This window comes from Anastrepha obliqua, chromosome 3, assembly GCF_027943255.1.
Source record: "Anastrepha obliqua isolate idAnaObli1 chromosome 3, idAnaObli1_1.0, whole genome shotgun sequence".
Classification (NCBI taxonomy): domain Eukaryota; kingdom Metazoa; phylum Arthropoda; class Insecta; order Diptera; family Tephritidae; genus Anastrepha; species Anastrepha obliqua.
The window spans coordinates 59,233,243-59,521,600 of NC_072894.1; the positions used below are offsets into that span (position 1 = coordinate 59,233,243).

At 35.8% G+C, this 288,358-nt stretch overlaps 4 protein-coding genes across 4 annotated transcripts; 3 read left to right on the top strand and 1 right to left on the bottom strand.

Moving 5' to 3' along the window:
- Positions 1-23,141: 23,141 nt before the first annotated feature.
- On the top strand, positions 23,142-229,180 carry LOC129242023 (uncharacterized). The gene is made up of 9 exons (XM_054878585.1): positions 23,142-23,305; positions 39,535-39,626; positions 78,756-83,710; positions 83,756-85,181; positions 182,546-182,742; positions 220,187-220,639; positions 223,083-223,602; positions 223,705-223,832; positions 226,558-229,180. The coding sequence occupies exons 1-9, from the start codon at positions 23,142-23,144 to the stop codon at positions 226,645-226,647; spliced, it is 8,025 nt and encodes a 2,674-aa protein (XP_054734560.1). The 3' UTR covers positions 226,648-229,180.
- Positions 229,181-239,351: 10,171 nt separating this feature from the next.
- LOC129242311 (protein phosphatase inhibitor 2-like) lies at positions 239,352-242,690 on the bottom strand. Its single transcript, XM_054878887.1, has 5 exons — positions 242,638-242,690; positions 241,709-241,959; positions 241,431-241,598; positions 241,272-241,363; positions 239,352-240,964 (listed from the first exon to the last, which is right to left on the bottom strand). Exons 2-5 carry the CDS (start codon positions 241,789-241,791, stop codon positions 240,597-240,599), a joined length of 711 nt encoding a protein of 236 aa, XP_054734862.1. The 5' UTR covers positions 241,792-241,959; positions 242,638-242,690; the 3' UTR covers positions 239,352-240,596.
- A 1,499-nt stretch (positions 242,691-244,189) lies between these two features.
- LOC129241076 (85/88 kDa calcium-independent phospholipase A2-like) lies at positions 244,190-262,912 on the top strand. Its single transcript, XM_054877229.1, has 14 exons — positions 244,190-244,386; positions 251,725-252,017; positions 252,182-252,352; positions 252,420-252,548; positions 254,923-255,276; positions 255,342-255,607; positions 255,740-255,928; positions 255,996-256,099; positions 256,158-256,694; positions 256,772-256,859; positions 257,219-257,342; positions 257,418-257,541; positions 261,217-261,310; positions 261,386-262,912. The coding sequence occupies exons 1-14, from the start codon at positions 244,377-244,379 to the stop codon at positions 261,522-261,524; spliced, it is 2,622 nt and encodes an 873-aa protein (XP_054733204.1). The 5' UTR covers positions 244,190-244,376; the 3' UTR covers positions 261,525-262,912.
- An 8,170-nt stretch (positions 262,913-271,082) lies between these two features.
- On the top strand, positions 271,083-276,106 carry LOC129242440 (alanine--tRNA ligase, mitochondrial-like). Its single transcript, XM_054879069.1, has 12 exons — positions 271,083-271,285; positions 271,339-271,512; positions 271,569-271,714; positions 271,774-271,977; positions 272,040-272,184; positions 272,259-272,398; positions 272,461-273,452; positions 273,537-273,693; positions 274,851-275,136; positions 275,207-275,427; positions 275,486-275,687; positions 275,745-276,106. The coding sequence occupies exons 1-12, from the start codon at positions 271,118-271,120 to the stop codon at positions 275,949-275,951; spliced, it is 3,042 nt and encodes a 1,013-aa protein (XP_054735044.1). The 5' UTR covers positions 271,083-271,117; the 3' UTR covers positions 275,952-276,106.
- The last annotated feature ends 12,252 nt before the right edge of the window (positions 276,107-288,358 follow it).

The following is a 288,358-nucleotide window of genomic DNA, read 5'->3' on the forward strand; positions in this document are numbered from 1 at the left end:
AGACACTCCTCAAAAAACGATTACGAAGGCTGGACGGTAGCCACGCTGAAGCCTTGGAATACCATTTTTGCATAGATTTTGCCATTTTGCTCATTAAAAACTTATCCAACAGTGAAATTTTTCTCATCTGTGAAAGGAATATTTTCATGGCCGTTGATCGCTTGCCACCAAAGCAGCTGCTTGCATTTGTCAAGTCTAATTTTAATCAAGCGCGTTGTCGAAGGATGAACAGTTGAGCGACGGAAGGATTTCATGTGAAGATAAGATCTAATTTGTCTTAAAATGGATCTGGTCGATACATTTATTTCCCTGGACATGATTTTCTGTTTTTTAAGTGGATTTCTGCGAATTTTTTCTTCAACGGCTTTTATGGTTATACTGGTTCGAACCACGCGGGGACGACCACTTCTTTTTCTGTCTTTCAATTCAGACATTTGGGAAAAGCGATTGATCGTGTAGATAAATAAAAATTCTCGAAATATTAAGTTTTTTCAGCAATTCGTAAATCTCATTTGCAATTTTACCACACTTGCGTAATGAAATCACTGCAATCTGGTTTTCCTTACCTCCGCCACGAAACTGAGTATAATTTCTGAATAGACAATCCACACGAACAAAAACAAAAATATCGGAACCTTTTCTGCGTTTTTTTTTTCTCGACGCATGCATTGTAAAATTTGTCACAGAATTTATGGCAAGACTAAGTATATCGTCCCCTTTGTATAACAATAGCCTATGTGCTCATAGGCTATTAATTTTTTATTGAATTTTTGGATTCTCCATCCTCGATTTTATATGTGGTCAAAATTTTATCAAATTCTAGTTCCACAAAGTGGGTCAAAACGTCAGTCAAAAAATAATAAATATTTACAGACATAACGAGATTTGAGAGAGAGCTACTTTCGACAAAAAGTTTGAAATTCATTTTCTCAAAACATCAAAAAATGTATAGGCTATTTTAATACTAAGGGGACGATATAAGGATTATACTTGTTCGCCGTATAATGATTTCAGTTCATCAATGCATTTTTGTCTGATTAATCTACGGTGAAATTTCTGAAAGATAATCGCACGAAAACGTTCGTAGTTTAATTCCATTAATTGCCGAGAGGCATTTTTATAGCCACTGTAGATAATACTAATTCATGGCACACAAAGAAAAACGTCCGAGTTGGTTTACAAAATGTTCTGAGTTCACTTATGGTAAACACTAGAAAAGCCCAAAGGCAGAAACATAAATAGTTACCCTCGTATATACTTGTATTCTATATTTTTTTGGGATACGTCACATATCCTTCCGACAGTCCCTTATTTCTAAACATATAATAGCATTTGCCATGGTTTCAAAAAACCTTCAGCTGAAGAATCAACCATTTCGTATATTAAAGCATCGCATTTTTTGAGTTTAGGGCAAAAATATTTCAGGCTTCACCTAATCGTTGGATAAAAGCATATACGAGTTTTATAGCAAACTGAATCTATTTTTCAGTTGTGTAAAAATTTTAAATTTTATTCTTCCAATTATATGTGCGACTTCGGGGATTAATTAATACAAATTTGGATATAAATTAATTTCTCTTGTATAAATGTTTGATTTTTGAGTCGCTCTGTTTTATGGAGACGGAAAATTGTGCAAATTTCGCCCAAGGCACTCGTTCACCTACATTCGAATAAACATACGTATGTATGTATGTATTTATTACATGCCTTATATTGATATTCTATATTTGCACTCTACATTTACCATCCAGTGCTGCTCCGCACTACCCTATAGGCACTTCTTCACGGTAGCAAACTTTGAAGAACTTTCACTCTAAAACAACACGAAGATTACAGTTTCCATTCTTAAAATGGCGGCAATGCAATTAAAACTAACAAAAGGAATTAAATTTACCAAACTGCTTTGTTTAATTTTAATTATTGCCTCGTACGCACATTTAGGTGCAAACTACGAGTGCACTGCAAATTACTAGGGGGGCGTACCCTGGCTTATGTGTCACCCACCTCAAGTACATACTTGATATTTAAGCAGTGAAAATTGGGGAAGCATAAACTTTTAACCAAAGTATTTTGAGTTATAACCGAATAGTTCAAACAGTAATGAAAAATACGCACCTAATAGTGAGTTGGTAATACTTTATTTCATATTTGCTTTTATCTTTACCGCTGTGCTGTGCACCCGTTGATGCTGGTGTTGATTCTTGTTTGCGAAACCCACCAATTCACCTTAGTAAGCAACAGCATAAGCCCCCACTTTGCGCCACCTGTGTTGAACTGTATCGAGCAAACAAACAAAAGTAGACGGAATACACTCGCAGGTAAACGTGCAAATATTACTCACTGAACTCGCTCGCAGCAACACTTAAACAGACAAACATACACGTACTAGTGTACCAACACATATGCTTACGTGACTGCTATGCATTTGTGGTTATGGTATTGGTACGTTGTTGGTCTCAACACCACTACAAATGCACGCACGTTTTCACTCATTTGGTGTCTGCTACTGTTGCTGGTTGATAGTAGCTGGTGTGATAATTCCGGTTATGGTGGTACGTGTACAGATATCAACTGTGCATGGCTTGTACATCGGTGGTAATTGCATTCGTACTTTGCCTTGATGGTGGTAGTAGTGGCGATCTTGATTCTATGGATTTAGTTTCGTTGCGTGTTGTTGACTGTGCTGTCAGTTCGTTTGCGCGCTGTTTTTCCATGTTTATCTTTTTGTTTGTGGTTTGTACAGCAGGTAATTGTGGGGTATTTCACTCTATTTTCATATCCATGTACATACATCGAAAAAAACTTTTAAAAAGTTAATTTTTTTATTTTATTTTTTAATTTATTAGAATATCACAGATTGGCTTAAGAGATTCGATCATATGGAATACGTGTTGCAATGTTGATATTTTCACATAATTTTAACTTTCGATAATACTAAAACAGTGTCAGTTATGTATGGACTGATGTACAAGTTTTGCGATAGGCAAGTAAAACTAAATATTTATACGAATTCTTTGCAAACTATTATTCTTGAAGATCAGTAATTTTTTAACACAATCCCCACGGTTTTTGTTTTTTTGTTTTTAAGTAATTATCAACACACAACGAAATCAGCTCTGTTTTACTGTCACAAACTCATGAACTATTGAATAAATGCTAATGTGACAAGCATCCGAACGTCCAATGCCTCCCTCTTACGGTACAAACAACGATCTTGGAATGTCAGCTCACGCACAGGAAAAATGTGTTCTAGCATAAGCATAATTGATGCCATTTCATCCTGTAGCGACCACGATTTTACTTGGAAAATCAGCAAATCCATCCATTTCTAAAGCAGATCATTACTGGTCATGTAAAACAAGTCACCAACGACAAAATCAAGCAATAAAAGTATGAGCCGACGCAAACAGTAGTCAACCCGGCTTTTTTATGAGCAATCTTTTAATTGCAGTTAACATTTTGGCCACCTGAAAGAAACTATCGACGATGGTTTCTATGATTTCAAAAATGTTACAAATAAAATATATCATTAAGTAATAAACAATTAGCTTTAGTTGAAAAAGCATTTGCGGTATCGTAAGAGATATATCGCTAGTTACCTTTTGAAAATAATGTCAACAACCACGCCCATTATCTAAGTAAAATTATTTGCGCACTAAGTAAGATTATTCGGTTGCTTTGGTTTTGTCTGAGCTCTTCTGTCATGGTCGTAATATTATCGAAGAGTTCTCGGAGTCACATCGTGCACCTTTTCGTTTAAAGTCCCTCACAAGAAGAGGTCCAAATGGTTAAGATCCGGTGAATGTATAAGCTATTGTACTGTCGGTGCATAACGGCTATTTAAGTATTTTCTGACAACTCTAGCAAATTGCAATGTGTGGCATTTAACTGCAAAAACTAGAAACTGGCTATCAATAAATGTTAAAATAGTTCCTGTTTAACATTTTATTATAGTTTTTTTTCAATTAACAACGTAACATGAAACCCTTTTCGTTTTTTTGCTTTTTAAATTCTTTGCTCGGTATTCAAACTTAATTTTCATTGCTGTTAACTAGATAATTTAATGGCTTTCGCATGAGTTTATTTAGCATAGCATTTCTGCATCAAAAGTTATAGTCTTTTATATAACACCTGCGTAGTGAGGTCAGATAGAAATAAAAATGGCTACCATTTATAGGGCATTCAAGTAGCACCCCAACTTATTAGGTTCTTTCATCCTGAAATTAGCCTGAGAATGTAAACTTAAAATGTTTGTTTTGGTTTATCTGCCAATTTTTTATTGCATTTTACACTACTCCTACGAATATACTTTGCCTTAACGCCTGAGCATCTCCGGGCTTGAAACACCAAATAATAAAAACAGTTTTTTCTAATAGCGGAGTATATTTCTGCCATGAAGAAGCCCATCATAAAAAATACATCTCTCGTTCGGGACCGGCTGGCACAAAAATTTTACGAAAAAACATGGTACTTTTTTGCCACACTAGTTTTACTTTCAAGTAACTATAGAAATATGGTTTATTGAAACTAGACCGTAAGACTATAAATTTTACTATCATCCGATTTTAGACTTTTCCTTACTCAATATCTTAATTTGATTTATTTTTTTTACTTTCACCAAAGTTTCATTAGGATCAATCTTGTATTCATGTTTTGCTGCCTCTATATTTTTATTTAATACTGTTAATAGGACTCTCATATCGACCCGATCCACCACCGACCCGATCGGACAGATACTCTATGGTGTATTAATATATCTCTCTCTGCTGTACATCCATTCACTTCACATAAAAAGCGCACACGCACCTTTACCGGTATTACCAAGAGCACGTCTTTTGTTTTCGAAGTGCTCGCTTTGATGTTCACAAATATAAAGAATTTATTTCTTATATGTGCATGCAAGTCTGGTATACTTGTGTATATTTATATCAAAATCAAATTAAAAAAGTTTTCGATTTGACTAAAATCACACTGCAATTTTGCCAGCTTCGCTGCTTTTGATTCTGAACAAGGTTAAAAAAATGCTTGGTGAACCGTTTCGCTTTTATGCAAAATTTTGTTTAGTGCACAATTCGAGAGTTTTTGTTTACATAACAACAAGAAAATATTTTCCCCGAAGTGAGAAAAGTTCATAAAAAAGTACACAGGCGTATAAAAGTGAAACACTCATTGACTGCTACAGGGTAGCTAGCGAAATAATGGTTATCTACTATAGTAAGCTCGGCAACATGGTATGGTTCGATTTGGTTGATGTTCAGAGTACTAATTTCCTTAATGTATGTCATTAACTAACTACGAGTGGGCGAGATGATTGGAAAAGTTGCATTTACGGTGCGATCTTTTTAACTGTTATTGTGTCTACTCCTTCGTATATACCTACATATGTACTTAGTAATCAACATTTTATAGTTTTTATGAATAATCTACTGTGACCACATTTTAAAATATTTGTATCTTGTGGAAATCTAAGAACTATCAGCTCAATTCTTATTCAGCATGGGCTGAAAGTCCCGGTCCTGACACATTTGTTCGCAGACCTAAAAATATTGCTCACCGGTAAAAAATTTCGCTCGAATGAAGAGGTTATCGCTGAAACTGAGTCCTATTTTGATGTAAAAGATAAATCGTTCTACAAAATTGATATTGAAGTGCTAGAGTGCCGCTGGGATAACTGCGTTGTTCTTGATGGAAATTACATTGATAAATAAAGCTGATTTTGAACAAAAAACGTGTTTTCTTTGTTAAACCCGGGATTTTTCACCCCAGTGTTAACATAGTGACAAACACTTTTCCTACAGGCTATTTTTATATCCATTCATACATATCTGCACACATGCATGGGATGGTCATGACTTTGGTACACGTTTTAAAAAGCCCCTCAACACTCTCTCGCAGCGCTTAAAGGCTGTTAATGAAACCGAAAATAAGCTGATGAAAAACGTACGCATAGAACTTACTTATATATATATACAGCGTTTGAAATTGTTTTTAGTTTCCCCATTTAATACGCTTCTGCTCTGCTTTCCCACTGCTAATGCAAGGAAGTAAGAAGTGCAAGTGAGGAAGTGCTGAATTCGGTCCGGACCGAACTTTATATACCAATTCATAGATAGCGAAAGTTATGGCTTGTAGCATCATATGAACAGGCGTAAATTTAGTCTTAACATATAAAACGTTGGTGTGAATTTTATCAGATCTCAATAATATTTATGGTGGATAAAAATTGTATTTTTTGAAACTTAATATTAAATTGGAGGTGGCGTGGTTATTGACAGATTTCGACCATTTTAATACCAAACTACATTGAATTATATTATTTTTTATGCGAGTTATCATGCACACCAACCGTCTGTCCAAACATCAACTAATCTAACTCCTTTCGTTATTCTGAACATTGTGGTATACAAGTGGCCTATATCCACTTCGATTCTTTCAATAATACCCTTGTGCACAAGCCAAAATTGTGTTCAGAACAAATATTGCTTCCACAGCACAGCCACAGCATATTTATCAGTGCTGTTGCTACTATGCTGACAGGTTTTCAAATGCTACATGTAAACATATGAGTGTTAAACTGGTCAACGTAGTGGAAACGAAATTACACTAAAAGCTATTGGCTTGCCGAAGGCAATGGACGCTGAAAACAAAAACTAAACAAAATCATTAGGAAATCTTAAGCTTTTAAGCAAATGAAAATCAAATTGAATAGTGAATTGATAATGATGTGGAAAATTCAGACACACACACACACAAATTCACACATTTGCGTGCATCCTGAATCGTATGGGTTAGTTGCATGTTTGTATGCGAGTATGGGTAAGCGTGGTAGAGGGTGCGTGTGTAGGTGTTAGCAAATAAATACGTTGTGGTTCCGCATAAGTTCAATTAAAGAATATATATGCGTGTGAATGAATGCTTGGATGACCTCATATATGCATGCTTGCCATTCTATTTGATGATATTGAATCCTGATTGAATTTGTTTGCTGGCAAGTCGAGTGGAAATTATATTGTGCCAGTTAGATATATATTCGTATGAATACATACACACACATATAAAAATGTGCTTGAAGGCAGGGTAACTGTGTAAAATTGCTTATTTTTCATTTGCGATTTCATTTGTGCTTCATCTGATTTCATTTCATTTACACACCCCTCAACCTTTATTTACATACACACACGCACATTTACCTACTCGTATACATACATTTCGTATTTTCGTATACATACAAAGGGGCTCTCAAAAGTGACTGACTAGATGTCAGTAGAGAATAATTTCTAGGCGGTAACTTTTTGTATGTCATCTTTGATATTTTTGGCAACTAAACAGATGAACAATTTTACAGTATAGAACAATGCAACACAATTATTCAAATTTATTTATTTATTTATTTATTTAATATATGGAAAATAGCAATAAATTATTATTTTACAATAAAAAAAGGAGCACTAGCTGCCAGGGCTTACGGCTCACTATTCTAATAAGAATATTTTTTTACTACAAAAGTTAAGCTATTAAATTAAGAAATTAAGTTATGTGAAAGGTAAATTCATAGGATATACGGAATAATATTTACATAGATGTTTAAGTAAAGAGACTTATGGTTTAAATCAATTTTCTCAGATCCGCTCTAATTAAGTAATCTGTCATTTTCTCAATGTTTTCCTGAGAAGGAGTCTTTAGTATTTCCGATGGAAGATGGTTGTTGAAACTTGTGTTCCTGAGATTCATAAAATGCGTGCAGTCGTCCAACAGGTGTTTAACTGTTAATGTTGACAGGGTGCAGTAGGGGCAGGAAGGTGGCCTCTCACCAATTATTATGAAAATATTGTAGCCTATTTTTAAGGACAACATGTCGGAAAATTATTTGGTGTTGGTATTTATTTGGTGGTAATAATCGCCAGCTCTCAAAAGTGACGCCTAGATGTCAGTAGAGAATAATTTCTAGGCGGTAACTTTTTGTATGTCATCTTTGATATTTCTGGCAACTAAACAGATGAACAATTTTACAGTATAGAACAATGCAACACAATTATTCAAATTTATTATGAAAATATTGTAGCCTATTTTTAAGGACAACATATCGGAAAATTATTTGGTGTTGGTATTTATTTGGTGGTAATAATCGCCAGCTCTCAAAAGTGACGCCTAGATGTCAGTAGAGAATAATTTCTAGGCGGTAACTTTTTGTATGTCATCTTTGATATTTCTGGCAACTAAACAGATGAACAATTTTACAGTATAGAACAATGCAACACAATTATTCAAATTTATTATGAAAATATTGTAGCCTATTTTTAAGGACAACATGTCGGAAAATTATTTGGTGTTGGTATTTATTTGGTGGTAATAATCGCCAGCTCTCAAAAGTGACGCCTAGATGTCAGTAGAGAATAATTTCTAGGCGGTAACTTTTTGTATGTCATCTTTGATATTTCTGGCAACTAAACAGATGAACAATTTTACAGTATAGAACAATGCAACACAATTATTCAAATTTATTATGAAAATATTGTAGCCTATTTTTAAGGACAACATATCGGAAAATTATTTGGTGTTGGTATTTATTTGGTGGTAATAATCGCCAGCTTAAGTCAACAATTCAAAGACTGGAGAACAACTTTCAAGAAACTGGTTATGACGAAGATAGAAAAAGGCGGATGTACCTGCAGACCGAAAACTCAACGTTCTGTTGAGAATATTGCGACTGTAACACAGAGTGGCTGAAGCGCTATGTCGACGATCTCCACAATTAGGGATTCATTCCTCGACTGTTTGGCGGATCTTGTCTGTAGACGTGCCCATGGCGCACATTTAAATAATGTAATTTTTCACATATAATTATGAGGAGCCGTGTTTTGAATAAAAATAATGAAATAATCTAAATTTATACATGTTTTTTTTTAACATATTCTCACCGCGTATTTTGATATACCCTTTACTTATCGTCCTTAACGTTCGCCTTCAAAACTGTACGCAGTGTGCTTTTTTTCATTCGCTCACATTGATTTCAATATACTTGATTTTGATAGAATCCTAGAATCGCACGCACATACACGCATACATGTGAACATACTTACATAGATATAAAAACATGCAACTAGATATGAAAATGCTTTGCAAATCTATCGTCAAGCTCACGCTTACAAAGATTTGAATTTTGTTCATCCTTTTTGCATGAGATAAAACTTTTCCAAGTATGTACTCGTCGTACATGCACATATGATTTTAAATTTTTAAGACCATTTAATTTATAGCTTGAAATACACATATTTATACTTATACATACAAACACACCAACTTCAGATGACTCAGCCATGTACATATTGTGCATTTCAAGTGCGCATTGTCTTGAAGAAACGCATATATACATATACCTAAGTACTGTACATTAGGACGGTTTCAAATATATATTTTTTTTTTCTTGAGGACACCTATTCAATTTGTTCTATGGCCAAATTAGTCACATCTATTTTTTTTTTAATATTTAGTCGTGCTGTCAGATTTTTGAATATTCTTTAGAAAAAATGCACTTTCCCGTAAATTTTGTATACAATTTTACATGTCGTTATTATTCAATCTCTCTCAATTTCGGCCGCCGTAGCCGAATGGGTTGGTGCGTGACTACCATTCGGAATTCACAAAGAGAACGTTGGTTCGAATCTCGGTGAAACACCAAAATTAAGAAAAACATTTTTCTAATAGCTGTCGCCTCTCAGCAGGCAATGGCAAACCTCCGAGTGCATTTCTGCCATGAAAAAGCCCCTTATAAAAAATATCTGCTATTCGGAGTCAGCTTAAATCTGTAGGTCCCTCCATTTGTGGAACAACATCAAGACGCACACCACAAATATGAGGAGGAGCTCGGCCAAACACCCAAAAAGGATGTACGCGCCAATTATATATATATATATATTTCAATTTCCCATAACCAATGTCCATAAAATGCGCACTTCCCACCATTATCTGGGCAATATCTAGAACTTTGGAATACATCATTTCGTAATAAAGCATTTTATCAAGTAGAATTTTATAACAAAGAATTTTAACAGCCGCAATTTTGAAGTTTGAATTCCGAAAATTTCACCTTAAAAATGTTGTACCCAACACTACAAAATCATCAAGTAAAAATAAAAAATTGTTTGTGGTCATCCTATGGTACGTACATATGTATATGTTTTCCCATACATAGATGTGTACACATGTATACTTACATGTGTGTGTCTCACCTTTCACCTTTAAAGATACGACCTGTCTAAGTTGATTAGACATGAACATTTCATTGAATTGCTGTGCACTCAATCACAAATTGATTTTGGTTACGGTCGCCAGTGTTTATTAAATTGTTCGTATTTTGCAGAGCAAATCAAGTTATTCCCGCTTGTTACATTTTTCTGAGCATTAATGTGCAGATAGTAGCAATAGATGAAATAGAAAAAAATAACGAAATTTATATCTGAATCGACGCTTAATGATTGAGGCGGATTAGTCATGGTCGAAAATATTTACTTATAACAACAGAAAGTTGAGTCTCCAGCTCTCATATGATTGAACAACATAGCTATGACTTCGATTTTCTTAATTCTACAACCATAATTTCATACAAGTTTATCTGTACTGTCGCCTCAAGCGATGAGAAGAAGCCATGTCAGTTGCAAAATGCAAGCATTTTTTCGAGGTTCACCCGAGGCGAAGTCCAACTTAAAACCAGCTTTTGACTTTGGAAACACCTTGAACACACTGCCTGTCTGAGCTCTGGGTGCACGATATACAATTGAATGGTATAGAGGCACTAAAGGGGATCTGGTTGGGGTCCGCTCATCGGACACTCTACCACTGCTACCTGTCGTACTTTCAATGCGAATGACGTCATTTCTTTCAGATTATTGCTCGATTCACTCACCGAAATAGTCCTACTTTTCCTTAATAAATATATTCATCTGCACAATAGTTGTTCATCTGTTTCCTCTTCGTTGTATTCACTGCAATTTCCACATTAATTACTGAACCTTCTGAAGTGGTTTCCAATAGGCGAATACCCAGTTAGAATGACGAAAAGCGTCGCAACTTCAGTTGTTTTGGTTTCACTAACAGGGCCAACAGGCTTATCTTAGGGTTATATTCAGGGCATAAGAGTTTGGATGACGCGATTGCTGAGGGGATGGAAGTAGATGCTCCTGTATATCATTAAGATTGGCGCTGAAATGCAATCCTCGCTTGAGGTCATCGACCTTTTCTGGCCTGCCTCTCAGCAATATAGTTTCAAACGGATGTCTCGCTGACTGAAACCTGAAATGGCGGCAGGCTTTACTGTAAGGGGCCATGACTTACAACAGTGTAATACGGGAACCTTACTGTTTACTTTTTATGGAACCAGTTAGGCTCTCTTATGAAGCTTTGGATAGGTTTTATCTCAACAACGGATAGTTGTGTAATAGCTCTACTCCTAGCTAAAGCTGGACAATTACAAAAGAATTGTTCTATTGCTCTTCCTCTTCCTCGTCTCTACAACTTCTGCAGTATTCATGCGAAAATACTCCCAGCCTAGAGGAGTGCCTACCTAACAGCTAATGACCGCTGACACAAGCCCATTTTCCTGACCTCTTCTTACCCATTTGTGGCCGGATTAGCCTGGTTGTAACGCAAGTATTTTCTTCTCTCCGTGGCCTATTGACCTCTTGGAAAATAGTATTTTTTATTCTTAATTTGCAAGTTGCTACAGGCATTCCAATATTGCCTTTGTTTTCAAGAAGTGGTTGAGAGGTTAACCTTAGGTGTCAAATTTTGGGTGTGTAACTATTAGCCTCCCTGCAGCGCCACGCCCTCTAATTTTCCGGACTGTTCGGTAGGCTACAATCGACGATAATGGGGTGATCCAATACTCAGCAGAAAGAAAAGACTTGCAATTATGCTCACCACGTTAGATAGAGTGTATTACACTATCCGTGATCAAGACCTGATGAAATTCACTACTGTCTACTTCGACGGGGCATCAAATATATAGTCTGTCCTGTCTAAACTATATAAAGAATCCTTTCTGCTGGGTGGACAGGAATTAAGGTAGTGTTTTTACCAAAGGTATGGAAACCCGTGCAAATGCCCTCACCGTACCTACTACTTAGCAATGGCTCCTTTTTCTGAACCGACTAGGAACCGACTTTAGGAAGTGTAAGGATCAGTTCTCTTAAGTAAGCATTATATCTTAGTGTGGTGATGGACAGAACCCTTACTTGGAAGGCTCAATTAGATACCATTACCAACGAGGCGAGGAATGAGTTTCTTGTGTGCACACGTATATTTGGTAAAACATAGAGGTCGTCCCACAAAATTACGCACTGCTTATTTACTACTATTGCGAAAGGAATGTATATGTGGCTGCTTCCATTTAGAAGTGGCATAAAAAGCCTTCGAAGAGGTACTCCTCGGCGGGCATCTGTATTTTGTCAGACAGTCAGGCAACCATCACAATATGCGCAGCAGTTTCAGACAATACATAAAATCGAAATCTAAGCTCGTTGAGCTCGTACTTCACTGCTTTCAAAACCTTCGGAGCAAATAACACTGTCTAACTGGGCTAGGTACAAAGACATGAAGGTCCTGACTCCAACGAGCATGCAGACTTAAGCGCTACATCAAAATTCCTTGGAGACACAAAGCAAGTTGTCAACGGCTAGCAGAGCACGGAATTACCAACTTTTCCTGGATAATACACGGCATATTGCCTTCGTCATCATTCCGGAAAACTAGAATTATTATAATCAAGTGCCTGTCATGTTTGCGAGCTAGGCAGAGAAACACTAGAGTATATCCGCTGCGAAAGTGCAGCTCTCGCAAGGTGAAGACCCACTTATCTAGGTGTCTCTGGATCCGTTGGTAACATTAAAAAATGCTTAAATTATAGGCTAGCGGTCAGGCACAAATTATAGGCTAGCGGTCACAGTAGCTGTGCACTAAGACCCAATTAAAATAAACTATAATTGGTGGTCTCAGTTAGATTAACCAAATTCCCTTTACGATTTTTTATATGAAGGTCAATAGGAAAAATATGTTTCATTACATTTAGCGCAGTCATAGAGCAAGTTCTCAATGTTGTCATTTCCCAACGGTTATTATGATATGCACCCTATTTGTTTGGATATGATTACATTGGTTCACCAGACCAAGGCGACGTACGATTGGGTACAAGTATTTCCAAAAAGTGGGTAGTAGGAAAGAAGTGGCTAGTAAAAACAAGGGCTAGGGGTTTTCCTCCTCTTCGAAAATAATTTCGTATATAACTTTGGTCGGTAGCTCAAAATTGGAAATCCAAGATTAAATAATAATTACCTTCATTTACTCCCTCAAACCATTGGATTCTGGATGTTAGAAACCCTCCACGTAAATACAGCATAACCATATATCAACTCGGCGCAAATCTAAACAATTCCATATCAACTTAAATTGCTGCATATCCAGTGATTTGACAAGCATTCATATCAATTGTTTGTCCATATGAAAGGGACAATTGAATCAACTAAATGCGAGAGAAAAGCAAACGTAATAAAAAAAGAAAAAAATATGTACATTCATATTTAGATAAAGTAGGAATCCGACAAACAAATTTAAAATGTGCATATTTAGTTTGCACAATTGCACAAAAGCAAGAACGTAGTGACCACTTGGCCAACCAGCAGCCGTCATTCTTGTTTTCATTTCTGACTTTCTGCAAAGTAATTTTTCTTTCGTATTTATTCATGCATTCTTCATTTTATGCCCTGCTCTGTCATTTGTTGAGTTGTGCATAAAATTTCTACACTCACACGAACGCATAAACATACACATGCCGCAATAAAGAAGCAATGTTTGCTGTGGGAAATAGCTATTTTTCATGCATTTAGGTACATATGGACACTTATAGGTTTGTATTCAGAACTGTATGAGGGTACCAACAAAAGTTCGCATAGCTGACTACAAGAGAAAGGCCAGGAACCATTTTATCAACTTTTAACCACCAATATTTTAAAATTTGTCAATATCATTGTCTCAAGAGCGAATTTTTGTGGAATTGCAACTTCCGAATTAACTATTTCATTATCTCCGTCGAGGACCTTTTTTTAATTTGGAAACAAGCATGAATCACACGGCGCCAGCTCTGTGGGAATATGGATGTATACGAATTATTTTAAATTTCTGAGAGCGCAATAAAGTTCTTGCTTTTTTCCTCCACAACTACAGCGCTTCGTGAATCATTTTAAGCCACTAAGTGCGTTGGTCTGTCTAATTCAGAGCAATAACAGCCGTATCATTAATTTTTCGCTTCGAATTCCAAGCTTAGTTGGGTGGATTAGCACTTTCTGGGACTCGCACTATCGACTGTTATTTGGTTTCTCGGTTATATTTGAATACTCAATTCTGTTGTAATTTTTTAAGATTTCATTGAGCGTATTATATAATCAGAATTCTTGAAATTTTTAAGCGAATATTAACCAAAATGCACAAGCGTCTGTTTTTCAGCATCACTTAAAATTCGAGAAATCTTCATGTTCACTTTTTCGTGTATTCACGATAATCGCTGAATATTCGCGGTATGCCACTTATGCGTAGTTATTCAGGATTTGTATCAATTTTCTTGAATATATTTTCCTGATGCATTCGACCTATATTCTTCTTGTCTCATAGTATATACTTTCACAGGTTTGAAATTACACGGAAATCCGTAAATAATGGCAAACCGAATCTCTTGCTGTGAAGGAAGTTGTATTTTTACCGTAGGTTTGCGAAGTCTCCTTTCCATGTTGTCTTTTGGTTGTGAAACATTTTATTGAACTATTGCATTGATATTTGAAACCATCTTATATTTCTTAATTTGCCAAAAATTTAATCAATTTTGTCAACTAAGCGAACTTTTGTTAGTCTCCTCGTCGGTACGAATGGCAATCTACAAAGGAATACCCAAGTCATACGAAGAATATGAATAATATTTAAGAAATCATTTATTATTTCTGTGCTTTCTAACCTCAGTCTGACCATTATGTTGGTTTTATTCACGCACATGCACATACTCTTAATCATAAACAATTTAACGCTTGAGTAATAATTCAAGAAATTCATTATTATCTCGGTTTATTTTTTTCTTCGCAAAAATCACTCACAACAGTACCGGATATAGCCGTCTAAGGAAAAACAAAAATACTCAGTAAGGCTATATAGCAACGCAACTCAAACAGATTGAAAACCCATCCCACAAATGAAAAGCCCAAAACCGCATATTACTTGGAATAATTTCGTAGCATGTTCCTTAATAATCACAAATATACAGGGTGCGTTCGATATTTGAGGGCAACTGGGGAGCGAAGCTAATTAGCTTTTATTTGAAGCAAATATAAAGAAACTTCTCGAACTTTTACATAACATTAACTTATTAAATATCTATAAAATTATTGATTGAAAATTCCATTAACTGCAGTAATCTTCTCGAAGGGGGTCCGGAAACGATTGCATGCCCTAATCAAATGCTCCTTATTAAGTGCAATCTAAAGTTTCTTGGTTTCACGCTCAATTACGTTCCATACGAAATAACCCAGGGATTAAGGTCTGGGACTTAGACGGCCGGAAATTTGGTGTTATGTCGTTATGGAAATTCTCAGCCATCCAATCCTGTGCCACCCTGGCTTTGTATGAAGTAGCCAAGTCATCCTGAAAGATGTATGGGCTGCCACTACGTATACTTTCAATCCAGGGTTTGACTACTGAAAACTCTAGAACCACGATATATGCAGCAGCATTCATTCGAGTAAAGAAGTTTTGCTCAAAAGACCTAAAACCATAACAGTAGCTGAAAACTTCGTATGCATGACAACAGGAATTTCTTTAGGATTGAAATATAGCTATTTTCTGCGATTGGCCTCTTAGGCTTGGTCAAAATGTTTTTCATCAGAAAACAACCATAACATCTTAGCCACTTCAGGTTGTTTAATTTTGTTCAGAATTGTTATTAGTTGCTATCGCACCGCCTTTGGGCGCTAAGTGCCAAAACAAATACTTTCTAATGTTGTCTTCCTTTCGCTTTCGTCTTAGTTTGAGTTCGTGAAAGAGCTCTGACAATTTCTACAAATTCTTCATTAAGGCTATGCCGCCAAAATTCTTTAGGACGTGCCTTGCGGCACAATCTTTATAAGTTCCAGTCCAGTGCCATTTTACTGATGTCGGTCGGCTTGCGCAACGCATGATCAATCCAATTCCAGTTGCGGTTTGGTATTTCAATGCCAATTGGCTTTTATCAGCTTTGATTGAGGGCCACTAGATACGGAGAATTGTTCTTAGACATCGGTTCACATCGGTCTGCAGCTTCCGCGTAGCAGATACAGACACCAACCTCGTTTCACAGCCACATACTAAGTAGTAGGACACATTTAACACTCAGATTAAAAATTCATAGTTTGGTACGCGTTATCAAATGTTTGGAAAACTTTTGAGGCTTACAAAAGCTGCTTAGGATTTTTTGGTTCTCTCATCGATATCGTCTTTTGCTCAACCCTCCATGGTGATTTAGCATCCTAGGCTGTTAGCATTATAAATGGGTTCCTCAGAAACTGTGAACCTGTTTTGTAGCAAGGTGTTGATTTCCATGGGTTTAGTTTCCCCGACATTGATTCGCTGTCCAACATTTTTGGCTTGGAAGCTTAGGTCATTAAATTTGCTCTGCATATGTCTGCCAGTTCGTGATAAGAGTACGTCGTCATCGGCCTAATAAAGGTCATCTAAATGCTCCATACTGATAGGATTCCAGAGAATTCCTCTGCCTGAGCTGGTATCTAGAGCGCTGTTTACAACGTCATGAATGACTATTAAAAATAAAACACGGAATAGTATGCACCTTTGTTTGGCAACCGCCACAGGTCAAATAGGCTCGGAGACGACACCGTCATGCTTTTGGGCTATTGGGCTTCAATAATACTAGAGATTTTAACTGGGTCTCCCCGTCGCTTAAGGGCGTTCGAGATACTTTGATGTCGGAGCCTATCGAAAACCTTTTCAAAGTCCACAAATATTACATGAAGGGGCTCTTGCATTCATTTACTTGCTCTGCAATAATTCGGAGAGCATTCTGTTGCTTACGAAGTATTAGGTCTTATCGGCTATATGAATTAGATTTACTTTGTATAGGACTTTAAGGGCTACACAGAGCAACGTCATACCTGCTGCACTCGATTGGAGCTCCTTTTATTGGGGCTTTTACAAGTATCCCCTGCATCCAGCCATCTGGCAGTGTTTTCGACTTCCATACAGACTGAACAAGGTGGAATAGGATTTTTGTTGATGCTTTGAGATTGACTTTTAGCATCACAGCAAGTGCTTCTTTATTTCTTGGGTTAAGTTGTAGTCTCCTTGTCTTATTTGAAAAATATTAAAAATAAAAATATAGGTTTTGGGCCGTTATAGCCACGTATATGCGTGATCTCAACTACCGTATGTACCCTGTATTATATATATTTATCTATGATGTGTGCGCAATTATATTCTTATTCTAGTAAAACAAGAAATCACATATTGAATACACAAATAGCTCAATGATTGCTGTGCCACACAAATCGGATATACACTATGGAAATGAGCTTGATTTATATCATGCAAAACTTTATTATTCGTCGACAAATATCAGTGTTTTATGCCGTCACAACAATCCTCTGAAAGCGAAGAACACGTAATTTCAGGTTTGAGACCTTCATGTCAGCTTGTCCAAATTTCATAAGGAAAATCAACTTGTTCCTGTTGACTGGCTGACAATCTCTAGAGAATTCTTATATCTCAAGGTAACATTCTACCTCCAGATTTTTTCCCCCCAATTTTTATTTGAAAGGAGGTAGCTCAATATATTATATAATATGTCCTCCACTTAAGCCAAGCTTAACTGTTTACGACGGCAAATATCTCAACTGTGTTACCGGAATCAGCTAAATTTCGCTTTTACCTAAAAGTATGTTCTCTCGCTCCCTTTCTCTCTCTCGCTCTCCCTCTCTTGTAAAACTAACGTAGACATACAAGTAGCTGAAGCCAACTTTGGAACGCTCAAAAAATCAAAAATCACTAATTTCCAAATCAATTCTAACAACTACATTTATGTATTATACTATTATTGTTTTTATTGTAAGGAATTAAGCAAATGTGAATTTGCTTTAGAGACACCCTGTTTCATTTAACACAAGCATACAATGCACAAGTGGCAATCACTGTAGTGGTTTGATTACAAGCTAAGTGCATATTAATAAAGGTTAACCACATAAATGATAAACGCTAGCAACATGGCCTGCAAAAACCTAACAGAACAAAGAGGCAAAAAACACACAAAAAGAGCTATTATAAGAGCTGCAATAAGGTTTTATGTAAATTTTCTACACTTTTGTCTGCAGTTTTTATATTTGATATATAAATTCATTCATAAATCAGACGCCCTTACGTGGTTAATAATTTTCACATATACCAGGCGTGCATATGAATGTGAAAATAGTTTGCGAACAAAATAATTGTTTTATCTGTATAATAATAATTAATTAAATTTATTGTACGTATGTGTGAATATATTGCCACTTAATCGTTTTTTTTAATTTAATTTTATAATCTAAGAACAAAATGTAAAATATTTGGTCGAGCATAAAAATATGCTTTCATACTCCCTTAAAGCTCTATTGTATAAAGTGATTTTCAGAAAAAAGGTTGTCGTGTGTGAATTGTGACATTAAGTCATTATGTAAATGTCCCTTGAGTAACGGTCAGTTTACTCATATAAAGGCGTTGATCATTCCATCTACTAGGGTAATCTTTTTAACAACAAAATCGGAAATACCCGCACAGATACCACTTTTACTGAAACCAAGGGAGCCAATAGGCCTGAATTTCGATTTCTCTGAAAAAATTGCGTTTCTGCAATCAATTTAATTTAAGCTCAGCATTGTTTGACCCAATAGAGGCCTTTTTGGGACAATTTCGTAACGATAGGTGTATTTGTAGTAGAAAGACGAGCGCAGTTAAATGAGTAACTGGCAATATTAGGTTAACTAAAATTATTGGGCCCGTGCACTTCTGCGAACTCCCTGCTATTATTTTTAGTAGTTTTTCATATAATATGCAGCAAGATTGTGCATTTCAGACAACCATCGCCATTGAAGTTAATCATCTGTTGCGTCTAGGATCGGTCCTGCTTACATTATTTCATGTTTCTTTAAGAAAGGCTTACTTGCAAAACCCCCAATTTTCGTTTATTTTCTAGATAGTATAAACTATTAGTTTGGAGGAAAAGAAATTCATTATTTTTATTTTATGCCCGATATTTAGCTCCTGGACAATGCTACGGCTACTAACATGCCGATCGACTGCGATTATTTCTGTTATTTTAGCTATCATCTACGTCATTCCGTGACATCGTCAACATTTTCTTTAGCATCGAAATTTCCGGATCATAATGGACAAAAACAAAATAGCACAAAATTTCACCGAAACGAAACGTTTACAACAGCCATCTACCGAGAAAATAAACGATTTCTCCCCCCAAACCAATATTTTCCTTTCCGTTGATCTTTCTGTTAAAATATCAAATAAACAAACCTAACAATTTCAATATTATCAAAAAAGACTGTTTTGTGATATATGTCTGTATGTATATAGCAACGATTGGGCAGATATATAGTACATCGATCATTACGGAAAGGTTTAAGACTTTCATCGGTATGTTACCAACTCCAATTCTGCAGAAGTTTTCTCTATTGAATAGGCATTTCAGGGAAATATTCTATCAATCACATTTTTCTGTACATTTGAGTCGAAAGACTTTTATCCCACCAATGCTAACTTCGTTGCATGTGACAACTTTTGAATCATCTGTGGATGAACGTTGCATGAATCGCGATAGATAAACGTTAATCTTTAAGACTGTCTCATAAATATTTAAGTAAAAAGCGGCACATTTGACAAATATCTAGTTGAGCTGAATTTCCAACACAACGCGGAAAATCGATAGCTCACATTTAAAATGGTAGTTCGCTGACGCAACTCAAAAAAATGAGTTGCTTCGGATAGGTGTAATAGAATGACTTCTGAAACATAAGTATAAAGGTCTATGAAAACTTACTGGCTTCCTGATAGAACACTTAAAACTAAGATATCATAAAGTAAGGTATATTTTATCTCAAATACAAAATGGTTAGAAAATATTTCTTTTGCTTTCACATCTATATGTATTGTGGAATGAAGCCACTCAAAGAACAATTATTCTTTTCATTCAACATTTTGAATTGCCATGAGGCACTTATATACACATACTTAAGGAAGAAGCTACCTCCATATATTAAATGTTTTTTAAGATATATAGCCCGAAAGCATACAAAATTTAAATAGAACATTGTTCTAATACTTTCCCATTGTATTATATGAACTTTACTTGATTGTAAGGGAATATTCAAATAAGTGTCTATGCATATCTCTCTAATGACCTTTTTTTTCTGTTGAGTTTTCATTTGCCATAATTTTTGTGCACAGAAATGGGGAATTTATAACAAGTTAATTATCTTTAGTTCTTTGTAACTCAGTTTATTGTTTTTGAATTACAAACACTTGGCTATACAAAAAGAAATTTCTTATGAGTGTGATGGGGCGTATACGTAATTTAAATTCACATACAATAGCTGTGTTTTTTTAAGCGTGCATGCCTGCCTCTACGCTTAAAATTTGTATGGAACAATAGGCGCACAGTTTTTTATGGGCTGCAACACACTTCCAGAATCCTGAAATCAATAATGACATAGACATTTTTCTATTAGTTAAAAACTTTCTTAACGGTCGGATATTTCAGTTCGTAATTAACTTCAAAAAATACTGATTTGATATTAGTCGAAAAGTTTTAACTTATCAAAGACATTTTTCGATTTCCTTTTTTTTTTGTAATAAGCGTGTAATGGACATCTGCATTAATTATGTTTTTCGTTTTTGCTACAGTATTTTCGAATTCTACGCATAATTAAAGAGAAATTGTAAAACACAACCTTTTAAGCTTCCATTGTATACTCATCAACTTAAAAAAACTTAAAAACAAGCGGAATAAACTTCATAAACATTTTTTGTAATCTTAAAATCAATCTATCTTAATAAATTACTAGCTTTGCTTGAAAAAATTCAAACATTTAAATAATCTTTTCGCACAGGAATTATGTATATTCTTAGGATTGGAGAGACTTCTAAGTCGAATCCTAAGGCGTTTTAGCGATTTGTTAAATCTAAAAAGACAAGCACTGGAATCCCTCCTATTCAACGTTTAAATGACATGTTCGCTACTGCACTTGTGCACGTAGCCAATTTGTTTGCCGATTTTTTTAATCTATTTTCAATAGTGATGATGCTTACTCGTTTTACTCTTGTCATGTTAATCTACTTTCATCTTTAAATGCTGGCTATTTAAACTTTGGCGTCCGCAATAGCCGAATGGTTTAATGAGTGACTACCATTCGGAATTCAGAGAGAACGTAGGCTCGAATCTCGGTGAAAACACTAAAATGAAGAAAAAGGTTTTTTCTAATAGCGGTTGTCCCTCGGCAGGTAATGGCAAACCTCCGAGTGTATTTCTGGCATGATCCCATGGTCCTGCCATTTGTGGAACAACATCAAAACCCATACCACATAAAAGAGGAGATCGGCCACACACCCAAAAAGGGTGTACGCGCCACTATATAAATATTTATATATATCTATATATGTAATATATATATATTATTTTTTTAGTTTTGGGTTTAAACACTGTGAAAGAATGTTTTTTTAAATTTCTAAACTCTTTTTTTTAATTTATTTATTTCGCTATCTGTAGTAATTTAAGCTCATATTAGCCCTAAGTGATATGTAGAAACTATAACTGTGTTTTATGCTTGAAACAAACGACATAAACGTAATCGGAGGTGGGAAATGAGTTTTGCACCCGTGCATTTTTAAACGAAAAATTGCCTTTACACAAATATACTTTTTCACCAGTAAAAACTATAATTTCTATTAGAAAACGGCAAAAACCCCGTATTTCCAATATATACGCGAAACTATAGGTCAAATATAGTAAATTTGCGTTTTTAGTTTTTCAGCAGGACGTCATAATTTTTATATATGAGGTTAGTGGGTTCACAAAAAAACACAAAAATTTAATTTAATGCCATTTATCGTGCATGTAAACTCATCATATAAACCGTACGTTTGGGCCACACAACTGAGTTATTGAAAAAATTTGCAGGAGTTGTTTGGCGAATTTACTGCATAAATTATGCTGCACAGGTATGTCAAAAATATTTATTTAATTGGACAACTTGCCAATTTACTTTCGAATGATTTGTGCACATTAGGCAAAAAGCGTCCAAACTTTCCAAACACGAGCAAAATTTATACACAATTTTTATTTGCTATACCCATATTAGCACCCGCCGTTGCTCAAAAACAAATTTCTGCTAATAATTTTGTGTGCTCATCAATATATTATACTTAAAAAAATCCTCAATTAACTAATGTGCCTGAAAAACAAAATTTCAAACTTCTATTTGCAAACCCTACATGTACTGGTTATTGCAAATTAAATGTAAAAACTAGTGAAACCACTGGGGAAAAGCTCTTCCAATTGACGCATATATCATCATAACCGATTTGTGTACCTATATGCACACATACAAGTACAAAATTTATACGTCACTTTATATTAATAGCTGAAAAAGGGCGTAATACCAAATTATGTAGCCTGCTCGTTACTAGGGAATAAGCGAAAATAAAGGTGTATGTGAATATTTTACACTACCCCAAATTAACGAACATCTGTTCTAACATTGCGAAAAAATGTACTGGCTGCAATGTGTTTTGCATTTGATACAAATGGGGAGATGTCACTATAGCTGATGGCAATTTAATCAAATGATATATCACACACTATGAAATTACGAAAATTTGCATGCATATAAATTTCTGTTTTATATTGCATAAAGCATATGTGCATGCCTTCATACTGGGTGGGAGTGCCAAGGCATAGCTGCGTAGCCAACATGGTCGTAACACCACCCACTGGCTCTCAATCAACCTGGCTTAGCTCGGAATTAACTTAAACATAAACTCAGAGTCATATGCGACTGAGCTTTACACAGCTGACCGCAATGACACAATGGACAACATTGCCAACAGTCAAAACCAAAGCAATGAACAGCAACTGCTTTACCGGGGACGCTGGGAGGGTGTTTAACAGCGTCAGCAACAACAGCAACGGCAGCATCATTGGTGTCAGTGCAGTGCAACGAGCGAGCAGCGCATGTAAATTGTGGTTTGCCACATGATCAACTGCTGTCACATTGAGGGCACACAAATGTCAGCAATCAGGAGCAAGGATGGAGCGAAAAATTGAAGCCTGCTTGCCTGGTTGGCGGTAGGAAACAGCAGACTGGATGCTGCGCAGAGAATTTGCGGCGGTTGGATGAGCAGCATAAAAATCAACAATATTGAGCAGATGTTGCCTCATTTGGCTTTTGATGCAGCACGTTTTGGCAACAGCTACCGGTTGTCGGTCACCAATCACTAGCCGCCAACATCAACGGCCGTCTAGCCGACAGCCGAGTTGCTCTTGTTGTCACCATGTGTTGACTTTTGTGGTATGTCATAGTTATGATAATGATTCTGCTTTAAACTTATCAATAAATATACATACACATATATGTACGGATTTATATACAGGGTGATCCGTATAGGGTTTTTTATTCATCATATATTAGTTTGACAGTTACAACCCCTCCTGGTAGGAAATCGAGACTGAAATCTCCGCAAAACGAAAATTTCTCGACAAAAGGAAATAAATCGCTTAACGCTTGAACAACGTTGCAAATTCATTTCCAAAGCAAGTAAAGGGTTTTTCAATAAGGGCGGGTAGATGTTGAAATGGAATAAAATGGCGTTTGCTGTGTGGCACGTAGCGCCGTCCTGCTGGAACCACATGTCGTCTAGGTCCATTTGGTTCTATATGGGCCATAAGAAATTGGAAGGGCCACCACGTCTGCCGAAAAATGAGCGCAATGCGGGCAACGTTTGCGGTAATGACCACTCATTTTGATAATAAAGTTTTATCATTTGAACGTGCTGTTCAATCGTGTAACTTGCCATGATGATTTGGCATAAACAACTGAATAATAAACAAAAGATTTGACAGATGTCACCAAAACAAAATGGCTGTCACAGGGCGCCAAAATCGACCCGCGCCAATTGAAAACCCCTTTTTTAGTTTATTAAGCACATTTTCATCTCGGTGTAAACGTAAGCTAGCAACGCTGTTGCACCTGGGGATCGGAAAACTAAGATATCCACGTTTGGTGCAAATTTTTGAGCGATGGCATCATTTTTCCATGGTAATACAACTTTGGTAAAGGGAGAGCACTACAGAGGTATAAGAAACGGTTTTTGGTACGCGGAAATTGAAAACATTGACTTGAACGATATTTGGCTTTAGCAGAATAGCTCGCCTTGCCACTCAGATGATGCCACAATCGATCATTCGCGCGGCATGTTTGGTAATCGTGTCGATAATATGCCATCTCGGCGACTTTAAACACCACCTTGGAGCTGCGATTTGACGCCGTCAGACTTTTTTGTGGTGTGCCGAGAAGAACCGTTGTATGCAAAAACGCTCCTAGGCAAATTTTAAGTAAGCCATTCGTGCGATAGAGCTAGAAACCATTACCTTGGTAATGGAAAGGGGAAAGAGGATGCGCTTCTGCGAAGTCTGCTGATGCAGCCACATAAATGAAATCGTGTTTCATATATGATGGGCAATGCTCTTACGAATAATGCAATAGCCCGAGAAATTTTTTTTTTTCAATTTCCTTAATTTTTAAAAAGAAACCACTGTATGCACCACCTTGTGCAAAAATGTGCATTGTTAATTTTGCTAATCCACTTCTACTGAGTTATGTCATTTGCCACTTCTCGTTATTGTTATTATTATTACTATTCAACTGCAACTGTAATATATTACAGCAAATTTTACAACAGTACGTTCGACACCACAAGTAACTGACAGCTATTTGACACTTACATGCATACATTTATAGCAGAATGTGCGTATGTGCGGAGTTTTAATGGCTTTGGTGCCATATTCGCCAATTAACTAAACCGCGTATTTGTTTTATGGTTCATTCCCAAAAATATGAAACTCTATATATATATAACCGGCATATGCCCGGATTTTGCAAATAAAGTCCTGCGAGAAATCCATACGCTTTTTCATGATTCAGGAGCTATTCTTCACTTTTCCAAGTGTTCCTTCTCTTTTACAAACAATCAACAATGGAAGTGGTGAATCTAAGATGTCAACATTCTCGGTGTTTAACGGAGTTGTTTTTATTATTTCACTCGCCCGTCCAAATGGTAATTTCAACAGCAAGTTGTTCTAATTGATTGAAGAAAGAAAATTAGTCAATATTATGGGGGAATACAAAAACTGAACCACACTCATTTACAAGAGTCATATTGCGATAGCAACCAAAGAGTGGATACGAAATAGCCATGAAAAATGTAAGCCAATCTCTTGCATCGCATTTTCACTGACCGAAAATGAGTATTGTATCGATGAATTGTGTTTAATGATTGAGTGGCTACTTTACTACGCAAAATTTCCATATATGGAGCGAAGTCTATACGCAAGCCGTTAACGAGCCTTTAATTAAAATTGACTGTTTGGTGGTGTTTACATGCTAGCGGCATCAACGGTCCTTATTTAAAAAACAAAAAAATCAGCTAAACCATTGGGACAACTGGTTCCGACAAGGCAGCGCAACTTGCTTTACAACGCGCTTAACAATTGATTTATTCCGAACTCAGTTTCTCAGAAGCAGTGGTCCTGTTTACTGGCCCCCTGGCTTGTGCGATTTAACACCTCTGGATTACTTTCTATAGGATTTTGTTAAGTCATTGGTTTATGCTAGCAAACCAACAACTCTTGAAGTATTGGAAGCCATTATTTAAGCCACCATTGATACCCTATGGCCAGATTTTTTGGAAAAATTAGTCAAAAATTACACTGAATGGACCAAGTAACCGTGGCCGAGGCGAATATATGTTGCGTATCATATTCAAAAAATAAGTGCCATGAAATTATCTACCAAATTATAATAAGAAATGCATATCATCAATAATTTTATTTCGTATAAGTTTTTGTATTAATTTAAGTTCTCAAGCTCTTACAAAAACACCCGATACATGCATGCTTATTTAATATATTCTTCACCTACTTCAGATCAATAACCAATAAGCAGCATCTAAACTACAACTAACCGATGTCATGTCGGGTCCAGTTGTATTATAATAAAAAGAGCTTAAGTCTTAAGTGTGGGGTTTTTGGCATATTCGCTCATATTTAGTTGCAAAGAACATTTTTTCATACAATATTCAGCACCAAGGTACGTGTACGCAAACGATACTTTTTTCAGCAAGGTCATCATATTTTATATTAATAAAATGTCACTTGACCCAAGTTTGCCGATGTCAACTCACTTAGTGCTTAACTTGAAAATTTTTTAAACAAGTGCGTGTTTAATTTAGTCAGTTTCGCGCATCTTGAAAGTGTGCAAACGAAAAAACCAAACCTTGAAGAAGAATATGGCATCGTGCACAGTATATACTCGTATACTAGGTTTATTTCATGCAACTCACACACATATACATATGAATGCGCACCCATGCATAATACCAATGAGTACAAGACACTTTCTGAAGTGTCAACAAACGCCTGCTTGTGCACTCTTCAATTAGTCGGACGAGTGTTTAACTTGTTAGTCGATTAGTTAAAATAAGAATAATTAATCAATGAAATTAAAATTGTAAATTAATGAGCACACAACCGTATACCATGCAAATATTTATATGTGCAATGTGTGTGTGCATACGTAGATGCCTTGACTCCAACATGGTTGGTGTATGCACAAATTGGTGTGTTTATGCAGTCATGTGCGTGCATTTGTCATATGTAAATTTACATATTTATATCATTTACATGGAGGATGCATTTGTACCGCATGAATTTAGCTGTACCGGGTGAGCAAAATGCTTCTATTAGTAAAAATTAAACAAAATTAAAAATTTAAATGAATAAAAACCACCACAACCCATAGTAACTGAATAAGCCAATATCAAATTAAGAGCAGAAAAGATAAATTTTGTTTAGCGGTTTTGTGAGGCAATACCAAAGACTGCTGCAATTTTAAATTGTCGAAGTTCATACTTTCTATTATAAAGCACGAATCGTCTATAAGCATAGCTCCATAGCGCTACCTGTTTACCAATATATCATTTCCAGCCGCATTTTCGAAAAACAAATTTTCGTTAACCGATCCAACAATGAGACTTTTTTTAACATTGCCACCCTGATGAAAATGCATCTCCTCTACAAAGATGTTTTTCCCCCTACACCCGAAAAGCGATAACCAAATGGATGATCATTTGCAGTCAATGACAGAGTCAAATGGACACGACAATTGACTCTACGTAACCGAAACGTCCCCGATTTATACCCGGCCAAGGACTGTCACTTCAGCAGCATTCTTCGTATATGTATGGTGAATGTTTATGCTGCTACAACAACAAAAACAACATATTCTTGTGTAAATTTTTCCTAAAACTATGGATGGAATAAGTGAGTTAGTAATCCTACACTATGTAGCATGCGGCCGCCGTGGTCGAATGGGTTGGTGCGTGATTACCATTCGGAATTCACAGAGAGAACGTTGGTTCGAATCTCGGTGAAACACCAAAATTAAAAAACACATTTTTCTAATAGCGGTCCCCCTCGGCAGGCAATGGCAAACCTCCGAGTGTATTTCTGCCATGAAAAAACTCCTCAAAAAACTCCTCCAAAAATATCTGCCGTTCGGAGTCAGCTTGAAACTGTAAGTCCCTCCATTTGTGGAAAAACATCAAGACGCACACCACAAATAGGAGGAGGAGCTCGGCCAAACACCCAAAAAGGGTGTACGCGCCAATTATATATATATATATATATATATATGCAGAATGCTAACACTCACTCCAGATGACGCCATGTGAAACAAATTAATCAAGTGCGGCCAATATCAGCCCGCTAACCGCCTTTCAACGAATTCGAAAGAATCAGCTGATTGGCTGATGTTCGCCGGGGTCGTCACAGCAGTTTGTTTACGAAAAATTGAGATTATGTTGGTAATATATGAAAAAAATCAACACAGCCATTAACTACTTCGTTGGCATCTGAAGAACAACTGATTGAGCGAGTGTGTGAAGACATGTGAAATGAGTGGGAAGGGCCCAAATTATCGGCAATCCGTATTTGTATCGGCAATCATATGCAATAACATCACGGGATAAGTCAATCATATTATCTTAATATGATGAGGACATAAGAATGCACACGTAATGTCTTTTCAATTCTGAATAGCTCTTAAGTTCCACTACGATTAGATTGTATTTTTGATTCACAATAAATGTGGAATTTTCAAATAATTCTGAACATTATTTGCATCAAGTAAAACCTAACACGCATTAACTTTGCTTTTCAATTTAAGGGGACAGATACCATTAAACGGGCATATTTTCCCCGATTTTCATTAAAATTATTTAAAATGAAGAAGTCAATACATTTTTTTCAAAATTGTCATACAGTCTATACATTAAAATAATATGATTTTTTTTATTTTAATCATTTAAAAGGGCGGATGTACATTCAATTTTTCCAGGAAGGTCGCAGCGGGGCTTCTCAATCGGCGGGCGTTGTAGCATCGACGTCAGTGACCTGAATACAAAAAACCAAAATTTTTTTGTTTATTTTTTCGAAAAATAAAACTTGAAACACATAGAAAGTAATATCATAAAAGTATCACAATGGACAAATTTTCAATATTTTTCCAACTGTGCCCTAAGCTAGGGTAGCCATTTAACGCAATATCATAAAAAAGATGTGTGCAAAATTTCAGGGAGATCGGTCAATATCTTTTCGAGTTATCGTGTACGCCAATTCGAAAAATATAATTTTGAGAAAAACGCGTCTAGAGTTTGATACTCGTACAATGTAACTATACCTCTCCCAGCGCTCAAACGCAAAGAATAGAGTCGTCTCGGTTGACTATCTATAATATAACAATTACTTAAATTTACGTTCTAAACATTTTTTGACAGATTTTTAAAGGATTAAATTAACATTTTATGAAAAAAAAAATTTCGAAATTTTACAGGTATGCGTGATAGCGAAGGATATACAAAAATAATAAAACATAATTTATTTTAGAAAGTTTACTTGTAAACCATTTAAAACATATTTTTAAAACGATTTATTTGGCAAATAAGGGTGTGGAGAAAATAAATTTTAAATATGCAAAAGCGTTGCCTTCGGTACTAGAAATAGAAGCCACTGAATAGGAAGTGACTACCTCTTAGAATGTGTCCTACGGTTCTGCAACTAATTCTGCTTTGGGTTCAATTTACGATAATTAGTCTTATAGCCTACACAGACGGCGGCGTTAACCAGGATTACCGGCGCGGTTAATTCTAATTAAAATTGTAGTGTAACAGTTGGCTATTACGCGGATTAGTGAACAGCTGATTTGTTTATTGGATAGTTTTGTCAGTAAAAGATGGATCACAGGCAACAAATACGTATATTAACTTAAATTGCTATTTCTCAAACTGCTCCGCAATATTTTTGCTTGTCATCTGAAGTTGGAAAGATGTATTTTTAAACTTGAAAAACGAAAATGCTATAAAATACTTACTCCTCTTGTACTCATCATATTCTTCCAGAATTTCAATATATTATATCAGTGATTGTTTTCAGTCTTTGTTGTTGTACTCTTTAAAATTTTCATTATTTTTCACTCACAATTGATATTAACTGTCATTTTCAACAATGTTGCCATCGAAAAATCTCCTATCCGTGTAAATTATGAGAATTAAGTCTAGTTGCGAATCCGCATTAGCTGCACTTAATTTCTTAGATAACACCAAATTATGTCGCTAATCCCGATTAATGCCACCGTCTGTATAGGCTACTACAATGGCAAAATAAATTTATAATTTTACTTTATTTACAACAATTTTCTTGTAAAACAAAATGCAGAACAATCTCAACTCTGCGAAAGCTTAGCTGGTGTACCCCAAGGCAGTATTATGGGTCCCATTTTACACTTCCTTAATACTCACGATCTACTAGTTACTGAGGAAACTATCGTCGGAACTTTTGCAGGTGACACCGCTTCACTCCCAATTGACCCCCTCCCTGATGTGGCTTCTCTTAAACTCCAAAAAGGGCTTGATGAAGTAACCAACTCAATGGCTCAAAGACTGGAAAATAAAATCAAATAAGACAAAATCTGTTACCTTTACACTCAAGCGAAATATTCAGCCACCCGTTAAACTTAATAACACAATCATAATACAAAAAAATATTACAAAATATCTCGGAATGCATTTTGACTGCAAGCTCTCATGGCAAAGTCATATTTTTGCTAAACGGAAGGCACTAGGAATCAAACTTCGAATTCTTTATTGGCTGTTAAATAGCAGTTTCCATGTATCCTTCAAAAAAAAGCTCTCACTGTACTCAGCTATCCTAAAACTAGTATGGACATTTGGGATACAACTCTGGAACACCGCAGCTAACTCAAACATCGAAATACTCCCAAGATTACAATCGAAAACTCTCAAAATGATCGCAAATGCCCAAATTCACCGTAATCTCAAAGTTCCCACAACAGCTGAAGAAATCAAAAAACATGTCTCATCACACAATATAAGACTTTAATCACACCCAAATCCACTAATTACAAAAATTACCACAAATACCATTTCTTTTAATAGATTAAAGAGGAAATTAACAATATATCTCATGCAAAAATTGAGGAATGGTTGCCACCACTAGGTGCTTTCCATGCATGTCTCGTAGAGTATCTTGGTTTTAAGTATAAATTTTGTTAAATGTTGATGAACAGATCGCCAATAAATATATAATATAAACAAAAATTTACAATAATTTCAGCTAACTTAAATTTTTTCTGTTTTAATTGTGTGTAATCTTAATTTCACTATTTTCAATTTGTCAACTTTTGCGCACACTCGAACTCCCTTTGTGCACCGTTGACAGTTCGCAAAAAGTGTACCTTCAACAATATGTTATGGTCACGGTGATTCAAAGGCGTATATGTGAGGCCTCGATCGAAGTGGTGACATTCGTTTGAAGCGTTAGTCACGAAAAAACAGCATTTGCGGGAAGTCATGCTTCATTATTACCATTTAAAGAAAAGAGCAGCTGAAACGTGTCGTATATTGATGAATATTTACGTTAATCACGCTATATCAAATACAACTTTTAAATAGTGGTTTCGACGCTTCCAAAGTGGCAATTTCGACGTGAGTGACAAAGATCGCGGGGCACCGAAAAAATTCAAAGATACTCAACTAGGTACAACAATTATTGGATGGAGGCACATGTCGAACGCTTGATGATGTGCCTAAAGAGTTGGATGACAGATTAACCGTCTCTAGACGTTTGCACGCGAAGGCAATGGTGCAGAAAGCAGGTAATTGGGTGCCGCATGAATTGAAGGAGCGAAATATCAAGAGATGTTTGGGGACGTGTGAGATGCTTTTTGGACGGCAGAAAGAAAAAGGTTTTCTGCATCGGACCGTCACTAGCGATGAACAATGGATCTATTGTAACCCTAAGCGTCGAAAATGTTGGAGCCTGCCAGGTGAAACGGGTCCATCGACAACGAAAAAAAGTGTTCATGCTTCATAGTTACCGATCGTAACCGACTGCAGCTAATGCGTTTGAATCGAGCTCTCAAAGAAAAGCGGCCGGAAAGTGACGGTGGACATGACAAACTGATTTTGCTGAATGACAACTCCAGGTCACACGTTGCTAAATCGGTCTGAAAATATTTAGAAGGACTGAAATGGGAAATCTTGCCTCACCCGCCGTGTTCCCCAGACATTGCACCTTCGGACTACTATCTGTTCCGATCAATGTAGTCAGCACTTACTGGAGAGCGATTCATTTCTTATGAGAGCATTGCAAACTGGCTCAACGATTAGATCAAGTCAAAAGAACTAGAACTTTTTGTCAGAGAAATCCGTATGCTGCTTGAAAGGTGTAGGAAAGTTGGAGCTTCCAATGGCACATACCTCACATAAAATCATGTATTATTTAATTGTTTAAATAATTCGTAACATTAGCTAAAAAGGACGGAAGCAATCTAGGTAAAATATGATTCCCAAATATGATTTCTGTTAAACACCCGGTAAAATTATGTGCAACGTGTGCAACAAACGATGCCATCTCGCAGTGATAGCTGCAGCAACCAAACGCATCTATAGCGACACTTGTATGCCGCAGCACTCAAACGATTTGTGCGCTCGCTGATTATGCACACTTGAGCAAGATGCTCGTAGAAACACGCATACATATGTATGATGTAGAGGGTGAAGAGGAGGTTTGTAACACCAACAAGTATTTGAAGCAAGACGTGTAACTTGTGACAAGCGTATGCTCTTGCAGGTTGCTGCATCGACAATCCTCCATAGCTGATTCAATGTGTCATTCGCAAGTGTATGTGTATGGGTGTGTGCTTGCACATATACATCCACCATGCCTACCACCAAGGACAACACTTGAAATCGTGCGCTTGGCGGTGTGACTGCTCGCTTCGCTGGTAGTTGCTGGCTGCCAGCCTGTTTGCTATTTAATATATGATAATTTATGCACGAAATAAATTCCCTTATTTTAAGGCATAGCACAGACTCAGGCGCACTAGGCACAGCTGCAATCACACACCAACATATACACATGCACGCATATATTTTTCATACATATGCATGCGATATGTTGCATAAACTCCATTGCTCTCTGTTTCTTGCCTCTGCGTCTATCATATCGGGCAATTGAGGGTTGCTTACCGTCGCACTTGACTGCTCATATTGGGCTTCCATTTACTGTTTACTGATTCGGCTGTTCGATTGCTCGTTTATTCGTTTGTATGGTTCCTTAGCCGCTGCCAGTTAGCTATGACAGCGACTGCGGCTGCGATTGCGTGCGGTTTTTGTTGCTTGCATGTACCCATCAAATAAGCCACCATATTGCCACATATTCCACAATTCTTACTTAATTTCAACATTCGCACATGCTAATGTATATTAAGGTAGCTCGCAAGAAAAAGTTAAAAAAAATCTCACATTTATTTTTGAGAGTCTACAGTAAAAGAATTCTTTAAAGCGCCCCGTAAGAGCCGTTTTCGCATCTAGGCAATAGAGTAGGATTTCCTAACCGAAACTATAAATTATTCTTTATCTTAAAGTGACCTTTGACTATTTGCGTTTTCACAGCAATCCTCAAACATAAATTTTTCAACTACGAAAATTATAATTTGAAATCGAGCCCTTGAATCTAGCTACAAAATTTTGACGAAAGTATCAATTGATCTTTACATATATCGGCTCGTGATTTTAATGAGTACAGTACAAAGTTGCCTGTAAAAAGGAGCAGTTAGTTGAGAAAACGGTTTTAACTATTTTGATTCGAGACAAAAACTTAACTTCTATCACTCAATCGATGGTACCACTCTATCTAAAACTGCCAAAGAAGGTGGAATTTGAATGTATACAAACACCCGTCTATGGTGTGACAAAAATACCCCTGCGGAAGGTGGATACAGACTATTCAAAGCTTCAATTTTTTCTAGTTCCTATCTTTGTATGTGAGATGGTCTCAGATAAAATAGTTCAAAAGCGTAAGATTGCTATCTTGATTATCGTGTATTTTTATTATTATTTTTTTTTTTTTTTTGGTAATTTCGTTTCTAATCACATACCATTAATATTCATGACATCAGCAATGGGTAAAACAAAAATAGATAAACGAATTTATAGAGCTATATTATATAAATGGCATCAACAGCTACCAAATCTCAACAAACATTAACTCGAATGAAATGTGAAAATGGCTGAGATTTTTCGAATGCTCAAATATGCAACTTTTTTATTGCGTATCCATTCAATTGGAAAAGAGCTTCGAAAAGTAATATATATCTTGAGTGAAATCCTTCATTATATCCATGTTCTGATATACTAAAATGTTCGAGCTTGCACTACTTTAACTAAAACCATTCTGTTGATTATTTGGGGAGCTAAATTATTTCCTTAACTTAAATAGTTACCATAGTTACGGATGAATCCAAGCTAGAACATGAAGTAGGCTGTGAAGTTTGTTTTTCAAAAGAATTAGAATTAGATTTATTTGTGCGACTTCCGGACTAATGTAGCGTCCATCAAGCAGAAGTCTTAACCTGTGTACCTTAACACATAGGCCGTAGCAAAAACTACGATAAATATATTCTCGAACAGCCAGGCGGCCATGAAATCAATGAAGGCAGTTAAACTAATATCAAAGGTTGCTCAGGAATGTCTGGCGGTTCTAAATGATATTAGCACCATCTTCAAGGTCAGCCTTTTATGGGTTCCGGGACATAGAGATATTGAAGGAAATTGCAAGGCCGATAAGGCAGCAAGAAAGGGTACTAATCTTCCACTGCTTGAAAACAAAGGCAATATTAGAACTCCTATGGCAACTTGCAAATTAACGACAACAAAATAATATTCTCCAGTTAGCCAATAGCTTATGAATTGAAGAACTTGTATTACAACCAAGCTAATCCGGCCGCAAATAGGTAAGAAAAGGTCAGTGGAATTGCTTAACCACTCAAAAGAGAACATCTCGAAGGTCGTGGCTTGTGTCGCCGGTCATTGGTTATTAGGTAGACACTCTTCTAGGTTAGGAATATCTTCGCATGAATACTGCAGAAGTTGTAGAGACAAGGAAGAGGAAGAAGAGTAGAACACTTCTTCTGTAATTGTTCAGCTATAGCTATAAGGGGAGCAAGGGCAGCACAAAACGAATGATTAGAGAGGGAGATATTAACATTTTTCACGGTACTCAAATTGCGATCAAAGCTCTGTCGACGCAATTGTGCAAATCCAAACTAGTCAACTCCCCATAAGAAGAAGATCTAATCTTTTGGGTGCACAGGAAGCATTTCTGATCTTATTTGGATTCCAGGACAAAGGAACATAGATGGAAATAAAATTGATGATGAACCTGCCAGGAATGGGTCGACTGAATTAGTGTCAACCTGGCTCTTATTAAAGTGGAATTGTACAACTTACTTCTGAGGAAAGCTCAGAAAAAATGCAACTCCATTTCCTCATGGGCTATTTTGAAAACCCTTTGGCCCCGTTAGAATAGACTCGGGACGCAGAAAGTCCTGGGACTCCACGCCATTCAATTTCCCAACTCGTAGCTGTGTTTACCGTTCATTACACGATCGGCACACACGCAGATTAAGGCCACTGGGTGCTCCTTTCTTCGACAGCGTGTTTTTCCACAAATCGATCCGGCCTAATGTATTTTCTTACATATGCCTACATACATCCACACATATAAGTGATTGGTAAAAGTTAATTTTTTACACTATTACGAGTATATTGTAAAATTTAATTTAATGAAGTTTTTATATATGTGTACATATGGTTTGTATAATATTTTACGGGTGTGGGTGCCTTAAACCGCATAAAAGTACTTATGTACATACACCACTCCACTCACAAAGGATGCATGTTTGTGGTGCCTTTCTGTTGTGATGCGCCCATAGAGATGGGATTGAGGACACATTTTCACTTGAAAAATATGAATTTAATTGTTTATCTACACATTAAAGTACCATTTTCTGCACAAGTAGTACTTTTCTGTGGTTTTTCGGCGAAATACATTATTTGTGTTTGCAATTGAAAATTTCATAGTCAACTGTTCGAGTAGCTAGATTTGTGCTTACTTGCTATTGCTAACTTCATCGGTCAAGCCAAGAGCACTGTGTGACCGTCCAATAATGAAGCTAAATTAGTAATAAAATATTTTATAATTCACCACTTTGCACTTCCCACACTAAATCGGTCAGCCATTTCATGCTCAAAATTTATGTGATTTTAAATCTCACTCCTTTTTGAAGTCTATGTGGCAGGTCAGCCTTATGGTTTCATTTAAAATATAAAGACAAATAAATAACCTCTTTTCACACTTTTTTCTATAAAAATATGCTTCAAAGCATACTGGGTATAATCATTTTAAAACTTTTCAACTTAAGGCGACCCACCCGGTGGTCTACAAGTTTCAAAAAATTATTTTTTTTTTTCCTAGTTCGAAAGTATGGTGCCTTAAGAATGTACTCAAATTTTTAGCTTTTATAGCCCATCGACTAGGTAGAGAGCGATCCGCGCGCTCCTATAGCTCAAACTTTAAATTCATTTATCTACAAACGACTATTTGCAGCACGTGAGGATGAAAAAAAAAACTCAACCGAATCACTTGAAATTTGAATAGGTGGTTCGCAACATGTATGGCTATCGTGAGGACTAGAATCATAATTATTTTTTAAATAATTTCCTATTTTTTACACTAAAAAACTAGTGAAAAAAGACCCGATTTTAAGAAACTTTTTTTCACAAGCGCGCCATTTTGTAAATTTTTAATTTTTTCGATTTGTTCTAATTCCGACCAGTTCTGATTAAGAATCTTCTTGAATTTCGTGTTTCAGATGAGTAGAAGCTTTGAAATCACCTACCCCGCCTGGGTTCGATTTTTCGAGAGATGACCCGCTCTCTCTTCAGCGGTATTATTATAATAATAAATATTGATTTTAAAAGAAAAGCAAAACATTTTTTTATGCTCACTAGATACAAAGTTGAAATATCGTTTTTTTTTATTTCTTAATGGCAAAAGAAATAGTGACTTCTAGAAAGCCGATTAAATTCTTCAAGTCCTCTTGTAATAGGGGCGAAATTGGGGTAATTAGATCTGAGAGCTTCAGCATAAAATGGGTTATAAAAGCGAAGTACTTTAAAAGGAATATTGAAACTTATTTGCCCGAAAAGATCTGAACAGTTAATGGTGCCGGATATTATATCCTATGTAAACATTGAGAAAATCGTGGGATCTCTAGGGATAAAATATTGATAAGCATGCACCTGGTGTTGTAGGGTGACAAGGGACTATCAAAGTGTAATGATTGAAGAGCAAAATGTACAAACTTGCATTGAACTCATTCAATTCTAAGAGAACGTGAGGAATGCATTGGATTCCAGACGATGGAGGCATACTCCAACTTCGAACGGTCCAATAGAACTAATGAGGAAAATTAAAGTAAGAGATGAGTCAAAACCAAACACCAAGATCAAGAATTTTATTGACTCAGACAAAAGTTAAATTTGAAACGTAATAAGTTGAGGGAAAGGGATTCATGGACTTGGAAAACGTCATATGATAACACTTACTAGTATGAAAATATATTTTGTTTCGCAGATCTCAATAATTCAGAGCATTCTAGTCTTCCTGTAATATTAATCTATCCGATGGAGAGCAGATTCTCCGAAAGAGTTTCAAATCGTCTGCATAGAGTAAATATTCAGACTACTTGAAACAAAGACCAACGTCATTCATAAAATGTATAAACAATATTGAACCAAAAATGCTACCTTGTGGTAATCCCGAAATTAACAGGAATGTATAGGCTTTAATATTCCCAATTTGAGCAAATGAGCAGGTATGATTTCAGCCATAACAGCAAAGCCGAGTGGAAGCCCTGATTTTCCAGAGGAGGATTTTATGCAAAATCGTGTCAAATGCTTTCGAAAATAATATTTAATATAATTTGATTATGAAGTTAGATCTAGAACCATAGGAGAAGCGCGAAATGAAAAAAAAAACACTATTCAATTTCAACAAATTTAGCTCCCTTCTTTCTGAGAAAGTTTCCATTTTAAATCCCTATCGATCCTACAAACTTAATATTTTTCGGATTTAGAAAGATGCGGATCAAAATGGCCCACACAGGTAAGAAATATTGGATAAAAGTGTTTCAGGAAACTATATGCCATTAAATTTGATTTCTCTTAAAAACAATATTAATGGCGAATGTAGTTTTCTACGAGGTTTCCCAAATAATTTAGATCAACTAGAGAAGAGTTTAGAAAATCTTCAAAGCACCTGTGCAAAACGCCATTTCATTGTCAAATGAATAACATTTTTTATGAATGCGACTGCCGAATTCTTTTTATTAAACCTGCTTCAAAAACTGTAAATGAACGAACAGTAGGCCTAAAAGTATGCAACGTGATATCGGTCAATACAGAGTACATATAAAGTAAATAATCTTCGTTTACATACGTGACATATTTTTAGGCACATCTCATTAGTTCAAAAAGTTAAATGATTCACTGCGGATTTCGTCAAAAATTATATGAGATTTTTATATTCCTTGCGTACGTCATAGCTTTTTTCTCCATTCTCTATTCGAATGCCATTGGATTCTAATTTGCCTATACAAATATATTACATACAAAAATTTGACATATTAGAAAAATTTCATAGAAGGACCGCGTCGCTTGTTGTAGCAACTACATGCACAACCAATCAGCAGGTGGGCGTTGTATAGCGGCGATTCGCTATAGTGGCCGGTTTCACAAATACTCGTATACCTCGAGAGCTTAAAGGAATTCCGTTAAAAGACTTACAGATATTACTGAGCATCTTTTAATTATCTTCATCTTTATTATTAAAAAAATTACCAAAAAAAAGAATTGTTTAAAATTTTAGAATCAATTAATTAAGACTTCCATGCCACTTAAGTCCGGTTATTTTCAACATGATGCCAGATACCAACTATGACCCGATTTCTGAAATCAAAAAAATGTATTATTGTATATTAAAATAGTAGCGTAAATATACATTTTCGTCGCGCACCCTAGAACCCTTTCGCATTACTTCAGAGTGACGTTCCATCTTACTCATTACAAAGGTATATGCCTATGTGGCTGCATCCAGGCCCCCCTTTTTCATCTAGAGGATTGTTTCCGCGAAACCACTGATGATCTCCCACGTTTCCTCGCTGCTTAGGTTTCAGCTCCGTATAGGAGAACGGAGTACGTGGTAACCGAGTCGGTTGCTTTGGATGGGACCCCTATGTTTGCCATCAGTTTACTAAGCAGCTTTATCTGATGCGGGTTTTATTAGGGCACCGAAGTCTTGAGTCTTGAGTTGAGTCTTGAGTTCAGTCCAGGTACTTTAGAACTTTTTTTTGGGATTAGCGTATTTGAACCAGCACGGTAATTTCTAACGAGATGCGCTTCTTGGTAGAAGTATTAGCTCCATTTTCTCTGTGGCTAATTTGAGGTCACGTTAATCTAGCCACTTTTGTGTTCGTATCATTACTTGGTTAAGTTATCGGTGAGCTTATTTAAGTTTTCGTGCTGCGATGACTGTTGTGATATTGTCTGCGTATCCGATTAGAAAGGTAATATCAGGGTATATAGACATAGCACGTACAAAAAAAAGGTTATTCTCGAATGAAAGCCTTACATTAAAATTTTATAAAAGCTCAATTACTAGTTTTCCTCACAGTCAACAAGCATTTCCTTAATTTACATTTTTTTATATTTTTCCAGGATTGAAGTTGACCCAGAAATTACTAAGCCATTGAACTTGGCCAATTCGGCTGTGTTGCGCGCCGTCGAAGAAGAAGAGCAAATGAAGTGCGGTAAGTGGAGTTTTATTTTCCTTTTGTCTACACAATTTTTTTAGTAAATAAAGTATTTCTTAGATATTTTGCGCTAATAATCCATTGCGGCTATTTTATGTACCTAATAGTCCTATTCATTAAAAAAAAATGTGGCTACTTTATTCTTGTACTAATATTGCATAAAATAAAACGTATCCGCTGCAAAGTTCAATGTCTTATGAATAAGAATATGGCAATAGAGCGAACCTGATACTTTTTTGATAATCTCTTGCTGATACTCAGCTGATTAGCTGTCGAAATATTTCAGAAGTTATTGCACGCATTTTGTTTTGTTTGAAAATATGAAAATCCGTACCAATGCCCTCGTTTCATTTCAACTTAATTTCGCGCTAAACACAATAAATAAACAATATTAAACTACAAAGTATTTACTATATTTATTATAGGTACTTATTAAATAAAAATTAACTTTTTTAACTCCCGGGTGAAAACTTGAATACTCCGTTTGATTAGCTACAAAAAGTAACACATCTTACAAAAAGTAACACTGCCGCAATTATTACAGCGCGAACACACTCTGTATATATATGAATGCATATGTATGTGATTATCCAATAAAATGTATTATACTACACCTACTTGAACAGAGATTACCATCTTGCCACGCTAGTTCATACACAACACGCGTTCCTAAATATTGGGTCGGGGAATAAGTTCGTAGCGTTTTTACCAAAGACTTTAATTTAAACAAAAAACTATAATTATATCAATAAAATAATCAATTATATATTCGACGTTACACCTCTTCCCACCTGTCGACCAATTTGTTGATGCCGTTCCGTCAAAAATCGCCTGGTCTGGTGTCAAATAAGTTTTTGAGCCCACTGCACCATGCCCTCCCAGTCTCACGAAATACATATTATGATCTTCTTTGGATGAAAATCCGGCTTGACTGGCGGATTTGGCGTATCTTCTGGGGCTACCCACTCCTTTATTTACTTCATATTGATGTATAGGCACCATTTCTCATATCCCGTGACGATTCGGTACAAAAGCACTGTGGTCAATTGTGGTAATATAGTACAATAACGAAAATGTAAGGGTTCTGGTGCAATATCGGTATTTGGGTGTCATACTTACACCAAAAATGGCATTCGGAAAACTTTTGGAAGCCAGAAACAACGCAGCCAAGGCAAAGTGCAATTCATCACCTTGAAAGACTTTCTTGTTAAATCGTCACGTATAGCTAAAAAATAAATGGAAACTTTTTCAAGCTGTCTGTAGATCCATACAATCTTATGCTGCCCAATGTGGGCTGCCCAAGCACGGCGTTATACGGATGAGGTCGACAAACTGCAAAGATGCTTCATAAAATGGATTCCAAGCAAACCAGACGTCACACCAAACTATGCAATTTTGCTGGTAACCGCAGCTGAGGTCGTCACAAGAAATATACTTTTTATAATTTATATAAAAAAGCAGACTCGACAGACTAAAAAAAATAAAACAATTCAGTTACAAACATCTAAAAGAAATATGGTATGTAGATTAAAATTCGGATTAACATTCGACGAATGCAATAGTACGCAGTGTCACAGCTTTTGCATACAGTTGCTGTTACAATTAAAGGCCAAATACACCAGAAAATATACCGAAAAGGCACATGCAAGAGCATCACGCATATACAAATACTTAGACCCAAAAAAGAAGGAATGAGGACGATATCTCAAAGATTTTGAAAGCACGATGTGGCCTGCTTATGTTAAATGCCAATAAAGTCGGAAACATGTCAAAAATCTGCAATGTGAACGAAGAAGAAAATGTGAAGCATTTTATGGGAAGATGTCCTGTATTCGCTAGAAATATTTATTTAGAAAAATCAGAATTAACGACAAAAGAAATTATAAGTATATTAAAGGAGAAAATTATAAGTGTATTAAACGGAGAAAACGATGAAAATTGGATAAAGATTTAATGTTTTTGTAGTCAACTTTACGCTATAGAAATTATTTGATAGGGTAGTTTAACTAATTGATTGGTTAATTTATATTTACATATATGAGGAAAATAGCAGACGACAAATTGTCACCTCTTACGAACATAAACAAAATGAATTGAGTTTCTGAAGAATATATAAATATTACTACTACCTAGTACTATTAAAACCTATGCTGCGCGAGAAAGGGAATCCAAGTTTCGATCGTCAGAAAAAAAATGGACTCAATTGTACCAAAATTCCTAAAACTATAATTTTGCATACTCGAAATTTTTAAGAAAACTCTGATTAGCAGTGTTACTCTGTCAATAATTATTCGCCTCACAGACTACAAATTAAAGACAAGTATATTTTCATAACTCCCTTTTTTATTTCAAACAAATGAGTATAAATTAAAAGAAGTATTATATTATTTCTATTTAAGTAATTAAGGAAGTTCTGTTAGTGAAGTGGTGTGATGGAAATATGTCAAATTTGTAAAACTGCAGGCGTGCGTAGTTTATTAGACGCAACTCCTCGTAAAGTATAAAATTTCGATGAAAATTTGTAGACTATTTTTTTTTTAATTTGCGCAAAGCTTTGGAAAAGAGCTACAGCTGATTCCTGACAGCTCCTCTAAAAAAAACCGTCTTGCTGTGCCCACTGAACTGGATCCTCTGAATCTAAAAAACCAAACAGATTTAGTTAAAGTAATGTAAAATCTAGCAATTAATCGAACTTTTTGACAAAATGGCAGTTTCTCAAAAAAAAAAACTCGATTTTTTACCAAAATTTCGGCCTTAAATTGTTAATAAAAAAATCGATGAGAAAAAATCTTAGATAATTCCTAAAAAATATATATAACATGCTCGTGTTAAAATTTGAGACTAATTGAAAACACCATTTTGAGAAAAACGCCGCTCCGGTCTTGTAAAAAAAAAACGATTTATTTAGAAAATTTTACTGTATAGGGGTTATATAGGCATATAAAAATTTTGAAAACATTTTTTGGGCATATATTTTGAGTTTAATGACACATTCTAAGCCATTTAAATCAGAGTTTAATTATTCCAAGCCGAACACATCCACACCTTAGTAAGTGAAAGGCTTTGACATCCTAAATAACACTACGTCCGACCACTCTTACCCGGGTCCGCCATGAAATAGGGTACTCTCTTATACTATTCTACAAAAACGGTTCCTCAACTCGTGAAAGTAACAATAATTCACACTTTGTAGGAAAATGTAAGTGGAAAATTTATTACAAAGCGAAGTTTACCTACTAACAAAGCGGCTGGCTAACAAACAACTATGCAAATAGGTAATTGTAAACACGCTGGGCGCAACTCGCAACTACCATTTGCAGGCGAACAGCGAAAAACTTCAATAAACACTGTAACAACATGGATGCATACTGTGGATAACTAGTGGTTAACAAAAACAAAAACAAACAACTACTCGCACAAGTATTATAGAAAATAGTCTGTAATTTAGGGCTGCAACAGAGTTTAGTATACTTTTAGGCGAATACATGGGGTTGAAGCTTCCCTAAAAAGCTTAATTACTTTAACAGCTGCCCCAACTGGCTTGGGCTCTAGCAACTGAGCCTAGCTCTATCAACTGGGCCTGGCTAACTAAATAACTTGGCCATTTGGTAGTCCAAGTTGATCGCTGCAAAAGGTCTATGATGAGTAAACGCACGAACAGGGTAAACCGGCGCGAACGATAAAGTTTCTAATAGTTAAACTCACACGTTTATCACAGCCAAATGCGCATATGCAACACGCAACAAAAAGGTACACACTTTCTGGCATATATAAGTAGTGTGTATACATACACTAACACATGCATGCACACTAGTGCATGTAGTTCACTGCATGTGGTTTATCGTTTAAAAAAATGACTACAGTAGTAACTTTATTTTGAGTAAAATGCCAGACCGGGGAAAAAGACTAACTACAACACAAAAATATGTAGATACATCCAAATATGTACCTACGAGTACTCACTCACTTATTCTTTTTACTATTCACACTCACTTGACGCACTTGCCAAACTCGAAGTTGCTTGCTAAACTTGGCCAGTGTACTGCCAAAGTTTTGCGCTAAATGTAAAAAAGTTTTAAAATACTTTACTGATAAAAGAAAGTGATGCAAGTGTGTGTGTGTGTTTGTGTGTGTACATATACATATATGTTTGCAGGAGAGTTCGTTAGGGCCGTACTTTCAAAGGCAGAGGTTAGAAGCGTGTAACTGAACTAAAGTCGCATGCAACTACAGAATGCAACTTGTAACTCGTTACTCGCCTACTTGTCAGCTATTTCGTTACCAGTAATTTATTATTGTTGTTTTAGTAGAAATAGGTGAAGTTTGTGCTGCATGCATTCAAGTACATGTACATAGTGTATGTGTACTTATATATATACTTACTTACACACACACATATGTATGTGCAATAGCTAATATTTCAATTGGGCTCAAAAACTTCAAGTTTCGTACATACGAATGGGTTTTTACTTAATACGTACAAACAAATATTATTTGGTATGTATGAGCAACCAGCGAAGTTGATTTTAAGAAACAAAACTTACAATTGCAACTTATACGCATACTTTGATAATATGAATTTAGATGACTGGATGCCTCAAAGCGGTGACAGATTAAATATACTCGTAGTTCTCCAAAAGTGGCTTAGAAACAGAAATTCAATTTGAACATGTACACACATACATGAGGAGCTTTTTCATGGCAAAAATATATTCGAAAAACTGTCTATAATTTTTGGTGTTTCATGCTTGGAGATTCGCACTTACGCACTTCCGAATGGCAGTCACGCACCAACCCATTCGGCTACGGTGGTCGCCAATTTGAACACACCTATTATTAATGAGAAGAGTAACAAAAAATTTAAATACTATTATGCATTAGATGTATAGAAAGTCCACTGGGTGAGGAGACACCTGTCAAGCCACTAGACTTCAATTTTTTATATTAATACGCCACACGAAAATACTATAAGATGAACTAAATTTCTTATATTTTTATTATCAGTTTAAGGCAAAAAATTTATGTTCTTAATATTTAATATTTTAATAATAAATATTTTAAAAATATCCATATGTAAGTACACATTTCACGAAACTTAAATAAATTGTTAGGAAATCTAGAACCCGTTGGCAAGAGTTATTCTTCGCTGGATTTCTTGGTTGACGTTATTGTTTATGTTAATTAATTTCGATTTTTAGTGCGTACTGTTTATTAAAACCCCGGATAATTCCAGGTTACTTATTATTGTGCCAATGGCATCCAGTAACGGAACTATTCTGGCGAGGTAAAATTGTATTTATTGAATGCAAATGTATGATGATTGATCTATATTTATATAATATTTTAAAGGCTGCAATTGTTAAAATGCCGCTAAAACGACAGAACATCTTTCACATTACCCGAAAAAATAGAATCCCGAGAAATAACGGGGCCACGAGAATGCAACAAAATTAATGAATAATCTTATTGAATAATTGAAGGGACAATTTTGAACGGCAAATTCAAAGTAATTAGAATACACCTTCTGAAAAAATGTCTATGATACCTACTGATGTGCCATCGACCGAGTTGATGTTTTCTTTGAAAAGTTTCGTTTACCATAAGTATTAATAACAAAAATAACAATTTGTGAACTTCGGCCATACTTAATTTTATTATATAGTTTAAGTCCATTTGAAGTAATTTTGAGAAAATTCAATTGAATGTTGAAAGTTGTACTTACCAGAAGTTTTCACTAGTGTGGTCGATCTATTCTAGTGGATATTAACACAATATTACATATAGCTTTTTCCCATACTTGAATTGTCATCACGAAGAAAATCTGATGAGCTCCATGGTAAGATGCTTTATAACATGAGGCCACTTCTAACCTGAAAAACAGACGCCTTCGCAGCTGCTCGCTTTGAAAAAGACGCTACAAATTTCGGAAACCTTTTATATTGTATGTGCCACTGTAGTTTCCCAAAGCTTCCGCTCTCGTTAGGCTGACCATACCTACCACGCCGAATAGATACCTCGTCTACAGCTATGATTGCTCCGGCTACAATGGTGTACGCCGTGTAGGTGAGAGTAGGAATTAGGGTTATAGAACGCTGATAGCTGCTTTCTCAGGTTTCAAAGACCATCCTTACACCCTAATTCCACATAAGAATAGATAATATTAAGCGAATGAAGAATGACCGATATCTTGTCTATTCATTTTTTAATATTCGAGTCGGCTATATTTAGGTAAGTAGGTTAATTTAGGTAGTAGGATAACTTATTTAAAATATTAGCATTCAATCGTTTTCCGTGCTGCACCATTCAGATTCCTTGTTGAAGGTTTTCAGATCGATATCTGTAAACTGATCTAGTTCGGCCAGAGAGGTGGTAATAGGTAACGTAGAGTTAAATAAAAGATGAAGCCCCGTTTATTCCTCTTCATATTTCTAGCAGTGCCTACAGTATTCTTGAAAGGGCACATCTGACTTACTAAAAATTAAACAAGATTGTACTTATAATATATAAACATATCTAATTTCCACTAACAGGGAGTAAACTCTTTGCGATCATTACGGACTCCATTTCATCCATCGCTTACCTGAACATTCGACAAGTCATATTTTGATACCTTACCTGTTTATAAATTCTCTGATAACCAGTTTGTAGGTGGAAAATTACCTACCCATCTTATCATTTTACAGAAAAATTCCGATTGTGCATCTGACATGCAAATTTCTGCACTAAATGGAAATTTATTTCAAGTTGCTTCTGATTCTTTGTTTGCAATTACTTTGCTAACTTTACATTCATATGTATGTAGTCTATTAAAAATGCACATGCAGTACAAATTTCTGGTCCTGTTAATTTTCTGTTAGATAAATATTTGGTATCGCACACACATACTTTTAATTTCCTACCCCTACAACGGTGAACATACGAACGCATTATAATTTTAACTCAAATTGACTGGAAGAAGAAAGTGTTGTTGTTGAATTAAGTTGTTCACTTGCGTAAGCATTGCTAAGTGCTACAACATTGCATATATGAAAGCCATTGAACTTGCGTAAATACATATATGCATACATTTGCATACACATGCAAAGTAAATAAATACAAAAAGGTTGTGAAGATTCTAACGTGGCTCGTTTCCGCTCATTCTTGTTGGGTCTTCCTGCCCATTCATATACAAAATTTTCATCTAATAGAGCTTCATGACAGCCGGACAAAGGATCCTGTGCCTATGAATATCTGTGCTCTCCCTATATTGCTCTTGTACCTATTCACTCTAGGTATATAACTAAATCAGCTATGTCCTGTTGGTAGATAAAGTTCACATGTTATTTTTTAAGTTCACGGCAATTTTTTAAGTTACCCCATTACCCGCATATTGTGGCAGACATATTGCTATGTCAGCCTGAAGAACAGATAGCCTTGTCTCATAATGGTAAATAAAAGCCTCCTTGTTTATCTGTTTAGGAATCCCATATACCTTTTCGCGGCTTATGTCATTTTCGTCGTTTTTAATTGGTATGCGGTATTTGGGAAGGGGGTTTTATAATTATATAGGATAGCTAATATGTATTTTATTTATACTTTTACGTTCCTACTTGGCCAGCATATTGAGCTTTAAAAATACTCTAAACAAGTGAGTGCCACTTGCTCTTTACGTATAAAATGATCCAATAATTCTACCGTCACATAGCCATCTGATACGAGCCATTACTGCCGATTTTTAGCATCTTACGAGTACATTAATCTAGTCTTAGTCATAAAATTAGCATAATTCATAATTATAACTATTCGGAGTTCATCACGAAATCTTAATTTCAATCCTGCCAATACTGAAATGTGAAAAAATCGTACCTTCACTTCATAGTTTTAATTAATGTCTTCAATTTTAATTAACGTGTTCACACTTTTAACTTAAATATTTTCATTTCACTAAAATTTTAATTCCATTATTACTATGAAATGAATATTAGAAATTAAATACTCAGCAGACTGTACCCAAATTAAGCAGCACTACTCTAAGTCGACAAGTCTGCAATGGCATACCTCAACGTGTAGTTCTTTTGGCGGCAAGCACCCTATTGCTGATTTGTGGAGAGGGAGTTGTCACGTCACTTAACACGCTTATGGATATTCTGGGCTCTAACATGAACACACTCAAAGCTGGGCTGAGAGTAGAGGATTCGGTATAAACCCTTCTCTGAAACTGAACTAATTCTCTTTACAAAGAAGCATAGGATTCATATAACCTCCCACTAGATTTTAAGGGTGGTGAAGCTCCTTTGAGGGATAATGTCAAGTATTTAGGAGTCATATTAGATAGAAAACTAACGTGGAAACCTCATATTGAGGATAGAATAAATAAGGCAAATGTTGTTTTCTACATTTGTGAAAGAGCAATTGGTATTAAATGGTGATTACACATCGGCGCTATACTTCTGTAGTTAAGCTAATTTTAATATATACAATACTTACATGGCCGCAAAAGGCAAGTTTCGCTGCAATCATGAGTAAGGTCCAAAGAACACCAACATCTCTGATGCAAAGCGCTGAAAGTTCTAATCAACTTGCCTGCTCTAAATCTTGTAGGAAAACACGTGACGGCTGCCTCTGCACTTAGACTGAAAAATATGGTGCTACGGAAAGACCTGCGGAAGAAATGGACTATTATATTCCTAGGCTCACATTCGGTAGACTCTTCAAGACAAACATACAGTTAAGAAGAGAGTGGCAAACACCATGGTCATGGAGAAGGGTGGAACTAAATTTCTAAACAGATGGTTCCAAAGTACGATAGGGTTGCGTATGGAGTATTTTCGACGGAATTAGGACTGGAACTATTCATTCGACTACCAGACGTACTGCTTTATCAGACAGAAGTTCTGGTTCTAAACGAAGGCTACATTAACAAAAGCTACAATAAATATATTATCGCATAGCTGGGCGACTTTCAAAGGTTGCACAGGAATGCCGAGCATCCCTAAATGATAAACGTGTTGTATTCAAGGTCAACCTTATTTGGGTTCTGGAGCACAGAGATATTGAGGGAAATTGTAAAGCCGATGAGCTAGCCAGAAAATGTACTAGTCTTCAGTTTAGTAATAGAAGTACCATTGGGATACCTATGGCCTGAAGCAAATTAATAATTGAAGGCAATATTACCCAGAATGCCAATAGGTGCTAGAGAGATGAAGGCACATGCGTAACGGCTAGGCTACTGTGGCCGCCAATAAATAAGAAAAAGAAGTGCTTAACCTTTCAAGAAAGGGTATCTCGAAGATCGTGCCTTGTATAAACAGTCAGTGGTTATTTGGCAGGCATCCCTTCATAATAGAAATTGCCTCCTGTGAATACTGTAGAAGTTGTAGAGATGAGGAAAAGGAAGAAACACCTGAGCACTTCTTTTGCGATCGTCCAGCTTTAGCTAAAATTAGAGCAGGTTTTCTAGGTAGATGCGTTTTCAACTCTCTTAAGGAACTAACCGGTGGGATTGGGACCAATCTTGCGCTGCATAAGAGCAGTCCATTCTGCAATATCGGAACGACCCGGATTTAAATCCGCATATTGCATATTGGCGTATTTGTGTTTTCATGTTATGCTCAGATCCCATGGGATTTGTAAGCACATACAAATACAAATACATTTTTTTAAGTTAATCACATATTGCAGTTATTTTATCATTTGTTTATCCGCGCTCAAAATCTTAGAGAATGCTTATGACATTGGTCTAATGATTATGGCAAAATACCACCGAGAATTTTGTCAAAAGGGCAAATGTCAGTCGGCGACTATTTATTGGTCATCGTATTCCATAGATAACCCCTATGTAGTGCAATAAAATTAACAATAAAATACATGAAGTTTTCAAATAGATGCTCTCAATCACTTATAACTCTCAATTACTACTCTGAACTAGTACAAACTTAGCAAAGAATGGAAGGTCTCTCTTGCATATCTTTCATGAAAAAGATTTTAATGCGAGCTATTAGCGTGGGTTGGGGTGGTATGAAAACGTAATGCAATTTTGATTTCATATGCATCATGACATTATTTACTTTTCAACAACACTTATTAATTTTCATTACAAAATCAATTATTAATTGTAATTACTCGAAGCCTCAAGAGGCCAGGCGAATTCCTGAAATTATTATATTTAAAATAAACTCAAAGAAAGATTATTATTCATTCAATTTCAATCAATTCGTAATCTATTGTGTATTTATATAATTACCGTACTCGCATACTCAAAATAGCTGATCTAGAAACTTAGCTCTACACTACTATATGCACATATACAAACACCCTATGGTCATATGATAAATATTTGTACAAAAATTGTTATTATTTAGTAAATTATTAATTTTACCCTTTGTTAAGCAACAGGCCAATAAATATACAAATATAAGCATTACGAATAAAACTTAAGCGTGTTGTAAGCTGACAACATATTAAATACAGTAATGTATGTAAGCTCCACTGAATTTGTAATTTATGCAAATGAAATGATGATTTTAAGCCAAACAACAACAATGAACTGGCAAATTGTACACTATTACGGAGCGCACTACATGGCAGGCATAACAGCAAATCATTTCACATAAACACACACACTCACATACACATACATATGTATGTAAATGCTAGTGAAATGGGACTATTGTGTACATACATACATACAAATACATATGTATGTGTATGTGCATACAAAAGTTTGTATTACAATTCTGCATATATAATACTTATAGTGGCACGTGCCTTTGCGACAAAATTTATTATTTGCCAAATTACTTTGTAATAAGGCGCAAGGCACAGTTTGTATTAAAAACAACACCAAAAATTACAGAAACCTTTATTGATACGAGACATTGGAGCTTTGAAAGTGATTTGTAGTGCCAAAACACGTGCTTCACTGCAGAGTTATTTGAATTATTATTTGCCCATGCATACGAGTATATCCAGACATGTTGTTGTGGGTGGCGTATGAGTGATTTGTGTACCAACATCAAATTAGTGGGAATCTATGTATTTAGGTACGTGTGCAAGTATGCAAGTATGCACGCACACGAAGTGAGCTAAGTGCGTGTTTGCTCATTTTGGTGGCACTTGGTTACATTTAACCTCTTTACATTCTGTCCAAAAAGTAACGTCAATTGAACATTTCAAAAGCGGATTTCAAGAAACTGTCAAAATTCAAAAAAAACTAACAAAAACTCAAATGGTAAATAAAAAAATACCTTGTAAGTTTTATATGGCAATTTAAAAAGCAAATTAAAAAAAAAATGCCAAACTAACAATATGAGCGAACTTCTTGTCAATAATGCAACAAATATCCTCGGTGATTTGCCTTTTCCATTCGACATGGCTCAATTGACTTTTTTTGCCATTGTGTTTAGGGTAATTTAGGGTAAAAATCGTTCAGGTTTACTATATAAAATATTTTATATTCGGTGTATTTATATTAATTATATAAAAATGTTTATTAAAAATAAATATTTTTATATACTCGTAATACAAAATTGTATATTATTTATAAAAACTATTAAAAATAGCTTACATATCCCATGGTTGAATTATTTAATAATAATAACAGCAATTTGAACCCATCCGTTTCAGTAGGTTAAGCCACAAATACTAAGGTGGCACATGCCAATTAAAATTAGTATTGAACAAAATACAATAAGCGTTAAGGATATTGAATAATTAAAATAAATATATATGAACCGCCCTCGGTAGCCTAAAAACAAAAAAAAATCCCATTCCCCAAACCCAAAAACTTATTTCTTCCATCCTTACTCCCGCACAATAGTCAGCGCATTATTTGCATTTCGGCTGCTAAAATAAGCAACAATAACGAAAAACACACACATTTACTTATTGCATCAGCCTGCGGAAACAGCGCAGACACACCACATTTAGCGAAGTCCTCAACCATCTGTGCGATCCTTCTGTCAGAAAAATGTGAAACACAGATGGCGCTGTAAGCAATAAGAAGGCGTTGTTCCTAAACAACATAGTCGAGCCCCTTTGCTCCCGAGAAGAGTGTACAAGGAAAAAAAAAATTTTTTATTATTAGATTTAAAATTCGAGACTACGAACAAGAAAATAATATTTATGAAATAAAATATATACTACCAAAGAAGGAAATAGCAACATTTTTGCAGTTCTGCTAATAAAACAAAAGCTTAAGAACCTCGCTTTACCTCTCAAGGTCTATTGCTCATATTAAGTACAAAAACATAAGCAACATTGTGCATGTAAGACCTTTAAATATTTGAAATAGCTTTTGAAGGAAGTTTTGGTTCTTGTCATAATATCTTCATATAAAATGAAATTTTGATTTTAATAGAATTTTAATACAATTAAATTTTAATTTCATGTTATTGTACTGTATTATCATTTCGACACTCCGTTTTTAGCCAATAGAAGACATACAATTCAAGAATTAACGTTGAGAACTGCATACGATTTCTGAAAAGCCATTTGAAAAATGTTTTCATGACTGGATCATTTATAGGTACAATTTTATTATTTTAAAGTGGTCTACTTTGAAGGCTACAAACTTAGAATTTTACTGATCAATTCCCTGAATTTTTTAGCCAGAATATATGTTATATCATTTTGATTGATTGAATGAAACATTCAGCGGCTTTCACATAGAATATAACTACCAAATAGCAAATTAGTTTTGTAAATTTAATTAAATGGCCTCCTGTATTCAGGGAAGCTCAAACAGTTTTCATAATTAATTGCAGTGAGGCTGCTTATATTTTCTATTTCGGCAGGCATCAATTAGCTCAAAAATTTTAATGCAATGCGAATGATTGAATGTCTGCATTTTGCAGCAATTATAGTAATTAACCAATCTGTAAGCATAGTTATTTACACACAATTAAGTGATTGTTCATTTCAATAAATATAAAGGAACTTATTTTGAAATATCCGAAAGAAAGGGAAATTGGGAAAATCGCCCAAAAAGTTACTCCGTTCAAAAAACATGCAAACATGAAAAATGTTCGCTTTAGTCTAAAAGCTTCTTTTAATACCAAAAACTACTAAATATTGGTAAAATATGTAAAGAATTAAAAAAAAAATTCCCAAAATAAAAACCGAGGTTCAAGTGAATTTAGAATTGACCGCAATCCTTAAATCATTAGTGGCGTTCTGCAGGATGTTGAATATCAATGCTGAAAATAAAAATACAAACCACAATGGAATAAATAAAAAAAATTTAAAACTCTTTCTACCGTAAAAATACTAAAACTCGTTTCACAATGGGACTTCGATGTATTGCTAAAAAATCCTTTTCTCTTAAAGGTAAATTAAAACATACTTTGGCAGCACAACCAATACTTTTTGATTCACTTGAATTATCAACCTAGGATAATTTTAAAATAAAAAAAATTAGTTGTAAACCTATATTGATTTTTTTTGATTATGCGTCTGACCAAAATTCTTTACAATTAATTAAAAATCTCGATGTTGAATGTAGTTATAAAGTACGTAGTTTAAAGAAGTCGTGACTGTTTTATTCTCAAATGGTTTTTTATGCTTATACATATATGAACCAAGGATTCTTTTCAAGGCAGCACAAAACTTAAGTAGTGGGGATGCACAAATGTTGCCCAGGAAAGCGACAATTATGCGGTAAGGAAGCCACAATCCGGCTGTTGAACCAAAATCCTGTTGTTCGCGACGAAATGACGACAAACCCCTATAGCCTGAGAAGAAATGAGTACAAAAAATATCAGTTTTTTTTTTAGCACTCCAAATTACGATTTACAATTTACAATATATTTTTAAAAATGTTCCCCTTTATATACACAAAATATTTCAATCAAAGCCTACTTATTTTTACAGAAAAACAGAACCTACTTATTTTCACAAATAACAAGTGCTGATAAACCTTAAAGTGTATAACTAACAAATGTCATATACTGTTTCAGTTTACATTGTGAGTGAATGTTTGAGTATTTTAATATTCGCTACGAATGCCATTAGGATGATCCAACATATACTTTTTTTCATTCTCTCAAGTTGTTATGGAAAGAGTAGCTAGAATAGATAATAAATTAAATATATTCAGGAGTCAAGATCTTTTTCTAAGTTACCATGTAAAAACTTAATTTTTTTTTTCTAATTTCTCTTCTTTTTTATTGGCGTTGTAACCGTCTAAACAATTTGGCCGAGTTCACTAAAGCACACCGAAGTGAACCCAAGTCCTCTTCGATTTTTTTCTTCCAAACAGTGGGGCCTTCCACTTGCTCAGCTACCACATTCGTACATCCTTTCGAATACTTTCGGAGCCATTGCGTTTATGTCCACGACACGATATTGCCAGCGGAGAGGCTGAGCCTTAATTCCTAAACATAATGTCCAGGCCTTTCCATTGGGTTTATTCTCAAAACTTCTCCATTTTCCTGCGTGCATGTATGATCATTTCTAAGTTAAAATATATAAGAATGCTTGCATCTCTAGAATGGAAGTTTCATATATTTTTCTGCTGCCACATTTCACAAAATAAGAACGCTATGCTTGAAAAATCGCTCGTACTGTTCGATAACTCGTAACACTCTGCATCAGGAAGGCATGTATATGCATGTAACTATATATGCACATTTGTACGACTATAACATTTTCACTTAACCACAGTGCACTGCGAACTTTAACCACATTTGTATTATCCTCCAGCTACATGCATTCGTGCATATGTATGTATTTATATGTCTTTAGTTGTCTGGTCCTTATGTTAGTCTTTTACGCTCTGTAGCACACCCGTTTCATTTATGCTCGTACATATATATGCGTATCGTGCTGATAGCTTAAATGGCAGGGTAGCTTATTAAAATACGCTTGACTCTTCGAGAAGCCGATATGACTTTGTTGATTGTTATTGTTGCCGACAAACACTAACTCAAATAAGTGCACTCAATATCTGCAGTTTGGTTAAGCAATGATACATATACTCGTTCACACAGCCTCGTATAATGTAAGTATCTAGACCAAATATGGCATAGTCACATAGAATATGGCTAATGTTCGACCAACTTATCATTCATATACATACATTGTCTTAGCATGCAGCAAATAGTTTGACCCAGACTATTAGTGGCAGCGGTTTATAACCCAGCAAACCAATAGGAAATGGAAAATTTATAAAGAGTTTTCCAATAACACGTATTATTTAAATATATAAAAGGCTATCGAGAGATGATTAACGATTTTTTAAGGCCGGAATTGGATGGTATTGATCTGGATAACGTTTATTTTAACAAAGCGGCGCTACGTGCCACACAAGCAACGAAACCATTGATCTTTTAGGGGAAAAGTTTTCGGACCGTGGTATCTCTCGAAGAGTTGGTCACCGAGATCTTGTGATTTAATACCTTGGGACTTTTTTCCTTGGGGACATCAAGGTCATAGGGCAGTCACTTTGCAATTAGGTTATAGAAATGGAAAGGATATTGTCCTGTAAGCGTGGTCGTGGTGGTCATTTGGTCATTGAATATCAAAATAATACCTTTTATTGGAAAACCCTTTACTTGATCAGTTTTTTCAGAAGAGTTCAGAAATTGGAACTCTTACTTCTAAATTGCATGATTTAATTCTCGTTATTTATTTAATTTATATATTTTTTAAACAAAAACTCTGCCTTGATATTATCATCATAAAATTTAATAACAAATGTATAAAAAAGACTTTTTGTTATGTTTGATGAGCTCCTCCCCCTATTTATGGTGGGCGCTTTGGTATTGTTCCACAAATGGAGTGACCTATAGATATTTTTTATGAGGAGCTTTTTCTTGTCTGAAATACAAACTGAGGCTCGTCATTACCTGCCGAGGGGCAACCGCTACTAGAAAACCCCGTTTCTATCACTTGGTGCTTCATCCTGCCTATAATGGGTTTCGACCCCAGGACCTCGAAGATTGATAGTAGCTCACAAGCCCATTCGGCTACGACGACCGATATATTTGGTTTCTTTTTTTTAATCCAGATAGATCAATCGTTAATAAAGAATTTACTCCGCTAGCGTTTCTTAATATTAAAGGTGTTTTCAACAATTTTCTCCCAGTGGCAATAGCGGGTGTTTTAACGGATTTTCATATTCCCAAGGTTCTGGGGAATTTTATGAAACAAATGCTTTTATACAGGTTTCTTAAATCAAAATGAGGAACCTCATAGATGGGAATAGCCATCAGCAGAGACACCCCTCAAGGCGGTGTCCTGTCTCCACTCCACTTGTTTTTGACAATGAATTAATTACTGAAAAGTCTTGAAGAGGGAAGAACCTGCGTTGTTGCCTATTCAAACGATGTTGCTTTAGCTGTAAGAGGGAAATTTCCGAACACAAACTGTGAAATTTTGCAGAGCTTATTAAGTGAGGTAGGCAAATGGTCGACGTCATATGGACTAGGCGTAAACGTTACCAAAACTGAACTGGTATCATTTAATAGGAAACATCATTTACCGTATGTAAAACCTCCGGTATTGAATGAAATCACCTTGACGTTCAGCGAAAGTGCCCGTTACATAGAATTGGTATTAGATAGAAAGTTAAATTGGAATTTAAATTTAGAAAGAAAAATCAATAAAAAACCATAAGGTTAACTTGGGCTTACCTCTACAAATAGTACACTGGTTTTGTTCAGCGGAATATTAGTATGGTGGCAGCCACTTTTTTATTATTAACATTGCAACTAATTACACATGTTTTAACTAACGAGCAATACGCGTTGAGTTTTGTCTAATTCAAATAATTTTATGGATGATCGGCAGATTTGCTGATAAGTTGTTTACTCCAGGAAATTATGGGGCTTCCTTCCTTTAAGCCTTAGGCTGGCACTTAATAAATATATTATTGTGAAGAGATTGGCTCTTTGAATACGAGTTTATATATAAGAGCTCTTAGAACCATTCCCATATGGTAAGCAACGAGTTTCCAAGTCAGCATTGAGTCTCAGGGAATTCGCCCTCCTAAAAACAATCAATAAAAATCATTCGACTATATTAGAACACTTTTCCACCATTACACCTACTACAGATTTCTGTAACAGTGTAGAGCTGATAAACTTTTTACGACAATTTTCCCTTCAAAAGAGGACTGGGACACTGGTACGGTAGATAATGAAACTAGAGTCAGTGTATTTAATGACGGGTCTAAGCTTGATGGACAGAGAGGTGGAGGAGTTCACACTGAAACGCTGGACATCAGTGCATCCATTCGCTTGCCTAATCACTGAATTATCTTTCAGGCGAAAGTTATCGCCATAATAGAGGGCTTGTTGCTCTAACTATGAGGAGAGTATATGTCTACTCGGATAGTCAAGGAGCTTTGAAATCATTAGAGCCCATAAAACATTCGTCAAAACCGGTAGAAGCATTATGCGAAATATTGCAATATTTTGAAATATATTTGATCTTCTATGGGCTGGATATAAATTCCAAAGTAGAGGAGCTTGCAAGGGAAAGCACAACACGAAATATTCACCCAAATAATGTACTAATATCGATTCTCTTAGCAAATTATGCATAGATAGATAGAACCGAGCAAACTTGGCCAGAATGTAATCACGGCCGCACAAAATCGCTACTGAATCTTAGAAGACCGAATATGAGAAATATGATACAGGTACTATCTTAGGAAGGGCACTGTCTAATTGGAAAGCATGCAAATAGGTTGGGGATATCTGGGGATACTTCTGTCGAAACTTTCAAGATATTGAAGAAGAGGATACTATGAAACACCTATTCGGAAAAAAGCTTTCCACGCTCGGATGCGCCTTTCTTAACAGCATTGAAAAGGTCTCTCAAATAGGGTTACCGAATGCCTTACTTGTTGAGCTGAAGTTAAACTCCAGCATTAACTCAAACGACGGTTATTCTGCGATCTTAAGTTTAAGTTCCATTAGGTTACAATCCTTTCTACCGTTGCAGGCCGTCGTGATACTACGTTTGGAAGATCTATACCTTTACTCTCTTCTTTAACGGCCAGTGAGGTTCAGTGGGAAATTTTTGTCCTACAGCAGGATCCTATTAGCTATCCTATTTATGGTTCGCTTCATTTAGGAAAATACTCATATTGGTTTCATGTAATTTTAAGCAAGTTTAGCTTTATTATCTTAAAACTATATTAATTTGTATGTTTTTGTTATCTATGCATTAGCATGTGTACATATATACATAGAAGCATTGTATATGAAGGCATATACACCACAAACAGTAAGCACCTAAGTCGAAAATCATGTATATTTAATAATATAATACACACAAGTATAATATAATATAAATTGAAGCCAATACTTTAAACCAGCTGGTATGCTTTTTGCAGTAACCTTTTGAAAAGCAACACTGAGTAGGTAATAGTTTCCGATAAGCATAGAGTTTTGTGAAGAGAACACAGTAGCATAGATAATTGAATTCTTTTGTATATCGACTTAGGCCGTTAGTTCATGTGACCACGGATATGTATATGTATTGATACAATGCCTTGTTCGTAGTTGCAAGTTCATGTTGCACTTTCTTCCATATCGGCACAAGTTTGTGTGTGTGAGTGTGTTTATTATTATTATTACATTATTTGGCATGTAACGAGCTTTCGGTGTTATGAATTGTATCTTTAATAAACAAAAGGCACTCTATTTACATTTGTGTTGTTGTTGTTGAAACATAAACAATGAGAAGAAAGTGCACTTCCGTAGACTATATACACATATTTAAAGCAGACATTTAGAAATTATCACTACAACTTTGCAAGTAAATATGTAGATGTTTTAACATACATACATTGGACAAAATTGGTGCATGTATCCTTTGTTAGCTCCCGGCAATGCCAAGTGGGCTGACGAATTGTCAACCTCTTTGTACACACCAGTAGTTCCAATCCGATCTACTCGAAATGTTTTCAATAAACGTTTTACATTTACATGTCCGAGGCAGCAGGCTATGGCCATCGCAGTTTTACAATGATTCATTTTCAATGAACATAGGAAAATAAGACATGGGCTGAAAAGTCCCGGGTCTAACAAAGAAAACACGTTTGTTCAAAATTATACCATTTTTCATTAATAATTTATCATCGTAATTTCGTCAAGAACAGCGCCACTCTAAATACTCTTTTACGTACGACTTTTGTGGAACAATTTATCTTCTGCCTCAAAGTATGCCTCAGTTTCAGCGATAACCTCTTCATTGGAGCGAAATTTCTTACCGGCGAGCATTTTTTTAAGGGGGTCTTCTACCGTCACGGTTTGAAAAAATCGATTTTTTTTTTTTTAGATTTTTTAAAAGCTACTAATGTTAAGAGTATGCTATAAAGAGGGTTTTATGAAAAGCATGTTCCTTCATGAGCATTTCGGGGAGAATACATGCATGCGCGTGGCATTTTCGAGCGTTTCTTTATCTTTAAACGCCTTTTCCCGAAAGTTGACTTTTTTCAACTTTCTGGTCACACATCTACTATAAATATTTGTCGAATCCATTCCATCTTTTTTCCAGTTATTCAGTGAACATCTCGCTATGTTTTCCCAGACCACTTTTTTCAATTTTTGATTAGTTTAATTTTGCGGGCCTCGAAAGTGTAAAAAAAAGAGGAAATTTTCAAACTTTTTTTTTTAAATCACGCATTTTTTACAAATTTCAAAATATTTAAAATCGCCACTGGGAAAACATAACCAACGCTACACTTTATGATAAAAAAAAAAATTTTTTTGATTTCAGATAAGTAAAATGGTCGATCGCGTGCCACAAAGTCGCCTAGGACATTTTTACAAGGGCAACCTCGAGGACGGTTCAAGGACACAGGGCCAAGGAATTCGATTTGAAAAATATATTTTTAAATAGTGCAAACTTGTGCAAATTAAATAAAAAAAATCTGATTTCATTATCTCAAGTGGTTGCTTTGTAATTAATTCCCAAAAATAGGCCCGAGATTAAGGCGCGACGGTAGAAGACCCCCTTAAGTCTGCGAACAGCCAATAGTCGCTAAGAACCAAATCTGGCGAATACGGTGGATGTAAGAGTAAATCGAAGTTCAATTCATTTAGTTTTGCCATTGTTTCGTTTGGCTTGAACATACCTTTTTCCCAACAAGAAGCATCACTCTTAGCACAATAACTCACGAACTAATTAATAGAATATCATGAAGTTTTAACAGCTGTCTTTTTAAGGTTAGTACTAACTGAAAGAGAGGTGAATACAATGATACTAGTGCCATCTGTGTATTAGGCCAGGGACTTTTCTTCTTTCCTATGATTTACTATTTTTTCTTGAAGAAATACACCTTAGAACATCATCGAAGTTTTACAAGTATCTGACCCCTTAAATTTATTAGAATGGTATGTAAGCAAGTGCAAAACAGGCTGTGAAGATCCTTTTCAGGGCCTCAATCGCATGTCTCCTCCTTTTTCCGGCATTACTGAATATATTCAGTCAAGTCTAGGGGGCTTAAAGTTCTGGAAGGAAGTTAAGGAAAAGGTTATACTTAGCGCTAAAACGAAATCCTCTATGTCTACAAAATTTTAATGCTACTACTCCATTGATTGCAGAAGATATTAATGTGAAAATAACAAAACGGTAATTTTTTTGAGTTCTTCTTCGCAAGCAATACAGTAAACATAAATTAAAAAAACAATATGTTGTATACTTGAGCAAGAAATTACAGGAAATGCGGCACAAGTATTTTAAGTGTTTGTGAAGTTGTTTTTTTTTTTTTTTGTTCTTTTTTTGCCTTCTATTCGTCTCCTGTCTTTTATAAGGAAAAAAAAAAACAAAACACAGCTAGGGGCGAAATGGCATTCAGAAAGGACGCTTTATCCATAATACACATTTTTCTATTTTTGAAGTAATGCTGCGGTGGCGATTACCCCAGCACACACAAAATTATATTTACGAAGAGACAATTGCCAACGAGCGTATTGTAGAAATAATTAACCGAGATTCACCTCCAATTTATCCAGTGCGCCTTGATATGGTTTCACAAAAATTAAGAAACCTACAGTTTTATGCCGACTTTAAATGACAGAGAGCTTTTATGAGCAGATTTTTCATAAGAGGAATGCACCCCAGAGATTTACTATTTGCTTGAAAAATTAATGTACTTAGCGACAACTTCCGCTTTGAAGAAGTATAAAATCTTGAAAAGGTTATACAGAGTGGCTGATGAATTTTGCTACATTAAGAAACTCAAATAACTTTTTTTTTAGTGTATGGAATTCATTTATTTTTTTTTTTTTCAAGTTGAAGGTCATTAAATTTTATTAAATGTAGCTTAACTAGTTTTAAAAATAATGGAATTTAAATGCCCCCCATGCTCGTTGACACAAGTGCGGCATCTTAGTAAAAAGTTGTTCATTGCTGCTTTGAGAGTTGTGACAGGAATAGCCGCAATTGTTGCCCGAATGGATTGTTTTAGTTCATCCAAATTTGTTGGCTTTGTTTTATAAACTTCTTGTTTACATAAACCCCACAAGAAAAAGTCAGGTGCAGTAAGGTCAGGCAACCTGGGGGGCCAACGAAATTCGGAGTTTCTTGAAATCAGTTTATTGGGAAATTTTCGTCGCAACTCTGTCATAACAGTCTGGGCTATGTGAGACGTTGCCCCATCTTGTTGAAACCACACAGAGTTGAAAGGAATTCTCTTTCGGCGTAGTTCTGGATAGAAAAATTCTTTCAGCATTTTCAAATAACGGTCTCCAGTAACCGTAACGGTGTGACCATTTTCTTCAAAAAAATAAGGCCCGACAACACAGCGTGAAGAAACCGCACACCACACTGTCACGCGAAGAGGATGCAATTCCGTCTCGTGGAGTATCTGTGGGTTAGAAGTACTCCATATTCGACAATTTTGTTTGTTCACATTGCCGTTTAAATCGAAATGGGCCTCATCAGACATGAAAAGGCAGTTTAACATGTTTTGGTCTTCTTCCACCATTTGCAGGATCTTCTGGCAAAATTCCAAGCGAATCGGCAAGTCTGCTGCATTCAGTTTGTTAACCATTTGAATTTTGTAGGGAAATAAGTCTAAATCTTTGTGCATTATTGTTTGCAAAGACTGTCGGCTGACACCAAGTTGAGCAGATAAGCTTCTTGTTGAAACCCTTGGATTGCTTTGTATAGCTGCAGCTACAGCAGCGATCGTTTCCTCCGTCCGAACTGGTGGGTTTCGATGATAAGGCCTTCTTGCGACTGTTCCTTGCTCAGCAAAATGATTCACCAGTCTCATTATGGTCCATCTGCTCGGGGGATCGCCGCCAAACATCCGCCTGTACTCTCTCTGTACCAAAACTACGGACTGCGCGATAGCGGCGGACTATCCAAATTCTTGTTTGCGTGTCCCAGTTATCCATTTTAATAAATTTTAAAGATCAATCTGCAAACTAAACAAAAATGGAACAGATAACTTAAAAAGGAAAAAAGTTATTCAATTTTTTTTTGGTAGCGGCTTTCATCAGCCACCCTGTATTAAATATTTTAATATACTTTTAAGAATTTAAGTAACTATTGACAAGTGTTAAGTTACTATACCGATATTATAAAATGCTCATAAACCTTGAAGGAAACTTACTCCGTAATATTATGGTCTTGGGCTCCAAATCGTCATGCTTACACTTGCCAACTTATACGCCGTCAGCCGATTGATTGAGATTTGTTTTTAATTTTTTAGAAAAAATTACTATTTTCCAATGATTTTGAGCCCAGTTTTGATGTTATTTAGAAAAATGTACCCCAGTAGTACACACTTTCGGATATATGGATATACTCCATGCTCTCTGAGAGGCTGTTAACCGCTGGTGGGAGCGATGACAAGCAAATCACAGTCAGGGCCAAGCAAGGATGTCCCCAAGGGGGTGTTCTTTCTCCGCTGCTGTGGTGCTTCGTCGTAGACTCTCTATTAGTGGAGATGCAGGAACTCGGTTTTCACGTCCAAGCATATGCGGACGACGTCTGTGCGCTAACATCGGATAAATCCTTAAGGAGGCTTTGTACGAAACTGCAGAGGATTTTTGACAAAATCGATGATTGGTGCATGAGACAAGGTCTTTCCGTTAATCCGAACAAAACAACCATAGTCTTGTTTACGAGAAAACGGAAATTGGATGGACTCAGTCTTCCAACACTGAAAGGTGTGACACTTGGTCTTTCCAACGAAGTTAAATATCTAGGAGTAATCTTGGATAAGAACTGACTTGGGAGACACACGTTTCACTGAAGGTGAATCGTGCATTGAAGATTTTTCAGCAAGCATTTTTTAATTTTTTCGATCATATGGAATGTATTGAAGTGATTGTTTAACTTAAGGGGTAGTGATGCCTAAGATGCTGGCTTAAATTTACCGTCTCCTCAGTCCTTTGAGAGGTGCAACGACCAGCTCGGCAAATGAAATGATAAGCAAAGGGGTAACTTGTTGCTAATTCCAGGCGGGAAGGAAAGTTCAATTAAACAGTGATAAGTAAACTACATCAACCTTGAAGTCAAATCAACTCATCCATTGGAAAGATAGCATTTTTAACGTTGTCTCAAATACATAAATTCCCACCACTAAGAATACATTTTTACGCGCTGAAACTTAACACCTCAATTTAACATTGATAACAGTTATCCAAAAAAAATCGTAGTAAAGTTCTCCAATCATTACAGCGATCAAAACCTGAATTTGAATTTTTGAAATAATCAAATAAAACTGCCAAAAAGTGAGCACATTATCAAATTTATGTTGCAATTGAATTGAATTTGGGAGCCTGGAAGTATATGTATCGGCACGTTTAGGGCTGATCCACTTGCTCCCATAATTATTTGAAAATAATTGGCTTCGGCGTTTTAGTCGCTGCAAGTTTAATGCTCTAAAGTAATAACACTACCAATAACTTAAATTATGACACCGCAACCGTCCCTCAGGGCAGTCATGCATACTCACGCATCTACCCACATACACAAAGGCACGCTTATACTTACATACTTATGGAGTGTTTTCGGTACCAAGCACTGAGACTTTTATTACCAGGCTGGCATGGGAATGTTGCGGACATAATTATAGAACCACCAGTATATTGTTGCTGGCGGCAACTATTAGTTACTATGGCAATTCTCTCATTCCCAGCAGTAATTTTATTTAAATGTAATTCGATTTCACCAACCTTCACAACAAATATTGACATTGCAAAGTGCCGCAACATTAGTCAGTTTGATGGCTGTTCAGTGAGATAAATTTCACGCTGCCAAATAAGTTTCTATGCATGTATGTGGAAATTTGCTCGTAAATACTGATGTCTGTAGACGTTGGCGCCCAATAAATTTATTATGGGCGATAATAAAAAATATTATATAAATAGGTTTGTAAAAATAGTCAAGGAAGCAAAACTACTTTGTTTGTTTGTATTTCTGAGAAATTTACCCAAAGTGCGAGAATTTAAAAATATATTAAAAGGAATACTGAAAGTTAACTTAGGTTATAGCGATAGCTTTGGACCAAAACAGACCAAATAATGAGGTATGTATTGTATATCCACATGTAGAAGTTAGGCGTTGAATTTTATTATATTATATATAATTTGTGGAATAGCCGATAGCCCTGGCAGCGAGTGCTGTAAACATATTACTTAATAATTTTATTTATAATTTAATAAATAAATAATAATAACATTAATAATTTGTGGAAGAGTTGGCATCTTCTTTTTCATATGATAAAATTTGCGTACTCTTGTTGTAAATACGATGAGGTGATATTCTTTCAAGAAAAAACTGCTATAAAACTTAATTCTAATATGCTAGTACATCTCTCAGCAAAAATATCAGTAAAAAACAAAATCGTCGACTTTTGCAAACCATTCTCGCTGTGTATAATTTTGGTATTTATAAGAAATATTAATGCACATCCCCGCCAGAAATAAGAAGAAAATATTCGAATAGATTTCAAACTAAGCAAAACCTATTAAAATCGACTTTCTGCCAAGTGATTTCTTTAATCTAATATTGTAAAAGAGTTAAGTTGAAGAATTGAGCCGCTCAGATTCGGTATTCCAAGGAAGTGTAAAATAGGTATAAATAATAAGTGTAAGTAGTACCGGTATCGAGCTCACCCTTCTCTGGACTTGGAAATCAACTCTGGCGGTGAAGCATATAGTTTTCCAATGCCTAAGTAGCGTTACTTTGTATCGCTTCGAATCGTAAATTCTATTGGTTTTGAACCCAATTACTTCGCTCTTGACTTCCGTTTGGGAGTTTCTATCTACGTGTATAACATAAACGACGTTTTTAAAGTCGAGCGTGTTGGAGATAGTATATTATAGATGGTTTCAAATTCCATTAAGCCTTTACAGTTCTCTTGCTTTGAAGAAATAAATCCTTATTCATTTGAATTCGCGATTTTTTCCCCGAATTTTTAAATCTGATTATAAAATAAAATTCAGTTTCTCTATGTGAAGGGAAATTTATGTATACTTCTTAAATTCTGCATACAAATAAAAGCATGGAGTGCTTCAGAAATGAAAGAAGATACGCGCTGCATTTGTAAACTCATTCTGGATTTCAGAATATAACGGAATCTGTCGGAATACAAACATACATATGTATATAATTGGCTCCTCCTATTTGTGTCGCGCGTCTTGATGCAGATATTTTTATAAGGAGCCTTTTCATCGCAGAAATGCCCTCGAAGGCTTGCCATTGCCGCGTCCGCTTTTAGAAAAAATTGTTTCTTCATTTTGGTGTTTCACGGAGACTCAAACCTCCACATTCCGAATGGTAATCACGCACCAACCCATTCATCTACGGGGGTCGCATTTTTATTATTCCATTATTACAATTATTGCTAGGGTCGGAATAATAACAAATATAAGCTTATTGCTTTTCACGAAATGCATAAAGAAAGATCATGTATAAACAATAAAGTCTCACTTCCTCCATACAAAAATGGTACTTTTTTTCTAATCGAATTTAGTACAATTTAGTGCACTCAATGGTTCGTCATAGATATAATGCTCTAAGAATCAGTTTTTTATGAAAAATGTTGATTATATTTAAAAATATCTCTTTTATTTGAAAATTGAATTTATTACATTTTTTTTGCTCCAGAAAATTGCTTTAGTTTGAAAAAAAAATTAATTTGTGAAATTTAGAGATCTACATTAAAGTTTTTAAATGTTTTTCGTGAAGAAATCTAAAGAAACCGAGGAGTTCAAATACTGTTTAACGACTAACTTTATTAAGAATGATAAGAATGACAAAAAGAGAAATAAAAGTACAGGGTTGCAAGTATGCATGATTGACATATTTATTACGAACTACTTTGTCTCCGCAACACCTCCTCTCAAAGTAGAGAGTTTATTCTTCTGAACTGAATTCGACAAGACCCAAATGCGATGAACACATACTGTGCTTCATGTGTGTTAAACCCTTGGTAAGAATATCCGCTGGCATTTGCTGTGTTGACATATACTCTAGTACGATCATTTTAGTTTGTACGCAGTCTCGGATGAAATGATGACGTATGTCAATATGCTTTGTTCGAGGGTGGAAATTTGAAGATACAGCCAATTTCTGTGCACTCTGGTTATTGTTTAATAACTTGACGCTGGCACAATTAATTCCCACTTCATGCTTTCAAATATAAAGCTTCTTTAGTCGCCTCAGTTATCGCTATGTATTCCGCTTCTGTACTTGAAAGCGAAACAGTACGCTGCTTACGCGCTTCCCAGCTTATAGACGATCCGGCGAATATAAACGCAAAACCTGAGTAAGACCGCCTGTCTGCTGAATTTGCGCCCCAATCGGCATCGACTACACCGTATAAATCCGCACCAGTCCTTTTGTACAGTAAACCTTGTTGTAATGTACCCTTGATGTAACGCAAAATTCGTTTTGCCGCCTCCCAGTGCTGTTCTGTGTAGTTGTTATTAAATTGACTCATAAAATTGACGGCATACGCTATGTCAGGTCTCGTAGATACTGCCAAGTACATCAAAGCGCCGATTAGACTTTGATACGGGAACTTCGCCATTTCGGCCTCGTCTTTCCTTGCAGGCAACGTGAGATTGCAATTTGTTTCTATTGGCGTTTTCGAAGGATTGCACTCTGACATGCCGAATCGGTCAATACTGATTCAGCATACGACCGTTGCGATAAAAATATCTCGCCCTTCTCCAGATTCTGATGGAAATTTATACCCAAACATCGATTAACATTTCCGATGTCCTTCATATCGAAATTTTGTGACAGCTTTTCTTTCGTGGTTTTTATCCAATTACCGTTGTTAGATGCCAAAAGTAAATCATCTACATATATAATGACAAACATGGTGTCACTACCTTCACGCCGCACGTAGAAACATGGATCAAATTTCGTCGGCTTCAACCCAATCTCGTTCAGAATTAATGATAATTTATGATACCACATTAACCCTGATTGACGTAAACCATATAGTGCTTTCTTTACTAAACACGCGGTGTTACTTCGTTGTAATGATGCTCGCCACTCCTCTGCTGTTTTCTGGATTTCGTAGCTATGCTTCGTCATACCCTTTAAGCCAACAGGTTGACCTTGTTGAATTTTCTTCAAAACACTCATAAGTAGATCTGGAACATCCATGTAGACATTCTCGTCCAGATCCCCGTTTAAGTATGCGGTGACCACATCCATCTGATGTATCTGCAAATCTAGCTCTGCAGCCAATGCTGTGAAAAATCGTACTGAAGTTGACCGCACAACAGGAGATGAAACCTCATGAAAATCTTCCCCTGGTCGTTGAGCGTAGCCCTTTGCTACGAGTCGAACCTTCTTCAGGTTTTCATCTTTAGTACGAAATACGAATTTGTTGCCAATTACCTTACGGTTGGATGGCCTTTCTACTATCTGCCAAGTTTTGTTCCGCATATGCGCCAAAAATTCGTCTTCAAGCGCCTTTAACCACATAGATGCGTCCTGGGTTTTCAACGCCTCGGCTAAAGTTTGCGGATCTTCGGTGATAAGTCGTGCTGAGGTATCTTCATTGCACTCGTAGAATTCATCTGAATTAGCAGCATCCTCCTCTGAATTGATGCCGTTAACCGTCTGACGATAAACTTTCTTTGGTCTTCCTCGCTGACCCGTTCGCACATACGTTGGTCGACCCCTACCCTGCCGAGCATTACACTCACCTGCTCCACTTTGAGGTACGCCTATCGATTCTTCATCGCTAACTACACTATCTGTATTATTGTTTTCGAACATCACGTCAATTTTGTTTTCATTTTCATTGTCTTTTTCGCTTTCTTGCTCAAAGTCTTCAAATGTTCCATTAAAACCTAACTTGTCGATAAATTTTACGTCGCGGCTTATTATAATACGCTTTTTAGTCTTTGAGTATAACCGATATGCTTTTGATTCATCTGAATAACCTAGAGTCAAACTTTCCTTTTGCAGGGTTTTTATTAAGCACAAACGTTTTTGTACCGAATATTCGCATGTACGCTACTGTCGGATTTTGCTTTACCCACACCCGGTATGGCACTTCACCCGTTGTTCTTGTTACACAACGGTTTCGTATATAACAAGCCGTATTACTGCTTCTGGAGGTGCATTTGCATGTTTCATCATGCACCTGGCCATCTCAACGAGAGTTCTGTTCTTACGCTCCGCGATACCATTTTGTTGTGGAGTGTATGGTGCCGTAAGGCGACGTTTGATTCCGCACTCACTTAAAAAATTGTCAAATTCTTCATTACAGTATTCGCGACCGTTGTCGGATTGCAACGCTTTAATTTTCTTGCCCGTAAATGTTTCAACTTTTGCTTTATATTGTTTGAAAACTTTCAAAACATCCGATTTGTTTTTGATAAAAAATATTTCACACCATCTGGACTTTTCATCGATAAAAGTTACGAAATATTTCGCACCGCCATTCGACGCATGTCTCATTGGCCCGCACACGTCACTATGCACAATCTCGAGTAAATCGTTTACTCTAGTCGCATTTGATTTCTTAAAAACAGTACGCACTTGCTTTTCGCTAGCACAAATTTCACAGCCAGATAATTGTTCAGTTTGTTTAAATTTTAGACCGTGCACCGAACCATTTGCCATAGATTTTAAATCGCGTTCATTTACGTGACCCATCCTGTAATGCCACAAATCAATACCGTTTTTAGTGTTAACTAAATTCGCGAAATTTTTCGAAGTTTTTAAATAATACAAATTACCAATTCTTTCAGCTTCCAATACTACTTTATTGTCACTGTTCATAACCACGGCTTCTGTCTTTTCGAACTTTACAGAGTAACCCCTGTCGGTAATTTTAGCAACTGACATCAAATTTGTACGCAAATCAGCCACGTGCAAAACTTTTTTCAAGTCCAAATCGACTTGTTTTCCACGAAAGTCTATCTTCGTGCACACTTTACCGACACCGTTTATTTTTGTCGAGCACCCATTTGCTAAATTTAGTTCGTCATTTATATGATGTACACTTTCAAAAATTGTTGCATTTGCACTCATATGATTTGCTTGTGCAATTTCTCGCGAAATGCCCTGGTTTACCGCACCGATAGCACTTCTTCGCTTGCTTTAAATTACCCGAATCCCGATTCACGTTCGCTCTGTTTAGCTTTTTCTTTATATAAAGTACGTTATTGTCCACTTTATTGTCCTCTTTCGATTTTCGAGACTCGTATTCTTCGAGTATTTTCACACGAAGCACCTCTGGCTTCGGTATCTCGTCTCGCGTTTCTACCGCGCACCTAAACGTTTCATACGACGCCGGCAAACTATACAACAACAAAATTGCCAACAGCTCATCGCCTATTGCGACGCCTATTTCTTTTAATTTCGCGACTGCGTCGAAAAATGCGTTGAGGTGTTCTCGAACCTTCTCGTCTTCTGCCATGCGCGACAATGCTACGCGCTTGAGTAGGGTCGCTTTTCTGGCTGGTCCCTTGGATTTGAATGTCGATTCCAACCTCAACCAAACCTCACGTGCACTGCTGCACTCTGAAATGATACCAAGCTCTGTTGGTGATATCGCCAACGTGATGTCTGCTGATGCCTTTTGATCAGCAATTGTCCACACACTAAGCGTATTTTCATTGTCAGGCTTCGCGGCAGAGCCATCTACATAATTCCACAGGTCGTTTTTAATTAAAATTGCACGCATTTTCAATTTCCACGAATCATAGTTTTCCGCGTTTAGCGGTTCGATCCGCACTACACCGGCCATTCTTAACGTTCGCTTATTTTTCTTTATTACAAAACAAAACTTTAATTTTTCTTTTTTAACTTTTCACAGTCGTTTACTTAAACTTGGGCGCTGGACCCATAACCTAAAGGAACCGAGGAGTTCAAATACTATTTAACGACTAACTTTATTAAAAATGATAAGAATGACAAAAAGAGAAATACAAGTACAGGGTTGCAAGTATGCATGATTGAAATATTTATTACGAACTACTTTGTCTCCGCAACAAAATCGATTTTTAAAAGTATTTTTAACGCGGTCTTGTTAACTAATAACTTTTCATGGGACACAAAACCTATACCAAGTTCTATGATGTGATTGGAAAAGTAGCACAGATGCCTTAATGAAGAGCAGATTCATACAGATCTGACATTCTGGTATGCGGCAAAATAATAATGAATTAGTTATGTTGTGCTTTTTGTGCTCTTAACATACTATAATATATTTCATTTAGCTTTTGAAATTATTTTATGAATATTATTATTTTATATATTCATTTTAAATTGCATTAGATATATACTTCTCCATACACAACAGATTTACTTTTATTATCTTGGAATAACAAAGATATTATTGACCGTGGAAAGAGCAGTCAGCATCAATACCTTATTTTTTAAATGCCTGTCCCCCTGCCTTATTAGCGGTAATTTAAAAATACAAAATTAATTATTAGAAATTGAAGTCGCTTCAACTTGAATGGATAATTTGTTCAAATAATTGGAATTCGTAGAGTTTCTCCTTTGCTCATCAGCTAAAATGGTTATTTCAATAAAATTCTTTTGTAGTTCTTTAATTCTCAAACGTTTGTCATTGTCCAGGCTAAGAGATTTTTAATTTCTACATCGTTCCATTTTTTATTGAAATTTGTTGTGCTGGTACTCTCTCAGATTTCAGTGTAACAAACAAAATGTGTTCAAAAGAATAAGCAAAACTTTAAATAAAATTAGCGTTGCCACCTAGCTCTTAAGGCAAAGATGAATTAAGTATTCGCCGACATAGGTAGCGAACACAACGCAATGAATAATTTGAAGCTCGAGATAAATCGCAGTATTTCCGTTGAGAAGATAAATAAAAGAGTGTTTAAAACAATAAAAATTTGTTTAGTATGGGAATCGCGGACTATGGCGTTGTCACTTACTTTTTAATTCATATTAGTATTGAAATTGCCTTATAAAACACATTTTAGAGTCGATAGTGGCTTTCGCCTAATGCACATACCATGCACCCTGTTATCGGCTCATATGGATATATGGTAGTTAATATAATTTATAGTTTATAAAATTTATAAAACTATATTTATAAGGTCATAGCCATATCCTAACCTTAAATTAAATTTCATTAATATAGATACTTTTTTATATACATTTTGATATATATTTTTTTCTACAATTATCATAATATATTTTTGTAATCGATTTCTTAATTTATAAAAAAATATGTGGCAACACCAGCAATAAATATTTTTCTATTCAATATATCAGGTTATATCAACCAAATTATTTTGTGGTTTTGCGTTCCTCGTAAACCGCTAAATTTCTGGCCTGCAAAGTATATAATTATTACTATATTTAATAGTTTTTTTTTTCGACAAGTGGAGTCTCCCTTCAGACAACCATTTCACCCAACTTAATGCTCCAGTTTTGTACTTCAGTGTATATGTAGAGATTATATAATTACACATAAATTTGGCGTTCTAAAAAATACAGATTGTTTCACTTCATTCTACCTGCTCGCAGTATAGAGTCCAAATATTCTGTTTCTAGGTTCACACCACAGGAAAATAAAATATTGTCATAATAATGCGTTATATTACTTCTTATTATTATGAAATAAGATATCTGCACATGTTCAGCGCCCAAATATGTATGTATTGACTATTTTTATTCCCTTCTACTCGTATATGTATTGTATCATATATGACACCAAATTGCTTTGTATCAATTCACACTCTAAAAAATATTCTTCCATTAGAAAATCCGAATACATATTTTTTATGTGTGTATGTGCCTATTTATAAATAAGTCATTTTGTTTGCTTAGTCATAGTCTAAAAATATTTTTAAAATTATTAGTTTCAGAATCATAATTTTTTTTTAATCTCCTTTGGTGTACAAAAAAGAAAAAAATTTAGACAGAAAATCGAATATGGAAGTGTGTATGTACTAGAGATGACAATTCTGGCATTCCGGGATCACGGACTTTTCAAGCTCCGAAAATTCAGGGATTATTCGCATACAACTGCGAGCTTTACAGTACCTGTAATTCTTTATGAGGCTTATGAAATGGAGACAGAAAAATCTCCTTTTACATATAGCAGAAAGGGCAACATTGGATTTCACTTTTTAGAAAATATGAACATGAATTTGATTGTTTTTTTTTAGGTTTTTTTATCTGTTGTAAAAAGCTACCTTGAATTATTTGATTTTTAATTTTAAATTATGTGAATCAATATGTACTAAAGCCTACTACTTCCCGTTTGCCCTGTTTAAATTGTAGGAGATTAAAAGATATGTGAACTTCTTTCAACTACGAAGTTTTGTCACAGAAAAGTTTTTTCACCGCAAAGTCAAATACGTTTCGATTTTGCTAATGTCATTGGATTTGTTATGAATGAAATAATTTTCACTTGAAATAAAGAAGTATATTTAATATCCTAAATGTATTATTTATTGTTTAAGGAGAGAGTTCAAACAATGCTGATGCAATTTTTTCCCCCTTACATTATGCCAAAATAATGAATATCGAAATCCCGATATCAAGGCGTTAAAAAAAATTAACAACCCTAGTATGTATTCATATATGTATCGTGCGTACCACTCACGAAAGCTATACAAAAGCGAAATGAAGCGCTACTAAAAGCCAGATAGTACAACAAATGATCACGTTGTTTTTGGAATAAAATCGTGATGTGGAAATATGAAATTAAGCTGCAAATAAGTGACCATTACCACCGCTGATGTAGAGAATTTCTGTACTCTGGCGCCTTTCGAAAAGCTCCACTTTATTTCCGAAGAATGTGGCAAGTGATATCAGTATAGAAAATAAACGTACCTTTGGGTGTAATTGTATGCATGTGCAGATGTAGTATATATGTATCCACAATTTATTCGACATATATTCATGGTTTTTTACTCCCTTTTGCCTCTCCTTCTTCCGCTTATTTTTGTTTGTTTTCTCTAGTGACTTCACGACACAAGGATGATACATTTACCAGGTTTGCTTTTTAAATATGGTGGAAAAGAAAATTGTGTTCGGATTTTGGCTACCACGTCACTTCGGGATTTGGCAGCCGAATTCTGCACGATCATTTCATATGCATTTACACACTCGTCCAATCAGTCGTTGTACAGATAGCAACGAAGTAACATGAGCGAAGACTGCTTTTTTCGTATATCACTAACACAATCTTATCGCTAGCCGAAATTAGCACAATCACTTCATACATGTTCACACACTCGTCCAATCAGTCGTTGTTCAGACGGCAAAGAAGTGTCGTTGGTTGATATTTTTCGTATATAACCAACACAATCTCAGTGTTTTTGTAAACACAACCCAAGTGACGTCATCCCATAAGCTGATTCTGCGAAATTCGCTGAGATCCGAATAACGGTTTGTTAAAGAGCACCTGTCCGAAAATCTTTTCACCATGGTTATGAATCCTCTACTATTCTTAATTGTTACCTACTTGTAGTACAATAAAGGGTACGTCAAAAGGCGTGGACATCCATTTATTTAATTTGTATGCCCGCGCGATGAGATAGTTAGAGACATATTCTTACCAAAATACTCAGAATAATGAGAGGGATCGATTGTGTCCTATTTCTGGTATGCGTCTTGATGTTGAACCGCAAATGGAGGGACCTGCAGAGGTCCACCGAAAGGCAGATATTTTTGTATGAGGAGCTTTTCCGTGGCAGAAAAACACTCGAAGATTTGCCATAGCCTGCCAAGGGGCGTACCGTATTGGAAATAACTTTTTCTTAGTTTTTGGTGTTTAAAACCTATGTACTCAGAATGGTAGTCACCCGCCGGTCGCAGCAAAACATAGAAACATTTATTAATTATTTCCATTTGAACCCAATTTGACGGGAGTAAAATTTTCAAAAAAATAGGCGTACTTTGGGTAAATGCGTGTATCTCGATTTCGACGTAATAAAACTCACCCAAACTTGATACACATATTGCTCACCATCTCGTTTAGAACCGACTTAAATAATATTGACATTGGATAAAAGCCACGCCCAATTTCTATATGTTAGGTCTACATTTCCGTACGACCATCTAATCCATCTCTCATTGTCTATTAGGTTGTTTAACTCCGAAAATTGACAGCCAGCTCAAATTAAATTTTAAACTCAATTGCGCGTTGGTATATAAAGTTCGGTACGAACCGAATTTAGCAGTTCCTTACTTGTTTAATTGAATTATATTTTTTATCATTTTATTTCGTTTATATTTTACTAGCAAGCCCGGCCCACTTCGCTGGGCACACTAAAATAGAATAGATATGGTTTAGAACAGAAAAGATATGGTTTTCATATTATTTATTTCTTTAATCTTTATTCAAGCGCTTTGGCATAAACAATATTTTTTGTTTTTCTATTTGTTTTTGAGTAAATATAAAATATAAATTGAAAATCAGGAAAAAAGAAGATTGTTTTTAAATTTCAAATCAACGCATATGAATAACTAAGAAACAATCGTCTTTTTTCCTGATCATCCATGAATTTTTCGTTTCAATTTATATGTTTTATTAAGCATTGGAGCTTTTTTAACCATTATCCATTTATATTTTTCAAAAAAAAAAAGGAAAAAAATTTCATTCACACATAATTTCATTCGGATTTCACATTAAATTCTCAAATTTCGTAAGAAGTTATTCACTGTTCCAAAATCCACTCCAAAAAAATTCACAAACAATTTTTACATATTGCACTTACGTTTTTTCCTTATGGCATCCAAATCAGAAAGAAATATTGACACATTGTAACTCACACTGTCAATTTGACAGTTCAGTTCCGCCCCAAGCGTTAAAAAAGTAAGCGACATTATGGCTGGATCAAAAGAACGCTGTACCCGTGGTTGTAATTCGGTGCAAAGACACGGCGGGTCCACGTTTTGGCATATATTTCGAGACCCTAGTCATCAATAGGTATGAAAATTAACCCGTATTAAAGCACTTATCCACAGCTTTTATTTCATATCCATATTGTACAAACACATTCTAGGGTCTACGTTTTGGTCTCTATCTCGAGACCCTAGTCACGGAGCGGATGGAAATACTCTGAACTAAAGCATTCACCAACAGCTTCCATTTGATACCCATATTGTACATACACGTCCGAAGGTTACCCGGGTCCACGTTTTGACCTATATCTCGAGACCCTATCTACCAATAGGTATCCAAACTATACGGAAACCATCTTCAATGCCTCCTTAACAATGTGTATAAGTTTGGTTTAATTCGGTTTAAAGACACGGCGGGTCCACGTTTTGGCATATATTTCAAGACCCCAGTCACGGAGCGGCATGAAAAATACTCTGTAGTAAAGCATTCACCAACAGCTTCAATTTGATATCCATATTGTACAAACACATTCTAGGGTCCACGTTTTGGTCTCTACCTCGAGACCCTAGTCACGGAGCGGCATGAAAAATACTCTGAACTAAAGCATTCACCAACAGCTTCCATTTCATACTCATATTGTACATACACGTCCGAAGGTTACCCGGGTCCACGTTTTGACCTATATCTTTATTCGAATTTTTCTCACCTTTTAAACCTTCCCTAGACCTCCACGAATAATTCAAGAACAAGATAAGATAAATCCGTTCAGCCGTTCTCGAGTTTTAGCGAGACTAACGAACAGCAATTCATTTTTATATATATAGATTTGCATTTGTGTATCAAAACATATGGTAGAACTGTGTAATCAGTGACTATAAAGTAAATATATACAATACTTTGGCAACTATTTTGAGATACTCACCTTGCACTATATAATATAAGCAGCATACAGTACACATACATATGTATGTGTACACATACATACTTTATATGTTTATAACTAAAGCAAATTAGCAACAGATGGATGGGGCGAAGCAGTGTGCTATAAAACAATCTGAAAGTACATAGATATCTACATTTGCATTCATACACATCTATTCTATGCATATTTGCATATACATACATATACAATACATAGAAATACTGAGCAACGAAGCAGCCAACACCAAAGAAAATGAAACCAACCCAGTCGGAAATATGATACATTTGTATTATTAATTAAGGCATAGTAATAGGAAGGCTAGAAAATAAAAATTAAAGCTAATATTGTCTCGAAATATGGGAAGTTTATGTTAGGATGGTTAGGTTAAAAGACTATCCTGCTAGGGGCCCACTTAGACAAAAAAAATTAAAATTTGTCCGTGGTGATACCATACAGAGGGTAGCGGAGGTGAAGGGAAATGGAGAACTGAACAGACAGGTGAAAGAAAAAAGAAAGAAGGGGCTTGGACTAGAGGACGACGACCAAAAGTGGCGACTTACGTTTGTATTAACCCCGATCTACACGTGGCCAGAAGGATCTCGCGAGTTGATGCGAGGCCCATCTTTTAAGCAGCAAACTACAGGATCTCAAGGGAACTCCAATCCTCTCATTCTGCGATGAAGCCGTCTACAAGGTTCCCTGTCAAGCCAGCCCACCGGCAGTTTTTAACTATACAAAAATTCTTCTGAGAATAAAAATACTACCTTTATAAAATGGTTTATGTTAAAAAGAAGAAAAACGTAAATGGGGACTTCCAAAATAAATATAAATGCAGATCCTCCCCTCTCAATTGTATTCTGCCTTCAAAGGGCATTTTCTGGTTAGGGCGACTATTTCAAGGCCGAAATGTGCATAATGTGCAGTTCCACCTCAAAGGAAGAAAAAAAAATCGTACCAACCCGAATCTTAAGTACAAAATGGCAAGCATCATACTATATCATCCTTGATACTCTAAGAGCTGATTGTAAATACTTAAGATACGACGAAAAATTAAATTACCCTGCAAAAATACTTCAGACTGAGGAGTGTATGGCTAGCTTATTTTCTGTACGGTCTAGTGCACATCTTAGTTTTCACTTTGGTGAAAGCTGATGTTCTTCACTCAACTACATCGATTCTTTAATCGCTTAGTGGCTTTAGAAATGTTTAACTTAATTACAACAAAATTACAGGAGTTTGTAAATTTTTTTTGTTTTAAAAATCTGTGTTCATTTGAACTTATAAACTCGCGCGGATTCAGTACTAGTAGAAAGTAAGTAGTGAAAATGTCCCAGATTACCATCTCAGCACAGTTTTAAGGCATTCAGGCTACCAGGTAAAGGACCAGTACAATATAGTTTGTTAGTACATACAAGTGCGGCTAACTGCAGGTTGATTCAATGAGATTGAAGATTTTATTTTCTATTTAAAGCGTAAAAAAATTTATCGAAATGAATTTTTATTATTTCATCAAATTTCCTTCGCATAATGCATATAAAGGGTCCGGCCTTCGAAGTGTAACCAACTTCAGACCGCTCGCGCAGCATCTGTTAGTTGGCTAAATGACAGTCCAGAGTAATATTTGCAAGCGCACGTAAGCATTTTGCCGATTGTAAACGCAAAAAAAGAAAATCAGTAAATGGATCTCAAACATAATAGTGTGATTGCATTATATTTGGCTCGAAAATCACAACCAGCGGTTGTTCGTGCGCTCGAGCATGTTAAAGTAAATACAGTTTTTGTTTATCGCACCATTAATCGTTACAATGACACTGGTAGCGTCGCGAAACGTCATGGAGGTGGTCTTCAAAAGATCGCCAATCAAATGGCGAAAGAACTAAGAATATCTGAGCATAGCATCCACCGCATACTGAATAATGATCTCAAAGTTAAGCCTTACAAGGCCCAAAAGGCGCATGATCTTACACCAAAGCAACAACAAGTCAGACTAGACAGAGCGAAGGAGTTGCTTCGCTTGACCGAAAGCGGTCAATTTCCAAACATTGTGTTTGCTGACGAGAAAATTTTTGAAATTGAGCAATTCTTAAACTCCCAAAATGACAGGGTTTATTTGACCGACCGTTCATACGAGAATTTACGTGAGGTCATTGTTCGCGAATGGGCCAAAATACGTGCAAGTCACATTCGGGACGCTTGCGATTCGTTTCTGGACCGTCTGGTCAAGACAAAAGGTGATCATATCGAGCAAAAGTGAATTGGTTCTGAATGTTGAATTATTTTCACACATTTTTTAAATTCAATGAAAGTAATTTTCTAAACTAAATTTATGGCCTTTTTAATTGGTCGAGTGCCGGACCCTGAATTCTCAGGTGTCTAAGACTGCTATGCAATATTTTACATACGTACGTATACATACGAGTACGTATATATTTTCGCAATCTTCATCATCAAATTTTTTATAAACTATTTTTCTAGATAAGTTTTGTTATCCAACACAATTTTCCAGCTATAACAAATATTAGTCATTTTACTGTCATCTATTATACATGTATATGTATGTGTAAGTACATATCGTTTAACTAAAAATTCCAGGTGTTCATACTGTCCCATCAATTCCGAGTGGAAATTTCCCCAAAAGCAATTTTTAATGTTAATTGTATAATTTTTCACAATGAAAACGTAAAATACTCTGCATAATAGAAAGTATAAAAATTAATACAAGTCTATTTTTTACGTGTGCGTGATTGTCCCTCAACAACAAACAACCACATCGATAACTGAAAAATCACAACACCAACAACGTAACTAAAATATCACGAATGTTGCAATCTAACATTAACAATCAACTACAAATGACCTACTATAATGGCGGACAATTGACAATGGTGTACAAACAACAACAACACAAAATATCTACGTGAATTTGCGACATGCGCATTCCCAATAGATTTAGCGTGTGGACGACAGAGTCGTTCCCGACAGCGCCGGCAACACCCTCCAGCTCCTAAATACTATGAGGAGTACTACGAACAAGCCATGCACACACCAGTGCACCAACAGCAGTTGGAACAAATCAAAACGCAATACCTGTGCCATCAGCACAACATCACAATCGACCGTGATACGGTATTGAAGATAAATCGCCTTGCCACACGCAAGAATTTGCATAAACGCGACCACAGCTGGCCGCCACCGAATAGTGATTACGCAATGGATGGCGAAGCAGTTGCTGGGGGAGCTGACGCAGTGGAGGTAGGTCGTGGTGGAACGCAGTCACTCACGCATTCGCGCAGTTCTTCAAAAGAACAACGCCAACACCAGCAACATCACCATCAGCAACAAACGAACAGCAGAAGTAGCAGCTGCAGCAGCTGTAACAACAATGCAGTACACTTTGCGGAGAGCGTTTGTAAGCGGCACGGCATTGATGCGATACGCGAGAAATTCAATAGTCCCACGCGAATAATTGAACCGACGCCCGCCGAGTTGCGGCAACGCAACAAAATGGAGCAAATGCAGCTGCAAAAGCAAAAACTGCAAAAAACTGTGAAAAATAAATTAGCGCATGGCACCGATAGCTCCCGCGAGACGCGCGCCAACGTCTGCACTGTTGGCACTGGTGCGTCGCAACAAACATTGACAAATGTGCACAATAACAGCGCCAATATATCATCGGTCAATGCGGCTCTAGAATCTTTTAGCGTCGCCATTATACCGAATGTAGCTACAACCACGAGTTGGCCCGCGGCCATGAACATGAATGAAATTGGCGGAGAGCTGACTAATGTTACCACCACCACTAGCGACTACGATGCTCTAGATGACTGCAATACACCGATGGCGCGTGGCTTCTCCGCGCCCGAAACTAAAGCGGCTGATGAATATATCGGACTGGTGGAGCCACGTCGTTATTACTTTGAACAACTAGCGCGGCATGAGTTTGGGACTCCTAAAAAATGGCACAGTTATGAAAATATTGCCACAGCTACAGCCGCGCGGCAACAATTCACCACGGAAAATACTACAGCAGCCGCCATCAATAATAATCGACAATCACAATCGCTGGATCGAGGTCGGAAACAACAACAACAACGTAGACGCGAGGAGTTGCCACCATTGAAACCGCGCTCCTGTGGCATCGGCGGTGGTGGTACAGCAAGTGGTGGCAATATTCCCGCAGCGCGCATTACACCACCGTGCAGCGTCACAGAAGTGAATGTGATGGCATGTAATAGCGAGGGTCCTGCCTTTAGCAGTGGTCAATCTTGCGTAACAAGAACAACACCACCAACGTGCAATCAATCAAAAACGGGTGGAAGCATGTCGCCGCGCGTGCAACGACGCGCTATTAAATTGGCAACGGAAATAAAAATCTGTTACAATGACATGGACGCTGATGAAGTGGCTGATGCAGCTTCTAGTTATCGTGGCAATAAGGGTGACATGTGTGCCGTTGACAAGCATGATTTGCGAGCTGAAGCAGTAACAGCCCCAGTAAGAGCAGCAGAGCAACAAAATAAGCCACGCACATACCTATCAAGTGAGAAAGCTTCGGGCGGGAAGTCTATTAAAAAGCGACAGTCAAGTGATCTGGAACATATACCGCTGCCACCGACGCCGCAAGTTGGTAAAGAGGAGGCACCTGGAGGAAAGCAGCCGACAAGGTGTAAAATTAGTGACTTTGGCTCAACGCGAACGTTTGAATTGCAAGGTAATAAAAAACAGATACAGCATCAACATCAACAGCAACTCCAGACATGGAATCAGCACCGTCGCAGTAGCAGTGAAAGTAATTTGAAGCAACAACCGCCGCATTCCGCACGCATCATACCTATCGAGTTGGAGCAGCAAAGTGTGGCAGAGCGTATGGGTAAAAAGCAAGCGCCACCACGTCGCGATCTTAGCACCGTTAGCGCGGACCAACTCTACGATGATGCTTGCATCTACTTGCGCTCAATAGATTTAGATGATCGTACAGTCGCATATATACCGGCCGCCATCACGATAGTGCCGTCACTGACCGATGAGATTTCGCAACAAAGGACTGCAGGCGACCAGTCTCAGAACCTCAAAGCGGGCATAGTAACAAGGCGAGCGCTAGAAAAACCTAGAGCCTGCTCCACGGGTACATCAGCTCCAATATCGCCAACACCTCAGCCACCCGTTACTCAGCGTAACTCTTCGCACACCATCACCAGCGTGCCAAGGCAAATATTGCATAAAAAGGCAGCGGAGAAAAATGTATCGAAAATGCCAATAACAGCAGCGAGCGGCTTTGATGGCCACGACGATGCAACCACCAATGAAAGTGTAAAGCAGTCAATTGCCGGCAGTAGTAGTAATCGCAAAAATATTAATAACCAGTGCGCCAATGGTTCCGATAACATGCAAAATATGCCAACACCGCCAAATAAAGCACATTCTGGGCACGCCACACATGCAACCCAATCGCCCGTATACAAAATCTTTGGCCAACTATCGGGCACAGAGCAGCCGCTGAGCAATACAGCAGCAACGCGTAATCGCCAACCACAACAGCAGCTAAAAGTAGTGGGAAAAGTCAGCGAAAATAAAGGTACCACAACCAAAATGCAAGTAGGCCAACATAGCCAACAAAGACAGCGATCCGAACGCCCTCGTGGCATTTACTATACTGACGGCGAATATTTGTATGGGCCCTTTGGTGAATTAGCTGGTGAGTGTGAAACTCCGAGCACATCAGGAATGGAGGCAGCCACCAGCGACAGTAAACAAACTTGCGTTGATGAAAACGAGTGGCAAATGAGCAGCAAAGAAATGAAAACCCGGCAGCAACAGAAAATCGCGGGCTTCTTTGCGGCCAAGGAAGAGCAGCATGCGCGCTCAAAGCGCATGATGAAGGCGACAACGGCAGCTCCAACGACAGTGTCAGATCTAATAGCAGCGTCAGCACCAGAGCAACAGAAGGAAAATGCCGCAGAAATTGCGGCGCTCGAGGCAAAATATGGGCTATTTCAGCAATCCATTGCAGAGCACCTTAAACAGATTGACACGTATATGGAAAATGCAAAAGTGGCGCTTAATCGTAGCTTGCCGCAACAAATACTTGTAGATAAACCAAAAAAGGTCGGAGAACAGGAGCAGGCTATGCAGCAGAGAAACTCATCACAGCAACCAATTTTACACAAAATCGATATCCAACCGAGGCAAATTCAGCTACTAGATCAACAGGTCACTTCAACCGTACCGCCACTCGAGAGTCCCTTACAAACGCTCGCTCGCCAGTTAGTGCACAAACAAGCAATGCTTGTTGTTAGCGCCAATGATGATAATTTACAGGCAATAGAAGAACACAGATGCCCTCTTGTGCAGGAGAATATGCCTGTGGTTGAGCAAGCACTGCAGGATTTATCCGCAGTAAAGGTAGATGACACTCAGACTGTAGGCAAAGTAGCACAACTGGTTGCCAAACATGTGCAGAGCTCAGGCGGCCAAATAGCAGTAGATAGCAGTGTGCTACAACCATTAATGCAACGCCTGATTGCGGCTCCTACTATCGACACCATCACCGCCACCGCACCCAGCACAACGGACCGTAGTGATACTGAAGAAGTGCTGGCAGTCGAACATCACTTTATGCCCACGGCGGCAATACCAAAACGTGTTACTATATTGGAAAATCTTGACGATGTGATTGCAGCAACTGGGCACAAGCCAACTAATATCGTTCTAATTGAAATGGACGACGATGATAAGGTGCATAATGTTAACGATAAGGTGGCATTGGTAAATGGCAAAATTGATGACAACAATAATTGCGCACACTTAGCCGATGACAGCAGCATTAATGATACCGCTGAGCTGGAGAAAACCGAAACCAATAGTGAAGTGGTTGAGACCAGTGAAAATCAGAATTTCGAGAACTTTAGCTTGTCCTCTAAAGGCAGTGCAGAAATAATGGGAGGACGTGTAGATATCATTGAACATACGGCTGATGACAGAAGCTCGACAAGGGTGGGTGCTAAAGCAAGAACAAATGTGAAAATACCGATAACGGGCGAGGCGACAACTTCAATTTGCGCCGCCCCCGAGCATGTTGTCGATGTTGTAGCCAATTATGAGCAACTAGGGCAGTTGCAACAATTCATGCCAAAGGCAACCACAGCAACTTCAATGAAGCACGAACTGAAACATAAACAATCACTTCAACAACAACAACAGCGACAGGCTTATACTAAAGCGCAACCAGATACTCGAGTGATTGCAGCAACTACAAAATCTGCACCTACCACGCCAGTGTCAAGGCGACGCACAACTTCCATTGCCGTAGATGAGTCAACAACTAGCAAAACCACAGCACCGCAAAAGCAGGAACAACACGCACGCCTGCAAAAGCAAGTTCCGCAGCCGCCAATACCGCCGCCACTACCAACCCCACCGCTTCGTGCAGGCAGCTTGCCGAAGGATTTATGCAAAAATGTGGTTTCAGGTTATATTTCCACGCATCAGTCGCAGGAACAGCTAGTCGAGCAAGTATATGACATGCTGCAACTGGAAACGACGTTGCATAAAGAAAAAGAGGTGAAACTGGAGCAAGAGCAGCAGCAGCATCACAATCAAGCACAAGACAAGCGTAAACAAGAGACCAGCAATCAGCTTAGAACCGGCGTTAATACGAAAACCTCAAATCAAAATCGGGACCAAAATGCGTTAGTTGGAGAACAACAGCAAGCAGCATTATATGAAACTCAACAACTAAATCAACAGCAATCAGCAATTTTGCCAATAACGAAAAGTAAGCGAAAATCATCAAGCTCAGCAGCAAGCAGCAATGAGAATGTCACTGCACGGCCAGATACAAAATCAGCGTGCAACTCCATATCAGCAGCATCGGCAGCAGTAACCGCTTTAGCGACACAAAAGGTACCATTAGAAGTGCCTACAATAAGGGCTGCAGCTGACGGAGAGAGCCGCAAGCAAGTGATTGCTGGGCGACGCGGCAAATTAACGCTGCATATTCAGGACAACGCCAAAAGTGCGAGGGTGGCTGAGAGCATGGACACTTTCGATACATACAAAGCCACCTACGAAATACCGAGTCCTTATTTTAAACAGCATATAGCTTGGCAGTCAATGGTGGATGGGCCACAAAAAATAGTAAAAAGTGTTGTTGGCACCGAATATGCCGCCACTACAGATGGTGTAGGCAGACAACAAGAAGACAATGAAGTGCAAATTGATGCAGTTAGCCATACAATGGCCCAAGAGGCAATAAGTGACAATACTCAGTCCCATGCGCCACTACAGTCAGTCAAACAGCAATCAACGACTTCGCGCTTGTCCCCAGTAAAACCATTTGCAAGTGAGCACTCACGCAGTCGCTCTGCCAGTCCGCGTACAAATCGTCAAGCCAGCCGCTCGCCTATACGCAAATATCCCGCTGCACTAATTGAACCTCATGCGCTCACACGCGCTGCCTCACCTTTCGGACTCAATCCGCTAGACATTGCAGAATTGATTGATGGCGTTGCACACAATAGTGCTGCCGCTGATGCAGCTAGCGATGGCGAACAACACAAAACTTTGAAGATAGCTGTAGGCACTCCATTGAGTTCTACCAGTACCGCGCAGAAAAATTTGGGCGAGTTTGTGCCACAATTGGAGGGCCACAATGTTGGTTTATTGGTGCGTGCGCCCATCTCATCACAAACTCAGCAAGAGCAAGCACAGCAGCAGCAAAAGATCGCATTGCCTACCATGGCCACACAAAACGTAGGAATGTTTCAAATTGAAACGGACAATGCACTCACGCACAGCGCAGTCACGCATTATGTTGATGCAGAGGCTAGTACTGACGATAACGATGGTGATGTGAAACAGCAACAATGTACAGTTGGGATTAAGTTGCAACGCCAATACAACAAAATTCACCGAATGACTACACCTACCCCAACTTCAACTCCATTTAACACATCAGTCTCGTCATCGTCATTGTCTTCGTCAGCGCATTGTGCACGTGCACGTAGTCTTCATTCGATGGTGGATAAAAAGGCACATGATCCGGAGCCCAGTGCAACAATAGAAATAACACACGACATACAAACACATGCTCATACTGCAACAAACCCACAAACACACGCAAAAATTGACAGCAGTGCGACTGATTTAACCTGCACCGCAACTGGAAAATTACAAATGCCGGTTCAGGGATATCACGGCCAACAACAGCAACAGGAAGTTGTGCTGGGCGATGACAGCCAGCAGCAAAGTCTAGATATGATTGGGAAGCCTGCAGTAGCATTGCATCACCAGTGCACCGCACTGCCACGTGATAGTGGCATAATTAATCGCTCATTTGACAATGTTTCACCGCGTCCCTACATCACTGTCGAAGGTATGTGCAGCTGATATTACATATGAGAGTTACGTGTTGCTGTGTTACTATGTTGCTGTGTTGCCGTGATACGTGCTGTTAATGATATGCTGCACGTGATGGCGCCATGTGTTTCACGTAATGTCTTTTACAATTATTTACTTTCGTGTGTCATTGATTGTTTTCTTAATAGTGCAACAGCAACGTCTGTATGTTGTTTTAATTGGACCTCAATATGTATGATTTTTAACCAATATTTGTGAATACTTAATCAATTTAAGTAGTTTTTTTATATTAGGTGAAGTGAGAATTCTAAATTTTCACAATTTATTCATTCAGCGCTGTTAATTAATGATTATTAATTATAATGATTACCATTTGGATTTTTTTTTTGAGTAAGAATCCATTTAATGATTACGCAGTTGGACAACCATTTTAAGGCCTAAACAAAACCAACTTCAACGTTAGTATCCATGCGTGATAGTTAAAACTCAGGAGTATTTATTTCCACCTCATCAAATTATTTCAAATTTATGTAAGCTCAAATTAGAAAACCTGTGGGTTACTTTGATCAGTGCAAACCTCAACTTTGTCCGCAGGAGTTTTTCATCTGAAGTGATCCTCACTACTTTTTCTGATTAAAATTACTGTAAATTTAATTTCTGTAATAAAATTTTATGAAACTTATTTTAAAGAGGGTAAAAGTCCATTCAGATGAGAGTTAAGCGGTCAAAATCTTCAACAAAAAATTTCTCATTGCATTTCAACAGCAAGAAATTTTTTTATAGTGGTTTGTTACATAACATTTCAAGTAAAACACATTAAAACTGTAATCCACTTTAAAAAAATGTGCTGGGATGGCGCTAAGTCCTTTTGGGGTTTGCTTATCACGCATGAATGCCAACGTTGGATGTTGGTTCGGTTGAGCCACTATTCTTTTTATTAAATTAAACTTACAGTAAGTACTAAAATCTGCCAATACATGGAATATTTTGTACGTCAAATAATTATTATTTTAAAAGTATGGAATAAAAAAAATAAAATCCTCGTCTTTTGGTGATTATTAAGGAGGGCCTCTTATCAGTGGCTTCAAAAAAAGGTGCTTTTTCTCAATTTTTTTTTGAGGCGAAAAAAGCGACACACAGGAATAATCTTTTGCATTTACTTGAAGGCATGGTTGAGGAGTAATAAATTATTTAAACAACATAAATAAAGAACAAAATGGCGGACATAGGAGGGATCTCGCACAGCTTCACGGCGTATAAGATTGCGGTCGTAGTTTTCACCTGAAACACAAAAGCAAAATATTGTCTTATTCAGAAGGCTTTCCCGCATATAATAGACTACTCTTGTATAAAAATATGAAAAAATGAACACACAATTAATTATTAAAAAAATGCCTTTTTCGCTTTTTTTCAAAAAAAAGTTTGAAACGATAACTTTCGTCGTTTTTTTAAATCTTACAAGCCATTTTCAAAAGCATGATTTCGAGAAAACGTATTTCAAAGTTTTCAGAAGATAGACAGTATACTCACACTAGGGATGGTACACAGGCCTGTAACTCCGAAATCACCTTGAATTCCGATACAAAATTTTGAGGGAATATTCTCCTATAATATATCTATCGATTGCAGTAAAAATAAAAGCCGACTGATAAGAGGATATAGTAAGGGATAGTACGATCAATATTAATTCAAAAGAGTAGCATAAAGAATATCATTAATACATCTTACAACATTTATAATATAAGGTTGTCAAAAAAGTCTTGCGGTATTTTTATTGAATTTTCAATTGTTCATAAAATTGGTTATGATAATACGATTTAAGTCAAATATGCGCCGTTTTGTTCGATTACGAGTTCCCAACGAGATGCCAACTTCATAATGCCCCTCTTATAGAAGCTCGCTTCCCTATTGTCAAAAAACTCGGAGAGCCGATTTTCACAGGACTCTCTTGAGGACAACTTCCGACCACCAAGCTCGTTCGCCATGGACAGAAATAGGTGGTAATCACTTGGTGCGAGATCCGGACTATACGCTGTATGCAAAAGAACCTCCCATCCGAGCTCCCGGAGCTTCTGGCGCGTCACCAAAGATGTGTGTGGCCTGGCGTTGTCCTGATGGAAGACAATTCGGCCTCTGTTGATCAAAGATGGCCTCTTCTGCATGAGTGCTGCATTCAAGCGGTCCAGTTGTTGGCAGTACAGATCCGAATTGGGCGTTTGGCCATAGGGGAGCAGCTTATAGTGAATGGTTCCCTGCCAATCCCACCAAACACACAGAAGAGCCTTCCTGGCCGTCAATCCAGGCTTGGCCACCGTCTGGGCAGCTTCACCGCTTTTCGACCACGACCGTTTGCGCTTCACGTTGTCTTAAGTGACCCACTTTTCATCGCCAGTCACCATCCGCTTCAAAAACGGGTCGATTTTGTTGCGATTCAGAAGCGATTCGCATGCATCCATACGTGCAAAAATGTTTTTTTGCGTCAAGTCGTGTGGCACCCATACATCGAGCTTCTTTTTGAATCCAAGCTTCTTTAAATGGTTTATAACAGTTTGATGACTCATGCCCAGCTCTTGGCCGATGCTACGGCTGCTACTATGCCGGTCTCTTTCGATCAATTCAGCGATTTTATCGCAATTTTCGACGACAGGCCTTCCGGACCGTGGCGCATCTTCGATCACCTCTGCACTAGAACGAAAACGTTGAAACCATCGTTGTGCGGTGAAAATGGAAACTGTATCGACTGCACAAATGTAATTGGCAGCATGAGATGCATTTTTGCCTTTATCGTAGTAGTACTGTAAAATATGCCGTATTTTCTCTTTATTTTGCTCCATGTTTGCGACGCTATAACTCACGAACGACTAAAAGCAAACAATAATTAATCAAACACGTGTTAGCAGGTGAAAAGAGCTTTCCAAAAAGCTCTAGCGTGAACCGATGCGACGAATACAACTAGAACTACGCGCTTGCAAAGACAAGCTTGCGGAAATACCGCAAGACTTTTTTGCCAACCTTATATATAAATACCGAAAGGTGCTTAAAGAATATTGTTAATTCCCACCTTTAGTTAATTTTTAATAAATCCTTAGCCTCTGGTATCTTTATCGCTGAAGCGAAAATGAGAGTTGTTGCTCCAATTTTTAAAAGTGGTAAAAATATAATAATAATAATAATAATGACAAACCTCCGAGTGTATTTCTGGCATGAAAAAACACCTCATAAAAAATATCTGCCATTCGGAGTAGGGTTGAAACTATAAGTCCCTCCATTTGTGGAACAACATCAAGACGCACACCAGAAATAGGAGGAGGAGCTCGGCCAAACACCCAGAAAGGGTGTACGCGCCAATTATATATATAAATATATATATATATAGATATATATTTCATGTTGTTAACCTCGCCTTTTACGTGTTGACGTTCGAGAGCAAAAATAACTTATTGAGGAGCTTCTTCCACAAACAACTCTTGCTGTATTAACCTCGTCTTAGTACACCCATAATGTCGTTTGCTGTTTTGTTTTTGGCTCTTATGCATAGATCTAAGATTTGTCACATATTACGATATCATAGGCGGGCTTTGAATCACCGCAGTTGTATTTCTTGTAGAAATATTACTCCAGTTGACACGAGTCTTCCTTAGGGAATTTGTCAAATTATGCGGAATCCAATGAGAATAATTCTTCTTGATGACCAAATTTTCATGCAATATCGTATTTAAGCTGGCTCCACTAATACCCTGGAATGTCTCCGATTTTGCATTACCGATTGAGCATCAATGCATCAACATATAAATAAATAATGCGAAACTTTTTCGCTTTTAAAACCGCCTCAAATCATAGCTAATAGGATAAGCTTAAACTTACAAATTGGAAAACGAGACAGCAAGACATTCAGTATATATAGTAGCCAACTGTAAAATACAAAATAATAAAAAATACCACGATATTCCGTGAGTTTTCAATTCAAATAGTTACGGGGCATATTGCACAAAATGGCGAGCGAATTACAAGTCGCACTATCTTTGGTGAATTCAGTAGTGAAGTGTGAAAAAAAATTTTAAAATTTTGAAAATAGTAATATAAATAGTTTTTTTTCACACAAATTTGCTCCAGTAACGTTCTGCATCAACCACGTTTATATATATAATATATGTATATACATATATATATGTGACTCTACCCGAACTGATTTATTTTGGCGAATTGTGACCGGCAGTTGCTGTAACGACATACAAAATTCGCAGTGTATGCGAAGCCAAGCTAGAAGGAGTGGATATCTGAAATAAATTTGCACGCACTTGTAGTTGGTTATGTGTATGTATGTGTGGTTACATGTTTGATAATATAGAGAATTATGTGAAAATTTTATCATTTTGAGAAGTCAAATTTTACTGGTAATTATAACAAAACCAAAAGGGTCGCGGCAGCTAGAAAGATTGGAAAACAAAATAATATATATAAAATTTGTTCTGCAGTCTACCTACAACAACACTTTTTTTATATATTAATTAGGAGACAACAAATCATATTTTTATATTAATTAGGAGACAACAAACCTTTATATTTTAATTGGGAGGCAAAGAATCCTTTATTTTTTATATTTTAATTTGGAGACAGCAAATCTTGTTTTATATATTAATTAGAAGAAACTGCTTTATTTTAGCTTTTCAAGATTTTTTTATTAAAATTTAATCAAAATATTTATTATTAATTTATTCAGCTTCTATATGGAGTTTTTCTGAATATATGAATTAAAAAATAATTTCAATTTGTATATAACATTCTGTTTTATTCCAATATAAGCCAAAAAAGTATACACGAATTCATTTTTAATTACTACTGCGTTCAAAAAAACAAAAAAAAAAACATTTATTTATCTGTTAGTAAGAAATGGATTTACTTCATATTGATGTACTTGAATTGTAAAAGCGCATTATTTATTTATTTAATAAATTCATAGAAATTTAACATTTGATGTTGCATATCTGCATCTAAGTAAATTCATTCAGAACTAGTTTTCTATACTTTAAATAATTACTAATTATTTATAAGGAGCAAAATAGTTGTTTTTTTTAACACATTTGGCACTTTTTCACGAATTTTACACGATTATTTGATAAATAATTAGTATTTGAACGGAACTTATTGGGTACAGGAATAAGTAAAAGAGGTGGCGCTGCTGGTACTAGTTTTGTGTTCGCTCCAATAATATACTGGTGATTTGAAAATGTGCAAGTGAAGTCTCGATCGCAGTAGTTGATATTCATTTGAACCGCAAATATCCTTTTTTATCTGACGTCGAACATGTCTACGTTCATCCCGAAAAAGCCGCAGTTGCAGGAAATCATACTTCATTATTACGCCTTAAAAAAATGCAGCTCGCACGTGTCGTATATTTATCAATATTTGCAGTAATCACGCTCCATCAAATAGAACTTTTAAATAGTGGTTTCGACGCTTCTAAAGTGGCAATTTCGACGTGAGTGACAAAGATCGCGGGGCACCGAAAAAAAATCGAAGATACTCAACTACAACAATTATTGGATGAAAGCGCATATCGACCGCTTAATGATGTGTCTGAAGAGTTGGATGTTGACAGATCAACCATCGGTAAACGTTTGCATCCGATGGCGACGGTCCAGAAATCAGGTAACTGGGCGCCATATCAATGCCAATTGAAGGAGAGGGATATAGAGAAGGGTGATGTGAGAAATCCTTCTTGAATGGCAGAAGGAAAAATGTTGTCTAAATCGGTCCAGAAATATTTAGAGGGACTGAATTGGGGAATCTTGCCTCACCCACCGTATTCTCCAGACATTGCACCTTCGTATTACCATCTGTTCTGATCAATGCAGTCAGCCCTTATTGGAGAGCAGCTCACTTCTTCCGAGAGCGTCGAAAACTGGCTCAATGAGTGGATCAAGTCAAAAGAACTGGAATTTTTCGTCAGAGGAATCCGTGTGCTGCCTTAATGTTGCAGTGAAGTTGTAGCAATGACACATACTTCACATAATATCATGTATTTTTTAATTGTTTAAATAGTTCGTAACTTTGACTAAGAAGTAACGGAAACTTATTCCCACACCTAATATCTTTAATAACATTTATATTGCAAATAGTACAAGTTAACGTTGTAGCATTAGAAAAGGCCCTCGCATTAAGCATTGTTATGCCGCCCCTAGCTCTAAAAATCAAGCTTATAGCAGACGCGGATTAAATCTAGCGCCGCCAAATGTAGAGAAAGGTCATGTGTTAATGTCTTTTAGACATATTAAGCAAAAGTTAGCAGCTAATTTCGAATCAATTTATCTATTATTAAGAGCAAGCTACTCTTAATCCACGAGTGTCAAAAATTTAGGGCGGGATCCATAGCCACACTATTGTATATTTTAGTCCTCTTCCTAACCCAATGCAATCTCTGTATTGTGAAGATGACGGAAGTTTTCAAGACCTGCTCCTAGTACAAAACTGAAAGCATAAAAAAAGAAAGAATAAAAGCATAAAATCAGAAATCTGAAAAATTTTATTATAATAAATGTATGAATGTATGCATGTACGTACAAAAGCAAGCACATACAAAAACTGTTTACAATTCCCAAAATGTTGCAGACAATTGACTACTATTTCAAATGCATTCTATTTCACGCTATTTCTATTTACTAATAATTTTTCCTTTATTTCATTTCAGGTAAGTCCAATAAAATGTTTATAACGGTAAGATTTAATATGGATCTACATATTAGAGCTCTCAATATTGTGCGCACATTCTCGAATAACCTAGGCGTATGAGCAACGAGTACCCAGTACCCGCACACCTCTTCGATGATCATTACTCGCAAATTTTCCAGCTGGGAGTTTTCGGGTAATTTGAGCGATATTTCTTTTGACTGTATAGACTTTTTTGTCAGCACTTCTTTTAGTTTTATAAATTATTGAACACAGTGCAATTGGCAATTTTTGTTGAGCTCAAGCTGTCCAAAAGCGCGAAAATTTCGAACAAACATTTAAGCGATTGGGAAATTAACAAAATTCCATTACATGTCAAAATTGACATCAATTAAAAATCCACCATAGGGAAGCCTACAAGTAAAATCTGTCAAACAGTCGATTCATATGAATTCGAACGATTATGTCCACCTTTTGAAAGACATACATACTAGGTTGTTCAATATTGCGGTTCGATAAGAAAAACACAAGGGTGCAAAATACGCTTCCACAGCTGTTATGACCTCATCATTTGATGAAAAATGATCTCCACGCAATCATTTTTTTTTTTTTGGCTTGGAAACGAATGAAAAGCGCTAGGGGGCAAATTTGGTGAATACCAATGTCAAATTGCTCTTGTGACGGTACGCAGATGTCTTTGGAGCTGCAGTCTTTGTAATCAGCGAGGAGATACCCGTAGATATCATGGCCCGGGATCGAATGGATGCGTGAAACTCCAAGAAGAAATACGTCATCACTAGCATCGCGGAATAGAGATGCCAAGCCATGCTGCGGTGACAAAGCCGATGTGACACTGAACCGAGTGACAGATGGACAGTGAAACTTATTGCATCAATTGGCAAATGGGCCCAAAGAAACTTCGGGGAAGTGAACTACTTCTTAACACAGTTCTTCTCGGGCCACGGTTACTTCCGGAAATACCTATACCGCATGGGCAAGTAAGCAATTCGAAGTGCATTAACTGTGAAGCTCCGAGCCATGACGCTGAATGCTTTTAGTTGCGACAGATGGCCCGCGGAAATAAGTGCTCTGAATGAGCAGATTGGCGATATCGTTCTGAGCAACATAATCAGCAAAATGCTCGAACGCGAGGACAGCTAAAACGCGGTAAAGAAGTACAACGAAAACGTACCACGAAAAAAAGATAGACCTCGGCACATTACGACAAAGCGAAGCTGCTCAGATAGAGACACAAGAAGTCGAGCCTATAGCATAAAAGCTGGCTACAAATATGATGGACCCAGACGTAGGTAAAGACCTGGTCTTTATGTATGGCATTCTGGGCTCTCCCGAGGTAATACAGCAAGTATGTCTCCGCAGGATGGGAGGAGGGATTGTTTTAGTGGCCACACCACTCGACGCAGTAGACGGCGGTCGCTGTAAGTGCGCAAAGGCGCTTTGAACCCTACCTCACATAAAAGAAAAATTGCTCTTGTATCAAGTTGCATTGTTCTGATAAAAAATATATTTTCTCTTTTACAATCTGCGTCCTCTTTCATGAATTTTTTTCCTTCAGCTGATTAAAAAGGTTAGAATTATATTCCGAATTTATTTTTTTATCAATCAGCCAATAATCCACAAAAAAAACTTCCTTTCGTATGCCAAAAAAATGCATGCTAACACCTTCTTGACCGATTTCTGGACACGAACTCATTTCGTTTAGTTTTGATTTAGGATCATAGTGATAGACCTAGGTCTCAACTATAGTAGTTAATCGACGCGCAAAATCCACTTTATCCTTCCAAAAATGCTCTAAATTTGGTGAGAAAGTCGCATTCGAATGTGTTTTTTTCCATAGTTAGTGAATGCGGCACCCATTATGCACACAGCTTTCAGCCTTCTGAAACCCAATATTTCAGTCAACATATTACTTCCACAGTCCAATGAGATGGCTAGGGATTTTACTAAATCTCTTTCAGTCACTCAACGATTTTCCAATACGCTATCCTGTTCTTTTTCTACGAATTCTGGTGGTGTTGCTGTTGTTGGACATCCTTGACGTTGATCGGCTTCAAGGCCACATTTATATTCAGCAACCCATTTTTCTACTATGCTACTGATGGCGGATGGTTCTTTGCACTTTCAACTTACGTTCATAAATTTCCTTTTAAACCTTCTAAATATAAAAATGCAATCACTGCACGAGACTTGATTTTTTCCATTTCAGAAAATAGTGTGACACAATGCTAGTAAATGGCTTGTAAGAACAGAATGCATTGACAGATTGAAATGAAACTTCACATACGTTCATATGAAGAGTGTATCAATTTAACAAAAAAAAACACTTTAGGTTGGTAGCGAGCCTTCACTTATCGAACCGCAAAACATTTTGATCAACTCGTAGCTGCGCAATTTTTTTTTTTTGCTTTTTTCTAAAACCAGTTTACGCGCTCTAATTAATCATACACATGAAATGACTAATGATTAAATCCAAAATTGAATTACATTTTCTTTCACGCCGCTCTGAGCTTCCAACCAAGAGCAGTTTATTTTTTGTGATCCCAAAACATAGTTTGAATGAAAGTCAGTAAAACACCATGTTGAATATAATTTGACAACAAGGCAAAATAGAAGCAATCGACTCACCAGCACACAGTTCAAAGAACCGCATCAAAAATTTGATGTAGATACATAAATAAAAACAGTCAAAAGAATTAAAAACTTTCAATGGACTGCCATTCACTTACATATAACAGTGTTCAAAATAATAGGAGAGCGACGAATTACCATTTAACTCAAACAATTTCACATCTTTTCCAACTTTTTATTTTGAACTCTTTGAAAAGTTCCGGGTATTTTTAACAGATTGAATAATAGAGGAAATTTAAAATGGCTGAAAGCTTTCATTGATTTTTTCAATTTTTTTTCACTGAGAAGTGAAATATTTTTTTCCCTATAAAGGGCTTCCGAACAAGTACTCTATTTGGAAGAAAATTCTTAACATCGTATGCAAAAAACAAAATTGTCAAAAACCAACTTGACGTTAAACTTTCATTTTAGAGCTCTAACTCTAAATGTTTAATAAAATTGAACGTAGGTATTATAAAACTTCATACTCAGAAGCTGCATATTTTCATGCCAATTTTTTCTAAAATTTTTTTGAATTTTTAAAAACCAGAATTTACTATGTATAATAAAAAAGAAACATACAAAATTAATTAACAAAAAAATAATAGTTAAAAGTAGGTAATTCAATGCGTTCCTATTATTTTGAACACAGGTGTACATGCACACAACCACGCAAGCGAAAGGAGAATACTAGAAGTAATGAAAAAATGCGGCCATAATAATTCACGCGTAGACAGGATGAAATTAATTAGCATTACATCATGATGAAATTTTAATATCTCCGCTACATTACGTTCTCATTCCGTTGCGCTTGTTTGTGGCAGATTTTCTTCTTCCACAAAGTCTCGGCTAAGTCGTTAAATATTGTGTTAGCGAAAATTTAAAATTGCGTTCATAAAAACTGTGAACCTTTCTAAATTTTGTTTAATACAGTGTCAATGTGAGTGTGCTTGATTATGTGTACGCATCACATAAATACTGTCAAATGAGCCATTCAACCGTCCCGCTGATATGGGTCCTGCTTATCATCGCCGAATGATGGATATGAATAAGAAGATTGCAACTTTTTCAGTGTCAAATTAAATACAGTTAAACACAAAATTGAACGTGCACATAATAAACACAGAATTTTAAAACAAAGATTATGTGTCGGTATCTTGGAAAGCTTGGTAATAAAACTAATCTGTTTCTTCATTTTTCATCTAGTACTTTCCCGGTAGTGCGAGTGAGAGTTTTATAAACTCAATAGCGCATTTTCTATTTCTATTGTTTCGTTCATTTTGCGTTTTTACGCTTATTTCGAAGGTTATAAGTTTTCAATTTTCTTCTCTTCGCGTTTTTCAAATGCCGAGATTGCTCAAAATCTTCTTCTTATTTCGCAGCATGACAGTCTCCAGATTTCTCAATCCGCCGTCAATCGCCACCAGTTTTGTATGTTCATCTGTTTGAGGCCATCGATAACCAAATCTATCCTTCTTTTCTTTGGTTTTACCTTAGTTCGCTTCCCATACGGTTACTTTTTTAGAAAGCTCGTCTTGCAGCCCTTTGCCCTGGCCCTCTTTCTGCGTATCCAAGCCAACGTATTCCTTGAGCTTTTGCGTATTTTATGATGTCTCGCCCCTTTATAAGGCGTTAAAAATCATGAAACAGTTATTAAAGCGGATGTAAGATGTCTAATTTGCACTCTGTGCCAGCCATCTTGCACTACTTAATAAATCCGTGATGTCCTCTTGGAAAAGCTACTTTTTATTTCACAACAAATTTTAAAACAAAGTACCCAAAAGCATATAAATGAAAACTTTTGCTAAAAAAGTTAGTTTCGCTTTTCAGCACATGGGAATGAGCCCAATACGGATCATCTTTCGCTTGATGGTTCTACATAAACAGAGCAAATCTTTTCTTATTTAAAAGATCCAATTTTATTTAACCTTCGTGTGTTTCACCCATTATATTTAAAACTGGATACATTCAAATAATTTCTAAATAACAATTGAGAAAATGGAAAGGCCCAACTAAAACAATTCATTGGATTTAGAACGATATGGCGCAGGCAGTATCCAAAATTCGTACATGGATTAAAATAGGCGTACTGAGAATGGGAAGAATAACTTTTTTATGTGCAGATAAATGTCAATCATATGCCTTGTCAATATGTACGTAAGTGATAAATCAAAGCAGATGGTTAACTTAAAAATATAAATAATTAATTACCATTCATAAAATGATAAAAAATTATTTTTTGAGTTTTTTACAATTTTTTCAAAAAGAGAATAAACTTATTACGTCAAAATATGCTTGAGTTTAGTTGCTGAACTGAGTTTTGCGCCTTCAAATTACGCTACACAGACTTTTTGGCTTAACTTCCGACAATCAGGGTGTGATAAGATTGTTCGCCAGAAACAAGTGAAAATCACTTCAGTTTCGAACAGTTATTGACCACTAAATAATACAATGTACACAGTACCGATACTTTGTTCTGAGCGAACTCGACAAAATTGGCTGTTTTGAGTGACTTCAGCATAGAAAATAAACAAACCTTTTTACTTACTTACTTACGAAATCATTCCATTAATTTTGATTTAAAAAAATAATAAAAAGAAAGTGCTGCGTGTTAAATTGTGAAAGCGTGAATGCAATAAGCAAAGCGCAATTTTATATCGTCTAATCTTGTGTCGGATAAATTCAAGTGGGCACACTTTAAATCAAATATGAGCAACATCTCCATCAGCCAATGCTGTTATATAGTAGACGGTGCAACTGCTTGACACCTTCGCTCCAAATAGGAGTTTAAGAAAACACACTATTTATGTATTTAGCTTAAAAAAGCAAAGGAGAGCCAATTTTATATCCACTAGAACTTGGTTATGCCGAGAGGGGCTTAAACTAAGCGCATGGCTCGCGCCTCTCTATCCCTTGATGGCATATTACTAAGGCACGCTACTCGCCAAAGCCAACGTCTAATGGTACTATATACAACTTCCGCAAAATCTGCCGAACATTTCACGTGCCGTTCAATTCGATGTGCGGTGAAATAAATAAGTAGAATTGTAAACTGCGACTTTTGTTCATTGAGAGAAGTATTTACCCCTACTTAATTCAAAGTAAAATTTATTGGCACGAGATACGACACTCTCAATTCAAAATCGCTTCGGAAAAAAGGCAACAGTGAATTCCGCAAATCGGAGCTACTGCTCTGGAAAAAAGATAAAAAAGCTCTAAACAACAACAAAACACATTTGATGGCGACTTGTTATTTGCTTATTAGCTCTTTTGCCTCACAACTACTGCTTTGCATTGAGTAAAAATACAATGGTTTTGGATTTAATTAAAAGAATGATAAAACAGATTAAAAATATAAAATGAAAAAAAGACTGAAGGGAAGTGGTCACATGAAGGTGAAGGCTCAATTTCGCAGCACAAAATTCAAGAATGAAGCACTAACCGTTTAAAATCACATGATTTTAATATTTACTTTGTATGTTTGCCAAAATCAGATGTTCGATTCCCTCTTTTGAAAAGCTAAGAAAAGGTTTCCCAATGCGTTTATGAACTCCCCAGTCATTCTGCTAACTACCAACTAAATCTACCGCACTAGGTGCCCTGATTATTACTATTGCATGAACGATATATTTTCTAGTATCACCCAGGATCTAAAGCCGTTTGCTCAAGAAAAACGCGAGATATTGAACAGAGTAACCAAAGTAATGTTCACACTTTGAATGAGACTCTTAGCTAGAAAACATTGAACTTTACGGACAACGTTTATTATTTGATTTCAACGATGGTGCACATAACACTTTTTCTCTGCTTAGAAAAATGTGAAACGATTGGCTCGAAGACCGCCAAAGACAAACTTTTTGTGCGTGATCATATTAAAAGCTGAGGAGTCCGATTTAAAAAAAAAAAAAAAAAAATCTTATCAGCGGAATCTTGAACAAATGCATACCAATGATATTCTTTAAAAATTATAAAAAATAAGCCATAAAGAATTACCTTTTGCAATTTACACTTTACAAATGAAGTTTATCTTGTGTCTAAAGTTTGGCAACTGAGTTCGGATGCTACTTAATCCATTGATTCAATTTGGTAGTAAGGTAAAAAGGGAAATTATTATGTTTGGCGTAATAGTTTGAGAATTTCAGTTATGCGCTTTCAGTACCCGCGATGGAGATAATAATAGGGTGGCGCCGATCGTGGTACACCTACTTTGCTCACAGCATATTTCACAGAATCACTGTGTGTGTGACTTTGAAATTTTTTCGCTATCCAGCTCTAGAAATCACAACTTTTTGACGCGTATTTTTTCAGCTCCTCGGTGATTTTATGCAGCCAAGTGGTTTTTGGTCTACCACGGGGTCTAGAACATAAAGGATTTTAGTTCAGCAGAAGTTTTTATGACCTACCGTCATCCATGCGGATGATGTGACCTGCCCACTGATGCATCTCGGCTTGATAAATCTTACAATATTTTCGCTATCGCAGATACTTATCATTCTTTATTGTGCCTAGTTCTGTACTCGCCATGTGCTTCGCGTATTGAGCGAAATATTGTGTTGGAGTATGAGTTCGTACCGTTTTTACCAAAGACTTTTATTTAAACAAAAAACAATAATCAATAAATTAATCAATTATATGTATATTCGCCGTTACCATTTACAACCTCTTCCCACATCTTGATCAATTCTTTGATGCCGTTCCACCAATAATCGCCTGGTCTGGTGTCAAAGAAGTTGTCGAGGACCTCTTTACTATCGAAGGTATCGCCCTTCATGTGGTTTGCAGGGAGCGGAAAAGTTGGTAATGAGTAGATGCAAGGTCCGGTGAATACAGCGGATGCTGAAAGACCTCCCATTTAAACCATTGGAGCGCGGCTTTAACGACTTGTGCAACTTGAGATCTGGCGTTGACGTTAAAAAGTATGGTTTAACCGTGTCGATTGGGTATTTTCAGTCGAATAGCCTCCTTAATGCGGTGTAGTTGGGCAATGCAGAGCTCCTTATTTACTGTGGCATTCTTTTCGAGCATTTTCCAGTGCACCATACCCTCGCGCTCCGAGACGTGTTATCGACATCAAAGGTGCCATTTTTGCACTTTACAAACCATTTCGGTGCTGTATAATCACCAGCGACACCTTCTCCATTCACGTCGCAAATATCCCGGGCTGCTTCGGCAGCTTTTTGACCTCGATGAAAATCGAAGAAGTCCAGGTGTCGAAAATATTTATTTTTGCCTACGTGAATTCGATCTCGTGCACATTCTTGTGTTATGTACAATATTTTTAGATTGGTCTTATGCAAAATCAAAAATATTCCTAATTTTGTTTTGCCACTCATGTAAAGACATTTATTCAATAATATAAGATTTGCCGCCCAAGAGGAATTACTTTATAATGTGCTTACCGCGGATATTTACTAGGACATTGCATAGTTAAATAAAATAAAAATTTTAAAACAATAAAAATGCAAAAACTCGACCGTTTTTATGAGGCACTGTTGATATTAAAGAACTTAAAAGAAAAAAAACAAAGTACCACCGCTGACAACATTCGCAACATGAGACGCTCTTGCGCGTTGCCATCATTATAAACAGCCTTAATTTTTGTTGTTATTGCATAGGAACCGTAATTTTTTTATCTCTGCTTTTTACCACCCGAGACTCATAATAAATTATACCTAAGGATTGTAAATGCCGCATCGTCATGCTAACCGTCGTCTTTTGTGAATCTAATCACACCCCGCTGTGTCTACTATAACTAGTATACCCACCTCGTAATGGTGCCTGATTCAGGCATCGTATGCCTGTTGCTTGCACAACATTCAACAACCATCGCTATCCTCACTGACGCAGTGTGTGGTTCAGTATACTACGTTTTGACTTTCACACACGATTTTAATTTCGACGCTTTATGAATTAAAAAAAATACACACACACAATCAAGTTACGCACACACACCCACCACACAGCGCTTTGCAGCGACTGTAAATTAGCGCCCACAATGGCAGCAGCCACCAAAACCACCAGCGTAGACAACCACGGTGCGTAAATGGTGCATTAAATGGTGCAAAGAAAACCAACTACAACAAAATTAGCTATTTTATATTATGTAGCGAGAATCGGTAATGTTGCCGCTGAGCAGGATATTCTTATTGCTGTTATTATTAATATGTGTATATTTGTTTTTGTAGTTGTTGTTGTGTTTGCAATGTTTAATGGCAATAATGAAGATGCATACGACAGAGCTGCTGTGACTCGCCAAAAACGTAACTTTTCTTTGTTGATTTTTTTTTCTTTTCTTTGATAAGCTTTGTGTAATAACTACATTTATATGTCTGCGAATATTTTTGTTATTTTATCTGACTTTATGGGGACCCTTATTTTCAAAATGCATTTGTACAATTTTTTCTAATAAATTTTGTACGTAGTTTCTCAGTTTGGCAAATGGAGCCAGTCAGTTCTCTTATACTTTAAAGTTCTCTTATAATTTAATGCCTAGAAGCGGTTTTCAGGTGCAAAGACTCTTCTGCTGGTCTCGGTTGAGAGCATAAACAAATTAACTCCAAATTGAAAGTTAGCTGTCTGTGACATCCACTCGTTGTACATTTCCGTGCACCTTGGCGCAAAATCAGGCAAGAGCGGCTAGCTTCTCTGCAACACCAATATCTAAATCGATTGCTTCATATATTTTTTTTATTGGCAACCTTTTGTGGTAATGCAGTGATTTGATACAAGATTTCTTCTTCTTGTATAAGTAAATGTCCAGAATCCTCCATATATTTTTTTACACTTAATACACATACATTCTTGGCTGAGTTTCATTTATTTCCGTACATGAGTAGCAAAATGATAGCAAAAGTGTTTTCTAATAGCGGTCGCCAATCGGCAGGCATGGCAGACCTCCAAGAGTGCTATGCAATGAAAAAGCTCCTCATAAAAAATTGTTTGCTTTCGGATTCGGCTTAAAACTGTGGGTCCCTCGGTTTGTGAAACTTCTTCAAGACCCACATCACAAATAGGAGGAGGAGCTCGGCCAAACACCTAACAGAAGTGTATACGCCAATTATTTCTTTTTATTTGTATCATATACCTTCTGGTATCAATCCACCAGATATTTTTTTTCGATGGTATTATGGTACTATATTTTTCTTGCATTGTTCTAGATCCTTCCGTCAAATAACTCAACGCTTGATTAATGCTGATTAAAAATAATTTAAAATTTTTTTGCTTACGGTGTTGAACTTTCCCCACGGTGGCCTTGAAGACATATATGCGCAATTACCCTTCAATTCACCCTTTTTGGGAATTTGGCTAAGCTCCTCCTCCTATTTGTGGCGTGCCTCTTGACGTTCTTCGACAAATGGAGGGACCTACAGTTTTAAGCCGACTCCGAACGCCAGATATTTTTTATGAGAGGCTCAACGCTTGATTAATGCTGATTAAAAATAATTTAAAATTTTTTTGCTTACGGTGTTGAACTTTCCCCACGGTGGCCTTGAAGACATATATGCGCAATTACCCTTCAATTCACCCTTTTTGGGAATTTGGCTAAGCTCCTCCTCCTATTTGTGGCGTGCCTCTTGACGTTCTTCGACAAATGGAGGGACCTACAGTTTTAAGCCGACTCCGAACGCCAGATATTTTTTATGAGAGGCTTTTTCATGGCAAAAATGCACTTGAAGGCTTGCCATTGCCTGCCAGGGGCAACCGCTAATAGAAAAATATTTTCTTCATTTTGGTGTTTCACCGAGATTCGAGTCTACGTTCTCTCTGAGTTCCGAATGGTAGTCACTAACCAACCCATTCGGCTACGGAGGCTCGAACATGGGATAGGTTTGACAAAAATGTCTTGCAAAATGGCCAACGGGCATTCGTTACTGGTTTACTCATGTATGTTAAAATGTTAGTTTGAAACTCTACGCGCATCTGAACTCAAGATATCTCAAGTTTTGTAAAAACACCGAAAATATGGAATATTTATTACTATTTTTAATACACTTCTGATAAAATTGATCATATCTTTCTATTAGAAAACCCGCTTTTAAAAAAACTTTCTTCTATATTAACATTTGGTGTTTCATGTACGATGACTCAAACCTACGCACTTCCGAATTGAAGCTACGGCAGCCGCCAAGTTCTTTATTCTCCTGGTTCTTACTATTCCGCAATTCAAGTTCCCTTTTCAAAGTAAACGCCTTGACTTGATCTTGCTCCTTTTCCGGTAATTTCTTCCATAATTTGACCACAGTTTGCTGAATCTCTGAATTTTTTTCTCTCGGAAGTAGTGAATCTGATGGCATGACATGCATACCGTTTGTGGTATCAATTATAGAAGATTCATGGCACATATCTTTTTCTTTTCTTCACTTGAGGGATATTGTTGGCTCGGTCAATTACATACATCCGAATCGGTGCGAGTTTGCTTTACTAAAAGAATTTGTGCGTAGTTTGGCATAGTTTTTAAAGGTCTATTAAATAATTTATTTTCTTGGTCGAGAACAGCTAGTCGACAAGATCGGCATATGCCCAATAGAAGTTGGACATTTGTAGTACAAAAATTTGTTTTAAGGGGTTTAATCAACTTTTCACATTTGTCAGTCATATCAAATTGCTTCGTGACCACATCTATGCGTTGCGTGACTCATGAAATCCCAATGCCCCTAAATTTGAAACTTTTTCTATCGGCTCGTCATTTCCCGATAGTGCATTATGAGAGAAAGTTTCTTGCTGATATGCATAAATTAAGTTTTTTTGATGGTGATTTTTAGTCCGAATTCCTGACTGCTATTGAGGTCCATACTGTTTGCTAAACGTGTAGTGTCATCGGCATATCTAATATTAGATGTCTTCTATCCGCCACTCTACTCAACTCAGCTAACGAAAAATTTATATGTGAAAGCAACAACAAAGTTAACGAGAAATATTCGCCGCTAGTGAGTGTGGTTATATCTCATAAAACTGGTACAACTCACTATTCAAAAACACATGAAATTTTAGGGAGCTATATTCCGGCGCTGGCTGAATTTTGTACCCGTTCTTTCATCTATTCGCCACTTGCTAAGACTTGTCTATTGTTTATGATAACGCCATTGACCTTTATGCTTTCATGTGCATTCCAAAGAGTCCCGAATACACACCCCTTTATTACGTCTTTATGGATATGTATGTCTTTGGTATATTAATCGCTCACTCTGTTTTCAACAAGACGGCGCTACGTGCCACACAAGTAACGAAACCATTGATCTTTTACGGGAAAAGTTTCCGGACCGTGTTATCTCTCGAAGAGGTGATCACAATTGGCCACCGAGATCTTGTGATTTAACACCTTGTGACTTTTTTCTTTGGGGCCACGTGAAAGAAAAGGTCTACGCCAACAGCCCAGGGTCGATCCAAGACCTCAAAGATGGAATTCGTGAGGCTATCAAGGACATGCGGCAACCACTTTGCAATTCGGCTATGGAAAATTTCGTGAAAAGGATATTGTCCTGTAAGCGTGGTCCTGGTGGTCATTTTCCCGATGTTATTTTCCAATATTACCGGCATACCTTCCTCTTTATAATGAAATAAACATCCGATCACTTACATATATTAAAAAATAGCATTTTTCTTTGAATATCAAAATAACACCCCTTATTAAAAACCCCTTTAATTTGTCGTGCTGCACATTACCGACAGTCTTCTAACAGTTTAAGAAACATATGAGAAGGTTACCCACTAATCCATCAATTTTTACTTACTTAATAAAGAATAGGGATTTGAAATATGATAAAAATGTATATGTAGGTATCAGAAGCCATTGTAGCTTAATGGGCTGGTATGTGACTAAAATCCTATACCGTCCCGGATATGAAACATCTACACCTTGACAGGTCATGGCAGACCTGAGGATGTATTTCTGCCATGAAAACGCTCATCATAAAAAACAGCACATGCAGTTCAGGGGTGGCATGAAACACCCTCCATTTGAGGAAAACATCACGCCATGAAATTCCAATTCGGCCAAACGACCAACAGTAGGATGTGAACGCCAATAATACATATATTTCCCTGAAAACTCTTGCAGCCTCCACAAATTAAACGAGCAAATAAGGAACCATTTGTGGAAATATAATAAAAATATCGTTAAATGAGAATACTTTGAAATTTTCTTTGTGTTTTTCGAATTTGAAAACTTTAATACCGACCAGCATGCGCTGCACCGCAGTATGGCCGAAAATATTTATAACAGCATACCTCAACGCCAGTGCAAATACTTTTTATGTAGAATAATTTTACTTGGCCTTTAACACTTTGACTGTTTAACGGGCTTTGGCAATGGCGAAGGCATTCACAGCCTCACTATTCAGAATCATTGAAATAATGTCTTCATTATTCGTTAATAGCTTGGCACATTGTTTGCCATTCCTCGCCGGCTACTCTGCCCAATGAAGCATAAGTTATACGCAAAATTAGAATTCTCGCCTTGCAGTCTAGCTTTTGTTGTTTTTCACGTTTCAATAATTTAATTTTTTGTTTGTTTTATTTTACCCCTTTTCTTTCGGTATTGCTGGTGCGCGCTCAGCTCTTTTGTAAGTGGCTTAAATGTACGCATTTGTTGCTGTTGACTTTATATCTTAAGTTTGCTTACATTTTGCGTTAAGAACAGTCATCCGCGTCTAAAAGTGTTTTGCATCTTTTTTAATTTACATTTAAAGCAAATATTTGCACGCCTTTTCATTTACAAACGCATTTTAGAATATATGGCAAGTGAGGATGGAGAGCGTAAAGAGCTTTCAAGCAACCTTTTGTCCGTTAAAAGTACTGTTAGCACATTTATAAACATTGGTATGCACGGCTAATTCCCTGTTTTTTGCTCTAGAAACCGTTACAATACCTGTACGTGAAATGTTAAATGCGTAGGGTGGTCCAAATAGTGGTTTACTTTAAAAAAAATTAAAAAAATTTCTTTTAAACACTCAAAATTGTGGCGCATCAAAATTGCAATTACCTCAAGTGATTCACAACGGATTGATATTCTCAATGGGAAAAATGATCATTGAGATAAAATTTGGCGTTTTAATAATAATGCCTACAGAAATTACCTAATACAAGAGTTTAACTGGTTTTAAAAACCGATTTTGTTTTGCACGAAAAATATGTAAACGGCTCATGTCGTTGTCGCTAAATTATTGTAAATAAAGGGTTATCCAATAATATATGTTATTTTGATAAAATATCAATGGTTTCGTTGCTTGTGTGGCACGTAGCGCCGTCTTATTGAAAATAAACGTTGTCCAGATCAATACTATCCAATTCCGACCATAAAAAATCGTTAATTATCTCTCGATAGCGCAATGCATTCGCCGTAACTGTTACTCCAGCTTCATAAAGTAAGGTCCAATGACTCCGCCGGATCATAAACCGCACCACACGTTGAGGATAGAGAGGCTTTTCAACAATAACTCTTGGATTTTCTGAGCCCCTGATCCGACAATTGTGCTTGTTCACGAAGCCAGCGGGGTGAAAATGGAACTCATCACTCAGGATGATTTTTCGATGGAATTCCGGATAATTGTCATGCATTTCAACGACTAAATCAGCAAAGACACGACGTTGTTGATGATCGGCCGGCTTGAGTTCTTGTGACATTTACTGAAATAGCGTTCAAAATAACACCTGTTATTGGAAAACCCTTAATAAATTTTTTTCTAAACACTGAAATAAATAATTATCACATTATTAGCCGAAAGCCTCTGCTGCTCACGCTGCGTTTGCTTGAGTTTACTAATAATTTTATTATCATGTACCATAAGCTTTTAAAAATAAAAATAAATAAATTATCAAAATTTTGTACATTTTACATTTATTTGGAATAAATACTACTACAACTACCACATATTCAAGATTTTCATCTAAAAAAAGTCACTGTCAAAATAAAATTTGACAAAAACTCTCTATGGACCACCCTATATGGTACATTTGAGCCTCACAAACGGCAGGATGCTGCGTAGCCGCGGTTGTTGGGTTAATAATCTGTAAAGAGAACTTTTTAAGGTGATTAGCGTTAAGCTATTTACAAACAGGCTAATTATTATTTATGGAGAATTTTTAATTATAAAAAAGGTGTAATAAACAAAAAAAAGTGCTGATGCGCATGAGAAATGTTCATATTGATGAGATATTTATATATGAGTTGGATATTTATGGGTGAAAGAAAATTCTTTTTCGACGGCTTAGAAATGTTTGCGTACGTTTTAACCAGCCAATTAATAAAACAAATTGATTGAAATTATTATAAAACCGTAGCAATTAGAGATGGGCATAACTGAACGATATTTTTGAAGATAAACTTTAGTGGAAGGTGCTTTTGCCAAAACATTCAGAAATCAATTGTCGCAGCAATGCAGTATGCCGTTTCGGAAAGCATTCATTTTTGACTGTCTACTATAATATCTGAGGGGAACTCTCCATGTCTACCAGGATTGCACAATAGCTTCAAAAATCCTGTACAAATATGTATATGCAAGAGTAGGAGAATACTGATACTATGGAAAATCGACTCGCAAATACCATGGAAAATCTACACATAAAAAAATGTCTGCCGTTCGGAGGCGGCATAAAACTGTACGACCCTCTATTTTTCGAGCGCCGTTCACCACAAATAGGAGGAGGAGCACAGCCAAACACCCAATGCGCCAATTATTGGGCCACTTCTATTCGGCAACTTGCTAACTCTTGGCGAAGAATATTATAATTATTAACATGTTAAGTGATTATGTGGTATATATGCGTCAATTTCAAAAATTCATTTTTTTAGTTAATGTCGTATATGTGCGTCATGCCAAAAATGGAAATTGCATTTGCTATGAAATTTAAAGTTAAGCAAAAAACGAAAATTTCCCTGTTATTTTGACATTCTAAAGTAAGCATGAACACTGAATTTCCTGATAATCGTTATCACAATCGTTCAGCCAACGCGGATGGTGAATCCAATATTTGGCTGGAAACCAAATTTGCATCGACAGTCCATCGCTTGAAATTAATTCAGCACAGTAAATCGAGCTGTCTAAGAAAAACTAATCGCTTAACAGGTTAAGAAAGTACTCCCATTGCACGCAAGAAAGACGCATTTGTCATACTACAATTCACAACTTGAAAATATGCAAGGGATTTGTTGTTGCATACTTTTGGGATATTGCAAATTCTTTTGGGTTTGCATTTTGTTGTTGTGCGCCTTATATAATATATATTTTGCACACATATAGAGCAACTAATAAATTCCATTCGACGAAATAAACAAGTATTGGAAAATATTATATACAAATAGATATTTTCCATCATTAATCAATAAGAAGTTGCCATAAAACCTTTTAGAAATATAGTGAAAAAAGGTTTCGTTTTTTAATAACTTTGCAGTTAATACACAAAAGCAGTTCTGAAGTATTTTATATTGATGATCGTGATCCATATCGGAAAAATTTTAGAAGTTTTTAAATCCATCAATATGGATCGCGAACCAAATACCAAAATATATATTGAATGGTTCAAATGCATCTAAGCAACGAAAGAGTAGCAATACCTAAAATCACAGTTGATATTTTAAAGACTAGATTTAGTGCTTTTGGAAATTCAAACGCCAAAACCAAAAATGGTTTAGTGCTCAGTGCTCTTTTCAGTATTTTTTTTTCGAAACTCAAATGCGGAAGTTCAGCGCATTTGCAGCCCAACAAGTACTTTCAAAAACCAAAATTAGTGATCGTGTTTTCTTTCAAGAATTGCAACGTTTCGCGTAAAAAACGGATTAAAAAGAGAAAGTTTTTGTTTTGGCAAATATGGTATAAGACAATAACAAATACTAACAGAAGAGCAAAAACAACAAGAGCAATGTATTTTGTTTATGCTTCTGGCCAACAAAAAGTAAAAAGCTTTAAGCAAAGATTGACAGCTTGTAATAATTTATACAAAATGTGACAATTTATAAACCAAGGAAATAGATAAAAATCTAATCAAACACTATTCTGCCTTCTGCTACCAATTGTTAAATACGCCTTGAATATAGCAGTAGCCTATTTCTGTAAGACGACACATCGATTCCATAAAAAATGCTCGATTGGACGAGAAAAAGAGTTTCTTAAAACATTCTTCGGTTAATCAACAAGAAATTTGCAAAATTAAATCAACAATTGTTTATAGCCACATTGATAATTAACTATTTATACTTCTCCAAAAATGTGCAATCATTTCGTGTTGTACTTAATAGGGGAAGAACGCTCGGCGTTTGGAAAACCGACATATTAAAATACCAAATGCTAAATTAGTATACTGCCAGTGGCTCTACTTGAGATTCTGAAGACTCTGTACATACATATATTCATCGCAGCCGTTGCTAATGACTTTATTCGAAAATGTTGAAAATGTCAGTCAACAATCAGTCTTGCAAAGTATTTTACAAAACTACTGGTGTAATTAATTATTGCACAGATTTTCAATTCATTCATAAAATTTTATTAAACAATATCTCCGTACTTGTGCAACATATTGCAGTAAATTGTATGTTCATTATGTGTCCACTTAAATATGTAAGTATGTAAACATACAAAAAGCAGCAAATGCAGCAAAAAATGTTTATAAATACTGACTAAAAAATCTGTGCTTTTATATATATCAGGTCAGTCCATAAGTTCGTGCGTTTTTTAAAGGTGGTTTTAAAATTAATAAAAAAGATGTTTAAAGTATTTATTAATCAATAATATATTATCCTTCATTATTTACAATGTCTTCCCAAAGTTAAGGCAAATTTTTAATTCCCTACTCAAAAAATTGTTTGTCCTTGGAGCCAAAATACGCTTCGATATCTCTTTTTATAGCTTCTTTTGAGGAGTTGTTCTTATTGCTCATATGGGATTGAAATCCACGGAAAAGGTGATAATCACAAGGTGCAATATCCGGAGAGTATGGTGGATGCGGCATTAGCTCCCATCCGAGCTTTTACAGCTTGCCTAATGTTTGCCTTGTGGTATGAGGTCTTGCGTTGTCGTGGTGAAACAAAACTTTGTGTCTATTCACTAAAGATGGTCGATTTTTGTTAAGTGCCTCATTCAGGTTTGATAGATGATGGGAATAAAAATCATCAGTTATCGTCTGGTTTGGTTCCAAAAGGTCATAATAAACAATATCGGTCATATCCCACCAAAGGAGAATCTTCTTGGGGTGAAGGCCATCTCTAGGGGTCGGTTCTGGTGTTTCATCTTTATCTAACCATTGGCATTTACGAACAGGATTATTGTAAAGGAACCATTTTTCGTCACCAGTAACGATACGGCTCAAAAAACTTTCATTTTTAAGCCATTGCAGCAGTTGATGACACACATTCACTCTCTGCTGAAAGTTGGCGACGGAAAGTCTATGCGGAACCCATTTTCCCAACTGAACCAAATGCCTGTGAACTGCTCCGTGCGATGAATTTAGCCTCTGAGCTATCATAGTATATATGTATGTAACATCAATTAATGTTTATCAATTCATCTATTATGTCCACAAGTTGACAATTATGAAGAATAAGTTTGGCGTTTTTTTCAGAATCATTACACTGCGTTACAAAAACGAACTTTTTTTCTGTCCTATGAACCAAATATACTCTTTCGGAAAGGGGAGAAAAAATAAAAATACACGTGTATCGGCGATTTTCATGTACATGTTAGAATTTTTTTTACGTATAAAATATAAAGCTCGTAGTCCGCCTGTGTGAAAAACTCTGGATCAATTTTTAACCCTATTTTCCGTGATCCAATCGCGCTGAATTTCTGCAGGCAGACTCGTGGAAATGTTTTTATTATGTAAAATAAAAAAAAGAAAATTTTATCAATTCTCAGATTTTCTTGAATTTTTTTTTTTCTAATAAAACAAAATTTTTTCTAAATTCTCAGCATAACTTGAAGGGACTCCAAATTTTTAAATACTTATATTATTAACCTTTAATTTGTTGTTTCATACAACACACTCTGTGCCGTTTGTGTGTTTGTTACAGTTCCGGAAGTTCCGATCATCTGACAGTTGCGCTACTAGGAGGCGTATACTTTGACAATTGTTTTAAGTTCTGTTGCGCGAAAACGTCTTCCTGTATACATGGAAAGGTTTGTGTACATGAGAAGGTCGCAAAATAGATCAGCATTACACTGAATTTATTTTAGAAAATCTACCATTAGTGCAGCCATCTCAAATCATTTTGCCATCACTACACATTAAGCTCGGTGTCGTATCAAATTTTGTTAAAAAACTGGATCGTGAGGGCGAGGCGATTGCAAGTTTGCGCAATATTTTTCCGAAACTGAGCGGCGCAAAGATTCATGCAGGTATTTTTTTACGAAGGGTTTTAGTAACTTTATTTTTTTAATGATGTGTATAATTTAAGGTGTTTTCAGTGGTCCGGAGATAAAAAAGTAGTTGCAAGTTATGAATTTTCATCAAAATTGAATGCTATCGAACAACGTGCATGGAAAGGCACAGTTGACGTTATTGAGCAGTTTCTTTGCAACAAACGAGCTGACAATTATAAAAATATTGTTGCAGAAATGATTTCGGCATATGGCGAAATGGGCATATTAATGTCGCTAAAGATCCATTTCCCTCACAATCATTTAGATTGTTTCCCTGGTGATTTAGGAGCTTGTAGCGATGAACATGGCGAAAGGTTCCATTAGGACATTGTGGCTATTGAAAAGCGCTTTAAAGGACAAGATATTACGCATATGCTTGGCGAATACTGTTGGTATATTTGTCGCGATTCTGACACAAATGCTTACAAACGCAAAAATAAAAGGCCTAAGTTTCTTTAAAAGCATTAAAATTTTTAATGTAACAATTTTTAATTTTAATATAATAAAATTAATAAAAAAAATCGGGGTTTTATATCTCTATTGTAATGCGGAGTGAAATACCTTTCTTTTGATACCCAGATCGGCATATCTCATGCAATTTTTTTTTAATTTCGAACAGGTGGCAACCCTGTGAAACATTGTCAGTGGCAACACCTAGGTGAAAAATCTAGAAATGTGATACACTATCTGTGTGCCCAATTTCATTCAAATCCGTTAAGCTAATCCTGAGATCGTGTGGCTATACAGATATGCATACAAGAATTGCTCGTTTAAAGTTATAAAATACAAAAAAAAATTGTGACGTGTACATGAAAATCACCGATACACGTGTATTTTATATATTTTTTATATAAAAAGTATATTTGGTTCATAGGACAGAATGTGTGTAACGCGGTGTTATGAATGAATGAATTTTGTGTTATTGAATTATATGACACGTTATAAAGGGGTTTTCAAGAGACATGTCTAGATGTTGTTTTTAAATAAAATAGTTGCTTTCAGTACGGCCTCTTCATTATGAGGGAAAAAGGAAGTTTCCAGGGAGGCTGGGAACTAGGCCTTTCTGGCTTCCAGCTATGAAAAATCGGGGACTGGAAACTCGTCCTTTTCAGCTTTCTGCATTCTATCACAACCGAAAAAAAATCTTGCACAATCGACGGGTTGACGGAAGCGTTAAGGGCGACTGTAAAACGTGCTTTTCTGGCTCCCTTCATTAATTCATTTCCATCACATTCACATCCGATTTAATTACACATTGTATGCATCAAAAAATCTAAAAACTGAAATGTGTCGTATTTTAAAAATAAATACAAAAAATCTGTATTGGAATGTAGTTTATTCAGTTTTCCTTTTCGTGAAAACTCGGCGCGCGAGAGGTTGTGGTTCCGCCGGATGCTAAAGATGCGACTAAACGGCTACTTTCTGCTTCTATTATTAATAGTATTATTATTATTATTTTTTTTTTCTAAGTACGCCAATTTTTGGCTGCCTCGCACACTGCACTAAATGTTCATCCACTGAAGCAACACCAAGTGAAAAATGTCTTTTAGAACTAAAAACGCGTATCAAATCTAAATACTTATGTAAATTATGACTACATCAACTCAAGCGACAGGGAATGATACAAAATATTTACTTTTGATATTGTTAATTTGTTTTATAGTCATGCATAAATACTTATACACTTCCGCATTGAATGACTAGTTGCAGCTGAGTACACAAACTATACATTTCCCATTTCTCACCGGCTCGTTGCGATCTAATTAATGCGTTTTTGTAAATTTACAAACAGCACATGAGATATTTTCATTAAAATCAAAGCCGTAATCTCTATGGGCGGCAGGCGCATGACAAATTATCGTGTAAGCGATACGAATAATTCAAGCGTTTAGCAAATTGGTATGTTTGAGTACGCACATACATATAAATATGGTGTACTTGATATGCACACAAAAGCGCGCTTCTTTGTACAGAAAAACATAAAAATAATGGCTAAATAATATTAAAATTTATGTACTACCAACTAAAGTACACACACACACACAAAAAAAAAAAAAATTTCTTAGTAGTTGCTTTACATTGGCAACTCATTAATTCCTTGTGCTAGAAAATCGTTCAAAAATACATCTAAGCTTTTTTGTTTAGTACCAAAAATAAAATACAAAAATTTTAAATACTTTATGCATTACATATTTTGCTTTGCAAATGCAAATCCTGAAATAACTCCGCAACAAAAATACTAATATTTTATATTTAGTTTTTAGGCAATATAGTGAAAATACAGTATATATAAATAAGCATACACAGGGTAGCGTAAACACAACTTTCTTTTTAAGTAATTATTTTTTTAAGACTGACTATTCTTTTCCACTCGCAATATTGACTTTCATTGAATAAATAATAAAATAATTAATGCTCTACATTTGGACAGCATGAAAATTAAATTAAATTTTATGGATAGTAACATTTTCACCTCAGCGGCTATGTAAAACAAAAAACCTGACAGACCACAATTTTGTTCATTTAACAAACAAATAATGTGTTTTCATTAGTTATAGCAAATAGGAATCTACAAAAGGTGTCCTTGGTACAGTAGCTGATTTTTACCCCCTTGGGATTTGTTGGTTTGAATGCCAAAGAGCACTGCTTCTTTGTAATTGCCTTCTTTGTCAATTTACATTTTCTCACAAATTTTGGTCTTGAAACAACAAATTGCAAAAATAAAATATATGTAAATGTTGTAGTTGCTGTACTCAGGGCACCTTGTATGAATTCGCCTGTACTGTAGTGCTTTAACCAATTTATCTATAGTAGGACTAACATGTTATACTATTGTACAATAAGAAGCTTCCAAGTGTATTTCTTCCATGAAAACACTCCTCATAAAAATATCAGCCGTTCGGAGTCGGCTTGAAACTGTAGGTCCCTCCATTTGTGGAACAACATCAAGACACACCCCACAAATAGGAAGAGGAGCCCGGCAAACAGCAAACGAAGAGTGTAAGCGGCTATTATATATATATATAGACAAGGTACATACAGTATTTGAGGGCATTCATATACATATGTGGATTCCCAAACACTCTTGAACTTCCCAAAACCATTATTTTTGGTGTTGCTCTTTCTCAGGTAAAGCATTGAGAACTACAATTTAACTCAAGAAATAAAGAGACATGCAGTTATCGTCGCTATATGTACAAATCACACCGATTTAGAAATCTTTTATTTTCTTAAGTGTGATCCTTCATTTGTTCCTCAGTTTCGCAGTGAATTAGAAGTATCAGTCGGCGATGCAGAATTAGTTGCAAAACGCAAAAAACATGAGAAACGTTCTGACACTGTCCGATTAGAAAAATTTATGCAGGAGGACTATTTAAAACCAATTATAGGCTTGCGAGAAAGCTTAATGTTTCTGAGGGTATCATTCGACCAGTTATCCATGAAGATCTCCGGTATAAATCCTACGTTGAGCGCAGAAGAGAGTTTATGTCGGAGCAAACACGAAAACAGGGAGTTATCTGATCAAAACGACTTCTAAACAAATTTCTATGAAAGTTGCATTCAATACCATTATAGTGCCGGGGTCAATATAAATAAGGACCATTTGATTCGGACATTCAATCGTTTCATGCTCCGGATCGAGGAGGTTATTGCAAAACATCGTGAAATCTCATTAAATTTTGTTCAAAATAAAGGCTCATTAGTTTTACTCTAAAGTTGTTCTTAATTACCGTGCGCATCTCGTATATATACGAGTATTATATATACTCTATTATTATATATAATCTATATGTAGATATTACACTTGGAGCCCATAGGTGTGTCCTTTGCATCCCAAATTTCTACACGGTCTGGTTGATTTTTATCATGTTCTGAGGAAAGCCACTCAGAAAATATTTTCATTTACCACCCTTGCTTTCATTTGGAGAGTACCATTTTTTAGCAATTCGGCAAAAATATTTTGTATCTTCTTTTTTTATTTTTTATTTAAATGAACAAATGAAGATTCAGTTTTGATATTTTCCCCTTTTTTGTTTTTCTTTTTTGAAGAGAAGCTTTTACTTACGTGGTTTTTCTTGCACTCAATTATCTGGAAAAATGACTGGTTGCAAAGTTATTCAGTCCATTTTTCATTGGCAAATTTATACAGCAGATGTGAAATAGCTCATTTTATTAGGATACTGTTCAGTTTGATAAAATGGTTAAGGCTGCCATCCGTCTAGCATATGAGAAGCCTACAGCTAAATCAACGCATCTACAGAGAATTTGGGTCTATAAGCTATTAATTTATTGAGCTTATTTGTTTCCAAAATTTTACTAGAAATGCAGTTTATGTTGACTGCTACATAACCCATGATAACCGACTTTTTGGTGGTGGAAATTGAAAATGTAAATTTCAACGATTTCTGGTTTTAGCAGAAAACAATTCATATTTCGTTATGCAATTTGGGCATTTAAATTTTGTATTATTGAATGTGAAACAATTAATTCTTTGTTATGGAATTTGAACCTATTCAACTTTTATTATTGACTGCGGGTTATCCTGAACTGTCCAATTCAGCCCGGTAATACCGAATCTTTTTAGGTAGAATTTGATTTAAAAAAAAAAATCTTAGGATAAGCCTGAAACTTTTTCATTTTCTTTTTTAACGCAATAAACACCTAACTTAGTCTAAGCTCAATAAATTGCACCTATTATATCTTCCTCGTGTTAACGGGAAACTATTGGGTTGGGGAATAAATTCACAGGGGTTGGGGAATATATTCGCCGTTCCGCCAAAAATCGACTGGTCTGGTGACAAAGAAGTTGTTAAGCCAGTTTTTAAGGACTTCTTTGTTATCGAAGGTAAAGCTACTGGTTTAACAGGTCCGGAAAAGCTCCCATTCGAGCTCTTGGAAGGCGACTTTGATGACTTGTGCGACATGGCGACTGGCGTTGACGTGAAAGAGTATGGGTTGACTATATCAGTCAGATCTTTTTAGTCGAATAGCCTCATTAACGCGATGTAGTTGGGCAATGTAGAGCTCCTTGTTAACCGTGCTATAGACCCGCCTATGACACCTTCTCCATACACGTCGGAAATGTCTCGGGATGCTTCGACAGCTTTTTAACCTCGATGAAAAGCAAAGAAGAGCAGGTGCCGAAAATGTTGATTTTTGCCTCCTGGGTATTCCATTTCTAAATAAAAAATTGAATACCTCAAAAATACAATTAACTAAGTTTTGTAAAACAAAAAGCTCTTGAATGAATCCTTACGCTTCGCCAAACAGCACACAAATCGATGTAAAATAAAAGAAAATATAAGAACGCTACGAATTTATTCCCCAATCTATTAATATACACACCATGTGAAACCAAGTCCTTCTTCACTCGATCTCATCAATGCCTTACGCTTTTCCAACATCACTAATGGGTACCACTCCAAATACTTTTATTGCCAGAGGTATTGTATTCATTCCTACGACATGACCTCTCTAGCGAAGGAGTAAGCTTCTGTACAACACAACATACTTATCGAAAGAGAACTTTACAGCGGAATTGTCGACTTAATTTAATGTATTTATTTTTGGCAAGATGAAGTGAAATCTTCATCTCGACTTCGTTCACTCGTTTCACTTTTTTAACCTGTCCAGAAAAGGCTGAAATAATGGCACGCTGTTAAGCCTGAGGTTAACAATATAGTCAGTTTACACTAGCAAGTTTACGCTCTTATAAAAGGTTATATACCTTAATGCTATTAATTTTATTTTTTTTAAACAAATATAGATAAAACTTAATAACACAAATTTTATTTGTATTCAGTCTTGCATGGTTCACGCAGAGATTTTTCATCAGCATGCGATATGCGTTTTTTAAAGTCTTAACTTAACTGAGAACTCATTTTCCTAGTAAAAATTCATTCAGAAGTAAGTGCACAGAGCAAAAAAAAATATTGTGATAATGTCCATGTTTAACTCTCCGTTGAGCACCTGGGTCTGTCCTAACTGACTTTTCGACTTTGGACGTGAATTTAACATATTTCTACATATTATAGCTAACGAGTTGAGGTTGCAAGTAGCTAACTAAAATTTAAATTTCTATCAATTTATGGATACAACATTTTAAAAAGGATCCTCTAACATGACGAAAAAATACCAGACCCGAGTGCCCAACCGAAGATTTTAAAAAAGATGTCTAATGGAGGGTTAATGACTAAAATAGATTTTGACTCCTATGATATTCTGCGTAAAGAAATTTGAAGTCTAAAGTTTCTTTACGCAGAATATCGTAGGAGTCAAAACCTATTTTAGTCATTGACCCTCCATTTAATTTCACACCCTCCATCGCATTTTTAATATTTGATAATAAGTTACATAAATAGGTTAGAAATACAGGTAAATCTAAGGAAAATAATTAAAAAAATCCAAAATTTAAAAACGGTTGAGGGTGCTGGGCCTGATTCGTAAGGAGGATAACCGTGAAGTAGAAGTAAAAGCAGCTTTTAGATACATGAATGCATCAGACGAACGAAATCCTAATCCACAATTCAGGCCATAACATATGGAATCTAATTTTTTTTTTTAATTTATAAATTTAAACTTCTATATGTTTCACCCTGTATGTTTGCACTTTTATGTAGACATTTTTATAAATATCAGCCCGACCCGCTTATTCATTAGTGAATTCGCGACGAAACCAAACATACCAATCATACTTTCAGCTGTTGCTGCAGCTGTTTGAAAATTGTTTAGTGCAAAAAACGAAAATAACTACAACTAGAAAGGTGATGTGTGCATCAGTTAAAATGCGCTTTCATGTAGATTTTGTTATTTATTATAAACATAAACTGAAATAAAATATGAATATAAAACGCATACCTACATAAATATAAACTGATTCAAAGGTTGGCCTGATCCGATTTTACCAGGAAATTGGACAATATAAAAAAAACTAGCCTCCACAGTTGAGTGGGCCTGTGCATGAATGCAAATCAGTAGGTATCGGGTTTGATGTCCAACATAAACATGAAAAAACAAATTAATAAAAGAGTTTTTTGATCGCCCGCCGATAGATAATAGCAGATCCCCAAGAAAGCTTTCGAGAAAGATCATCTGCTACTCGAAAGCAGCGTATATGTAAGACAACATCCAAGTTACACTCCAAAAATTAGGGAACAAATTGTGTGGTATGGAGTGAGACAATGTGACGTCAGTACTTCAATCAATATTTTACATTCCTGCTTTTGGAATAAAGGGAAATGGAATAAAGTCGGATGTTTTCATTTTGCAAGTTCGTAACTTATTTTGGCAGCCTATGCTTCCAGAGTTTTTTTTTTTTTTTTTTTTTTTTTTTTTGTCGGGACAACTAGCAAGTGCAGCACTCAGACATTAATTGAGTCCATTGTACTACACTTGGATTCCCTTTTAATTTTCTTTAAATCTACCCGATCTCCGAAGAAATCTGAGTAGATCTTGTGGTGCCAAGGAGCCAAGATGGTCGCTTCTTAACACATCAGTGCCAAAGACCTCAAACCTGATTCGGGCGAAGGCGGGGCAGACACACAGGAAGTGGTCCGCCGTCTCATCCTCCTCTTCACAAGCTGGGCAGAGTACACTGTCTGAGATGCCCAACCTTTCCATGTGCTTTGCCCACAGAAAGTGGCCCGTCATTAGTCCAACCAGCCGTCTGCACTCCCCTCTGCTTAATGACAGAAGGGCTTGCGACAGTTGATCGGACATGACAGGTAACATCAGTTTTGTCCATCTGCAGCCTCTCTCAGCCTGCCAAGCTCGCTTGTGGGTAGTAGTTACCCATTTGCTAACCGTGGCCGTGATGGCCGCAGAGGGGAGTGGCAAAGCGGGCTCTGGGCCAAAGAAGTTGGCTTCAGAGCCCATCTTAGCTAAGGAGTCAGAGGTCTCGTTACCCGCGATACCCACGTGTCCCGGGACCCATGTTAGCATCAGGCTGTTATGTCTGCCGACATAGTTCAGCCTGGATTTACAGGACTTCACTACCCCTGATGTGGTTTGAGGGCTGTCTAAGGCCATAAGCGCTGCTTGGCTGTCGCTGCAGACACAAATAGATCTGCCTCTCCATCGTTTTTCCACAACAAAGTTCATCGCTTCTTGAACTGCATACACCTCCGCTTGAAACACAGATGCATGCATTCCAAGAGCAAAGTGCAGTTTTGTCCCGCTGGATTCCACGTAGACCCCAGAGCCGGAGCCATGCTCGGTCCTGGAGCCATCCGTAAAAATGCGAAAACAGTGTTTGCCGGGCTCATTTTCTGAGTCTCCCCACAACTGAGCCTCTGGTAACACTACACTGTATCTCTTTTCAAGTACGACTCTTGATGGCACTGAGTCAAGGGGCATGGAGAGAATCGTTGGATCGATGTCCATGCCTTCTCTGTGTTCCAATGCTGGACAAGGGCCGTACCAGTTCCCACTGTGTTTCAGTCTGCAGATGGCCTTCAGGGCCTCTCCTCGGATGAAAGCATCAAGTGGTGGTAAACCAATCAGAGCATCTAGTGCCGGGCCTGAAGTAGTCGGAAAAGCTCCGGTGCAACAGATGGCCACAGTGCGTTGTAGTCTCGATAAGGTCCTCCTGACTCCCACTAGGGATAGTCTACTCATCCAGACCACTGATGCATAGGTGATAATGGGTCTTATCATAGCTGTGTAGATCCATAGGACCTTGCTAGGAGAGAGACCCCACGTTTTCCCAAAGACACCTTTGCACTGCCAGAAGGCTGTCAGCGCTTTGGATGCCTTTGTCTCAACGTGTGATTTCCATAGGAGCTTACTATCGAGGATTACTCCTAGATATTTAATTTCCTTGGATAGCTGGATTGTGACTCCTTTTAGCTTTGGCAGAACTATTCCGTCAAGCTTCCTCCTTCTGGTAAAGAGGACAATACCAGTCTTGGCGGGATTTGCCGACAGCCCGTTCGCACAGCACCAAGTGTCAATCCGATCCAGAGTTTTCTGCACTTTCCTGCAGATGTTCATAAGCGAAGAGCCTGTTACTAAACAAGCAACGTCGTCCGCATATGCTTGTGCGTAGACTCCCGAATCGTTTAAGGTGGTGAGCAGAGGATCGATTACCATGCACCAGAGTAACGGAGACAGCACGCCGCCTTGGGGGCAGCCTCTGTTAACCCCAGATGACACCAGCAGATCTTCCTCTGCTCGCACCGAAACGATTCTTTGGGCCAGCATCGAACGAATCCAATTTACTAGCACCCGGTCTACGCCGTGCCTACTAGCAGAGTTACACATACTATCAAAAGTGGCATTATCAAACGCCCCCTCTATGTCTAAAAAGATACCCATAGCGTAGTCCCTCCTGTCGATGGCCAGCTCTATCTTAGCAACAAGGTTTTGCAGTGCCGACTCGCAGGATTTTCCACTCTGATAGGCATGCTGAAATAGAGACAGAGGGTGAGCCTTCAGCGACTTCTGACGTATGCGCAGTTCCACCAGTCGTTCGAGACTTTTCAGCATGAAAGAGGTCATGCTGATTGGTCTAAAGCTTTTGGGGCTGGTGTAGTCGTCTTTTCCAACCTTTGGGATGAAAGCGACCCTCACCATCCTCCAAGAGCGTGGTATGTAAGCCAGTGCCAGGCATGCCGAGAAGATTTTCTTCAGGGCTGCTGTCACGAACTCTGCACCCTCCTTCAGCATGGCAGGAAATATGCCATCTGGCCCGGGCGACTTGTAGTCGTCAAAAGATTTGATGGCAAATCGAATGGCGGCCTCATTCACCACAGATCTGGCAACGAACCAGTCATGCCGAGAAGGTGTAGCAGCTCTGACAACTGCCTCTATCAATAAGGGCTGTTGCCGGCTGATGCTTATCTGATTACCAGGAAAGTGAGACTCCATCAGCAAGCTGAGTGTCTCACTTTTCCGCTCCGTGAAGGAGCCATCAGATTTCCTAAGTGACCCCAGCTTTGCCGTTGGGTCCCTTTTCAGGATCCTAACCAACTTCGCCGTGTCACTCAGAGATTCAATACCGCTGCAGAATTCCCTATATGAGGCTTTTTTCGATTCCCGAATAAGCCTCTTGTAGTTCTTCTGAACATCACGGTATCGCTCCCAGTCCTCTGCAAAGTTAGTCTTGAGGGCCCGGTTTAGAAGTTTTCTCGACTCACGCCTCAACATCTGGAGCTCTTGGTTCCACCACGGAACGGGAGTCCGGCTCGGGAGAGGTCGAGTTGGACAGGCTGACTCAAAACAGTCGGTTAGGGCAGCGTTAAGTTTCTCAACAGCCGCCTCAATGGCCTGTTCTTTTCGAAGTCTTGGTGGCGCAACGTCAAGGTCCCGCAACGCCTCCCTAAACTTCTGCCAGTCTGTTTTTCTTGGGTTTCTAGAGGGCAATGGCATATGTGCCTCCTCGCCACACTGAAACTCAATGTACCTGTGGTCCGAGCACGAATCTTCGGCAAGGACTCTCCAGTTCTTGATTGACCACCCAAGTTTTGAGTTTGATAGGGTTAGATCAATCACCTCCTGTCTTCTAGACGTTACAAACGTTGGCTGTGAGCCCTTGTTTTGTATGTCTAGGCAGGAGGACGCGATAAATTCGAATAGTCGAGAGCCCCGTCCATTGCACTTGCTGCTGCCCCAGATTGTATGCTGGGCATTAGCATCGCAACATAGGATGAGGCCCAGACTGCGCCGCTCACAGAACCTCACGAGACTAGTGGCCTTCCCGGGTGGTGGCCCTTCCAGAGCATCGTAAGGAAAGTAAGCAGATGCAATCACAAACTTCGACCATCCGCGTCTACCTCTATAACACACCTCAGCCGCTACCAGGTCTTGGCAACAGAATTGCTCAAGACCCGTCACAGTGAGATGGGATGATACTATAAGACCGGTCCTAGGTCTGCTAGAACTCCTGTCATATAGTAACGTGGCCCCTTTCAGCGCACTTAAGCCACAGAGACGGCCCCTAAAGACCCAGGGCTCTTGCACTGCTGTTATGTGGGGTAATGTGTGCAGCTGGGAAAGCCTTCTACTTAGTAGTGCAGTAGCGGCTTTGGAATGCTGCAAGTTAATTTGCGTCACCGTCAAGGGACGATAGCTACAGGAATCGTCCGAGTCAATCATTTGGGAAAGACATGGAAGCTGGCCGTCCCAAAGAAGAGACTCAGACGGTTCCCGTACCGTGAGCCCATGACATCAACACTGGCCTCGTCCACTCGCACCACAAGAGTAGCACCTTCCTTCCCGTCCCGGTTTTTACTCTTGGTGAACGAGACGACTCGCCAAAGCCTCGTGTTGATGCCCGGATTCTGGGCACGTAGACAGGATAGGACATCCGCCGTAGACAGGTCTGGATCCGGAATCCAGCAGATGGCCTTCCTGAGGGGTACACTCTCCTCGCTGTAGACAGCGAAGCGGGTGGTCCCCATGGGGGCCACGTTATTGACCACGGTCCTGATCCACTCGAAGTTGGCCAGAGACGCGCACGTCACCTTTATGGTGCCGTCCTTTGTCTCATAGCCCTTCGCGTTGGCTTCCGGACCGGAGGCAATAACCCGACGCATCAGCTGGCTTTTGCAGTGTTTGATTTCTGCATCCGTCAGCTGATGGTCAGGCCCCAGTTTTCCAATCACAGCCACAGGTCGTGGGCCAGCAGCCTTCTCGCTATAGGATGGCTTGGCCGCACCCTTGGATGTGCTTGGGCGAAGGTCCAGCTCCCGATCCTCCACTGACGAAGATTTCGCCGGGCAGACAGCTGTGCTGGACTTTTTGTCGAGGCGCCGATAGAGACGTGGCTCAGTAGAACCTTTTCCCGCCACATTGACTGGCGCCAAGACCGCGCTCGTACCTTGGGGGGTCGTGGCTCGGCCATTGGCGGCAACCGCAGGGCAGGGAGGTGTGCTGCTTTCAGCCGCCGTCCTTCTCCGCTTGCCTCGAGAGCGAGACAACTTGGGAGTGCCTGTGCCCACCGAAGACCCGGTAGCTTCCGTGGGTGTCACTTCCGCTGACCGAGGTCGTTTGGAAGACACAGACGCAGAAGGGCCGGCAGAGCCACATGAGGATTTCTCCCGCATGAGCTCAGCCCGCCGCTTTCTTCTCTTCCTCCTTGCCGCGCTCTTCGATTTCCCTGCTTCTTTGGGAGGTCGTGCAGCCACCGAAGAGACCTCACAACTCAGGCCCTCAGAAGCAGGGAAACGTTTTTCAGACTCTGAAGGAGAGGAGATTGCGATAGCAACCCCCGTCTCCTCCAGGATGCGCTCTCGCTCGTAGAGCTGAGAGACTTGGGTAATGGTTGGGGCCTCCAGAATCCATGCCCCTGCCGCCGAAGCGGGTGGATTGCCACTTGTGTGGATTCCACCTGGAGTAGTTAATCCATCGTTTTCCATTACCTTTTTGGTTTTTGTTCAGGACTCCTCCCTAGCCAGTTTGGTTCGCGGCTGGCACCCTGATTCTATGCCAACTTTGAGTCATCACACGAGTGTTGAACCCACCCCATCAGGGAAGGCCACTCTTGTGATGCCAGGGCTCCCTATCCACCACCTGGGACGCGCCCGATGGGAGATCAGGCAACTCCACACGGGGCTTCCAGAGTTAGTTCCTCGTCTAGTTGCATCTTCAAAACTGAGAGTGAAGGATATACTTATATGCTCGACGTACTTATCCTAGGCAAGCGGATACCTGCTTTAGCAAGCTCGTCAAATCTCTCATTTTGGCTTGTCTATTCTTGTCCATTTTAGATCTAAAGTGTCGCACGCATAACTAAATTATAAGTAAAGGGTGGGTCATCGGTTGGTATCTTTTTAGAGATGTGAAAAAACACTATTAAATATTTTTCAATGATATTACTTTTGTAAGAAAGAGTCAACCTTCTGTGGATTTGTAGAATATGCGTAGTTTTTTCATAGATCCTACAGTAAGCCCTTTCATCAACTCAATTTTACAAGACCATGTTGGCCGTCTCTGGTTCTATCTCAAAAACGACTGCGCCACTATTCGCGCTAAAGGTATGGATCGTAACTGGGATATATGCATAATACCGATCTTTAACGAGGTCACACAAACAGTGCCCAAACTCATCTCAATTTATTTAATCAATTTTAATCTACAAAACGTCACTCTGTAACCAAAATGGATTCAAATGCATTAGCTTCTCGACAATCGTGGTGTATTTCCTGGAGCTGTAAATGGGAATCTGTTTAATTTCCATACGCAAACAAGCATAGAGACACTGTTATTGAAATAAGTTTTCAATATCTCCGATCATTTTCGTATCGCGAATTAGCTGGGCGATTTTATTACGTTGGCTTTGATGTCCGCTAGCTGCGACCCAAAAAAAGTCGAGTCAGGGCACGTTATGGCTAAATTATGAGATAGTCAACTAGCCGTCATAAATTTTCTAGCCTACTGAACACAGAAATCTGTATAGTTAATAGAAAGGGCTAAGCTTGGCCTATCTCAGCTACACATCACATGCATGCGAATACGACCCCCTCGGCCTGAAACTTCGATTCATGTTACATAAAAGTGGCATGAACTCAGAGTCAGTTTGAAATTATACAATGTGTAAACTTGGACCCTCAATGTGTTTAAATTTACAAAGGGCCGGAAAACCCCCCATACAGATAAACAAAGAATAGCAAACACAGTAATAACTGAATTTAGTAAGGCCCGAGCACACCGATCTTGACAATTTCAAATTATAAGAATAATTTCTTGGTGGAGTTAAGCCAATAAGACGGAAAAAGACACAGCTTTTAGACTTTAAGTATATTATCTTTTCATGCCTATTAAGATCTGTTCCAGAGTATACAGCCATATTAAGATCCTGGATTCACTTTGTATTCCGATCGATTGGAAAGTATTCAAAAATTATTATTCAAATTTGCTCTTCGCCTACTGATTTTTCATGACTCCACGCAGACATACATACAGGGTAGGCCATTTAAAGCGGGCCCATTTGTTTCTGAAAAAAAACATTGAAAAAAACATTTTTTTTTGTGTTGATATGAAAAATCATTTATTTTGATTCAAGGAGATTTGTTCCAGCTAGTTTTTGAAAATGATATCCTTCAAATGTTTGCCTCTGGCCTTGATGGCCAAATGTGTCCTTTTTTCGGCGTTTTCCATCGTTTTGGCCAATATTTCGGCCGGTATGGCGGCGATTTCGCGTCGGATATTGTTTTTAAGTTGAGTTAGAGTCCTTGGCTTGTTGATGTATACCTTGGATTTCAGATAACCCCACAAATAAAAGTCCGGTGGCGTCAAATCTGGTGATCTCGGTGGCCACGGAAAATCACCATTTTTCGAAATCAACCTTCCAGGGAACAATGGCTTCAAAAAATCGATTGTAGCGCGTGAAGTGTGGCATGTAGCCCCGTCCTGTTGGAACCAGTAGCCTTCCATGTCATTTTCTTCGATGATTGGCATAAACATTGGGATAACTCGATGTTCGCGGAGCCTCCTCAACACTGGCTCGTACAGCCTCGATATTTTCAGCAGAACGTCGTGTACGTTGTCTGGATGCGTGGCTGGTATTGCTGAGACTACCGTGGTTAATAAATTTTGCGTATAAACGCTGTAAAGTGCTTTTGGATGGCGCACTTTTAACTTTATTTTTTTTTTTTAAACGCACGTTGAGTTTTCACAATTGAGAAGTTATTTTGGATGTAAAGCTGAATTATTTCAGCGCGTTCTTTTGGAGTGTACTGCTCCATGGTAAAAATTGTCTTGGACTGACGCTTCCAACGCGCTATGTCATTAGTCGATCTGACGTTCCTGTCAAAAGTTATAGGGTTGCCCGATGGGCCCGCTTTAAATGGCCTACCCTGTATTATATAATCCCCGTGGTCGAATTTTGAGCTTACTAAGCCATTTAAAACGTCGCTTTAGTGCTACGAGTACTTGTGAAGGGTCAGACAAGTACTTCAACCATTTTACCTACCTTTCAAACAGAAGAAAAATTCGTGATATTACTTTTGCGAAAGACATTATGGATAAAAAAGTGGATACACTTTTACCTTGTAACATTTCCCTCAGAGCTTTGACTTGAATGAGCAAATACATATGTTTACATTGTTGGTTTAATTTTTATACATTTTTATTATTAATAGCAAACCTCCGAGTGCTTTTCTGTCATGAAAAAAACACCTGCCTCATAAAAAACTATCTGCCGCTCGAACGCGACATAGAATTGTAGACCTCACCATTTGTGGAAAAACATCAGGACACACACCAGAATAAAGCATTTAAGCGCTAATTATATACATATATAGAGGGGAAAATTATAGTAAACTTTTATTTTGCTGCGTAAAAAAGCGCAGAACGATTACTCATACGAAGTATCTTTATTTTCACTTCGAGGTGAATCGAAGCACTTAAATGGCACACTTTGGCGGCGGTTTTCTCTAAATTATGATACTCTTTAATAAGATATTCTCCCAACAAATGGTCAATATACGTATTTTTTTGATTCTGATAACATATGTATGTATCTATACTTATGTATATACAAATACCATAAAAAAAATCTGAAATAGTTAGATTTCCGCCTCTATGCATTCACTTAGTCACGCCTTGCAAATATTTTAATACAGCTGCTATTGCCGAGATTTCTGGCTGATGACTGCATTTATATTAGGTATGCACTACAAAGATATTACTTGAATATGCACCTACTTTTCCACCTTGCAGCATAAATCTCATATAGCGAATATTGTAAAAATAATCACTGAACGTAGACTTCAGCTGTTGGATGTATGTATATGGAAGGCTCTCACCTTTGGTACATGTGTACAAGTGACTAGCAGCATGTAAACTGAATGAAGTGTGAAGGCTAGTCAATGGCTAGCCCGTTCGTCTGACACTGAACCACCGACAATATTTGTTCATGGTGGCTGATGACAACAAAAATAAATAAATAAAGAAAAATATTCAACGTATTCGCGAATGTAACATACAATAATAGCTGTATTATTTTGCAAAAGGACGTTAGTGTCATCTGTCAAAATATAGGGTTTATTTGAATATTGCCAAACACTCTTTTGTAAATATATATTTTTTTTAATTCTAGATAAAATACTTGGTAAATTGAGTAATTTATTATATTCTGAAATATAAAACAACTTTTGATCGATATTTATATGAAAAAAAATATGCCGCACGATGTTATCAGTTGCTCAATTTAGTTTCGTTTGATTTGATTACACTAGTCTACAAGGAAAAGAATCCGAAATAATTTAAACTAATATCTGCTTCTCTGTCCATGCAAAATTCGGATTGATAACTAAAATTAATTTATTAGTTTGAGTTTTTATGATAATCGTATCTTTCGTGTTTAATGGAACTAGGCCGACAAAATTTAACCAACATTCAGACCCAGAAACCAGACTATATATTTCCGAAGGTTTATGATGCGCTGAATCCAAATCTGGCCTCAGAATTGCTCTATCAGCTCTGGTTTTCGAGATATCCTAACCTAAAAGTGCAAAAAACACCATTTTTGCCCATGAAAATTTCAAAATGCGATATCTCTGCGAAAAAAAAAGATATTTGAGCAAACAAAACGCCATTTGAAAAAAGAAGGATTGTATTTAAAGATGTCAGCCTTTAATTTTGGTGAAAGAAAACATCTGCAAGGCTACATAACCTCAAATATGGGCAAAAATGGGGTTTTTTGCACTTTTAGGTTAGGATATCTCGAAAACCAGAGCTGATAGAGCAATTCTGAGGCCAGATTTGGATTCAGCGCATCATAAACCTTCGGAAATATATAGTCTGGTTTCTGGGTCTGAATATTGGTTAAATTTTGTCGGCCTGTGTTATTTGTGTTTCCAGCAGTTTAATGTTTAACAGGAATTATCAAATGTTTTCCAAGGACTAATTTATAATAGCATATTTTTTTGTTAACTTTGCAACACTATTAAGAACGTCGCATATAGTAGAGCGGTTCCAACTCAAACCGATTCAAATTTATTTATTTCGATTATTTGGTATGGAGCAATATGAAGTGATCCAGTAATTTCGACGTTGTCGTCGATTCTTCTAAAAATTTGTTCACTCATTGGATGGAGTATAATAAGAAGTAAACTTTACAAAGGTAGGTAGGTAGTGGGTAGAAGTGGCGACAGTAGCAGTTTATCTGCTACTCCTTGCTAAACCATTTTGTTCTAAGTACAAACCATTGATCTGGCTAACACTTATATCACTAAGGTCATCAGTACCATTTAAGAAAAATGAGCCAAGTATCTAAGCCTAGTGGCATGCATGTGGCGGTACAGTAACAGAGAAGGTGTCTAACAGACTCTTTCTTCTACGCATTCTTGCAGCTTCTGCAATAGTTGAAATGAGATACCCATCCCGTGTGCCTCTTGCACATCGCAATTTCCATATCAAGAGGAAGGTGAGTGGTAATGCCCTCTCTCACTAATTTGTGTGCCTTACAATGCCACTATGCCCTGGCACCCATATCAAATAGATGCCAAAAAATACCGCCATTTCGTTAAGAAACTTCTGGCATTTGTGAGCAATGATGGAATTAGTGACAACCTCACCAAGAGATTTAATCGCCGCTTGGCTATCGGAGTAAATAAAGATTTATCTGAAGGTAATCACATATTTGCCTAACCAGACAGCTACCTAATTAATGGCCAGAATTTCAGGCTGAAATCCGTAAGAATGATTGGAAAATCGAGTCGAAATGCTTACGTTTTTACTAATTTAGAACCAACACTAAAGAACCGTAGACAGTTTTTCCGACCAGGTACATTGTCAGCCTATTCACATCTACCGAGAATTCTAGTACCTAATAAATATAATAACTTTTTAAAATATGGTTCATTCAAGCAAAAGTCAACAGGGTTGTTTGAACCCAGACCGAGTGTTATGGCCGAGCGTCCAACACCGAAACCGCACCATTAATTAGTTACGGCAAGCCGAGCAGCAGTGTTACCTGAATTCTAAGTACTAAATCTAGGGAATGTAAGAAGAAAAGAGTATTGAGAGCGTCAGAGGGCGTGGCTCGAACACGCCGCTGATACAAATAAGCGGCATACGTTGAAGCCTGTTTCTAATCGTATTCTTGTCGAGAGCCGTCCAGCACACTATAATACCGTGAAGTACGATAGCTTTTATAGTGTCCACATACGATCTACTACCGTTTCGCATGAGAATGGAGCTACCATAGCTTTCCTTACTCTGTCTTCTACAATCTGTGCTCTACATTCATATTCTAGTTTACTTTCTTGTCGAGAATCACACCTAATTGGAGCTATCTTCTATTTTTAATGTTACACAATTTAACGTCAGTTTCAGAAATTATGGAATTTTATCTTTCGTTAAAAAAAGCACTAATTCTGTTTTCTGAGTGCTTACAATCAAACCGCTATTTAGAACCCATCTAGAGAGCTTACTAAGAGCGGGCTGCAAACTTAATAAAATTTAAATGTTTATTCAAAAATGCTTCCCAAAAATGTTTCCTAAAAATGGTATTATATAAGAATTATCGATATAGACAGTTCTCATGTAACTAAAAAAAACCCCGATATACATTACTTTTACATGATTTGAGTAATTTTACTTAATTTCTAACAGAAATATACTTTTTTTGTTTTTGAAATTTAATTATGTGAAAAAACAGGCGCGGGCTTATGAAAGTTGTACTAATAGTTTAGCACATACACACCTACGAATTTTCGGTGGAAGGTTTTCTATAGCTTATGGCTAGAATGCCTCGCATAAAAAAGCTCCATTAAGAGGTTCCAGAACATTCATAGAAGTTTTGCATGCTAATTTATAAAATAATTAAAAATATAGGAATTAATTGCGAAATTTAGAAATTGATATTATTCTCACAACATTACATTTCTTCCAAATTAATATCTCAAACATACATGCATAAACATATACACATACATATGTACGAGTATTTCTCATTTTCTTTGACCTCATTCTCCAACGATTGGAATTCTCAATATTTTTTTTTATGTTTCCTTTTATTTAGTTTGAAATTTAAAATGGCTCGTTTGAGATATTTCATGACTGAAGATAATAACAACAACAAGCATCTCATAAATAATGACACAAAAATACCGAAAACAAATACAAGGCAATAATGTACAGGTGATATTATTTTTAACCGATCGCGTCAAGTCTGCCCGCCTGCCTTCCTACCAAGCAAGAAATTTAGATTTCCTTCAGCTCTTCAGTTGCTTTTTAATAGCTTTTGTTATTCAGCTGCTTTGTTAGCTGTCTAACCGAAAATTTTTTTCATATCGAAGCGCAAATTAAAAAGAATAATGTTTTAAATAGAAAAATATGTATGTGTATAGCACAGCAACAAGCACAGCAGTCGTGGCAAAAGAAAAATATTGTCGGAATACAAATACATGCATATGTATATGTCTACTTATGTAGAAAAAACAAACAAACTAATAACGATTTTCATTTCATTTGCGAAAATAATAAAGCAAAATAAATATTGAATATTAGTGTGTTAAAACTTTTTTTTTCTGAATTAGTTATATCATATCTTTTGTCAAAAAAGTGCCAAGAACTAGTAAAAAATATATAATATTATTTGTATATACTTTTTATTTATTTATTGTATCCGTTTTAAAGTATTGGTCTTCTGAGATAATACACTCAATCCAATGAATATTTCAGTCATCAAAATATTTTTTAAGCGAATCCTTTTTCATGTCTTCCATCGACTGAAAGCAGATGCCTTGGTTTGCTAATTTGAGTTTTGGCAAGAAAACAAAAATCAGCTGAAGCCAAAATAGGGTAGTTCGGTGGTTGTGAAACCACATACAGTGGGTCACATAAGTATTTTTCATGCGTAGACGATTAAGAAATTCTTTAAGTTTTTGTATTTTGTTTAAATTTATTTATTAATTATTTTACAAGCTATTAAGGGAACCCGGTAATCTAAAGCACGACAATTTCACCTATTTCCATTTATTTTTTGCTATTAAAAATTAAAAAAACCATATTTAATTTGTTCGTGTTTATTACTACATCTATTGAGCATATAAGAAAATACTTATTATTTAAAAATTCCGCTGAAAGTGACCTTTTCGAAAAATCGAACCCTAGGTCGATTTCGAGACTTCTACTCATCTGAAACACAAAATTCAATAAGATGCTTAATCAGAAAGAGTGCAGTTATGGCTGGAACTAGAACAAATCGAAAAAAAAAATTAAAAATTGACAAAATGGCCCGCTTTTGAAAAAAAAGTTCGTAAAATCTGGTCTTTATTCATTAGTTTTTTAGTCTTAAAAATAGGAAATGGTTCTAGTTCCGAGAATAGCCGTTCCGCGCGGATCACTCTCTATCTATTTGATGGGATGGAGAAGGTATAATATTGGGAATTTGCGCATGAAAGTTCAAATATAGTATATTCTTAAGATACTATATTTTTGATTTTTCTAGACCACCGGGTAATTGAAAATAATTGCTATTAAAAAAATAATTGGTTTAAAAACATCAAAACTCAATATTCCCAAATGTATATTGCATTGCAAAACTATTTGAAACCTCGAATAATAGCCATTGCTTTTGGAGCCACTTGACATTAAGCGACTTGATATAGATTCTATCAAATTTGGTGATTCGAAAAAATACACGCCAAATTTTTTCTATTCTCGTTTCCAAGCTCGTTTATCGACATACCCATTTTTTCTGCCCTGAATTGTAAACTTTCCTTGTGGATAGTGGGATGGTTGAGTTTCAAGGGCCGGTGTTGATTCTGAATAAAATACAATTTTTTTAGGAAATTATTGTAATTTCTTATGAGAATATTGGCATGGCTCAATTACGTATGGAACAAAATATCGACCAAATGGCAGCCGCGGCCTCGACGGCACACCTCCATCCGATGATCCAAATTTTCGACGACGCTGAGGCATAATTGAGGTTCTATGTCGTTAATGTGCCGAATTATCTCATCCTTTAGCACCTTTTCTTTCAAATAACCCCAAAGAAAGAAGTCCAACGGTGTCGTTGACGTTTAGGTGTGGTTCACATTCAACATCGGCCCTTGAAATTTATCCACCCTTCATAAACAAATATGCTGATCCGCCGAGCCATTTAAAAAAGTCTAGTTTTCCTGCTCCCTGAGATATTACATAATCCCAAACCATAACAGAACCTAACCTTACTTAACATTAGATTTAATGTTTTTGATTTGCAGCTGTTAATTTGACTTCATTGCCATACCATATGAATACCATCAGATCAAAAAAATGTATACTTGCTTTTCTCCAATAAAACTCGTTTTTCTTTATCATTTTTAATATGGCCAGCAATAATATTCGCTTACGTGATTATTCTCCTTTTGTTACTTATTTCATATTGGAATATGGCAGTGTCTTGCAGTTTGTCAATACCAAAGCAATTTGATTAGGTGCTATCGTCTAAATCTTAGATATACATACATACACAAAAATAAGCCAAAGGGATTACAGTTAAAACATAATTTTCATCAAACACGCAATGAAAACAGTTAATAACTAACCCAGGGCTTGGCTTTAGCGAAACGTATTTGAAAACTGAAATTTTTACTTACAAGGAAGTATGCGAAATACTTATGTGAACCACTGTATGTACAAGTGGTGAGGTATGTATGCATATGGTGAGATGGAATTTTTGGACAATTAGTCGCAAACACTGCATTAAATTTTTTTGTTACTGTATGATTGTGATGGCAAAAACCAAAGCAAGATGAATTTGTGAACTCTGAAAATCAATCTCTTTGAACGGACTTTTTGTATGAATTCACAGTACTTTTTGGCCGAGTAACAAATATATGCAAATATATGGACAACAATAGAATTAATAAAAACTATATGCAATCCGTTTACGTGCAGCTGGTAATGTCTACATTTGCCATGCTTTAATCTAATTGCACCTGAAGGCATCAAGCCACAACAGACTCAACGTCAAAGTCTGCATACGTCAAAAACTCACGTATGAGCTTATATTTACAATAAAACCGAAAGCCGAAAATATTCAAGAAATTTCTGAAGAAAACAGAGAGAAAAACAGAGAAATAATGACTGAGTGCTTATGTATGTATGCAAAGGCAGAATGACGAATGTCTTTCGAAATTTTTTTAGAGGAAAAAAATATAATATTGTAAAAAAATTAAATATAAAATAATCAGTAGCAGAAATAGTAAATTTTCGCTTTTGGTGGAAATCTACATTGAAACATTTTTTGTTTACTTATTTATTTAAATATTTGCATGAAATACACAGCACGAAAGGATTATAAAACCAACGTAATTATGATGATATCTTCTAAAGCAATAATAGAAAAATGTTCCAGTATCGTTTAGTTGATTGCATATTTAAAACGGTATCTTATAACGGAAATTATTATATATTTATTGCTGGTATTTTATTCGTGCAAATTGTTCTGTGAAAAACCAAATATTTATAGGACCAAAAACGTTTGCTTTTAATTTAAAAGTTTGCAATGTCAGTTATTACGTTGAAATTATTATTTCATAAGAATTTTTAATCGCTTTATTTCGTTCTCATATTTATGTGGCTGTTTAGGATTAGAAACAGAAAATATGCGGAAAAACTTTTCATGAATTTCAGCAGGAAAAAATTAAAATGCAAGAATTTGCTTCGAAGGTGAAAAGAATGCAAAACTCGCGCTTAAAATTACTTCCATTTGACAGAAAAGTACGGTTGCCCCAAGAAAAGTGATGGTAAATCAAAACTTAGCGCTAGAGATGTTAGGAAAATGAAACATTTTGCTATAAGTAAATCAAATTGCGAAATGAAATTGCTGACGAGCTTGCCAGGAAGGGAACTGTATTGGCCTCAGAGACCTCCTACACGGCCATCGGCATCCTCCTCACAGTTGTTAAAGAGGAACTCCACAAATTATTTCTCAGGAAAGTGCAGAAAAGATGGTGCTCCATTTCTTCATGTGCTATTTCGAAAACCCTTTGGCCCAGTAAAATATACGATGGACTCAGAAATCGATCGACTGGACGATCGGCATACACGCGGAAAAGCTAGCGTTACCATTTAACCCCCATTTCTGAAGCTGTATGGATCTTTCAGAGAAGAAGACTGTTGAGCACTTTCTGTCCGGGCTTGGCAGCTTGACGATTAACATCACTTGGCGCTCCATTCTTCGACAGCCTGGGGCAGTGCGCCAACCTAAATCTCACCAATCTTCTCCATTATATCAACAGCTCTGGCTGGCTGTAGATACATATCTGCCTGTAGAGATCTCATAATAGTATCAAAACAGCGCTTTAGTGCTACTTGAGGAGTGCCAGACTGGCACTTCAACCATTTCACCTACCTACTTACCTATCTCGATAGCGCTAAAACCCTTAGAAGTGCGATTAATGTCGAATGGTCAAAAATGTATCAATATATTATAAAAACTCAAATAAATGCGACGATGAAGTCAACAGGTTATAAACCAAGCGGGATCTTGTTTTTTAATATAATACTTTTTTCTTGTACTTTCTTCGTTTTGTAGATTTTACTTTTCTTAATAATTAATTTAAGTTTCGTAAAATATCTGCATATTTCTGGATATTTTTAAAACATTTACTATAAAAAGTTTAAATATGAAAAACATAAATTGCTAGCCCTAAACCGATAAATATATAAGAAATTTAGTTGGTCTTATAATTTTTTCATGTGGTGTATAATTATCAATGATGATGTATATATAAATGATGATGTTACGCAATTATGGCAACTACTTTCCATAACAACAACAACTTTCCACCGAAGCGAACTATCCTGGTATATCTATCTATCTTGATAAAGCGCTCACTTGGAACTCCCATTTTGAGAAATAATTCTATCACCTTCAAGCTTGTCTCCCAGATATGGTTTACTGATGGCTCGAAATTAGAAGATGGTAGAACAGGTGCGGAAATCAAAGGAGGTAAATTAAAAAAATTTAATTTCCATGGGTTTAGTGTGCTCCATTTAGTGTGCTCCAATCGAGTCCAAATGTATGACGGACCCCCACTAGCTTTGGACGGCCGATCCACCCATGCCAGTGGCACACCCCCTGGAACTCCCCTGGGGGGTTCCCCATACAATCATTTCAAAATATCACCATTTTTGGCCTTTACATGAGAAAAGAAACTAAAAAGTTCGACCCAAATTGGGGGACATCAGAATTCGTTTTAGAGGTATGGTTCCTTCGGCAAAGTTTCTTATTTTGATCCCTAGAAAATGATTTTTACAGAGCAACGGGCGATTTTTTTTCCTCCCCACAAATCGACCCGGCCTAATATATATACATATAACAATAAACATTTATATAAATGTGTGAAAAAAATATTATTTGTAATAATAACAAATTATTTGCAACAAAACCGTAAGTTCTACTTCAATCCCTCCTCTTAAAACTGAGGAAATTAAATCGTCTACCTGACTGAAAATAAATTGTCGGTCAAGCGGACAACAACAATTCCCAACACCTGGCAAAGTACTTTCTGATACGCTACTTTCGCTCAGCAGAGTGGACATAAGACTTTAATTGGTTACCTTATAGGACAGTATAACCTGCGATATCAATTATAAACAAAATTGGTCTCTCTAAGACCATCATCTGCCGATTCCGTGAAATGGACACTGAAAACTTAGAACTAATTCTTTGTGAATATGCTGCAATAGGCAGAAAAAGGCTACACCATTTTGATGGTATTACTCTGGGAACTTTTTGATCAAGATCGTATTTATATAAGCTATTTATTATTTCGTATAATAACCATTCTTTCTGGAAATAATCTCTAAGCGTCTTGGCATAGATTATATATACTAACCTTCGACAAAACTTAATGAGTTTTTTCTTTATTCCGCGAGCAAAACAACTTTTCTGTTCTTTTGTGCGTTTTCGACAATTTCCTTACCTGTGCGTGTCTCAGATTCAATACTAATATGGAAACATTAACCACCAGAACACCATTAGAATCAGAAATAGCACAAATTTTTTCGGTCAACTACACCGATCGAAAAAAATTCACAAGTCCCTTGGAATTATAAATATTCACATTTAATTTTTTAAATTTCAATAAAAACAAAGTTCATTCATTATTAAAGAGTATATGAGTCAAAGTTTCGAACTTAGTACGCAATTCAGCAAAACTCAATCCAACAATCTTTAGGACACTTTTGAGTATGCAGTTTTATAGCCCCTTTAGATTTAGTGTAATAAAGTGAAGATCTGAAATGCTTAAATTTGCGTGTTGTTTGCTTATGTGCTGTGTTTAACTTGTCCTATACAAAAAAAACGAATGGTGCGTGACTACCATTCGAGAGTGCGTAGGTTCAAATCTCCGTGAAACAGCAAAATGATAGGAAAAGCTTATTCAATAGCGTTCGCCTCTCGGCTAGCAATGGCAAACCTCCGAGTGTACTTCTGCTATGGAAAAGCTGCTCATAAAAAGATCTGCCGTTTGGAGTCGAATTAAACCTCCATTTGTCGAACAACATCAAAACACACGCCACAAATAGGAGGAGGAGCCCGGCCAAACACCTAACAAAAGTGTACACGCCAATTATTTAATTTATTTTGCATAAAAAATAACTGGTCTCTTAATAAAAACAATACCAACAACAAACGCATTTTTAATCAATAAATTTTTTTAAGCTCCTCAGATATTCTTTTTATAGTACTTAGAATGAGTGAGGTATAAAATTGCATACAGAAGTATATTTATACGTTTTCTAAAGAATCTGTTTAAAAATTTACAAATATTGATAAACATTCTATGAATTTTTCTGATCTTCGTACAAAGCTTAGAACCTTAATCGATACGGGTTTTATTAAATAATGAATTTTTTTTATCTAAAACTTAATATTAAAATAAAAGTAAAAATTACACTAAAAAAGTAAATGTCAAAATGTATACTTACAGGGGAATCGAATTTCATTTTTTTTTTTACCTTTATTATGGCCTCGCCAGAAACAAAATTGCCAAGGAACTTTTTTAAAACTTATTGTCACCTTTAAATCGCCATGTAGTATAACCTAATTTACACATTCTGGTATACGTCTCTCTAAAGGCATCTGCAGGGAGACGCTCAGAATTTCCTACTTCATTTACAATTAAGTGAACCACAAGTTGTGATAAGTGTCGTTTAAGTCCTTAAGTTTTCAGAGGTCTTGAAATTACTACCAGCTATTTAGCGAGATGTGAATATTCTTACTATAACTTGTGCGAGTACCTTGCACATCCCTTGAATATATTTTTAGCCATTGAAAGTTTATGACATACACCAGTACGACACTTACGACCCCTTGTGTTTACCTTAATTATATATATAATCGATTATTTAGCTTTACTAGCCATAATGTTGAACTAATCTAGTAACACTCCTACGATACAAAACTGCCTCCGCCACAAAGTATTTCCATATACTGAACACATACTTATATAATACCAATAACATTAGCAGTAATTCGTCACCAGTGCACTTATTTTTAGTCCACCCTTTATTTTGTATTTATTCACTCTCCAAATATTCTATTTAAGAACAATCTCTCAGCAAGTTGTCCTAACATGCGCATCTATCTCGAACCTCATCCCCTCATAGCAACAGCAGCTCCTCGAGCTGACATCAGTCGTCATGGGAGAAATCTTCTGCATATGATTCCATATGTTTGTACATACGTATTATGTATTTATTTTCAGTAGAATGTACTAAAGCTGAGTAAAATTTTTGTATTTTGCTTCTCGCTGCTGAAATTGTTTACTGAAACAACACTCGTGTTTGAGATTACCCTTTACATCTCATCCATATTCACCTTACATTTGTTTCATTTTTTTTTTTTTAGATACAATATTAAAATAACCTTTTACGTTACTTAAAAAAAATGTCATTTTAATAGTGTAATCGCTTTTGTGCATGACTTAGCAATGAAATCATTTCCACCCAGGAGCCACTAAAAATACTGTAACCAAAATAGCTTTGTTTACTTACACACTTGATTCTCACACAAATACAATGTAGTTATATGTATGTGTATATTGGTGTCGTAAAAATTCTAAATGACGCTCATTGACATGTAGACATCTAAATTCTTCTCTACTAAAAATATATCCTTTAGTCACTCATATTATTTTTATCAAATTAGTCGGGAAATTTGTCAGCATTTTTTTTGCGCGTCCATTTTGACTATTTTCATCTAACTTACGGACTGATTTTTACTCATAAGCTCCTTGGGTATATTTTTTTTTTTTTTTTTTTTTTTGTCTATTACCTACTAAGTCTATACTTAAGCAATTTTCCAACATCTAATTTGAATATATGCTTCAGATTTCTCGATTTCTCTGTTTTGCTCTTTAATAGGTACATTTCAACTGATCGCTGAGGTTAAGCGATGCTTTCTATTTTACTCCATAAATTTAAACCGCCGGCTAATGCTAAGCAAGGCTTGGAAAAATTTAACTGTTTAAATAATTTTCTATAGCAACTATATTTTTAGGACTGAAAAAAATATAGTAATGAGTCAGATCCTATGCCCTTTTGACGATTTGTTAAGCCTAAACTGTCTAGCGCTGGTGTCCCTTCTGCGGTGCTACTACACGTACAAATTTAATCAATTTGCTTGCCAATTTTTTTAAATCTAATTTTAGTAGTTTTTTGCGATCTTAATCAACTTTCATCACTGAATTTTGGCTAGGGGACATTATTTCTAGGGGTCATTGAGAAAGGGATCTTGGGTTTGAAAACTTCTATACAGACGGTTAAGACGTAATTCTTCTCAAAAATTTTCCGGCCATTGTTACTCTTAGCAAACTAGGCAAACTCTTTTAGCTTTTATCTATGACTGACAATTATTACCTCAAATTTCAAAAGTGGTAAAAAGAAGGTCGTATGCAATTAAAAGCCGATCTCGAAGCTTTATACCATTTCCAAACTTTTCGAGGCAATTCTAAGAGAAAAGATGTTCGTACGATGGATTTATGAGGGGTTTTATAGTTTAGTCTAGTTACAATCTAGCAGCCTTTAGGGAATATTGTTTCTCAACTTTTGCTCACTTTAAATAGCTGTGTTTACACTTTATACAACATTTGATAGACTTTCTCATACATTTATATTACGTAAATTAAGCGCCTTGCTCAGTTTTCATTATGTTATCTTTCAATGCTTGACATCTTATTTATCCGATAGATGATAACACCACAACACTATGATAATCAAAGGAAACGAATAGCATGACTTTCACTTTTCACCGGCTTTGGCATGGTTTTTTGGGTTTGAGCTTATGTGGATAGCGCCATTCTGCCGCCTGTTAACTGGTTTACATTTCAAACTTATATACCCGCGTCTCATCACCTGTTATGATGCGATAATGCGCTGGATAAACGTCGGGACCGAATTCACTTGCTTAAACATGTCTTCAGCCACCTTCTTCCGATGAATTTTTTGAAAGAAATTCAACTCTCTAGCAACGAGTCGATCAGCCACACATCTCATGCCCAATAGAAGGTTTAAATGTTGCGAAATGATTCGTAAGACACGCTAAGGTCACGAGCTACCTCCTTAAAACTTAAATGATGGTTTTCCAGCCCAATTTTCTTGACTTTTACGATGTTTTCATCCATTGAAGAGGTTTATGTATTTTTATGCACGCATTCGAAAGGGCCGAAATTATCTTACGCCGCTGCTGCAAAAGAGATTAAAAAATCAAAAAAGTTTGTTGTGATGTGGAATCAGCGGTATAAGGTGTACAAAAATGTTGATGGCTTTTCCGAGTGCGGCATGAAGCGAGTAACGACAAAAAAGCAGGATAAAGTGATCGTCCTACTTTTTAAGCGGGCCCTTCTTTACGACTACGCCAAGCACTTACAATTCTTGCTAAAAAGGGAATAGATGCGAGTATCAACACCATCGAACGCCGACTGAAGGAGGCGAGCATATCCTACCATCCCACATCATCAAAACCACTGCTCTCAGAAAAACACATTGAGAAACAACAAAACAAGAAAATGGTGTCACAGTATTGGACTGGCCTTCCCAGTCCTCAGACGAGAACCCCACTGAAAATGTATGGGGGATTATGAAAAAGCATCTTGCGTTAAGTTCACAAAAGCTAGTAGTGTTTGCCGATGAGCTACGTAGAAAAGTTGGTTCAAAGCATGATTAAGATGCCAGGCTATACTCGACAACGATGAAGACTACACGCCTTTTAGAGTAATTGCAACTCGTAGCTTTGTACATACTTTCATGCAAAAAAAATTTTAAATATATATCTTTTATACTTCATGAATAATTGCGGTTCCTTTTCCGACTCAGACTGTACTTCCTAGCTTGGAAAATTCGACTGTGTTCGGGTAACCGAAAGAGATATTCGGAGCTTAAATTCGTGAGAAGATTCCACACATTACCACTGCTGGAATGGAATGCAGTAACTGCGCAAAAGTGGCGCGTTTTTAAGCCATAAGACCTGAGGACAGACCTTCCATATTATTTATTCCTCGAAAATATCCCAGGTCGATTAAAGAGTCAAAGTTATTTGGAAAGTAGATAGATAATATAATGTAAATAATATACAATAAAAAGTAATATAAATAGCACATGGGCTGAAAAGTCCAAAGAAAACAATTTTTTTTCTGTTCAAATTAGTATTATTCTTCAACGTAATTTCCATCAAGAACAACGCAATCATTCTACCGCCGCTCTAACATTTCAATATCACTTTTCAGGAACGATTTATCTTTTGCCTCAAAATAGGCCTCAGTTTCATTTGTAAATTAGCCTTTGCCTTCGGCGCCTGAGTGCTTTGCAAAATACGCTTTTCTTTCGACTTCTTTAAATTCAATCAAAGCAAACCCAGTTGCGCTTCCAAAAAGAAGTTAAAAAAGCTTATTCACATTCGTAATAAATTCAATCTACTGAAATCTGTTAATTACATACATCCAATTTGTGTGCTAATGCTATCGAACTGTTTTATTTATGGTACATGAGTCCACAATGTGGTATTGTCCGTCATATATGCATATGTGTGTGTTTTAGGTATATAAAATAAGTATTTTCATATAATTGCCACTTAGAAAATATTTCGCTAAGCAGCTGACGCAAACACTTACTGAGTTATTAATAAAACGCTGAGAATTCGTTTTCTGAAGGAGCAATAAAAATTTATTTATATTATATATACAAATGTATGTACAAAAATATGTAAATTAGTTATATGAAGAACTAATTTTAATGAGTGGTATTTAACCACTTACCCCCTCCCAGCCAATGCTTTATCGGATTATTAAAATATTTGCTCTTACAACAATTTTAAGCATCTACGTGCACACACACGCACGTCCTTTTAATCCATAGTATACATATTTCGTAAGTAAATTATTATTTAATTGGCAGCAAATGATACTTAGAAATCTTTGTATGTATGCTTGTATCGGGTGTTTTTGGCTGCATGAGAACTATCGATATCGATAACAATGGTTTGACAGCTGGATGTGGTAAACTGTGTTGACATTTCTGTTCAGTATAGTTTGGCAAGTCATCATGAATCATTTAACGCAAAAACAATACTTCCAAATTGTGGAAATTTACTTGGAAAAAAAATCTGTGCGCGAATTGCATGAGTGAAGTGCTGAAGTAGACGCCGAAATATCGATTCGTCGTCACCCTCAACTTATTGGCCTTTATCCTTCGACTACGTGGAATATTTTACATAAGGATTTGGGCTTACGTGCCTACAAAATACAGCTTGTGCAAGAATTCAAGCCGAATGACCATCGTTTGCGTCGCATTTTTGCTAATTGAGCGCATTTAGATTTATTATTCAGATTTATTGGAAAAAATAGGCAAGAATTGGACTGATCGTATGGACTATTGGGATGTCATATTCAAAAAATGTATGCAACGAAATTATATTTCAGATTACAATAAAAAAATGCATACCAACAATATTTCTGTTTCGTATTATCATTTTAACTTCTGAAGCTCTTCAATAGCAGCACCCATTATTTATGTATGTATGTATAAATAGGTATGATACATAGCCATTTGCCTGCTTCGGTTGGTCCAAAAATGTTGGGCGTCTGATTTTCGCTAAATTTTCGACAACTGTCTTGTGGCAGTCACACCTGCCACCTTAAGCAACTGCAAAAGCGCAGGGGCATGTGGCAGGCGTTAGCATAAAATGAAATCATTTTAAATTAATTTAATTTTGGAAAATTCACAAACTCGCTCAAATTCGCGCAATATGCTCCAAGGCAAATATTTTCACTGCCTTGTTGAGCATTTGTGTGTATGTGTGTATTTGTGAGTTTTTCCTACTTTTTCAACTTTTTGTGCAGCATAAAATTTAATTGGCAAAATTCCTGAGCGTCGTGCTACTTGTGCGCATACAGCTCATGACCGCCACAGTGTAACCGCGTCAGCTGACATGGGTGTTGGTGTGAAAAAGTCACCACCAGAGGGCGGACATTCATATAGCAGTTGTGTGAACAAATTGCATTTAAATTGCATTTAATTTTTGAAAGTGTCAACATAGAATGAAGGAAATCATGATTTGATTTTTTTCAGCTAATTTTGCCACAATTTCATTGCCGTTTGATGGGAATCATGCGAGTATAAATTCATACAGATGTAGCCATTTTTTTTTTGTTTGGCTACACATGTTTGCTATGAAATTGGCAAGCCTTTTAATTGAAACAAGCAATGCTAACATGCACTTGTTAATCACTATGCCTAATGATGCATGCAATCCGAAAATGTTGTCTACTAATTAGTGGCACACTAATTTTGGTTCAGAATTGTTGCCACAGCAACCACAGTATGAACACTTATGGATGTATTTCGCGAGTACATACGACTTTATAAAATATATTTCGTTTTTAATTGGCTTACATAAATTTGATTCTAAATGCAGAAAATTATGAGTAAAGAACTCTCCGAGGTATATAAGTATATTATTTTATATCAACTCAGGACATCTGCTTTCGCGCCGAAAATATCTGCATGAAAATTAAAATAAATTTACTGTCGGGGAGGTGATATATGAACTAACTGGCGGTCAAGACTTTGAGTGAAAAAAAGTTGTTAGTATCATATATTAAAATATGCAAATATGATACTTGTTTTTCGATTGTAAATAAAAAAGAATAGCTAAAGCACTAATTGATGCTAATTTCGCCTTTGGTTGAAACTTCTGGAAATATAGGAAGGCCTCTGATCCACTCAAATTGTTTTCCGATACCTTGTTTTTTGATAAGTCATCGTTTTATATTTTCTGCATAGAGGGAGCAACTTTTGATGAGGGCCTTGGTGGATCTTCAACTTTTTGATAGAGCTGTGCTTTTTGGCCATGCGATGTCATGTTTAGTGCGAGGTGCATGCACCTATCTTTGTATACTTTTGTATTCCCACCTAGTGACTCAATAAGAATGTCTCAAGTCAATCATTCATTTTCTACCACACAAATAACTCTATAGAAAAGTATATTTTTTTATTTATTGCTGAAGCAGGTTTTCCTAATCATAGAGTCATAAATCGTACATCACTTCAATGCAGAGATATTTGCTTGAATTGCTGTTAAGGTAATCCCCTCCTAGTCACAGGTGTTGGTATTTCGAGGCTGTTGCACCGTAAGGGTAGGTAGATAGATGAAATGGTTGAAGTACCACTCTAGTAGAACTAAAACGCCGTTTTAATATCTGCAGTCTGCCAGAGCTGTTAATGTTCATTACATTTATGGGATTTAGGCTAGCGCAGAGACATTTACAAAGAAAATGTTCATCAGTCTCCTTCTCTGAAAGGTCCCCACAGCTTCTGTAATGGGTATTAAATGGTAAACCAAGTATTTTCATGTGTGTGTCAAGCGCCCAAGCGCCCAACGACCGGTAAACACAGCTACGAGCTTAGAAATAGAATGTCATGGAACTCACAGGACTTTCGAGTCCTCCATTTGTTCAATTAAGGTTTTCAAAATAGCACATGAAGAGACGGAGCTCCATCTTTCGTTTTCCTGAGAAATAATTTGCAAAATTACTCTCTAGGGGGGATGCCTTTCCAACTAGGGGCATGCCGATGTCCGGGTAGGAGGGCTCTGAGACTAATTCAATCCCCTTCCTGGCAAGCTCATCAGCAGTTTTATTTCCCTCTATGTTCCTATGTCCTGGAATCTAGATAAGAGAAATGTCGCCCATAGGATTTGATCTCCTCCCTACAGTAGTTGAATAGTTTTGATCTGCACCATGGCATCTTCAGAGCCTTAGTTCGTCATGACCATCGGAAAAAATGTTAATATATCTCTTCAACCGTTCATCGGATTACGATAAAATTTTAGTGAGTTGCCTCAAGTTCGCCTCGGATAGTATAAAAGTCTGGTTTCGGGCCCGTGGGGTGGCGCTTTGTCGAAATAATGAGAAAAATAGTATTCGGATCAACTTGCGGTACGTTCGGTCTAAAAAAGAAGCGAAGAATAATTTTAAATTCTTCTTCTGTTAGTGGGTTTCAATCCCTAATCAGTTAAAGCTTACCTATTTTTAAGGGAATCGCATTCAAGTCATTGTACGAATTATCATTGCGCTCCTATTAGATAATTTCAAATGTTTTATTCAAAATATTTAATGAGAAAACAGGTTTGCCTATGTTCAGAGAAGAATGATTGAGTTCATGTTGTTTTGGAATATAAGGTGCTAATTAGATTTAAAAAGTGGTTCCTTTAGGTTATGTAACACCAAATAAAAAATACTTTGCAGGCAGAGCCGCACGCAGAACCGCAGGCAGTTTCTAGTTAAAATAAAAGAGTAGTCCCCAATCCTGGGCGGACTACAACGCCTTTGTTGGAAGTTCTCATTGATGTTCTAAGCTCACGACAACCCAACCTTTGCAGTTTATTTTTTCGCAATGCTGGGGTATTTCTACTGTTTATTTCCACAAAGATATATACATATGTATTTGTATGTCTAGTACTTTGCAAGCAAAAAATTATGTAACACTTCTGCTTAAATTTTTGTCTATTAACCGTTAGAGAATTAATTTATCTCTTTGGTTACCCAAATGGGCAACGAGATTGTAACCAGTAAAGTATATAAATAAAAAAATTGTATCCATATTCCCATATTTTATGAGTCGCATAAAATCTCCTAAACACCCATATTTCTACACATTTACATTTTCTCTTGTGCCCACATTTATACTTACACCCTCACCAACTGTCAGAAAGCATTTTCTTTACATGAGTTTAATATCTTTTGCAATATTATAAAACTTTATACACAAATACTTGCACTAAATTTTCGACATTTTATGTACTTACTTACTTACTTTTGTCGTTTTATGTTTAGGTTTATGTTTATGTAAATTCATATCCCTAAAGGCAAACTCGATTTGATGTTCGTACATCAAAAACAAACATCTTTGCTAATAAACAACAATAGCAATAACTGGATTAAAGTGTTAACAAAGCATTGTTACAAATTTTTACTTGACCCTTAACAAGTGTCCAGGCCCATATAAAGTGTATTAATTTAAAACAACAAACCAAACATACTTAAATATAAATTATATTGAGCATAAATTCGATAATAAAAACTTCTTCGAAAAGACCTTAAAAGTAGTGATTTTTATGGGAGAAAAAATGTATAAAATAAGGTCACTTCAGATGAATGTTGGTGAGTATCAGAAAATGCTGATACGTATTTTTTTAATTTTCAGACAAGCTATGAACTGCACTTAAATAATTTTACGTAATTTCTGTATACTGAAAATTTAAAAGGTTAAAAGGACAATATTCGTTTGGGGGTTAGGGGAATGCGTGTTCTTAGTTAAATAACCAGTAAAACCTTGTACGATATTTCAGTACTTCATCTTTCCTTTGAACACAAACGAAATTTTAGTGCTGTTTCAGGGAATTTTGTTACAATGCAAAGAATAAGGGAAATACCGGGTGGTAAATTTCTTTGTTTTGGAAAGTTTATCAGCAAAAGAAAGGCATAAAAAAATGAATAATGAAAGTATTAAAAGAATCTGATCTTCTATTTTCAAATGTTTATCGTTAGATTTTAGAGTTGAAATGTGGTCGAACAGGCGTTAAAGATGAAATACAAACATTCGTTAGCAACTGCTTGGAAAACCATTATATGAGTAGAGATGCTTTAAAATTATGGAAGAATCAGTATTATAAGTGTGACAAAGTTCAGATAGATTTTATTAAATGAAACAAAAACTAATTTCATTTAAAAATTCACATTTTTTGAATTTTGCCTTCTTACTTTTCAACCAACCTTTGTGAAATAAATTACAGCAAATACCTATAATTCAGTAATTTCTCAGTTTGGGTTTACTATTTCCCAAAATTGTTGAACTATTTATCGAGGCGTTTTTCTGAAACTAAAGCACATTCAGAAGTTATGTTTCTTATTTAATTCTATTAGTTTTTTATGATAATACATATATGTAGTTTGGTCTTCTGCAAAAGCCATATCAATCCGAGTTTCAGCCTCTGAATAAATTAAAATCAATTGTATCCAAAATTTTAAATTTTTAAACCAGGATCTTTAGAAAAATTTCGAGTATACTGATTTATAGCCCATTGAATTTTGGTACAACGAAATAGATATTTGAAGTAGCTCAACTATCGCCTCGATTTTTTTAAATTTTGGAGTATTTGTTTTATGAAGAAAATGCAAAAAGTCGGCAGCAAAAACAAATTGTTAAAAATCAACCCGAATTTCGAGTCACTTAAAACTTGTACTTTATTATACCAAAATTCATCTATATATATAAAAATGAAATGATGTTCGTTTGTACGCATTTTTTTGGGCCGATACGAGGCCAATTTTATTCGTTCTTTTTTCATATTATAGGGATCCACTAGGGGAAGGTTTTTAGCAAAAAAAAATTTCTTTTAAATATTTTCTTCATATAAAAAAAAGAAAAAATCAAAATTTTGTACAAAACAAAACTTGCTCGATTCTTAGATTAAAGTAAGTTTCGAATCGACATTCATTTTATGTGTACAACTTTTTTTGAATTTTTCGTTATTGTATACAGAAATTTCAAATGATTCGAATGAAAATTTTTTTTTTTTTATTTCTTCCATAAAATATTACACCTGTCGTTAGACAATAAGTAATTTGATTTACAAAAAGATGGAATGAGAGTGATATTGAAGGGCCAATGCCCCCAAGCTCATTTAGAAGAAATATATACATATTATTTAAAAACAAGTGGTTAACAAACAATGACATATACGATTAGTTGACAATTGATTACAAGGATTTTGCAAGATCTGTTGGTGTTTGACGGTTAAGCCGACTTTGGGTAGATTTTTCTTTATTTGGTAGTCTTCTCATCATAGGATTTGTATGCGTTAATAGTCTATTTATGTGTTTTCTGCTAGCGCTTTGTATTGTTTCATCAATAGTATCGATGTCAAGGTCGCGATGAATATCTGCGTTAGGTATGTACCAAGGTGCATTAGTTAAGGTCCTAAGTATTTATGAAAATAATGTTTCAATTCAATTGAGCAATGCTTTCTTTGACCAATTCTATATGGAAATGAATGCGTTTGCAAACGATGTTTTCGGCTATGAACAAATGTTGGAATCGAATGAAAAAGGAAAGAAACGCGAAATGATAAAAAAAATTCTTGGAAAATTTAAAATGAATGGTGCTTCATTGGAAAAATTCAAAGGTAATAAGAACATTATTATTATTATTATTAGAAGGCCATTACGCACTGCGACCAGAGTTGATCTATTGTGCAAGACCTATTTTTGTAACCCTAGAGTTTAAGGCTTTTTATAAATTTTAGCACTATTGTGGGTTTGTTGTTCCAAAGATTACATGGAGATACTACGATACCACCAAGGTGGTGAAGTCTTTGTCTGCCCAGCGCAGGACATTCACAGAGCACATGTTCTGAGCTTTCTATATCCATTTCGCAAAAGCGGCAGACATTGGTCTCTGATAGACCAATGTTATTTAAATGATACCTCAGGCTGCAGTGACCTGTGAGGTATCCTGTTAAAAGACGCAGATCTACTCTGTTTAGTGAGAGTAGCTTGTCTGATATTCCTTTGTTGGGACTAAGAAATTGTTTGGCTTGACGCTGACCGGCACAATTTAGCCAGTGTGCAGCAAATTTCCTTTCTTCCCATTTCCTGAGGAATTCATTAATGTGGCTTTTCGTGAGTCCACAGAAAGGCTCAGGACCAGTAAGTTGCATATTTGCTCCTTGTTTTGCGAGGTCATCAGCCATTTCATTCCCCTCATGCCCTTCATCTCCCGGAATCCAGACTAGAGTTACTGTGCTGAGGTTTCCTAACATGTTGAGAAGGTTTAGGCAATCATTTACCAATTTAGAGGTGATAGTTGTTGATAGAAGGGCTTTTAGAGCCGCTTGACTATCTGAGAGTATGTAGATGTGAGTACCTCTCATTTTCCTGCGAAGGCATTCTCTCACACATATTTCAATGGCATGTATTTCTGCCTGGAATATTGTTGGGTAGAGTCCCATCGGAATCGATTTTTTAAATTTAGGCCCATTGATTCCTGCCCCTGCTCTACCATCTTCCAGCTTGGACCCATCAGTGAACCATAATTGAGATCCAGGCTTGAAATTGATAGAATTAGTTCTCCAAGTTGTTCGTTCATTAATAATAATTCGGAAGTTTCTGTAGAGAATGGGTTTGGGAGATATTGTATCCACCCTGTGTAGTATAGGAGTGTGTCGAAAGTCTTCTAAGATCTTTAGATGTCCTCTCATATCTCCACTTTTAAGATCGGCGTTGCCTTTTAGTCTTAAGGCACTCAATCTTGCTTCTTTTTCAATTAAGATGGGAAGCGGTGGTATACCTAGGAGCACGCCCAAAGCGTCAGTTGGGCATGTTTTCATTGCTCCTGTTATACCGATGCAGATGGGGCGGTACAATTTGTTAAGATCGCTTGCCGCCTTTCGTTGCTTAACTTTGGGCCACCACGCTATGGAAGCATAAGTGACTATAGGCTTAACAACTGTAGTGAATGTCCAGTAGGTCATTCTGGGGCTGAGCCCCCATGTTTTACCAAAAAGCCTTGTGCAGGCAGAGAATGCCCTTGTGGCTTTTACAGTAACTTTCTCAAGATGCGAGTTCCAGGTAAGCGCTTTGTCAAGGTTGATACCAAGGTAGTTCGCCTCTGTGGAGAGTTGTAGAGTCGATTCATTCAGGACAGGACATTTGATGTTGACATTCCTTTTCCTGGTGAACGGCACTAGCGCAGTTTTAGATGGGTTGATACAGAGCCCTTTGTCAGTGCACCATTTGTTTATTATGTTGAGGGCTTGTTGCATGCGGTTAGAGATGGTCTCTTCATGCCAGCCCACTATATATACTGCCAGGTCATCAGCATAGCCCTGATAAAGTTAGAATTCGAATTTTTAGATTTATTTTGTTTATTTCTCATTTTTTCAGAAGTACACCACACAACAACTCATTCCAACTCTGATTTTGAAATCCTGTTGGAATTGGTGATCGATAATTTTGTCACTATAATGGTCAATGGAAATTTGCGTGTATCAGACCCTGCATATTATTTACCATATCAACTTTTTATGGAACATATGGACAAAATGAACCCAAAAAAATAATTTAGTTTTGTTTTGATTTTTTGCAACATTTTGGTTTTCAGTTAATACAATAAAAACAATACTGTTTTTTCGTGAACACAAGTGAACACAAAATTCTAAATTTATTACGTTGTTTGTTTAGTATTTTTTTAGAAAAAAGTAAATTTTTTGGTTTTGAGGAAATTTGTTTATTGTTGCTATTTGTGAAAGCGTAAATATTTGTAAGTATTTGACTATAATCCTAAAAGTTAATGGAATACCACTATGACACATAGAAAACATTTTTTCAAAGGGGTGTTTTTCGAAAATTATAAAAAAAATTGTTTTCAAAAATTTTGAAGAAATAAAGTAAAATAAAAAAATTTCGAAAGCATGAAATTTTTTCAAAACCAAATTTTGTGTGTTTGAGGTGTTTTTCTAAAGTTACAAAAAAAAAATTTCAAAAATTTTAAACAAATAAAATAAAATAAAACTTTTTCAAGGGTATGAAATTTTTTCAAAACAAAATTTTCTGAAAACCAAACAAAATTCAAAAAAAAATGGTGTTTTCAAAGCATTTCATATTCCACTATTAATAGAGAATACATTTTTTCGAGGGGGTGTTTTTCAAAGCGGAAAAAAATCTTTTTTAACAAATCAATTTAAACTTTTACAAAAGTATGAAATTTTTTCAAGAACAAAATTTTCTCAAAAGCGTTAAATTAAAAAAAAAAATAGTTTTTTCAAAATATTTAATTTTCAGCAATTAACTGAGAAGAAATTTGTTAGAGCGAAGTGTTTTTCAAAACTTCAAAAAAAAACTTTTTAACCAAAAAAAATAAACCTTTTTTCAAAAACAACAGGAATGATAACATTGCCTAACAATTTCTGCACTTTTGCACAGTCTAAAGAGGCATTGATACAGAGTGTATTTCCAAACATAGTTCAACATTACAAAAACCATGATTGACTCAGCGAAGGAGCAATTTTAGCTGGGAAAAATAAGGATGTCAATGATATAAATTCAGCTATTTTAGATCAAATACCTGGTGACATAGTTGCGTATAAGTCAATGGACACTATTACTGATCAAGATGAGGTCGTAAATTATCCAACTGAAGTCTTAAACTCACTCGATTTGCCAAGCTTACCACCTCATAATTTACGATTAAAAATTGGAGCACCGATTATTATGCTGCGCAATAGTAATGTGCCCCGACTTTGCAACGGGACCAGACTCGCTGTGAAGAAGCTAATGGGTAACGTTATCAAAGCAACAATTTTGAAAGGGAAGTACAAAGGAGAAGACATTGTGATACCCTGAATTCCACTGATTCCGGCGGATTTATCATTCGATTTCAAACGTTTGCAGTTCCCTATTCGCCTTGCCTTCGCTATGAGAATTAATAAGGCTTAAGGACAGTCACTACAAATGTGCGGTATTAATTTAGAATACCCAATTTTTTCTCATGGACAATTGTATGTAGCTTGCTCACGAGTTGGCAAACCATCGTCATTATTCACGCGAAAGATGAAAAAACCAAAAACGTTGTCTACCAAAAAGTGTTACAATAAAGTTCGAATGAAATTGTATCAAAGAATTTGCTTTGTTTCGTATTAATTTTATTCTCTTTCAGCAAATCATTGAATTTATCGTCTAGCGAAGCGGGCGAGGGTACGCTAGTTGGGTATAAAACACCATAGCTGAAACTTTATTCAAAAATTTACTGATTAAAAAGTTTAAAATTTTGATGAAAATTTGCTGTATTTTTTTAATGCAATTTTTGATTCAAAAGTTTTAAATTTTGATGAAAATTTGAAGTACTTTTTTAGGTTTTCACAAAGTCCGAAACTTGGATTTATATGTATTGTACAATAAGTCTTAGACAAATAAAATAAATAATTACAAAAAATATTAAAACTAAATAGGAAACTTGTAAAATGTCCAACATTTTTAATAAGCCCTTGTGCCATAGTTATTTAACTCACTGTAACTCCATAACATAGTTTCTGAAAATGGCTTGTTCTCAAAAGGCTAGTACTAACCTTACAGCCATGAAATTTTGCCCGTACAACTTTAAAATAAAGAGCAATCCACAATCGGCGTGGCTCGATGTTTTAAGTGCCTTCAGAAGCGAGGAACTTTTCGCTTATCGACTAGATTTTCTCTTCTAAGGGGAAAATTTTAAGCCCGGCCTAGAGTACACAAAATAAAAATTCGAAGACCTAATATTTATATATATATATATAATTGGTGCGTACACCCTTCTTGGGTGTTTGGCCGAGCTCCTCCTCGTATTTGTAGTGTGCGCCTTGATGTTGTTCCACAAATGGAGGGACCTACAGTTTCAAGCCGACTCCGAACGACAGATATTTTTGTTTCATTGCAGAAATACACTGGGAGGTTTGCCATTCCCTGCCGAGGGGCGACCTCTATTAGAAAAATGTTTTTTCTTAATTTTGGTGTTTTTCGCCGAAATTCGAACCGACGTTCTCTCTGTGAATTCCGAATGGTAGTTGCGCACCAACCCATTCGGCTACGGCGGCCTAATATTTATAAGTTATCAAAATAATTTAAATTAAGTGAATTTAAATATCAGCTGGCGCACTTAATATTTTCAAGGCTCACAATATATGTGACAGCTTCTCAAACAAATTCACTTCGTCCTTTACAAGTGAAAATTTGAAGCGACGAAGCCTGATGCCCGAGTACACAAGCGCCGAGAGTATTATTTTGAGCAAATAGCTTATTTTGAAAAAGTAGACAAGGCTGCATTCCCCAATGTCTTCATAGCGTTGTAGTTTTCAGGATATCGAACTGCGTCGATCTTCTCAATTCGATTTTTCAGCCAAGAGTTACGTTATGAAAAATACTTGGTGTAATCAACAAAGTTTTTAGCTCTTATCCGCTTCTTCAGGAGCAGAGGTTCTTCTTCTTTATTGGTGATTTTGGCCAAGTTTAACAAAGCGCGCTAGTAGTTACGTTCTCGCGCTCACCGGCACCATTTGGACACACCAAGTGAAGCCAAGTTCCTCTTCCTCTGCCACCACCAGCTGGTACCACATCGAATACTCCAGAGTAGGAGCGTTTGTATCCATTCGGACGACATGACCTAGGGGCTTCAAGTATACGTGCAAAGGTCCAAAAATATTTCGCAGTAAGTTCTTCTGCATCATAGGTTAGAACAGGTATATTGAAAGCCTCATGGAGTGTTAGTTTTGCACACTTGTTGACAAGAGAAACCATAAAAGAAAAATTTACAAATACCATCTTTTTGTAGATTTTAAAGTTGCATGCGATAGCACGAAAAGGAGTTGCCTATATGGCGCGATATCTGAATTTGGTATCCTTCCAAAACAAGAGCAGAGCTACGCGGTTCTTAATTACAACAAAGCCTCATATTTTTATATCCCACTCTGATAGCGGTGTTACAGGTACCAAAGTACTTAGATGTTTCCAACTATTGTTGTTGTAACAGCATATCCAAACATATCGGAAATGCTTCTGGAATAACAATATTTTGCTAGATATAAGGCCGGGCTGTTTCAATAATGCAGCACCAACTTTTTTCAGGAACGAGTTTTCCTTAATCGTGTCTGCTTTTAAAGAAAGAATAATCTCACAGCGAACAAGCTTTTCAAATATTTCAATAAAGGAATATCTGGTTGGTATTGAGCTCAAAACGCCTTAATAGTTTTATTCTTTTAATACACAGTTTTGAAATATACCTACAAAATTTGGATATAGTGCATATTTGCCATGGCCAACCATCAAATATTGTTTAATTGAAAACTACATCTGTGGCTATAATTTTTTCACCATGCATATTCTTATAAATTTAAGGCATGTCTGTTAAATTTGGCATACACAAATTTTGAGTAATAATCCACTTTGATGCTTTTTGGGCGTGTGCAAAGCAATTCGGTGATCCAACAACAAATCAACAGGAGAATATAGTATACACACTGTAAAATTTCACGCGCAATATATAAACAATGTTCGCACCTGAAATTTTTGCAAAACACAAAAAATTTCGCAAATAAGCTGAAGAAAGTACCCACACAAGTAATTCAGTTCAGCGAATTTCATTCGATTGCGAAAGGCAGCAAACAAATTGGTGAGTTGGCGTTATTCGTATGAGCTCATATTGGCTATAAGTGAAAGAAATTGAAATTATTGAAAATTGTCTATAACTGGTAAGAATAAACAATATATCTGTAAAATCAAATTCCGCGAATTTGCACAGAGCTATACATACAAGGTGGCGCAAAATTAGCCACCCTATCGGAAAATTTCTACTTTTTGCAAGTGGCGTACGTCGATCAAATTTAACACTTGTGAACTGGACAGTTGGCCAAACAAACAGATAACCAATGGAGCGCGTAAAGATGAAAATAACATTTCCATCACTCAAAATAATTTTTTGTATTTCGTAAAAAAGTTATTTAATTTAGTGTTGCGCCACCTTGTACACACATATAAGACAACGCAAAGCTACAACTTCTACACAACAAAAACTTCAATTGTCTTATTTTATTTTCTCTTTGTCATATGCATACTTATCTGTATATATACGTGTCTTTTTCATCAGATTTTTTCTCATTTACACTTCACCGCCACTTTCGTTCAACAGGGAAAAGTGTGGCAAGCAAACGAAAAACTATAACAAAAATATAAAAGTAGAATAATGAAAAAATAAAAATATATTGAAAAACCAGCAGCTATATTCACCAAAGCAGTGGCAAAAATAGCACAAATGTCGTGCGAGGAGGCGGTGTGATCACTCGATAGCTTTAGATCAGCAGCGCACGAGCACATCTTTGGCTCAAACTCGCACCGTGATGCTTCACACACGATTGCTATGTGTCTGTAAACATTCTCATTGAAATTTTAATTTTGTATCATTGTATAAAAATATGCTCGCAAAGCACTCATACCAAGTTTATGTATTTATTGTAGCCGTTAAGAAATTTCAATTGCATTCGATAAGAAATTGGACTTAAATTTTCAATAAATGGAGTCCCACTTCTGAAAATTAGTGCGAAATCCATTCTTATATGTAGACGCGCAGCCAAACCAGGAATTTCGCATATAGTAATTTCATGTTAATCCTATTACTTTCATATCAAGCAGAATGATATGTTGGGAAATTTTCTCTAGACAATTTCTTAATGCCAATAGTTGAGAAAAAAACGACCATAAGCACAATTTTACTTTTTATCGTGATCAATCCACCCGATTTAGTACTGATTAACTACCATCTGATTCAGTCGCTCTTCAGCTTCATTTTTCAGATGATTTTTGTTTTGATTATGTTAAAGTTTTAATTGTTCTAAAAAATTTGGTTTTGGTTTATCATTTTTATGAAACTAAAATTGCACTTGCCGACATGAAATTTGCACCAAGAACCATACAAAACTTTCAAAGTATTCAAAATATTAAATACAGCTTTTGGTTATATTAGTTTGGTGGAAAAGGAATCCGTTAGTTTTGCATAGTATTTTTGCCCAATAGTTTAAAACTGTTTCATTGGCGATGTGACGACTATTAACATGCCGGTTAAATTCAATTATTTCTTATCGAACTTCTCGACATTATCGGCGTTGTGTACGGCAAACGTGTACGTTACAGTCTCGGCACCATAGAGACCATTTTTAGCGACCAGGCTGCATTTTTACCTTTATCAAAGAAAAACTGAAAAATGTACCAAATTTTCTCTTTGTTGACTTCTATTGTTAAAACCCTTTAACTTACAACTGATTAGAACAAACAAAACATAGGAAACGAATATTTCTAATGTGAAATGCCACCTTGACAACGAGCATAAACTTTAAACCGTTTCATCAATACTTTATATCTCATAAATCGGTCACATAAGCCATCTACCGAGAAAAATCCAATATTTTTTCCCCCCAAACTAATATTTTAGGTTATTTGACATTATGAGAAATCTTCTTTTAAAAATCGTAACTTAGAAACATGAAATAAACAGCACTCACCTTTGAATTTTTAGGGTCGCTATTAAAAATTTTAAATCGAAAAATGGTTGGTCTAATACAGGGTGGGCCAAATAAGACCTACTAATGTTAGACACAAATAACATTTGCAATAATCATTTATTTTGGTTAATTGTTTTTATACATTGAATATATTTTATGGAAATTATGTATGAAATATAATATTACATCAGAGAAATGTCCACCATTTTCCTCGATACAAAGATTGGCTCTTTTTAACGCGTTTTCCATTACATCACATAATGTTTCTGGTTGAAGGCTCAGTATTTCGTCTCTAATATTTTGCTTCAGCTGTCTAATAGTTTCTGGTTTATTAAGATACACTTTGTCTTTTAAATATCCCCATAAAAAGAAGAACGAGGTGGCCAAGGGAAATCTTAATTTTTGGACATCAGACGTTCGCGTATTGTAGTCGTTGTTGGTGGTCTTTAGGTAGCAGTGCTTGCACAATTTGAATTTTGTATGGGTACATCTTAAGATCCAACTTTAAAATTCTACGCAATGTCGTTCTGGAAATGCCCAATTGGCTGGAACGACGGCGAGTTGAGACAGATTGATCATCTGCAACACTCTGCCGCACAGTTTCCACGTTGTCTTCAGTGCGAATATTTCGACGGGCACCTCGTCCAGGACGGTCGGCCAGAGAACCCAGCTCCTCAAAACGACCGACCAAACTCCTATTCATGAAGGCTGTGGGAGCTGATCTGGAATTAAAATGTTCCCGATATTTACGCTGCGTTAAAACAATTGGTCGTTGACAAGTATAGAAAAACTCGATTATTTTAACGTGTTGTGTTGTACTGTAGGGTTCCATAATAAATTTTCAACAATTCAATTATAACCTACAAAAAGAGAAAAATAAATATGTCAAAAAATAAAAAAGTTACTTGTGCTTAACATTAGTAGGTCTTATTTGGCCCACCCAGTATATTGGCTGCGCCAAAATCGGTTGGAATATTTGGTGTTAGGATTTATTTTATTGATATCTTTATATTTTATTATTTAACACTACATAGGCGGTCGCCGTAGCCAAATGGGTCTGGGTGGGACTACTATTCGGTATTCGGAGTACGTTGGTTCGAATCTCCAAAATGAAGAAAAAGTTGTTTCTCTGTGGCAGTCACCCCTCGACAGGCAATGGCAAATCTCCGGGGGTTCGGAATCGGCTTAAAACTGTAGGTCCTTCCCTTTGTGGAACAACATCAAGATACACGTCACCAATAGGAGGAGGAGCACGGCCAAACACCCAAAAAGGGTGTAAGGTATAAATATGTATAATTTTCAATTCAACATCTTAGGCAAATCTTTTATCTTTAGACTAAATTAAGAATTTAACGATTTCGAATGTCTAGATTCGGTGAATTCTTGTTAACGGTGACGAAGGCAATCAAATTTTATCAGAGAATAAAGAGCAGCTGTAAAACAATTTAATTGTTTTAAATATCATTCATTAAAAACCTTTAAATATCAAATAATTCACTTTTATCAGTTGTCTGTTTTTGTGTTCGGTTGGCAACTAACCTGCAGCCTTTATGCCTCCGTTAAGCTTAAATCGAAGTTAGCTATTAAACAGTTACAAACCGGACCGGATTGAGACAACTACATATTTCATAGCCAACCTCTGGTTAAGTACTGTTCAATTGCCCCAGAACTGCAATTTAAATAACTTTGTTAAAATGCGAAATAAACAGAGTTAAATAATGCTAAATAAAAAATTTTCTATATAAAATTGTTTTTATTTTCTTTTAATTTTTTATTGTCTAAACAGAACATTAGTCACTATTTCCACTTGGGGTTCTACTAATCTGTCTGTTATTTCTTCGACACATCTGCAGCTGCTATAGATTCTAGTCACACAGAATCTGCTGCTGTCTATTACATATATGCAAAATACTCAATTCGCGTGTATCTACAAGATACTCAAACTCAACGTGAACACATACAGTAGTTGTGGTGTACGATCACAACCACTACATATGCAACATGAAAATTTTGAACATCTAATTTCGATGCGGCGCACGATAGAAGATTTGCCTCAACTCACAACGATTCGCCACCTCAATTCGATACGACAATTTTAACGAAATTCGACCAAAAATCGAGCCGCGCGCGCTAAGTGCATCGCCGCTGCAAGAACAACCGCAGTTTAGCAATTCGTACATATATACATATATTAGCAACGAAATATTTAAATGAATTTTTATTCTCATTTTTTCACAACTTAATGGAAAATAGATTTATTAATTCATAAATTTTTGGAAATACATAACAAGAAATAACCAATTAAAGCGCATAAACGAAATAACAAAACCTAAACTAATACCATTCGAATAATTCACAAACAAGAAAAAAAAAGAATTTAATCAAGAAAGATAAATAAAGTCAAAGGAATTTTTCTCTGAAACTCACGCAACCACAGAAAGCAGTAAATTTCATTCACACACATACATGAATTTGCTGAAAAGCTGAAAAAATTCGACGAGCAAAATCATTTTGGATTGCAAATTCAATAGCCAAAATTCAGTTATCAAAAGAATTTGTGATTTGTGGTAACGTGTACAATCTCTACTTTATATACTATTACTATCTACACACTACTCTACACCAGTTTTTGTTATATTAAAGACTTAGTTGAATATTAATCATATTTTTCATGAATTTATAGTTAAAGTTTATTTTAAATTAAATTTTTTGAATATTTTTAGAGAAAAAGTTTATAAATAATGTGCTTATTTTTTGAGTTATTACCCCTGTTGCACTTTAAATAGAGGAGCTTGTGCAGAAATTTATTACACTTAAAAAAAGAAACAACAAAAACAAGAAAAACAAACAGAAAGCAAAAAAATCAAAAACTTTAAATTTATTTAAAAAAAATACATAAATTTTGCAAAACAGTAATTTTTAACAACAAAGTTAAAACTTTTAGTGAAAAAAAATGGTTTCACAGTGGCAATTAATCAATCAAAATTATAAAAATATGGACGGTAATTTTTCCTAAAGCAAAAAAATGTGTACATATGTTTGCATACTGCACGTGTTTCATGTTCTACATACAAATCGCTGTGTACATAAGCATATAAATATTATCAATACATAACTACATGCAAAATAAATATTAAATTGCAACAATAAGCAAATAATTATAAAAAAATATAAAATAAAATTGCATTAAAAATAGTTAAAAATAAAAATCTTTGTTATGATAAAAAAAACTCCCCTCAAGTAATATGAAAAAATAGAGCATTTAAAAATATATTCCCTCTTCAATCATGTGATATCCATTTAACTATAAGTAAAATGCGCCCGGCCCACAAATCTGTGCCGTCGTTTCCTCGCGTGCATCTCCTGCTTCACCTTCGCCACTCGCTCGTAGCTATCCCCTGATTGGTACTGTGTGGTGACGTGCTGCTCATCTTTTTCGACGTTCCACTTCTGAAAATTTATTTATTTCGCTCATTTCACATATTAAGAAGAAGTCATATGAACATACATTAATGTTTGTAAAGGCATATAAAAGAACTAGATTTATACAATTCCTACCACCACCACCATCAACCACACCATATAAAAATCTGTTATTCAAAAATTATATCTCGTTGGCAACGGATGCTTGTTTGTTGTCGTCAAAATTATCAATATTTTTAGTAGGTAGTTGGGGAAATATAATATGAGCACACAAATCATTTCCATCTGCACATACTTACATGCATATACGCAAATAAGTATTTATAATAAAGAGAATATGAGCATAAAATTTTCAACTAATATTTAATACAAAAAGTATTTCGAAGCGAAAAACTGTGCCAAAATATTGTAGCATTCTTCTGGGTGCTCGCAAGCCAAATGAAATTCCATTTTAGCTATACAAACCGACTAAAAAAACTCATAGTTAGTGATCTCCAAAAATAACGATTTCAGCTTCTTACAGTATTTGCAATGTATATAAAAAGGAATTTGGAATTTAAGTTTAAATAAAAATCGTAAAAATACTTGAATTTTTAAAACACAAAGAAGTCATGTAGCAAATACCCTTCGTTGCAGCCTCACAGTATTATTTTTATGAAATTTCATGTATCAATATTACTATTATACAATTCGGAGCACTTGAAATTTTTTTACCAGTATGGACGTATGTTGTAAATATATGCACTGGTGCTCGCCCACATAATTAAGTCACATCATCTTCATACAATACTCGCAATATTTTTCATGCTAAAATTTTATAGAAATATAAGTCATCGTATAAAAAATAATTTAAAGTCAAACTTCCAAACTTTGTGAAAATTCTCAAAAATTTAGCAAATTTCAAAAAATTTCTATTAAAATTTTAAACTTTTTAGTCAAATTTGTTAGAAAACTTCTAGGTACGATCTGATAAAGCGGAATTTCGAAGCCGGTCAAAAATCGTGTTATTTTTAGTGAATTTTTTCATTCAAAATTCAGAACTTCCTTCCATATCTCCCGAAGTTCTAATAAGTTTTTGTAATAGGACTATGAATAAGTTCGTGCGGTTTTTTTCGAAATTTGAAACTTTATTGACGTAAAATGGTTACAAATTTAATTTTCAAAGTATTGTCCATCGCTTACTACTACTTTTTCCCATCTTTCTGGCAATTCACGGATTCCCTTTGTGAAAAATTCGGTCGGTTTTGCCGCAATCCACGAATCGATCCATTTTTTGACTTCATCGTAATTACGGAAGTGCTGGTCAGCCAGGCCATGTTGCATCGATCGGAAGAGATAGTAATCGGATGACGCAAGGTCTGGACTATACGGCGGGTGGGGTAGGACATCCCATTTGAGCGTTTCTAAGTATGTTTTGACCACTTGTGCAACATGTGGCCGAGCATTGTCATGTTGCAAAATAACTTTGTCGTGTCTATCGGCGTATTGCGGCCGTTTTTCTCGCAGTGCTCGGCTCAAACGCATCAATTGTCGTCGGTAGACATCCCCCGTAATCGTTTCTTTCGGTTTCAGTAGCTCATAATACACAACACCCAGCTGGTCCCACCAGATACACAGCATAACCTTCAGGCCATGAATATTCTGCGCCGACGTCGATGTTGAAGCATGGCCAGGGTATCCATACGTTGCCCGACGTTTTGGATTGTCGTAATGGACCCACTTTTCATCGCCAGTCACAATTCGATGCAAAAAACCCTTTCTTTTGTGCCGTTGAAGCAGTTGTTCGCATGCCATAAAACGGCGTTCAACGTCTCTTGGCTTCAATTCATACGGCACCCAATGGCCTACCTTTCGGATCATTCCCATGGCTTTTAAACGTTTGGAAATGGTTGATTGATCAACTCCCAAAGTTTTTGCAACCTCTTCTTGCGTTTGACCCGGATCTTGATCGAGCAATTCCTCCAATTCGGTATCCATGAACTTTGGCGGCGCACCCTCGCGTTCTTCGTCTTCCAAGCCAAAATCACCACTTTTAAAGCGTGCAAACCACTTCTGAAACGTTCGCTCAGCTAGAGCATGCTCACCATAAACTTCCACCAAGATACGATGACTTTCGGCTGCTTTTTTCTTCATATTAAAATAATGAAGAAGAATTCCCCGCAAAAACACATTATTTGGCACGAAATTCGACATTTTCAAGTGTGGTAAAAATATTGTTGTTTACGCTTCAAATAAAAAACTTATACTGACGTTTGTGCCTTACGACAGTAGCTCTCCAATGAATGTTTGGAAATGTGGATCGATGGAATAATAATCAAGTTACGCCATCTGTTGTAAAACCGCACGAACTTATTCATAGTCCTATTAAATTTCCTGCATGTCTTTTATTATTATTATTATTATGGCGGGATTGTGCACCACGACCGAAAAGGTCTATTGTGCCTCCTTCATTGAATTCAGAGTATTTCTCTGAGTGCAACTTTTCTAGTACATTTTAGTATTTGTCCTATTTAATTGAAGTGGCTTAACTAAACTGAATATCGGTAGCATCATGTCCGATTGCATTGAGATATCTGGGGCTAGTTCAGCAAGAATATTAAACTTCTTGCGATTTTGATGAACGTCCGAGCCAATGATGGTTTTGGTTGTTCTTAGGATAGTGTTCCTCCATTGGAATTGAATATGAATGTGAAGAGGAGCGTGTTCTAGCAGAATCTTCATTGATGTCATGGGTCATGTATGCATGGCTGTTCACGTTTGTCTGAGCTAATTTTAAATGGTTACTAGGTTTTCCCTTAATAGATCTCTGCAACATAACTCTACCTCGAATATGTAATAAAATTATACTCGTTTTAAGTACGGATCGTTGTTGGCGCCTATGTCAATTTGACGGCGTCTGTCAAAACTGTGGTTTATTACTCAACCACTGATGGTCAGTTAGATAGACTATTGCTCGAAGCTCAACTGGTATTTTGCAGCAGAATCATGGAAAATTGGATTTAGCGACATAAATGTGTTTCAATAACAAAAAATATCGCTAATACCTCACACACAGCTTGTTTTATTCTATACCTTTAAGCGTGTTTAGTAGTAGAAAAAGTGAAATTTATTTTATTTTTTATTTTTTTCTTATTTTAAGAATAGAGAACAGAAATTTCTTAGACTTTTTCTGGAAATAATCTACTATATACAATAATTATACTTATAAAGAAGTATGCGGCTGGTTTTGAAATTATTTACATTAAAACTACCCGAGTACACTTGAGCAATACTAACCAGGTGCTTTCGCACTTTTGCAAGTCAAAACTTCTATAGAATAAAAATCAGTTAGATAAACCGGCTCCGAAGCATCCTTTTTTTCTTTTAAACCACTTGGTTTTAGGTAAAAATTCTTGCATTCGTGCAAAAGTGTTAGCTGAACATTTGCCAATCACGGCAAATAGAGAAATATCGTAGATTCTCCGTCTAAATCACCTCTCAAAACCTCTTTTAAAAATTTGTTATGATGCCATCCATTTAGCTGCATTCGATCCTTTCATTCACAGTTCGGTGAGCAACAACAACAGCCCGTTTAATTAACCTGTCGGCACAGTTTTCAAAAAAAGTGCTTTTAATGGCAAAAATAAGAGAAAAAATTGTTATTCAAAAATGGCAAAATATATGTTTCTTAAAAATGTTTCATAAACATTTTTTCCAAACAAACTTTTTTTGTATTATACTAAAAAAAATTATAAAAAGTACAAACAAATAAAACTCTGTACCGAATTTTCGGTATCGAATAAATCTGCTTGACGATGTACAAAATGCGTGGATCACTAGACATGAACACAAATATGTGACTAAACTAAATTGTGTGACTAAACTTTAGAAACTTTGACACGCAAAGAAAAATTTAGATACTGCGGTATAACTGTGTTCTACACAAAAGATATACTCGTGATGGGGGACCGGAAAGTAATGTTGTTTCTGCACATGCTAATGCTTCCTTACCTTTTATGAGTTCATGGCGCAGTTGAAAGTCGTGCCATAGACATTTCAAAGTTAAAGTGACTTGTTTAGTTGTGAAAACTTTAACCTTACATTTCCTTTCACCATTTCGAGTGAAATAACTGGCCAAATATTAGAAAAGATACTCCGAAACCATCTGAACTGATTTTAGACAGCTTTTTGTTTCCGTTTTAGTTCTATTTCAAATACATTTGCTATTTAGAACGACAAATGACCCTGGCTCAAATTCAGAGTATATCTTAAGCAAGTCGGAATACTTCGGCGAGCCGCTAGATGGTGTTGGGTTTCTGATGTCCTAAAAAGTTGCGTGACATTTTATAAAATTCAATATCTAGCTTAAAATTCATAAATTGCCTAAAGGTAGGAAGGATAAGATTTATGCAGCTCCAGTTAAACTGTCTACGTTAGCATAGCGCAATTCAGATTAGCGGGGTTTTACACCAAGATTTTTATTATTGTTCGGATCTGAGAATATTTGCACATATGCCAACACAAATTCATATAAAATATATTTAAAAATATATTGAATGGGCATAAAAAATAGTGTTCTTGAGAATGTAATTACCAAATATATATTTTGCCCTAACTTCGAAGAAGTTTTAAATATCTGGTGTAAAAAAATGGGTGTAAGATTTGATTAAGAAAAAAATGCGAAATCTTTTACTTCTACATAAAGTGCCGCGAAGCCTATCATTGTTATTTATATGAAGCACATATTTATTTTAACTTTTACCCTAGTAGATCAAAAAGCATAGACGAATTTTTTCTGCTAATTTTGCTATGACAATACTTTACAAAAAACAAAATTAAAATGAGCTCTACACTATAATACAACATACATGTATACATTTTAATCCATAAATATATTGTACAATTTGATAATTTTTTGCATGTTAAAAAACTATGCGATAAAAAAATGTGGCGATGGAACTGTTTCTAAATTCCTAGAAACCAAAGCGAATGAGTTTGAAACAATAAATCTTTTCACGAATGTAGAAAAAAATGCACCAAAATAAGAGACTTAACCCAATTAATTATGAGCAAAGGCGACAAATGCATTAAAATCTAGAGACTTTTTTAAATTTCTTGCACATAAATATGTATGTACAAAAATTCAAAAAGAATGATAATTAAATAAAATTCCAAAGAAAATACACACATGAAAAGTGGAAATTCGGCAAAAACAAAAAAAAACAATTGCCAAAATGAAGCATCAATACGAAGCAGACATGAACGAAGCAGACGTCAACCAAAGCCAAGTGGCCACATATACACTGGCGGATGAGTAATATTTTACTTGGGTGACTAAAATTAGCATCAACAATACAATACACATACATCAAAAGTAGCATGTGTGGCATGCAGGGGAATCATATACTTAATATTTGTATATATGCACCCATTTATATGTGTTTTTTTTTTTTTCTTTTTTTGTTTTTGTAATTATATGTGTTGGACTATTTTCTGGCGGTTGGCTATTAGCTAATATTTAACTTTAGCTTCATTTCATGAATACATAACGTTAAAAAAATTCTGATACACACACGTCAATACGACATTAGCGACAATGTCGATACAGAGGTGGGAGTGTGATGATGAGGGATTTCAATGATATTTGTTAGCAAAAGCTTTAAATAGACAGAATGGAAGAAGCTGCAAGTGAGAGAGAAACAAAGAAGCAATCTTAAAATAGCTAAGTCATTAATGCAGTTTATAAATAAATCAATGAAAATAGTAATTACTTTGTTAACGAGTTACTAAATAACATTTTCTTGGATTTTCTGCAGCATTTTCTGAGTTAAATTACAGCAAGCACTTCTCATAAGCCATACTTAAGTAGTAGGATAAGCATTGGCTTTCAGCAAAGAACTGTAATGAATGTTAGAATGTTAGAATGTGAGAAATTAATGAGTGGAAAATGCAGCATAACATAATTTAAAATGCAGTTTTTCTATTTTACTTTTGCTTTCCTTAATTTTTCTTATTTCCCACTTCTTATGCATTTTTTTCTCCCTACTTCTTTTCTCTATCGACGCGGTTTATTATATTACTTCTGCGCACACCACAAAAATTCTTTTTAAATTATGCGAGATAAATATTCCACTACAGCGCAAATATGCAAGCAGTTTGGAATAGTACGTGTTTCTCCATGGAAAAAAATAATAAAAGAATTGTAAAAAAATCCTTAAGAAGCAGCTGAAAAGAAAGAAAAACGTAGAAATAAAAAATTAAAATGAAAGCAAAAGTTTAAATATTAAGAGCTAATAAAAGCAAAGCAGCGGCTTTTATCTGCATATTTAATCAAATTTTGTTCAAACTCGCAGCTCAAAGCTCAGATAAATGCAAATAATTAAACAAAATTAGTTAGAATTATCGTTTCAAATATATATGTATAGAATACGTATTAAAAATTGGCAGCGAAATAATCTAAAATAAGAACAGAATTTTGTTTCCGCTTACGAAACTTCCTCTGTTCCATTTAGAGACGTGTTTAAATAAGGCATTCCAAGAATGTTGTGAATGAAAACACTCTTAGTGTCTGAACTTTCTTATGAACAGCAAGACTTACTATAGTCTATGAGTCATTATTTCTTTGGTTACTATCGATTTAATAAAAAAACAAAAACAAAAATTAAAAAAAACAAATGACAGCTGAAAATATTAAACAGTACTTGTTTTTAAGTTAATTTTTCTTAAATGATGCTTTCCATTTCAATTCAACCGGGCTATTCGGGACATGTTCTTCGATTTCGATGTAACTCAAATATGTTGCTCTCTGGTCAAAGTAATGAGACACGTATTTTTTTGTTCGCCCGAAAAAATTTTTTTTCAAGATTTATCGGCAATTTTGTTCTTCGGCTCAAAATCGATTTTTTTTTTTCATTATATAAGAATTTTTTTTTAATGCTCATAACTTAGTCAAAAATGATTTAATAATTGTGGGTTCAAAATGATCGTAATTACTTACACGAGCGACTTCATGTAGAAACAATTGCAAAAAATTTGCTTTGCAACTATTATTAAAATCGGTTCATTTTTGACTAAGTTATGGGCATTTAAAAAAAATGTTTTCTTATACAATATAATTAATTAAAAAAATCGAGTTTGAGCCGAAAAACAAAATTGCCGATAACTCTTGAAAAAATTATTTTTCGGGCTAACAAAAAAATATCTGTCTCATTATTTTGACCAGAGAGCAACATATTTCAGTTACATCGAAATCGAAGAACATGACCCGAATAGCCCGGTTGAATTGAAATGGAAAGCATCAGATATGTACACAAAAGATTGATTTTTACAGAAAGAGATGAACACTGAGACGAGAAGATATTTTTTTATCCCAAACTGTACGCGTCAATTATAGATATATATCCCACATATGGCACTTTTAGACTCTATAAGAAACATAATAAAGGTTTAGAAACCTTGAGCAGTCATTTTAATAAAATCAGATGTTTCAGTAGACTCAGACGGTACAGATGCCAATGAAGTCAATTATAACCTGTGAAATAACCTATGGGCAATTTTATTTCTTTCTATCCAACAGGTTTAAAACATTACTGTTGTTTTTCCCCCATTTTTGAAGTGAAAACTTCTTTAGAATCGTTGGGAGTGATTTGAGAAAAAGTGAAACGAAAAAAGCGACACTCTTGGCTACGAATATTACATATAAACGTAGCGACGAACTAAATAACTTTTAGGCCAGCGCCGACAGCATGGCGCGATAGCCGAGCGGCTAGCATTGTGAGCTTCCGATCCAAAATTCTTGGTTTGAATCACAAGAAAAAAAATTTTTTTATACAGTTATTTTATTTTATTTTATGATATGTTTATGAGGAGCTTTTTTTCATGGCAGAAATACACTCGGTGTTTTGCCATTGCCTGCTGAGGGGTGAGCGCTATTAGAAAAATAGTTTTCCTTAATTTTGGTGTTTTCACCGAGATTCGAACTGACGTTCTCTCTGTGAATTCTGAATAGTAGTCACGCACCAACCCATTCGGCTACGGCGTTTGTTTAATTTTACTGATGCAAAAATGAGGAAAAATATATGAATAAAGTTTGCTTACTGTTTACACATATTCCAAAGGTGACGGAGAACCAAAAAAAAAGTCGATTTTCAAACAAATACGAGTGCATATGTGTAATTGTGTTAGAGTTTCGGTCACGCCCCAGCAAAACCTGCGTGCATATGTGTTTGTAACATTCAAAAAAATGTAATTGTGTTAGAGTTTCGGTGACGCAGGTTTTACTGGGGACGCTCATAATAGCAACCGCGTGTGTATTTTTATATTCGTAAATATTTTCATTTTTAAATATTTACCGCAATTATGCCGAAAAATAATGCAGAAAAGTGTCGTGAGTATCGACAGAAAAAAAAATCAATAAATAGCATCACGGAATTCATTCACGAAAATTTAATAAAGTATACACCAGAAGTATCGCGGATACTTAGAAAAGATTACGATAAAGTTCCAATGATTTTAAGTGGCGATTTTAACGTAAATTTTGCATTGGACACAGCGTTCCTTTAATTGACGTTCTCAATACAACATTCAATTTAAAAATGTGTAACAATCGCACTGAATCGACAACACGATCAAAAACAACCATTGACGCGGTATTTCAAAGATATGTTGACAACATCGAAACCAAAGCATTTGTATCATATTTTATCTATCATAAGCCACTCGTATCATTTGTTGAAATTGAAAACATTGAGGATGAATAATAATAAAATGAAGAAAATAAAATATGAATTTTATAGCAATATTATAATGAACCTATAATTATCCCGCTCCTAATGCTGCTTTCGTCTTATTCTCTCTCAGTTTGTTTTACGGAAGGTTTCACTTCTATCGCGTCTAACCGTTAGACTGGTATTTTTTTTTTATTTTCAAATGATGGTAATATTCACCTTTGCTTTTATTACAGAAAATATTCGTATACATATCCAGGCCAAAAATTAGGGAGAATTAAGTTTTTGGTTATGGCTAGGTTATGGTCCGGATTCATAAGAATTCCACCATGAAAATTTTAATTGCACTTCTTTCGCTCAGCCTAAAAGTATCTTGGAAAATATCATAGGCTTACATTGCTAATGTGACGATGTTTGCTGAACAAAGAAAGTAAAATAAATAGAATCAACTGCACTCTGAAAGAGAGTTTATGGCCACTAATACAATAAAAAATTTCATGCGAATTTCGTCATTGAAATACTAAAATCTAGTGAAAACATGCCATTTTGTTTTTATTAGTCACCAGTAACCCCATTTTCACATAACTTACCCGATCTTACTGGGGGACTGCCATGACCAAGTGGGTAACTACCATTTGTTTGTTTCTAGTTAGAAGCCGCCATTAAAAATTTAATTATAGGAAAGTAGTTAATTACAATAGCGGTCGCTCTTTGGCAGGCAAATGTGGTACACATTTCTTTTATGAAGAAGCTTCTCATCAAGGCAATACTACTTTCAGAGCAGAAGTAAAACTGTAAGGCTATCCATTAGTATGACAACATAAAACGCACCCCAGAAATTGGAAGAGGAGCTCGGTACATGCGAGCCAATTAAACATATAAAAGACAAAATTTGTATCTTCAGTTAAAAAAACTGAGATGTGCTGATCTCTATTCTTATCATCTCTTATTCTATCATAACTGGATATGTTTCTGAGGTGTAGGGTTACTATTTTGTTCGATGCAAAAAATCTTCTCAAAAAGTAATGTGTAACTAAAACAATCTGTAAATGAAACAACAAAACCAGTTATTGAATGTGTGCGATGATTTTGGCCCCTGTACATGCAGAAGAGCATTTTCCCATATTTCCCTCTAGAAAAAGTTCACATTAATTCTCATTGTACAACTTTTCTTTATGTTCAATGCAAAATTTTCCCGCTATTTAACTGCCTACCGCTATTGTAATAGATCACTTGTTGCCGCATTAAATAAAACACTAACCTCTTTAATCCTTGATTAGTCAGCAAAGGTGCCACAATACAACAACAAATCACTTTTATTACGAACAAAAAAAAACTTTAACCAGCTGCTCCTTAAATGCTGCAGAATCTATTATAGCTATCATGAATCATGGATAAAGCATTATATGGGTATCCCTAACACAATAATAAAAACAACAGCAGGTGTAATAAAAACAATATGGTCTGACACAACAAACCTTAACACTTGAAAAATTATAACCCAATAATAACGAGGGTAAGAACACGTGAACGTGAAAAACTTTCCATCCCAATGTCCAATGCAACAAAGCTCCCATGAACAATAGCACACACATATGTACACATACTCGTATATACATATGTATAGGCATAGTTCAATGGTCAAACCAACGCAGGGTTAACAGGTCAGAAAATTGGAGTAGATGGTGAATGGGATGTGGTTGTTTATACATACATACAGAGACATAGATGTTCGCACATATTCACCCAAGCGCGTTTTATTACGGCTAACTAAAGTGACAGGTGGAGATTGAATGCCTCATCTTTGTATACTTAACTTTTGCCCATTAAAACAATGAAAGCGGGAAATTAATGGTATTTGATGCAGAGTATCAGTGCTGGTATCGGCATTTATTTAAGCTTGAGGATATGATGTTGGTAGGTGCGTAGCTGTGGTCGTTAACTGAATTTCACATCAATCAATATTAATTTCCGTTAATACAAAACATAGTGCATACATATGCATGTATGTGTGTGTGAGTGCATGCGTGCATACACGAGGGTGTGTGTGTTTATGCGAGCAAGCAATCGAAGTATAGAAGAAAAGTGCTGGTAGTTTTGATTATTTTACACCTAAAAGGCACGCAAGCTTCCACTCACACACATACATAACATGCGCACATACACAAACTCATGCACAATAAACATGTTTTATGTTTACTTAGGGACTCAAACTGCTTGCGCAATGTGGGTAGGAGAAAACGACAACAACAAAAAATTATAGAAGCAGAAAAATTAAATGAGAATTAAAGGTTGAAAAGCCGTTGAGGCCACTAGGCTGATGTTGCCCGGCTACGCCAATAGTCATGCATTAAAATATACACACGTAGGCTCGTCCATCAAACCACAAACACATCACCCTCATTGCTGTTGCCACAAACGACCATGATCCTTTAATGCCTGTTGGTATATGAACGCGCACGTGTTCATACCTCAAATAGCATGAGATGCTGAAATGGGAGTAAATGTAAAGGCGAGGCTAGCTACATATATTTGAGCTGATATGTACTTGTGTCTGTCCGCATATTTGCGGTAGCCGCGCTCGTACAAGGTGTTGCCCAGTCAACTTGACGCTTTTACTTAAACGAACGTATTGGCAGCAGCCAACATATATTCAAACCAGCCATTTGCTATGAATATTTGCACATTTTACGCTCCAGGCACGTTCATCGATATGAAAACAAAACGGATATCCGCAAATTACCACTTTTAGGCATTTCACTCATTTGACCAGACATTCGTTTGTTCGCCCATTCATTCATTCATGTAGGAACATTCATACTGGTATGCACACTCAACTGCGCGCATACTTACACACTTAAGCTCTCAGGCCTTTACATGCCTGGTAATGCTATTATTGGTAGCGGTGGTATTATTGGTAGGCAGTCGTATTGCAATTGACGCTCATTGTTTGCAGGTGCTATTTGTTGCACGGCATATGAGTAACAATAATTGGAATTTTTGCTGCCATTGACGAGCCCACACTCGTGCAGCCTGTGTGGATACACAAGGAGATGCAAGTTGAAGTTTTCGAAACTAATTTGCATGTATGAATGCTCTGAAAGATAATATGGCAATCACGGCTGTCCTGTTTTTATGGCCCCAATACCAAACAAGTTAGGAAGTGCTAAATTCGGTGTGGACCAAACTTTATATACCGGCGCGCATTTTACACAAATTTCATTCGGGGTGGCTGTTAATTTGTGGAAACAATCAACGTTATTGGCAACGAGAACTATACTTAGCTTGTAACATCAGATGAATGGCGGAAACTTAGAGTTAACACACAAAAAGTAGGCGTGGTTTTGATATGACCTCAATGATATTTATAATATATATATAAAAGAGATAGGAAGCTTCCATCGCAACCGATATACCTGTATAGTAAATGGTGATCAATTTAGAGGCATCGATTTTAAATTGGAATAAAACAACGAAAACTCAAATTGATCGGGCAATCTTTATTATTTGTGTATAGAGCCATTCATGACATTTGTTTTTTAAAGATAATCTCATTCACCTGTTGGCCGCAACTGGGCTGTAGTTCGGTCATCTTTAAAAATCAGTTTTAAATGACTCGCTGGAGGACTTCGGTCGGTATCTCATTAATAACTTTAGTAATGTTGGCTTACAATGTCTCAATCGAAGCTAGTTTTTCTACAAAGCATTTAAACTTTACATATATTCTTCTCCTCCTATTTTGGCGTGCGTCTTGATGTTTTTTCCCAAATGGAGGGACGTACAGGGACCGACGCCGGACGGCAGATATTTTTATGAGGAGCTTTTTCATGGCAGAAATACACTCGAAGGTTTGCCATTGCCTGCCGCGGAAGATTAGAAATAACTTTTACTTCACCGAGATTCGAACCTACGTTCTCTCTGAATTCCGAATGGTAGTCATGCACCAACTCTTTTGGCTACGGTGGCCGTCTTTTTAGACTTTACATACCTCCACAAATAAAATACCACAGATGTGATATCAATCGATCTTGATGGACAATCCACTAATTCGAGGCGAGAGATTAATTGCTCACTGAAATGGCCACGCAGTAAATCTATTGTTTCACGGCCTGTATGGCAAGTAGCGCAGTGTTGTTGGTACCAAATGTTGTGGAGATCAATTTCAAGGGCTTCAATTTCCGGCATCAAAACGTCGTTTATCATGGTGCAAAAGAGTTCACCATGCACAGTTACATTGGCGACAACCTCGCCTTTAAAGAAATGTGGACAAATGATTCCTCCAGCCCATAGGCCACACCAAACTATATTTTTTTTTCAATGGATGTAATGACTGCTCTTGAATGGCATCTGGTTGCTTTTCAGCCCAAATACGACAAATTTGCTTATTGCATTTTTCAAAATTTTACTTTCGTCGTATTTCTTTTTTTCTTTAGAATTTATCAATTTTATGTAATTTGATTAATTTTGTTTTATTTGGCTTTTTGAAAATTGCCATTAGTTGGAAGTTACGAGTGGTTTTTGACCGATTTTTCCCATCTTCAATATCAACCTTGTAAAAAAAAGGTCTATGCGGTTTAAGAACCTTATTAGGTTGTTAACGTCTAAGTCAGACAGTTGTTCGAGACTGGAGATGGAATAGAATGGAACAGAATAGAAGAGATGGCAAATCTTTTCCTTTTTCTCAGGTTGTCTACAACTGTTGCAGTATGTGTTGTGAGGGAGGCCCATCTTAGCTGCTTTTTACCCGACAGACCAAAAGCCCGTTATGACTGCCGTGAGTCTCCAGGCGTCCCGCTCTTTCATGTTTGTCAATGGTAATGATAGTTTGCTAATTTTGCATGTCGATCTACAATACGCGATTCGGAGGTACTTTGAGGAAAATTGTATTATTTATAGCACTCAGTGGTGTGAATACCAGCACGTTATTCATGGAAGATCCCCCTCTTGACAGTTCGCTAAGCATATTTGAAAATGACGCACTGCCATTCAGTCACATTTCTACTTGGAATTTGTTGCACTTTATTTTGCCAAGAAGGTTAGGTTTGTGGATGCTTCTCGACTAATAAGTTGGTTGGTGGTGTAAATACTGTGATGTCCAGTGAGTCTTGGGTGAGTGAGGCTTTTTGGACACACTTTTATTAAAAATATATTAGGTATACTGAGACAGTCTGCCAAGTAAATCAGAAGTAAGCTGGTACATCTCAAAACATTGCGTTCAGCAAAGGCAGGATTATTATTAATATTATTAGTAGAAAAAAGCTCTCGATAAAAAAATATCTGCTGTTCAGAGTCGTCGTAAAACTATAGGTCCCAACATTTGTGGAACTCCTCGGGGCCATACAGCCAAGAATAAACTAAGTGCCAGTTATACGAGTATACTTATGTAATACTTGATATATAGTTTCTATGGTTGCTTTCGTCTTAATTTGGGTCGATTTAAGAGATGCGTTGACTTCTTAGAGTTCCTCATTAAAGCTATGTCGCCAAGATCTTTTACGACGTCCCCTGCTGCATGATCTTTGTGAGTTTCAGTGAATTGTTATTCTATAAGTATATACTTGTATGTCGGTCGCAGTGTATGACTAATCCACTCCCATTTGCGTTCTCGCATTTCAATGTCTATTGGTTTTTGCCTGCTTCTATCAAAGAGATGTCCATTTAAGATCCAATTACCGGGCAACCAGATGCAAATAATTGTACAGTTAATACATATTTCAATTCCTGGGACATTTTATTATCGGAAATTTAAGGTATGATTTTGAAATTGCAAAAATGGTATAGGTCGCTGTATTCTTGCTTTGGTGCATAACCCAACTTAGCTATTTAAAAACGTGAAGCAAGCTAAAAGACATGCAACTAAATCTTTCCACTTATCGACATGGCAAGTAGAAAATTAGAGCATTTCTCATTTTTTCAGTGTATCTAACCCGAAATTCACATTTATATTCATTTATATATTTACCTCTGAATCTGTTTCCTTTCGGGCACAGCAATTCGCATTATTATTAACGATTGACCCAACATATTCCGTTCACACATATTCCAAATTATTTTTCGCCAAGGCACACGAATATACACACACTTTAGACTGCAGGTAGAATTCCAATAATTTTTATCATTTCGATTGCCGTTTACGTACCACAAATCTACAGTTACACATTTAAATGTGCATTTCATATCCAACCAGCGTGGCAGTCCTTATTTCTGTTTATTTTTCTGCACACGTACACTCAATATTAATCATAATTTAATACTTAAAAATTATACTTGAAGAAATTCGCATTTGTAGGCTTTTTCGAGTAAAGAATATCAATGAATGTTTGCATATCAAAGTGTGTAGTGCCGCTATTTAGTTAATTTTTTATTACATGTGGAAATGTACACACATTCGTACATACATATGCATGCATGCGTCCACATGTATGTATATGCACATTTTTGCCAGTTGCGTAGCAAAATGTTTTTTGCACAAAAAAAATTTGCAAGGTAAGGAATTCATTGCTAGCACTAATGGCAGCCCAGCAGATCAGTTATTTATTTTTGTAATTTTAATATACCAACAAAATACCAAAAAATGCGTAATTGCTTGCCAAAAATTTTTGGTTTATAGCCTACGCAAATGTTAACAATTTTTCCTACGATTTATGTATTAAGTAACTTTTTTTTCATGTTCCCTATTTTTGCAAATCTAATAATAAGCATTCGCATATGCCTCAGACAGAAAATCAAAGGAATTCCATGTATGTATGTGTTTGCGGCTGAGTGTTAATATGGGCGCCACAATGGCGTTTTAGTGGCGAATTCTCCCCTATGGGTGGAGAACAACCCCGTTACTCCTACCGACCGCACACGCACTAGATAAAAATTGTATAGACATCGATGTATACATATCAGATTTATGTGCACATATATTAGTGTAAGTCAAAAACAAAATTATTCAATTTATGCCTCAATTAACTACAGGTTGATTAACTTTCGAATGATCTCAAACAATTAACACTTAACCATTAATTTTAAGTAATTAATTCCCAGTTAGGTTGCACTTTGCACATCAAAATCATTTTTCGCCCAAAACCAAAAGAAAAAGTTAGTTGTATCTCACTCAGCTTTGTATCAAAATACTCATTTATTATGTGATTTGGAGTTACTGCAAACGGTTGAATGAAGAAATCTCAACTCACCTCATCTCATGGTAAACAGCCGCTGTTAATACCTGAAGAGGCACATTACTCACGAGGATTTCTTAAATTAGTGGAAATGCTGTCCTCTAGGACCACTTACTGTTGATACAACCAACAACTAATGATATTAAGTAATTCCGATACCTCTACCTTCGTTATCTCTATCAAGCAAGTGCAGAAGTAAAGTGGCTTCTATTGCAATCCCATACATAGACTTAAAAAGATTCAGCCAATTTTATATCAGGACAACTTTTGCGAAGGAACTACGGCGTTGTTGGATCATTGGTGCATTAATAGAGTGACTCGGGCTAGAAACTTTAGTGCAGCCTGTTTTGACTATAGAAGTACATACGTTTGTCTCTTTAATTATGAGAGCGCATTTTCGCATAAAGCTGTCATTATTTTCCTCACATAATGGTTGAATATAACAGCAAAGAGGCATTCAAATATATAAGGACATTTTCCCAAATGATGAGAAAACCCGTTTTAGCGATATATGTCAGTCCGTTCGTCCGTACAAATATTACGCTTTATACCAGGTTGCTGCCGAAAATGGGGCAAATCGGTTAATAAAATCCCATTTAATGGTACAATGTTAAAAAGGAAGCAAAGCAAACTTGCTTAAATTTTTTTGTTTCGTTTAATGTTTAATAAAATTAACCCAAATTTGGTACATACTACTGTGTCCAAAAAATAAGGTGACATTGTATTTATTTTGAAAATTCTTTATTTATTCTTCCAAATCAATTTCATCCCCTTCAAAGTAATCCCCTCCCGACACAATGCACTTATGCCAACGTTTTTTCCAATTTTCGAAACACTGGTTGTAGTCACTTTCCGGGATGGCCTTCAGTTCCGTCTTCGTTGTGGCTTGAATCTCCTCTATCGTGTCAAAACGGTGTCCCCGGAGCGGTCTTTTGAGCCTGCTGAACAGCCAGAAGTCGCACGGTGCCAGATCAGGTGAATACGGTGGTTGCGGAACGATATGGGTTGAGTTTTTGATGAAATGATCACGAATTACGAGTCCAAAAAATTCAATGTTTTCGGTACCAGTCGAGATTTGACGCGCTTGAGGCCCAAAACATCCTTCAAAATGGTATTGACTGAGCCGTTCGATATGCCAACATCATCAGCAAGGTCTCTAATCGTTAATCGACGGTTTTTCAACACCAAATCTTTGATTTGTTGGACGTGAGCCTCGTCAGTTGAAGTTGATGGTCGCCCAGGACGCTCTTCGTCTTCGACACGTTCACGACCGGCTTGGAACTCACTATACCACTTGTAAACATTTTTTTTAGACATAGCCTCATTACCAAAGGCTTTCTGCACCATCCTCAACGTATCCGAAAATTGATTCCGCAAACAAAATTTAATGCAAATTCTTTGCTCAACAAATTTCGACATTGCAAAAAACGAGAAACTCACTTTTAGCAGCTCACAAAACGACGCGTATCTCAAACAGTAAATGAATATTTCACATGAAATTTGACATAGATGTCACTCACAGTACTACCAACCTAAAAAAAAAAAGAATTCTCCTAATCCTTCAAAGCGCGCAGTTTAAAATCAAATGTCACCTTATTTTTTGGACACAGTAGTACATACTAGGTTGTTCAATAAGTTTGCGGTTCGATAAGAAAAACACAATTGTATGACTTGAAGTTCACTCTATTATTTATAGTATAGTCTTCCTGAGCATCGATACACTTGTTCCAACGAGATTCCAATTTGTGAATTCCACCTCTGCAGTGACAATCTGGAAGGACTATAAAATACGCTTCCACAGCTGTTACGAGCTAAATGGTGAGCTTAAAGCATGAAAAACACTTTCTACGCATGGGTTTTTTTAAGTCTATACCCAGATGGAAGTCGCTAGGGACGAAATCTGGTGAATATGGTGGATACTCCAACAATTCGAACTTTAATTTATGGATTTTAGCGATATGTACGATTTTTAATACGATGGCAAATTGTCCTAATGAGGAAGAATTGTTTTCTTTTGCAAAGTGGGTCCTTTTTCACGATTTTTTTCCTTCAGCTGATCAAAAAAGTTACAATGATATTCAGAACTTATTGCTTTACCAGTTTGTCAACACTCCACTTCTGGACAAGAACTCGTTTCGGGGTCAAAGAAGCAGGTTCACACCACTCTTTGGCCTCTTGTTTTAATTTAGGACCCAAGTCTCATAAATAGTGATCAATCGACGCACGAAATCCACTTTATCTTCTCGAAATATTGCTAAGAAAGTCGCATTCGAATGCGTTGTGTTCCATTATTAGCGAATGCACTATTCTCTCTCAAACCCAATACTTCAGCCAAAATACTAGTTCCACTGCGCAATGAGAAGCCTACGACTTTTACTAACTCGTTTTCAGCCAACCGATGGTTTTTCGATACCATATCCTACTTTTTTTCTACGATAACTGGTGTTGTTGCTATTTTTGAACGTTTTTGATGTGGATTGTCCTCATTGCAAAACTTATTGAACAACCTGGAACATGCCTATCTCATTTATATTCGACCTGGATATAATATTATTGAAAACGGATAACAACTACAACAGCAAAATTCAATTTAACTAAAATTTACGCACTTCCGTACTTTTTTATAGTAAATCTAATATTGACCATAACCACCTTCAGACCTCGAAATCGTCAAATTTGGTACATAGGCAATTTATTACAGCTATGGCGGCCGCCGTAGCTGAATGGGTTGGAGCGTGACTACCACTCGGAATTCACAGAGAGAACGTAGGTTCGAATCTCAGTGAAACACATGAAAAAGCTCCTCATAAAAATATTTGCCGGATTGAAACTGTAGGACGCTCCATTTGTGGAACAACATCAAGACGCACACCACAAATAGGAAGAGGAGCTCAGCCAAACACCCAAAAAGGGTGTACGTGCCAATTATACTGTATATATATATATATATGGTTTCGCACTCGACTATTGTCGTCACTCACTCAGATGACCTTCACAAGTATATGTACATGTATAATAAATTACTAAAGATTTTTTTATCACCTCTCCGACTTGACATAAACCACTTATACCCACTAAACTTGGACTTGTCCGAAGTAAAATAAATGATGATTCCAGACTATATAAGTAGTAATGATGAGAAATCCTTCGATTGGTTGCTTGGTTGATTGCTCAGGACGCAATTGGTGTGCGAAACATCAGTGTGCTACGCTATCTCAGCCATAAGGTTTGATATTGAATAAAATCAAATTCTTAACATCAACAGAAAATGGTTGTAGAATTACATAATAAAGCAAGAGTGGGAATGGACTTGACACTTAAATTTAGAGTCCTTTTTCCTGCTGTAGGGGACACACTTTAAAATTTAGTTAAGTATTTTATTTTAATTAAGGGGTTCTATATATAACATATAAATAATATATTGTGAAAAACAAAAAGCAATATTTAGCTTTTTAAATCTTATCATCATTATTGATACTCGTATTTGATACTTCTACTTCTCAAATACCATATTTCCTATAGTATATATTCGTAAGGTTCTTATGGGCACGAGTACAACCTCACATTCTCTAAACAAAAAGTATAGTGGGATTAACCACGACAGTGGTGGCCATTTCAAGTTACCGCTGGGATAGGTTCGCCATTCGTAATAAAATTTTATCATTGGATTGAGCAGCAGAAATCGTGCAATTTGTTACTTTGACATGAATAAGTGCACAATATCTACAGATTCCGCAAGTTCTAGCACAACAACAAGGTCACTACTACATTGTTATCTCGGCTTTAGCATCCCAACTGTTGGTTTAGAGTTCGCCCAAAGTAGTTGGCTAGTTAACGTGGACGCAGCCCTAATGAAAATAATCGAGGCGTGACAAGTCGCATGATCGTGATGGCCAATTGATGAAAGCTCTCCATGAGATGATCCTTTGCCCAAATTTTCCATTCACAACTTCGGGCATTGTGTAACTTGTTATAACCACAGCGTGAATATATCGATTCTTCGCTTCAGCAGTCTAGAGAATATCTATAACAATTTTTAATACAAAAAAAATTGCCGTCATTTAAAATTTTGCTGCATCCACTACAATGCTAGTCATTTCTTACCCATTCCTCTGTTCTATGTCTGTGAGAAAAAATAGAAATAAATATCAAAAGTATTACTGAGATTACTTACTAATCTGTGTGTAGTATAGTGTGCCCAATGCACCTGCATATATACATACAGTCATATCACGACCGATATATTAAGCTACAGCGCTCGTTTGCGCGCCCACTAGCACTTCGCAAACTTTTGCCAACAAATGACCCTGTCCGTCATTGACATAAATCATACATAGCTATGTAGGTATGTACATACATACATACATACACATATTGGCATTTGAGTTCGCCTCAATTTATAGCGAATTTATGTTCGCCACAATGTTGCTGAAATGTGACTGAGGTAACAAATCGTGGTTTGCTTTTAGCTTTTCAAATATGTACATGCACGCATTTTCCTATAGTAGATTTGTTTTAATTACAACAATGCCATTGATTTGTTTTCAGGTAATACCAGATATTTTCTTTGTAATTGGTTTACTGCTACGCTGGTGGTTGTGGCCACACTAATTGCAATGGAAAAGTTATTATGTTCCTTAATTAATACATATATATGCTTATGCGCTGAGCATAGTGCGCATATAGTTGCGTGTATATACAATATATAAGGCAATGTGCTTATATATGAGTAATTATGAGAAGCGTTAAATCATAAATTTCGAATAATGGTTTATAAATTTAAGTCAAATGCCAACACTCACGGATTTATTAGCAACGCTTAACTGTTTAATGATGGCATTTAGGTATTTATACTCTACATACCATAGGTATGTATGTATGCAAGCTAATTGGTAATTGCAATTTGGTTACTCATACGACCCGTATAACGGAATGCGTGCATAAAACGAAATTCTCCCAAATCTCAGCGTGCATTTACTGTCTCATATATTCGTTTTTCTCTTAGCTTTTTTTTGCACAAGCAAATATATACGGCGGCATTACACTACGAAAAAATGCACCGCAGTTTTTGCATGAAAATTGTGGTTGAACAAGTCAACAAAGGTCAATTTCAAGTGTCATTCAATTTCATTGAAATTCTGTTGACACAAAAAACAATCCCACAAATTGCAAAGTTCCATGAAAGTTACATTTACTATTATTGTATTTCTTTTGTTTCGAAACAATCAATGGAAAATTCGAGTGGTAGGAAAAATGCAAAATATGTATATAAAAATTAATTTAAAAGTCACTCTTCAATTATTTGTGGAAACATGAGTGGCGCTCGCCGAGAAGAAATATACACCCTTATGTGAAGGCAAAAAGAAATGGAAAATAGAGATAGGCAATTGAAGCTCACAAACACACTCGAAAAATAGAAACGAAATTTAATTGGAAATAAGAAAGAACTTGAAAATTGTATTAGTGCAAGTTTTTTGCATTCATTTCACGTTTTCAAACCCACTCTTGTTGCTTGCAACAATAGCAATGCAACAACAAAAATATCGACCGGTGAATACTTAATAATGAATTTATGCAAATACACAGTTTGTGGCGCTTTGTCATTATATTACCACAGTCGTTGTATAAAAACAAAACGGATTCAACATCAAGCAATAACAGCTCGTTCACTATATAAAACCACAATTTCCAGCATACAATTAGCTGCTGTTGGTGTCACATCAACATCCAGCCTTAGTGCACTTTGTGTCAGCGTGACTTCGCCACTTGATTGTGGCAAATGACACATCTAACAGCGCTGCCTTTTAATCTAAGCTGCTGCTTTGAGAAACGAAATGACAAAGAATTTACTTGGTTTTAATGACTTTTGGTCAATATGGGCAGCATTTTTAATTATATTCGTAAGCCAACGTTTTTAGTAAGTCATGCTTGAGTTATGTCGAGCTGTGATGATATATTTACGCCGTATTATTTGTCATTTCATCATGAAAAACATATCTACATATATACTTATTGTACAAATCAGTTTTTTAAGGCAGAGAAAAAATTTCAATTTATATTACTTTAAAAACAATTGGGTTCTTGGAAGGCCAGAAGACGAACCACTTATAGTGACGAGTTTACCTTACAAATTTTATTGATCGAAATTGAAAAGAAATTATGTGATGGTTATTTAATTTTACAAGAACGAAGGGTCTTTAAAAAGTGACGCCTAGATGTTAGCAGTGAATAATACCTAGACGGTGGTACCTTCTCCATGTCATCTTCCATATCTGTAGATTGATGTATAATTTTACACGGCAGAATAAAGCGTTAAAATTATTGAAAGTTGTTATGAAAATGGTCGATCTTTAAGAATAACACATCGCACAATTCGTAATTTTTTTGGTGGAAATAAATGTTCGAATGAGTGGGCAATTCAAAAATTGGAAGAATAGAACCAGTTGCGAGGATAAAAAAAGGAATAACAGACCAAAAACTGGACTCTCTGTTAGGATATTGCTGCAGTAGCGCAAACTGTTGCTAAATAACCTGTAACATCGATATCTCAACGTTCTCAACAATTAGGCTTTCATGACTAGACTCGACACGTATGGATCGAGTTGTTAGCTCTCGTTACCAAAATATTGATTCTTAGAATGGATCATTTCAATCGCCAACAAATTATTCAAAATAAAAAAATGCCAAGGAAAATGCTTTCAAATGATAATACAAATTTCGCTGTCGTGTTTAGATTTTCTATTTGATTTCATTTCTGAAAAATAAATCAAGCAGCATGAACTCATCGTTGCATAAGACAATTGTTAATATCAGAAACTAATTTTTGATACGCCTTTACTGAATATTGCTTTCTGAAATATCGCACTAAATGATGGTCCAATTTCTTTGTTGTTGGTCCCCGAACTTAAGTGACATACAAATCAATTTATCAGTATTGCACCTAGTTATCCATTACTAGTGAGAGAAATGGAGTCCACAAATATGTTGCTCACATTCATGAGAGCAAATGTGTAGATAGAAAATCTGAAATTAAGAACATCATTATATATAATATATATACTACTGTAACACATCCACTTTCAGTCGTTTTGATCACTTTTTTTGAACGTGTTATAACTGTCATGGCAGTCACGTCCTCGGTATGACTTTCCCTGAGAGCGAATTATATGCCCATTTCCTTAAAAATATACTACAGTTATTTTAAAAGCTCAGTTTAAGAGCCAACAGCAAAGACTTTGCAATTTAAATGGCCATGGACGCGTTATAGGTAATGTTGCTAGTTCGACCATTTCGCAAGAGTTAAATTTAGCATTTGAAGGTTGCCAGGTTAGGTTTAGCCAGCAGCTGATTTGTTAGGCAACCTAAAAAGAGGAAATAGATGGTCTTATCTAAACCAGCAGTATTTTTTAAAGTCATCTAAAATCATATACTATGCTATTACTATATGTCAGAAACTTAAAAAGTTAATTTCATAAACTTCACCCAAGATAACGTTTTTTTCGGATTTAATGTACCTAGTTGTGATATTATACCTAGTCATTTGAGTTTGTATAAAAAAGCTACAAAAAGGAGCTCAAATATAATATTTAGCTCATAAATAAATATATTAATATTAACAAAATAAGTAAATAACTAGAAATAAAAACATAAACTATCCGAGGTTGGAATATAACAAATTTGAACTTGTTAATTTATATATTTTTTTCACAACTCCAAATGATACATTCACACATATGTACGAGGTTTTGTAAATGTCTATCATTTCGGCCACCAACACATGCTTGCCTACACACATTAAGCATTTGTCTTGTCCCCAGTTCACTACATAGACATAAATATGCATTTTTACTCAATATGTAAAGCCCTTCTAAATATAGCGCTCACATTTTAAATATTTTTGTTTCACTTGCCTCTCTTCGCAGGTTACAAGCGCGTTGCTTGGCCACCCGTATCGGAGGAGCGTGTCGTTAGAGAATTTACGCCACAACCAACTTCTGCTCATTATCCCGTATCTGGTCAGCAACAACCAGCTGAACAGCACCAACCACAACACTTGCAGCAGCAGCAGCAGCCATCTAATTATCAACAACAACAACCGAACGCTGCGCCAGCCAACCAGGTATTTACTAGAGTTGCCAATATGTTAAGAACAATAGAAATAGAAATGTAAAATGAAAAGCTGTTACAAACTAAAATACAAAAACAACAAAACCAACGAAAACAAGGAGTGCGAGTTTATCACAATAGTTACTTAATATCAGCTTTTATTATTGTTATGGATGTTGAACGAAATAAAACCAAAATTAAACAATGTACATAGTGTAACATGACTGGGCGTATGAGCAACGCCTGGGAATAGCTACTCAACCAAATTAATTAATTCAATGGTTTCCGAACAGACTCTTTATAATACTTGTATAAACTTGTAAATATAATGTAAATATAAGATAATTTATGTTTTTTCATAATCACTTCATGTTATTACATTTTTTGTTATGAGCACAACATCTTTTAAATTCAATTTTTAATAGAAATTTTTAAAGCAATTTATTCTAATTTCATTTATTTATAATTATAATTTTTTATTTTTCATTGATTAGAAAAAAATCGCTCTAAAGCAATATATCGTTTTTTTTGGAAATTGTAGAATTTTTAAATTTTTTTCTGTAATTCAATTCTACGGATTTTCAACACAATTTACTCTAATTTTATTTATTCCCAATTTTAATTTCTAATTTTTCTTCAATTAAATATAAATATAAAAATACAGCTCAATTCATTACAGTTCATTACAATACACATTTTTTTGTTTTTTGGAAATTAAAAATTTTATTTTGGAAATTGTAGTTCTTTATAAACAGCAACACACTTTTCTTTGGAAATTATTATAAATTTTCTTTTCGTAAATTTTGGTAAAAATATCTCGCCATTTACATTTATATTTATATATTTTACATTATTTTTTGTTTTATGTTTTTCTTGCATTCAATACCACTGCTGATGTTAATGAGTTTTTGTTAAACTTTACTCTGCACTTGAGTTTATGTCTATTGATTTTTTGTTTTTTGTTTGATTATTATTTCATCTATGGTTTTTTATTATCATTTCATGTATGGGTTTTTATTATTTCTGTTCTTCAACTCATTCCAACATTAACCTATTGTACATATGAATTTATTACAGTATTTTAGTTTGTATATATCAGTATTGAATATATCAGAGCTAAAACCTCTATTAATACTTTTGCAAAATCAAAAATTATAATAATAATAATAATAATAATAAGAAATACTAATTTTAAAAATAATTATTTGTATATAAATGTAATTTTAACTTTTATTCTTATTCTTTTAACAAATTTTTCACAATGGTAAGAAGTTTTGTACAATTTAATCACGAAAATTCGGCGCGATACAAACGCTCACACACGTAAGCACACATGTCAGCATTTCTTCTCTATAAAAGATTTAAAAATAAAATGTTAAAGAAATAAAAAATATCAAGTAAATTAGTAAAAATCAGTTCATAAAATGGGAATGGTTCACAAATAAATGTCAAAAAACTGATAATGATTGCAATTCAACGAATTTTAGCAAAAGATAAACGGCATATTTTTTTATGAAATTTATGTGCTGGAAATTCACTAAAACAGAATCTATAGCATAAGCTTCCATAAAATCTTCTACCAAGAATAGGGACCAGCTGGTTAAGAATTGGCAAGCAGCGCAACTCGCTTCCCATAGAACACTTAACGCTTCTTCGAATTCACATTTGAAAAGTGTGACTGTGCTCTATGTATACTCTCCTGCGAACGCTAAGGAGTTTTCTCCATTGCCACCCACATTCCGCAGAATGTGCAAATTAACCTGATATGAAAAAAAGCTCAGAGAAAAAGATGGGTTCAAATGCGACAAAAAACACTTCGTTAGTCTATCGTATTCTTAATAAGTGGCACATGTCCTTATTATATTCTAACTAATGCAGGTTAATAATTGAATTTACCTCCAATATTTCGCATTATTTTAGCAAAACTTCGTTGTGATGGGTATAAGTATCTAGTAGCGTGGATTTAAATACGCATAGAAGGCATGGGAGACTTGCATTTATGATATCATACTTTAGCATTCACTTTGGTCAACTCATTCATCTATACAATTATGGCTCATTAGCTTCACCCCGTTGCAACTGTGCAATAAATTCCCATAGCCTATCGGTAATCGACTTTTAGAAAGATAACCTCTTATACAGATTTATCAGACCCAACGTGAAAATAGACGCGAATAGCAACGTTCTCAAATTAGTTTGGTTAAGCTAATATACATAAACATAAATAAAATTGAAAGTAAAAAGAACAATATACAAGTTATCTTGCAAGTGTGTGTGTATGTAAAACATGTGCTGAATAGGCGCGGACCTAACAACGAACATATTTTTTTTTTTGTGTTCCAAATTAGCTTAATTCATCAACGTAATTTCCATCAAGAACAACGCAATCATTCCCACGCCGCTTTAACATTTCAATACCACTTTTGTAGAACGATTTATCTTTTGCCTCAAAATAAGCTTCAGTTTCAGCGATAACCTCTTCATTCGAGCGAAATTTCTTTCAGGTTTGCGAACAGCCAATAGTCGCTGCCAAATCTGACGATGTTCAATTCATGTAGTTTTCTCATTGCGCGGAATCATCAAAACGTTATTGTTTTTAGTCAACAGTGAGCAAACGCGGCACCCCCATTGAATAGAGCTTTCTCATAGTCAAATGCTCATACAATATAAAGCCAAGTCGTTCTTTTGATGCCTTTACGAGGTCACCCAAATAAAGGAGCACCAAGTGTACCTAGTTAGGCCGAGTTTTATTAATTTGTTATCGAGGTGCGCGCGTTTACCCAAAAATGGGTGTGGCAATGCATATTTTTCAAAATTCCACTCTGATCATATTTCATGTTTTGAGTTAATCACTTTATTTTTGCTTTGTTTAAAACAGAGACATCACTTTGTTTTCTTTATTGACAATTAATGATAGATGAGAAGTGGATGTAGCTATTAACTGAATTCGTCCACTCTTAATAGCAAAAAATAATATGTGAACGAAGTTTTATTAAAATATATAAATTTTGCACTAATTATGGAGTGCCCGAACGCACGGGCAGTTATATTTAAATCGACTCCACTCATCAAGCTGAGCATTGTGGAATATACTTGTCTCTATCTATCTCGATGCTGTTACGCTTTTTCATACAACCGCGCAGAAATGTACGGCTATAAAAATAAAACGTACAAAATCCATAAAATGCGAGTATATACCACGTTTCCCAAACAGTTATCTGTTAGTATTTAAAATACTTATTTAATATGCGCCATAAATTTTAAAAATTTAAGTCATCTAAATATGATACAAATTCACACAATTGTCAAGCGACTAATAGCAGCTTTAAAAAACGACCGAAAAATACTCAATTCAAAATACCAAGCTCTGAAACATATGTATCGTTTAGCATGAAAAAACGCATGGAATAAATAACTTAACAATAAAAGTTATTGCACCCATACAACAAACGATTCTGGTAATGCATATGGCTGTGTAAGTGACGGTAAGCCGCTCAGGAAATTATTAGCAAAGTGTGTTCTATTCAAAGTCGAAAAAATATTCACACCTAGCCTGACCATCAAAATTCAACTCTTCTAACCGATCGGATGGTAGAGCGAAAAAATTAACATCAACCGGACAAGCTTTTGCTTATATAAAATTAAAATGGCTACATAAAGAGTTATAGAATTCAGCTGGAAGTGGCCTACATATATGCCATGAATAAGGTTGTATTAATGTTGTAAGCAGTGCTACAATTTCAAATATTTACTCTAAATTAAAACATTTGGCTGCGATTAACAGATATTTGGTTTGTCAGGGTTTAACAGGAATGTTCTTCCAAATAAGTGGATAGCAGTGGCAGATAAAATTAGTACTTTACTTTGGTATCTTCATCGATACATAAAAGCAGTAATTCCAACAATGCCAACAAATACTTTGACCCAAAACTATTTGATGCACTTACAACAACGCAATGACTCAAATGGACTGAAAAGCGCCTTTGCATTTATATCTTGCCATGATAGTATTATAACTTGAGCCAAAACACATTGTTAAAAACTGAAGAAAATAATTAAATGTGCAATTCAAAAAAATTTAAAAAAATCAATTTCGAAGTTACTTACATTTTTCGTTAAAGAAGCGAGCGCACAATAGAAATGAATCAGATGCAATTAAAAAATAACTAAAATTCATGGCAAAATTCAACACCATGCAAAAAACTCGAAAGAAAATCATTTAAAAGTAACTTCGTTGAAAAAGGCAGCGAGCAATGGAAAATTATCAGATGCAAATGATTAAAAAAAAATTGTGGCGAAATTCAAAAAAATCGAAAAAAATCATTTTTAAAGCGCGAGTGTATGATAGAAATACAAATTTTGGTAAAATTTACTGAATTATTTCCGATTTTAGTAGTTGCTGTTTAGTGAGGAAATATTACATAGTTTTATTGATAAATCGAAACCAATTGGTTCACAGATAAGCGCAATTCTCAAAAAAATCAAGAAATTGTTTTGCATGAGCTAGAAAGAAGTGTTTAAAGTAATCTAATTACTGCATTTTTTAAAATTGGGCATCTTTCAGAAGAAATTTGCTTCCAAAATTATTCCTGTTTAAATCGTTGCCAGAAGTTGCAAAATCAGATTGGTTATAGTTAGCGAAGTTGCAGCTGAAGCAAAGTATTTTATTTTTAAATTTCAAATATGGTAGTTCTTAAAAAAAATTTAAAACTTAAAAATTTAGCTTAAAACTGAATGTTTGCAGAAAATTTAATAATTGAATATTTAATTTCATGACTGCGAAACAAGTTAAAAATTAAATTAAAACATTAAATGTAAAAAATTAAAATTTAAAAGTTAAATTTCAATTTAATATCAGTAAATCTTCAATTAAACAAAAACACTTTATATGTACATAACTTCTGCTCAAATATGAACGAGACGTTATCAATAAAACGGTCCGCAGATGACATATGGCAAAAATAAATTTTTTGTTTTTTGGTAGGACTGTTATAAGCTTGGCAAATTTCAGCGTGATATGTCACATAGTTTGTTTTTTGTGCTACTGTAAATAAGTCAAGCTCGAGTGTGTTCTTCGAATTCTCTTTTATGAGTTCAATTGTCTCAAAATGTTTTCCACGGAGCGGCAACTTGAGCTTGGGAAACAAATCTATGGTTAACCTAACCTAACTGTATTGTAGTTATGCACAAAGTCATTCGGCTAGGACTGCCGCAAATTTTTCTATTATTTCTAATTTTTTCTATTAATACAAACTGACACATAATTTCTTGTGTTAACGAAACGATAGCAAAACGATTGATGTGATATCAACCAGTTTTGCCAATTTTTTTTTGTTGAGTATTTATTAGTTTTTTATAAAAGTCTAACAAAATTCAAATAAGTCCTATTTTAAAATGTTTTACATACAAAAATTAACGGTGTTGAGCATTTTCCCCATGTAATGTCTCCATAATGTCGTACATTTGTTATGTGGAAAAAATGTGCGACACCGTCAGGGTAAAAATTTATAAAAAATCAATAAAATTTTCTAACACCTTCAAGCGTACACTGTATTTACTACAATTCAACAGGCTATAAAACTTCATAACAAAACATTTTTCTAGAAATTCTAGTGCAGTATCGTGGAATGCTGGGGAAAATTTTGTGAAATTTTGCCCGTTTTTGTATAAACTTGAAACTAGGTTTTGTATGTTTTTTTGTACAGTGAGTCATATTTTTATTAAGAAAATGTTGAACAAAACAAAGTGCTGAGTATTGAAAAAAATATTCAGGATATTTATGTATTACCATTTATCGTGGACTGTAGAGGATGCCAATCATTTGCGCATGTATGCTTCGTGAGATATGACTCACTAAAAACGGCTGGGGAAAAACGTTCAAAGGATTTTACATCTCCAAATACGTAATTATTTTCTGATTTGCTGGAAAATCACAATTCTCAATTTTGTATAATATAATACTATTTTTTTCCTACTGGTAATCTGTAATACATACATGCATATATATTTATAGGTGTAGATATGTATATCGCAAATTTGAATTTGTATTGTAGCCGAGTGTCACCAACACGATCCATTACAATTTATCATTTCAAACTTAATAGCTCCTATTTGTATGGAGCGTAAAAAGTGAAACTAACTGCAACTTGACAAAAATATTTGCACATGAACGTAAATACCTCGCAGAACCTCATACATATTCTTGCATGTAGGTATATGTGTGACTACAGTTCCATGTATACATAAATTTAGTCTGTGTATAAAAAGTTTTTTTTTTTTTAACAGTTTGGTTCACATGCAAGGAACATTCGAACCATTTGTGTAGGTAATAAGTTCGGCTTCAAATTTTACTACAAATTCAACAGTTGTTAGCAGCTGGGGAGTGGAATTGGGGGAGCAATACAAACACATTTTTATTGTTGATAGCAAAAGTATTTGTTTTTTACAAGAGTTTCATTCGTTTTAATGGTTTTGAATAGATACATACATATATAAGCATATGTATGGATGGCTTGAATGAATTCATATAAATAAATGGCTTCATACATTCATTCATGCACTTATGCATACACTCGTATACATATATATACATATTCATTCTCAAACATATGTCATAAAAATTCGATACGAAATATGATATGCGAATATGTATATATGAAGGTTTTTTCTTAAGTGTGCATATATGTATGCATGTACCTAAATGCTCTGCCACTGGCACAATGCAGCGAACTAACTTTATTTTAGAATTTTATTTAGCAATTGGTCAAAGCAGTTAGTTGAGTTGAAAGTTTGGTAAGCATATGCAGGTATATTTGATGAGTTGGTCACAATATAAAAATGGTCTACGAGAAAAAAGAAGACTCAACTGTAAAGGTTTTTTCCAAAAAAATTAATGTTTTAAATTTTTGTGTTCTTTAGCTAGCATTTTTTTTTTTTATTTAAGGAACACTAATACTTTATATAATATATATGAAGGAAGGCTAACCCGAAAATAGCAGCGTACCTAAACGTATAATATCACATATCTAGAAGTTTTTTAGCAAGAACTTATTTTTCAAAATAATGAATTTAGATGAAAACAATTCATACTTTGATTGCATGTGAAAGGGTAAGGTGCCAATTATGAATACAATAAAAAGCTGCAAATAACGTGTTGGCAAAATAAAGATCTACTTCATTCATGGATTTGAATGTTAAAGCTGGAATCAATTCGATTGGATCCGTATATATTCCTTCTTTTACATAGCCCCACAAAAACTAATAATGTGGTATTAAATATATTGAATGGGGTGGCCAACTAACAGCGGAATTTCGTGAAATTATGCGAGCGGGAAATTTGGTTTGCAATAAATTCATTGTGCTGTTGAAAGCATAATCTATTAATCGGAACCGCATTTCCAGACCACATCGCGCACCAAAAAGTGATGAAATGAGCATGAAAAAACTTCTGAACAATTTCTTTTTGATTTAAATTCCAGTCAGTCGACTTAAATTTATCGACCTGGTTATTAATAAAGTCCTCTGACGGAGAATTATTTTTACCGAAAATATCACGAAACGAAACGTTGCTTATACAGATCAACCATATTCGTAGTGAATTTTTATTACTTTAAAGCGATTTCGAGCGAAATTAAATTCATTGCAACAAGGAGAGGAAATGACGACTTTTTATTTTTCTTGAAAACTATTTGTTTATTCATCTTATTCAAACTACTCCTACATCTAGATATAATACACTTGATTCATTCCTCGTGGAGCTTGTCTTCTATATTAGCTTCCAGAACCCTTTAGAAACACCGCTACGAGGTAGCGCAGGCTAAACGCCCACGTGGTCTATCTAGCATTTTAAAAATCATGCGCTAAAAATCTATTTTTAGATGGATAACAAGAAAAACAAACTCTTATTAGCTCTGGCTTTGCTTGCTACAACTTTCATATGAAAGAACGTGAATCCCAGATGGTAGCAGAAGAGATGGTGAGCACAAGACCAACTTTTTTTTGGTGATTTCAATGATAGTCAAAAAATAATAGTTCTATAATGAAATATTCCTTAAGAGACTAAGAAGAACTCTCTTCAATGAATTTTTATTTTTCAACATAATCTCCAATAATAATATCTGTTTATTTTGGAACTAATTTTTTAATGCCCTCGAAAAAATATCTAAGTCCTCCTAGTCTGAAAAATGTACGTTTATTGCCTTGAGCTCTTCAATAAGCGGAAATATTTTTCTACGAAGATTTTTTTTTCAAATTTTATAATAGAAAGTAACCATTTTCGTTTACTCAATCATTAAAATCGCTTTCGAATATTAGCCATGGTCTTCCCGGCGGATTTAGTGAATTTAAATTTTTAGGGGATAGCGTCTTCTTATGGCACTACACAGACTTTTGCTTACTTTCGCGGTCATAGAGATGGAATCATGCATCATTTTCCAGTAAAAATAAAATCGAAAACATTTGTTCAATTTTTGCCATAGAGCACCAGAGACTCTCTACAGTACCCAACTCTTTTTTTGTCTTTGAGACGCCGTGAGCATTTGCGGTATACACCTTGTCTTCACTTTTGGGGGATTAAGAGGATCGTGAAGAATAGTATGAAACACAAAAGGTTAGATATAGGTTAGATATCTCTGCTAATAATTTACCCATTATTCGAACATCCTATAGTAGAAGTTTTTTAATTGTTTTGTCTTTTCTTCTGTTCTCTATTTCACTTTACCACTTTTGAATTCAAGATAGTGAAGGTGCAAAATCGTGGTAATTAGCCACAATTTTTTTTGAAAATGGTTATTGATTTTTTCTTTGTTTTGTAAGGAATTTACTCACAGCGTTTGGTTCAATTTTTCTCAATATTGCCTGCTTTCAGGGAAGATTACTACGCAGATAACTAATGGCTGCAATTTTGTACAATTTTATGTATAAATTTTTTTTTTGTTTCAATTATTAATATTTCACATTGAATGCCCTTCGTATGTATGTATGTATGTATGGGCACACAACAATCTCCTACTACTATGATGCATCAAATTAGTTAAATACTATATTCATACCAGAAACTAATAATTCCCTACTTATCAATTCTGCTGTGCTGCAACAATACTCATTTAAATACGCCATCACATGATTGACTATTCTAAACTGAACTGACATAGCCACGTTTGTTTCTCGCGGGCCCAATTAGCCGTTCTGTGTATAACTTAATATTCATTTACTGCATTATTATGTATATTTAATGAAATAAATGCCACCATAGTACTTGTCATAATGTTCGCACTTCTCCCCATTTAAAACCGCTTCAAAAACGCACTGTGTATATTTAGTACTCATTTTATTTTCAATTTCGGATTTAGTGAAAAACTATGATCATTTGTATTTGTTTTGCTTGATTTTCGAAATGGAAAATAACTAAATTAAGCTGGAGCATAAAAGCATGTAAATTATAGCTTTTTTCGAAATTAATTATATTTTTATAGGTAAATATGAGTAAAATTTTTGTCATACAATAGATGTCTCCCTTAAACTCCAATTGTTATACCTCTTACCTCTATACAGCGGTAGGTTTTGAATACATGTACGTCATCCATTTATTTATTTACTTTTTTCTTTTATTTTTCTAAATGGTAATAAAAAATTATTGTACAACTGCATACAACGATAAATTATGCAAATTAATTTAGTGAATATTCACGCGCACACAGCAATTACTACAATACACGGCAAATAGAAATGGGCACGTACTCGTATTAGTGTGACCGAATAAAAAAGTAGCGAATTTTTTGTGGCATACAACGGTTACCGCAAAATGGAATGATAGCAACGTTAGCGGCTGCAGAGCACAATACACGCATGCTACAATTCGCTGTAGTCATATACTAGCACACACGCAGACTTATGTATGTGTGTATATACGCAATCATATGAACTGTGCAGGCTATAATAGACTGACAATTCACAAAAAAAAACGAGTTAGAAGCAAGAACTGTGGTAAACAGCATAAAAATAGCTGAAACACACACAAACAAAAAAACAAAAGAAAAAAAGTGCAAAAAGTCACAAAAAATGAAACGACGGACGCTGAACGCAAAACACAAAACACGCAGCGCGTTACACTAAATTTTAATTTTGTTATCCCAAAACAAAGCGTTTGAAAGTAAATATGCATCTACTTAGATATGCAAATATAATGCACTTTTTACTGTTTAACATTATTTTTTTTTTGGTTTTTTATATACATTTATACGAAAACCTCAAACTTCAACCGCAACATCATGAGCCGCAACAATGCCAATGGCCAGCAAAAACAAACGAAAAAATGGCAGCAATTAAAATAAATGGGATTTTTCGCACTATGAACTACTACAAAATTACAATGAACACACTCACAGACGCTTGAACGCGCCACACCATAGACACAATGCAATCAAAAGGCAAAGGAACGAGCGAATTGCATGAAATTACCGAAGAGGCATTACACTGCGTGGCCATGCAGCGCCAAATAAATTAAAAAGCAAAAGTACAAAGTTAATTTATTTGTTAATCTCGTTTTGCTTCTTTTTTATCGGCGCATCCTTCGTATATGCGTTTATTTACCACATTGTGCATATAAAACAATAATTGCCACAAATGGATACAATTTAAAGAGCAATGAGTTAAAATTAAATGCTATGACATACCTACAAACATAATTAAAGGAATAAAATATACTATCGCAGAGTTTTTTAGGGTGGCTTGCAATTTTAAAGTTCCACATACGCCCCGTGTTACCAATTTGAGTCAGAGAGAAATTCTCTTTGCTAGTGTAATTATGGAACCATTTTAAACGAATTTTTTACCAAAATTTTATTTAAACGAATTTTGGAGCAATTTTCTGCATTCTTGCATTGTCCATTAATTAGTTGGTATGCAATTTATGCAATCAACTCTGCTCTCTGCTACACACACATACTTCTACAATCTGTGCTGGCATAAATCAGTAATTAGCACTAAAGCCGCTGTAGTTTGCAAGTATTCATGCAACTAAATTACATAATAGGCATACGCATACTCATACAAGATTTAAGTCAGGCTCATAAGTACACATATGCATATGTATCTGTGTATAATATATGAGGTAATATAGTTGTATGTATGCATACAACATGCATGAGCTTGTGTGTCTTTTGTAAGCCGCAACGTAGGTCTTTTGCTGGCATACCATTTAGTCTAACTTTCTTTTGTTTTTTTTTTCTCTAACTCACTCTCATCCGCTCTCTTGGTCATGCCACAAAGTTTTCTTTTGACTCATAAATTATTCCTTTACTTATTAATAGTTGGGCACTTAATAATAATTAGGCAAAGACACAAATATACTATACATAAACGCATACACGTACACAAGAAATACATACATATGTACATATGCGTATTTACGGCACGTAGGTAGCATATATTTATATGGTTCAAGTGCAACTGAAGCAACCTCAGGGATTTATGTAGGCAGTGCAGAGCTTAACTAAGTTTCTGCCTGAATGTGTACATATATTTACACAAGCTGCATACATAAATTCAAATTTATAAACGTTGTTTGGTGAGTAATTTTATCATCGTTAACACGACCAGTAAAGGAACTGGTTTTGCAGCAGAAATGTTTACTATGTCAAAGTAATTGAGTGTTAGCAGAAAATATGAAAGTAAAATTAGCAAGCAAATAATTACTTAAACATTTAAGTCATTTTGGGATATGTGACAAACGTATGGATTATTTGCTGTTGTATCATGATTAGCGACAAAATATACCGTCGGTCGCAATCTTATGCCTGTAATAATCCTTCAGCTACATAGCATTGATGTCAAAGGGGAATTACAGGTGCGATACATGAACATGAACCACTGACAGCAATGCAATACAAAAAAAATAACTATTAAGGCGAGACGCCATATAAATGGTCAACTGGGACTGGTATTATATGTAAGAAGCCTAATGCTAAGGGAATCCTACAACAATGCACTGTGTCAATGTCCAGCAATCTGTAATTGATTTGACCCCACATTCTTCCACTCTATGTGGATTTTCTAATCAATGGATGATCATAATTTTCTGAAAACTCAAAAAACAGTGCATCAAAACTGTCTCGAGGGAGACTTTTACCCAACTAATCTTCGCACCGACCAAATATTGCTCTCCACTGGTCGGATAGCTATTCGCGTGCTGAACTCAATTTGTAGGTAGTTTTATGTAGTTAATTTAATACCAACAATTGTTGGTATATTTTCGAAATGAATGCCACGCACTGCTAATGTGTCGGAGCTGTTCGCAATCACGAATCACATTTTGATACTTTTTCATTAAGAAGTTCGTTTCTAAGTCAAGTTTCATCTGCATTGCAACATTTCATTGCCACCTCAATGATTGCTTTATACTTATACTTTAATACCATTAATATTTTGTTTAACTGTTTGTAAAATGTCTATGTGAATGACAAAAAGATTTAACTGCTGCCCTAATATCGACCCAAAATATGCATTTTATTGTTATAGGCGCACTCCAGACACTACTTAGTTTATTGTTTGTTAACCGTTTAGTCACATTTCGTTCATTGAAGTGTGCTCTGTTCAACCTACGACAGTATATACATATGTACAAGTAATACTTCCATACAGTATGTACATATATACATTTCCCAGTTATACTGGGTTGTAGAAGGATGCAGAGATATGAAAGAGTTCATTTATAAGGCCATGTATGCGCATATGTTTGTACATAAATATGTATGTACACGCGTTTATCCTTGTAGGCATTTGTGTACACTCATTTTATGCATATTTATGTGTTGTTATAAATACATTTGCTCGAATGCATGTATGTATATGTACGTATAGCTTTGCAGCTGCTATAAATGAGCTGGTCATGGGAAAGTTAACGAGCCCTTAAATAGGCCTCTTGGGGGACGTTAAATGGAAAATATGACTGAAATTAAGCAAAAATCTACTAAAGGATATAACTGCTGCTGCAACAACAAAAAGCCAAATACTACCGACCGAGTATTTCTCTTCAGCGTATGTGCATGTTTGTTGGAAAAAGTTTGGCTAAGCTGTAAGCCAAACTGGCTAGACGCTGCGAATTCAGTTAGTTAAGCTAACGTGTGCGTTAGCCTGCGTTGCCAAAAGAGGCTTTCAACTACCTTAGAATACTTTGAAAAGAGGATTTTAGCGGCACACAAATTTCTTTTATTTATTATCCAATCCTCGAAAGTGTGGTACACTATTGAAAAGATAATTTTGACTACTGTACTTTCTGAGAACATTTACCTTAGAATGTCTCTTGAACCTATTAATTTCAAAGCCTCTAAAAATTCTCATTTTCCACGCCATCAAATATAGCCTTTCTTCTCATAATATTAAACATTTCAGTCTTTGGAATCGTAGCAGTAACTTTATTAGTAAAAAAGTTAGAGCAACTTGAAGTTTCATTACATACATACAATTGAACACATTTGTTTAATTTCCTGCTTATATATTAGCGGCATTACTGCATATCATAAATGACCATTTTTTGCCCACTTACTCGCCTTAAGTGTATTTGTATTAAATATAAATATGTGATAATGAACAAAAGTAATATATATTGTAATTTCGAAATTCTTCTTTGCTATTAAAAACCCTAAAAAAAATGAGAAGCATCCATTGTAATTATTGTTGAACAAAACGAAGAGGCGTTGAAAACATTGAAAAATTACAATTAATTACCAGGAAATGGCCACAAGTATGTCAACGCGCACTGGACAAACAAACACCCGCTTGAATAAACACAATGTATTTGCATACATTTTTACACACATACAAATACAAGTATATCCATGCACATGCATGAAAATTTAAGTATGGTTATGTAAATGTTTAATACGGCAGAGTATTTAATTGTATAAAAATCAATAACTGCCAAGTGAGCAGAAAGTACCAAGTTTTCTACAGATATCTCAATTTTCATTTGATTTATCATATTCACGGACGGACGGACGGGTGAGCAGATATCGCTAAATCAATACTTCTCTTTCAGTTTCATTGGATCTTAACCAAACAGGCAACCATTATGTGAACAGAGTAAAAATTTCTACACTATTAAAGTTACACAGCTAAAAGCGTTATGGAGGGCTCAGGTAGTAACCAACCAACACCTCTTCTTTTGGCCAATTTAAACCATTTCTGGTCAATCGCTAGCTTCAAATGGTCCAGTTCTTAGCAGTAAAGATCTGAACTTAGTATTTGACCATATCGAACCAAATCATAATAAATGATTACTTTCAAAATGTTCTTGCTCGTTAGTCCTGGTTTGACCACGAGCGTTTTCGCACTATTTCGCATCCCCAGTCACCGTCTGTTCAAAAAATGGGTCGATTGCATTCCGTTTGGCCAAGGTTTTGCAAATAGAAATTCAGCTATCATGTTTTTGGTGTTAATTATTGGGGCACCAAAACATCCAGCTTCTTTTTAAGTGCAGCTTTGCGCAAATGGTTTAAAACTCTTTTATGGTCGATTTTTTGGTTCGTCTACTAATATGGCGGTCAACTTCCATTATTTCAGTGATTTTATTGGCATTATCGACATTTTCTTTATCAAAGAAAAACTGTAAAATGCACTCAATTTTCTATTTGTTGGCTTTCATTGTTAGCACCCTGTGACTCATAACTGAATGGAACAAACGAAAAACAGCCAAAGGATTTTTTGAGTGTCGAATTGATCTTATATAGTAGCAACTTCAAAAAAATATGTAAATACATTAGATTGAAAAGTGTAATTTGTATTTTCTTAAATGGTTTGAAATACACTTAGTATATTTAGTTCGGCAATAGATTATGGATTTTTTTTTTAAAGAGTTCTCATAAAGTTATTATTCTTTCATACATCCTTCAGTAGATTTATTGGGTGTATGGCTTTCGTTTATCAACACACATTAATCGAGCTCGACGTAATTTCGCTGTCATTAAATGAGACATGGAATTAAATATGAACAATAATGAAAACTTTCCGATGGAGCTAGCAAAAATTAATCCGTTATGCAAACGATTATTACAAGCAATCATTGTGAGGGAAAATGCAGCAACAACTACAAAAGCAAACAGAATTAAATGAAATGTTTTTCATAAACTCACTTATGGTCAAAGCAAGTATTTATGCACGCATACATATAAAGATATTTTATTGACACTATCGGGTGTATCTTTAAGAGTTTAAGAACTTAAAATGGTAATACAAAACAGAAGTTCAGAGGAACTATTTTTTTTTTTTTTTTTTTTTTTTTTTTTGAAGTTAAACACCTTAGTCGTCGATGGACGAGCGAAAATGGAGAGTAAAATCTCAAGGCCATACAACGTGTTGAGCATTTTCGTTCCGCGAGAGAGAAAAAGGATATAACGTAGAGGAAAAGGAGAGAGCTATACCTTATATAGTATATATCTTAGATACAGTTTAGGCTATTTTTCCTGAGTTTTTCATTGTGGTTGCTAATTTCTAGTGAGAAATAACACTGCCTACTTGTTTGTTGGTGCAAACTTGTAGGAAATATATTTTCGGTGCCTCCTTTTTGGTGTTATATTTCCTTGGTGCCTACTGTTTGGGTCGTTTTTTGGTCCCAATTTTTCAGTGTTTATTGTGGTGCCTATGTTTTGGCGCTTATTTCCATTTTCTGGCTAGTGCTTGTGCGTACTATAAAGTGCTATCTATTCCCACGTCGGATTTATTGGTATTGCCTTGCGTTTGTGCGGGTGATAAACACTCGGAGTAGTGCATGTTGTTGCCACGGTTTGTGTTCCGTCGGCGCTTCTCCGTTTTTTGTAAATTTTGTCTATTTCTATTCTCTGCAAATGTTGTGAATTTATTCAGATATATATTCTTTATTATAATAATCTGGTAGATAAACTCATGCCATTATTTTTTTTTTATATGACAAACTGCATAGTTCATTTAATAAATCCAATTTTCGAATATTTTTTCAAATAAATCTGGTCGCATGGCGTCAATACTGGCTTGAATATTGCAATAAATCGATTGTTAAGCGCATTGTATGTCAAGTTGCGTTGTTGAAACCAAATGTTGTCGATGATTAGCTACTTAATTTTTGGAAAATAATCTCAAAATAGGTTATCCTAATGAAACACCCATTATAACGTGAACAAACAAATGATCAAAGTAAATCAAGCACGTGATTGAGTTGTCAAGCAAATGCATATTTACAAGTGTATAGATACATACTCGTATATACCCGCATATGCCAATGTAAAGTATTCGTGAAAACATTAATGCCACGCGGCTGCAATGGCTCAAAAATCCTTACATTATCAATACCATCGCACCATATTTACAAATATCTGTAACGTATATATATGAGTGTGAGGTTTATATGTACATATATACAAGCAGTTACATGTGTAAATATATATGCGATATGTATGTTATGAATATTATTTCGTACACAGTATTCATTAATATTAATGAAATTTAATTAAGTATTTTAAAATTTTAGGAAATTTGTTTCAACATTTTCAAAGATATCAACATCAAGGCTGCTTGTATATATTTATGTGTGTACATACATACACATATTTACAGTTAAGCATACATGCTTATCGATAATAGTCACCACATCTTCTTTACCTGAATGTGCTTATGCTTGGTCTATTAAACCGCGAATATAAACTTTTAAAGTTGATAGTGCTTTTTTCTGATAGCTACTACGTTCGGGTCGCGAAGGATGAATTTGATTTCTTCGTCCAAGTGTGGCCACTCTTTGGGGAACTGTTTTAAACTACCTTAGTAACTTTTCGCAAAAATAGTGACAAGCCATCGATTGTATTTAAGTATTTTGGCAACAAAAAATCGTTTACCTCTCCACTTGTCCAAAAATAAAGACGCTTACTAGAATCTCGTCTTAAATCTGCCCGTGATCTACAAAATTCGAGCAATTATTTTATGCTTGTGTACTTTTTTCTACTGATTCCCGGGGTAGGAATGATGAATAGCGTTTGTAGCTGCACAAGTCTTAGATATTCTTTACACCGTAAAAATTATCAATTATTATATGTACCTACGTGAAGCTATAGTAATGCTGCAAACTCTTTTTTAAACAGGATATCAATGGATACTAACCGTAAAAGGTATATCCTTCCAGCTATTAAAAAAGTCTTTGTTTAATTTTCGCATAGTAATTTACTATTACAATACAAGTACAATAATGAAAAATGTATCCTTAAATATCCGTGAAATACCACAATGAATTATTTTGAAAAATTTACACGCCTCCACTTCTTTCTTGTTACTGTTTTATAATAACGTACAAAAACAGTCGAAATTTCCTTTTACGACAAAAATTATACGTAGTATCTTTACGTTTTCTCTTTGAAACTCTAAAGTCCTTTATAAAATTAATTTGATGGGAAAATGGTAAACTGAAAATGCACTTTTGAAGCTATTTTCAAATCGATCCAGCTTAATATTTTTCCAAATATTATTTTTTAATTCCGTTGGAAAGCTTGCACCTTTTTACAGCGAGGCACCCTAAAATATATAAACGATTCCATTAAAAGTCCAAAAGTATGAACGTGGTCGTAAAGTCTTCTAAAAATTGGTTTTCCTGCAAGCTTGTGTATAATAAGATGTAAAATGAAATTTGTTTTAAAACTACTAAGTAATTTTAAGATTTCTTCAACATAGCCTATGCTTAGTAGTCCCTGAAAGTTTAAAAAGAAAACCGCATATCTTGTAGAGATATATTCAAATACGTACAGAAAATCAATTATGCAAATCTTATTTTATTATTAGAATCCTACAGTTTAAATAAAAATTGATTGTTTTCCAAAATTACTTTTTTCTCCATTTTTGAAAAATGGGCAGATTTTTGTATATTTTTCATTAAAAACTTAGATTATGTTTAGTAATCCCTGAAAGTTTCATAAAGAAAACCGCATAACTTGTCAAAATATATTCAAATGCATAGAAAAAATCAATTTGGAAAATCTCATTTTATTATTAGAATCTTAAAGTTCAAGAAAAATTGTTTTGGTAAAAATTAAAAAAAAGGAAAAAATTTGTTTTGGGTAAAAATTAAAAAAAAAAAGAAAAAAAAATTTTTTTTTGGGGAATGGAAAAAAATTGTATGGAAAAAAATTATTTTTATTTTATTTTAATTAAAAAGTTTATCTCGCATTGCAATAAAGCAAAGCTGAGGTATAAACAGAAGAGGAATCTCATTTGCCTCACGCTTCAATATTCCACCACTGGGGATGTGAAAACTGACTTATACATTTGTATGTTCTCGTAAACTTGCTGGGGGAGGTGTTTTTACGCGCGTGCACATGAGCGCATTAATTCCCTATGACAGCATGGCGTATACGTAACATGAATTATTAAAGTTATCAAGCCTGTTCGCTAGCTCAGCTAGCCGAATTGCCTGCAAGTCACCACCCAGCCACAAAAGACGAATGCCATCATCATTTCTGACAGCAGTAGATATGTTGCTGCCATTTGTTGCCAGTTGCGAGCCACAATCGCCCCATATTGGCAAACGCATTGCAATGCAATGTGATGCAATGCATACTGACAGAGCAACAAAAGCAAAACGTGCGGCAGCAAGCGGCACGTGCATGACGAGTGGAATTTTTGCAATTCATATTAAATTTACATAATGCATTTATGTGCCATTGATTAAGTGTCAGCAAGTGTGCAGCACAAATGTATAGATATGTTTATGTATGCGAGTGGATATACATAAGTGTATGTTCATTCAGAAAGAATCACGGACAATGGCTGAATTACTCACATTCAGATGCAGCAGAAATGGTCAAATGAAGTGGAAGTCTGGCAGTCAAATTGACAGTAGTTCGCGGATGAATTTATATATATCATATTTGCATGGATGGATCTTTACAGACACAAATTAAAATGAAGGCAGATACGCCAAGTGCTACGCACTCACCGACTCCACGAATAGCTTCCACACTCACCATTCACACTATCCCACTCATTCGCTTGCTTAACACAACACTTTGGTGCATTTGAACAAAGATGGCAGAAAATTGTATGCCAACAAATGGCCAGTGAAGAGAATGTTGGATGGATAGTATATCCGCAAATGCAATAAAGCGTGCAATGTTAAAGCGTGGTGTATCCTTGATGCACGTTCATGCAATTGAAGCGAACAATAAACCAAAAATAGATTTATGCATGGAAAAATTGCAATTTCATTGCAAAAGAGCGAAAGTTAAGAGTTTTGTTGATGCCGAATTTGCAACATGTTGCAACCTCGGACACAGAGCTACACGTATATTGCACAAAAGTACATACTCGCGCCTTCTACTGCTACGCTGTTGCTCGCATAAATTGTACGCGCCACCTTACGAGTTGATGGCAACAGCGGCGGCTTTTACTAGGTTGCTTCCAACAGACGCGTTAACGAATTGTTAAATTTTTGATATTTTCATTTCGAGAACGAAATGTAACGTGAATTTCAAGCTTCGTGAGCTCTGCAGGTAGCAATAACCAGAAAAAAAAAACAAAATTGTTAAGGCATTGAGGGCGTTGTAGTAACAATAGCAACAAACAACCATATCGAGCAACAAAATTTAATATTAAACTTATTTGTTTTTGCCACCAACTCAAGCGTTGGTAACTAAGGCAACAGTGCTGAAAAGTTTCCATTAGGATCTAAAAGCGATATCCTGCAGTTCATAAGTAAATAAAAAAAGTGTTTTTTCTTCAATATGAAATTAATTTTTTAAAGCATGTCATTTATTGTTTCGTGTCTAAAATAACTCTATTATTTTAGTAAAATATCCAGTATTTTTATTACTCTTAACAGCTGTAGCTAAACATTTACGCATTTTCATTAATTGTTCTCCTTAAATTTTAATGGAAAGTTCATACTGCTCCTATATTGCACAAAAAAAATCCTTTGCTTATTTATTCAACTCTACTTCACATATTAAAAAATTAATATTTTTTTAGTTTTAAAAATTATATATTTGGTAAAATTATTGCATCATTATTATTGCACTTGAGCGTTCAAATAAGCTGGTTGTTATTGTAATGAAATAAGATATGAATAACCGGAATTGCATTACGCAGATCAGCTACCCATTCCTTTTCACTCAGTCTATGAGTTGTTCAAAGTTATATAGATATTTTTTAAGAGCTTGAAAACTTAAAAAGATATCACAGAACAGAAATATTATTGGAATGACTTCGTTTTATTAAATCTGGTAGATAATTGCATTCCATCTATTTTTAAATTGACATCTGGCAATTGTCTGCCGCGAGTACGAGTTTCATGGTCTATTTGGCCAGTGCAATCAATGGATTGTTGAGCGCGCTCTGTGCCTAGTTGCGCTATCTTGTTGAAACCAACTGTTGCCGATGTTTAGCTTATTCCTTTTTAGAAATTTCAAAATATTCAGTCAGTATGACTAGCCATTCACTACAGCTCGGCTTTCATTTCGAAAGAAATAAAGACCTATGATGTCGCCAGCGTGCAAAGATTACAAATATGATTGAGATATTTTAGTCCCTAGTAGTACTACGTTGTTTTTTGTTTTTTTTTTTTTTTTGCGAATAAACACAAAGATGCAAAATATTGAAGAACTTATTTATCAATATCTGTTTGCAAAGTTGACGTCTTATACTACCTATGAAAGGATCAGATGATCACAATAGATTTTGTTAAAGTTCTACTGCATTTTCTTGAGAATCTCTATCTATGATTTCTGTAATTTTCATTGCCCCCTTTTTCTGCTTCCTCGGAGAGTAAATTTAATGATTATCGGCCAGCGGTTCCTCAGACTTACGTTAAGAAAATAACTTACAAAAACTTGTGTCAAATACACATAAAATAATTTTGTTTACAAACGTACTTTTAGCCATAATTTTTCGTAAGAAAATATGAAATTTTTTTGTATGATTATCTCCGGCGTTTTCAAATTAAGTAGTCTGTCCTCTCCTAAGATTTCCTCTCTTCTGAATAGTCTTTTCACTACATCCATTTTATTCTTTTGTAAGCACCGATTTTTTCGTTTTTATAAAATCTGTTAAAAATACGACACTTAGAACACATTTTGTAAGTTCCCAACTTAATTCACCACATGATCTTATTTTAATAATTGAGCTTATAGATTTTCTTTAAACCACTTAACATAATTTAACCATATTTTTTTTCAATTTCGTTATACACTTCTTTCGTCATGCTGTAAACCAATTACTGATAATTTGTTCATGCATCATCTCCTATAAAAAAGTGCAAGTCTCAAAGTGTGCAACATTTTTAAAATCAAATTTTGCATTAAAATTGCTCCGCCCTTCCTCCAAACATTCACAAGCTTGTTGAGCGATCGGTGATAAACGATGAATTTTTCACGTAAATCGCCTTGCATTTGTAGTAAGAAGAAATTGGCAGTAAAAAATATTGTAGTTAAAAAAAAGAAAATTACGAACACCGTGTTTTGCAATGTCATTTTGATTCGCGCATATCTTTTGAACCATTTAAGTAAATATAATATTTTTTTTCTAGAAATTCTTAAGAACAAAGCTTTATTTTAAGAAAAAAAGTACCATTAAATCTTACATATACATGCATGCATACATATATACGTATATACCATCGAAATGCATAACAAACTTCATCTGTTTTCGTGTACAATCTTCCTTTATTCAAGTAACATATGTCACAGTATGGGAAAGAAAAATGTGGATATTAGGTAGACAAATATTTCTGTTTTAAGACGCATCATTAAGTTTTTAAAATTCGGTAGTCGAAAATCACATTTTTTCCACATTAACACTGCGGGGGCGATATTAACAGCCAACTGAAATTCAGCATATCAAAAACGGCAATATGGTGGCAATCTATCATGAATCTTAATACAAATACAAAAACATCTGTCAAAGCTCTCTTGTACATTTAATGGCGTTTTTCTTAAATTATATGTTTTAAATTCACTTCAATTAAATCATTTCTATTTAGTTGGACTCCTGACTGCTTTGTCTCTCAGAAAAATTTCTGATATATTCTGATATTTGTATGTATCATATTTTTGTATTTATTTATTCCTTTTATATCTCAAATTGCTAGGATATACGATTTTTGAAAATTGTGCCCATGCATTTTCGCATACCCACAAATGTATAGATGAATATAAATGAAATTTTTTTAATACACGCAGAGCGATATATTCCGTGAAATTTTGACTTATAGCGACTCAATTGTACGACTTCTTTTGTGCACTTTGATGACAAGCATGGCACGTAGCCGCATTGAAAAATTTCACACCGAAACAGATATACGTTTATAGTATATATACATGCGTAAGGATGTGTGAAAATATTTGTATTTATACATAGTGCAACCACATTTGCAACCGCCAAGCAATAAATATGCATATGCAAAGCAAATAAATAGCGAGCTTCAACGTAGGCGCGTAGATACCCAGCAGGGAGAAATGTGAAATAGTGCAGAAACATTCTATCATAGTTCAGAGAGTGGTATTTAATAGAAGAAATCATACCAGTTCGTCATTGACTAGAATAATATATTAATAATTTTCAATTTCAATTTCAATTTATTTGATTTGTTTTGTACATAGTAAGACAGAGTCTTGTGGTAGTACATCTTCTTATAATTCTAGAATACGAGGATGGTATACATAAAAATGCTACTTAGATTTAAAACTATTTTAACTATTAAAGTTATAGACTAAAACTTAGAGTAGTAAGTGAGAAGAAGAGAAAGATGGTGGGAATAGGAGAAAGAAAGGGGGATTAAAGGTTAGAAGTAGTTAGAAACTGCAGTTTTAAAACACCTTGCTTGTTTTATAAGTTTTATTGTAGTTGGTATAGATTTCCATAGTTTTATGGTATATTAATTTTTTTTTTTTTGTGTGTATATTAATTTATGCAGGAACAAAAGAGAGCGTATTTTGAGATACGAGTCGAGGTTATGATCGAGAATCTGTTTTGAGTAGATAGATATATGGTCATATTTCCTTTTTTCAAGCACGAAACGCGCTGCATTATTTAAAGCGGTTTGCAATTTTTGTTTCGAATTATTATCAAGCCTGCAATATACTAATTCAGCGTATGATACATGAGGAACAATGAGTGATCTAACAAGTTTTAATTTAGTTTGCCGTGGCAGTAAGTAGGCAGTACAATATAGCTTTCTAAGAATATTATATACCTTGTTTACAACAAAGTTTACATGGTCAACGCATGATAATCTTGAATTTATTCTGAAACCCAGGTTAGTTACTATGTCATCAAAGTTAATATTTACTTCATTAAGTAATATTGGCGGCAAAGAGCTAAGGTCATACTTTGAATGAGAAATAGTAATCGACTTCGTCTTTGACTCATTTAATTTCAAGTTGTTTGGACCATTTAGAAATACGAGTGAGGTCTTCATTAAGCATTGCTATCAAATCTTCAATAAGACCTATTGGCCTTGACAGGTAGATCTGGGTGTCATCAGCATAGAGATGAATCGACGAATTTTGGCAACACTCAACAATATCATTAATGAAAATGCAAAATAAAATTGGACCTAAAATAGAGCCCTGCGGCACACCTGACGTAATTGGTTTTAGACTTGAGTAGTTATCACCACACTTAACTTGTTGTAGCCGATTGGGTAACTTTTTATTAGTTGCAGAGAAAATGCTCCAAACTTATAGTGATAGCACAATTTTTGCAGTAAAATGTTGTGATCAATAGTATCAAATGCTTTTGCAAAATCGAGTAATACTAGCACTGTTAGGTAGTTTTTATCATAAGCAGAGCGAACATCTTCAAAAATTGAATGGCTCCATTACTCGCTCTTCTGATTCTCTTAATCGTAATGTTAGCTCTTCAATGATGCTCTGCTTTTGTGACTCTAGGCGACTCTCAATTTTCGCAAACCACGCATTGAGAGTAGCGCTTGATGCATCGGTACTAAGGGACTTACTTTGTACTGAAGGTGTTTGCGGGGATGGTGACAATTTGTTCAAGGCCGTTGTTCGTGTTGATATTTTTGGCATGTTAGTAAATTCAAACAATTTAACTGGTGAAACAACAAGGTTTTTTCGCAGTATTTCAAGTAGTTACACTTTATTATGATTTTGATTTACCCGGACAAAAGAACCGCTTGTACAGGATTTACTCAGTTTTTTAGTAAACTAACACTCAGTGGATTAAAAAAAATTACGAATTAAACTGCAACTACTCAAAAACACGTCTGCTCAGTCTGCTGATACATTCTCCAAATATAAATAAATAATTATTATTATTATTATTCCATACTCCTTTAGGAGCTTAAGGATTCAACAAAAGTTTTCCAAACATTTCTATTTCTAGACATAAATCTCAGTTCATTTAACGATTTTCCAGTTTCATTGCGGATAGTCCTTTGCCAAGTCATCTATAGTCTGCCTCTTCTTCTCGTTTCTTGCGGGTTCCAAGTCAAGAGTAGAATAATAATAGTTGTAAAATGATCAGTCTGTTTGGAAATTAGTTGATTTTTTCTTATTTAGATAATTTAATTAGCATTAACTGGCATTAATTTTATTAATACTCCTGAAGCGAATGCCTTACCTTTTATTTCTCTGACCATTTTTTTAAATAATTTCTTTTAATTTTTTCTGAATTAGTTGTAGTATGAAAGAAGAAAAAGTTTCATTTATTTTAAGAAAAAAAAACAAAATCCGAATACACTTTTGATATGAATAGCATATGTATGTATATATATCGAAATATATTCAGAAAATTCCAAATACAAGTTTATTCCTCAAAAGTGATATTATCGCCTACAACGTATTTGCCAATAACTGCAACGCACTTAAGCCAGCATTTGATCCACACATTTCTGGAACTGGATCCGAAACGTTTCTGGAACTCTATTTTCAGTATAGCCATCTGAGACGTCTTCGATTCTTTCATTATTTTCGTTCGGCTGTTATAAGGTGCTTTCCATAATGGTTTTTGATGCGATCAAAGAGATGATGATGATTCAAGCTCTTTTTTATCAACTTTGCAGCAACACAGCGCAAACCCAAATCATTAACTACAATATCCAGAATGGATCCATAAGCAATGTTCAAGTCTTCTGCCAGCTCTCTGATGGTTAATGTGTGATCTTTTCAATCACTTTATCACTATATTCGTCATGTTCGATGAACTCAATATCTCTTCTGAACTGTTTATGCCACTGGCTGTGGCAATAGGCTGTGGAGAAAGAATATCATTACCGAAACAGTTTCCCAACATTTCTGATGTTTTCATCATCCATTTTTAAAGCAAAATTTAATATAAATTCGTTGTTGCAAATTCAAATTCATTTTTAAAACTGAAGAAATCGAAAACATTGGTAGATTTACTCAAGACGGCTGTAAAGCTTTGATAGGAATGTTAAATACAGATGTAGCAACTTAACAGAAACAGAACTCAGGAGAATTGGCTGGTATTTTAAAATGTCGGAGAGGGTGTTTTTTGCTTAGATTTTAACTGGTTTAAAATGCATATATCCAGAGCATATTGGACTAGAGCTTTTTAATTAGTATGACTACATATATTTTGCTGATGCAAGGCCGGCCAATTGACATCTCGTACGACATCGCTGTGTCAAAAATACCACTTACTAAGATGGAAAAAAGATAGAAAGCGAACTGGTTGGGCCAAAAAGTGAACTGCTAATATTCTGGTTCATAACCAGCATTTTTCCCTGCAGGGTAGCGATACACACGCACACACACTTATACGTTCAGCCACATATATGCATTCAGAGAGGCATACAAAAGTGTATGCAAGCAAAGAAATGAACAATTGATCAGTTAATGTGAGTGTATGTACATAGTACGAGTATTCCAGCTCATATGGTCAGAATTTATGGCGACGAACGCAAAACATGCGTGAAAATGTGAAAATAGCAGGCTGACAAAAGTGCATTTAAAATACAACAACACAAAAAAACTATACAAATGCACACCGACATTTGTTAATACTGAATGTATGCAATCGTTTTCACCGCCTCCGCAACGTTTTTCGAATTACTGAGTGAATGTATGAATGCGTGAATTTACAATTTCGAATTCAATTCTACTTTAAAAAACAATGTTGGACATTTTACGTTTTTCTCCATGATCATTCGCAGACCAACAAAAAACTTTATGTAACGGAAATGCGATAAATGTTAAAACGCAAAAAACCACGAAAGTAAGCAAAACAGAAAGTAAAAAAAGAAGCAATTTAAGTAAATATCAGGCCACAAAAAGGCAATAATAAATAATGGAAAATTGTCTAAAGTGTATGTAGGTATATGTAGGTGTGCGGCAAAACATGTTTATAACATTAAAATTAAATTTACTCTCAGTGAGAATGTGTAACAAATTTTTTTAATTAAATACAAATATTCAGTAAATGCAAAATATGTTTCTATTAAAAAAGGATGCAATTATAACTGAATAATAACAGTGGCAAAAATGTATTTACCTTTTAGGCTTTAAATAATAAAACTCCAGAAAATCTGTACACACTTTCACTTACATATGTACATATATACACGTATGTATATGAATTATTTTTATCAATCGCTGAAATCTGCATTTAATCACGGAGCGATATGTTTTTAATGTAAGCAGAAGTACAATTTTTTGGATGTTCTATGGCTATGATATGATGTTCGCACAAAAACTCTGATTTTTTATTAACAAATCAAGCAGTTTTATATACAATAACAGTAATTTTATATTTTTTTGCGATCACATTCGCCATCTCTCTAATAGTTTATAGAATTGTTTTTGCAGAAAATAAACTGAAATCAACGGACCCATTTCGTGGTCTAAGTGGCATCGTTGTCTCTATGTGCGATGCGGCTGCCAAACCTAACTGAAATCAAACGATTTAAGGACTCTTAGAGGCCGCTGCCGCAAACGAGCTAAAATAGTATAAAAATAACTGCGTGTGCCGTTATATTATTTTTAAAATTATTTATATGACACCGTAGCATGTGGCGCAAAATTAATCATCCTATCGAAAAGTTTATAATCTTTGACACTTGTGAAGTAGACAACTGAAGCAAACAAACAAGCAAGTAATGGAGCGCGTAAAAGAAAGAAAGGAGAAGGCGTAAAGATTTCCATCACTCACAATTTTTTTTTTTTATTTAGAGAAAAGGTTATTCAAAAATAAGTTGTATGATTATTTTTTGTATAAGAGATATGGCATCGCTCAAATAACCGCCGAGGCTTCGAACGGTGGGACGAATTTGAGTGGCCAACTGTTCAAGGTCTCCACTGCATAGTTGATCTGACTGAATTTTAGTATTGATCGATTGCGTCTTATTGGCACCAACCTGCGGTTTCAGAAAAGCCGGGCAGAAAAAAGTCTGATGGAGTCGAACCGCATCGCCTTGATGGCCATTCGAATTCGAGTGATCAACTGTTCAAGGACTCCGCTGCATAGTTGGTCTAACTAAATTTAAGTATTGATCGATTGCGGCTCATTGCCATCAATTTGCAGAAAATATTAGCAGAAAAAGCGTAATGGAATCGAATAGCATCGTCTTAATGGCCATTCCTGTCGTCTCTGCGACTGGTAATCATACCTCCAAATCGTTAATAAAAAGGTTTTATTATTTGTACTTGCCATGTTGATTTGTTATCAGGGACTCAATAATATGACCGCCAGTGCTTGTGGATGTCCACGAAATTTTGTGTTGCAACCCCAGATTAGTGTTAAAAAAATATCTTAAGCCTCAGCAAGCGAGGAGACGAGGCGAATTTTTTTTAATATTAAAAAGATAAATTGATGATTGTTATAATCATTTAAACCTATTAAACCAATTATTTATATGTATATATATATGTATATATCTTTTGACACTTCTGTACATTACACTTATGTACCCCAGCTAATTAACATTCAAAGGCAACTAAAATTTATTTTCAAAATACACATTCAGCTGATGAAATCATCTTTACCGCAGGGCTCATATAAAGCGAAGATAATCCCCATGAGACTCTTCAGACCTTATTATACTCCAAAAACGTTAATGTTACCATAAGGAGTGAACTCTTCAAGGAAATAATTCGATAATTGAAGCCTTTTGATCATTGAAGTGCAGAAACCTATAGTTATTAATTTTTGAAAAATCCTCTAATAATAGAAAAACGACATGCAACGTCGTTACTATTTGTATTATTATTCGCAATTATTACTACTGCAGTATTAGAAAATAGTGTGCTAAATTATGATGTATTCTTTTTTACTACTTTTTGTGCAGATGTATTCAGCCTCTGGTCTATGCTGATAAGCCAGTGGGAACCAAATTTTTAATGAGAAGCTTGGGAAAAAATTAAATATTGTAATTGAAATAAATATCTTAATAGTCTTCCTAAGACGCAGTCCGAGATAACCATATGCCCGAAATTATTTAATAAAACTAAATTTCACAAAGTTTGCAAACTACTAACCGAAAATTTCGTCATTTCAGTTAATTTTTCTCTTCTTTTAAAAAAAAAAAGGTTAACTCTAGAATACGAAAGGCATGTATCAGAACAGGTTCTTAGTGTTGTCAAGAAATGATATAGAGGGATTGTTTTTTTTTTCTTTTCTGCTGCTTTGCACCGCTTCGTAAGTTTGAGCAACTCTCGAACCCTTTGGCCAGCCCAGCAATGTATTTGTATGTACCACAATGTTAGCTAAGTGGCCACTACCGATAATTTTGACCCTGCGCATTTTTATGTACATATGTGCGGCCACTGTATCCGAATGGGTTGGTGTGTGACTAACATTCGGTAGTGCACAGGTTTGAAATCTCAGGTACGAAACACCAATTGATATAAAGAGTGCTTTGTAATAGCGGTCGGCTCTAGGCAGACAACGGCAAACCACCCAGAGTATTTTTGTTATGAAAAGGTTTTCCATAAGAAAACTGACATAAAACTGTATCGATCCATCTGTTGAGAAACATCAAGACACACATCAAAATAGGAGGAAGAGCTCGACCAAATACCCAATGAAGTATGTAATCGCTAATTATATATATTTATATCTACTTATTTATATATATATGGTACATTTTGAAGAGCCAAAGCATGCTACCGAAGAGTGGAGAAGTTTTAGATATCAGCATCAGTTTTTGCTCAAAAATAAGTTTCGGCCTCGTGAATCAGCGAGCCAACTTGACTTTGCGAGCACGCGAAGGGAGGATTATGGTGTGAGGAATACAACAGATGAAATGAAAATAAGTGCGTATTCTATATCACCTAAAACTCCGGACTATGATTAGTACATCAATTTTGCAATAACTCATTTTCTTCTCCAAAACCCAATGGTCTAATTATTAGAACTTTAATCATTTTTTTGTTTGTTTTTGCGAATAGCATAGAATGCAGCAACCAACCGAATAGTTGAGGTCACTGAAAGGTGACTTTGACATACAAAAATACCCTTAATTAATATAATTAAATGTATCCAAGGTAAATTTAAGAATGAACATCAAACAACCATTCGCTCTAAGAAAAACAGCAGCCAGGTAGTTGGCTAAAATACGGCACACTACCTGCCTCCATTTAACTCCTTGTGAAAAATAAGTATGTAGGTATGTACGTATAAAAGGACAGAAAGAGGAAGTGAATTAGCGAGACAGCCAATACAGCTAATGAAGCGTCAGCATAACCAAATATTCACTCTAAGTAAGTGAAAAAATACGGAGTTTGATCATCCAATGTTTTATATTGACAATAAAGAAGTTTAAATTCTTTGTGACATTTGACTTTGAATGTCATGTAATTTACTTGCAATGTACCGTAGCGGCCATTAAGGGCGCAACAAAGAATGGAAAAAATGTCAGAAATAAAAGCCATGACTGAAATGGAAAAAACCAAAATAAACAAAAACGAAAAACAAAGAAAAAGAATAATAGCCATAAAGAAGCAGTGAACAAACTGTGCCGAACCTTTCAGTCGTCACGCATACATGAACGCAAAAAGGACACCTTTTGTACACCTATTGTTGTAAAAATGGTAGGTAGGTACAAAAAACACGACAGATAGTGAAAAGGGCCGTGGGCATAGTGCCAGCCACCCCACTACGCCATCGAAGTATTGACACCGGCTGCGCGTTGAAAATTGTCAGGTATAAAAGGCTATGCCATCTTCAGTACTGCACGGCACCGCGCCAAGCTACATTGCATCACCGCATGGAGCGAACATAAAATATATTGCATAACCAAAATGGCAATTGTACGATGGCACCGAGAACGATGCCACTTTGGCCAATTTTTTCCACTTTATTGTTCGTAATCATAATTTTCGATCAAGAAAAATTGTATAATAACAGTTCATGTAATAATAATACACGGAACGACCAAATAATACATACAACCACATACAAAAAAAAATGAAAAAATAAAAAAATATGGCACACAATAATAATGATGCGGGTACGAATAAAATGTTGTTTGAAAACAAAATAAAAAATTAAGAAATAAAAATAAGATGGAGCTACAAAGTAAAAGCATGTTCCTGTGTATATATGTATGCAAGCAGGCTTGCGATGCGCACGTGTGGCAAAACTGAATGCAACAAAATATTATGAAAATAAATATATGTTTGCAAACAAGTAACAAATAAAAAGCAAATACAAAAGCACACACGCACACAAACCAACATTAGCATTTTTCGACGCCACTACGAGAAAGCATGAAATTTTTGGCAAGCCCAAAGATAGTACCCTTCGGTATTGTTGCAAACAGTCAACGGCTTAAGACATTGGCACTGTCTGTGTAATGGCTTTGCAGCTGTCTTAGCATTTTTTTCTGCAGTTTTGGATGGGCTCTCACGTTCTTTTTTGTTTGTTTTTTGTTTTGTTTTTTTCCATCACGTTATGCGCGCCTCTAAATAAGCATAAAATTATATTTTACTTCGAACGATTTACTTCTTATTTTTGCCATTTTGCCTTTTGCTGGTGCAATTTTTGCATTTTCTACTTTAAACTTTTTTCTTTATGATAGCAAAAACTGTTTATTTCTTCTGCAGATAAACTCGCGCACACATGAAAATGCACATTGAGTCATATATGTACATACATACATATGGATGTACTTATAAACTCCGAGCAAGCAAAACAGTTTAGACCTTCACTGTCTTGAAACCGATTTAACGCCTACTTGAGATGGTGACAGTACTATAGACCGTTTTTGGAAAAATCGGAGATGAGACTTTTTTGCGATTGCTCGATAGTTTTAGGGACATGATTTTAGGCATATGGCAACCATGGGGACGTCTTGAAGACCAGCTTTCGATATTGTTTGAATTGAGCGCTTGTTGTTGGTTTGTACAAAAATTCCAAAGGCGTTAAATCGCATGAGCCAATTAACCATTAGAAGAGGTATCTTCTCGAGATTAGAATATTATCGAATTTTCTCTTCAATAGATCAATTATTTGGGCGGCTATATAACATTTAGCACAATCTCTCTAAAACTACGTATCACTAATATCGATTTCATCCATTTCTAACTACAAATATTTTCCCAACATGGCGCTGTAGCGAAGCCCTTTGACCTTAACTTCTTTAAAGAAGTTTTAATGAGAAGCTAAGATTTTTATGCAAACTTCCCACATTGTATACTGAGAGACTCTCAATTCTGTGAATATCCTGTGAACGGAATTTTCTCATATATTTTACATGCTTCTTCTTGATTGGCTCAATAACCTGGATTGGACAATAACGATTCTGGACTAGTTCAACAAAGCTTGGTAGTCGCTTATACTTTTTTCTAATCAGCTCTAATAAAAAAGACACCCCCCACTTGATATTACAACTTCCTCTGCCACCACCAGCATATAGAATATCGAACAGGTACCGCTAGAATATTTATATCCATTCGAAGCGGAGCCGTCGTCGTAGCAATATTCATAAATATTCCGCAATATATTTGTCTCTAACTCTCCAATGGCCGCGTCATCGGATGTGGTCATCGTTCAAGCTTCTACTCATGATGAGGGTTTTATAGTACAAGTGGAACAAAAGTTCCTCGTCGAAATGGGCTTATTACTGAACTGCTTACTTACTTCAAAATAATACTTGTTGGCAAGAGAGAATCTTTGTTGTATTTCGAGGCTCAGATCAACGCAAGTGTATGTATTATTACATATGTATGTGTATTACAAATAAGTATAAAGCTTCGAAAACAATCTTTAACAGTCGCTGTATGTAATGTTTGCTACAGAAAATAACCCAAAAGTGAAAGAATTTTTATGCGCCTTTCACATCGTAAAAGGTTACAAAAGTCACATAAAATCAAATTCTCATAACTGTGCGAACACACGCCTAAATTTCGTACTTTTATTTACTGTAGGTAGTAAACATATTTTTTTGGCATACAAACACACAAACTTATTTACATCTGAGGAGGCTTTGAGGCCTGTGCGAGTAATAAATGGTGTCCTCCTACATTCAGCCAATTAATATGGGGAGATTTTGCACTAGAGAGTTCGTAATAAAAATACTGTCTACTTGGATTTGCAGTATTGCAATTTTTTACATGACACATGTGAATGTAGGATACACTGTATTTTATTTAGAAAGGACTGGAATGTGTTGATTTATGTAGAATTATATTTTTATAATATGTAGTTCAGAAAAGAGGTTCAGAAAGGAGATTTATTCAATAATTTTCTCTTATTGCCAATATTTGAACTACTTTTTATAATCGCCCTTATTTTCCTTAAGACGGACACCACAAATAGGAGGAGGAGATCGGCCAAACACCCAGAAATGGCGTGCGCGCCAATTATATATATATTATATATATATATATTTTTCCTTAAATTTAATACTTCCGATATTTCAAACTATTATAGCAAAAATAATGTCTAGGAGTCGCTAGTACACTAAATATCTAGCCCAACCATATAGGCTTTTTAGCTCAATTCTATTTAAAGGGACTCTGCTCGGTCTGCTCCGTATAAGTATGTGTATATAATTGGCGCTTACATCCTTTATTAGGTTTTTGAACGAGTTACTCCTTTTATTTGCGTTGTGCGTCCTGGTGTTTTACCACAAATGGCAAATAGTTTTTATGAGAAGCTTTTTCATGGGCTCTCAGAAATATTCCCGGAGGTTTGCCCATCACTATTAGGAAACTATTTTCTAAAATTTAATGTAACTTGGACCAGAAAAAAAATACACAAAAACATATCTAAGATAGCTGAAAAATCAAACTTTCTTTTTTCAAACGCGTTAAGTACTTCTTCTGTGCTTCCTATAGCAAAAATATTATTAAATAAACAATTTTTTTTATTCCTTCCCAAACATGCTTTCCTCCAAAAGATATGCAAACTTTCGCATGGAAAGCCCTTCGTCTCATTTGCGTTAATATTCTTATACACTTATGTGTTGGGTATAAAAATTCATAGTGGCTTATGTGTTCACATAATTTTCCATTATGCTGACTTGATGCGCTTTTGCTTTATTTATTTGTGCATATTATGAAAAACTTTCATGCTGCACGCGAACATAAATTGAGTTAAACTTTACAACCACAACAACAAAGGAAATTATGCCAATCAACATAATTTCCTTTCATTATTTGTTTTTACTGCACGCATACATACGTACTTGTCCGTATATATAATATCTACAATCATAATAATTTGAATAGCTACCGATAAAATATTTTGATAATTGGTAATTGTTTATTAAATATAGAAAGGGCGATTGTTTTACTAAAGGCATGTAATTCCACCATTTACATAATAATACTTTAAGTTGAAAATAACTTTTTCTGTAAAAGAGCTATGGCAGAAATTCTGTGCAAACAACTTTGCTACGGTGAATTTTAAGTCAGTACTAATTTTTTTCATCATTAGGGAACGTTCATTAGTGAACAAAATAAGAATTTATTTCATTCAAGACAAATTTAGGAAGCAATAAAAATATTGAAAAATTCTTTAATGGACTTGCCTCTCTACGCTCGTAGAAAAAGTTGGTGTAGCAGATGGTAAAACATCAGGCCGTTAGCTGGCTCACAGCGAATTTAAGCTGATTTGTTGACGTAGTAGAGGAAGTAACAACGGTTTTTTAGAGATTGTGTTAGTAATATAAGAAAAAATTAAGGCAGCTAATAGGTGTAAAATGCACGGGCAGAGTTCTGCTACCGAATGCTCCATGACGTATCAGTCAAAGCGCTTCCTAAAAAAAGATGTAAAAAGAAAAAAAAATACCAGTCTAACAGTTAGACGCGATAGAAGTGAAACCTTCCGTAAAACAAACTGAGAGAGAATCAGACGAAAGCAGCATTAGGAGCGGGATAGTTATAGGTTCATTATAATATTGCTATAAAGTTCATATTTTATTTTCTTCATTTTATTATTATTCATCCTCAATGTTTTCAATTTCAACAAATGATACGAGTGGCTTATGATAGCTAAAATAAGATACAAATGCTTTGGTTTCGATGTTGTCAACATATCTTTGAAATACCGCGGCAATTGTTGTTTTTGATCGTGTTGTCGATTCAGTTCGATTGTTACACATTTTTAAATTGAATGTTGTATTGAGAAAATCAATTAAAGGAACCGCTGTGCCCAATGCAAAATTTACGTTAAAATCGCCACTTAAAATCATTGGAACTTTATCGTAATCTTTTCTAAGTATCCGCGATACTTCTGGTGTATACTTTATTAAATTTTCGTGAATGAATTCCTTGATGCTATTTATTGATTGATTCGGTGAAATATAAATTGCCACAATTAAAAATGTTTTTCCATTGCTCAATCTGGTTTCGCATGCACATATTTCTCCCACTTTAGAGAGCTGAACAGACAGGGATTCTAGTTGCTGTGCATTCAGATCTATCTGTGGAGTTACAATACGAGCACCGTCATTTTGATTGTGGTATATTGCAACACCGCCTGCAATTGCGGTAAATATTTAAAAATGAAAATATTTACCAATATAAAAATACGGACGCAATACAGCACACGCGGTTGCTATTATGAGCGTCGTAACGCGTATATTACACAGACGTACTAACATACACACAAACATTCGTAGGACGCTTGGTCTTAGCAAGTATTAGGTAGTGTAGTATAGGTATACATAATGCCTTCTCGCTCACCGTGGCTCCGAAATACGCAGGCGCGCACACATACGTATACATACAAACATACATACGTATGACGCTTGAACTAAACACCAAAGCAAGTAGTAGGCAGTGTAGTATACATACTACAATACTCACTGTACTAGCGTGGCTCAGCAGTACGCAGCCACACACATATATGTATATCAACATATAACGCTTCGTAGTGTCGCTTTTTCGTTTCATCGAGTCTCAAATCACTCCCAACGATTCTAAAGAAGTTTTCACTTCAAAAAGAAGACTTATTGGAACGCAAATCACATTTGGCATTCATAACTACGTAGTAGTAAAGAGCATAATTTGCTTATGAACCAGCATAAATACCAGTAATAATTTCAGCCTTAATCACGAGCAATGAATAACTCTTGCTAATAGATGGTTCTTTGGAGTCGATAGACTATTGATGAGATGATATTGCGCATACAAGGACGTAGACTCACAAAGCATGAAGCTTTGATGAGTAAATTTCAATTCAAAAAGAACCTAATTGCATCCAGGGATACAAATTCTAAATTTTATTTTAGTCTTTATGACATTTGAAACGGAAAATCTATTATAAATTCTTATAAAATTCGGTACATTTACAGTTTTTCTTTGATAAAGGCGAAAATGCAAGCCAGGCCGCTGCAATTGTGACTGGTGTTTATGGTGTCGATACTGTACTAGCTAATTACGTGCAATTTTGGTTTCGTTGATTCAGGCGTTCTTGACTTGAAAAGAAATGTCAATAAACTCACAGAAATAATCGAATTTGTCCGGCATGTTAGTAGTCGCAAAATAAAAAATGAAAGTAATGAATTTCTTTTTCTGAGTTGAAAAATTTCCAATTAAACCATCTTTAACAGGCTGTTTAATTTTTTATTGGGAAACTGCATTCTATGCCGCAGTATTTTACCAATTTTTTTTTTGTTTTATTTGGAGTCCGGAATTTCTTCTGGAGTTTATGCTTAACATTTTTCTGCAAATGATTTGACCAGCCCTACAGTTTTATACAGCCTCTGACTGGAAAATTTTTTATAATAAAATTTTATATAGTTGAAACTGATACATCTAGAGACAAATATTGTACATTTAATGATTTTTATATATATACATTGTTTTATATATATACAATTTTCGAAGTATTCTATTCTATCAAAAAAAAAATACTTTCATGTTATCAAACATGTCAAAATGCCAAGATTTTCGGATAAAAATTATACAACAACCACTTGGCTGCCACTTAGTTGATCAATGTCAATAGTATAATCAGTGTAAAATACTTCCTTCAAATTTACAAAGGCAAAAGTTTATAAATAAAAGTACATACATAAGTAGGTTGCTCATAAATACATACTCATAAAAGTTCCGCTTCAAAATATTTTTGTTAAAAATTCACACCGCTCGAGCTTTACTGTTTAAGTAATTATGCGAACTCTTCATTCCGCGCATAAGTTTACTATGTAATTCAATTATACATTTTGACCGCAGCCTAAAAGTGCACTAAAGTTAATACAAGTATAATTCTCACTTATCCACTACCACGCACAGCTAATTATGCAATTACATTTTTTTATCCCAACTCAAATATGCATGCATGTACCAAGCAACAAAAAATTTTGTATTAAATATCAGACTATTAAATTCATAAACCTTTGTTAACTTTAATTTAATTGTGAGAGGCTTCAAAGCAATCAGAGAGTGGATATTGCTAAGCATAGCGAACACACTCGTATATGTAACTACAAGCAAACATATATATGTATGTACTTTTACTTATGTATGAATATATGTACGCATTCATATGCATATTCCCATGTGTGTGTGTTCATGAAGTGAATGCCGTTTTACTTTTTTTTTATACAACTTTATGCAATTACCGCAATTATTGCATGTTAAGTGTACATTTTTTCATACCTAATTGCTGACCCGGTAAAAAAGTATATTAAGTTGGCAGCAACTTAATGAAAATGCCATAAAGGGATAAAGAAGTGCTGACATGTGTGCATGATTATGTGACTTGCAACAATATTGACGTTCACAAAATGAAACATTCAATATTTAGTTTAGGAATGAACAAAAAAAATTTAATATTTTCATAATGATTAAAATTTATGCTGAACAAAAAGTGTTTTTAGCTCTACGAAAAAATCAAACGAACACTCGAGTCTACTGAAAAATATAAATACAAATGCATTTATATGTCCATATATACATATAATATATATATATATACATATATATGTATACATATGTATATAATATATATATATATATATGTATATGCATATGTATACGTTACTGCTGTTACGCTGCTGCAATTACATGGCATATTTTTAGGGGCCTATTTATAATAACGTCAGTCGTGCTACCCGCCAAAATTCACCTTACCCTGGCCAACAACAACCACTACAGCAAAGTTATCAACAATCACCACTACAACAACCCCAACCACAACAACAACATTATGAACCACCCATACAATACACCCAAGCACAATTTAATCGCCAGCCCTCACATGAGCCAGCTGGTCCACCGTACGGACAGCCCATAAACGAAACTTATGGACAACCGCAACAACAACAACAATATCCCCTAAATTACACACCTGAACAGCAATATCCACAACAACACTGTGAACCTAGTTCAACATCTGCTTGGAAACCAATCCGTGCACCAGTACCTAAGACTCATAACGAATTTGTAATAAGTCCTGTACGTAGCGGTAACGCTGAGCCATTTTATCCAAGCTACGGGCAACAGCAGCAACAACAACAACAACCGACTCAACAGGTACTGCCACAAGCGTACCTATGTACGTACGCGAAACTATTTAGCGGTAGTGCGCAGCAGCTTCTCTTTCCCTCTCATTAGTTCCTACATAATTTGCCGGGCTTTTGCCAATATTTAACTGATTTGCAGATCTGAATTCACTTCGTACTGATTTTGTAAGCAATGTTTTGTAACCTGTTCTTGGCTTAAAAAAACTGTAATGCTCGATGAGTGTAAAAATTGACGCACAACAGCGGCTTAGAAAATTTATTGGGGGTTCAAATAGTCGGCTAGATTACGAAAAGTTATGATTTTCAAAAAAGTTGCTTTGTCACTTTTGTGTTAAAGCTTTATTTTAAATATATGTTGGTATGTCGCTATATTGAATGCTTTTTGTTCTATTCATATGATTCCGGAATGTACTGTAGTAAATCAACAAGAAGTATGATTTCCTACGAGAATGATTTTTATATTTTGATAATAAAATGAAAAGTCAAATTGGTTAACATCAAAAGTGGGCTTATTGTCTTTAAAAGTCTCCGCCACTATGATCAATTGCGCGAACTAGAACCAAGTGCCTTATCAAGCCTGTTGCCTTAAACGAGAAACGAATCGTTCGAGAGAACCATTCTAGGTAAGGCTTAGAGTTCTGCCTGCGTGAGCGTTTCATGTTAAAGAAGATGCAATGATGAACTATATGAGTTTAACAATGGCATGGCCATTATTCCATAACTGGCTATACTTCGCAGAAGAGAGGTAAATGTTGAAAGTTGTAGGTATTGAACAAAGCCGATAAACAGTTATAGAGGCATAGAAATAAGAACTTAGCTTCTTCTGCCGCCTCTCAATATTTCGCGCGAAACTCTTAATATTACAACAATAGAATGTTTTTAGATGGCAGCTAACCCACCGATTTAGCTGAATTTTTTTAAGATTTTCATTTCTTTAAAATTTGATGTTACCAATGCTCTGTTAATAAAAAATCCATGTCATAGATTTTAAAATGTAATTCATGTAAATTTTTTGGGCTCTGCTTAATTTTTCTTTTTTTGTATTGCAAATAAGCAAGTAAATTAATGAATAAAATACCGTTTAGGTTCCAGATAAGGATATCATTATACAATATTAGAAATAGAAGAGAAGACACAAAAAATGTTTCCCACCCTTGAACATTACGACCTAACATATCCTAGTTATTGCTCAGCACATTTAGTTGACACTCTTAATTTTCGAAGAAATCGAATGTGAGACAAATCAAGAACTTCCAATAATTAACTCAAAGCCTTGATCCATTTGGCTCTTAAAATATGCTCTAAACAACTGCCTCTTTGACTGTAAACAACAATAATCAGACAGAGAACGCTTCCTTCAAAGTTTCTATCCACGCTCAAACTGTGAATAACTCAACCGGTGCTTAGCTTCGATGCCATACCTCGCTCACTCCTTCCTTTAATGAATCTAAGTGAAGACGGAGACACCGTGCGTGGGCACTGATCCGTTCTCTCTAGAAGAATTCGAGGGTTTTACGAATTTTTGATTACTAATACGCTGAGCTAAGCCTTGGGAAATGTTTATGTAGCAAAATCTGAAATTTTTGTGTAAATCTATATATATCGTGTGAGTGGCTCGATACCAAAATATAAATATCACTCTCGTAAAGCCAAACATATATTTTGCGCAAATTTTAAATATTTAATTAAATACGCAATATCAATGTAGCGTGTAGTTGTTATACCAGCGGAAGTTTAATATATGAATTGTTTATTTAGAAACTTTAGCATCTGTATATATGTATATGTGTAAATATTTGTTCGCAGGCTTTAATTAATCGCTTAATTCTAAAACCACATATGTACATATAAACATAAACACATACATACAAACAGCCATATTGTAAATAAAAGTTTCATTAGCACTGAAAATTTTAAATTTTAATAATTGCTAACAAAAGCTTTTCTTTTTATCTCTCGCAAATTTCAGCTTACAAAACGCACATAACCTCAAGCTACTTACTCTCTTTATATTTGCATACTTAATTTACTGCACTTTCTCTCTCACACACATGCAGCTCTATTCAATAAAATGCATAATTACGAATTTCTAATCCGTGCACAAACTCCTGACATTTTTGTTTTCTAATTGTTGGTTTCGTCTTTTCTCTTTCTCCCCACACATTTTTTTGTTTTTGGATTTTCACGCTCTCTCTATCTCTCTATCTCACTGATCCTGAATATTACAATACCTCATTTATATAACTATCTATGTGTGTTTGTACTATGGTACGTTGTGTTTTTATGTTTGCACAAACAAACAAAAAATCCATGAAACGCATGCAACAACAAAAACCAACCCCGCCACATTTATAAACGACAACGACAACGAAATTGAACAATTAATTGTTTCTCTGAAAACAACAAAAATGATGACTTGCAAATTGTCAATACGTAAAATGATCACGAAATAGTATCGTGCGACATCATACGATCAATATCACCCGCAACCCCAACAATATCAGCCACACCAGGGTTCACAACCTCCTTTTAGCCAGCAGCCCCATTATCAGCCACAGCAGCAGCAGCAACAACCGTCTTGGGCTCACAATCAGCCAGCCCAACAGTATCAGCCGGTGCAGGCGCCTTATCCACAGGCACCGCCCCAACAACAACAACAATATCAAGCGCCTCCTCCATCTAATTATCAATCGCAACCATATCATCAACAACAATATCAAGCACCTCCTCAACAACAACAATATTCGAGTGTGCCACAAACCAATCAATATAATTCTTATTCACAGCCCCAACAACATCTTGGTCAAGACCAGCCTGATCGGCGTGCACCAGTTCAACAACAACAAGCACAGCCTTTGCCACAAGACTATCGCGGCGGCAGTCCTGGTATTATAACGCTGCGCAAGGAGGCACCTGTTACACAAAAGCCTGCACCTGTTTACAACGCGCAACCAGCGGCCATTAGCTTTCAAGGTAATTAATATTCTAAATGTACGAATGTATGTGCATATGCATGTACTTATAGGATTATACAAATACTCCACTAACAATTTACGTTGCGCTTAATTTTCTCAGGAGGCAGCAAGATGCGCGGAGACTTGAAGTGGCCACCACCGGAATACAAGGAAGCCGCGGTACGTGCAAATGAAGAGCGCCGCCAACTGGCTTTGGGTCCGGTATGCCGTCCACGAAAAGTCAATCGGGTAAGTTTACGTCACAAATATTGTAATTTTTTATTTCTGTAATATGTTTCTATTTAATTCTGAGTGTTTAGTACATAAGTTACACTATATTTTTATTTAACATTTTATGAAAAGGAAAACCGAACGAAATTTCACTGTTTTTTTATTAGTTAATTAATTGAAAGCATTGTTAATTTCTTCGATTCGATATGAGCTCTGCTCGTGTGACGATAAATTGACATGTGAACGCAGCAACAAATTTATCGAGCAAGATTCACTCCACTTTCCACGACACTCGGTTCTACCTTACCGAAACGACCCGGACTTCTATCCGGCCAAGGACTGTCACTCTAGCAGCATTCACCGTATATAAGTATGGGGAATGTTTATGCTGCTACAACAACAACAACATTCACTCCAACGAGTATGGTTATACCTCATAAAACTGTTTAATCTCGAAATAGAATTGCAGCGGACACCGGATAACGGTCGTCTAAACACTATTGCGACAAATCAGTTTTCAGCTGATTTCTTGTGGTTACAATAAAATTATATTCATAGTGAAATCTTTTCGTTTGCTTCATTTGTGAAGCAACTCGTTGAAGCTAATTGCTACAAAAGAATAACTTCTTTCTAAATGATTGATATTTGGCGGGTTTCTTGCGCAAATCGAATATTGTTTGCTTGTTTTTTGAATCTAAATATTTTCCCACCGTAAAAATAACCGACGGCAAGAAAATGGTTCCCGCCGCAATTATGTGCAACCCCTTAAGATTAAATGTGTTCTAATTTTGACAATGAGTGTCCGTCAGCCCGTTACCCGTTGACCTTACTATTTTCAATACTGCCAACTCTCTTTTCCGAAGTTAGACAGATCTCATTAGACTGCGTTCAGATACGACAAATTTTTTTGTGGAAACTCGTAACTTTTAATAGAGAAGGTGACGGGGAAAGGAGAGGGGTACCGAGTTGCACGTGATCGGACAACACGCTTTGATTCTCGCTGTTCTCAATATTTTTGTTGACTTTAGACTAAACACAAAAACAAATGCAAATATCTCGATTAGTCGTTTCTGAACGCAGTCTTACTAATACTCATTAAGTACTTCCAAACGTATGTCATTTTTGACAACCTGCCTGATCCATATAATCTTCAACAACTTCGACGACTTCAACTAAAGATTAAGATATGTACTCATGTGCCCTTTTTTAAGTTTGAGCATTTACTCTTTACCCCATATATATAAAGAACTAGACTACTCTTAATGAAATTAATAATTAGGGAGTAATCTCTGATTCCACTTTTTCAGTTTAGTAGTCGTATGAATTTTGTCATCGCCAAATTTTGCTTCCAATTTTACGGATCCATACACTCTAAAGACACTATTTACTTCGCGCTTTTAACTGATGAGCTGGCTAGACAGAGGAGCCTGAAGGTGGTTTTATCGCGAAACAAGAGGGTTGGGGCTCTCTTGAGAACCTGTGGTCGACTTCTGGAAATATGAGCTTCGCATCAACTCAGCGAGCAAGCGTGCTAAGTCGCAAGATCCTTCTGGCTACGGGTAGATCGGAAACGCTCTAGGGAACTTCTAAGGCTAACAAAGGCGCAACTCTCGAATTAGTTGGTTATCCCTATCGGTCATTGTGCGTTACATAAAAATGCGGTGAGACTTGGGATTGCTTCAAGTCCTTTCTGCAGAAGCTGTCTGGAAGATGAGATGGAACCATCTCAGCACCTTCCTCTCAGCTACCCTGCTCTCGTTGCGCAAATATGCAGACATCTAGGCCGCCTCTTTTTTACGAGTATAGCAAGTTTAAATATCACACACCTGGTGAATTTCATCAGTAGCTTGAAGCGGTTAATACAAATGTAATAAGTCACTGTTGACAGCCATTCTCTAATTCAAAGCCCCTACTCCCCTTTTTTCACCTGTTTGGTTCTTTGCCCTTTGATTTTTCCCCTCTGTATGGTATCACAATGGACGAATTTTGATTCTTTGTCAAGTGAGCCTATCGCGCGCGGGCAGGAGTATGCCGTCTTTATTTAAAGGCCATATCATCCGTGCCACATCAATAGACTTAAACGCATTCAGTAAAAGTTTCTTCGTTTTGCGCTGAGCCATGTACACTTCATTGATCCGATTCCTTCATACAATACAAGACGTGCAAGTATACTTTCACTCTGCTTTCTGCTTTGTTTTCGATATTATAAATGAGACAGTTGCTTTTACTCTTAGAGCGCATTCGTTTTCACATACCTCCAAAAATCTTGGGAGTAATGATTTTTTTTCCTAGAGCGGGTTAGAACTATTTATACCTCGAAAGCACATTTGAAGCAGTTTAACCAGATTTCAAGTTATTAGGCTATTGATTTATCGCTATCTAAATATAATTTCAAATTGTCACTCAATTAATTAAATTTTTTTTTTAGTCCTCATTTATTTTATAGATCTGTCCATTGACATTAAGTATGTTTTTTAAAAATTGTTATAAATAGTTTCGAAATATGTGCATATAATTGTTACTCTTTTATGTAGGGTGTTAGGGACCTTGTGTTACTGGGTTTCCTAATGAAATTATTTACTAAATGAATACAACCATGGCATACCCCACGGAGTAACGTAGGGTGACTTAAAACACTTATATTTCAAGAACATGTTAGGCTGCTGATATCTTAAAACTGATTATGAAGTTTATATTTTTAAATATTTCCTTAAATAAATATTTACTAGTTTACATTTTGCAGGACTACTCACCGTTCTTTGCGAAAAACGCTCTGAACAGCTACTATCCCAGCTACAAAGTACCACCAGGCACACAGCACATGTTGGCCTAAAAACATGAACTACACAAAAGGAATAAAGACCCCTGGAAAAAATGATGAAACAAAATATATCCAAAATATAAAAAAACTCACAAAAAAATATTTTACGTAAAACAGAGAAATTTAACGAAAAAAAATGTTACTAATTGTACATTTCAACGAAAAGAAAGAACATCAACTAATCACGAACTAACCAATCCCCATGGTCTCTCATGGGTAAAAACTAAAGAATTTTATTTATATTATTACAAATATTAATAATGAAGCATAAAAAATCAAAAAAAAAAACCACGCCAAATATAAACTAACGAATTTTGTTCTCAAATCTGTACATGGTGAGTCAAAAAGATTAAAATATAGGATAAATAAGAATCGTTGAAGAATAAACGAAATGCTTTGGAGTGAGTGAAAAACTCAGTGAAGTTCGTTTGCTGATCGGATGTGCTCAACGAGGCTGGGGTACGTTAAAAACTGCAATATGATACACGGTACTTGACACCTACAACAACTACGCGTGCCACTGATCCATTGAAACACATGCCTGTGATAGCGGAAAGGAACAGAACCACTGAAGCACGAAAATATTTTAGCTGTTTATTTATTTAGAAGCAAACAATTCATAATAATTTATGAATTTTTTTTTTTTTTTCTCCCTTAAACTTAACAAAACGAATGTGGTGAATTTGTTGAACTGTCGGCGTTCATATTTATGTGCGCAAGTGCATAAGTTGAATGACGGCAGAAAAATTGAAAGTTTAAACAACTTAGTTGTAAGAAAAAACAAACGACGTCCACTCGATGTAAATTAGTATTGTATACATAAATACTTGGACACCTACGAGAGGTGAGAAAACTCGCACCTTTAGTGGGTGAAAAACGTACAATAGCATTCTATAAAGACCGAATGCAGGAAAATGAGTTTTCAAATTAAAACAAACGGAAATACCAATTATGGAAGAAACAGAGTTATTACAACTTTAAACTGAAAACTAAAAAACTACAAAAACTCGGTAACGAACTTTGGCTTATTGATCTATGGATGTAATGATTTTGACATAATGGATGATTTTTTTTTTATTGCAAGAAACTTCTTGGAAATAAACTTCTAAGAAGTCGTATTTAATTTGTTTTCTAACTTATTTAATATTATTAAAATGCAAAAACTTGCAACATATTTTATTTACTTTGATTTTAAACTTGTTATTGCATAATGAAAAAAAACACAAAAAAAGTTAATAAATATAAATAATATATAATATATTACCAAATATATTAAATATTAGTTTTCTCCATTTATTATTAAGTAAAAAAGAGCATACAAATTAAAAAGAGCATAAGCAACCTGTTATACCAACAACAACAGGTTGCCTACCTTAGACGTAAGCGTAATAATAACTTAGAGCAAAAAAAATATTAGATTTAGGGACACATAATTAAAGGAGCAGCACACATGCCCAATTGAGGTTTGTGTGTGTTAAGAATCACTAAGATATATTTACACATGAATACACAAATGTGGAAACTATGTAACTACTTATACACATAGTTATTGGAAGCTTATATAAATTATACTTATTATAAAAAATACATCATACGAAATTGGACAAAAAAAGAGCGAGAACCAAAAACTAAAAAAACATGTCAAAAAAATTATCGCATTACCTCAGTGTTGCGCCATTTGTTCTTTTGGCATGGCTAGCCGCGGCAAGTGAGTGCTCGCCCTGTAGGCTATAACTTTTTAACACCGACGATGCCAATATAGCCTTTAGGGCACACCCACTTGCTTTAAGTTCGCCATGCACAATTGCACCAATGTGCCATGCACACTGAACATTGTAAAATATGAATTTATGATATTCATCTTTTCATTAATCAAACACACATCTCAGCAATTAAGCACATATACGCACCCTCTGTGTGTATTTGTATTTTTTTGCTCTCGAAACGAACTACCGGCTAATTCGAACTGGCTTTACGACTGGATTATGACAAAAAATATCAAATGTTATTGGTTCAAAAATAACAAACTCGAACAATGTACATAAATACCTACACATAGCGAATGATTTGTGCTCAAACCTAAATCATTCAATATGAAAACACGGAAAATTCTACAAAAAAAAAACATATAATATAACAAAACTGAGATTGATATAATAATAACTGTGAACATTATTACACAAAATAATATACGCTCGATATCGAATTGGTACTTTTACTACACTCTATAAAATTCGTAATATATTATTATAATTATCAAACACAAAAAAAACACAAAAAAATTTAAAATTCATTAATATTTGTGGAGCATTGTTCATTTTGAACTCCTCTGTTCTGAATTTCAATGTTTTGCAACACTGGCATAAATAACACCTAATTGCTTATTAATAAAATCTAATATCTGAATTCTCCAATTAACTGTACATTGTGAACGATGTGATTAGTTGATGGATTAAGAAGGTACACAATTACATTAGCTCAAGAATCGATGAACTTAAATAAATGTAAATCTGTACATCTCTCTGACCAACCGGAGAAATAAAAATTGCTTTCTTTTTATTCAAGTAATCGCTACCTATTGGTAAGTTCATACAAAGTAAGTAAAAAAAAACATTAAACTTAACGCACTATACCTTTTCAAATAGCAAATATTTCACAAACCGTTAAATGTACCGCAGAAAACAAAAACTTATAGTGCAAAGTATGCCGCCGGGTTAATAGCCACATACGAAGCAGTAAAACATGCTCCAAATCTAACCAGCAAACGGGTGATATGCATTGACTTGTTAAGCTTCTTAAATGCTATAAAAAATACGTGCAACACCAGCGCACTTCGACAACTTCTTTTGAGAAAACCGGAAAAAAAACTGTAACCCGTAATGAATTGGAATATCTTAGCTCTGTCGGAATCAAGAATCTTACATATCAAATTTTTGAAAAGTACACACTGGTTTTAGGAGGGACAAGGACAAGTTCCCAATGCGGCGTCACAATGGGCTATGAGCCTCAGTATGTCCCATAGGGTTAATTTTTAATAGCAATCTCACTTTGTGATAAATATCTGCTCTACGCAACTATGAGCAAAACAGTTTGAAAAGTTTAGATGGTTAAATTAAGCATAATTGGGCCAAGAAAGCCGGACGACGTAAATGTATTTTTTGCAGAATTTGTTAGTGATGTTAAAGCTTATCCCAAAAATGTATAAAAATTTAAAAATTTATAAGTTTATTTGTTATACTCTTGTTATTGCGTTTTTTTTCATAGAAATAGTGAGTCACACCAGTAGTAGAGTATATTCAAAATGCACCCAAACAGCACAATTAATAAGTCTCCGACTTTCTAATTCCAGCTAAACTAAGGGAGGATAGCATTCAAAGAGGTTTAACGGATATTTTCTTTACCGCTGGGTACAACAATGAAATAGGTTCTGTAGCCGGTTGGTACTTAAACGAGGGTAATAAGTATAATTACGCTATGAGAGGAATGGCAATTGTTTTTCAAACAAAAATTTTTGCCATTATGAAAGTAGCAGAATGTATAATTGAGAGGAGATGGAGCGGAAACAGATTGGAGCCTTTAGTGACAGTCAGGCTGTGCTAAAGGCTTTGGAGAAGGCAAAGCAAACCTCAAAGATTGTTCAAGAATGTAAGAAGAAGCTTAATTCTGTTGCAAGAAAGAATAAGCTCGTACTTATATTGGTTCCAGGGCACTGCGGGGTTCAAGGGAATGAAATTTCCGATGAATTGGGCAACTGCGGATAAGCGGTTGCCAGCCACAGGGGCCAGAGCCAACAATCAGAATCAGTTCTGGAGGATATAAGAAGTTGGGCAGCGATTATGTATACAATTTACATAAAGAGCGATGCTCCGTTCTGGAACGCTGCAGAACTGCAAAGCGTTTTGTGACAAGCCCGAACAAAAAACTATTTTCTTATAAAACTTGGCAGAAAAGACGTTTGGTTGATGGTCGGTATTATTAGAGAACACAATCCATGGATCAACATGTGACCACTGTTATCCTTACATAGGGTTTATGCGGATTCCTGATGCATACAACCTCCATTGGAATCATTGAGGACCCGATTTGCCTGTCTTGCTTAGAGGAGGCGGATGACACAGAGCATTTTCTCTGCGAGTGTCATGCATTTGCTAGATGCCGATGTCATCAGAACAAGTAAAATTCGTTCTCTCAAACTGGAGAATACTTTCAGATTTATCAAAGAATCTGGAAAATTCTCACAGGCCTAACTACCTCTATTCTGTCCTATCTTTTTCCTTCTGTTACTTCTCTCCTTTCTCTCCACTCGCCTTTTAGCCTGATTTTTTAGGAATTACCAAATCTCTCGGTGCTTCTTGGCTTGACTTTTCAAATTTTAATTTCAAGGGAGGATAAAACTCATCATTCCGAAAATTGCATAGAATATTCAGATATTTTGGAGGAGTTAAATGTAAAAATTATAACCGACTTCCCATTATGTACTTAATAGATACTGGTTTTGTAAATAAAATAAAAAATAAATAAATAATTGGCGCGTACACTTCTGTTAGGTGTTTTGCCAAGCTCCGAAATGTTCCTATTTGTGACGTGCGTCTTGATGTGGTTCTACAAATGGCGAGACGTACAGTTTTAAGCCGACTGCGGACAAGAAATGCTTTTTATGAGTAGGTTTCTTCATAGCAGAAATACACTCGAAGATTTGCATTGCCTGCGGAGGGACGCGCGCTATTATAAAACTCGTTTTCTATTATTTGAACCTACGCACTCCCGAATGGTAGTCATGCTCCAACTCAATCTGCTATAGCGGCAGCCATAACAAAAAATTAAAATGTTTCATTATTATTTGGAAAGGCAACTATTGCGGCCGCCGTAGCCGAATAAGTTGGTGCGTGACTACGATTCGCAATTCACAGAGAGAACGTAGGTTCGAATCTCGGTGAAACACCAAAATTAAGAAAAACATTTTTCTAATAGCGGTCGCCCCTCGGCAAGCAATGGCAAACCTCCGAGTGTATTTCTGCCATGAAAAAGCTCCTCATAAAAATATCTGCCGTTCGGAGTCGGCTTGAAACTGTTGGTCCCTCCATTTGTGTAACAACATCAAGACGCACACCACAAATAGGAGGAGGAGCTTGGCCAAACACCCAAGAAGGGTGTACGCGCCAATTATATACATATATATATAACTATTTGAAAAAAAAGTAGTAATGCAAATAAAGAAAATATTAAAAAATGCTGTTTTGAAGTGAAGTTTTTAAACTGACAACCAACACACCTTAGCACATTACAGGGTAACAAAAAATAACTGTATACAAACTTCTCTGTGCAATTAGATGAATGTAAAATTTTTTTAGCGAATGCTCTTATTTTGTGATTGTTGTGTGTGTTCTGAAGTACAAAAAAAAGTATTCGTTTCTGTTCCAGCTCTTTTTAAATACTTTGTTTAACGATGTCAAATAGTCGCTCAGCTATTATAGCCCTGCATCAGCTAGGAGCACGCAACTGGGAGAGCACGGAAGCTTGGAATTGCACGTTCATTGGTTTCACAATCATCAAACGACAGAAATTGGTCTACAGAAGCCCCTGGACCTTCGTCCATTGTTGAACTTCGTCAAAATCCGCGATCTGTCATGGTTTGGGGTGGAATTTGCGCCAGTGGCAAGACTCCTCTGATTTTCATAGACCAAGGAGTCAAAATCCGTAAAGAAGTTTACCGTCAAGACATATTAGAAGCAGTTATTCTTCCCTGGTCCCAGCAGCATTTTGGTGACGGTGAGTGGACGTTTCAACAGGATTCGGCACCAGCCCACAGAGCAAAAACAACCCAATAGTTGTGCAAAGCTAATTTCCCAAGAATGGCCACCCTACTCACCGGATCTGAATCCGCTAGATTACAGCGTATGGTCGATTTTGGAAGCAAGGGCCTGTGCAATACGCCACAAAACTTTGGAGTCCCTGAAGCAAGCGTTGCGTCGAGAGTGGGATCGCATAACGGTAGACGAACTACGGCCTTTAGCCTATTCGTGCTAAAAGCGGCCAAATCGAAACTGGCTGAATATAATGTTACTCAAACATTGTCTATTAAAATTTCACAATTTTTTTTTGAGCTGCTATTAATGATAAATTTTTTTCATTAAAAAATGTTGTATACACTTATTTTTTGTCACCCTCTGGAAGCTGGAATTCTGACAATAATGGTTAGAAATTTAAATCTCATAGGTTGAGCAATAGCACACGCACAAAATTGTGTTATTCCAACAACTACTTTGACTAGTTTAATTCTCTGAAATCCAATTATACCAATAAATTACCTATACATATTCAAGCGACTTTGATTCCCGATGAGTTTGCGTTATTCACTAACAATTAATAAGGCACGGGGGTAGACCTTTAAAAAAGCAGGTATTCATACTGACTCCCACGTTCAACAATGCCTTAGCTGCTTCCGAGTAATAAAAAAAAAAACAATAACGTACTCGTATGCAGAAAAACGCTTCAGTAAATAAATTAAAATAAATATTTAAAATTAAGAAAATATACACCAAAAATAGAAATTGTTTGCCCTTCCGTTTGAAAGATTTTATACTAGCAAATGTTTTATTATTATTATTATTTTTTTTTATTATTTGTATTTCATCATAATTTTGAGAAAATGGAAGTGGAAATCCCCACAAATCATGTTTACACTAGGGGGCAAAAATAGCTTTAATTTCAAATTCCAGAATTAAAAAGTTAGCTTTGAGTTAAAAAAGTTGTCTCATAAAACTTAATGTTAAGATATATTTTACGCTGCTTGGTAACTGTTATTTGGAGGAAGTTTTTTTAGTAACAGTCGGTCTTCATTTTTCGGTGGAAGCAATACAAACTTTGCTTACTTTTCATTCGTCATCTGAATGGCGCATAGATATTTTTATAACCGCGCTCTAGTGTCCAAGGATATAATCATTTTTCTATGCAAAGGCATAAAATAATCGAGATTAATATAAACATATGTAGACCAAAAGCCCAGAATCGATTTAGCCAAATCTGACCATCCGTCCGTCCCTGCACACGATAATTCGGGCAAACGTAATATATTTTAATTAGGCTTGGTATGCATTTTAATCTTTGTCTAAAGCAGTTTGGTATGGAAAATGAATGAAATCTCGAAAACGCCTTAATAAAACTCACCCAGTCAAGCAGCAATAAAAGCAATAAGATCATATTGTATTAAGTCCAAAAAAGTTCAACGGAGCAGGGAGGCCATAGAAAGGCTAGACGCAAACGGAAGGCTGCATATCTACTGGGTACTTGGTCACAAATCCATTATGTGAAACGAAATAGGAGATGAGAAGAAAAAAGTGCTAATAGGCTATCAAAACCGCTAAATATAAATACAATATACAACGAAATGGACGACTACATGAAAAAGCAAGTGGTAGCTAGGTGGACTAATCTGACCGCATGCAAAACAGCAAAAGTTATGTGTAGAAATAACGACAAAAAACTGACTCAATTCGTACTTACGCTATTGCAAAACGACTCCAAAACTACCTTGGGAATCTGACACGTCATAATCTATTGGCTGCACATGCGTACAAAATAGGGATTGCTAACACGGATAAATGCAGGAAATGCAGAGAAGATGTTGAGGAAGTTTTAAAACACCTTCTGTGCGTTTGTCCGGCATTATTAAAAACGCATTGAAAAATACCTGGGAGCCCCACAGCGTCTGGAGGACATCTCAAAAGCCAATCTCCCAGCTCTGCTTAGATTCGCCAAAAAGTTGACATCCTACATGCTGTCTCCTTTCAATATTCATAGAGGTCGGTCTCCATCTATGTAGTATCTTTAAGGACCAAAAGGTATATGCGTGGCTTAATGCCAACCAGGCTAACCTAACCTAACCTAAAATTCACCCAAACTTGGTGCACACAACCTATGCGGTGCATCACAGATGATATGCTAGAAGGGAAAATGACCTTTAATCAGTCTAGTCTGTCCTGTATGAGGGCACCCCGTTATCCTCAAGCAAGCTCTGGATCAGATCTTCCTTACGCAAGTCAACAGTAGATGGACTACGGAGTCCACATATATAGATCTGGCCTAAAAGCAATGAACACAGAAATAGTTCCCTTAGCAATCTAGAATGGCTTTCTATTATTACAGCACTTCGTATCATCTTCGGGCACTGCCTAATGGGAGCACATGGGAAACGTATGGTGCTTCCATCTAATGACTGATGGAAGAAACGAGAAAAGGTGGAACGCGACATCGCTATCTAAACTCTTAGTTCTTTGGATGCTACTCTTACTGCTTTGGAGCTTTCCACATTATTTCACCGTTTATTAGAGTGACGGAGTGATTTCACTTGGAAATTAGCTTGGGTCCAAACTAATAGTATCACAATGGGCCACCAGTCCTAAGTAAACTTCTTGTATGCCCTTATGGAAATAGGAACCCACCGAAATTTAATCTAACATTAGTACACATATTTTGGCGCCCACCGCATTTAGATTCAAATAAATATTAAATGTTAATAAGATCTGATAAAACTCATTTTATATTTCCGTTCGTCCGTCTGAGATACACTTACTGCTTCACATCTCCTTTGGATCTGACTTAAATATTATTCAGATCGGATAAAATCACGGTCACTTTTTTGTATGTTAGAAATTCCATCTGTTCGTTTGATGTTACGAGCTGTAACTCCCATTCGCTATGAGGTTGTTTGATTCCAAAAATGAACAGCTAGCGCAAATTTTACCCAAATGAGTGCGGGTATGTAAAGCTCAGTCCGCGTCGAATTTAGGCTTCTTTACTAGTTTGTATTGCGCTTTTTTTTACTTTTGATGAGCAACCGCTAATTAAAAGTAACGCTACCGCAATATTTGATACTCGCGCACCCACAAGTTCTAACTTAGGTTTAAAAAAATAGGCAACACAATTGCGCGCAAGTTGCAAAGATTATTCGTACAGGCTAAATATTCGTAATTTCATTCTTTATTTAATTTTTATTTTTGGTTACATTACATAGATTTTTTTTCATTTTAAATAAACCAGTTTCGTTGTAGTTATTGTAAAACTATAAAATGTTCTCCAACAAATTTTTTAGAGTAAAATTAAGGTAGTAAAAGACCTTGGTTGGTATAAAATCACTTTTTTGTTCAGTAGCTTAGAGGCGAATGAATCAATGAAATGGAAGTAAACGCTGCAAATAACGAGTATATAATGAGAGAAGCATCAATGCACATCGCGCGCTTCCTGGAAGAGTATTAATCAAAAAAATATAGAGAAAACCGGCAAATACATAGGGCTTATTCGTACAATCGGATAAGTACTAAGTTGTTCAATAAGTTTTGCGGTTCGATAGGAGGGAGCGTTGCTATTAGGCTTCATTTTTGTTATGTTGGTATAAAATTGAATTGAAATTTGAAAAGTTCGAGCTAAGGAGCACCAGGAGATTTGGTGGCTCCCAAAACACTCAGGCTAAAGAGCCCATTGTATTTAAAGCTCTAGAAAGGGGGTTGATAGTCAAGGAGGGAAGGAGAAAAGTATCAGAGAAAGAGATAGGAAAGAATAGAGACAGAGATAGTTAATCCTGTGAGATTTTTTCAGATTCTTTGGCAAATCTGTAAATATCCTCCAGTTTTAGAGAACGAATATTACTCATTCTCATGACATCGGAACCCAAAACTCGTAGCCGTGCTCTAGCAAAGGCAGGACACTCACAGAGAAAGTGATCAGTGATATCCGCCTCCTCCAAGCATGACAGGCACACTGGGTCCTCAATGGTATACTCTTCATACGAACGTATGGGAAGTTTCATCTGAAACTGTCAATTCATTCTTTGTTTACAAGCCATTTAGTATAGATGTGTTACAGTATTTTCTGAAATGGAAAAAATCAAAAAATCAAGTTAAGGTTAAAGTGGATTTTGTGCGTCGATTGATCACTATGGATGGGACTTGGGTTTATCACCATGACCCTAAATCAAAGCGAAAGAACCTGATTAGTCGGCTCCGAAACGAGTTCGTGTCCAGAAATCGACCAAGAAGCTGTTAGCATCCGTTTTTTTGGGATGCGAAAGGAATTTTGTTTAACCTTATGAATATTATTGTAACCTTTTAGACCTGAGGAAAATTTGTAAAAAAAACTCAGTTTATAGAAGAAAAAAATGTTTTTTCATCAGGGTCATGCACCGTATCACAAGAGCACTTTGACAATCGTTCCCACGACAGTCGATTCTACATAACCCTAACGACCCGGATTTATATCCGGCCAACGACTGTAACTTCAGCAGCATTCCTCGCATGAGGTCATAACAGCTGTGGAAACGTATTTTTCAGCGCTTCCAGATTCTCAGGGATGGAATTCATAAATAGGAATCGCATTGATGTTCATAGCCTCCTGCATAATAAAGAGTATTTCAAACCATAAAATTGTATTTTCCTATCGAACCGCAAAACTTATTGAACAACCTAGTATTTGCATAAATATTTTTCCTGAAATTAGATACGTAAATAAAAATAATGAAGTTTTCTATATGTTAAATATTTTTCCACATAATTTCGTTATAGACTTTAATTTAATAGTGAAAATAATGCAGCAATAGTGCGAACAAAATTTGTATGATGCCGATTCCGAAGGCTTTACCCACAATAATAACCGAATTTTCTACAGTTAGAGCGCTAAAATTTTGGCAAAGTTACCAGAGTTTCATTTGGAACGTATTACGTGAAAAAATTGTGCAACACAGCGGTTGTGATGGCAACTCAAGCAAGCCCATATTATCTCCTAACAGGAGAGTGCTAATACAGGGTGGCTGATGAAAGCCGCTACCAAAAAAAAATTGAATAACTTTTTTTCTTTTTAAGTTATCTGTTCCATTTTTGTTTTAATTTGCAGATTGATCTTTAAAATTTATTAAAATGGATAACTGGGACACACAAACAAGAATTTGGATAGTCCGCCGCTATCACGCACTGGAGTCCGTAGTTTTGGTACAGAGAGAGTACAGGCGGATGTTTGGCGGCGATCCCCCGAGCAGATGGACCATAATGAGACTGGTGAATAATTTTGCTGAGCAAGGAACAGTCGCAAGAAGGCCTTATCATCGAAACCCACCAGTTCGGACGGAGGAAACGATCGCTGCTGTAGCTGCAGCTATACAAAGCAATCCAAGGGTTTCAACAAGAAGCTTATCTGCTCAACTTGGTGTCAGCCGACAGTCTTTGCAAACAATAATGCACAAAGATTTAGACTTATTTCCCTACAAAATTCAAATGGTTAACAAACTGAATGCAGCAGACTTGCCGATTCGCTTGGAATTTTGCCAGAAGATCCTGCAAATGGTGGAAGAAGACCAAAACATGTTAAACTGCCTTTTCATGTCTGATGAGGCCCATTTCGATTTAAACGGCAATGTGAACAAACAAAATTGTCGAATATGGAGTACTTCTAACCCACAGATACTCCACGAGACGGAATTGCATCCTCTTCGCGTGACAGTGTGGTGTGCTGTTTCTTCACGCTGTATTGTCGGGCCTTATTTTTTTGAAGAAAATGGTCACACCGTTACGGTTACTGGAGACCGTTATTTGAAAATGCTGAAAGAATTTTTCTATCCAGAACTACGCCGAAAGAGAATTCCTTTCAACTCTGTGTGGTTTCAACAAGATGGGGCAACGTCTCACATAGCCCAGACTGTTATGACAGAGTTGCGACGAAAATTTCCCAATAAACTGATTTCAAGAAACTCCGAATTTCGTTGACCCCCCAGGTCGCCTGACCTTACTGCACCTGACTTTTTCTTGTGGGGTTTATGTAAACAAGAAGTTTATAAAACAAAGCCAACAAATTTGGATGAACTAAAACAATCCATTCGGGCAACAATTGCGGCTATTCCTGTCGCAACTCTCAAAGCAGCAATGAACAACTTTTTACTAAGATGCCGCACTTGTGTCAACGAGCATGGGGGGCATTTAAATTCAATTATTTTTAAAACTAGTTAAGCTAAATACTTTTAATAAAATTTAATGACCTTCAACTTGAAAAAAAAATAAATGAATTCCATACACTAAAAAAAAAGTTATTTGAGTTTCTTAATGTAGCAAAATTCATCAGCCACCCTGTAGAAACCGCTATTAACATGAATGACATAAATGACACTCATCCAGCAAACGAGCGATATGTACTTATTTACAAGGTCCGGCACTTGAAGTAACCAACTTCAGACCCCTCGCGCAGTTGATGCACGATTCACCAGTCTCGAGGCGCTAAAAAAAGGTATTGTACGCGAGTGGCCCAAAATACCTGAAAGTCACATTCGGACAGCTTGCAATTCATTTCTGAACCGTCTCAAGATCATAGTGAAGGCAAAAGGTGGTCATGTCGAGCAAACGTAAATTCATTCTTAATTTTGTATTATTTTGACACATTTTTTACCTTGAGTTGAATAAAACCAATTTTCCAAAATAAAGTTATGGCCTTTTTAATTGGTTACACTTCGAATGCCGGACCCTGTATGTATAGTCAAAGAAGTGCTAAGGTCGTTAAGCTAAGCCTCCCTTCACCTTGGATATTTCCACAACAAATCATATTGCCACTTAATTTGCATATTTAATTGATGCATGAAATTATGCATTAGTAGGTAAATTCTTTCTGCACAGCAATAGGAAACTTTAATTGGGTTTTTCACATGAGATAATACATATAATAATCCATATTTCAAATTCCCATTATTCATTTCAATTTTTAAATTGTTTATTTCAATTATATGTACGTATGTATTAGTGTTTGCACATTGGTTGTTAGTTTTTATTGCATTAAAGATAATTTTTTTTTTTTTGTTTTTTACTAAAACTTTTCTTGCTAACGAGCGTTAAAGTCACAATGCACATTATGCAAATAGGCCGCTTCACATTATTAAGCTATTTTTGAGTTCATTTCAATTAATTATTTTTATTTTATTTTAAATTATTAAAAAAAATTGCTTTGCAATTGATTGGCTTTAAGATACATTAAAATGCAAATTTACTTCATTTTGTTTTTGTATTCATACATTGCTTAAGCGCTACTGTGGTGATTTAATTTTTTGTCAGCTTAAAAATGCACACACAAAGTTCGGGTGGACAGTGGTGGCCATACAAATTGTTAACGATAAATCAGAGACTGTGGACTTCGAAATTTACCATACATTTTTTGAATATTTATCTGCTTAAATACTTTTAGTGGGCTTATAAAAGCCAGAATCGTAAAGAAGATCCAACATTTTTTTGTTTCTCGTATTATTTTCTCGTGTTAATCTTTAATGGAAAAATAAATTGAAAAGAGATTTTAAAAGTGTGGCATTCTTGTTTCCAATTAAAAGTCTAATATTTTAAATATTTTTAATTTATTTTCGATTACCTAAAATTTAAAACAAACAAATTTAAAAACTACTTAATTTATAACTTTCACCACTGTACCACTAGAGTCAAAAGTCTCCAGCGTATTTAGTCACGATCTTCGTTTACCATTGGTAAAGGTATACGTAGAGTCCGAGTCGAGTTGATTTGCTTTTGAGTTCGAGCACACTGCATAATAATTGGCTGAATGCATTTTTTCCAAACTTCTTCTCATGTAAAACAATTCAAATGTACTCGAAAATTAATCTGCATCGTTGAATATAAATGTAAATATTTAGTAATGCAAGCAAATATTATTATATATATATTTTTTTTTTTTAATTATCGCAATGGTTGTTTTTTTTTTATCTAGGCGACTGAAATAGCAAGTACAATAAAATTTATTTATCGCTATAAGGTTTTCCTCTTCGACATAAATATCTTTAAATGTTAGTAGCGATCACGGTATGTTGCTTGTATCGTTGATTTCTGTGCTATTTGTTTAGATAATGCCCTTGCATGCTTTACTTGTATACATGTCGCAATGTATGTGTTAATGCATTTAGGTATGTTTTCCTTTATTTATATTTTACTATACTAATCTCTTCTGTAGCAGGGATGTGAGGGTTGCAATTGCAATTGCGCATCTACATCCATATTGGATGACGATGTCCTGATACTGTCGGAAGAACCAAGCTCTGAATCTTGCTCTGTAGTACGTCTCACCTCCTCCACTACATCCTTTTCCTCAGATTCTTGTTCGGCATTTTCGCTCTGGATCTCAACTTCATCTTCATTGGATTTTTGATTAGATGTTGCCGATTTGACATTCTCGCCGATAGATGAAATATCATGTTCGTCGTCCTCATCGCCTAGCTCCTCCTCAATCAATTTGCGCGCTAGTCTAACTGCTTCGAATTCGTTATAGTGCGCCTTTCGGCGACGTTCGAACTCAAGACGACGTACTGTAAATAAACAAATAATACACACATAAATAATTGCTTCCAAAGTATATATAATTTTTAAGGGTATAACGCCGGGTCTAGCAAGATAGAAATGAAATACATATAATAGTTTTCGATTTTTTTGGTCTGAAGAACGCGTTATTAAATGGAACATTGTCTGAAAACTCAGATTCGATTTAATAACATAATTTAAGAAAATATTTTAATCATAGCCAAATTTACGGAAAAATACGGAAGTTTACGGTAAACATAGTTTTGAAGCGCCATGTATCTATCATGCTTGAATCATATGTCGCTTTTTTCGTACCTTTTTCTTCAGGTGTTTCATCGATATTTTCTTCATCAGACAGTTCATCTGAACCAAATGCAGGCGATTGAGTGTTTGCGGCGATACGCAATCTGTAATCATTAAAAATAAATTAAGACATGTTCAACTTTGTTTAAGTATTGAATAAAGCTATTTTACTTTTCCGCAAGTAAATTTGCATCTAATGTATCTGTGTGCGCTAGATCTGGAATAACATAGTTATATGGCGTTTTCGGCTCATCAATTTTCATATGACCATAATCCTTATCATGTGGGTGGTAAGTTTGCAACACATTTAATTCATCAAATTTTGCACTTTTGCGATAACTGAGAACAAAAGAAGAATCAAATAAATAATATATGGAAAGAAAATGCGCGTATACATTGCAAATTAATTGGATTATCTGATTTGACATTGACGCTGTTATTACGCTTACCTGGCGGCACCGGGTTTATCAAAACTGCTTGAATTCTTTAGTATGCCCTTGCAAGGCTTCTTCGCGTCGGGCGAGTCCTGCATTATACTAGAGCTGATGTTTGGGTTACACTTTGAGATATATATATATATATATATATATTGCTGCTATTAACCTTTTTAGTGTGGTAATTATTTCCTTTCTTTTTTTTATATGTATATAGATTTCAGGTGTGGGTGACTAATCCGAACCAAAGGCCGTTTACACTGCAGCTAAAAATAAAACGGAAAATTAAATAAATTGAAAAATTGATTGAACTCTGTTATCTGTTCATTTAAATGCTATGAGTTTTGAGAACCGGGTGAATTAATGACGATATCAAGTGTTATTGTCGTAAGAGAAATTTTAGCAAACAGACGTTAACTCATATGACGTGACTCGCTAACAAATGTCACATTGTCTTTCACCCGGTGATCATTATATAGAAAAATTTGATTACTTCATTCAAAATACCCATCAAAACTATTAAAATAGCATCAAGAAAAATTTGGCAATTTGTCGCTGCTGTGGTATGGTGGGTGGGCGCACTTTTTTCGAGACAAAACTATCCAATTCTGTCCGATTCTAATAACATTTCTTTTGGGTCCGAGTCTTTTAAAATAATATACATACTACAAGTTCACTAATAATCCATGTTGAATGATATTGATTTTTTTCCTGAAATTATAGTCAAAATTAAAACTTTTCATTGCGAGACGAATGATCTGCCTAAATTTCTCTCCGCCCTGCCCACAGCAGCTTTAAATTATTGCTCTTTATTAAATAGTTTCTTAATTTTGAGTTATATTTATTTTGTATACATTAAATAGAATTCGATTAATACTTTACTTAAAAATTTCGTAATTATCTTTTGATTCACGAAACAAGAAATTGATATATTAATTGCGTACCTCTAAACTTATTCGATTATGGAAGAACTTTCGGTGTTTCTCTCTTGTTTGACAGCTGAAGGCTTAAATGATAAATTTTTCACAAAAGCAAAACAAAACATAAAATAAGTGATGCCACATTAAACAGGGCGACCAATGTTCAAAAAACTATGTACGTTACATATTCACAGGAATGATTTATTATTGCCTTAATAGGTCAATGCAATGTTTATGATGTGTGTTTCGAGCTCATAGTCAAAGAACGTACAAAGGAGCAAATGCAGTTCCTGATCCTTTTCGCACACAATTCTAGAGTAGAGTACTTCACCATGCAAAAACTAATAGGTTTCGATAATTATTCTCACTTACGTATGATGATTATATAACGTTACTTTACTCGGCCAATTCAGATTATTAAAATCCACAATATCTTCCGAAACCAGACTACAGCTATTTTAAAAGTGTAAAGCCTAGTATTTGGGTGGTAATCAAAGGATAGGCGGCGTGCCACCCAAATCACCCCCTCGGGAAGCCCATAAACCAACCTTTATAATTATTCAACTCCTAACTTCCAAGATCCATATACAATCCTAAGAAAACCCCTAGTGTAAAAGGTAATGTTTTTTCACGACTTCTCAGCCCACTCAATTATTGGTATTTATAATAAGCGCATAATAGAACATTTTTAATGAGTAGAATTTTAATAAGAGAAAAAGTATTAATTAGTGGCAAATATAATATATTAAAATCAGGACATTAATAAACATTTTTAACGGTAAATTTTCATATTAATTGTTAAAACGCTGATACATTGACTAAATTTGTATGCAATAATTTTTAAATTTGGCCTACGCAATGAAAATTGCCTATAATGAAACCCCAAGAGCTGGCGCCCTCCGAAAACTGTTACTTTCTTATTGGCGAGTTTGACAATTGAGTGATGGTAGTATAGAAAACAAATAATCACTTGGGTGTTCGTTTTATTTGTTAATTTTTATCTTTCCACACACTCTCGCACGTTCTTCGCCTCCTTTTTGTTTGCTCAATTTCTGTTTGTAGTCACGACCAACAGGTTTGTTTTTTGTTTTAATTCTACAGCGTTCTACCAGAAAATGTGTAATGGTTAACGAGGTTATCGTAGTCCCTGTCTGTATGTCGTGACATTATTAAGCACCGTGTTTTTTTTCTAGGCTATTTTGTTAATGATTTCAACGTTACCAAGCTATACACGATACCGTCGTAAGAACACGATGATGAGTTTTCATTTACATAGCCCTCTCATAAATTTGACCGTATCAGCTGTCACGGAATGTATGTTTACGTTGGTCAGTGTGGACACCATACGATTTTTGAAATCTACAGATCTACAACAGAGAACGTTAAATATATATATATATATATATAAATAAATTTTTGACAATTCACACCATTCGTAGCTCGTGAGACTTCTCTATATTTAACGTTCTCTGTCTACAATACTTTTGGAAATTTGGCATTACTTGCGAAAATTCGCGTAAGAGGCTATTATAAAAATTTGAAAGGATAGCAACTCTGTATTGAGCAGCTGATTACTAGTACAGAATTTTTTAAAGAAAGTTGCGAGTTGTGACGGAATATAAACTATTATAAAAAAATTAAGAAATCGGCAGAAAACTTTGTGCAACAACAAAAGCGGGAAGTGTGAGGCAGAAGCTGGTGCTGTGATTAGTGAAACTGGAAAAGGTTTCTGAGTGCAGCGGGCAGTAAACAAATTCCATAAAATGTTTAATGGTGAGCTGTAATATTAATAATAACACCAAGTGATGTATATAATTTTGATTTTTATACAATGAAATATAATAATTTCGTGTAATCTGTTTTGATATATCCAAACCACTTTCTCCACCAAACGCAACTATAGATATTGTTGATATAATCTATTGTATAAAAAGTTATCTAGTTCCTATTATCAGATAAATATAATATAATGTTAACTGCATATACATTTGTTTGTAACAATGTAAACCTCTACTTTTTTAACATTATCGATTTTTTTACAGAGCATTGCAAAATAACAAAGAAAAAACAACTACCGGCATACCAGAAACTATTATTTCTTCGCATTAGAGAATTGCGTATATACGTATACCTACCCTGTAGGAAACCCCACTAGTACTGAACTGATTCATTTCTATTGAATTCAGGTTCCTAATTCTAGAATCATTATTTGTTGATTTTCCTTCTCTTCCATATAAGCATTATGTGAATTTTAATTCATCCATTTTGCGATAATTCAGACCTAAGACTAAATTTAGCGGATGATATGAAATAAGCTCGGCTTCCCTTTTTCTATAGGTCAAGCTTTAAATTCGAGGGAAACAAATCGGCAGTCTAGCAAGTCGTTGGCAACGCTGCCTCAATAATCGTTAGGATATATCAGTGGAGTAGTATTTTGAAGATTTCGGATTCTAATCCTGGGAGTTTTTTTACTATTTTTTAGGGGTTTAATATTTTCAATTTCTTTACTTCAATTTATAATCCACATTTAATTAAAATTAAAAAAAAAATTTTGCGTCATAGATATGTATATTACTTGTAACACTAAGAGGTCAAGTAATACCAGAGAATGTTAATGCAATGAGAAGGTGCAAATGTTACTGTAAGCTTTTTTTAGTACAATTGAGATCTGAAAGATTTGTAATAAGGTCATTTAGCACACCGAGTTTATAGACACCTCACTGACTTTTGCCCACACAAAAATTAGAAACACCACACATCTTTCACCTCAACACACAGCACATTTCTCACCTCGACATTAAACCAATTAAATTTGTACTATTTTCGTATTTTTGAAATAATAAGCGAATACGTAAAATTTATTACATAATTTTTTTTTTTCAATTACATTAAAAAAAAAACAAACGATTTTAAAAAATAAAATTTATAAAAAAAAGTTTGCACCGGGAATTGAACTCGAGTCTAACATGTGGCGAGGAAAAATAGGCGGTGCGTTTATTTCTTCGACTGCTTATTTTTTGACCATTTTGTTACTTTTGAAATGATAAGCGGATACATAAAATTTATTAAAAATTTTTTTACGATTACATTAAAAAAAAAATTTAAAAACGAAAAAAAAAAATTTCCACCGAGAATTGATGCCGAGTCACGTGGGGAGGATAAATACATTAAACTAATTAAATTTTTACTATTTTCGTATTTTTTGAAATAATAAGCGAATACGTAAAATTTATTACATAATTTTTTTTTTTCAATTACATTAAAAAAAAAAAACGATTTTAAAAAATAAAATTTATAAAAAAAAGTTTGCATCGGGAATTGAACTCGAGTCTAACATGTGGCGAGGAAAAATAGGCGGTGCGTTTATTTCTTCGACTGCTTATTTTTTGACCATTTTGTTACTTTTGAAATGATAAGCGGATACATAAAATTTATTAAAAATTTTTTTACGATTACATTAAAAAAAACACATTTAAAAAAAAAAAAAAAATTTGCACCGAGAATTGATGCCGAGTCACGTGGGGAGGATAAATACATTAAACTAATTAAATTTTTACTATTTTCGTATTTTTTGAAATAATAAGCGAATACGTAAAATTTATTACATAATTTTTTTTAATTACATAAAAAAACGAATTTAAAAAAAAAAAGTTAATAAAAAAAGGTTTGCACTGGGAATTGAAATCGAGCCTAACATGTGGCGAGGAAAAATAGGCGGTGCATTTATTTCTTCGACCGCTTATTTTTTTACCATTTTGTTACTTTTGAAATGATAAGCGGATACATAAAATTTATTAAAAATTTTTTTACGATTACATTAAAAAAAACACATTTAAAAAAAAAAAAAAAAATTTGCACCGAGAATTGATGCCGAGTCACGTGGGGAGGATAAATACATTAAACTAATTAAATTTTTACTATTTTCGTATTTTTTGAAATAATAAGCGAATACGTAAAATTTATTACATAATTTTTTTTAATTACATAAAAAAACGAATTTAAAAAAAAAAAGTTAATAAAAAAAGGTTTGCACTGGGAATTGAAATCGAGCCTAACATGTGGCGAGGAAAAATAGGCGGTGCATTTATTTCTTCGACCGCTTATTTTTTTACCATTTTGTTACTTTTGAAATGATAAGCGGATACATAAAATTTATTAAAAATTTTTTACGATTACATTAAAAAAAACACATTTAAAAAAAAAAAAAAAAAAATTGGCGCCGAGAATTGATGGCGAGTTACGTGGGGAGGATAAATACGCAGAGCGTTTATTTCTGCGCCTGCGTTGTGAACCAAGGTTTTGTGCATGCGCGCGACGCGAATTAATTTTAATAAAGTTCTGAAAGTAATTCATGAAGTTTTTCATTACATACATTCATAAATGAACGTATACTCTATATGTACATAAATGATGGTATATGACAATATACATACATACATAATATGTATGTACATGTCAATAGGAGGTATTTGCATTAAGAAAAAAAAAAACGGTTTAAGATAAATCAACACTTATTTTATATTGTATGCCAATTTATAGTTTATGTATTCGACAGCATTTACATACATATGTAGGTATGTACATTTGTATATTATATGAAAAACAATAATGCACAAGCGCAAGAACATCATCTTCCTTTCATACATATGTACATATGCATGTATGCCCAAATAACCTTGTCTTATGTATGTACACAAGTCACAGCACATCACATTCTTACAAGACAAATACACATACGCACTAGCGAGTTTCTTCCTAACAAGTGCAAAAACAATTCTGCTCTATGTATGTATTATGTCCTAGCATATATACATACATATATACCTACTTACCTTCTAAACTTCCTACAAAATAATTGTATTCATATGTTACTACATCCATGCACGTTCATACATTCATGCATATGTATATGCGCGAGCACAGCTCTCCCTTCTTGCTTCCGTGTACTTTTGTCTTTCACCAGTCGATATTCCTAATATTGTACTTACAAAAACACGATATGTACTTTGATAGACGCAAAAGCAACAGCAAGCGCAACGCCATGGCCGCTTTGCCACCGCACATTCTAAAATGTTCTAGAACACAACAAAAACACATACCTCACATGCGCATGTCGCCCAAAGCTAAAATCTAAGCCTGGCGACTACAAAAATAAAATACATTCGTAGACGCAGTCGCAGCGGCCATAATTCTATCAGCGACTGCGCTGAACAATTTAGAAGAAAAACAAAAAGTTCATTCATAAGTTAGAGCTCATATTTCAATTTCATTCATAAAACGAGCCGCCCATATGCCAATTTTCGCGACCATTCGAAAATAGTCAATATTGGAATATTTCGCGTGGAATTATTTGCCAATATTTGATAAATCTTAAATTTTTGTCATGTCGAGTGGCCGCGGCTCCGTATGTATGTATGCACCCTTATATGTATGTAAATATGTCTTCTAACTGTGCGACAGTCGCGAGTTAATGCGACTTCCAGCGAATCACACATTGCTGTCCGCAAAGCCGCAAGTATGTACCTTATGATCAGAAAGTACCGGGAATGTTTAAATTAAACAAAACAGAGTTAAATTTAAGGCAAATTTATATTATCTTCTTCAAAATATGACCCGTCTGAAGCAACACACATGTGCCAACGTTTAACCCAGTCCTCCAAACACCCCCGGCAGGCCGATTTGTATTCTCTTTGATCAGTGCGATGGCGCGTTATCATCATGCAAAATCTGAGAATTGTTTGCTCACATTTCCGGCGGTTTGCAACACACAGCATCTCTCTAAGGTTTCAAAACGGATAAATAATATTCTCTATTGACTGTCTGGCCCGATGGAAGGTACTCATGGTGGACTATGCCTTGGCAATCGAAGGAAGCAGTCAACATCACCTTCCCGGTTCTTTTTGCTCATAGGGTATACATATCCCATGTGTCAAGTGTGCGCAGAAGCTTGTGTTCTGGGTTTTGTTAGAATGGTGGTGGTTTGTGCATATATTTAAACACATATGTGAGTATGCGCGTTAGGCTTCCTGGATGGATATTAGAATATTTTCTCATCAATATGTGTATGTAAGTAGTTCAGATTTGACTGAAGAAATTAAATATAGGAATGCATATTCATATGATTGACTTTATGGCTGTTTTACATATAAATCAATTCAAATGAATAATGTTATATAGAAAATAAATTTCTAAATAACTGGTATTAGAAAAATCTGAATACACTATTTTAAATCAATTTCAATTAAACCAAATATAAAAAATGAAATAAAAATATCGAATAAAAAACTGTGCACAGGATTTGAACCTGAGTCAAATATGAGACGATGTACTGCATATACGACACGTCTTTCACGATTGCGCTAATCTACAATTATTAATGATCTTTTCTAAATCACTCATTTATTCGATTCGCAGTTTTATATGTACATATTCTGCGTTAGTTGAAAGTTTGTATGCGTAATTATATGAATATGCATCTGTGTATGCGCGTTTGGCTTTCTGGACGGATATTAGAATGATATTTTCTCATCAATATAATTTGGATTTGATGAAATAGATTATAGACATATGTACATATTTTCTGTTTTGATTGATTTATATAAAAATCAGGTCATATCCAGTATGAACTATTTTATACCGAAAAGAAATTTCCATTTATAAAATACAAAAAACAGTATTTTAAAGAAATTTTAATTAAAATAAACTCAAAAATTTTACCAAACTTTCCTGGTTTGAATTGTAAAAAAAAAAAATGTGCAAGAAAAAAAATATGACTTCAGGATTTGAACCTGAATTATATACGTGCCAAAAAACAAAACGAATAATTCCGCCGACTTTAGCTTCTGCACCACAAACTAACTACCGCGCGGCCTTCTTAATCGCAATTTTATTCGCTTCGATTTCCTTAGTAGTGTGCCGAAAAATCTTATGAACGTCCTCAATAGTATGGTAAACGCAGAAAATATCTGAATTCTTGGCCTAGCGTGGTAAGTAAATATAGAAACCCTCCACTCGCGTCACTCGCGTGGTAAATATCTGCAATTCCGACCTCTTCAGGAAAGTTGAATTTGAAATGACCTTATTATGAATCTATAAATTAGAACTCGAAAAAAGCTCATTTAACATTTGTTCCTTCTCATTCCATTAACATTCTCTGGTAATACTTCGTTCAATCGGAATGTGAGGGCAAAACGTGTAAAGTGTAAAACAAAAAATGTATGTTTTAATGGGAAATAATATTGACAGTGATTTGTTTATAAACCAGATCTGTACAACTCTGAAATTTGTCAGAACTGACTAACGGTCAAGACAAATGAGCAATATTTTGTATAAAGCCAAAGGTTGTAATGTGCAAAAGGGGAGATTGCTTGGGTGCGATGTACTGCTTTGACGCTGTGACACTAAGAAAACTTGTGTCGCTGCTGATACGAACCACAAATTGTTTACCTTATACGTCTACCTCGACGTCAATAATTAAGAATTGACCATAACTAATTCTGTTTTTTCCGTTGTTTTGTGGTCATTAAAAATAAAGGAATAGAAAGTAGAATTATTTATTTTAAAATATACAAATTTTGCATATTGCGATAACTATTTTGATATCTTTTCAAGTTACTAGAAGCATTTCAAAACTGATCGGCGCTCATAAAAGCATCAGTTATATGCTATACTTAATTCGATACTTAAGTCAATCCCTACGGGGCAGTTCATAGCGTTGTCAGTTGATAGTGTTGAACAATTATTTGACCCATTACCAACACGTCACAACACATCATGCAGCCTCACTTCAATTCCGATTCACGTATATTTTCGCCGACTTTTTTCATAAAAAAATGCGCTGACTCAGCTGAGATGCTGCGCCGAACTGCTTGCTTTAAATTACAATATAAAAAATATGCATTACGGATATTGTGCTTTGAAAAATATTACGCAATATTAATTCGAAATACTAAGTACGTATTAAGATTATCAAGATTTGAACTTTTGAACTTGAAATATAATTTAAGCTCTGCGCATTTCCGTTATAAGGAGAATCTCTATCATATGTGATCTGTAAGCACTCAGTGCTTTCTGTTAAGGGGAGGCAGTACATTCAATGGAAATTTGCTTATTTTTATTTTTATATTCAATAGGACGTAACTATATATATGAGGCCGTGTAGCCAAATGGGTTGGTGCGTGACTACCATTTGGAATTCGGAGAACACGTAGGTTCGAATTTTCAAAGACCAAAATGAAGACACAATTTTTTTCAGGCAGGCAACGGCAAACCTGCGAGTGTATTTCGACAATGAAAAATATATATGAAATATATATAAATACATTCTTAAGGATTCCAATATAAATAATAATATACATATATACTCGTATGGTTAGGTTACGATGGTTGCCATTCTCCTTAAGGGTGTAGAGGAGCCCACTTTGGCTTGGAGGCCTAATATAATACCGTTTGTGTGGGCTCAACTTTCCCCACATTGTCTCTCTAATTATGTAATATATGTAATATTGTGGATGTATTTGGATTCCAAGTCTGCCAGACATCTAAAGAAGTAAGAGTTTAGGCAGCGAACCCATTTTCTGGCAAGAGGCCCTTCTTTAATATGACTACATAATAATATATAATATAATATAATATTATATTTTCACTTTTACATATCTAAAGCAATTTCTGTAATTTATATAAATTATTTATTAAATCAAATTAACAGTTAACAGTTTGAAACAAGAAAGAGGCAAAAGTTAGCCAAGTATATGGCTGAAAGTTAATTAAGCAAATAAGTTTAGACATTTTAACACGTCTGATTTAAGGCTTCCAGCATTCTGATTAGGTTTTATAGAAATCGGCATTTTGTTTCCATATTTTGACAATTCTGGAAAAAAACATTCCAGAGGAAACAGTGCAATTGTGTTTTGGTACAATGAGGATACAGGTTCTACTCGACTGCACAAAGGTTATTGATCATTTTATATAAAAATAAAAGGTTACGATATTTATTGTAAAAAAAAAACAGCCAAGCTGCAGTTTAGTATTTTACAGCAATATTGGGCAATGTGTTAAAATTTACACTTGGAAAATACGAATTGTTTAATTTTTTCTATTTTTTATATACAGTTCTTCAACGCCTGTTAGGCGGAGATACACCTCCAAATAAAGTACTCGAAATCAGAGGCGAATCATTGGGAAGTTTATTAGTGATTGGACGGGATGAAGGTATGGTTCTTTATTCGCCACCCTTCAATTCCACAGATAAGAAAGCATGCTACGAAATTGTGCTCCAACGGCATGTCAATGATCCCGCCAATACTTGCTTTAGCCTGTTTCGATCGCCCGCACAACAGGAAGCCGAAGATCGATTCAACGCCTTCGTACATCGATTGCCTGTGTTTGTAACTATCGTCAAAGAGGTAATTTGAAAGTTAGTACGTGAGTGTCAAGCATTCGACAAGACTTTGGCAAAGTTGTGGTACACAGAATCTAGTGTACATATGTCGAATCGAAGACGGAAGATAATAATAATTACATTCTCTAGCTTAATATATGTATATCATTTCAACCCACATATTTGCAGTTCTACAATGTTAATGGTCTGCAAAAGGTATGTGACGCCTTAGCAGAGAATCCCTCGTGGTCACTGGCACACTTGGTCGCTTATTTTAATCTCGTTGATTACGTTAGTAATCCGAAAGTGTTGGAATTCATCGATTACGCTGATCATGTACAACTGATGTCACCGTTTCAGGTATTGTTTGGAAATACTTTAATGACGGCGTTATATTAATAATTGGATATGTCTCTATACTATTTAGCTTGCCATAAAAAGTGGGAACATCGAAATGGTCAAGACATTGTTGCCGCTTTGTAAAATGGAACATTTAGATAACAACAGTAATTCTGTATTCCATTACGCCGCTAGTACAACAAAAGAGATTATAAACGTGAGTGCGAAAACGCTTCAATAATTGATTTACTCATAGATTTCTAAAAATTATTTAAACATTTTAACTTTATTTCTCGAAAACACACAGCCACAAACTTATTTTAATCTATCTATATTATTTATTTATTTTAGAAGTATATGCAATAAATTTTTACAGACAAGTTAGATAAGAAGATACAAAATAAAACTAAGTAAATAACGCTAACATTAAACCGACGCAAGTTAGTAAACTACTTAGCCGGCAACGAGAGTCTTATGATAAATGTGAATTTCTGGTGGAAATAAACTATGAGATACTCCATCTCACTGATCGAGTCGAGACAGGCATTGGCAATAGAATAAGATTTTATAGGACTATGAATAAGTTCGTGCGGTTTTACAACAGATGGCGTAACTTGATTATTATTCCATCGATCCACATTTCCAAACATTCATTGGAGAGCTACTGTCGTAAGGCACAAACGTCAGTATAAGTTTTTTATTTGAAGCGTAAACAACAATATTTTTACCACACTTGAAAATGTCGAATTTCGTGCCAAATAATGTGTTTTTGCGGGGAATTCTTCTTCATTATTTTAATATGAAGAAAAAAGCAGCCGAAAGTCATCGTATCTTGGTGGAAGTTTATGGTGAGCATGCTCTAGCTGAGCGAACGTGCCAGAAGTGGTTTGCACGCTTTAAAAGTGGTGATTTTGGCTTGGAAGACGAAGAACGCGAGGGTGCGCCGAAAAAGTTCATGGATACCGAATTGGAGGAATTGCTCGATCAAGATCCGGCTCAAACGCAAGAAGAGGTTGCAAAAACTTTGGGAGTTGATCAATCAACCATTTTCAAACGTTTAAAAGTCATGGGAATGATCCGAAAGGTAGGCCATTGGGTGCCGTATGAATTGAAGTTAAGAGACGTTGAACGCCGTTTTATGGCATGCGAACAACTGCTTCAACGGCACAAAAGAAAGGGTTTTTTGCATCGAATTGTGACTGGCGATGAAAAGTGGGTCCATTACGACAATCCAAAACGTCGGGCAACGTATGGATACCCTGGCCATGCTTCAACATCGACGTCGGCGCAGAATATTCATGGCCTGAAGGTTATGCTGTGTATCTGGTGGGACCAGCTGGGTGTTGTGTATTATGAGCTACTGAAACCGAATGAAACGATTACGGGGGATGTCTACCGACGACAATTGATGCGTTTGAGCCGAGCACTGCGAGAAAAACGGCCGCAATACGCCGATAGACACGACAAAGTTATTTTGCAACATGACAATGCTCGGCCACATGTTGCACAAGTGGTCAAAACATACTTAGAAACGCTCAAATGGGATGTCCTACCCCACCCGCCGTATAGTCCAGACCTTGCGCCATCCGATTACTATCTCTTCCGATCGATGCAACATGGCCTGGCTGACCAGCACTTCCGTAATTACGATGAAGTCAAAAAATGGATCGATTCGTGGATTGCGGCAAAACCGACCGAATATTTCACAAAGGGAATCCGTGAATTGCCAGAAAGATGGGAAAAAGTAGTAGCAAGCGATGGACAATACTTTGAATATTAAATTTGTAACCATTTTACGTCAATAAAGTTTCAAATTTCGAAAAAAAACCGCACGAACTTATTCATAGTCCATTATATCAACGGGTACTTTCTGCTTGGAAAAAGTTAATTTATGACATTTCTTAATATTGCGACAACAGTTTGTGAACCACACTTATATTAGGAAATTCGTATAACTCTTTCAGTTGAAAAATGCATCGAGTCTGGTCATAAATGAATCGAGTATGGCCATAAATTCCAATTGTTTGGAATATCTCAACCATGCACATTCTAGTCAGTTTATTTTTTTTTTACAACTTCCTTCATATTCCGAAAATTAACCTAATTGGATCATAAAGACGATTTTTGCAATATGTTGACCCCATAACCTTCTGGCTAAGAAGAATGCAGGTGACTCCGTAAGTGTAAGGAAACTATTAAAATCAGTCAAGCCGTTGAGGAAAGGAATTACGAAGATTATTACTATTTTTATTATCTTTGTTATCGCTTTTTATCACAACTACCATTTTTGTTAGTACAGAATTTACAAAAACTTTTATACTCGAGTTTTTATTGTAATTGTGTTCATGTGTATGATTTTAAAATGATCAGAATGGCGATAGAAATCAGGCAATAATCACGCCCATCTTTCATAAGGTTATAAAAATAAACATTTATAGGGGGGAGGCTATGAGTTTAGTTGCAGAGTCCATGCAATTAAGTATAAATAAGTAATTTTGTATCAAAGTGGTAACTTTTTTAAAATTAGAAATTTCTTGTGAAAAAAATTTTAAAGGCCTCGAATTTACTTCTTTTACTTACATTTACTGCAGTTATTAACCGCTAAAAGCACGGTGAATCTCAATCACATCAATTCGGATGGATTTCCACCACTACATTTGGCCTGTTTATCGGATAAACCGGATTGTGTTAAAGCTTTACTATTAGCCGGCGCAGATGTTAACTTGAATGCCAAAAATATGAGCAAAATATACAAAACAAGTACGCCTACGTCTGTCGCTGAATTCCTGAAAACCAATGCCAATAAACTGTATACACAGGATATGAAATTCGGTGGTACTCCGCTGCATTGGTGTTCATCGCGCGAGACTTTACATGCACTCATTATGCAAGGATGTGATGTCAATGCCACCAATTTTGATGGGCGCACCGCTTTGCATGTGATGGTAACACTTAATTTTGGCTTGTGAATCTTGAACAGAAGGTACTATTTAAAATTTATATCCGACAGGTTGCACGCAATCGCTTTGAATGCGTTGTTACGCTCCTTGCTCATGACGCTGATATTGATGTATTCGATAAAGATGGAAACACAGCTTTGCACATAGCCATCGAAAAAAAATTGGTTCCAATCGTACAATGCCTAGTGGTATTTGGTTGCGATATAAACATTAAAAACCAAGATGGCAAGACACCGCGTCATATGGTTGGGAATGATCCTAATGGCGGCAAGGAGAGTGAAATTCTATACATTTTACATTCAGTTGGAGCTAAACGGTGAGTAAGAAAATGAAATAAAATAATATTATAAAATATATTATGCCATTTGCCACTTTAATCATGGAAGTTTGCAAGTAATATAATAGCAATTTATGTAACACAACTCCCATCACTGCATTTCATTTTCAGTTGTCCAGATTCAAGCTTGAAATGTCCGTCTGGATGTAATGCTAAAGGCTCGTACAATGGTATACCGCCCGAGTCTCCTGAGCGCGTCGAACAACGTGAGCACATTGAGAACATGCTGGCATCAACTAGTCGTCAAGCAATGGATGGACTTTTTGGTTCATCGTCTAATGGCAGCGCTGGTACTGTGGAGTAAGTTTTAAATATAATTTACAATTAAATTTGTGAAACAAAACTTTCTCACAATCCTCGCTGGCAGACCGACTGTTATCATTGATACGGAAAAAGAGCAAAAAGGACAAAGTATTATGGATGCTTTACTCGGAATGTTTACCACAAAAGTAAATACTGACAGCAAAAAAGGTAGACCAACACTATTTGTAATATGTTCAAACTGAGTCTTATATTGCAAACATTTTAGAGTCGCCCAGTAATAGCTTGGAAGGAGATGGCAGTGGGGATGCCAGTGCAGCTGCTACACCCACCACACCAGCTTCCATCGGCAGTGATTCTAGCAACAAAGGCGAAAAACCATATGCCCGCGGACGCTTATTGTGCCTGGATGGGGGCGGTATACGGGGCCTGGTACTTGTTCAAATGCTACTCGAAATAGAAAAACTCTCACAAACGCCAATTGCTCACATGTTCGATTGGATAGCTGGCACTAGCACTGGTGGCATTTTAGCACTGGGACTCGGTTGCGGCAAAACAATGCGTCAATGTATGGGCCTGTACTTGCGCATGAAAGAACAATGCTTCGTTGGCTCACGTCCCTATCCTAGTGAATTGTTCGAAAATATATTAAAAGATAATTTAGGTCAGTATACAGTAATGGCCGACATTAAACACCCAAAAATTATGATAACTGGCGTTATGGCTGATCGTAAGCCGGTGGACTTGCATCTATTTAGAAATTATCATAGCGCAAGCGATATTCTAGGAATTGTTACGCCAATTAGTAAGTAGTTCACTCAATACTATATTTTTTTGTTACATATGTGTATATGTACATATATATGTACTTATGTTTGACAGATAATCGCCGAGTACCACCACCTCCTCCAGAAGAGCAACTGGTTTGGCGTGCAGCTAGAGCTACTGGTGCAGCACCCTCGTATTTCCGGTTAGTAGACTTAACCCTGATTTGAATCGAATGATTCAAAACAGCAGTAGACAAGAGAACCCCCTTTAATAAATTATTACTTAATGAATATTGGGTTATGGTCGAGAATCATAGTTTTATTGTTCTATTTTCAAATGCTAACTATGAAATAATCTATAATAACTAACTACAAACGTTAAGTTCGTGAGTGCAATCATTTTTATACGTTTAATTATTTATAAAGCTATTTGCATTTTTTCTCTTACAAATATTAAATTTTATTTTCTGCTTGCATATGGGTAGTTCTTTAATTATATTATTAATATGAGTGCTTTCATATACACAACAATTTATGCATGTTCGTACCCAATTTGTTATAGCGCATTTGGCCGTTTCCTCGATGGTGGGTTAATCGCTAACAATCCAACTTTGGATGCTATGACAGAAATTCATGAATACAATATGGCGTTGCGTAGTGTTGGTCGTGAAAAGGAGGCAGTTCCGGTAAATAATTATTGCTAAATGTCATAACGTTTTTTTTTTGTAGTTGCATAATTAATTGTTTTCTCTGCTTCACAGGTTTCAATTGTAGTCTCTCTAGGCACTGGTCTGATACCAGTAACCGCACTCAAAGATATTGATGTATTCCGCCCTGATAGCATATGGGATACTGCCAAATTAGCCTATGGAATCTCAACAATTGGTAAGTGCATACATCTAATTACAAATGTACATATGTATTAGGGCGGGTCGATTTAAAAATCGCTCATTGCTCTGTGAAAATCGTATTCTAGGGATCAAAATAAGAAACTTTGCCGAACGAACCATACCTCTAAAACGCATTCTGATGTCCTCCAATTTAAAAATATCACCATTTTTGGCCTTTACATGAAAAAATCAGCTAAATGGCTATGTTTTTTCCTTATTTTTATTTATTAATTGGGAGGTTGAATTAGTTTTAAAGGTTTTTTTCGAAGATTTGGGGCTTTATTGTGAAAAAACGGTACAAAATATTTTATTCGAAGTATTGGCCATCGCTAGCTACAACTTTCGCCCATCTTTCGGGCAATTTCCGGATGCCGTTTCTCCAAAATTCTGGCCGCTGCTTGACTATCCATGACTCAACCCATATTTTGGTAGCCTCGTACGAGGAGAACCGCTGGTCCGCCAAATCGAGACTCATATGCCGGAACAAATGATAATCGGAGGGAGCTATGTCTGGACTATACGGCGGGTGGGGTAACACTTCCCAGCCAAGCGTTCCAAGGTATTTTTTGACAGGTTGAGCAACATGCGGCCGAGCGTTGTCATGTTGCAAAATAACCTTGTCGTGCCTTTTTACCGTTTCCGACCGTTTTTCTTTCAATGCCCGGCTTAAACGCATCAATTGCAGTCGGTAACGATCCCCCGTAATTGTTTCGCCCGGTTGGAGCAGCTCAAAATATACGACGCCGACCTGATCCCACCAAATGCAGAGCATGATTTTCTTGCCGTGAATATTCTGCTTGGCCGTCGACGTTGATGCGTGGCCGGGCAAACCCCATGATTTTTTGCGTTTTGGGTTATCGTAGTGGATCCATTTTTCGTCGCCAGTCACCACCCGATGCAAAAAACCCTTCCGATTTTGTCGCTCGATCAGCAATAAAATTTATTATTTATTTATTATAATATCTATCTAAATGAAAAAATTAATTTAAGTGAGTTATAGAAAAGAAACTAAAAAGTTCGACCCAAATTGGGGGACATCAGAATTCGTTTTAGAGGTATGGTTCCTTCGGCAAAGTTTCTTATTTTGATCCCTAGAATATGACTTTCACAGAGCAATGGGCGATTTTTTTGCCTCCCCACAAATCGACCCGGCCTAATATGTATGTATGGTTAGTGAGACGCGTTCCAAAGTATAAAAAATTGTCTAAAATTAAGAATCTGAAAAACCCTTTTTTAATGAAACCTTTTTATTCTATTATGTTTTTTTCATAATAGGCAATAAATAATTGATATTTTTTCACCGCTATGTTCTCCGTCCAAAAAAAGTTAAACATTTACTTTTTTCGGTCAAAAATAAAAGTTAAATTTTGAGTTTGGTATTTTCTGTCCAAAAAAAGTTTAAACTTAACATTTATTTTTTCAGTCATTGAAAAATCATTAAAAACTAATTGATGGATTTATTTGATTGATGAAATATTGGTCAAGACCAAGGCACATTCACTAAAGGTGGTGGCAATCGATCAACAACAATGTTTTGTGCATCTGATTGTCAAAGCAAAGTATTGGCAAAGTAGAAAACACAGAATGAATTCGCCTTGTTTTATTCTGGGCTGACCCAAGAGTGACAGAGAAGAAGATTGGGCCTTCCGAGCTCGCTGTGTCGTAAGAGTCCATCAATAAACAAAAAAAAAAAAAGAAAGGGGAATCACTTGTTTGTAAAGAAGAAGGGTGGGCGAAAGCAATGGAAACAACCAAACACAAGAAATTATACTTATACACATATATTTTCGAGCCCCGGCGTCATAAAAACTGCATTTGGAGTATTTACATTTATTTGTGCTTTAACAATTTAACACGCGGCACTTCGTTTGCGAGGGGAGCTGACGTCAGAGTAAAGCTGTTTTTTAATGGCGCTACCTTCAGTACTCAATTCGTCTTTGAGCTGACCCACATTGGCACGGCGAAAGAAAAAACAAATCAGCTGATTTATCAATACCACCTTTAATAGACCCGCCTTGGTCAAAACTGACTTTTTATTGGAAAAAGATGTGATGCGCTATATACAAATGTTAAATAGTCAAATTCCTTCCGAGTGATTTTTGAATTGAAATTTCGAAGTAAACTATTATTTTCGATCCCTCATTTATTATATTCCATCCTCTGATTAATCAACACAACAATTGCGTAGTTGATTGCACAAACATTCCCCAAAAATGCTAGAGTGACATTGGCTGAATATAAATCCAGGCCGTTTCGATAACGTATATCCAATTTGTATCTAAAAATGTGCCGAGAGATGAGATGCTGTATGTCAGGTTAGGTTGACCTAGTTGAAAGCCATCACATAGACCTATTGGTCCTTAGTGGTGTTAGATGGAGCTAGACCTTAACGTTTTTCTATAGTAGACATCTTGCAATAAGTCTGCGTCTTTTGCGAATCTAAGTAAACTCTGAAGCTCTAACCACGAGACACATTCCAACTTCTCAAATCATTCTAGCTAATGCAGGACACAAACATAGAAAGTGTTCTAAAGTTTCCCTCTCTTCCAGTTCATTGCAAAATCTGCAGTTATCATAGGTTGTAATTCGTATCTTGTATGCCACTAGCAAATTGTGGCCTGCCAGTATACCTACGACAGTTCTGTGCCTAAGTTTTCTTGTTGAAGTGACATTTAACTGCGCTCTTGGCAATCTCATCTACAATTTCATTTCCTGCAATGCGCTTACGTCCGGGTACCCAATAGATGTACAGCCGTCTATCTGTGGCCAATCGCTCTATTGCTTCCCTGCTTTTAAAATATTTTTAATGAAATTTCATATGAGTTTATTGCCTTTATCGCTGCTTGACTGTCAACTATATATATTTCTTACTGAAGTGATCAGGCAGCTTAAACGGCTACTCCGTCTAACCTTTTGAAGGCGTCAGTAAATATATTAAACGTATTGAGGCTAGGTATGAGATGAGATGGTGTAAAGTAAACCCAAATATTTTTGAATGGCTCAATTTCAATAGCATGGATTCTAATTTTTGAGTACAGCGTTAATGAAATCTACGATGAACAGCATAAAAAATTGGTCACACATTTTTGGCGAATACGCCCGAAGTGACAATCCTTGGCCAGATATAAATCTGTTCCTCTAACGAAGACTTAAAACTGTAGGTCCATTTCTGGAACAACAATAAGACGCACGGCACAAATAGGAGGCGGAGCTCGGCCAAACACCCAAAAAAGGTGTAAGCGCCAATTCGATACGAGTGTCGAGGATGATGTCAAACATGTTATTTATGTGGATACAACCGGTTTTTAATCGTTTCATCGGTTTTATCTTTGATTTACCAATACCACCTTTAATAGACCCGCCTTGGTCAAAACTGACTTTTTATTGAACTGTGCCACATAATAGAAAATCATCGCCATGAATTTGGTTCATCGAAGCTTTATATTAGTTGGTGTTTTGATGCTCATTTTTGCACCGACGATATAAATATACTGTCACTTCAGACACAATAACTTCTCTTCGGTTCGCATAAATATGATTATGGCTGTACCTCAATGGAAGACGTACCTATCCACCTGTTTATCTCTTTACTTTGGAACGCTTCTAGTAAACGTGTGTAGGTTCATTCAAAATAATATCTCATGCCTATTATTGTTATATTGATTTTTAGGTAATTTGCTTGTTGATCAAGCGACGGCTTCCGATGGTCGTGTTGTTGACCGGGCACGCGCTTGGTGCAGTACCATTGGTGTACCATATTACAGGTATACTTAGGAAATATTTTGTGTATTGTATATTTTTCAATTTACTAATTTCAATTAATTTTATCATTTTGCCAGATTCAATCCACAACTATATGAAGACATCGCTATGGATGAAAAAGATGATCAAAAACTGATTAATATGTTATGGCATGCCAAGGCCTACATGCACAATAATCGTAACAAAATAATAGAAATGATCAATTTATTGAAATAGCACATAAGAAAGATTTAGACCGCAACTAATTTTTCCATAAAAGCAAATAGCTATGGAAAAGAATCGAATATTGTTAATTGTTCATGAAAAGTATTAATAAATAATTTAGTGCAGTTGGTTCTTCACAAAACTGGCATAGAAATTATTCACTGGATTGAAAGAAAGCGGTCTAAAATATGATAATTTATACAAAAGTGATATTAAAAATTTCTGCAACACTTAAATATATCTACATATGCATGTAAACATTTATGAAATATCGAAATAGAATATGATACCGTAGCTAAATAGCTAAGTCCAAAGTGACCTCCACAAATATTCACAAAAAAATTCCGACTAACAGACACTTGATAGTTCAGTGCTTGTTACAAATATGACAATATATTTTAAAAGTACACCATCTACCAAATCAACTATTATACCATCAAATAGTTAAACATGTATGTATATATGCATGTGTAATAGATTTTGATATAAAGATAAAGATCATAAGCAAATTTTACCGACCGCCTGATGCAGAATAATCGCCTAGAATTCACTCCTGTAGACGTTTCGTGGAGCTTATATCGTATGCACATACACAAATAATCATGGCAGTATATATGTATATAGATATTCACTGTTTACAAAAAAACGAAAGGATTCGAGCTAAAACTGTTGATCGGTCTTTTTTTTTATGTATACATATCCACAGTACTGTTTTTTTATATTCTTTTTGTTCAAGAAGTTTTTAAAAATATTTAAAATACGTGTTTGTTTTTATTTGAGTCGGAAGGCAATCTAAACTTTCTATTTTTTATAATTAACTAGAAAAGTGTGCACTTATCAAGATACAAGTATAACTAAATGAATCCTTCGCGAACCATTTGAAATTCGACAAAATAACTTAATTTCAAAAATGTATGACCAAAATGTCAATAATAAAAAATTGCATCATTTATAATTATATGTAAGTCTACATTTGTAAGTTCATAGAAATTTGTCGGTAGTTTGCGGAGAATTCACTTTAACTAAACAAAATATGTACAGATATTCTCAAATTTTCTCATCGGGCGTTTCCGGCTTATATAGACTATTTGGCATCTAAAAACTTGGAAACAGTTTCCTAGATATTTTACATGTATTTTCTATGTTTGTTAACTGTTTGTCGAAGTGTTTATTCAAGAGGTTTTAAAAACCTATTACCAACATAATCGTATGTATATTTAGTACAATATTAGATCACAATTATTTTAAAATCACAAACAAATTGAATGTGAAACTAATAAATGTTAAAAAAAGTAAATATGTGTGTATAATAAATGTGCACGTGATGATACAACTTAAATATTATTCTATTAGTAATAAAATTTCATACTTTGTTGTATTTAACCACTTTAGTTGTATTGTGTTAATTTGTGATAATTGACATTTGGAATTTTGAAATTTGAGTACACATTCCATGTCTGCGTCACAGATTGCAAGCAGAAATGCAAGCAGTAACTCATACTTTTAATTAATTTTACAAATGTAATTTATTGGAGCAATAAATTATTACCTGTGTATGTGTCAATGTAAATACTTACCAATTTTTAATAGAATCGCATAATGATAACGCTAGTTAACACGACGAAAATGTTTTTAGACTAACTTTGGGTCGCTGAACACGAAAATGAGCGAAGTTCAGTGAATAAAACTACTATTCTACGGATATCGTAACTTTTTAAGTTACAACGGTTGAAATAAATAGAAAAAGGACACTTTCAAGCTTCTTTTAATATTGTTCATTTTTATTCATTCTTTTTATATGGCAAACTTTGTAAAAACAAAATAATTAAAAATCTTAAAATTATAGGCAATTTCATTATGAAAATGTGAAGCCTAAGGACAATTACTGTCTAATTGGGCAGTTATGACAAATTGAATACAGGGTCCGGCACTCGAAGTGTAACCAATTAAAACGGCCATAAATTCAGTTGGGAAAAGTACTTTTATTCAATTCAAAGTAAAAAATACTATATGTGAAAATAATACAAAATTAAGAATCAGTTTACTTTTGCTCGATATGACCACCTTTTGCCTTGACTATGGCCTTGAAACGGTCCAGAAAGGAATCGCAAGCAGCCCGAATATGACTAGCAGGTAATTTGGCCCAGTTGTGGACAATCGCTTTTTTCAGCGCCTGGAAACTAGTTGGCACCTTGCTCTCCAAAATGGCCCAAAGAGAATAATCCATCGGATTCGCGCCTGGTGAATTTGAGAGCCATTGAATGGACATTATGAAGTTCGGAGCGTCGTTTTTAGCCATTCTTGATTCCCTCGAGCTTTGTGAGACGGTGCCGAGTTTTGTTGAAACGTCCATGGTCTACCACCGAAATGTTTGTCTGCCAACGGCTTCAAAGCAACCACCAGAATACTTTCCTGATAATATTTCGCATTTACCTTGACGTCAGGCTCGATGAAGATTGAAGAGAGCCTATCTGTTGTTATAGCAGCCCAAATTATTACCTGTGGCGGGTGCTGCCTGCTGGTGGCCAATCGATGACTCAAATTCTCGTATGAACGGGCGGTCAAATAAACCCTATCGTTTTGGGTGTTTACGAATTGCTTAATTTGAAAAATTTCTCGAAGCAACTCCTTCGCTCTGTCTAGTCTGACTTGTTGCTGCTTTGGTGTGAGATCATGTGACTTTTGGATCTTGTAAGTCTTGACTTTGAGATCATTTTTCAGTAAGCTGGGAATGCTAAGGCCAGATATTCTCTGTTCTTTCGCTATTTTATTAACAATTCGTCGAGAATTTCGCTCAAGTCAATTCTTCACTTTTTGAACAAATCACGTGACGTTACAGTCTTTTGATGACCACCTCCAGGACGTTTCGCGACGCTACCAGTATCATTGAAACGAGTAATGGTGCCATAAACAAAAACTTTATTTATTTTAACGTGCTTGAGCTAACGAACAATCGGTGGTGGTGATTTTCGACCCAAATATAATGCAATCACACTCTTGAAATCCATTCTCTTCTTCTTCTTAATTGGCGCTATAACCGCATACGCGATTTTGGCCGAGTTTAACAAAGCGCGCCAGTCGTTTCTTTCTCGTGCTAACCGGCGCCAGTTGCACACACCAAGTGAAGCCAAGTCTTTCTCCACCTGATCTTTCCAACACAGAGGAGGCCTTCCTCTTCCTCTGCTACCACCAGCTGGTACCGCATCGAGCGTTTGTATCGATTCGGACGACGTGACCCAGCCAGCGTAGCCGCTGAATCTTTATTCGGTGCGCTATGTCTATGTCGTCGTAAAGCTCATACAGCTCATCGTTCCATCGCCTCCGATATTCGTCGCTGCCAACGTGCAAAGGTCCAAAAATCTTGCGCAGAATCTTTCTCTCAAACACTCCAAGCGACGCCTCATCGGTTATTGTCATCGTCCAAGCTTCTGTGCCATACGTTAGGACCGGCATGATGAGAGCCTTGTAGAGTGTTAGTTTTGTTCGTCGAGAGAGGACTTTACTGCTCAGTTGCCGACTTAGTCCAAAGTAGCACTTGTTGGCAAGAGAGATTCTGCGTTGGAATTCAAGGCTGACATTGTTATCGGTGTTATGCCGGTTCCTAAATAAACGAAGTCTTTTACAACCTCAAAATTATAACTGTCAACAGTGACTTGGGTGCCGACTGCTTGTTTGAAGACAGGAGGTACTTCGTTTTGTCCTCGTTCACCACCAGACCCATTCGCTTTGCCTCTTTATCCAGTTTGGAGAAGGCAGAACTAACAGCGCGGTTGTTAAGGCGGATGATGTCAATATCATAGGCATACGCCAACAATTGTACGCTCTTATAAAATATTGTGCCTGAGCGATTAAGTGCTGCGGCTCGTACGATGCTCTCCAACATCAGGTTAAAGAAATCACACGACAGCGAGTCACCCTGTCTGAAACCTCGTTTGGTATCAAACGGCTCGGAGAGGTCCTTCCCAATTCTGACGACGCTGCTGGTGTTGAGCAACGTCATCTTACATAGCCGTATTAGTTTTGCGGGGATACCAAATTCAGACACCGCGGCATACAGGTAACTCCTTTCCGTACTGTCGAATGCAGCTTTGAAGTCGACGAAAAGATGGTGTGTGTCGATTCTCCTTTCATGGGTCTTTTCCAAGATTTAGCGTATTGTGAATATTTGGTCGATGGTAGACTTTCCAGGTCTGAAGCCACACTGATAAGGTCCAATCAGTTGGTTGACGGTGGGCTTCAGCCTTTCACACAATACGCTCGCTAGAACCTTATATGCGATATTTAGAAGACTAATCCCGCGGTAATTGGCACAAATTGCAGGATCGCCCTTCTTATGGATTGGGAAGAGCACACTTAAACTCCAATCGGCTGTCATGCTTTCATCCGACCATATTTTGCATAGGACCTGATGCATGCACCTTACCAGCTTGTCGCTCCGCTAACCGACCATGACGAGGTGAGAATAGCGATAACGCGGCTAAAGAACAACAAAGCCGTCAACGATTGGGGTATCGGGATCTTCACATTCTCTGTGACATGCACAGCTGTCACTGTTTAACAGGTTCGAGAAGTGTTCCCTCCATAATTTAAGATTGCTCTGTACGTCAGTCACCAGATCGCCGTCTTTGTTCTTACAGGAAAACGCCCCGGTCTTAAAACCTTCTGCAAGTCGCCGAACTTTCTGGTAGAATTTTCGGTCGTTGCTCCTATTGGCCAACATCTCAAGCTCCTCGCACTCCCATATATCGGCCTCTGGTTTTTTCTTTCGGATAACACGTCTCTCTTCCTTCCTTCCTCTTCTTCTTAGCTCTCTGTACCGATCCCACATGGCTCGCGTTGCGCCCGATCGCAGAGTGGCTCTATAGGCGGCATCCTTTCTTTCTGCATGACATTCCTCGTCGTACCAACTGTTTTTTCGGGCTCGCCGGAATCCGATTTCTTCTTAGGCGGCGGTACGTAGAGAACGAGAAATGTTGCTCCATTGTTCGTGCATGCTAGTTTGTTGGGCAGAACTCTCTGAGAGCAGGAGTGAGAGTCGAGTTCGCAGTTTGGCTGCAACAAGGTAGTGATCCGAGTCGATGTTGGGCCCCGTGATGTTGGATCGTACGTACATCTAATACATTAGAAGCGTGTCTTCTATCTATCACAACATAATCAATCTGGTTTCGTGTTTTTCGATCAGGAAACAGAAGGAATCTTTGGTCGCATCGTCCACCGGAGTGAACGACAGTACTTGGCGACGAAGTCTCTCTCCCACAACAAATCCGACACCGAATATGCGCTCCTTTACATGGCAGCTGTAGTGGACGACACAAGGTCCTATGGTTTTCTTGCCTTGCCCCGTCTATCGCATCTCTTGAATGGCAGTGTCTCATGTTAGCTCACTCCCGAGCGGGTGTTCGGAAGCTACCCAGAGGATACGTGGGCTAGTCCCGGACGTTGTGACCTGCTTGAAGCATATGCAGAAGAATCATCCTGGCCACTCCCAAGTGAATGGCGAGTAGTAACTTTCCCCACTTGCGTGGACTTCTACACCATCCATTACTGATTTGAAATCCATTACTGATTTTCTTTTTTCGCGTTTACTCTTAGCAAAATGGTCCCGAGCGCTTGTAAACAATACTCTGGACTTTCATTTAGCCAACTAACAGACAGCTGATGCCAGTGCATCCGCTGTGAGAGCGGTCTGAAGTTGGTTACACTTCGTGTGTCGAACCAATGTAAAAGCGGTTAAAGCACAATTTGTACAAGTGAAACGCATTCTGGCTGTGGCTTTATAAGAATAAGCTGTTTATTAGGCATCTGGGAACTCAGATGTAAAACATTGTCCTTATTCTCTGATATTGATAATGATTTTCGAGATTAGTTTATTCGCTTCTCTAAATTGTTCTTGGCAATAACTGAAAAAATATCTAAAAAAAAATGTTCGCCTGTTTTGAAAACGCTTCTTTGGAAAAGATGTAATACCGTTTCTAACTAAAACGAACCTTAAGTATTGGTTAATTATAAACGAACTAGCTTATACCCGTGGGTTTCACCCCACATTTCTATCAAAAAGTATGCTATGTAAATAAAACAACTTTAGCTTTTTTAAGTCAGTTTAGGTATTATTTAAAACGATCGGATATACGACATTTTTTCTTATATTATTTTGAGTATAAATAAAAAGGTTTTTCGGTGCGCCAACTCTGGAGCAGGCTACATATAATTGGCCATGAGTTGGTTAGATTGCTAGACTGTTTACTTACCGATAAAGCTTTACCAATAAGAGAATGCATTCAATTCAGCAATACCTCTATCATTGATAATATAAATTCTGTTCTATATCAAATGGGCTAACCCCCATTTTTCTCTAAGCTCATATTTTTTCTAGGAGTACTAAATACTAACTTCATTAAACTTTTTACCATTTTTTGATATTCTACCATAAATGCGTCCAGTGATATGCAGCATGAAACATCCCATTTGTATAGGAGGTGTCACGCCCTATTTCTAGCTATCACCAGTTTTCATGCAGGTGTTAGGTATTAACCTTGTATAATCTCTTACCAAATTTCAGTTGTCTAGCCCAAATACTTCCGGAGATATGGACAATGAAAAATTGCATTTATATGGGAGGTGCTAAGCCCCCTTTATCGTTTTTCTCAGTTTTCTTGGAGGTGTTAGGGATTAACCTCATATAACCCCTTACCAAATTTCATTGGCCTAGCCTAAATACTTCCGGAGATATGGACTATAAAAAATTCCAGTTGTATGGGAGGTGCCACGCCCTCTTTTTCGTTATACGCAGTTTTTCTGGATGTGGTAAGGATTAATGTCATATAACCCCTTACCAAATTTCAGTAGTCTAACGTAAATACTTCCAGAAATACGGACTGTTAAAAATTCCAGTTGTATGGGAGGTACCACGCCCCCTTTTTCGTTATACACAGTTTTTCTGGATGTGGTAAGGATTAATGTCATATAACCCCTTACCAAATTTCAGTAGTCTAACGTAAATACTTCCAGAAATACGGACTGTTAAAAAATCCATTTGCATGGGAGGTGCCACGCCCCCTCTTTAGTTATACGCAGTTTTTGTGGATGTGGTAAGGATTAATGTCATATAACCCCTTACCAAATTTCAGTAGTCTAACGTAAATACTTCCAGAAATACGGACTGTTAAAAATTCTAGTTGTATGGGAGGTACCACGCCCCCTTTTTCGTTACACACAGTTTTTGTGGATGTGGTAAGGATTAATGTCATATAACCCCTTACCAAATTTCAGTGGTCTAACGTAAATACTTTCAGAAATACGGCCTGTTAAAAACTCCATTTGTATGGGAGGTGCCACGCCCCCTATATATATCAAAATATTTTTTAGCCTATGACCATCCCGGTAAGGTATCCAGTTCGTGTTTCAAATTTGGTTACGATCGGTTTATGCGTTTACTCTTTCAAGCTATCACCAAAAGCAATACAACTCATACAAAATATTCTCTGAGTAAATCATTGAGAGGATCTATCTTGCGTAAACTCCTCAAACACTTTTATTACTCATTTGTTTGTATACAAAGAGTGCTCGTCGTTCTGTGAGCATTCGTTTTGTTTTCATCCCCCGAGTTTTGTAAATGATGCGCTCTTTATTTGAGCTCAAGTTTATATGAATTTATCAATGATAAGTAATTTGATATTCAATATTGTCCCTTTTGGCATTGCTCAATTATAAATATGCATTTCAAGCATACCCTAACCAATTTCTGCTTTATTTAATGAAAGTAATACTTTGCAAGAATAGTGAAGTTTATTTCATTTATTTTTTCTAAATATAAATAATAAATAAAACTTATATGAAAATAAACATTTCAAAGAATTTCAAAGAAAGAAAGTAAAAGAAAATTCATAAAAGTTGAGGTTCATTGAATTTAATGAAAGTCGATTAAATATATTATTTAAGACTGATCCACGTTCGGTTCGTCAAAATCTGTACTTTTGAATAAACTTTCATTCAATTTGATAAACAGCTAGAAAATCTGCCCATTTTTTATACTTTTTACACACGCGAAACACGTGCAAACGCAAACTAGCCACAAAAATGCTTTAATAAAAACTAACGGCGATAGAAATTCAAGTAGGAAAATGTGTCAATATAAAAGAGTGATAAAAAATGATGCTTTCAAAGAAAACTCACTGAGCATACAAAATGATTGCTATTGTTGAAGAGAGTTTATCATTTTTAAATTATCTGCGAGGAGAGAATAAGCTAGCGAACACTCAATTCGGTTGATGCTTTCAAAGAGCGCATGTTAAAAGAATGTCGAAAGAGGAATGTTAATAAATGATTTTTTCGTTCTTTCAAAAAATAACTGATGCTCTCTTGTTTGGTTTTAAGCAGAAATGAAAAACTCAAAACAAAATGCACTGAATTGAGTTTTTATCAGCTGAATGAGGGATATTTTACTCATCAATGATAAGTATTTACGAACTCTGTAATAAATAGGGCCATTCATATGAAATTTAAAAAAATTGAGGTAAGAAATATGAACATTTTAACTAGTTTACCCTGTGTCAACAGATTTTTGTAGAAACATATTTGAAAATGAAGCAAAGAGTAAACAAATAAAAATAGCTAACTGGTGTTTCTAGGAAATAAAAAAACATGTGAGGCGAACTCCATTTTAATAAAACATAAAATTAGGCAAGACAATTTAATTTTTCTCACCTATGTCACTTTAGTGAACATTTCATCCTTAAAATCGTGGCGGTGTCATACAAATGTTAGCCTTGCTAATCGGAAGTCCTCTGTTATTAATGAGTTCGTCAATATCAAGGACTTGTATCAAATATACAATAGTGGCTTCATCGAAGCAGTGTCTTCATTAAAAATCCTCCTCCATTTGAAAAAAATATGTTTCTCTCTCTAGTCGCAATATCCTTTTATTGTGAAGAATTTTTGTTTGTTTATTAAACTTTTCAGATTAAGATCACTTTTTAAATTTAAAATTTATAACTCGCGTGTTTGTTTTAATTTCTCAAATTTAGGTGCTAGTTCCTGTAAACGTGAAAGCAAGATGATTATTTCCTGGTGTACTCTTTATACTGTTCGGGGTGTTCTCGAAGTAAATGAAGATCTTATTATAGATTTAACGTTAAACACAGAATCCTATTAATGGATCCAAATTAAATGTAGAATTTTTTCAGCAGTGCACATTGCAAATTGCAAATAAATTTGATGAGCCATATCCGTGATTCTACATGCCAAGCTCAGATAACAAAGTTTTAATTCATTAGACCAATTTTATTTAACAGTTTGCAAACAAAAGCAGCTGTTTTCTACGGACACATGTTTTGTTTAATTTTCTTACAGTACTTTTCATCTAATATGCAACAGATATTTAATTTTTTGCATTAGAATACTAAGTAAAAAATATCGATAAACTCTTAACATATGTTATTTCCCCTACACTTAGTTGGCAACGCGACTTTACATATGGTACTGAATATGTTGCTATTGGGTTATTACTTCGGAGTGGTGTTCGTCCCGGCTTTTGTAATAAAAGTGAAAATTAACAAACAGTAGATTATAAAATCATTATTTAATTCGATGTGCGCTGGTGGATCGTGATGTATTCTTCAGCTAAGAAGTTACAACGCGTGCTCTCCTCAGGAGAAATTCGCAAAACGTTCATTGACTACTTTACAATAAATCATGACCACAAATTTGTACGTTCCAGTCCGGTAGTGCCATTCTGTGATCCCACTGTGGCCTTTGTTAATGCGGGCATGAATCAAGTAGATATTGAATAACTATAAATAAACACATACCACTTTAAGGGTATTTCTAGTTTAAGTCGGTTTTCTTGGGCAAGAGTCAAGCGCCCTATCCCCGTGTAACCAATTCACAGAAATGTGTTCGAGTTGGTGGCAAACATAATGATCTCTCTGTGGTCGGACAAGATGGCTATCATCACACATTTTTTGAAATGTTGGGAAACTGGTCGTTTGGAGATTATTTTAAGGTATTCTATACAATGTAATTATTTTCACATATTTTATTGAAGTTTTATATCAACAGCGAGAAGCTTGCGAAATGGCTTTCCAGCTTTTACGTGGCCCATTTAATATTGATCCTGGTAGGTTGTATGTAACTTATTTTGCAGGCGATAAGGTACTTGGTTTGCCTGCCGATTTGGAATGCTTCGAGATTTGGCGCAGTTTGGGGTTGGTATTCATTAAGATTTAAGCGCGTTAGTTTAATTATAACTAAACCTTTGATATAGATTTCCCGCTGAACGTGTCTTGCCATTTGGCTGCAAGGAAAACTTCTGGGAGATGGGAACAACTGGCCCATGTGGTCCATGCACGGAAATACACATCGACCATTGTCCGACTGTAAGCAAGAGTCACGAACGTGCGAAATTCGTTAATGCAGATAAGCCAGATTTAACAGAATTGTGGAATTTAGTTTTTATACAATACAATCGGTAAATACAATATATTTAAAAAAAAATATATATATACTAAGTGCACAAGTATTTTGTTTTAGGAACGAAGATGGATCTGTTACACAATTGCCTGCACAACATGTAGACACTGGTATGGGGTTTGAGCGATTGACTGCCATTTTACAACAGAAAACATCCAACTACGATACGGACCTATTCACGCCGATTTTCAAAACCATTCAGAAGGTGTGTATTCATTTTTTAAAAGTACAAAGAAAAAATGTAAAAGAGCTGATAAAATTTAATCATACGTCATTCAGATTACAAACGCTCCCCACTACGCGGGCATTTTTCCAACTGGTACTGAAATCGCTGCTTTGGACACAGGGTACAGAATTTTGGCAGATCATGCTCGTATGATTACGACATGCTTGGCAGATGGCATGTTACCGGATCAAAAGTATTGATACTAAGTATAAAATAAGAATATAAAATAATCAAACTTTTTTCTTTCCGGTTTAGTCAAAAGCTTCGAAGAGTACTGCGCAAAGCATTTACAATAAGCGAAAACATATTTGCAAATGAGAAATTATTGTCGCAACTTATACCAATAGTTGTAGAGACGATAGGCACGGCATATCCAGAAATGTATAACAAGCAGAATTCTATACTCGAGTTAATAGCACACGAACAAGAAGTTTTTAAGGCGCTGCGAGAAAGCTCTTCGAAAGCATTTGTTGAGGCGTTAACTGAGTTCCCTAACTTGGAGGATATTGACTTGATGGAGTGTCCCGGTTTTGTACCCGCCTACCGGGAATTTCACGCGCAAAAAGAAACCTTTAAAAATAATGTGTTGCCTGGTAAATTTCTATACAAGCTTACTGACACTTATGGTTTGACTGAAGATAACTTTAAAAAGCTGGCGGAGCTGGAAAACATGGAATGCGATTTGCATGGTTATCTCGCTGAAATAACAAATGCTAAAATGAAATCGAAAGCCTCATTAAACGGTCAAAATGCCAGTAGCGAAGATAAACTCGCCAATCAACGACGTGACATCGAAGCAATAATGCAGTTCACCAAAAAATTGAATCCCACCGATAATAGTTGGAAATACTGTTACAAATATGATGTAGATGATAAAAAGTACAATATTCCCCCTCTTTTGGCTCAGGTTACTGGCATGATTTACCGGGGTGCGGAAATGGACACAGTGAAATTGAATAATTTAGTGCCCGAAGGGGAATTGTTATACATTGTAACAGACGTCAGCAACTTTTATTATGAATCCGGCGGTCAGCAAGGGGATTTCGGTGCAATCCAATTGACGAGTGAAACGAATGATTCTATCAACCACCAACTGCCGGTCGTGGAAGTAAAATGTATAAATGATTGCATTGTACATGTATGTAAATTGCCGAAAGTGGAAAAGGAGATCATATTGAAGACGGGTGCTCATGTGCATATTTTGGTGGATGTTAATCACCGTAAAATGACTGCATGCCATCATACAGGTTTGTAACACAATCTTAATGGTTGAATAAATTACGTCACGTATAAAAAAAAGAATAAAATTTTATATAATTCTATTTTTATAGCAACACACTTATTAAATGGGGCCATCCGGACGCTCTTCAAAAAGACAACATATCAGGTCTCTAGTGCCGTCACAAGTGACAATTGCAAGCTGGAAGTAGGCATAATTGATAAACGCATAACAAAGGAAGATATTATTCGCCTAGAGGATTTAATTGGGTAAATTCTAAATTAAAGCTAAATCTTATATAATCGCATATACTTAGTCTTGCCATAAATTCTGTGACAAAAAAGTCGTTCGAGAAAGACTTCGCATAAATCCTCTTAGAAAGCAGAAAATCACGTCCAGGGAAATGAATGTATCGACCAAGACTATTGAAAGATAATCTCAACATGAAAGCCTTCCGTCGCTTAACTGGTAATCTTTTGACAACGCGCTTGAAGAAAATTAGATTCGAAAGATGCAAGCAGCTTCTTCGGCGACATGAAAATATTCTTTTCTCAGATGATAAGACTCACTGTTGAAGTAGTTTTTAATAAGTAAAACCACAAAATCTATGCTATAAAGGCGCAAAATTGTTGTTGCAGCCTCCGTAATGGTTTGGTAGTGTTGTTGTTGTTGTAGCAGTATACTTATCCCTGTCAGTGTAGTGTAAATCACCGGTCGTCTTCGTCTAGTTCACCTAATGGTAGTCTCTGGAAACTTGCTGTGCCGCCAGGTTGGTTGCAGAGGGAGAGGGGTGTTAGATGAGTGGGCTTAGTTTGGTTCTTGTAAAGGCGCTATATTCTGCGAAAAAGGCGCTAAGACCGGGGCAAAATTGTACGCGGGGATGTCTTAGAAGACTTGGTGAATCAGTTGAGTAGTAGTTTCTTCAATGGAGAGCTGTGGATCTTTCAGCAAGATTTCGCTTCATCTCATAAGGCAAAAACCACCCAGCAGTGGCTAAAAACAATACTCCGGGGCTTATAGCCGCAAAAGATTGGCCGTCTGGAAGTCCAGATTTGAATCCATTGTACCACAGTTTGTGTCAGAATTGGAGAACATGGCCTGTCGAAGGCCTCACAGAAATTTGGAGAGTCTTAAACAATCTTTTGTTCGAGCAGCTACGTCAATATCCATGGAAACCGTGCGTGCTGCCATAGCTAAATGGCCTAATCGCTTCAAGGCTTGTGTAAAACCAAACGATGACCATTTCAATTGGAAATTAAAATCTTTTTTAATATTTACATGATTAAGCTAACTCCGTTAAAGAAAGTATCATAATTTAATATCTATAACGGACTTAACTTGTAACAGAACTTATGGCAGAACTAAGTATATACATACTCGTATATAGTATATAAATTAATATATGCATTCCAATTTAAACCAATAGACAGACTATTAACTCGAAAGTGCCAGTGGATGTGACGACTATAAATGCCAGTGATGTATTGCAACAAGACGACATCACTATGGTGCCTGGTGAAATATATCCAGAGACTGGCTTGCGTTTGATTAGCATAAAATGCGAACATCCTCAATTACATTCAAAGGAATTGTGCTGTGGAACCCACGTCACAAACACCCACGAATTGGAATATTTCACTATTACAAACCTTAAGCAAACCAACCGCGCACGATTTGCTTTTACAGCAGTGGCTGGAACTGCGGCGGAAAACGTATGGCCAAATTATTATATTACATACATTTTTATACATTTGCAATTTATTGTGTATTCTCTTTTTATAGGCTTTAAAAACAGCAGCGCTCTTGCAACATCGTGTAGATATGTTGGATGAGCAATTTAAGACTGATAAGCTCACAAACGCTACAGAAATCGAATTACAAAAGATACGCCATAATCTTTTACACACGGAAGTGGTTTTGCCATATGCGTTTAAAATCGATACGCTGGAGCGTATCAATGATATATTGAAAAAGCTTAAGGAAACCACACGCACAACTTTAAAGTAAGAAATTTATCAATTTTTACATTTGTCAATGACCACACACGGTCTCCGATTGTAGGGAATTTGTTGAGGTGGAAATGAAAACATTACTTCAAGAAAAAACCACGGAGACACACCCATTCATTGTGCACTACATCAGAAGTTCAGTATTGGTCGAAGAGGTGCCATTGCAAAGAGCAACAAAACTATGCCCCGATCGTCCGATTCTCGTGGCCAGTATGTGTGAGGGCATTGTTAAAGCACGTTGTTGTGTTCCCAAGGTAGCTCGAAAATAAAATATATTTATGATTCTATAGCTGCAATATTTCTCTTGATAGAAATTTATCAGCGACCAATTTGATGCGGAACAATGGTTAAGGGAATTCGCCTTGGTTTTTAAGTCACAAGTCGCTGCACCAAAGGGCCAGAATTCAGCAGAAGTGTGCAATATGAAGGGTAAAAAAGTGTCTACGCAGTTCGAAGAACAATTGGAGGAGGCACTCGCCAGAGCAAATGACTTTGCGTTTAAACGTATTTTGTTGTGATTTTAGTATTAATTTGAAATTTGCAAAATACTTGCATATAGCTGAATTCCTATTTGAGATTCAAAACAATTCTCAACCAATAAATAATTTGGGTTTTTATAGAATAAGACGAAAAAAAATCAAATAAAAATATTTGTCTGAACTAAAGTATACAACATGCCTGTTTGATAATTTGTACGTGAAGTGATTTATATGTGTTAGTTGTTTGCTTAAAGTAATGAAATGAAATGAAGTAATGAAAATTTTTTCTATTACACCTATTGAAAAGGTTCAACACATACATTCAAACGAATTGTCAAATAAGAATGTATAATTTTTATGTTTTGACTATTGGGCTCACTGTATACATTGTGGTCTGAAGCAAAAACTTTCAATAGAAATTGTTTTTTTATTTTTAATTGAGAGAAATGTTTTATTTTGAAATAAAATCGCATCCATGATACGACTATGAAACGTTCGGCAAGTAATGACAAGTGCGTTTTAACACTGCCTTACATTTACGAAGGAAGAAAGGAAATAGAAAAAAATGTTTTCTCCTTCTTGCCTACAGGTAGTAAAAAAGTATGTAAAGTAGTTAATTAGTGCTGAAATAAAAAATAAAAGAAAAATAACGTATATTAGTTATTTAATCTACATTTACACGAAAAAAGGGGTAATTAAAGTTTTCTTTTAATATAAGCTTATACATATAAGACCTCTTAACACGTTCGCGGACACTAAAAATTTCAGGGAGCTGTAAAAAAAGGTAGGCAATTATTTTTCAAACTAGTTGTAATATTCGAAATCTGATTATAAAGGGTGTTTTTTTAGAGGTAAGGTTTTCAAGTTGGCATTACTTTTTTCGTAGATGGTCTTTTTGACAGCTGTCACTTGATTTATGCTCAGTTTGGTTTGCCATTTCATAATGAATAGACTTACACCTGAACAACGTTTGCAAATCGAACCAAAACGAGATGGCCACCGATCCCGATTTTCACAAGAAAATTTTGTTCAGCGATGAAGCTCACTTTTGGTTGAGTGGGTATTAGGGTGGTCCAAAAATGCATGGGGAAAAATTTATATTAAAATTTTTATGCTGCCGCCCCCCATAATGGTAAAGAATGAAAAATAAAAAGACCCGTATTTTTTTTTTTTTTAATTAGACCATATTTAATGGTGCCGCCGGGGCTTTGAAATATCCCATGTATTTGGCATGGGAAAAAATACTTTTTCGTAGATTTCATGTAAAAACCTGGAAAATTAATATATTTTAACCGGATAACTCAGTTTCTCTTCATAATTGGTCAGGGAATAACAACCAATTATGAAATAATTAATTTTTTTGTATTAACTATTTTTTATAGAACCCCAAAAAGCCCCCATAAAACGAAAATCTAAGAAAAAATCGAAAAACAATATTTTATATTACTTTTATGAAAAATAGTTAATACAAAAAAAATTAATTATTTCATAATTGGTTGTTATTCCCTGACCAATTATGAAGAGAAACTGAGTTATCCGTTTAAAATATATTCATTTTCCAGGTTTTTACATGAAATCTACGAAAAAGTATTTTTTTCCCATGCAAAATACATGGGATATTTCAAAGCCCCGGCGGCACCATTAAATATGGTCTGATTAAAAAAAAAAAAAATACGGGTCTTTTTATTTTTCATTCTTTACTATTTTGGGGGGCGGCAGCATAACAATTTTTTTTTGGACCACCCTAATGGGTATGTCAATAAGCAAAATTGTCGCATTTGGAGTGAACATAATCCACAAGCCATTGCTGAGACGCCGTTACATCCTCAAAAAGTCATTGTTTGGTGTGCTCTATGGGCAGAGGGAATCATTGGTCCATATTTCTTTAAAAATGAAGCCGGCCATAATGTTACAGTCAATGGAGAGCGTTATAGAGCCATGATTAATGCCTTTTTCGTGCCTGAATTGGACGATGTTGATGTGGACGACCTTTGGTTCCAACAAGACGGCGCTACATGCCATACAGCCAACGCAACAATCGATTTATTGAAGGAAACTTTTGGTGAGCGCATTATCTCGCGCCGGGGACCTGTGGCGTGGCCTCCAAGATCGTGCGATATAACACCGCTGGACTATTTCTTGTGGGGCTATGTGAAGTCGCTTGTCTACGCAGATAAGCCCGAGACGATTGACGTCTTGGAAGAGAATATTCGGCGCGTTATTGCTGACATACGGCCCCAATTGCTGCAAAAAGTGGTCGAAAATTGGGCTCTCGGCTGGAATTTATTCGAACCAGCCGCGGCGGCCACTTGCCCGAAATCATTTTTAAAACATAATGGCAAACCCTTATCTTTATAATAAAGCTAAATTCTTGGCCATAACATTAAATTATATACGTTTTATTTCATCTTGAAAACCTAACCTCTAAAAAAAACACCCTTTACATATATTAAAAGAGTAGTCAGAACATTGTATTTTAACTGTTATATAATGAATCAAGTGGTCATTACTTTAAAATGAATATTAATGACAAAAACTTAAAGTTACAGGAAATTAAATGAACAAAACCTGGCTACAAAATTTGAATGCTGTAGCATTCACGTCATTTTGCATCATTATAAAAATTAATGCTATAGTATTCACGTCCGCGACCGTGTTAATAAGCTTATATAAAGCTTCTTCTATTTACTATTTTCTCGCTCGCTTTATACTATATATTATATATCTCGATTAACTTGACGAAAAATTTGCATGTGAAAGCAACAACAAAGTTATCGAGCAAGATTCGCCGCTAGCGAGTATGTCTATAGCTCATTAGACGCACTGCCTTACCAACACATGTAATTTAAGGCAGTTCTATTCCCGCGTTGCCAACACAATTCATTTATATCAGTTGCTTCATCTACTCGCCACTTGCTGACTCTTGGCTTGTAGTTCCGTTATTTTTACTTTTGTTCGCATGCATTTCGAAAATGTTTGTTTACCGAACGATCAATTGTTTTTCCTAAACGTCTGAAGTGACGAACGGAAAAAGAAGTGATCGTCCTCGCGTGGTTGATCGTCCTTGCAGCCATAACAGAAATTCTCTTAGAAAGAAGAAAATCACCTCCAGAGAAATGAATGTATCGACCAGATCCATGCCAAGACGAATTAGAGATGATCTCCTTCCATTAAAGCCTTCCGCGACTCAACTGGTCATCTTTTGACAACGCGCTTGGAGAAAATTAGACCCGACAGATACTAGTGGCTTCGTCGGTGGCACGCGGTCAACGGCCATGAAAATATTCTTCTCACAGATGAGGAAATTTTCTCTGTTGAATAAACTTTTAATCAAAATCTATGCTAAAACTTCTATAGACGCAAAAAATGCTGTTCCAAGGGTTTAGCTTGCTCATCATCTTCACAATCTTTGTTTCTATAAAACGACGTCAATATCCATGGAAACCGTGCGTGATTAGTCTTATCATTTGAAGGCTTGTGTAAAAATACATATTTATTCCTCACCTTCAAAGTACTCCCCATCAACTGCAACGCTCGAACGCTCTACTGGCACTCTACTTTAGATTTTTCCATTACTTCTTTTCGACTGTTAAAACGCGTTCGCCGTAGTGTTTTTTTGACTCGATCAAACAGAAAAAAAATCGCAGGGAGGCATATCAGGTGAGTGATGGTACTCATTTTGTTCGTTTACTCCGGTCAAAAATTCAGGGAAATGATGGTGCAAAATTCAAGAGTTGTTTTCCCACGACTAATTTCTTTTTCGCCATAAACCTTTCATAACGCCCTAATAATAGTTTTTATTAACTGTCTGACAATCTGGCAAAAATTCGTAGTGTACCATAGCGTTGTAATGTATTAAAATCGTGAGCATCGCTTTCTTGTTAGACTGAAAACGTCGTGATATGTTTAGTCTTGGTTCATTTTGACGTGATAACGTCTTAAAATTCGATGTAGCCGGCTGCACGCACCAAAAAATGCGGCGTTATCTTGCTCATGCGTCGTTATCTTGCTCATGCGGCGTTACCCTGCTTGAACTGCAAGCGAGAGCGCGGAACGAACGACAAAGAGGCACAATCGGCCCCGCGTTCGGCAATGTTCGACATCTGGCTCTCTCATACTTGAGTGAGCATATATTATATATGTATGTATATGCGCATATGTATATAAATTCACATATTTGTATTTGCATATGCCATCTTCCTGGGTGCATGGTAATGAACCATTTCTCTGTTAAGAATAGGACGATGAGAGGAAAAGTAGGAAATGAAAGCGAGTGTTTCGAGTGTAATGTGTCTTGAAAAAGTCAAATCGATGATGTTGCCTCTTAGTGTTGTGGACTTATTGACGTCTGCTACACAATCGAAATTGAACATATCTTTCATGAATTTGATAAATGTTTCGTCATTTTTCTCGTTTGTGCAAATGTAACTTGATCAATTCCATTGCGATTCCATTTACCTCCTTCTCTATATCCATACAAAATATCTATCAAACCTATGAAATTAAAATTTTCTTTCGAAAAATACAACCATTCCATCAGAATTTTCTTATGACGTTGTTATGTTAAACTATCGTGAGTAAATCGACTTTAAAGACAACCTCTTTTTTTCCACTCACTTGGATGATGTCTGGATTGCGTGTCGTACTGATAAGCCCACGTCTCGTTTCCAATAATGATGCGCCTGATGAATCGGAATCGTCGGAATTAGCCTTTGAAATCATATATTTGGCGATATCAGCGCGGTCCCTTTTTGCATGAAATGCCGGTGCTTTAGAAACAACTTTGCAGCAACACGGCGCAAACCCAAATCATTATTTACATGTTTGGGCTCTCCGCTAGCTCTCTGATGGGTTATTTGCGGTTATTGATCAACTTTTCTGTCACTTTAATGATGTTTCTATCAGTTTTCGATGTCGACGGCTTGCCACTACGTTCGTCATCTTCGATGAACCCACGGTCTCTTCTAAAACGTTCATTACAAGAGTTTCTCAAGATTTCTAAGGTTTTCGCGCTATTGAATTCATTTTTAACGAAAACTCGTTGCAAATTCAAATCCATTAAAACTGTAAAAAATCGAAAGCACGTTCCTCTAGGCGGTGTCACTTTTACAAATGTCAAGCAAAGGCGATAATTTCTTGGTACGGATGTTAATCACAGATTAGCAGCCCAATAAAAAAAAAAAATCAGTTAGATTAGAGTGCCATTTGGCGTTTGTTCCGGGAACGTTTTCATCAAGTTGGTATGTAGATTTGCGAGTATAGTTTTTACGTCTGTTAGATAATTCGTTCGTTCATGATTATTAAAGAGATAAATAATAAATAATTAACTTAAACATTAAACAGCATCTGATGCAGATCGAAAAATAGTTTTTTAGTTACAATTTCATATATAGAAGTCCATCGCTTACTAAAATATTCGGCAATGCTCAGAGAAAACTTTCTATTACATTTTTAAGAAGTATGGAAGTATGGCTGGTTCGAATTGTGTCTCGAAATATGTATAATAATTTGTTTTGTTTAAAATCTGATTTCAATTATCTTCACTGCAAAATAAAATTAAACATTCTAGTAAGCGATATATGTACTTCTGTGTTTGAACTTAGTACAGGGTGGACCAAAAAAGACCTATTAATGTTAAGCACAAATAACTTTTTTATTTTTTGATAGGGTTATTCAATAGGTGCGCTTAAACTTTTTTCCGATAGGGAGGGCGAACGACGCAATATTTTTTATTTTTCGCTTGTCATTTGTAAACTTCATTAGTATACATTTCATCATGGAACGCTACACACTTGAACAACGATTGCAAATCGTGCAAATTTTTTATGAAAATAATCGTTCTGCTGCTGCTACTTTAAGAGCATTACGGCCATTTTACGGTCCATTTAACAAGCCGTCCCGTTTTGGGGTTATGTGAAGTCATTGGTCTACAGTAACGAGCCGGCGACGATTTGTGAGCTCAGAGCCAATATTGAACGCGAATTTGCTGGAATTTCGGCCGATTTATGCAAAAGAGTGGTCGAAAATTGGGTTCAACGATTGGACTTCGTAAAACGTGCACGCGGTGGTCATGCAAAAGAAATCGAATTTCATACTTAAATGTATATGTTCAAACTCGATAATAAAAAACAAATTAGTTAAAAAAGTCAAACCGTTTGTGTTTTATTCAAAAAAGTTCAAAAGTTGAAACGCTCTTACTGAAAAACCCTATATTTATTTTAATCTTTTGTAGGTTATAATTGAATTGTAGGAACATTATTATGGAACCCTACAGTACAACACAACACGTTAAAATTATCGAGTTTTTCTATTCTTGTCAACGATCAATTGTTTTAACGCAGTGTAAATAATGTTTTGATGTCGGATGAAGCGGCTATGGCCCACCCTGTAGGTTAAGCCACCTTTTTTTATTCGAGCTGCGCCTTTTGATGTATTAGGAGTACCGAGTATCGCTTAATGTGGGCATCGAACCCATGGCGAAGCGAATGGTAGTCACGCACAAATCTACTTAGCTAAGGCCACCGGCATTGCATGCAATTATTAATCTTGATTTCAGGCCGTACAAAAGTGTCAACACCTTCATGCCACACGCTAAGTAATGAAGTTAAAAATTATTAAGGGAAGAAATTAGTATGCACTCTGTCAAAAGGTATGCAAACATGCAACAATTAAAATATTTCATAGCAATTACTTGTAATTGTGCTATTAGCTGTTATGCAATGTTAGCAACATGCAACTGACAATGAGCCCTGAGGCAATAAAGGTAAGGTGGTAACATACGAGTGCAGACACTATTGGGAAATATAATAGAAACAATTTTTCGACTGAACTGTATATGCAAATGGTTTTTCTATTGTGCTAAACTAAAAGAAGAATTTCATAACTAAATTTTAGGTATAGGTTATTTAACACATGGGTCTAAATTCGAGGGCCTAACAAAGGAAACACTTTGTTCTTGTTCAAAATTAGCTTTATTCATCAACGTAATTTCTTTCAAGATCAAAGCAATCATCCCAGCGCCGCTCTAACATTTCAATATTACTTTTGTCGAACGATTTACCTTTTCCCTGGTGTTACCACCTTATTTAGATCTCCGCTGCATTGTGCATTATCGGTGTCTCTACGACCACGTTTGAAGTCAGCAAATCATCATTTTATTGTTGTTTATGAGGGAGTGTAATGCCAATAACACTTTTGAAGCCATTGCTTCGCTTGAACGGTATATCTTCTCATCAAGAGGCAGTGTAGAATTAAAACACACAATTCTTTTTAATCCATTGTTTTGAAAATAACAAAAGTAGCGCCACTCTTAACACGATAACTCACGAACTAATGAATAGAATATCACAAAATTTGAACAACCGTCTTTTTAAGGTTAGTACTAACTGAAAAAGAGGCGAATGCCCATTTTTCGGCCCAAAATGGGCCGCGCGAAGCATTGTACGGAGGAGGAAGCCAGAGTAATGAAAAATTTAAGAAATGATGGATCAAATCGGAAATTAAAGAACTATTAATAAAATTTTTTAGAGCTATTCATAACGGCGGCCGCCGTAGCTGAATGGGTTGGTGCGTGAATACTATTCGGAGTTCACAGAGAGGACGTTGGTTCGAATCTCGGTGAAACACCAAAATTAAGAAAAACATTTTTCTGATAGCGGTCGCCCCTCGGCAGGCAATGGCAAACCTCCGAGTGTATTTTTGCCATTAAAAAGCTCCTCATAAAAATATCTGCCGTTCGGAGTCGGCTTGAACTGTACGCACACCACAAATACGAGGAGGAGCTCGGCCAAACACCCAAAAAGGGTGTACGGGCCAATTATATATATATATATATTCATAAATTCACGAAAAGCTGATGCTCGAAGGAGAAAATGTAAAATTTTAGAAAGAGAAATAAACTCATACATTATGGCAAAATTAAATCTTTTTTATCATCAAACTTTAAAACTGAGCTAAGTTTGCAAGTTACAAGTCGGACTGTTTGATACAGGTTGATTCTACCAAAATATTAACGACAGGAACTTCTTCTTGATTGGCGCGATAACCGCTCATATGCTAACCGGCGCCAGTTAGAAATATCAAGTGAAGCCAAGTGCTTCCCCACCTGATCTTTCCAACGCAGAGGAGGCTTTTCTCTTCCTTTGCTACTAGCCGCTGGATTTTTATTCGCTGGACTATGTCTATGTCGTCGTAAAGCACATACAGCTCAGAATCTTTCTCTCAAATACTCCAAGGGACGTCTCATCGGAAGTTGACATCACCCAAGCTTCTGCGCCAGATGGACATGATAAGAGCCTTATAGTGGTTTAGGCTGAATGAGTATGTCCAATATTTTGGATGAAAGATAAATTGTGTGCAGTGGACTATGTGAGAATATTGGAGACGGTTGTGATTCCCTTTGCAAGATGGGTATTTCTTCCCTTAGAAGGTTTTTGAAGGGTAACGAGCCCAAACATTCAACAAAGGAATGTCTTAAAAAAGAAAAAGGAATTTTTTAGAATGGCCGTTGCAGTCTTCGGGCTTCAACAGAATTCAAAACTTTTGGAATGCTATTTCTCCAGATAAATCCACAATGCCCCGAAGATGTAAAGAAATCATAAAACAATACCGAAATATTATTCTCCATATGTAAGAATTTTTTTAAACACTGATTTTTTGTGGCAAAACTTTTTTTCTTTAATTTTTTCCAGTGAACGCATCTTAAATGCGATGAAATTTTATTATATTGTAGAATATTTGGGAAATCGACTTTTTATTTCTTTAATTTGCTATAATTGTTTGTATTTGTAAGTCATAAAATATCGGGAGTTCTCGAAAATAAACAGTGTGAAAAATTACATGAAAATAGGTATTTGTTTTTGTTATATTTCTGTTGTATGTACTAGGGATGCTAATATCCGCAGAAAATTGTGATCTCGGTATTTGAGGGCATTTTTAAAGGAATTTCGGTATTCCGGAATTCGCCCGGGACTCACTATGAGACATCTTCTTAATATGAGTAAAAACTCTGTAACTGAAAGCATTTAAATATACCATGAAATAAAATAACTTAAAATTTAAGTTAAACTGATTTTAAAAATTATATTTTTACTAATACATACAGAGAAATCTTAAAGTAATACATTTTCTAAGTACTTAGGTTAGGTTAGGGTGATGCAGTTGTCCATTGTAGGACACACTCAGGCTCATGGCCCATTGTGATGCCGTGTGGGGAACTAGCCCCTATCCCTCCTGAAACCAATGTGGGCTATTTAAAAATTTCGCAAGGCCCTTAATTTCGACAGAGCCGAGGTCTTCAAACTCGTTGAAGAAATGTCCGCCCAAAATGGCGAATCTACGTCTGGATAGAGCAGGACAGTGACACAGAAGGTGCGCCGATCGTCTCTTCCTCTTCCTCGTCTAGACAACTTCTGCAGAAGTCATGTGTTTGCACACCCATTCTCTGGGCGAGCCTACCGATTAGGCAGTGCCCCGTAATGACTGAAATCAGTGTGTTAAGACTAAGTATTTAGATTGATTTAATAAATTATGCGACTTTTACTTTCGTTTGCGTTAGAGCCGTTATGATTTAAATCTTCTTCTGTAATTTTAGAAGCATAGTTTCAAGTTCTTTTTTGATTGAGATTTTGAAAAAGCATATCTCAATTCATAAATGCCGCATACTCGTATCCCGATGACATAATTCCATATTCCAATTGAAAAGTTATCATTGTAATCACCTTTTGTATTGATAAGTTTTACTTCTTTCAATTCAATTCCGGGATTGGGACTCCTAATAAGTACATACATACATACATGTGCAGTTAATTGTGCGAAATGTTGGTGGTGTTAATGTGTAGATATGTAGAGCAAGAACGTTTCAATCACGCTAGCCTAATGAAATTAAATGTGTGAATACATATTTACATGTACACTCAAGTGCCTGGTGTTTTTGGTCATTTTTTGAATAGGGAGGAGGTTTAATATTAACGACGTTAATTTGACAAGTCACACCATGGCCTTTATCAGTACTCACGGTAGTGCGATCAAGCGATGAAAGCAGCCTTATTGTGCCGAAAATAGACTCACTCTTCTCGAATGTACAATACAAAGGTACTTACATTTACATATATTCACGAAATTTTTTTATTCAATATTTAAGGAACAAAAACTTCCAAATTCATTTCTAGAATTATAAAACTTAAGGTAATAACGAAATATGGCACAATTTTATGCAAAATTATCATTCGTACATAAGATATTTATATGGCATAAAGAATATTTTATTAAAAAGATAATAGAAAAAACGAGTATTCAGTACTTTTTTGGGGCACTTTTAGTTTTAATAACTGCTTCATAACGTCGATGCATACTTTTTACCAATACATTGCTTTTCATTAGCCACAATTTTCTCCCACTCAACACGTAACGATGTCTTTAATGATGCCTTTGATGTTATTTTGTGCTTTCTGACTTTCCTTTCTAAGAGCTCTCAGACATGCTCAATTGGTTTCAGATCCGGTGATTGAGGAAGAGTTTTAAGCTGCCTCTTCTTCTTAATTGGCGCGTTAACCGCTTACGCGATTTTGGCCGAGTTTAACAAAGCCGTTTCTTTCTCGTGCTAACCGACGCCAGATGGACACACCAAGTGAAGCCAAGTCCTTTTCCGCCTGATCTTGCACGAGATAAATGTTTTGGGTCATTGTTTTGTTGAAACAAGAACCCTTTAACATCCAATCCAAGTTTAAAAACACTATCATGTAAATTATTCTTCAAAATGTTTAAATACAGATGTTTTTCAATTTTATCATCAATAAAAGCCATTTTTGCTACTCCAGATGTAGATTTGCTACTCCAAACCATTACATTTCCTCCTCCATGCTTGACGGTAGGAAGAAGATTTTTCATTTAGTTCTGTATTTTCTTTTCGCCAAACTTTTAGAGGACCATCTGCTCCGTAAACATTAAATTTGGTCTCATCACAGTTTTCCTAAAAAAAATCTGACTCATTTATATAGCGTTTGACAAACTCTAATCTGTTCTTTCTGTTAATGTGTGATATGTAGGGCTTGCGGCGTGCCACTCTGCTATGATAACCAGCATTTTGCAGACATTTACGGACTGTTTGTGGCCTTACCTTTTTATGAAAGACTCTTCAATATTTGCGCGACTGCCTTCCGGCTTGGTTGTGATTAGCTTCCAATTTACCAGTATTAACGTCATTAGCAATAACGCTTTGCACCGTAGAATGTGATTTGCCAATTGTTTTGCCGATTTTGCGCAGATACATGTTTTCCATGTACAATTTAATAGCAATTTTTCGCATTTCTAATGGTAAATCCGCAGTTCGTCCAATTTTGTCTCTTTCAATCGAGATATAATATTACGCGTAACTGAAACTGAATCGGCGATAAAAACTAAGAAAAAACTATATTTTTTCGTTTTCAGCCATATTGGTAATGGTAATGGATGTACGGGTTAGGCTAAGGCCTTTATGCTCGCGACCAGCTTGATCTATTGTGCGGCCCTAATTACTTAATTATAATTATTTAGTATACCAAGGAAACGAACCAGCTCCTTAGGAGGGAGCAATTGTAGGTGTTATGAATGAACGGATTGCGCTATCGAGAGATGATTAACGATGGATGGTATTGATCTGGACAACGTTTATTTTCAACAAGACGGGGCTACGTGCCACACAAGCAACGATCTTTACGGGAAAAGTTTCCAGACCGTGTTATCTCTCGAAGAGGTGATCACAATTGGCCATCGAGATCTTTTGATTTAACACCTTGTGACTTTTTCTTTTGGCGCCACGTGAAAAAGAAGGTATACGCTAATAGCCCAGGGTCGATTCAAGACCTCAAAGATGGAGTTCGTGAGGCTATCGAGGACATAGAGCAACCACTTTGCAATTTGGTTATGGAAAATTTTATGAAAAGGATATTGTCCTGAAACCGTGGTCGTGGTGGTCATTTGCCTGATGTTATTTTACACTATTAACGGCATACCTTCCTCTTTATAATGAAATATACATCCGATCATTTATATTAAAAAATATAATTTTTCTTTGAATATCAAAATAACACCTCTTATTCGAAAACCCTTTAGGTACGAGCCCAGGATTCTGTGTCTTCTGTGTCCTAATGACTCGCAGTTGGTGATTATAGTAAGTCTTCCATAGACTCCTCTTCATCACAGCAGAGCCTGCCTGATCGTGTACCTGATAACCCTATTGTGATAAAGTGTTTATTACAGGCAAAGTGTCCTGTAGGTGCTCCACAGAGTAATCTGAGGCCATTTTTATCTAGGGTTAGAGCAGATTTTGCTCTGTTGGCATTGAAATTCAAAAACTGTTTGTAATGATTAAGGACGCTTGTGCCGTTCCAGTGTTCACTGTATGGATCCATTTTTTGGTTTCCTGTTTTATATTATATTTGTTAAAGCCGAAAAATGAGGTTGGTCCA

Coding starts and splice junctions, on each gene's coding strand:
- LOC129242023 (XM_054878585.1), top strand. CDS start 23,142: ATGACACAATGGACAACATTGCCAACAGTCAAAACCAAAGCAATGAAC. Junction 39,627..78,755: donor AGAAGAGCAAATGAAGTGCG/GTAAGTGGAGTT, acceptor CATTCCCAATAG/ATTTAGCGTGTGGACGACAG. Junction 223,833..226,557: donor GTCCACGAAAAGTCAATCGG/GTAAGTTTACGT, acceptor TACATTTTGCAG/GACTACTCACCGTTCTTTGC.
- LOC129242311 (XM_054878887.1), bottom strand. CDS start 241,791: ATGCAGGACTCGCCCGACGCGAAGAAGCCTTGCAAGGGCATACTAAAG. Junction 241,599..241,708: donor GATAAACCCGGTGCCGCCAG/GTAAGCGTAATA, acceptor TTTTGTTCTCAG/TTATCGCAAAAGTGCAAAAT. Junction 240,965..241,271: donor TGAAACACCTGAAGAAAAAG/GTACGAAAAAAG, acceptor GTTTATTTACAG/TACGTCGTCTTGAGTTCGAA.
- LOC129241076 (XM_054877229.1), top strand. Junction 255,277..255,341: donor GCACCGCTTTGCATGTGATG/GTAACACTTAAT, acceptor TATATCCGACAG/GTTGCACGCAATCGCTTTGA. Junction 257,343..257,417: donor GTGAAAAGGAGGCAGTTCCG/GTAAATAATTAT, acceptor TCTGCTTCACAG/GTTTCAATTGTAGTCTCTCT.
- LOC129242440 (XM_054879069.1), top strand. CDS start 271,118: ATGTATTCTTCAGCTAAGAAGTTACAACGCGTGCTCTCCTCAGGAGAA. Junction 271,513..271,568: donor CGTTTGGAGATTATTTTAAG/GTATTCTATACA, acceptor TTATATCAACAG/CGAGAAGCTTGCGAAATGGC. Junction 273,694..274,850: donor CGCCTAGAGGATTTAATTGG/GTAAATTCTAAA, acceptor TTAAACCAATAG/ACAGACTATTAACTCGAAAG.